Source organism: Schistocerca nitens, chromosome 2 (genome assembly GCF_023898315.1).
Source record: "Schistocerca nitens isolate TAMUIC-IGC-003100 chromosome 2, iqSchNite1.1, whole genome shotgun sequence".
NCBI lineage: Eukaryota > Metazoa > Arthropoda > Insecta > Orthoptera > Acrididae > Schistocerca > Schistocerca nitens.
The window spans coordinates 935,041,461-935,329,818 of record NC_064615.1 but is presented as its reverse complement, the minus strand read 5'-3'; the positions used below and the strand labels follow the sequence as shown (position 1 = coordinate 935,329,818).

Below are 288,358 nucleotides of genomic sequence, written 5' to 3'. Positions count from 1 at the left end.
TCTATGGTCCGTCGTGCAGTACAGATGCCTCGGCGTTATTTGCATAGTGCCATTTTGCCATCCACGGTACACTTAAACCACAGTGGCACACTAACAGCTTACAGAATTAACTGCTTCGTAAATGGTTCCACCCTTGGCTCAAAAGTCGATGACCATGCCCTTTTGGACGTCATCTAAATCTCACTTTTTGCGAATTACAACTGCACTGTTTTCCGCGTCCCCCCGAAACGCTTGATATACCCTCCAGTGCTACAGTTGGAGTCACAAACGATGGTGGTCGAATTTAGACTCGTTCTGCGCACCTACGTGACGCGTTCTCCGACAGCCAATGAGCTTTCAGTAATGTTCTGATGGCTCTGCTGGAAATGTATCCAAAGCAAGCATTAAACGTGATCGTAGTGAGTTATTTACCGAATTTTTAATTCCATCTGTTGCGAGTCGTTATGGCTGACGCCGATGATAAGCAACAAATTTTGCACAAGCGAATGACAGACAAAATTTGCAGGATAGACTCTTACATCAAATGCAAAGCACGTGTATGAGCGTGCCACAACTGCCTCTTGGAACCGGCAACAATTCGGTCCCCGTCCTTTTCTCGACCTGCTCAAACCGCCATCATTCGTGGATTGGACTATACTCGTAATGTTGCCACCTGCCGTCTTCGAGTGGTTATTGAATGCTGACGTCGAACATAGTCGGTGGTGACATTAATGTAACTGGACCATGTATGTGCCTCATGGCACAGCAATTTCTCTGAGCCCCTCAAACGCGCAGTCATTGTGTTATAGAGTGGTTCAACATAAAATTACTGCTAAAAGCAACACACACTTATGAGCCAAAACATTACGAGTACCTCGTAATAGCGTGTTGATCAGCCTTTGAGACTCAATATGCAAAGCGGGACATGTTGCATGGATTCGACAAGTCTTTGCAAGGTATGCGGTGGAGGTTCGTAGCGCCAGATGTCTATTACACGTCACGTACGTCTCCCAAATTTCGGGTCGGCGGTCTGTGGGCGCAGTGCTGGCACCTGATAGGACCCCAGATGTGTTTCATCTGATTCAGATCAGGACAATTTGAGGGACTAGAGATCAGCTTCAGCTCATTATCACTCTGCTCATACTACTGTACCACAATTCTGGCCTTGTGACGCTGACAGTTTTCCTAATGGAAGATGCTACTGTCGACTGGGAAGACATCAGGCATGAATGGACACAAGTGGTGAGAAAAACTATTCACGTAGTCTACAGCGGTCACAATGTCTTAGATTGCTGCCACACATTCCGTTCAAGCCAAGATGTATGTCACCTGCAGCGTAATACTGTCTTCACCAGCCCGTGTCCGTGACGTGGCGCGTGTTCCGAACAGCAGCTCGTGTCGGTGACGGCGTATCTGGACACGACAGTAGGCCTGCTGTAACAATAAAAGTGATTCATCGCAGCAGGCGACACCTTTACATTGATCCATAGTCGAGTCTCGATGATTTCATGCCCACTGCAATCGTAACTGATCATGTCATTGGGTCAACAAGCAAATACGTATGGCTCATATGCTGGTGAACCTCATGATCAACAATGTACCGCACAGTTGTGTGCTCTGAAATACTTTTACCTGCACCAGCAATGTGTCAGGCACTTATAACTGAAGTGCGGCTACTCAGAGGTCCAAAGTGGGCTGCGAAACTTGGTAGATATGGTAAATCGCTAATGCGGAATCGATTTACGCTGGAAAAAATTAGTTCCCACTTTTTCCACCAGGTGCAAATCTGGCGCTGTGAGTGCAAGGAAGACGTCTCCCTATTAATGGATTAGGAACGGGACGTGGGCAGCAAGTCAAACAAGTGAGAAACGCATAATGTTGACTTTTATTAACAACCGCCGCTTTCAAAATTTGTTCTCTATGAGCACCGAAGACGTCGACTAGAGTTCGAAGGCTTTCGATACCGTTCCTCACAAGCGTCTTCTAACCAAACTGCGTGCCTATGGAGTATCGCCTCAGCTGAGCGACTGGATTCGTGATTTCCTGTCAGAAAGGTCATAGTTCGTAGTAGTAGAAGGAAAAATCATTGAGTAAAACAGAAATAATATCCGACGTTTCCGAAGCAAGTGTTATAGGCCCCCTGTTGTTCCTGATCTTTATTAACGACATAGGAGACAATCTGAGTAGCCGTCTTAGATTGTTTGCAGATGATGCTGTCATTTCCCGTCTTGTAAAGTCACCAGATGACCAAAACGAATTGCAAAATGATTTAGATAAGATATCTGTATGGTGCGGACAGTGGCAATTGACTATGAATAAAGAAAAGTGTGAAATATTCACATGAGTACTAAACGAAATCGGCTAAATTTCGATTACGCGATAAGTCACACAAATCTGAAAGCTGTAAGCGCTGCAAAAGGCTCTAAGCACTATGGGACTCAACATCTGAGGTCACCAGTCCCCTAGACTTAGAACTACTTAAACCTAACTAACCTATGGACATCAGACACATACATGCCCGAGGCAGGATTTGAACCTGCGACCTAGCAGCAACGCGGTTCCGGACTGAAGCGCCTAGAACCGCTCGGCCACAGCGACCAACTCTGAAGGCTGTAAATTCAACTAAATACTTAGGGATTACAATTACAAATAACCTAAATTGGAACGATCATACAGAAAATGTTGTGGGTATTGCAAATCAAAGACTGCGATTCATTGGCAGAACACTTTGAAGGTGCAACAAATCTACTAAAGAGACTGCTTACACGAAGCTTGTCCACCCTATTCTGGAGTACTGCTGTGAGCCAGGCGGGACTGACGGATGACATCGAGAAAGTTCAAAGAAGGTCAGCTCGTTTTGTATTATCGCGAAATAGTGAAGATGGTGCAACAGACATGAAACGTGAATTGGAGTGGCAATCATTAAAACAAAGGCGTTTTTCGTTGCGACGGGATCTTCTCATGAAATTTCAGTCACCAGTCTTCTCTTCCGATTGCGAAAAAATTCTGTTGGCACCCACCTACATAGGGAGAAATTATTATGCATAGAAAAATTTAAGTGCTTGCTTTTCCCCCCGCGCCGTTCGAGAGTGGAACGGTAAAGAGGCGGCTTGAAGGTGGTTCATTGAACCCTCAGTCAGACACTTTATTGTGAATAGCAGAGTAATCACGTAGATGTAGATGATGCACAGCACCAGATTTGCACCTGGTGGGCAAAACTAAAACCTTTTTTTTTTTTTTTTTTTCACTGTAAATGGGTTCCGCATTAACGCTTTGCGATATATGCGGAATTTCGCTGCCAGCTCTCACAGGACCTTCGTGAGTCGCTGCACTTTATTTATAACAACCCAAGACTCTTTGTCATATCTACCACAGGTCGCCCCCTGCCCTACTCTATAGAGCAGGCAGGCCCCCAAACTCCATATTCTGCTGTGAAGCTTGGACGTCTAACACGTTTTTGGCCACTTGTGGTTTCATCTTCCTTCAGCTACTTCCCGCAGGTGCTCAAGACAGTAGACCAGCTTCGCCGTTTCCGAGATACTCGTTCTTAGGCGCCGGGTCATAACAATCTGTCCTTTGTCAGTGACGCTCACGTCAATAGATTTCCCCATTTTCCGATGTAATGTATCTAGAGCTACATTATCTAGTCTAACAGGACACTAAGTTTATTAGGACAATTAATTTGAACTGATGGCGGTAGCAGGAGACTGAAGAAGTTTGACATTAAAAAGATTTATTACGTCTACTAAAAGACCATTGGCGTTTGAGCTCAGCAGACAGTTAGTGGAGGCAGGGTCGGCACAAATACAGCAAAGACAACTGCACTGAGTAAACGTGCGTAGTAGATCTGTTACTGCCAAACCTTAAGCGGGGAAAGTGGGACAAGGCTTGCACTGCTAAACAACGGGAACATTTAATGTGATCTAGATGTCTCCTCGGTACCGCAGTCCATGTTTACATATCGAGAACACGGGGTTTTCTCTCAGTCGCCACCAGTTTTTAGACAAACAGGCAACCGCTCTCTCCTTTGTCCGCAATGAAGGCTTAGTCGGGACGTTACAGCGTGTTATGAAATTATTTTAGAGCCGCTAAAGCAATATTGTGCAGTTAGTATAATGTTACCAATGCACAGAGGGTACTATACGTGTTACGAAAAGTTTACTTAGAATTAAACATATACTTTCGGTGATATTGCCGTTTCGTCGAAATATTTATACCCAGCAGGGAAAGATGCTAGAGAACATTAACGTCTGTGTCTTACGCATTAAGCTTTCCCTGCCCATTCAGAGATATCTTTCAACTGCAGCAAGTTGTAATAAAATTCATGATTTTCATTAAATATTGCAAAAATCAGTTTAGATTAGCTATCCTTCGTTTCGAGCCCATAGTATACGTTTTTAATATGTCGTAGTGTAAGGAAATTCGTAGGGTATAATCCCACAGTATTACCACAGCTCCCCTACCTCAGAGATGTTGTATGACTTATTTACGGTCCGATTTTTTTGTAACAAATGCGTGTGTCTCAAGACCGTCTTCTACTCCGTCTCTCCTGTTGTAGAACTCTTAGCAACGGGGTGTAGTAAAAGGTTGTATCTTACAAAGTTAGTTTCGATTAGCTGAATTTGAATATCATTCAGTTACATGATATTCGTTATCCGATGCCGGTCTATAAGCGTCATTGTATTGCAGAGCTAATTCTGACGAACGAAACTGATTAGTCATCTTTCCATGATCACGCAGCATCGTCTTAAAGATAGGCCTACAACACAGGCTTCGCCAATTTTGTCAGTCATCTCATCATTATAGTCGCCCTTTCTCTCTTCTGATTATTATATTCCCTTCGAGCAACATCTGATAATTTACTAAACGGAAACAGCGATTGTAAGGGATATATGATTCTAGAGTAGAGCAAAGTTATTACTCCAGCCGAAACGAAATTTTTGTGTGTTCTTTCAGAGCCCAAAGTCGATCATGTCGCCTCCTGAAATAATCCCTGTGCCTTTGTTTTGTAGACTAGGGTGATACAATTTACAGGTCTTCAGTCATCAGTCAGTGAAAGATCCCCAAATGATAAAAAAAGGTATCGAGCCGCATTAGGGACCAAAATGAGAACGCCATGAGTGATTTATTTCGCCGGATGGACCACTTTTTCTGGGAGTGAAAGGAGCTACTATCGAGTTGACGGTGAATCTCTCGTCCTCCGTCCTCTCCGTCATATCTAACCTTCGCCCCTCGCCAGCCCGAAGAGTGGTTAGTGATGGTGAAAGGGTACTATATCAGTCCGCCTTCATGTAATATTTCCCAGGAATATTTAAATACGTGCAGTTAATCTAGCAGGTAAAAGTTTTGCTGTTTGCTTTACAAAGAACGAGAGCTGGGAGAAATATTGCCTAGCGAATCATTTTACGTTAATTTCATTTCACTCTGTTTCACATCAGCATCCTGTGCTATCCTCTCCGTGTTTCCTTTCAAGAATAAACTCTATAATGCAGGGATTGATGAGTAACTGGGTTTTTATTTTTCGCCGGCCGGAGGGGCCGAGCGGTTCTAGGCGCTTCAGTCTGGAACCGCGCGACCGCTACGGTCGCAAGTTCGAATCTTGACTCGGGCATGGATGTGTGTGATGTCCTTAGGTTAGTTAGGTTTAAGTAGTTCTAAGTTCTAGGGGACTGATGACCTCAGATGTTAAGTCCCATAGTGCTCAAAGCCATTTGAACCATTTTTTATTTGCATCTAGAGCATTAGGATTGCTAGTCTTATTTCTTCTTTGCAGAGCCTCTGTAATTTTTCAGTTCAATCTTATTTTTCCCACTTGCCTTGTGAGTTCAGCTGTCCATAGGCAACGAGCTTCCCACTCTTTTCCACAGGTACGCCCCGTGATTAGCCAAGTTAGGAAACGCATGGGAAGCTGTGGAAAGCTTCACTGAGTATTCAGTTCGAATTTTATCCAGTAGGCTCCTGTTGGAATAAGTTACAATATTTTTGGCGGTTTCCTGGCGACCACAAGCTCGTGTGAGCACCTGTCACCACCAGGGCGTATTTGTGATTGGCTGAATAACGCCCCCACCCTATAAAGATGCGGCGCTCAAATGGGGGCTAAGGTGGCTTTCTAAAAAGTTTTACGAGGACGAAAAAGTTATGACCATGATATGGGTAACACATCCTTCTTTGAGTTCTCCTACGGGGGCATGTTGAAAAGTAATGCCTCTGCGAATTTTTATGTGAAAATTGTCAAAGTTTTTTAAATAAAATTAACGTTATTACCATTCTTCGTCTTTATTCGTCAGGTCTACATATTCATTTCTGGCGAGGAAGACATTTCTCTGAATGAGAGACCAGTGTTTTGATACCGCCACTGTAGAACATTTGACTCTGTTGACGAAGCTACAACTTCACGTCTGCTTGCAATGCTTCATGAGTATCAAAGTGAAGTGCTTAATTGTGTTCTTTAAGTTTTGGATACAAATGAAAAGCGGATAAGCCCAAATCTGGGCTGGTGAAGGATGATCGATGACAGTGGATCCAAGATGTCGGATTGTTGCACATGTCGCAGCGCTCGTGTGTGCTCTGGCATTGTCATGCTGAAGGAGAGGGTTCTCGATACGTGTACAAACTCTTCGAATTCGTTCTTTCTGTTTTTGAGGGAACGCAGCATGCTGTTTCTCACGCACTGACATAATTACATTATGCACTGCTACGTTACACGCTACAAGCTACACCCTACTGCCTCCTAGCGGCAGACGGTTGCAACTTGCTTCAGCGAAACAGGAATTTTTTTTTTCCTCCTTTATTGATTTTCGAGTCCCCTCCCCCCTGGGGACGGTCGGGCTGACAGCAGCTTAATACGGTGCTCAACAGCCGAGAGAAAAGTTAAACAAACAATGGTGAGAGAGCAAACAATATATAAAAAGGCGATAAAACGGTGACTTCGTTAAAAACAGTAAAATGGCGGAAAGTAAATACAAAAACACGGCGTTGACGATACGGATGAAGACACACAAGGAGGAGACGTGCACAATTAAAAAACACGGCGACAGTCAGGTTTCTGTTCGTATGAGAAAAACACAATTAGCGACAGTATGGTGGCTGTCCGCAACACTGACAGGGGACGCACAACACTGAACACTCACTTAAACCAGCACTGTAGAGGCGACACGGCAGCAGATGGGGGATGGGGGGGGGGGGGGGGGGGCACCGAAGCAGGAAGATCGACAGAGTAATATAAATGACACGTATTACCTCAGCTGATGTTGAGAACAGTTTAAAAATTCGGAGACATTGTCTTTCAGCAAGCCCTTGTAAGTTGAATTAGGATAGGATCGGCTTAGTTATTTCGTAATCCAATGTATATGTTAATTGAGTTACTTTAATTCACCCTCAGAGCGTTAATATTCTTTGGTAGTCTATGAACGATAAAATCTTTCTAAGACTCGTTGCCTTCCCGCTTTCAAGGCATGAGTATATTCCCATGGATCAAGTTACCACTCAAACTGCTGAGCAGATCATTCGAAGCCGAGCAAGGTCGATATCTGAATTTGCGTGTGAGTATTTTTATGAATTTTCTCTGTTTTTCGTGAAATATCTTCAAAGATTCGACTCGACAGTAACATTATCATGTCACAGTTTTACACATGAAGTCTTGAAACGTTATGAATGCAGACAAGCCAGTGAAGGAATTAGTAGTTTGAGAATCAGCAGTGATCATTAGAATCTCCGCCACTATGTTGAACTTAGATTCTGGGCCTTGTTTTCGTCGCCTGTGATGCCATTACCCGTAAGTCGTGCTTCTTTCTCTTGTGGTTCTGCCTGGTTAATTGATGTAATGTGAGGATGTTTTGAAGACTTGGAGCTCATTGGTTTCCTAAATGCATCCACGCTACAGTTTTTTTTACCAATGCCGATATCTGTTGAAGATACAGCCCCTCGCACCCTCCCCCTCCTTCCCCATCTGCTAAGGAAGCATAATGATACTTTTATCTTGAATTCGATACTTGCTGACTGAGTTGTGAAAGAGAGCCAGAAAGATTATAAATGTTCAGTCTTATGAAAAGAAATTCAATGTTCATTCCTTCTCCAACATACTTTCCTCTTTCTTCCTATTCCCCTGTAAGATCACTCAAAATGGCAATGCTTGTTTAAATAGAGAAGTGTGGTGCAATCCACTGCCCCATCTCCTAACGACATCATTTTCAAATTGTGTTGCGCTTCCTAATATTGTTTAGTGGGCTATATTCGTTAACGATCACACACGACCTTGTATAGCAGTGGCAAACAGAAAAAGGAAGAAAAGAGTCATCCGAAAACCGAAGTGGCAACCTTTTGATGAGATGAATCGAATGAAAACAATCTATACCATCGGCTGTCGGAAAACAATCGACGTATTCAGTTGTCGTTTTACGTATCTCTTGAATTATTCATTCATTCTTATGAGTAATACCAGCCTATGGAAACTACCCAATGAATATAGTCTATACAGTCCGTTCTAGTTTAGCACTTTGACTGAATCATTAATTCTCTCATTTCAAGTGAAATCTCTTTGTAGTCTTTTTGTCTGTTCTAGCAACCAGTCTGAGTTTTAGATTGGTTCCCCACAGTCGTTTAGGTGAATGCTGTGCCGGTTAATGATGCGAAGAAAATCAACAAGTGACGATGAATATTTTTCACGAAAATCTAATTTCGAAAAGTTGAAATATATGCTTAAAAAGCAAGTGATTAAGTCAAAGAACAATTAAAAAGAATTGTACCCTATTTGCTTTCTTTTCACATCATTTCATTATTAACCAGTAGAGAATTATTGGTGATGGGTGCAAAAAGGAAGGCAGAGAGAAAGAGCTTCAATAAATTAAAATTAAAAAGTAGTTATTCATTTATTTAAACATAAATTTACAATTCAGCATCAGTTCTTAGACTTTTGAAACCAACCAAATATTGATCTTTAACGCGAAGAAGAAAAATACGTATATGAGTAAACAAAATATAAATTTTGAAAATACGTCATTCACAGAAATATAGGTTTTACTTCACTCTGCTTGATAAAAGATACGTTGTTTCTCTCGACAAACGCTAATCATGGTTCATGTATAATCGAAATGTCTGAACAAGAATGTAAGCGAAAACATTTCTATGTGGAGACCGGGTGGAATCATTCATACATATGACGTAACGAATAGTCGGTTGTCTCACATAGAGTGGAAACATTCACACCCGGAGAGTTGGTGGAAAACATTCGTATAGCTGACGTGGTTGCAGAGAATAGTTTCAGTTGCTTGTTTCAATCGGCTGAAGAAAAAATGTATAAAGAGACAGTCTCGGTTGCAAAGGCATCTTCATTACGAATAACGCGTGTCACCTGGTTAAAGATTTCTCAGATTTTCTAAAAGAAGGGACGGGTAAGGGTGTAATTATACAAAATTACAAGTTCTAAGATACGCTAAGCTTTTAAAAATTATTTTTAACCATTAAAGAAAAAAACAAATTAACACTTACAAAATATTATCAAAGCACTACATACCATCGACTGGTAGAGCGGTTAGTAAGAACGATGATAAAAATCCGTCTCAAGGAAGAACCACCGAACAAGATACACTGGAACGAAACCAAATGTATAAACCTGGAAGGACTAATCGCTTAAAATTGTCGGAGCCGTCAGGTTGAGAGCAGCGTAGAGCCACACAGACATCAAATGAACCTGAATATCAGGTGACTAAACGATCTGCTAGACGGCCACACTGAAATTATAGTGCAGAGGGAAATAACGTTGCCAGTGCTAGAAACGCGGTACAACGACAGAAGGCGCTAGTGCCGGTAAAACGTAAACTAATGTAGGCGTAACAGCATAAGACTGTAAGTTCCAATGTGGCTGCCTATTAGACCGTTTAGTCACCTGATATTCAGGTCATTCGATGTCCCTGTGGCCAGAATTATCGAAGATTCGCTTAAACAGCATTATTTAGAATTACGAGTGTCGCCTATCTCCCCAATAGCCCTCTTTGAATATATTGTTGAGCCACGGTATTCTTTGTTTGAAAAACAAGTAAGAATATTTACAAGGAATACTATAAAATCAGATAGAACACAATGCAGGTTTCATATGCGGCTCTTCAGGCCGTCTATGTTCACGTGGACCTGCAAAATCTGAGACACTGCAAGGCTACGCTCAGCTTCCTAGAGCTCAAGGTCGTGGACTATGGGAGAGTACATGGGTGCAAAGAGAGTCAGTAAAACATGCATGACCCTACCGCGAACTGGAAGCTGCTCATCAGGTCCTTAGTTCGACGCCGTCACAGGCCACGCTAGATGAAAATACTCTCACTTCATCATTTTGATTTGCAGTTCCTTGTGCTGGCCGTGTTTGCAGTTAAAATTTCTGGATGTGAGGTCCTCCAGTTATGCAAAACACCGTTTTTTCTTAGTAACCAAACATGTTTCGGCACCACTGTGCCATCATCAGGTGGTTTTCATTTTTATTTATTCTGTAATGTGAACATTTTTGTTAAATGATTATAAAATAATGTGCATCTTTAGTTCAAACAACAGATCGTTTCTTTTTGTAAATGCTTTTACATTTGGTGTGCATGAATTTTCTGGATCACTTGTGTGTTAATTACTACTGGAAGTAACTCCCAGCAAAAACTGTCTCATCAACATCGTTTGGTTGCAGATGACAAGCTAACTGTAGTAATTAACACACAAATGATTCAGAAAATTCATGCACACCAAATGCAAAGGTATTTACAAAAAGAAACGATCTATTGTTTGAACTAAAGATGTACATAATTTTATAATCATTTAACAAAATGTTCACATTACAGAATAAATAAAAACGAAAACCCACTGATTATAGCACAGTGGTGCCGAAACATGTTTGGGTATTGAGAAAAAACGGTGTTTTGCATAACTGGCGGACCTCACATCCAACAAATTTACTCTGACTTCGTGGCTCAATTAGCTCCATACGTCAATAGAAGCTTTGACAGCGAATCGCGTCCGGTTCATGTCAGACTGTCCTTCGAACTCGCTGTAAGGAGCGTGACTCAACGTTCTCTGTGGCATTCTTATATAACTCCAAGCGAACTGCTAATGATTTCTCATAGCAATTCTTCACAGTCTATCAAGGCTGCAAGAGGTACTCACTCCGCAGTAACGGGACTTTACGCAGGACCGTAAACTCTGCTTGTGGGAAGAGCCTGTCGCTAATCCTTACCGCAACTCAACCGAAATGAGTCTACCTATCACCAATTAGAATACAATAATTTTCAGAACAATTTTCGATACCAAGTGATAACATATAAGAATCAGATGTCAGCTTTCTGGTAACTCAGTGCGCAGCTTTTATGTTTTAGTAGAAAAACGTCGCTACACATCTTGTCTGGTATTTATTTACCTCAAACCACGACTATGGAGGATATTCAAGTAGAATCATATGATGACAAGCTCCAGGCTTTAAAGCCAGTACTGGATGAAATACTGAAGTCTTACTGAAAAGCCGCGATTGCTGCCGACATGAAACGCCCTACTAGGGCACAGACATAAATATCACGAGGAAACAAAATATTCAAATTATGATCTCGCCACTAACATGATAATTTTCGGTTATCTTTAAATGTCACCTCCCTCACACCCGTACCACATTCCAAAGGTTGACGGAGGTATCTTAACCCAAGGGTATACTTTTACAGATCATAATTCATATTTACGCAAAATTTGGTTTAACTTCATCCATGCGTTCCTGAGTTATGCTTACACGCAATAGCTTTCCCACCCATTACCCCATAAACAGTGAAGTTAGGGATGCGTTACCAACGAGATAATTGTTTCCTGGTACTAAGTTAATTTTGAACCGACTTTGGTTGAAATTTCTGTAGGCATTCCAGAAGTATCTTCGAGCATACGCACTTATACACACAAATAAGTAATCTTACGCATGTATTTTGTAAGGCTTGACAAGGTAAATTTTGTGGAGTGTACGATATTAATTTTCGATATAAAATTTGTCTTGACCAAACATTTATGCAATGATGTCTGGTTTTGGTTCATCAGGCAAACACCTTTGGATCATTAAAACATCGTTACAGAGAGTAGCTCATCAAACGTAAGTTCAACCAAATTTGGTTCACAACAAAATCAGTACCAACAGATAAATATTTTGGGGGTAAGACACCCCTAACATATCTGTTTATCCTATCGGGTAGATGATGGGAAAGAGATTGCATGTAAACATAACACAGGAACGCCTGGATTAAATCCAACCAAACTTCATACACATACACTACACGTCAAGGGAAGTGAAGCACCAAGGAGGGAACTAGGACACAGAAAGAAACTTCACAAGCTGAGAGCGTATGCAATGTTATTTTACTGATTATAAAAACGAGTCACATTTACAAAGAACTTTGCAGTATGAGCACGCTAATCAGTATGACGTTGCACCCCATGTGGCCTGGATTCATGCGCTGATTTCTTTGCAAAGGATGTCAGAAAGCCGTTGCATCCTCTCTTGAGACAAGCAGGCTTCATATCCTGATTATTGGCAATGGGACAGAGTTGACCACCGAGGACGTCTCGCTCATGTTATATCGGAGAAACACCTGGTGATCTTGTTACCCTTGCAGCACCTCAGCATCGTGCTGAAGTTCGTAGGGGTACGTGACGTGTAGAAGAGCTTTGTACTGTTGAATGTTGGCACCATGATATTGTCACACAATAAGTAACACGTGAGGCCATAGGATGTCCATAACATGCCGTTGTGCCGTCACAGTTCCCTGAGTCACTACCGACTGTGATCTGAAATCATACTCAATGGCTTCCCACACCATTACGTCAATAGTAACACCACTGCGCCTCTAGAAAACACTGGAAGAATGAGACTCTCCCATAATCGCCACCATACTCGTGTACATGGGATGGTAATTCCCTAGTCCGACTGCTGCTAGTCAGTTACCAGTGGTGCAGCATGACCCAGAATACGAGGCATGTTTTTTAAGTAAGTACCGTTTTGAAATTAAAAAAGACGGGCTAAGATATCTCAATTATTTTATTTTTACACGAAAGCCTGTACCTTAATCTACTTTTCTACATAATTTCCGTCAATATTCAGGAACATGTCATAACGTTGTACCAGTTTTTGAATACCCTCCTCATAGAAGTCTGCCGCCTGACTTGTTAACCACTGCATAACCACTGTTATGACTTCGTCATCGTCTTGAAGAAGCTGACCGCCAGGTATTTCTTCAAGTGCAGGAACAGATGGTAGTCACTGGGCGCAAGATCGGGGCTGTACGGAGCATGATCTAGAGTTTCCGATCGAAAAGATGTGACGAGATCTTTGGTCTGATTCGCCACATGCGGACGGGCATTGTCTTGCAGCAAAACGACGCCCTTGCTCAACTTCTATGGACTGTTGCTTTGATTATGGTGTGACGTAGGCCACCGATGTTTCACCGCCCGTAACAATTTGGCTTAAGAAATCATCACCGTCATTGTGGTACCGCTTAAGGAAAGTCAATGCACTGTCTAAACGTTTGGTTTTGTGTACATCCGTCAACATTTTTCGCGTACCCAACGTGCGCACAATTTTCGGTAATCTGAGTGCTCGGTCACAATACCATACAAAACACTACGAGAAACATATGGAAAGTCATCCCGCAAGGAGGAAATCGTAAAGAGTCTGTTTTCTCTCACCTTATTGTCCACTTCCTGCACCAAACTTTCATTAACGACCGAAGGACGCCCACTCCGTTGTTCATCACGCACATTTGTGCGGCCATCTTTAAATGCTCTCACCCACTTTCTTATCATTCCATCAGTCATAATGTTTTCTCCGTAAACAGCACAGATCTCACGATGAATATCGATCGCTTTTAGGCGTTTAGCACTAAGAAATCTTATAACAGCCCGTACTTCACAGTCGGCGGGACTCGTGATTATCGGAGGCATCTGAAACACTCAGTACACAACGTAAACATGGAATAATCAGACTTTAATGGCGTCAGTGCATAGATTAAGGTACAGGCTTTTGTGTAAAAATAAAATTATTGAGATATCTTAGCACGTCTTTTTTTAATTTCAAAACTTAAAAAACACGCCTCGTATTTCAGGGATCCATTACTTGTTTTCAGATGGCGGGTGCAGATGTAAAGGGGTTACAATGTGCTTGGTCGACAATATGGCTACGTTCCCTTGTGATGGTCATACATGGCTGACCGAAATCTTGACGATGAGTATGCCTGTTCTCACATTCACATGCAGTCCAGTATTGCCCACTGTCAGATCTGAATGTCTCACAAATGTGGACACTGCATGACACGGACAGCCAGCCAAATAAGGACCAAAAATGACACCCCTTCCAAACTCTTTCAGACGCTGGTAATGCTCTATAACCCAAGTAAGCAGCATCTCCATGTCTTTGACAGTGTAAGATGTCGGTTGAGCAATTAGCATAATCATGAGATGCTACAGAATATATCCCCGGTGGCCGACAGTGATGCAAGTGAATGCATGTGAATTAAAAGAAATCAAGAACAAGCAATGGATAAAGACTTGTCTCATTAAATTACCAGGGATAGCCCAATTAAGCATAACGATATGAGATCGCACCTCACATGGATGTATTGATAATGTGATCCATCCGCCTGTGCAAAGAAAATAAAGACCGCTGTAACAAGTAGATTTATTGCTAAAAGACATCAAATATATTTTACCCACTTAATCAAGAATATAATTAATTATCAGCGGAACAGGGCATTGAAAACAGATATGATAGCCTTGGTACAGGTGGAGCAGTACATGATACCAACAATATAAAACTATGTTGATGGATATGGCCAATGAGTGTGGGATAAATTAATAAGTCACAGAACAAGTCCCTACAATGTATGAACAAACATCACTTCTCTAATCTAACTGCGTAGTGGGTGCAGCTAGATGGCTATGAAAATTAGATCAGCAAAATATAAGACAAATGATTTTGCACTCACCCTATCTCAGTAATTGCAAATACAGCTGATGTTAATGGTGTATGAGAGAAGAATATGGCTGCAGTAACGGCTACAAATTCTAAGTTCAGCCTCAGCATCTGAGTTCTGCTCTAAGTTGGAGATATCTCACCTTGCAGGTCTATGACAAAGCATAGAATCTCTACGAAAACCCAAGAAGACGGATTCTCTTACTCTCCTCTAGAAATCTCCGCTGGTTCTGCCAACACCAGGATCTCATCAGTCAATTGCAACAGACATTGTGAGTTCTGACAAATCATAATTTAATAAACATGCTGAGCAAATTCTCTGCTCGTACAGATTCTGCTGTGGTTAATTGATGATGTAAGTTTCTACCTTAGAATGGATCAGAAAGTAGAAAATATCCCACACTATGTAATAGCCATATTTCTAATTGCGGCCAATGACATGATGTCCACAACACTTATGCGGGAATTCTTCCCCATTACCAAAATAATTGCTATGAGCCAATCAGAGATCTCCTTTCTAAATTTTGGACAAAAATTCCATCTGGCCTCCTTCGGGCCTAACAACTGGATACCAGGCTAGCAGTGTCATCTTTTCTCCTGTTATTCACATCTTACCTTGGCTAAAAGAGATTCCTTTTGCTGTGCACACCATGAAGCTTTATAATTGGCTGGGTCACACTTGGTCACATTCGGTCGGCAGAGCACTCTTCCCTGTGTTTACGTGGCTAAAATTTTAACTCTCAGCAGAAACACTTTTACGGCCCATGCGATTCCCTCATGACTCTCGCCTTTCATTAGCCAGCTAAAAGTTCCAGGCTGCAGCTCATTTCAAGACTCCTCCATTTCCTGAAAAGGAAAACAGATAGAGCTAGTCAGAGTTGCAATCATTGGTACTTGTTATTAATACTTGCATTTATCAGGCAGCATTAGTGATTTGGTTTGATTTGCTAGATAGATCTGCCTGTTGGAATAATAAACATGTTACAAGACAGTCTTGGAAAAAAGCTGCCACATAATAACAGTGATCTCTCAGCATCTGTCGCTGCTCATGCTCATGCTCCTTATATATCCTACCGGGCCTGGTAACAACACTAATGCGCCCAGTGGCCAGTCTATCTGTCACAGAAAATTACAACTCAATCATTTGTGTACTCACATATATATATATGTGTGTGTGTGTGTGTGTGTGTGTTTGTGTTGTTACACTGACATCAAACCATGTCCTGGGTGCTTCATCTCTTTGTCAAGGCATATTATCTGTAAAAACATACTTTTGGAGCAAATCACATATGCTTCACTATTTGGAAATAAATACTATGTGACTAGGTCAACCTGAAAACGTCGTAGGATGATGGTGGATGTATGGGAATGAAGAATGTGACATGTATTCATAACACAGGAACACATAGCGAAATTTCAGTCAAAAATATTGCACATATGGCACTAAACCAAGGAAAATATATTTTTGGTACAAGACACTCCCAACATCGCTAGGAGTGGGGGAGGGATAGGAAGAAAGTGAAATGTAAATACAACTGAAAACGACCAGTTTTAGTATCCAAACCATAGTTTCTTTCATTGCTCGAGCAGTACTAGCCCTAATGTCATTCACCCTCGGGAAGAGTAAATAAAAAAAATATTTAGCATGATCAAGTTCTGTGCTAAATTAACTTTGCAGAGAACTTGTGATTTCACTTTATAATGTCTGTACTCTATTTCTGCTTTCCAAAAAGTAAATAAACTATGTTTAGTTTTACACTGTAGAGAGATTCCATTCGTTTTCATATCTAAAATCAGAGTTCGATAAATAAATATGTGGATAATGCTAATTAATTATCTTTTTGGAATATCAGTGCCACAAACAACGTATATATGTCAGTAAGTAACAGACATCAACCAATATCACTTTCATGAACACAGTAGATCATTTACAGTTACTGATTTTTGTCATTTGTAGTATATGCACTGTTTTCCTATAGTGTACACTATACCTTTTAGTAACTATGTCATTTTCTAGCATATATCACTATTATAATTTTTATATACTCGAACCACAGGCATTTTAACAACTACAGCCAATATTTCTAAGACGATTTACCAGTATGTAGGCGAAACATGTAGAATATGTTTGATAGGCCACACATACGTAATTTAGGATAGAATTTAAATAGTTTATAGTAAGGCCTTTACCTACGTCTCACATAAATTCCAGGCTAAGCGGGCCAGTTAGTACTTAAGTTGGTTAAGCAAGACATCATTATGAGACTGGTATTATATAGTCTACAAATATAATATAAAAATGTGTTAGTACATGTAAAATGTTTTTTTTCCTTTCTTTCCAGTGTTTAATATAGTATTTAGGGACAAAAACCTCTACAATGGGATGGTATTACGAATATGGTACGATATGCATGTAAGATAAACAAAAAATCCGACAAAAGAAAGAAAAACCAGTCAGCTTAACCCCATTTCCTAAGTTGCAATAACAGATCAATGAGCGACCACACTTCTTTACTATACACCACCTTTGGCTTGCAACGAGTAAATAAGCACATTGTGTCTTTTATTCAGTTTGCACATGCATGTTGTGTACAATAATGCGGACTGGTTGTTGATCATCAGTTTTGAAACTGCAAAAAACTGGCTTCAGATTAACTACACTAGGGGGCAACTCCACGACAATCCGCTTTTTAGTATAAAAACTACTTTAACCTGATAAGCATTCATTCAACGTGCAAGGTAACTACAGGCAGAAGGGAAGCGTCATCAAGTCGAATCACCTTACATCATTCAGCACTCTACACTGCTCCCAATTAATGCCTCATTGCCATTCCATATAGATTCTGAGATTAGTGGAAGAAAGAGTAGGGTCTAAGACGAACTAGTGAGATATCCGAACGGACAGGTATTTCCAGGCAGCTCTTAGTGTAGCCTCAGCTGTTTATATAACTATGCGTTGTTCTGAAGCATAGATAGTTTCATGGTGATGGAACTGTGCTGATCATATCATTATATATTTCTATGAACCATTAGCCTCATAATGTCAGTAGCTAAAGAAAAGACGTAGTCCACCAAGGAGGTAGATCAGTGAATGCTTTGCTACCTCAAACTATACACTTACGTGACAAAAATCATTGAATACCTGCTAATCTCGTGTCCGAACTCCTTTTGCTCGATGTAGTGCAGCAATTGATGTGGCATGAATTGAACAAGTCGTTAGAAGTCCCTAGCAGAAATATTCGCCATGCGGCCTATACAGCTGTTCATAGTGACGAAAGTGTTGCCGCTGCAGTAGTTTGTTCACGAACTGACCTCTCGGTTGTGTCCCACAAATGTTCGATGGGATTAATGTTGGTTGATCGAGGTGGGCAAATCATTCGCGCAAATTGTCCAGAATGTTCTTCAAAACCAGTCGCAAACATTTGTGTCCTGGTGACTTGGCACATTGTCATCCACAAAAATTCCATCATTGTTTGGGAACAGGAGGTCCATGAAAGTGTGCAAATAACCGTTTGCAGTGAATGATCAGTTCAATTGTATCAGAGGACCCATTACATACCACATAAACACACCCCACACCACCAGCTTGCACAGTGCCTTGTTGAGAACTGGGGTTCATGTCTTCGTGGGGTCTGTACCACATTCTAAGCGTGCAATAAGCTCTTACCAACTGAAATCAAGACTCATCTGATCACGACACAGTTATCCAGTCGTCTAGGTTCCAGCCGATATGGTAACGAGCCCAGGAGGGGCGTCGCAGGCGATGTCTGCTGCCGAATACGTTCGTCGTACGTCCCAAATCGATTTCTAAAGTTATTTCAGGCAGTATTGCTTGTCTGTTAGCACTGACAACTCTACACAACCGCTGCTGCTCTCGGTCGTTAAGTGAAGGCCGTCGGCCACTGCGATGTCGATGGTGGGAGGTGGGGGGGGGGGGGGTTATGCCTAAAAAATTGGTTTTCTCGGCACGCTATTAACACTGTGGATCTCGGAATGTTGAATTCCCTAAAAACTTCCGAAAAGTAATTTTCCAAGCGTCCACCTCCAACTACGATTCCACGTGAAAGTCAGTTAATTCCCGTCTGGTGGCGTAATGACTTCGGAAACCTTTTCACATGAATCACCTGAGTACAAATTACAACTCCACCAGTACACTGCACTTTTATACCTTATGTACGTAATACTATCGCCATCCGTATGTGTTCATATCGCTATCCCAGGGCTTCTGCCACGTTAGTGTATGTAAGTACGACGATGGCTAAATGAGAGAGAATCGGTCACATAGAAAGGTGTGCGGGCAGTCGTCGTTTCCGTGCCTCGTTCACGGTTGCGAAAGAATGATGACTATTGATGGTATATTGGGTACACGCCACTTACGGAGCATACATATGGGTGTAAGCATAATCTGCAATTGATGTGGAACGACACGTTAGTATCTCCAAGATTGGAACAAATTTCGCACATTCTAAGTAGTATAATTTCCTTTAATAGTCGAGATAGTAGGTTAATTTCTGCGACACTCCTCACAATTAAAACAAAGGTCACGTATGTTTCACATAGCTAACTCTATACTTATCATTACATTCCACAAGTTACAGCATGGCGTGTGGCGATGTGTATAACAACCTCACTGGGGATTTCACCTGCGGATGGTATGTACGAAGAACTACTGTCGTTTACCTCCGTATAACTCCGGAATTGAGTATTTTTACCATCAATGTCATTGCTCAAGATGTATGTAAGAGGACAGAATTATTTTTATTACTTGTCTTGGTATATCCGCTCTAGGAATTTCGACTAAGTATTTCAGTCAGGCGCAACGTCTTTCTTCTTCGTCTCCAACAAGAGTCTTGTAACGCTTCACACATAAGTGTATTGCCTTTGAACAGTACCAATATGAGCTAAACAAACAATAGTTACGTGCAGACTATTTTAACCAACTTTTCTCACTATAATAACAAAAAGAGATAACAAGAATCACCTCCAACAATGCGACCGAGTGGGCTGGCACAGCGGTTAGGATACTGGACTCGTATTCCGGAGGAAGACGGATTGAATCCACTGTCCCGCCGTTGAGACTTAGATTTTCCGTGATTTTCCTAAATCACTCCAGGCAAACACCGTTATGGTTTCTTTGAAAGGGCACGGCCGATTTCCTTCCCCATCCTTCCTTAACAGGAGCTTGTGCTGTGTCTCTAATGACCTCGATGTGAAGGGGCGGCAAAGCCAATCTTTCTTCCTTTTTTAAAAAAATTACGCTACTAGAAGGACTTTGACTATCAGAAAATCACTAATCGAGATAGCTTCGGCTGATTATAAGGGGTAGCTGCCATTAAACACTCACCCGGAACAGAGGAAACACAGTTCTGGATCTTCCGTGTAGCTGCATCTTTTGCCCATAACACCGACCTTCCCGTATGCGCTTCGAAGGTCAATAAATCCTGCGCAACTGTGGTTGTGCAGATGGCGTTACATCCGTTCCCCTAATCATTATGGAAGTTAATCCCTCCGCATGTTGTAAATATACTGATGGACTCTCGCACTGATACTGTGTGTCAGAACACTGGCTGATTAGTCAGTCGCATAGCAACGACAGTGCTCTGCTCAACAGAAGCTTTTCCTCAAGATCTGTGACTATGTTTCTCCAGATCTGCGCGCCAACTACACAGAGTCAGGAACTTAAGATATTCACTTTATGTATAACTTGACACTTGTGAGATACCTGAAATCGGTACTTACCTAGACGAGTATGCACAAGGGACTCATATGACAAATATCAACGTACTCGCAGAACTTTAGTAACCATAAACAAAAGATTTCATCCTTTCTTCCAAGTGACCTATGCTGTATTTGCGTTGGACTGATTCAGTATTCTAATATTTTAGCAGATCTTAACAGAATTAAATTGCAAAATTGTTTTCTGTTCTGCGACGCTCGAGTCACATTCTGTTGGAACTGTACGTCACGCTCAGAAGAAATATGCAATACACAAATAAGTATACGCGAAAGTCAATTACACCAATGTCTTAGACGTTGGTCGTGCCGAAATTGTTTTTCAATATGTTCTTCTCAAAATATATAATCGACTCAGAATGTTGGAACATGACAGGCGTTTTTAATCATAAAAATAGTGAAACTTATAAAAGTTATTTATAGATTACTAATGATTTGGCAAAAGAAATGGTTTACTAAGAAGAATAATTATGAAAAATCCGCCTCGATTGCACAAACTACCTGGTGGTTACCTAGGTTCCAGAGTGGGTAACTACGCCTTCTTCAGAACAAATATAAAACAGCTTGCCTAAATAGGCATACTCAAAGGCTGAAATCAGCACCTACAGCGGCAAGATCGCGCAAAATATTTTTGCAAATATACGGTACATATGTACCAAGTATATGTACCAGCCTGTTGGCTGGGGCGAGGCAGCACACACAGGGTTGAGGTAATTAATATTATTGACTTGGTGCATATGTACCGTATACTTGTAAAAATATTTTATGAGGTCTTGCCGCTGTAGGTGTTGATTTTAGCCTTTGACTATGCCTATTTAGGCAAGCTGTTTTATACTTGTTCTGAAGAAGGCGTGTTTACCCACGCTGAAACCTAGGTAAACACCAGGTAGTTAGTGCAATCGAGGCGGATTTTTCATAATTATTTCGATACTTACGATTTCTGACGCGCTGCAATGCTGAAAGTTCTTACTAAGAAGACACTGTAAATAAATTTGATCATCCCTCTTGCAATTTTTATCAGTTTGACTACTGTTTTAAAGTACAATGAACTTATTAACCAGTGTTAACCGTGTTTGTACCTGTCTGAATATTAATTAGCTTATTATACTTCTTCCAGAACATTTAGTGAATAAACTAAATCAAAGTATACACTTCATAACTGAATTTATTACTCTGTTAATTACAATTTTCCACTAAGACACAGTGACAGCATTCAGCACTGGATTAGCACCAATACTACCTCATCCGGAGAGTTTTCCTATGGAAAACCAATAATTCTACTTGCTACATCTAAATATCTCATGATGTCACCATTTACAACAATTTAAAACAAACAAATTGAGTACCACACGGAGAACCACTGTTCAAAGCCATGGTAGCAGACATTACGAAGATCATCACGGACAGCTCAGCAACACTCGTACTTTATGCGGATGATCTGGTGATAGACTCAGAAGACAAAGAAGAGCTCTAAAAGGTGCTAAACAGACTCACGTCATGGCCTGTGGAAAATGACCTACAAATAAACCACAGCAAAATCAAACATATGATTTTCAGAAGACGTAGTAAACCCTCATCAAAAGACAAGCTATGCCTACAAAACAAATCGCTAGAGGTAGTACCAAAATACAAATATCTCGGGGTCACTCTGCAAACGACACTGACATCATTCAACACCCATGTAAAAGAAAAGAGCAGTAGCAGCAATAAAACCAATTTACAACATCCAGCAGTCTCAAAACTCTCAGTAAAACCGGCAGTGACACAATTTAAAATGGCCATAGCACCAACAGTAACTTACGGGATCCACATAATCTGGGACAAACCTTAAGTCAATGACCTAGTATAACACTGGAGGAAGTCAAATCACGCTGTATGAAAGCTTGAAACCTTCTTCATAGAAGACATCAGAATGCAAACGTTCCTGTACACCACCAAGGCCTAGCAAAGCACACGCCAACTACCACAGGAAGCACAGTTCGACCTGGAAAGATTTCTTCTCAACTAATGCCATTGGAAGTACGCTGTTTAGGTTTTTATGTTGGTAACGCCACGTAGCGCTCTTTATGAAAATCACTGACTGCGCTGTGTGCAGTCTGTGGCTGGTTGTACTCAATGTTGGAATATTCGCTTGTCTAGTGTTGGGCAGTTGGATGGGAACAGCGCGTACCGTTGCGCAGTTGGAGGTGAGCCGCCAGCAGTGGTGGATGTGGGGAGAGAAATGCCATATACATATATATATGACTTTTGAACACCATTAAGGTAAATACATTGTTTGTTCTCTATCAAAATCTTTCGTTTGCTAACTATGCCTATCAGTAGTTCATACCTTCAGTAGTTAGAATCTTTTATTTAGTTGGCAGTATTGGCGCTCGCTGTATTGCAGTAGTTCGAGTAACAAAGATTTTTGTGAGATAAGTGATTCATGAAAGTTATAAGTTGTTAGTCAGGGCCATTCTTTTGTAGGGATTATTGAAAGTCAGACTGCATTGCGCTAAAATATTGTGTGTCAGTTTAGTGATGATCAGAAAAAGTAAAGAGAAAACTGTCTGAGTACGTTGAGTTTTACTCAGTTGTTTCTGTATTAAATAAGGTAAGAGTTTTTCCAGCACTGTCATTCTTAATTTTCTAAGGGGAAGTTTCACCATAATCACAGGAAAATGGAAATTGGCAAACTACGAACTCCGACATGTGGTAACAGGTACACAACACATGGATTCCACCACAAGTTCTACCAAAACGAGACTGCGTTTGTGAACTGTGGAAGATATCTGTGAAAGATAACTGTGGAAGAGATGGTCCAGAGTAATACAACTCAGCTTTGTATTTGTATTGGTATTTTCATTTATATTTGTGTTTGCATATTGTGCACATTTTCATTAACAATATCAGTACGTATCTCGTTCAACAACTAATGCACACATTTTTTTGCTGAAAGCAAGATGATTTTATTTGGGATTCCAATAAGCCATACTATTCCAAAACTCTTTTGGCTACAAAGCCGTATTTTTCATCATAATCTCCGTTCAATGTGACGGCCTTACGCCACATTACTGGGAGGGCCCCATGTCCGCACGGTGCGACTCCACTGGTCCACGTCGGAACCAAAGTCTTGCAATCCCCCCCCCCCCCCTCCACGCTACCCCATCATACATATATTGCTTCCCGCGGAACATCCTGGTGTAGGGTTGATGAAGAAGAACAAAAATGGCTCTAAGCGCTATGGGACTTAACATGTAAGGTTATCAATTCCTAGAACTTAGAACTAGTTAAACGTAAGGACATCGCACACATCCATGCCCGAGGCAGGATTCGAACCTGCGATCGTAGCAGCAGCGCGGTTCCAGACTGAAGATGAGGAAGAACAGTCCACTGAAGTTTTATGATCTCCTCTTGGGAGTGCAGACTTCTATGAGGCCTGACGCTGTCATGGAGAAGAAGTTCGTTTGGATTTTTGCAGCGACAAACACACTGAGGCCGTTTCTTCAATTTCCTGAGAGTAGCACAATACGCTTCAGAATTGATCGTTGCACCACAGGGAGGAAATCAGGTAGATATACCCTTCCATAATCCTAGAAGACCTTCGCCACGACTTTACCGGCTGAGGACGCCGCTTTGATCTTTTTCTTCGGAGGAGAGGTTGTGTGGCGCCAGATTCGAAGTGATGAACCCATGTTTTATCCTGTGACGATGTTCAACAAAAAATTGTCACGATCAGCCTCGTAATGCGCAACAATTCCACACTATGGTCCTTCTGGTCTTCTGTCAGGTAGTGAAGAATGCAGCGAGCACACAACTGGTGGACTAGTGTGTCAGGGATCCAAATAGAGACGTCCAGTTCTGCAGCGACGTGTCTGATTGTGCGACGTCGGTCACGTCGAGTGAGAGTGTCCGCACGTTCCAACATTGCGGGAGTCACAGCTGTGTGCGGCCGGCCAGTACGTGGGAGATCGGACAGGTTTCCGCGATCTTGTTGCGACGATGACAGTTGTCTCGCCCCGGACTCACGGTACTTTTCTTCAATGCTAAGTCTCTTTAGACATTCCGCAGTCACCTATGAATTTCTACGATGTTCTGGTTTTCTGCCAAAAGAAACTCAGTGGTAGCTCTCTGCCTGGAGCGCACCTCCGTTGCAGACGCTATTTTGGAGGCCACGTATAGCGCCGCTACCGGTCGAAACTTCATGAAACCATTGGGGCTAAGAGGGACTATTATAGAACGTCCCGCTACAAAGTATGCCTACACAGGATGACAATTGTTCAACTACATGAAATAAAATCGTCATAACCTGTGACCGGTTTGCGGAATTTTAGTTTAATGAGAATTACAAACTTCAGTTTGCCTTTCCAAAGTTTGTTAACTAATGAATAAAATGTTCTCGGGTTTCCAACCGCGTCAATTGCTTAAAACTACACAAGCTTTTGGGCCCAGCACTCCTTGGCCATTGTCAAGTGATATGACTGCCAGTGGGCTGTTGGTGCGCCCTTATATACGCTAGCTGCAGGCTGTGACGTCACTGGTGCCCGCGACATTGTCAGATATGGGCATGTTTTGAGTCGGTGTTCGATGTGTCCTCTTCAACCGCGCGATCGCTGGATCCCACGCAGCGCTGAGCTGCAAGCCACCGTCTCTATTCAGAGTGTTTGCGGTAATTTTTACTTCAATAGCTTTCTTTATTAAACTGTCCCCGAAACCGTTAGTGCGAGCCACGACGGAGGTATCGTCAAATTTTATGTGGTGACCGTTTTCTAACTCAATCTCAGCTAACGCAGATTTCTCTGGATAGCGTAGGCGATAATACCTCTCGTGTGCTTTCCTGCGTTGTTCTACAGTGCGCACTGTTTGTCCGATGTACTTATGGCCACACTCACAAGGTATTTCGTAGACTCCAGACGTTCTGAGACCTACTGCGTCTTTAACTGGTCTCAGTAATTGACGGATTTTCATTGGAGGCCTGAAGATTTATTTGATCTTGTATATTTTCAACAGGTGGCTTATCTTGCCCGACACAGAGCCACAGAATGGCAGCATAGCAAGTTTCCTTTCCTGTTCGTCGTCGATGGTCTTATTCTGATATTTCCCAGAAATCACTTCTTTCACTTGATGGGCGCTGTGGCCGTTATTCCTGAAAACCTTTCGTAGGTCGCTCAGTTCATGGGGCAGGTTATCGTCGTCTGATATTACTCTTGCACGATGCACTAATGTTTGTAATACTGTGCGCTTCTGTGCTGGATGATGATGGCTGGTAGCGTGCAGGTACAGGTCTGCGTGGGTGGATTTTCTGTAGACGCTGTGGCCAAGACACACATTTCGTTTACTGTGGACAAGGACGTCGAGGAAGTGCAATGCATTATCTTTTTCCACCTCCACGGTAAACTGGATATTACTGTTGATGCCATTGAGTTGTTCCAAAGACTCGTCTAGTTTCTTGCGTCCGTGTGGCCAAATGACGAACGCAAACACCCCGAATAGAGACGGTGGCTTGCAGCTCAGCGCTGCGTGGGATCCAGCGATCGCGCGGTTGAAGAGGGCATACCGAATGCCAACTCAAAACATACCCATATGTGGCAATGTCACGGGCACCAATGACGTCACAGCCGGTAGCTAGCGTATATAAGGGTGCACCAACAGCCCACTGGCGGTCATACCACTTGACAATGGCCAAGGAGTACTTGGCCGAAAGCTCGTGTAGTTTTAAGCAATTGACGCGGTTGGAAACCCGAGAACATTTTATTCAATGTCATCGCCGCGAGACTTTGCATTCATACACTTTTTTAACTAATGTTTGAAAAAGACGCCATTTAAGATGTTAATTTCGTTCTGGTACAAAAAGCTATAATTATGTTTCCGGTATAATATGTTCATTATCTGTTCTAAACTGAATCAAAAATACTTCAGGACGTTTCGACTGGTATTAGCATGGAGGTTCAAACTGCACGGTTGGCCGCGGGGCATGATGGGAATTAGTGTGCGCACTATGGTTTGGTTTAACGACGAAGCCCGCTTTCATTTGCAAAAGTGGCGCATTTGGGTGGGAGGGGGGGGGGGGGGGGAAATCCGCATTTCGCGATCGAGAAGTCTCTTCACCCTCAGCGGGTGACTGTGTGGTGTACAGTGTCCAGTCACGGAATAATCGGTGCGATATTCATCGATGGCACGGTGACTACCGAACGGTACGTGAAGGTTTTGGAAGAAAATCCCCATTATCCAAAGTGACCCTGAATTCGACAATATGCGGTTCATGCAAAACGGAGCTCGATCCCATCGAAGCAGGAGAGTGTTTGATGTCCTGGAGGAGCACTTTGCGGACCGCATTCTGGCTCTGGGGAACTCGGAGGCCACTGGCACGGGCCTAGCTTGGCCGCCATATTCTCCGGTCTGAACACAGGCCACTCCTTTTTGTGGGGCTATACTAAAGACAAAGTGTACAGCAATAACCCCAAAACCATTGTCGAGCTGAAAACAACCATTCACCGGGCCATTGACAGCATCGATGTTCCGATACTTCAGCGGGTCACGCAGAATTTCGCTATTTGTCTGCGCCAAATCATCGGCAGTGATAGCAGGCATATCCAACATGTCATAGCCTAAATCCGAATACCTGTAGTGACGTTTACATGTTCAATAAAGTGTGTGCACGGAGTAGTTTGTGATTAATTTACATTTTTTAAAAATATAGTTCAATAATTGTCAACGAAATTGTCCGAGAAAAAAAAAGTTGCATTACTTATTGAACGCCCCAGTAATTTTAAGATAATAAAGGTAGCTACCCTGATTTTAAGATAGTAACGGTAGCTACTTGAAATAAGATGGTGACACTGGTTAGCATTAACTGTCAGTATATTGAAGCAAAAGCACTTTCCACACAGTTACATTGAGTCTGGCTTTCCTTTACATGAATAAAGTAATAACATATCTGTAACTCGCCTCGTCAGAAGCAGTGCAGCTGAGAATATGGAGCAAAATGTACTTCTGCAGATTTTTCAGTTCTCTTGCTAAATGGATAGCCCGAAGGTAGCATGAGGACTACCTCTGATTCTTTGTAGTGTTGTGGTGTTTCATGATTACCCTGACAAGTTGCGCACCAGCACCAAGGGCAACGAGCGGTTTCAGAGGTTCCACAAAAATAGCTCTGTAAAAATAACCTTCTATGAAACGATGGTAGTACCTGTCGCTCAGCACAAATTCCTCTCTAACTCGAAGATCATGGACCACTTAATATCAATCTTAATGGACAAATTGGCCTAAGCAGGCTTAACTTCAACACAAGCTGTGGGAAATGCTGATACACTTCCTGGCAGATTAAAACTGTGTGCCAGACCGAGACTCGAACTCGGGACCTGTGCTTGTCGCGGGCAAGTGCTCTACCAGCTGAGCTACCCAAGCACGACTCACGCCCCGTCCTCACAGTTTTACTTCTGCCAGTACCTCGTCTCCTACCTTCCAAACTTTACAGAAGCTCTCCTGCGAACCTTGCAGTACTAGCACTCGGTCCGGCACCCCGTTTTAATCTACCAGAAAGTTTCATATCAGCGCACACTCCGCTGCAGAGTGAAAATCTCATTCTGGAAACATCCCCCAGGCTGTGGCTAAGCCATGTCTCCGCAATATCCTTTCATTCAGGAGGGCTAGTACTGCAAGGTTCGCAGGAGAGCTTCTGTAAAGTTTGGAAGGTAGGAGACAAGGTACTGGCAGAAGTAAAGCTGTGAGGATGGGGCATGAGTCGTGCTTCGGTAGCTCAGTTGGTAGAGCACTTTCCCGCGAAAGGCAAAGGTCGCGAGTTCGAGTCTCGGTCCGGCACATAGTTTTAATCTGCCAGCAAGTTTCATATCAGCGCACACTCCGCTGCAGAGTGAAAATCTTCTTATTCTGATACCCTGTTTATCAACACGGCACTACCTTTGGCCCCTACACATTCAGCCGTCGTAGTTGTTGGAGAAGACGTGGACCTTCTCGTCATTCTAAGAGGTCTCAATCAACAAAACAATAAATTATTGATGAAACCAGGAAGAGAGAATAATCCAACAGCAGTTTTACTCTCTTCAGGGACCTGACCACCTTGCTCGAGACAGTGTCTTGTTTTTGCTCGTAGTCAGTGTCTGGGACACTACTTCCGCTATTTACAATCAAGGCAAACTGAAACGTATCACAATCTTGGACTGCAAAAGGACGTACAAATATTGAAAGAAACGAACGCGGCCAATAAATTCGAAAAATAAAAATTCCAAAAAATGAGGTTAGACGAGATGCAAAAATGGCCTGGGTCCAAACATTACGCTTGAGTCACCAGGGTCCAATGTTACTGACGTACATCGCATGCAAATGCAAAACTAGGTGTTCTGGTTACTCTTGCAGCTGCCGAAAAACAAGCCTCCACTGCTCGAAGCTCTGTACCAAATACGATACGGTTTGCAAGGATGTGATCCACCTCGAAAAGCAAGACTTAGAAGAGGCCATGTAGGACATAGAGGAGGAACAAAAGACTGAAACAAAGACAGATACAGAGGAAGGTAAGACATATTTCACATTATTGTTATTAGAATTTCCTGTTGTGAAATCTAATGACCTCTAGTTATTTACCTGTTATCTGGTACGAACTGAAATTAGTCATTACTTCACTTAGCTGAAACATACCCATATATCTTCCCAGTTTGCAGACGAAGCAAGTGCACACGAAGGCAGTGGAGCACGAAACGGAAAAGGATGAAGCTCCTTGGATATGTCTTCAGAATTATTATATTAATAATATAATATTACGTTATTATTAACAAATGCCAATAAATAAAGTATAATTTTTATATCATTTGCTAAGTTGTTTTAACACCTTTTAATTGAAGGACTGATGAAAACCGTTTGGACGAACATCACAGCATGTTAAGGGATGAGGAGTTGGGTTTTGGTGGTGGTACCTGAAATAAGGCTAGCTTCAACATGCGCTACAATCCACACGGTTGATCTGACAAAAACAAGTCACTGAGACTTATTTTGTGGGAAATTTTATCCTCTTTACTTTCCTAAATACTCAAGCTTCTGAACATTTCGTTGTTTCCGTGCTATAAGCAAAAAGACCTTTTAAAAAGTCCCAGTTTTCGTGGTTTTTTACATTTTTGACTGATTTCTGGGCCTAAATTTTGGTGGGACTTCGAAAATTCGAAAATATATAAGATGTTTGTCAAAAGAACTTCTACAAAGCTTTCTGCTACGAAACGTCTTTTGACTGGATTAATTGTCATCCATAAAAATATAAAAATGAAATCAGGGCCGAATACACCTCTGGGGAAGTAGTACAGTGTCATAATAACGTTGATCAATGAGTGTGCCGTGTTCAAAGAACTAGAAGTCAGATCACCCACGAAACATTATGCCTCTCCACACCGTAACCTCTGAGCCATGCAACTTGGTGCATTACGCGTTCTCACCTCTCGCTATAGGAGAGTGAGTCCAGAATCACTAAGCAGACTGAATATACTCTCATCCGAGAAGAGCACGAGAACTCACTCCTTGTTGGTCCAGCCCCTACCGAGCGAGGTGGCGCAGTGGCTAGCACACTGGACTCGCATTCGGGAGGACGACGGTTCAATCCCTCGTCCGGCCATCCTGATTTAGGTTTTCCGTGATTTCCCTAAATCGCTCCAGGCAAATGCCGGGATGGTTCCTTTGAAAGGGCACGGCCGGCTTCCTTCCCCGTCCTCCCGTAATCCGATGAGACCGATGACCTCGCGGTCTGGTCTCCGCCCCCAAACAATCCAATCCAGCCCCTACGATCATGGCACCATAGAAAACGCCGTTGTTCGGTTGTCAACGGAACACATCGTACTGTTCTGCGGGGAAAGAGACCGCCCTTACGCAGTCGCCGTGCCACTGTGCAGCGTGAGATGGCATACCTTGCAGTCCTGATAAGTGCCCGCATTTTGACGCCGGTCTCTTCTTGCTTGCTGCACGATGCAGCGGTCACCTTCTGCTGTAGTTGACTGTGTTCGAACATACACTCCTGGAAATGGAAAAAAGAACACATTGACACCGGTGTGTCAGACCCACCATACTTGCTCCGGACACTGCGAGAGGGCTGTACAAGCAATGATCACACGCACGGCACAGCGGACACACCAGGAACCGCGGTGTTGGCCGTCGAATGGCGCTAGCTGCGCAGCATTTGTGCACCGCCGCCGTCAGTGTCAGCCAGTTTGCCGTGGCATACGGAGCTCCATCGCAGTCTTTAACACTGGTAGCATGCCGCGACAGCGTGGACGTGAACCGTATGTGCAGTTGACGGACTTTGAGCGAGGGCGTATAGTGGGCATGCGGGAGGCCGGGTGGACGTACCGCCGAATTGCTCAACACGTGGGGCGTGAGGTCTCCACAGTACATCGATGTTGTCGCCAGTGGTCGGCGGAAGGTGCACGTGCCCGTCGACCTGGGACCGGACCGCAGCGACGCACGGATACACGCCAAGACCGTAGGATCCTACGCAGTGCCGTAGGGGACCGCACCGCCACTTCCCAGCAAATTAGGGACACTGTTGCTCCTGGGGTATCGGCGAGGACCATTCGCAACCGTCTCCATGAAGCTGGGCTACGGTCCCGCACACCGTTAGGCCGTCTTCCGCTCACGCCCCAACATCGTGCAGCCCGCCTCCAGTGGTGTCGCGACAGGCGTGAATGGAGGGACGAATGGAGACGTGTCGTCTTCAGCGATGAGAGTCGCTTCTGCCTTGGTGCCAATGATGGTCGTATGCGTGTTTGGCGCCGTGCAGGTGAGCGCCACAATCAGGACTGCATACGACCGAGGCACACAGGGCCAACACCCGGCATCATGGTGTGGGGAGCGATCTCCTACACTGGCCGTACACCACTGGTGATCGTCGAGGGGACACTGAATAGTGCACGGTACATCCAAACCGTCATCGAACCCATCGTTCTACCATTCCTAGACCGGCAAGGGAACTTGCTGTTCCAACAGGACAATGCACGTCCGCATGTATCCCGTGCCACCCAACGTGCTCTATAAGGTGTAAGTCAACTACCCTGGCCAGCAAGATCTCCGGATCTGTCCCCCATTGAGCATGTTTGGGACTGGATGAAGCGTCGTCTCACGCGGTCTGCACGTCCAGCACGAAAGCTGGTCCAACTGAGGCGCCAGGTGGAAATGGCATGGCAAGCCGTTCCACAGGACTACATCCAGCATCTCTACGATCGTCTCCATGGGAGAATAGCAGCCTGCATTGCTGCGAAAGGTGGATATACACTGTACTAGTGCCGACATTGTGCATGCTCTGTTGCCTGTGTCTATGTGCCTGTGGTTCTGTCAGTGTGATCATGTGATGTATCTGACCCCAGGAATGTGTCAATAAAGTTTCCCCTTCCTGGGACAATGAATTCACGGTGTTCTTATTTCAATTTCCAGGAGTGTATAATCCCCTTTGGTAGTAGTGCCTGGGGTTTGGAACGCTGCCACTGCATCTGAAATAATACTGCGTGCATACCAAACTTCTGGGCTACACTCGTCACATTTTGTCCTTCTTCCAGTTACCTCATGACTCCTCCCCCATATGAAGTCATCCAAATGTTGTCTCCAAGTCATGTTGTAACGAAGATCAGCACCACAGTGCACCGTAACTGCTCGCTGATTGACCCAGACTGACTTTTCCCATTCCTTCAACTGACTCGTATTGCGAGGCCAGCGCTGTAGTCATACTGACCTCATACCATGTGACGTCCATTCTTCTGTGCACGACTGGGAGACAACTGGCAACATGTTCTCGCATTTTCATTCAGCTTCACCGAGCAGTTAACATGTGGTGTTACTTTATCTATTTCGTCCATAAGTTTTGCAGGGCAGTGTACGTCACCATTCGGCAAGCATCCATTTCTCAACTGTTTCTTGTCAGTTGCGTACTGGTCGCAGTAGTCATGGCCACAGGGTCAATACAGTGAAGTCTAGAGTGCCACGAATTGTCAGCATGGTGACCTTTTTTGCATCTTCCCTTGACGCGGCAACAGAGAGAGGCGCACAACAACTTTGGACACAATTGCACAACAACTTTGGACACAATAGTGACACTATGTCGTCTTTTTAGGCGAGTCCCAGTTTTGCGCACAGCATCGCGATGGACGTACCTGTGTGTGGGGACACAGATGAGAACTGACGTTGCCAGACTGCACTTGTCGTCGTCATATGGGCGAATCTTCCTGGCGCACAGTGGGCCAGAATCCTGAAAACCTTACCTAAATTTCAAAATTGCTGCAACATGGCTAAAAATAGCTGTAATGGAGTTTCTGACAACGATTTTTATATCAGCATTAAAAAATTCAACCAAGGAGATCTAATATGGCGTAAAGAATCTGCAAAAATTAATGAAATGGACAAAAAATATTTTCGTTGAATCTTTACAATTTTCATGGTAAATTTTATTATAAAACTGCCCCTATTATTGTCTTATTACAGAAAATATATATCAGCAACAAAACCTTCTCTCTTGTGATTCTTGCTCTTCATCTTCATTTCCTTCTTCATCTTCTTCTTCACCGATATTTGTATCTTCTTCACTATCCGCAGCATCTGATTCGTCGTAATCCTCTGCTCCAGGCAGCAAGACGGCAACAGCTTCCGACGACACTTTCCGCGGAGATGGTTTATGCAAAAAATTAATTCAAGGGCTCGGTTGATGCTACAAGTCTCCAAAACACATCCTCCATATTTTTCACGAGAGAAGACTTTCGGGCAAAGCTTAGGGGATATTGCCTTGTTAACTAGTCTATTGATTTCTGCGCATCTACCGACAGCTGACCTGTTGGTAAATGTGTAGAAGCAATTATGTCCGATCCGAAGCTCAACAGTTTAAGGACTCCTGTTGGCATATTGTACCATGTATACTCATAATAACTGACTGTTGCAATGGCGTAGCTTCGAAACTTCTCGACGTCAATTTCTATTTTATCAGTATAAATAACGGCGTTTTGCAACTGCCGCTTAAAAAATGGCTCAGTGCCGGTGTTGCGGCTAGTAGCTAGATTTTTTAAGGTTTCATTAGCGACAGAGAGGTGAAGCAGCATTATGTGCTCGAACCTGTGATCCAAACTCAGTTCGACACTATGACGAACCATGTCAGAGCCATTGCTCCCGTTGCCTTTGCTGGTAGCTCTGTGAGTTAAATTATCTATCCTGTTTCCTCGCAATATCACCTATAAATTTAATCATGTCCTCTTCCTACTGTACCGTATGTACAAAATAAATAAAATTTACAGCATAGGAATTTGGCCAGTGATTTGCTTATCAGAAATATGTACCAGATCAAACAACTACTGACATCGTTGGAAAAAAATCTACGAACTTAAAAAAAAAAAAAAAATCTCGTGAGCAAGTCTCTGACCTAATTCGTTTGCTAAGAATAGTAGTAAAATACCACTATTTTTGGTTCAGTGGCAAATTATGCCACCAGCTTGACATGGTAATCAGTAATCCACTGGCAGACATCTTGCCAATATTTTCATTAATTCGCTGGAAGAAAAATTCTTCAATAATTTTTCAGTTGATGATCTGGGTATTTTGTCGAATTCTCGAAGCCTAGACGACATTTTCATTATACACATCAATTCTCTGGAAGGAATTGGACATTTTTATGAAAGTTGTAATAATCTTCATGAAAAAATCAGCTTCACTTGTGAATTAAGAAATAACGTTCGTCAACTTCATTACTTGGACCTTATAATTGGTACTGATAACGGGAGATATTTCTTCGGTATTTTTCGAAAAGCACCAATACAGATCACATTATGCTCGCTAGTTCAGTGCATCCTCATGCCCATAAAAAATAATATTTTCATTCAGCCATTCATCATCCAGTTTCTATTCCTTTGACACCTGACAAGCTTAATGAAGTGATGAACTTAATAAAAACTGTTGCGGTTAATAATGGCTATGATCCCTCGTCAGTTGAGAAGATCTTCAGAGTTAAAACTGACGCTAAAGTGACCACTTTAGGCATCAGTGCAGTTTCTGACAATAACGAGTATAAAAATACGTTTTTCCTATTCCATTTTCAGGACCTATTTCCTATAGAATTCGTCGTCTTCTAGTTAAAAAAATGTGGATGCAAAGTCACCTTCTCCACTAACAATAACTTGCAAGAAAATCTTATTCACAATCTAAAGTCCACAGTTGCTCCTCTACACAGTTCAGGAGTTTATAAAATCGCTTGTGATACGTGTCCAGTTTATTATATAGGACAAAGTCGAAGATCTTTCAGAGTCAGTTACAAGCAAAATTTATTGGGAAAAAGAGGCACTAACGTACATAATTCCACTTTTGATGATCATCTGTTAATTTCCGGTCACAAACGGAAGAGTTATAAAATAAATGAAATAAATTAAATATTAATTATTGTATATTTATGATAGTGATTGGTTGTAATTAATATTTGCTTATCTGGAACGTGGAAGTTTAATTATTTGCTATCAGACGCTTGACAATGGCTTTTTCGTAAATGGAATGTTATTCGTAGTTGACCGTGAAATGTGATTCAAATAATCGGACTTCGTATTTAAATCGTTTCCAAAGACTGCTGCGGTAGGTGCGGACTCAAAACCTAAATCTCAATATTAGCATAATTTGCCAGCCATGTCAATACGTCGTACAGAGGTGACTGTCTACTAAACATAAAAAAGTTTACACAGTTATTTAAATCAGATATATTCAACGAATAAGCCTACAGTTAAATAATTCTACTTACTTTCATAAATATAAATTCTTTACAGAATCGAGTGCCTAGTAAGATTGCAACTCGCAGTGTTCTTATATAACATCAAATATGGCGGTGTGCCAGTTAATAAAATATACGTGCTTCCCGCACCAGTTGTTCTGCAAGACCTGTCCCTTCTTCCTCAAACATAAGAGTGTCCTCATTGTATTTTGTTTTATCAGCGACATAGCGCTGCAGTTCTGTGCCATAGGCTTTATTTATTTGTCAGAGATTAATTATTTAATTAAGATTTCGCGTTTCCGAGGAAACTCACGCACGGCACGCAAATGTGCCTTTATATTGGCCCCTGAATTGCGAGGCGAAAGGACACAACTGCAGGCGAGCAATTCACCTAAAGGCACAAGAAAATCTAAGTTATCTACAACTATTTACATGATATACATTATACAGTATATTATATACAAAATTTGAATGACGCGCGTGCGCCGTAAAAGTTCTTATGTTGGCAAAATAGAGTGCGCGCATGCGCAGAAGCGTCTGTGTGACTCCGGCACTGCCGTTATATCGTAAATTTAGATCACGCGGCACAGTATTGCAGTTCATATTGTTCGTGTGCGCGCGCGTTTCTTAGTCGTTGCATAAAGGAAATATTCCACCAAGATTACATATGAAGAGTACATTCTATGACAGGTAACTTAGTTTTAAAATAACAATATTTGTTATAATACAATACAACTTTAGATTGTTGAATGTTGTTAGTTACATAGTATTGCATTGAAATGCTTCAAAGAAAAATGTCTTTTTGTTTCAGGTGCGTTGACCTATACACATCGTGTCGTTATTACAGTTCATATTCATCTGCTGCACAATAATTTTTCACAGGTTAGTGTCGTTGTGGTAAAGTTTTTTGATCACAGTAACATCGCTGTATAACAACGTAATTGATACATAAGCATGTCCATTTCCTATTTCCATTATGGTCGTTGTGATGCAGTTCGTTGTGACAAAAACATTGTTTATTACAGATCAGACGTGACCCGTCGAGTAATTGGTCCATATGCAGTTCGTTTTCGATATTCCGTGGAAGCTTGGTTGCAGAACCTCGGACGGCACATAGCTGGCGTCGATTCTTGGACAGTCCAGGTAAGTGTGTCCGTCACATTTCGAGAACATTCCATTCCCTGAAGTTCCAACCAAAATTCTTCCACTCGTCGTGTTTTTTCTGGACAGGCACGTTGTGACCATTTAATCCAGTTAACATCTTGAAGTTAGGTACTGTAGTAATGTCACTAGACGATGCACCAATTACGCACTTCACATTTTCAGTTTTTTGCTGAATATAGCTCACCTAAATATTCGTAGTTACTCATCAAAGAAATCGTTCATCGCGTTTACAAAGGTACGATGCATGATGAATGGCATTAACAGTTTCTTTCACATAGGTTTCTGCGTAGTTGCGGACTTAGTGGTATACGTTAATGTCCGTGACCAGTGGTTCACTACGCAATTTTTTTTTAAGTTTTTCACATTTTGGCACTCGTTATAGTTCAAATTTTCACATAGTAACAGTTACATTATACATCATTTTTTTAAAAAACATAAGTAATCATACATATACATGTCACATATTTTCTTAGCATAAACATAATACAGTTACACATAAACATGTTTACATCATCATTACATAGCTATAAATTATTACATTGTTTCGCATTTGATTACATGAATTGCAGATATTTACGTTCTCTTTAACGGTTTTGCTGGGATTTTATCGATGTTTTTTGTGATGTCATCTGAAATTAAGATAGGTTAGACACAACATTCATTACATCAGTAGGCAAGACCAGGCGTTTTCACTACTCAATAAATATTCAAAATAATAAGAGAAGGAAAACTGTTAAGATTCCTCGCGTTTTGTGAGTGTGTTTATAGTGTCTGTGTGGCCTTGGCTACTGGTAGATGCTTTTCTTGCTGAGAGATGTGCGTCTAATCTATTTCTCGAAGTAAAAGATCGCTTCACAGATGACGTCTGTCGGTTCGTCAGGTGTCATACCAAGTCAGTGATACCTACAGTCACATATGTTCCGTGAAAAATTAATATATCATTCACTGCTACGTAATCATAAATTTTACCTTAATATTCAGTCTTCTTGGTAGTGCCGCGGCGTTGAAAGAAAAGTTCTGTCTTCAACTGCGTCACTGGTACAGCTGAAATGAAAATTTCTATACTACTTATTATCTGTGTTGTAGCAAACAGAGTTTTGCGAGTTGCTTAGCAATGTTTTCATGGGTATGACTTTGACATTATTTAGCATGAAATGCTCTAAGATCTCGGTGTGCGTATAGCCCAATAATTTTGTTGGTTCTAGGATGTTGTAACAGATACGCACCAGGATGCGGTATGTTAACAATTATATAAGGTCCTTCATATAGCAGACGCCACTTAGCATTATGTCGTTTGAGTGCTACAGATTTATGATGAATACGAAGTAGTACAAGCATTCCTACCTTGAATTTTTGTTTTCTTTTTATTATGTTTGTGTGATGTTTGTTTCGTATCTGTGCGTGATGTGTCAGTGTAGTCAATACTTCTTTTATTTTCTGTTCAGGTGTGATTTCCTTGTCTGACAACTTAGGTAATGGTTCTATCCATTCATCGTTCTGTTTGCAATTGAACATGATCTCGTTAGGTGTGTAATTTGTGTTGTAAATATTTAAGTTATTGTGTACGTCTTCGAAAAGACTTAGGTAGGACACCCAATTAGTATGTTTTGATGAAATATAGGTCCTCATGAATCGGTTTAGTTCTCGGAAAAGTCTCTCAGTCGCGTTACATTGTGGACTAAACCTTGAAATAAATATACTTTTAATGTTATTGTCCTTCAAGAAATTTCTCCATTTTTACCCAGAGTAGTATGCTGCATTATCTGACAGAATTGCTTTAGGTTTTCCCACGTGCGTCAAATAATCACTTGAGAATCTTCGTATTATACCATTTGCAGTGGCGGATTTTAAAGCATAAAGCTTTACATGTTTAGAAAATATATTGTAAAAAGCTAAGATATATTTGACGCCTCCAGAGCTTGCTGGATGCGGTCCACTGATGTCAGTACACAGAATTTCCAGGGGTTTACTCGGTAAAATAGAATGTAAATCTGTTTTTGTGGATAAATTCTGAGGTTTTGATTTTTGACATATGACACATGTTTTCAGTTCCCTGTAAATTTTTCTTCTCATATTGCTACAATAACAGTATGTGCTGAGCTTTGCCAAACACTTTTTTGTCCCATAATGACCCCAGACTAAGTGTGTGTGCCAAATCAAATTACGTTCAGACTCTTTGGGAATGCATACACACCAGTTAGTAGCATTTGGATGTCGGCAATAAAATAACACATCATTGTGTAACTTGTAATACTTAGTCAAAGGATGATTGTGTTTTTCTACCAGTAATGTTATTATCTTATACCAGTGAGGATCAGATTTTTGTAATTTAGCCATGTTTCTGCACATATCAATATAATATTGGTGATACTGCTTGTCTTGCATTATGAGAATCCTGTAGTCATTTATATTTTCTAACTCACTGTTAGTTTCATTCATACCTTGTGGAAGTCTAGACAAAGTGTCGGCAATGGTGTTGTCCTTACCTTTTATGTACTTAATTTCAAAAGAGTAGTTCTGAAGAGTAACTGCCCATCGTGATAATCTAGGATGTACAAGTTTACAAGTTAACAAAAATGTCAGGGCCTGGTGATCGGTATAAATTACTGTATGTTTGCCAAATAAATAATAATTGAATTTCTTGAATGCCCAGACTATGGAAAGTGTTTCTAACTCAATAGTGGAGTATGTACGCTCACATTCAGTTAGAGTACGACTTGCAAACCCAATAATTCTTATCTGTTCCTTTTCTTTATTCTTTACAACTTGAAATAAGCAACAGCCCAAGCCAGTACATGAAGCGTCACAAGTCATACAAAAATCTAAATTGAAATCTGGATGGCTCAATATGTTTGCATTCACTAAAGCATGTTTAATTGTATTAAAGTCATTCTGGCACTGTTCCGACCAGATCCAAACTTGATTCTTTCTGAGTAGATTTAACAGATGTTTACTGTTCAAAAGTGGTTTTGGTAAAAAACGTCTGAAAAATGAACATAGCCCAAGGAATGATTTTAACTGCTTTTTTGTTCGAGGGCTACGAAAGTTTCTGATAGCATCTGATTTACTGGGATCAGAACGTATGCCCTGTGAGTTAATGATATGTCCTAAATATTTTATCTCACTGCAACCAAATTTTGATTTTCTAAGATTGGCTGTGGCTCCAGCTTGTGCAAATTTTTCTAAAATTCTTTGAAGTGTGTCAACGTGTTCATTCCAAGACTGTGTAGCTATCAGTATATCATCTACATAGTGTGTGACTGTCTCAACTAAATCATCGCCAAGCACGGTATCCAGGGCTGTAATGAATACCCCAGAACTGACATTCAATCCGAAGGGTAGAACACAAAACTGATAGGTTCGCCCCCCGAATATAAATGCAGTATATTTCCGAGAATCAGGAGTGATACCTACTTGCCAAAATGAATTAGCGAGATCTATTGTGAAAAAATATTTTGCATCTAGAAATTTCTGTAATTGCTCTTCTAAATTTTCGGGTTTTGTGTGAACCGGTAAAATTATTTCATTAATTGCTCGTGCGTCTAACACTAGCCTAATGCTACCATTTGGTTTTTTGACAACAAGTAGAGGACTACAGTAAGGTGAGGTGGATGGTTCAATGACCATCCAGTCTAACATTTGTTTTAGTTCTTGCCACACAGCAGGTCGTTGAGATAACGGTACGTTATATGTCTTGTGGTAGAAGATCTTGTGAGGCTTAACTTCAATCTTGTACACATATGTGTTGATAACACCTAATCGTTTGGTAAAACCTTGTAAATATTTGGATAGCACTTCTTGTAGTTTCATACGTTCATGTACACTGAGAGCTGTAGCTTCATTTATCTTATGATCAAGCAATGTTTTCAAGTCCATTAGCTCTGTGTCAGATGAGTGTGTTTGCATGTCTTGAATGTCATTGTCAAGTACTAACTGAACCTTGTACCCTGTACAGTGTTTGTCACGCTTTAGAGTTCTCCTGTCCAAATCAATAATAATTACACTGCCTTTATAATTTAAAATACATTTACCTTTGGAGAAGTCTATAATGCAGTCCTTCTCGCTCATAATATCTAATCCTAATATGCAATTTGTCACAAGGTTTTGTACAACCAGGAATGGCCATTGTACGGTTCCATTACCTATTTTAATGTTTACAAAAACTTGCTTCTTAACCCTACATTACTTATTACCTAGAGCAGTAGTTATTTTACAGTTTTGGGCGGGAAACTCAGGCACAGGCTTCAATTCACACATCTTTTTATAGAAATTAAAAGACAAAACGCTCACAGCTGCACCTGTATCTAACATAATAGTAGTTGGAATCCCAGTAGTAGAGGCTAAAACAATTTCATTTGTGTTTGAACGACATTGTGTACTGTCTTGCAAAAGTTCATCTGTTATATTCTCATTGTGGTTGTATCTTATAAATAAAACAGGTAGTTTTTGTTTAGAATTATTAGGCAAATCAATATTTTGTTGTTCAATGGTGCTGTCAAATAACTGATTAACACTGAAGTCGCCCCCCAATAATTCTTCAGCCACGACCCGGGGCATAGAAGTGACTGTTTCTAGTTTGTTGGGTTAGCATTTGTATTAGGTACTGACAGAGATTGAGGTTGTGTATCAGGTGTCACTTCTATTACATTCACATTCGGATATTGCCTGTTGTGATCTCCAAACTTTTGCAGTTGTTGTTGCTGTTGCGCATTATGACTTACCTGTCGGTCGTAAGGTATGCTCCAATTTTGTCCTGGTGGCTGCTGTGGTATAGCAGTGTTTGAATGAAAGTATTGATCGCTACGAGTCCAGCCTTGATGCTGTCTTGGCTCGTAGTTATTATTATTTCTATTTCTGTTTGTGTTTTTGTTGTTACATTTGTATCCGTTGTTACCGTTGTTGTTATTACCGCGGTGCCTTTTGTATGGATTGCCGCATGAAGTGTTATTACTGTTGTCACTGTTGTTTGTATTGGAATACGCGTGTTGATTTTGATTTCCGTATTGAGACGGCATGTGAGTTTGCTGTTTTTGCTGTACCGCGTATCCAACTGTGGGTGCGCCAGAATTGAGTTGGCAAGCCTGCATGTTTTGCATACCACTAGTATAAACATTGAGGCTGCTGTTTTGCCGCGCGAAGCGCTGATCTTCTAGTAACATGTCAACCGAATCTAAAGCCGTTAAAAAATAATCTGGATCGTCATCCGGAATATGTAAGAGTTTTTCTTTAATGTTGAAAGGCAATTTGGCCTTCAACGCACGGAGTATATCACGTGTTGCGACTGGTTCGTCCAAAAAATGTCCCATGTTCAAGTATTTTTCAAAATATCTGCGTAAGTTACCATTTTTACTGTCAAAAGTTTCAGGTTCTAAAATTTGTCTTCTGAGTCGCTCCTGGACGGATTGCGACCAGAATTTGTTCAGAAAGGCACGCTCAAACTCACTGTACGTGGTACATACGTCAGCTTGACTGTATGCCCAGACAGCTGCATCGCCTTGGATGTAACCGACAATATATGAAATCTTTTTCCGGTCACTCCAAGTGCGTGGAAATGCGTTACTAAAAGATTTAAGAAAAATCACCGGATGAATGGTTCGTTTTTCTGGGATAAAAGTCTGAAATTGCCTGTGTTTTATTAAGCTTTCTTCTTCCTTTGCATTATGATATGGATTTGTTCCACTGTAATTACTGTAATGTTCAGATGGCGAGTAATTACGATAATGTTGCTGTGGTTTATCATGATAATAGCTTGTGTTTGTGTTTGCACGTCGTGGTATGTGTTTTAGTCGTGGTGTGTTTTGTTCTTGTGTGTTTGTCGTGTGCGGTATGTGTGCGTCATACTCGAATGTATATTGGTTTCTGAACTGTACATTTTGACTGATATTTTCATTACATTCAGACTGTGGTTGAACGGTGAATTGTCTCATGGGAGCAGTGACGGATTGTACCGCGTCACTAATCAGCTGTTTGTTATTAGTGATGTATTCCGCTACGGAGTCGTGCACAATTGTTGGTAAATTTTCACGTATGCATCTATCAAAATGTTTTTCTTTGTTCTCTACCCAATCAATTAATATTTTGAAAATGAGCTGTGGCATCAGATTGTAATCTGTCAGTCAGTTGTTGTTCAACATCGCCAAATTTATTCTGCACGTCAGTAATTCGTTTTTCAAGGTTGTCATGTACTGAAGGGTATGTTTGAATTTGTTCAGTAAGAGCTTCACACGTGACATTAAGGTTTTTTACTTGTGTCTGTAAAAGTGCCACGTCATTTGTAATCTTTTCTTGTCTCGTATTAAGCTTGGAAAATTTCGTACTGAGTTCAGTCATCTGTTTGGTCAGTGTGGCGTCTATAAGTTCCACACGTTTACATAAAGTGTCATTACATGCCTTGATTGCTATGAGGTCAGATTTAATTTCGTCATTTTGTGCCTTTAACTGTTCATTTTGTGTCTTTAAGGTTGTCAGGTTTTCCGCGTTCTGCATCCTTAAGGTTGCCATATTTTCTGCGTTTTGTTTCATTAGCATTTGTAACATGTTGGCAATGTTTACTGTTTGCAAGGTCTCTGCCCCCGCCGCGTCATTAGACGTGACGTCATGTATTAACATGGGCTCTGACTGAGACTTTGAAATTTTTGTGGTGGACGACCTATTGTCAAAATTTCCGTTAACACTTGCGTCAATATTTGATGAATCGTCACTACCGGTTGCTGTCGTAAAGTCATTTTCTAACATTTGTCTCTCGTCCGAGTCGGATTGCGTCTGAAAAGTATGTCTTTGCTGTTCCATCTTTGCGTATTGTTTTCTAGTTATGACCATGCCACACGTATGGTATGCTTCAAGAAAATAAAGTTTGACACTGGTTTTAAAATAAAATGCAGTTGAACATGAATCGCTCGTAGCAACAATGGCTGTTTGTTAATTTAAAAATGTAAACTGAATATCGGATTATTCTTAATGGCTGCTGGCCATGTTACAACGTATCGTACAGAAGTCGGCCATATTGTACACTCGTGTATTGGTATTGTTGCAGAAGTTATTGTTTAAGGAAAAGCACTGAGAATGAAATTTATCACTGAAAACTGCTACGCGCGAAAGAAATACTACAGAATCTACTGAAGAGCTAATACACTGAATTATGCGTCTGGTCAAGCCTGCCAATGCAAAGATGCTGCGTCTTACCTTATTTTGCTGGAAGCTTCGTTGCGTCTTCCCGCAAAATTTTAGAATTGGAAAATATCTTCAGATTTTTGTGATTTCTCGTACATTCACGTCCAGGTCTAGAAAGTTGATTTTTCACATGAAACAAAGAGAACAATGTAACCAATGACAAATTAACAAGTCCGACACGCAGTCGCCAATATAAAATAAATTACATATTAATTATTGTATATTTGTGATAGTGATTGGTTGTAATTAATATTTGCTTATCCGGAACGTGGACGTTTAATTATTTGGTATCAGACGCTTGACACTGGCTTTTTCGTAAATGCAATGTTATTCGTAGTTGACCGTGAAATGTGATTCAAATAATCGGACTTCGTATTTAAATCGTTTCCAAAGACTACTGCGGTAGGTGCGGACTCAAAATCTAAATCTCAATATTAGCATAATTTGCCAGCCATGTCAATACGTCGTACAGAGGTGACTGTCTACTAAACATAAAAAAGTTTACACAGTTATTTAAATCAGATATATTCAACGAATAAGCCTACAGTTAAATAATTCTACTTACTTTCATAAATATAAATTCTTTACAGAATCGAGTGCCTAGTAAGATTGCAACTCGCAGTGTTCTTATATAACATCAAATATGGCGGTGTGCCAGTTAATAAAATATACGTGCTTCCCGCACCAGTTGTTCTGCAAGACCTGTCCCTTCTTCCTCAAACATAAGAGTGTCCTCATTGTATTTTGTTTTATCAGCGACATAGCGCTGCAGTTCTGTGCCATAGGCTTTATTTATTTGTCAGAGATTAATTATTTAATTAAGATTTCGCGTTTCCGAGGAAACTCACTCACGGCATGCAAATGTGCCTTTATAGAGTGTTGAAGAAATTTCCATTTTGCATAGGAAAAAGAAAGGTCATAGACTCGACGTACTCGAAGAGCTGGAGATTTTCAAGCGTATTTCTAAGAATGAAGGCATCATCCTCAATAAATAGTTATAATAATGTAACAAAAAATTTTTCAATGACTTTAATCCACTACTCGTGGAATTTTTATTCCTTTATTTTCACTGTTTTGCTGCCTCTAGTTCCGCAACATCTCTTTCTTTGAAACACAAACATGAGTAGTTACGTTCATGCAGATATTTTTTGGGTTGTGCAGCTGTTTGTATAAATATTCTATAATATCCTAAGGTTTACGTAATGGTTATTTCCTTATAGCCTGATAGGTGGCTCTGTTATACTTCATTTGCTCGAATTTTTTGTATTTTCAAAAGTACATTAAGCTCTCTTCCTTTGTAGTTTCCTTTTATAATTAACTGTTGTTTGATTCAATTGCTTCTGTTACAATGTCACAAACGGACACATGTCACTGTCCACGCCCGATAGGCGGCGAAACTTGTCTTGTTTTCGTGGTAGCAGCGTAAGCCACTGGGCCGAGCAGTCTAATGTTGTTCCTAGCAAGGCAATTGTGCCAAAGGCATCAACGTGATTAATTTTTGACTTGAGCAAGTCTGCTCAAAACTTTGACCATTGCTTTCCTGCAGTGTAACTGTGTGTGTGCAATCTTATAGGACTTAACTGCTAAGGTCATCAGTCCCTAAGCTTACACTCTACTTAACTTAAATTATCCTAAGGACAAACACACACACACCCATGCCCGAGGGAGGACTCGAACCTCCGCCGGGACCAGCCGCACAGTCCATGGCTGCAGAGCCTTAGACGGCTCGGCTAATCCCGTGCGGCGCGCAGTGTAACTTTACGTGTGCCATGGCAGTTGTTATCTTAATATTTTTGTCTAACTTAATTTTCTATGTATTATGGTATAGGTTTTCTTAAAATTTCATTCTAATGAAGACATCCTTAGAGGTGTCTAAATCTGGGTCAATGTACCAAACAGTTATTTGCAACCGGTTGGCTGTGCGATCCCTATGCTGAAACTTACTCATGCTCATAAATTGAGGAATGCTGATACACGGTGAAACAACGCTCTGGTGGGCGGTTTGCGGGTTTAAATCACATCGAGGTATGACCATGCGGTGCATTTGACCTGTAGTCGTCGTACAGTGGCCCTGGCAGCAGTCTACATACGCAGACATGTGTTGTTGCATGTCAGAGTACGGTGAAGCGAGTAAGTGTGCAGACGTTTTCAGACGTGCTAATGGTGACTGTGTGTTGAAAATGGCTCAAAGAACACATATTGGCGACGTTATGAGGGGTAGAATACTAGGGCGACTGGAAGCTGGTCAAACACAGCAGGTCGTAGCACGGGCCCTCCGTGTGCAACAAAGTGCTATCTCAAGATTATGGCAACGATTCCAGCAGACAGGAAACGTGTCCAGGCGCTACAGTACGGGGTGTCCACAGTGCACAACACAACAAGAAGACCGATATCTCACCATCGGTGCCCGCAGATGGCCACGGAGTAATGCAGGTAGCCTTGCTCGGGACCCTACCGCATCCACTGGAAAAGTTGTCTCCAGACACACGGTCTACAGACGCCTAAACAGACATGGTTTATTCGCCCGGAGACCTGCAAGGTGCATTCCACTGAGCCCTGGTCACAGGAGAGCCCGTAAAGCCTGGAGTCAAGAACACAGTACATGGTCATTGGAACAGTGGTCCCAGGTTACGTTCACGAACGAGTCCAGGTATAGTCTGAACAGTGATTCTCGCCGGGTTTTTATCTGGCGTGAACCAGGAACCAGATACCAAACCCTTAATCTACTTGAAAGGGACCTGTATGAAGATCGTGGTTTGATGGTGTAAGGATGGATTATGACTGGTGCACGTACATTCCTGCATGTCTTTGACAGAGGAACTGTAACAGGTCAGGTGTAACGGGACGTCATTTTGCACCAGCATGTCCGCCTTTTCAGGGGTGCAATGGGCCTCGCCTTCCTCCTGATGAATGATAACGCACGGGCCCACCGAGCTGCCATCGTGGAGGAGTACCTTTAAACGGAAGATATCAGGCGAATGGAGTGGCCTGCCTATTCTCCAGATCTAAACCCCATCGAGAACGTCTGGGATGCTCTCAGTCAACGTATCGCTGCACGTCTTCAAACCCCTAGGACACTTCAGGAGCGCCGACAGGCACTGCTGCAAGAATGGGAGGCTATACCCCAGCAGCTGCTCGACCACCTGATCCAGAGTATGCCAACCCGTTGTGCGGCCTGTGTACGCGTACATGGTGATCAAATCCCATATTGATGTCGCGGTAAATGAGCAGGAAACAATGGCGTTTTGTAGCACATGTGTTTCGGGACGGTTTTCTCAACTTTCACCAATACCATGGACTTACAGATCTGCGTCGTGCGTGTTCCCTATGTGCCTATTCCACACTACTGGCCATTAAAATTGCTATACCAAGAAGAAATGCAGATCATAAACGGGTATTCATTGGACAAATATATTATACTATAACTGACATGCGATTACATTTTCACGCAATATGGGTGCATAGATCCTGAGAAATCAGTACCCAGAACAACCACCTCTGGCCGTAATAACGGCCTTGATACGCTTGGGAATTGAGTCAAACAGAGCGTGGATGGCGTGTACAGGTACAGCTGCCCATGCAGCTTCAACACGATATCACAGTTCATCAAGAGTGGTGATTGGCGTATTGTGGAGAGCCAGTTGCTCGGCCACCATTGACCAGACGTTTTCAATTGGTGAGAGACCTGGAGAATTATCTGGCCATGGCAGCAGTCGAACATTTTCTGTATCCAGAAAGGCCCATACAGGACCTGCAACATGCGGTCGTGCATTATTCTGCTGAAATGTAGGGTTTCGCAGGGATCGAATGAAGGGTAGAGCCACGGGTCGTAACACATCTGAAATGTAACGTCCACTGTTCAAAGTGCCGTCAATGCGAACCAGAGGTGATCGAGGCGTGTAAGCAATGGCACCCCATACCATCACGCCGGGTGATACGCCAGTATGGCGATGACGAATACACGCTTCCAATGTGCGTTCACCTCGATGTCGGCAAACACGGATGCAACCGTCATGATGCTGTAAACAGAACCTGGATTCATTCGAAAAAAATGACGTTTTGCCATTCGTGTACCCAGGTTCGTCGTTGAGTATACCATCGCAGGCGCTCTTGTCTGTGATGCAACGTCAAGGGTAAACGCAGCCATGGTCTCCGAGCTGATAGTCCATGCTGCTGCAAACGTCGTCGAACTGTTCTTGCTGATGGTTGTTCTCTTGCAAACGTCCCCATCTGTTGACTCAGGGATCGAGACGTGGCTGCACGATCCTTACAGCCATGCGGATAAGATGCCTGTCATCTCGACTGCTAGTGATACGAGGGCGTTGAGACCCACCACGGCGTTCCGTATTACCCTCCTGAACCCACCGATTCCATATTCTGCTATCAGTCATTGGATGTCGACCAACGCGAGCAACAATGTCGCGATACGTTAAACCGCAATCGCAATAGGCTACAATCCGACCTTTATCAAAGTCGGAAACGTGATGGTACGCATTTCTCCTCCTTACACGAGGTATCACAACAACGTTTCACCAGGAAGCGCCGGTCAACTTGTGTTTGTGTATGAGAAATCGGTTGGAAACTTTCCTCATGTCAGCAGGTTGTAGGTGTCTCCACCGGCGCCAACCTAGTGTGAATGCTCTGAAAAGCTAATCATTTGCATATCACAGCATCCTCTTCCTGTCGGTTAAATTTCGCGTCTGTAGCAGGTCATCTTCGTGGTGTAGTAATTTTAACGGCCAGTAGTGTATTAGCGCCAGTTTTGTGTAGTGGCACGTTGTGTGGCACCACATTCTGCAATTATCCTTAATTTATGAATGGTTCAAATGGCTCTGAGCACTATGGGACTTAACATCTATGGTCATCAGTCCCCTAGAACTTAGAACTACTTAATTTATGAGCATAAGTGTATATACGTTGCTGAGAGACAGTCATGTTTAAAACTGAAATAAAATTTCGTTGCCTCTTATCCTTGCTAATACATTTTTAATGGCCAATAACGCACTTGTCTAGTCCCTGTTCGTCCGCGTGTAATTGAACTTCAAGCGGGGTACGAAAAATTATAGAAAGTCTGTTGCGCGGCGACGGCACGCCAGCGTCGCCCGTCTGTCACGACAAAGATGTTTCGCGCGGCTCTGCCGGCTGTCGGCGCGTGAACTGTTACGCACGCCCCGGTTGCGAGCCACTGGGCGAGAAGTAACTGCCGGCCTGCACGCGCCACAGGCTACAAAGCCAGGCGCGCCGGCTGCCCGTATCGGGTATGGCAGTACCAGCCGGCAGGCAGCGAACGTCCGCAGCGACCGTGAGTGCTTAGCGCAAAAGTAAAGAACTCGAGGAAATCTGTGTGTGATCAGGTGAAATAAATAAATCTTCACATCGCACTAAACCGAAAACAGGCAGAGCAAGTATTTGTACGTACATCCCACTGAGCGAGGTGATACTGTGGTTAAGACACGTGTAGCTGAGGTTCGGACTCGTCTCAGTGATGGATGCGCCGTTGCTTTACGTCCGAAGTACCTAAGAAATAAATTGTTGTAAGGTACGTACACCATGCGTTGTGAGGTGTGTTTAGTGACGGATGAATGACAACTTTTAGTAAATGAGAAATGAGGTCGTTTGTACCTTCTGAGGAGACCAGTTACCATTATTTAGAATCAGATTATAAAAATAACTTTCTTGCATACATTATATTTTATTGAAATTGATTGCCGGTTTCGACTTTGTAGCCATCGCCAGACCTAAGGATGAGAAAATACAAACAAAAAGTTATCAATAATTTTACCAAACGAAAAATGGACGTTAAATGTACGAATAAAATGAGCAAGTCATCTAAAAATTTGGCAGCGACACCTAGGCATGTAGTCAGTATATAAACAGCAAGAATAAGGGGAGCTTCTTTATAGATTAAATAAACTTTACAACGATAAGCGCTAGTAAGATACTGGTTACAGGCAATTATTATCATATGCATCAATTACAACGAAAAACCGAGTACTTGTTTAAAGAACAAAAAATACACATGTGCAACTATTTACACTATAAAAGCATTAAATGAACTCATAGGCGAAGTAATGGTGCTAAACTGTTCGCTTTGACCCTGTGCCCATAGTCATGTTGTACAAATGGAGAAGATGTCTCAATTATTGACGACGCCTTTGGCACAATTGTTTTATTAATCTCCATTACATGATGTAATTTCAGATTTTTTACTTCTGATGAAGGTATGTTTATATGTACCGAAACCTTGGTCAAGAAATTTTAATAAATTTTTATCCTGCAACTGTTTTTGGCTGTCATCCTTTATCGTGAAGACAGGAGAATCGTGCAGACTGCATACCATGCAAACACAGAAATAGAACATGCGATAAGGCAGGGGGGCCAGACTGTCCTACAATAAACAGCTCTACGAAAGACATAACACAAGCAGGCAAAGGTACAAATCGCCATCGACTAGGATGAGAGGCTGGCGGGGAGCCGTTGCCTGGCGGCAACACATGGGAATATTACGACCCCACGTGCAGATACTAAAACTAATATATATGTGAGGTAGGGGGCGAGTTGTGGCACCCTGTAAATATTCTAAGTTCAGAGTTGGCGCTCCGGCAGCAACCACGTTGTGCCGAACGTTAGCTGAACATAAGGGGTAGCCCCAGCGCGTGGTCCAGCTGCGTGGCTGGGAATTCCGTGGTGACATTGAGTCGATGAAGGAGACGCGCCGAGAGTGCCAAAGATGGAAGACTTTGTGACACATTAATGGCAGACATTTCACAGTTCGTATGGAAATTAATAGTACCCAGATGAATCATAATACCTCAAAAAGAAACATGTTCATTACCATTGTTTGCACGACGATTCTGATGGTGTAATCAGTTTTTCAATATCTTTATTAGCTTAAAGTATCTGACTGTAAATTATACAAGTTACACCCACCAACGAATTTCCAAAATCTAAACGGTTATCCGATTTCGTCGGTCTTTAGAAAGCTATTAGTATGAACCTAAATTGGTATAAGTTACAGGCTTGAAACGTGAATAGTACATGAGTTATTGGAGGTCAAAGTGACCGATTACTATCGATCGCATCAGGCCATAAGTACTCCACAGTTACACAAAAAACGGTAGCACCATGCTTATAAATATATTCTTTCATCTATGTCTTTGTCTATATCCGATACATTCTATTCGTGAAGAAATTGGTCAAATATTTACTGTGTTTTAGAAAGCCAGAGACATTAGGCTACTGGTGTACTTTTACTTGCTATTTCTTTGGTATATGTTTATTTGATTCGTTTATGTATTTATTAATGTATGTTAGAGCGTGTTTATGGTCCAGCTGTAGGAATATTTATTTAATTTCAAGTTATTTAAATGTAAATCTAGTATTTCGAGTGGGGTTCATTATGTTTGTGAATGTGCGTTGGCTTGAAGACATGGCGGGAGTGCTCTAGCCAATCACAGCGCTCGTGAATGGGGAGACTGGATGGAAGCGGGAGAAGAGTACGGGAGAGGACAGGAGAGTTGTGGACAGAGTCGCAGAGGACGGGGTGTCCGGGACGCGCGGTCGCGGAACAGACTCGGAGAGTGTGGAGCGGTTTCCGCGTGGTCGCGGCAGATAGGAATACTTCGGAGTGCCGACTTGTGCACTTGGGAGATATTCCGTAGCTTCTACAGTGAAGACGTGCAGTAGGAATCTATTGTTTCCCTGTTTCTCAATTTATATTTTATTTAATTGTTGGACCATAGACACCAATAAGTGTTTTTCAGAAATATACCGCTTTCTCAAAAGTACTTCTACTATCGTACTCATCATATAAATTCGTTAAAATAATACCTGCAGGTTTTATTTTATTGCAATCTTTCATTTATAAATGTATATGTCACATTCATAATTCGCAATTGCCGAGTGATAGGAACCTTCGACCATTCGCTTCACATGTGTATTCACATTGTATATTGTAGACTCGGCAGTATTTGGCTTGTAATGCGGCAACTGCGTATCACAGCCCCGAGACAACGAAACCAGCCAAAACTTTTAATATTTCAACACTGAGTCTGAGGGTGCATAGTTGAGGGCCACCACACCATCACATTTCTTTTTCAAAGCCCGATTGTAGTACTTCAGTTCTGGGAGGCTATACAGTTTAGGTACTTCAACATTACCGACTATATAGACGTTATGATGTAGACGATATATAGACTAGATAGACGATATAATATAAAGAATCATACCATTCATTAACACAAAGTCACTGGCGCAGAGTACACCATACAAGCTATAAGGGAAGACCACACCCTTCAGGTATGGAAGGCGAGGTTGAGTACAAGGACATGTTGCTCTGTTAATTACGTAGCATTGATTGGAGAAATGACTTACTATCGCACTACAGAGGTAGGGAAGCATAAGAAACAAAAGTGTTGCACACACGCGCACACACACACACACACACACACACACACACACACACACACACACACACACACAAGGGCTATGCTGATACAGTTGAAGCCGCAACACACCAGCGATGAATTTGGAATTACTGCAGACTATGAGATTACAACTGGAGTCTCATGTGGTAAAACAAAACAACATCGATTTTAAGACAAGGTGACAAAAACACATCTGTAACGTCTGTAAAGAGTGATAAAAGCAACATGAAAGCTCTTAATCGACCATGGACACATCTAAGTCTCCTGAAACCAAGTGGTTGAATGGGGAAAAGAGGTATCGTGAAATCAAACCATTAAACCGGTGATTATAGCAGAATAGTACGCTAAACACTCCTTCAGCATCTTAAAGAGTGAGAAAAGGACTATGCAAACTGTCACTCTACTTGAGGCATACCTAACTGACCTACAACCACGTGGTTCAGTACACAACGAAAGCATCATGATATCCGACAAATAAAACCACAATTTATAGCGAAGTAATAAGCAAAAACACTACTGAAATGCCTGAATGAAAGAAAATTCCCACTAAAGCATTTAGACAACACAGGAGACTACCGACTTGTCCGCAGCTCGTGGTCGTGCGGTAGCGTTCTCGCTTCCCACGCCTGGGTTCCCGGGTTCGATTCCCGGCGGGGTCAGGGATTTTTCTGTGCCTCGTGATGACTGGGTGTTGTGTGCTGTCCTTAGGTTAGTTAGGTTCAAGTAGTTCTAAGTTCTAGGGGACTGATGACCATAGATTTTAAGTTCCATAGTGCTCAGAGCCATTTGAACCATTTGAAGACTACCGACTTCTATCACATCAGACCAAGTATACCAGTGTCGACCACTTTAGCGCTATGTGTTGCGATATTAACGTGCGTACCCTCCCTAATCCTCTAACAAAAAATAAATAAAATAGTAATAATCAAAAATCCTGCTATTTCGATACAGTCATTACATGAACAAGTCAGCAGTATACTCCTTTCCTTGATAACAATTATATTTCGAGTTAGTTGAATTTTCAAGTGCGGTTTAACGCATTAATAATAATTGCTAGAGAAAAGTGACATTGTTGTAATTATTCCTGACGTATCCAGGAATGTATCTCCGGAAATGGATGTCGACTGTAGTCATTTTGAGAGTTGTTAATTTACACAAAATAGTGGCAAAGTTTTAGACGATACCTTCTTATGCCACATGAAGACGTAGATAGATCGTGAGGACCGCTTTTCTGACAGCTCAGGCAGAGCTAGAATGTCGGCAAAAGACGCGCTCAGTTTCCCACTTCACAGCAGAGAAGCTTTGGGTGTTGCGCCTCCACACACGTTGTCAATAGCCCTACATTTTGCGACCGGAAGAGCGCTACACTGAGGCGCATCTGGAGTCATACAAGGTCGGGCCGCCACCATCCCAACCCCATTCATATCAGCTTCGATGTGGACCAACAGATGCTTCGTCTGCGTAGCGGACGTGTTTTGTTTTAGACGCTTGTCCCTTTGTACTTAGTAACCGCCAGCCTGTGTGGCCGTGCGGTTCTAGGCGCTTCAATGTGGAATTGCGCGACATGCCTCGGGCATGGATGTGAGTGATGTCCTTAGGTTAGTTAGGTTTAAGTAGTTCTAAGTTCCAGGGGACTGATGACCTCAGATGTTAAGTCCCATAGTACTCAGAGCCATTTGAACTTAGTAGCCAAGCAACGTCGATCACGTACGACTGCCTCTTCGTTCGCATAGCGGGCGCGACCATCTCTCACTATGGCCACAGGGTGAAGACGCGACCCATTATGTAATATTCCCCTTGTATAACTCAATTTGATTGACATTCAGTTGTGTAAATTCTGTTCACTTTAAATAAATTTTCTATCTATGTACTCCTTTTTAGTAACGTTTAACGTAAATGAAGGCTGCCTTAGGCTGAATATTATGACTCTATAATGTCTGAAAACGTCCATTGTTTTCTGTGAGACCTACTGTTGGTTTAACTTTTGAATTGTGACCCGAGTGACCAATCATGTTTCGCCTTCATGCTACTCAAGGACCCCCTTCAAACAGGAACATTTCCGACCGATAAGACGGTGGGACATATTTAAAGACTCTAGCTCCCATGTATAAAACAGCTAAAAACGTCTGCTAACTTTACAAAAAAAGTTAGTGTGTTAAATATTTGACGTCAAACACGTAAAAATTTATGGCTGAAGACACAAAACCCTAATTTAATTTTGAGCAAATGCCAGTTTTTCAAGCATTTCAATGTTTATGCCGACATACCTCCTGAAAATTGTGCCTGTACAGTGGTATAATTTTGCACATACAGCCTGCTGTGTGGAGGCTGCACGCCCTACATATCGGCAACCCTTTTCACAGAAATGCTCTTCCAGCGGTCTAGCCACGAAAGGGTTATATCACCAGATGACAGAGCTCAATCGTGCACGCTGCCTAGACCACCGCGGCAGAGTGAGCACCGCCAGTGGTCTCTGGCTCCGTTGATGTGTTTGCCTCCGTGGATCACGTGATCGAAAATACTTCCTCTAGTTCTCTTCGCGGAGTTTAGATTGTTTGCAGATGCTGCGGTCATCTACCGTCTCCTAAAATCATCAGAACATCAAAATCAATTGCAAAGAGGTCTAGACAAAATGTCTGTAACGTGTGAAAAGTGAAAACTGATTCTAAGTAATAGAAAGTGAGAGATCATCCACGTGAGTACCGAAAGGAATCCGCTGAATTTCGATTACACAATGAATCACACTGTCAGTAGGCTGTTTAGGTTTTATGTTGGTAACGCCACGTAGTTCTCTGTATGAAAATCGCTGACTGCACTGTGTGCAGTCTGTGACTGGTTGGACTCATTGTGGAATATTCGCTTGTGTAGTGTTGGGCAGTTGGATGTGAACAGCGCGTAGCATTGGGCAGTTGGAGGTGAGCCGCCAGCAGTGGTGGATGTGGGGAGAGAGATGACAGTTTTGAGCGGACGATCTGGACGTGTGTCCGTCAGAAAAAGGAAATTTGTTTAATTGCATGTCACAAAATTATATATATATATATATATATATATATATATATATATATATATATATATATATATAATGACTTTTGAACACTATTAAGGTAAATACGTTGTTTTTTCTCTATCAAAATCTTTCATTTGCTAACTACGCCTATCAGTAGTTAGTGTCTTCAGTAGTTATCTTTTATTTAGTTGGCAGTATTGGGGCTCGCTGTATTGCAGTAATTCGAGTCACGAAGATTTTTGTGAGGTAAGTGATTCATGAAAGGTATAGGGCCATTCTTTTGTAGGGATTATTGAAAGTCAGATTGTGTTGCGCTAAAAATATTGTCTATCAGTTTAGAGATGATCAGAATAAGTAAGGAGAAAACTGTCTGAGTACGTTGAATTTTGCTCAGCCGTTTGAAAATCAAATAACCAGCACAGTCATTCTTAATTTTTCTAAGGGTACGTTTCAACACATATCTAAAGACTGTGAATTGAACAAAATACCAGGGGATTACAATTACTTAGAACTTAAATTTGAACGCTAACATAAATAACATTGCGGGGAAAGATAACCAAAGTAACAAAAGAGTGTATTTGATTGGTAGAAAACTTAGAAGACGAAACAGGTCTATTAAAGGGACTGCGTACGTTTGTCCGTCCTCTTTAGGAGTATTGTCACGCGGTGTGCAATCCACATTGGATATGAGTGACGGGGGTCATTGAAAAAGTTAAAAGAAGGGCAGCTTGTTTTGCACTGTCATCAAATAGCGGAGAGACTGTTACGGATATGGTACGCGAGTTGGGGTGACAATCACTAAAGCAAAGGAGCTTTTTGTTGCGGCAGGATCTATTCACGAAATTTCGATCTCGAACTTTCTCCTCCGAATGCGACAGTATTTTGTTGACGCCTGGCTATGAAAGGAGACTCGACTATCGTAGTAAAATGAGAGAAATCAGAGCTCGCATGGAAACAGCGAAGAGTTCGTTTTTCCAGTGCGCTGTTCGAGAGTGGAACAGTAGAGAAATAGTCTGAAGGCGGTTCGATGAACCCACTGCCAAGCGGTTAGTGTGGCGTTCGCTGTGTTATTCAGTGGTTTGGTATTTAACTAATTTGTAAATGAAAATGATAATCTTATTTTATTACATTGAGTAATTACTAAATAATTTTTCTCCCGGCTAAAGATTTAGTCAAGTTGCTAAAGAACTCCAAGTTAACGTCGTGTTAAAGTGTTGTCTGTAAGTTGTGTAAGAGTCACTAAATCACAGTTCATACAACAGATTCTATACAAGTATTGATTATGATGGAAACAGTTATCTTCAGCAAAATGATCATTAAAACCACCGAATATCAGCCGCGCACAACACTGACGTATGTTACCTGAAACAATATTCTTCGCAACTCGTGCGTAATTAATTTCGGCTCCATACATCAGCTAGAAAAGTTTCTTATAAGGATCGTGCTATGAGAACTGTTTTTAAAGAACCAATCTGATTCGAATCATTTTCATTAAAATGAGTTCGGGACCACCGGTGCACATTTTTTTTAGACATTTGTATTACATTCGGCATTTATGTCTGCAGAGTTGCGTAATTTGAATTTGCCGCTGAGATAATTATTAAGATGGCGGCAGACAATTGATAGAGACTTTCTATTGTTAGACCAAATAAGTAAGTATTTGAAATGCTTATTAAACTCTATATACTCTACTTTCGTATTGTGCACTATTTAGACTTCATCAAGCAAACATTTGATTTGTTTCTAAGGAAAACACAGACAAAAACGCGATACAAATCGCTATCATCAATGTCTGCGCTCGTTGCAGCGGAAAGAAATAATTAACACAGAGGAACTAAAGTTACAAATAACTATTCACTCATATTTATAATAATAATGAACTCTATTCTCAAGTAATAATTAATAAATAATTACAATTTCTTAACAGACCTCAGTTTGATATTCGTCCGCAACCTACAAAAGCCAACCAATAAAAGGTAAAAACAAAGGAAGACAAACGCAGATCATAAAAGGAATTTACAATTATCATTGTCTTTGTATGATGCACATCGATATATCCAATTCCATCATAGAATATTATATAAATAATTAATATTTATCATCGTTTTCACTATTTTTTATATGTCGAATAGATAATGTTTATAACTGTTACAGGCATAATTTCCTCTCGTCGCACTGTAGCTAAAATTTATCTCGTGAATGTTACATTAGGTGTGAATTGCAGACCAAAAAAATGGCTCTGAGCACTATGGGACTTAACTTCTGAGGTCATCACTCCCCTAGAACTTAGAACTACTTAAACCTAACTAACCTAAGGACATCACACACATCCATGCTCGGGGCAGGATTCGAACCTGCGACCGTAGCGGTTGCGCGGTTCCAGACAGTAGCGCCTAGAACCGCTCGGCCACTCCGGCCGGCAATTGCAGAGCTGTCATGTAGATGTAGATACAGATGTAGATCGAGGTCATTAGAGACGACGTGCGAGCTCGGATTGTTCCAAGGATTGGTTTTGATAGAAATTCGGCCGTGTGCTTTTCAAAGGAACAATCCTGGCATTTGCCTGGAGCGTTTTAGGGAAATCACGGAAAAACCAAGTATGGATGCCATGACACAGATTTGAACCGTTGTCCTCGCTGTAATTCTTGACTTATTGCGTTAAACCTTTAACTCAAGTGAATACCTCTTCTGAGTAGACTGGGACGGAATTTTACAATTTTAAAATCGATCAGTAATTATACGAAATAGTGAAAATCAAGTATTTGTCGCCGCTGTAGCTGAAACTGGGTGACAGTTAGAGCCGTTGAGCACTACAGGTTGTTAGAATCACGGCGGCCTGTTGATCTTTAGTGCCCCTGCGAACTGGAGAAGTAGCTCTCATATTAGCGGCCCAGGTTGGGAGCGCTGTTAATAGACAGCGAAGATGAACAACACACCCCGTACCCACCCCTCACGTTCCGGCCAGTCGCAAAACGCAAGTGTCTCCGTTGATGGGTTGCGGGGCCCCCTCTCCCCCTGTCGGTTCCCACCCAGAGAATTTCACCGCTACGCTTATTGCTAACTTCGGCTCAAGGACTATTCGCAAACTTCTCTGTTACGTGTGCAAACACAGTACCAAAGATACACTTCTCAGTTCTTTTGAAAATGCTGGCAGGACGACTGCATTCAGCTAAGAGAGAATCTCAACTACTATTGCCACGTTAATAAAGGGAGGAGAATGGAGAACATGCCTTGGAGTCTACAATATACCATTATTACTCTAACGAGCTCGCCTCTTTCGTGTTTATAGTACGTGAGAGCATAATGTGGATCGAATTATGAAACTTGTCGGTACGACAGTGGCTAACACGTTTCGAGGTCACTATACCACACTGGCTGTATCAGCATTTTTTATTCCTTCTTAAATGTGAATTACAGTTTCAGCATTTACTCATTTTTAAAAAATAAGGGTGCGTACTAGGAATCAAGAAGAAGTGCGAATAATTGTACGTTGCCTTATCTGCCCTCATATGCAAAGTGACATAGATCATATTCCTATAGAAAGAAAAATACATTGTAGTGTCTTCTGTACACATGACTATATTCACATTAGCTCATTAAGTCTCATCATCTGAACAAACGGTATAAAAGACACTAGAACGTCGCATCCCACTTGTTATGCACATTTAAAGTAACGGGAAAGACGCATTGAGGTGACAGAAGTCATGAAATACCTCCTAACATCGTGTCGGACATCCTTTTCCCGGCGTAGTGCAGCAACACGACGTGTCTTGGATTCAACAAGTCATTGGAAGACTCCCGCGGAAATATTGAGCCATGCTGCTTCTATAGCCGTCCATAATTGCGACAGTGTTGCCGGTGCAGGATTTTGTGAACGAACTGACTTCTAGATTATGACCCATAAATGTTGATGGGATACATGACGAGCATTCTAGGCGGCCAAATCATTCGACTGAACTGTATAGAATGTTCTTCAAACGAGTTGCGGACAATTCTGGCCCGGTGTGATGGCGCATTTTCAACCATAAAACCGGCTGCTATGGCCGGGCGGTTCTAGGCGCTTCAGTCCGGAACCGCGCTGCTGCTACGGTCGCAGGTTCGACTCCTGCCTCGGGCATGGATGTGTGTGATGTCCTTAGGTTAGTTAGGTTTAAGTAGTTCTAAGTTCTAGGGGACTGATGACCCCACATGTTAAGTCCCATAGTGCTTAGAGCCATTTGAACCAACCATAAAAATTCCATCGTTGTTTGGGAACATGAAGTCCGTGAATACCTGCACACGGTGTCTAAGTAGCCGCACTGAACCACTTCCAGCCATTGATCGGTTCAGTTAGACCAGAGGAGCCACTCCATTCCATGTAAACACAGCCCCAAAGAGACACTGCAGACGATGTGATGGGGCACTCGCGTCGGCCGTCTGCTGCCGTAGCCAATTAATGTTAAAATTTCACCGAACTGTCCTAACCGATATGTTAGTCGTATGCCCCACAGTGATTTCTGCGGTTATTTTACGCAGTGTTGCTTGTCCTTTGGCACTGACAACTCTACACAAACGCCACTGCTCTCGGTAGTTAAGTGGGGACCGTCGGCCATTGCGTTGTCCGTGGTGAGAGGTAATGCCTGAAATTTGGTGTTCTCGGAACACTTTTGACACTGTGGATCTCGAAATACCGAATTCCGTAGCGATTTCCGAAGTGGAATGTCCCATGCGTCAAACTTTAACTATCATTCCGCGTTCAGAGTCTTTTAATTCCCGTCGTGCGCCCATAATCTCATTGGAAGCCTTTTCGCATGAGTGAGTACATACGATAACTCCGTCGACGCATTTCCCTTCGTGTACGCGATACTAATGCCATCTGTGTGTGTGCATTACACTATCCCATGAATTTTGTCACCTCAGTGTAATGCACCACACGTGGTTCGCCATAGCAGATGGACTCGGTGGAGCTATTGTACTTCCCGTCAAGAGCAGGCAGGGTCTAAAAAAATGGTTCAAATGGCTCTGAGCACTGTGGGACTTAACATCTATGGTCATCAGTCCCCTAGAACTTATAACTACTGAAACCTAACTAACCTAAGGACAGCACACAACACCCAGCCATCACGAGGCAGAGAAAATCCCTGACCCCGCCGGGAATCGAACCCGGGAACCCGGGCGCAGGTAGGGTCTCTCTTTTGGTAAATTCCACTGAGTGCAGTGTCGTCCGAAGTTGACAAGATCACACAGTGATATCTGACTCCATGATTTGCCTGAAAATGCGGAATGGAATCTGACTAAAAGACTCCAATACGACGAATCAGAGAATGAATTTCATTCATGATTTAAAACAACATTTCTCAAGCAAGGACAGCTGTTCTCAGGAATCACAGGTAGTGGAAAGCAATGGTGGGTTGAAGTAGGCAAATAAACTAGCTAATCATACTCCATTAAAAGGACGTTTACGAGTACTACATCGTGGTATCCTCTCCTCGAAGTTTAGCAATCATTTAACAAGCAAGGTTGAGATCAAAACTTTGGTTCCTTGTGGGGTTTGTTTTCTTAGTAATTCTATGGACATTGTTCGGTCAGCGCAGAATCAGTTTTGAGCACACTAATATTCAAGCACTCACTACACAAGTGGAGGGAAAACATTAGAACGTAAGTTTACCAATAATTCCTAGGAACTGCGTGCGGATGTTGTAAATCCTGATTTGTGACCATTCATTCTGCTCAAGAAAATCTGTAGACCAAAGTGACATCCTAACGGGAGTGGCTATTAAAAATCAAGTCGCCCATCCAAAACTAAAGTAAAAATCAGTACGTATTTATACACGCGAAATTAAGTTTCGTAATTCCCTTAATAAATCATTTTAATAACTGCAATGAATGTCTACATTACGAAACGAAAATGACTAACCAGAACTCCAACCAAAACGTTTTCCGCGAAGTGTGCTCGGAAGCAGAACATGTGACTCGCCATAGCATCAGAGCCCGACTTACTGTTACTCCCCACTTTCTAACACACCCCACAAGTTGAGCTCTGCTTCAGTCTCCTACGTTGTGGCCGAGCGGTTCTAGGCGCTTCAGTCCGGAACCGCGCTGCTGCTACTGTCGCAGGTTCGAATCCTGCCTCGGGAATGGATGTGTGTGATGTCTTTAGGTTTAAGTAGTTCTAGGTCTAGGGGACTGATGACCTCACATGTTAAGTCTCATAGTGCTCAGAGCCATTTTTTTTTCAGTCTCCTAAGGTGGCTATGGGCACAACCAAATGATTGCAAGAGCGATCCCGACTTCCAAGCCCTTTGCCCACTCAGGTGGAAGCTAAGAATGCCAGTAAACATTACGCAGACTTCCACCAGTTTACCAAACAAAACTTCGAACGAGAGTCTGGTGGAAAATTCCACAGTCTAAGCCTTGGTCTGAGAGACCAATCACATGACGTACTTTTAAAAAAGAGTTGAACAATCTGTCTCCGCTCAGCACGAAAGCTTTGAAAGCTACAATATAACAAATGTTCCCGCAACAAGAACCAAAAAAGCTATACTGATTCTACGACGCCACACATTCACATGTCACAGAGCTAACAGTGGTTAGATTATGGGTAGCACCACCAGACTCTCAAACTGTATGTTCCCTCAAACACTTCCATTTTCCTGCATTTATTTATTTCTGTTTATCTTATTGATATTGCTTAAGTTCCTTATGTATACTGTATTTACATTGATAGCTGTCTCTTCTTTTAACTGATTGTGTATCACTCTCCGTGTTTCATACCTCCTGATGCAGCCTTGTCTAGTACTAATTTTATTTTACTTTATTAGTTTTGTTTATTAATAGAAACTGTTATGTAGGCATGCTATTCCTATTTTGTGCTAAAGGTTTTCCTGTCTACTCCATTGTTATTTATGTACTGTTCAGTTTTCACTTTTTCATTGCAAAGATGTTACTTACCGTATGTTTCTACTTCAGTCTAGATGTGTTACTTCTCTTCCAATGTTATTTGCTAACATTTAACTTGTTTGTTGATAATACTCAGTAAATGTCTGAAGATGGCCTTGTAAGCCGAAAACCGGTTAATAATAAAAGTAATATTGTAGAACAAAAGCAAACTGGTGCTTTTCATTTATTATAATGTTCTACCAAGGACCGACGGAAGATTCTGTTAATACGTAAAAAATAGGATTCTGGCACGAGAAAAAGGAAACTACTCAGTAAAGTTGGTTCCCCATAAAATCCTTCTCCCTCGCATAATTATACTCTGAACCACCAAAAACTCTTATAGGCATACGTATTAAAATACACAGATTTGTAAATAGGCAGAAGACGGCGCTGCGGTCTGGCGCAGTTGTTAGATCGGTTACTGGAATAAGATTTTCACTATGCAGCGGGGTGTGCGCTGACATGAAACTTGCTGGGAGATTAAAACTGTGTGCTGGACCGAGACTCGAACTCGGGCCCTTTGCCTTTCGCGGGCAAGTGCTCTACCAACTGACGTACTGGCAGAAGTAATGCTGTGAGGACGGGGCGTGAGTCGTGCTTGGCTAGCTCAGTTGGTAGAGCACTTGCCCGCGAAAGGCAAAGGTCCCGAGATCGAGTCTCGGTCCGGCACACAGTTTGAATCTGCCAGGAAGTTTAAGATCGGTTACTGCTACTACAATGGCAAGTTATCAAGCTTTAAGCGAGTTTGAACATGGTGTTATAGTCGGCGCATGAGCGATGGCACGAAAAGCTAGCGTGAAGTGGGGATTTTCCCGTACGACAATTTCACGAGTGTACAGTGAGTATCAGGTATCCAGTAAAACATCAAATCTCCGACATCACTGCTGCCGGAAAAAGGTCCTGTGAGAACGGGACCAACGACGACTGAAGAGAACCGTTCAACGTGACAGAAGTTCAGCCCTTCCGCAAATTGCTGCAGATTTCAATGCTCGCCCATCAACAAATGTCAGCGTGCGAACCATTCAATGAAACTTCAATGATATGGGCCTGTGGCGCCAAAGGCCCACTAGTGTACCCTAGATGACTGCAAGACACAAAGCTTTACGCTTCGCCTGGGCCCGTCAACACCGACATTAGACTGTTGATGACTGAAAAGATGTTCCCTGGTCGGACGAGTCTCGTTTCAAAGTATATCGTGCGGATGGACGTGTACCGGTACGGAGACAACCTCCTGAATCCACGGATCCTGCATGTCAGTAGCGGACTGTTTAAGTTGGTGGAATCTCGGTAATGGTGTGGGGTATATACAGCTGAAGTGACATGGGATCCGTGATACGACTCTGATAGGTGTCGACTCTGATCCTGTCTGATCGCCTGCATCCATTCATATCCATTGTGCATTCCGACGGACTTGGGCAGTTCCAGTAGTACAATGCGAAACTCCATACGCCCAGAATTGCTACAGAGTAACTCCAGGAACAGTTTTCCGAGTTTAAACACTACCGCTGGCCACCAAAATCCCCAGACAGGAACGTTATTGAGTATATCTGGGATGCATTGCAACATGCTGTTCAGAAGAGACCATCCCCTTGTACTCTCACGGGTTTATGGACAGCCCTGCAGGATTCATGGTGTCAGTTCCCTCCAGTACTACTTCAGACATTAGTAGAGTCCATGCCACGTCGTGTTGCAGCACTTCTGCGTGCTTGCGGGGGCACTGCACGATATTACGCAGGTGTACCAGCTTCTGTGGTTCTTCAGTGTAAGATAAGCGAATAGCATAACAGCAATCTGCTGGGCTAGTTGAACCGAAGTTAATCATAACAAATAACTCTTTCATGGAAGATGGTGGAGACAGGTGCCTTTCATTACTCCAAACCCGGGAAGAATAATCGCACTGAACCCGATGTTATTCTATCAGGGTCTAGCGATATTTTTTTCCTGATGTCATTCGCCCTGACTCAGTGATGAGGTCGCAAGGGAGGACCTTGAACCTAGCAGTCCATCACAGATTTTAATTATTATTTTAACAGCGCACACATTATGAAACACAAAAAATATTCAGAATCATATTGGGTACAAAATTTACACATGTAATATATTTCAAGGGAGATTCGTTCTAGACGTCGCTCAGGAAAAACACAATTTACAAACGGGATTTAACACTAAAAATTTCACAATTACACAAAACGTCGGTTCAGTCACCATGATCTCATAACCAGTTGACTTGATACGTCGCTTAGAAACAGAGATTTACGGTCCCTACCACCAAATTTACCTTGATGTCTAACATAAAAAGTAAACAACCCAAGTATGTGCAAAAGACAACATACTAGTTCTTGAACCAATGTGTTGTGTGTGTGTAGCATTTCTTACTGAAGTTACACTTCAACCTCATTACAATACAACAAAAATCAATAATTACAAAGGGTTTGACACTCTCATTATGATCAGTTATGACTGTGTGCAAAAGATTACATCAGGGTACTAAGCATAAGCGTGCATGCGCGCGCGCCTTTGTGTGTGTGTGTGTGTGTGTGTGTGTGTGTGTGTGTGTGTGTGTGTGTTTGCGTGTACGTGCGTACGTGTATGTATATATGATGAAATTCTCAGTTCCTCCTAGTTAATAGGCTTCAGAACACCTTCAAACCTTAAATCAATTATCAGAAGTAATCCATAGATGTTACAATTAGTTGCAAACTTATTGTACGCGTAATATCTTAAGCTCAGTTGGTTTGATCACAACTAGTTTCCAATTCTAATTTGAATTATTAACTGAATTATTTTATGTACTTGGTGCCCAAAAGATCAGTACACATTAGAATATTATTTGAAGTTCGTAACAGTTTGTAAATTAATATTTTCTCACAAATGGCGTTTGAATATTGATAGTCTGTTCAGAACAAGCCACTAAATAAAAAAAAATACTTTTGAAATCACTCGCTAATAAACTTGTGCCACATTTATCAGCTTCCAGAAAACTGAATGAATATTTTTTTCTTGCCTTTACGGAGGCAGTACTCTGATCAAAAGATGTGTTCGACACAAATTAACGAAGACACGCGTTTATTAATCATATGCTAACAGGTATTACAGAATCATTACATATGAAAGACCATTTCACGACTAAGTTTGATACGTACTTCGTAATCTTCTTTGAACATTCTGTTATTAATAGACAGCATAGTACTTCTTGACAATGTCCCCAGCTGTTGTCTCCGTCGCAAACCTTCAGCGCCCCTTGTTCAGTAACACGCACTGCCCGTTACTCCGTCGGTAGACCACCACTGGATACCATTGCCAGGAACTTGTTCGTTCGACGTGAAACAGGTAAAAAAAGACTTTTTAGCATACTCATGGCATACAGTACACGTAAAAGAACAGCTAACGCTTTTTACTTAAATGACGTCACCCAGGCGGAAAACAATGACAGTGCTGCTTCTTAAAATCAAGACCACTGCAATATGTTCTACCTATTTTATCCGGTCAGTTCACTAATACTGTCCATTGATCTACAAGGACTGACTGTTGTGCAAGTAAAGTCACTAAACATGAATTACGACTTCTCTTATTCGTTGCACTGTTTGACTTTCTTGTCACTCATATAACGAAATAGGGCAGAGCCTGTATAATTCCGAATACCTTTGTAAAGTTCCTTCGGACATAAATGCATGTACGAGGGAACAGGCACCGTGGCGTCTACAGCCGTTACGAAATAGATTAAATGTATTCGCAGTTGCGGATATAGACTACCATCGGAATTCAGAACAATACAGGCACTCCATTATTGTATTCATCCGCCGACACCGTACAAGCGACTTTCAAGTAAAAGGACTCGCTTGTACGGGAATATACACAATGGATGTACGAGTACAGCTTGTAGACACGGGGTTGACAACATATGGAAGTTTGGGTGTGGCCGGGAGTCGTGATCGGACAGTCAATTTGTAAAACGACAGCTCGCACTAACCGGGAAATACGGGTTCAAGTCCCGATCCGGCCCAAATTTTCATAGTCATCATACCATTATGACGCTGATAGCTGTCCATATTCGCAATTGCGAATACATTTCATTTAAAAATGTAATAAATGAATGCTATGATCGTTTGGACTTGGAAGAGCAGTTGAACGGAATGGACAGTGGTTCAAATGGTTCAAATGGCTCTGAGCACTATGGGACTCAACTGCTGAGGTCATTAGTCCCCTAGAACTTAGAACTAGTTAAACCTAAGGACATCACAAACATCCATGCCCGAGGCAGGATTCGACCCTGCGACCGTAGCGGTCTTGCGGTTCCAGACTGCAGCGCCTTTAACCGCACGGCCACTTCGGCCGGCCGGAATGGACAGTGTCTTGAAAGGAGGATATAGGATGAACATCAACAAAAGCAAAACTAGGATAATGGAATGTAGTCGAATTAAATCGGGTGATGCTGAGGGAATTAGATTACGAAATAAGACTCTTAAAGTAGTAAAGGAGTTTTGCTAGTTGGGGAGCAAAATAACTGATGGTGGTCGAAGTAGAGAGGATATAAAATGTAGACTGGCAATGGCAAGGAAAACGTTTCGGAAGAAGAGAAATCTGTTAACATCGAGTATAGATTTAAGTGTCAGGAAGTCGTTTATGAACGTATTTGTATGGAGTGTAGCCATGTATGGAAGTGAAACATGGACGATAAATAGTTTGGACAAGAAGAGGACAGATGCTTTCGAAATGTGGTGCTACAGAAGAATGCTGAAGATTAGATGGGTAGATCACATAAATAATGAGGAGGTATTGAATAGAATTGGGGAGGAGTTTGTGGCACAACTTGACTAGAAGAAGGGATCGGTTGGTAGGACATGTTCCGAGACATCAAAGGAGAATTTAGTACTGGAGGGCAGCGTGGAGGGTAAAAATCGTAGAGGGAGGCCAAGAGATGAATACACTAAGCATATTCAGAAGGATGAAGGTTGCAGTGGGTACTGGGAGATGAAGAAGCTTGCACAGGATAGAGTAGCATGGAGAGCTGCATCAAACCAGTCTCTGGACTGAAGACCACAACAACAACATGATCATTTGAGGCGATACCTGCTATAAACGACTGATATTAGTAATAATCTCAGTTGGGAAGTTAAGAGTAATAAAATATTCAGTGTTGAGATGTAAGTACTCGATAGAAAGTAGAGTCAATAAAATTTCCTGTCCTTACAGCAGTCACACCCGTAGTAGGGTGTGGTGTACGTTTCTGGTTTGTTCTCATTGCTGAGGAAATAAGCATTTGAGTCATTTTCTGTTTCATTTGGATGTTGTCTCGAGTGTACAGTTGGACAGGTACAATAAAAAATGGCTCTAAGCACTATGGGACTTAACATCTGAGGTCATCAGTCCCCTAGATTTAGAACTACTTAAACCTAACTAACCTAGGGACATCACACACATCCGAGGCAGGATTCGAACCTGCGACCGTAGCACCAGCGCGGTTCCGGACTGAGGCGCCTAGAACAGCTCGGCCGTAGTGGCCAGCACAGGTACAACATTTCGACGGCGTGAATACCTGACCGTTACCCACATTCCGCCTCAGACATACGTTAAGCAAACATTTAGAAAACGTACTCGCTCGTCACATTTGCACATAGATTTTACTCTAGATGCAGACAGATGGAGTAGACTGATTATGTCGTGGCGGTAAATAGGCGACTGATAACCTTAGATGATTAGTCCCATTCGACCCGTAAACGGCAGCAAGTATTCGTTCATACTGATGCATGTGACTTTCACCGAATTTCCATTTGAAACTTTCTGATGTTGTTTCGGGAATACGGCAACAAGACAATCAGTCAGAGTCTAGCCAGTTAAATACCCATACTACATTAGCGGCGGTGGAACGTGAGAAATGCCCTGTTTTGACGGTTTGTTGCCCGGCCGCTGGGCTTTAGCACAGCGCTTGGGCAATGACTAAGCGCGTACCTCTGTCACGGCTTGAGCAGCGCGCTGGGAAGCTCCAGCAGGGAAACACGCGGGTCACTGGGCAGGTCGGCTGGGCGCGGCACGCGACGCGCCGCGACTCCGGCCGACGCTCAGCTGTTTCTCGGAAATCGACTCTGCTGCGCGCCCTGACGCGGCTACGGCTTCCTGCCGCGGCCGGCGGATGTTTAGCAACTGGGCTGCTCGCGGGCCAGAGGAAGTTCCACGGCACCCCGCCACCGCACACGCAGCTGCGACAATCTGTGACGTATCACAGTTTCCTACCGTTCACCGCAGCATCAAAATAAATAAACGGGAATAGTCAGAAAGCGGAGAGGTCACTGATAAGAAATTTCTTAGGGGACTAAAACCATGTGCAGCACCGAGACTGGAACTCGGAACCTTTGTCTATCGCAAGCAAATGCTCTACCGACTTACCTACTCTTAACAATACCACCACTTGCAAAGCAGGTTAGAAATCAGATTAATAATGTTGCTCACGCATCATATGTTCGCTCTATCGGGCAACAACAAAGTTATTGACTGTGGATGGTATCGTCAGAATGGAAACAATGAAGTCACTGTAAAAAAGTCATTAATTTTGGCACTTGTCTTGAATGGATTCCCACGTAGATTTCGTCGAAGTTGTTATGGCTCATCTTGTTGATTCTAGGGTGATTCCACTTTGACTGCTAGAAGGTCCAGATCTGTGTTTTAGCAATATTTGAAGACCTAACAAATGCGTTTTTCAAGAAATTCTTAATGATAAAACAATCCCAGATCAGAACAATGGTATGGTAGAAATAATTTTTGACTTGGTGTTCACGATCCACATTTTTATTAAACTTCTTGTAAATTCACATATACTTCTTCTTAATTGTCACATCATCAAAAAAACAGTTTTGTATCAATCTTCATATATTTAATTTCCACTTTAACCAAACACAAGACTTAACTGTTCTTTTACAAAGCGAAATAACAACTTAACTTCTGCAAAGTGAAACAAAGACTGCTCTGTGCGCATTCGTGCCAAAACGGTTACAAGTAAGTCAAAGATTATGACAGTCTCACAGAAATGAATACACACAGGAACCATATCACTGTAATATATCGATACATCGCAGTACCTACACATTAATAAAACCAAATGTAAATATTGTCACAAAAATATGTCTGTTACTTCGCAGAAAAGTAGTACGATATTACTGGTATCGAGAACTGGGGTTCGAGTGCCGTAAGGGTCACGTAAATAAAGAACCATTACACTACCCAAGCATGACTCTCGATCGCGAAAGGCAAAGGTCCCGAGTTCGAATCTCGGTCCGGCAAACAGTTTCAACCCTACCAGGAAGTTTCATATCCGTGCACACTCCGCTGCGCAGTGAAGTTTCGTTCTGAAATTATCCCCCAGGCTGTGACTAACAAGAGGTCCATCAGACCTGTTAATCACGAATTTCGATTGGTCTTGGGTATGTTGTAGACGGAACTGTCCTGAATGGATGGCTGGACGCTTTTCATGCGATGGCCCCTAGTTTCCGAGAAAATTTTACGGACACCCCGTACACCCGTAATGTTGATGAAATTTCGACCGAGCTAACGTAGTAAAATGATTAATCTTCACGCCTACGACGCTGGCTGTACGGGTTCAAACCTTGTACGTGCAATTTTTCTTCAGCTTCATCCAACCATCATTAAACAGTGCTATTTTGTCGAAAACTGACATCCTGAACCCTTGGCTGTGCACAAAATATAGGGTGACTCTTATAGAGAAGATAACAGCAGGCAGCCACTTTTTACAGTGCTATTTATTTATTTAAATAGCGGCGTTGCCGCTTTCGAACCGACAGGTTCATCTTCAGACGGCTCGTTCACTTTAAGATACATTTTACTTTATGTTTCACTTTTTGTTTTCCCAAATGATGAAATTTCCTTCGGGTGGTGGAGCCCTACAACCAAAATATGATGTGAGGCGATGTTTTCTAACTGTAACTACCGTTGTGTGGCACAATTACAGTTAAAAAGATATCGCCTCACATCTTGTTTTGGTTGTAGGGCACCACCACCCCAAGGAAATTTCATAGTTGCGCTAGGTAGCCGCGCGATCTGGGGCGCCTTGCCACGTTTCGCGCGGCTTCCCCCGTCCTCACTCGGGCATGAGTGTGTGTGTGTTGCCCTTAGCGTAACTTAATTGAAGTTAGATTAAGTAATATGTAAGCCTAGGAACCGATGACCTCAGCAGTTTGGTCCCACAGGAACTTATCACCATACAAATTCCATTATTCGGCCCGCCCCCGGAAGCTGAGTGGTCAGCGCGACAGACTGTCAATCCTAAGGGCCCGGGTTCGATTCTCCGCTCAGGGACTGGGTGTTGTGTTGTCCTAATCATCATCATTTCATCCCCATCGACGCGCAAGTCGCCGAAGTGGCGTCAAGTCGAAAGACTTGCACCAGACGAGCGGTCTACCCGACGGTAGGCCCTCGTCACACGACATTTCAATTTTCCATCATTCGGGGAAGAAAAAGTTCGGGGAAAAATGTAAAATCTACCTTAAAGTGAATGAGCCGTCTGAAAATGAACCTCTCGGTTCGAAACTGGTAACAACGCTATTTAAATACATAGCATTATAAAAATTGGCTGGCTGCTGTTATCTTCTCTGTAAGAGTCAACCTATATCTTTAAATAGTATACGTTGACTGGAATACTCTCTTTCAAATTCTAAAGGTGGCAGGGGTAAAATACAGGGAGCGAAAGGATATTTACAATTTGTACAGAAACCAGATGGCAGTTACAAGAATCGAGGGACACGAAAGGGAAGTAGTGATTGGGAAGGTAGTTAGACAGGGTTGTAGCCTCTCCCCGATGTTATTCAATATGTGTATTGAGCAAGCGGTAAAGGAAACAAAAGAAAAATACGGAGTAGGTATTGAAATCCATGGAGAAGAAATAAACACTTTGAGGTTTGCCGATGACATTGTAATTCCGTCAGAGACAGCATAGGACTTGGAAGAGCAGTTGAACGGAATGGACATTGTCTTGAAAGGAGGATATAAGATGAACATCAACAAAAGCAAAACGAGGATAATGGAATGTAGTCGAATTAAGTCGGGTGATGCCAAGGGAATTAGATTAGGAAATGAGACACTTAAAGTAGTAAAGGAGTTTTGCTATTTGGGGAACAAAATAACTGATGATGGTCGAAGTAGAGAGGATATAAAATGTAGACTGGCAATGGCAAGGAAAGCGTTTCTGAAGAAGAGAAATTTGTTAACATCGAGTATAGATTTAAATGTCAGGAAGTCGTTTCTGAAAGTATTTGTATGGAAGTGAAACGTGGACGATAAATAGTTTAGACAATATGAGAATAGAAGCTTTCGAAATGTGGTGCTACAGAAGAATGCTAAAGATTAGATGGGTAGATCACATGACTAATGAGGAGGTATTGAATAGAACTGGGGAGAAGAGGAGTTTGTGGCACAACTTGACTAGAAGAGGGGATCGGTTGGTAGGACATGTTCTGAGGCATCATGGATCACAAATTTAGCATTGGAGGGCAGCGTGGAGGGTAAAAATCGTAGAGGGGAGACCAAGAGATGAGTACACTAAGCAGATTCAGAAGGATGTGGGTAAGTACTGGGAGATGAAGAAACTTGCACAGGATAGAGTAGCATGGAGAGCTGCATCAAACGAGTCTCAGGACAGAAGACCACAACAACAACAACAGTATATGCCATGCCAAACCAGTCAAAAGTAGTCATTTTCCCCGTAATATTTCATTAATAAATCAGTCATTGCAGTAACTGTGTTGAAGTGTGTATTCTGATTTTTACAGGATAGGTTGCAGAATCGTGTTACTCGCTATCACCTGCATCGCTTATTGTGTTAGAATTCTGGATGTTATTTGTTGTAGAAACAACCGAAAAACGTTCGTAGACCGCACGCACTATTCATGAAAGCTACTGCCTTGCAGGCACACGGCTTTTCAGAAGCGATACCGGAAAACACGATTCGTTTACATTCAAAAAGATTGTTCTCTCTTCTGGCTACTTCGATGCGACCTACGCGTATTTGACCACTCCTGTGAAAACAGGTGCCCTAAACTGATACAGATTTAAAGAACGTATTTTTATGGAAACTTGAGTCGAAGCTATTTCTGTATTAGTTTCAAGAAAGTAGGAAGCATTTTGAACGTGTTTCGTGATAACTTTAAACTGCCTGCGAAAGCAAACATCAAACGGAAGACTAATCCGTACCGACTGCGTGGCAGGCCCAAGCCATTGCGCTACGCATGTTTCGTCTAAGCGCGACTATCGCTACGGATGTAGGAAGAATCTATAAGACTCTTAGCGTTGATTATTTTTCGGACATTAGGGGTCGTCGCAAGATTGCAGCTAGCCATGAACTAAGGACAGGTATCTCTAAAACATGCCGGAGGCTCATTAAAACCCGTCATTAACAGGTCTAACGATCTCCTTGTAAGCCACGTCTCTGCAATATCCTTTCTTCCTGGAATGCCAGTCGTGCAAGTTTCGCAGGAGAATTTTTGCGAACTTTGGAAGGTAGAGGACGAGGTACCAGCGGAAATAAAGCTCTGGTGACGGGTCGTGAGTCGTACATGGGTAGTTCAGTCGACAGAGCGCTTGCTCGCGAAGCGCAAAGGTCCCGACTTCGATTCTCTGTGGGATACACAGTTTTAATCTGCCAGGAAACTTCAGAAGGAAATATGATGAAAGTCACATGCATCAGTGTGAACGAATACTTGCTACTGTTTACGGGTTTAATGAGACTAAACATCTAAGGTCATCAGTCACCTATTCACCTCCGGACATAATCAGTGTACTCCATCTGTTTGAGTTTAGAGTAAAATCTATGTGCAAGTGTGGGGTGCCAGTGTGTTTTCTAAATGTTTGCTTAGTGTAATCTGAGGCGGAACGTGGCCAATCGTCCAGTATTCGCTTAGTGGGTTATGGAAAACCGCCTACAAATCAAATCCAGGGTAGCCGGCACTTGGCGGATTCTAACCGGTTATGGTGCGCCTTCTCGACCCTCAAACGACTGCTTTGACGTGCACGGCTATGCGAATAGCCACGAATGAACGGTTGTGGACCAAGTTCTCAATGGAAATACCTGACAAAGGTGACATATAGCACTCCAGCTGTAGTATGATTCATAACGGCCGCAAACTCGAAGGACTATTTCAACACCACAACAGAGCAAAGAAGGAAGAAAGAAAGGAAGATTAAAAGTTAACCTCCAGTCGACTACGAGGTCACTGGAAACAGAGCACGAACTGAGGTTGCGGAAAGATAAGGAAGGATATCGGCCATGCCATTTCAAAGGAACCATCAGAATATTCACGTTTAGCATTTCAGGGAAATCACGCGAATCCCAAACCTGGATGGCCTAACAGGAATTTGAACCGTCGTCCTTCCGATTTCGAGTCCAAGGCTGTAGCGCAGTCAATCACAATGGAGCGAGATAGCTCACTGGTTAAGATAAAAGAAAAAGTAAAAAAAGTAAAACTGTGATCAACCGTAAGGGCAGTGTCAAAACCACAGTGGATGTTGTTATTCCGTGTGGTATACACTTGCTTTCCTTCGACCTTTGAACAAACTTCCGCAGGTTGTTATAAAGGGACCTGCTACAGTTTAATGCAGACCTCAAACCAGGGTGTACCTTGTCATTGCTCACGTTAACAAATTAGTGCCACATATGTATTCACATTTTTAGCCCAGATAGACGTGTAGATGCCCAATGTTAAAACAACCTCCAAAATAAATAAGAAGTGAATGTATATTTCATATGCACGTCACGGATGCATGTTCCATCGTGACTCCACAAGATTAAACGATAACTGTTTACAGTGTATCACGGTGGTCTAGGAGAAGGCGAGACGAACAATTTAATGTAAACACTTCTGGTATGTCTTGCACAACAACAAATTATCCTACAAAAGTCACCTGAGCTGTGGTGCACGCGCGAGGCGTGAGATTTTTAATATCCTCTCGCCCTCTTACGCCAACGGCTTAGTCGTGACTTACATATTGTACAGCTGATGTTTGTGTAAATGTTACCTCATAATTTCGTGAATTTTAATAGCGTATAATTAACAATTACATCCTTTTGTTTCTCTGGCCTTCATACTACGAGACGACTGTGCTCGCAAGGGTTAAGTTTACATCGAATTGCAAACGTAATAAGTTTTTGATAACGTATTCAAAAGTATTTTCTTTTCGTTACTCTCACAGGAAAGGTTAACTTACAAATGTTAACCAAAGCCCGTGGCATAAAAGGGCGAGAGGATATTAAACACCTTGCACTGTACGCATGCGCTGCATCTTAGGTGGCATTTGTAGGTCATTCTGAGGTTGTTTTCCGCCTTGACAGATCACAGCTGTCTCATATCAAAGTGTTCGTCTAGACAACGCCCACACTACTGTTGCCGACTGTAAACAGTACCTATGCGCATAAGCAGGGTATACTTCCCTTTCTCTTCTTGGTCATGGGTTTATTCCATTTTCTTTCATTGTTTTGTTCTCGTTGTTTGATGTTAAATATTTTGTTATACTGTAGATACCTTTATGATCATAATCTTAAAAATAATGAACTTTTTTATATAGTGTCTCTAACGTGTTCAACTACCAGTAATCAAATTGTAGAGGGCGGTTCTTGTTGAAATATCAAGTACGAGTAATACAGAAGGACCCCTAGAGTGTTCTTGGTACTTAACATGATTTCACTTGTTGCAACCGGTTGGCTGTATTATTCGAATCATGTTCTTGAACGGCTGCTATCTCACAGCCATGTTTAAAACTGTCATTTCACTTGCTAGATTGTATGCCCGGTTCTCTGCGGAACAATATCAACTGGAAGTGTGTCTCTGGTAAACACAGAGATTTTTACTTGTTCCTGAAAAATAGTCCTTCAGTCATCAGAAGTAAAAAATTGTGTGCATTTCTGGCAGTTCTTTTTTATCTCATGGTTGTTGCTACTACGAAAGGTTCCATTAACAGAAAAGAGTAACGAGAATTTTAGCTTAGTGTTATGGCAGAAGAGACAGACAGTTGTCGCTTTGTGACTGTCGTTAAAGATAGCACATTGTAGGATCAAAAAACTATGTTTGGTAACCAAAACTACGCTGAAGGCAGCCCGAATACGAAATAAAGGTGGTAACTTAGTATAGAAATACGCCATCCTCCCGATTATACGGGTCTAGTTTATCTGGAGTGTGGATTATCCGTGGATAGTTCACTGGCTGTTTAAAAGAAAAAAATTATGTATAAAGCATTGTATTACAATTAGAAATAATATTTCCGTTTACAACAAAAATTACACAGACTGACTCGCTTCACGTATTTATGACATGTCGTCACTGGCACTGTAGAATACGAGCCTGAGATCCGTAGGTGCATGTCCTGGGCGAAATATTCTACAGCAAAACTTGCTCGCATCTGGAAGACACTTCTATCACTTCCGAGACAAAGCTCACCCTCGTTTTAACTCTACTTTTCCCTATGGTGACCTGCGCAGCAGAAACTTGGACGATGAAGACGGCGAATCGTCGCAGGATTTATGCTCTGTAGATGTGATGCTATAGACGATTACTTCGAGTACCATGGATTGAACAGCGGACTAAGCAGCCTATCCTGAGGCAGACTGGCATCAGAGCAAGACTGCCAACTCTTATCAACTAAAATATACTGAAATATTTTGGTCACATATTGCCAAGGCAAGCGCCAATAGAAAGAACAATCATAAGGGAAGCCGAAGACTTAGAGGGCGCCCACCATTTCGGCGGATAGACCGTGATGGGCTTGCAGCAAGCAAGTCACCTTGTCCAAGACAGAGCTTCGTGGAGACAAGTCGTCAAGGGGCTTACCATGTGATGCCGCTACGCTCTTGCGTATGGCTAAACCAAAGGGAGGGACATGACGAACACATCCGTGTGTAGTTAAATAGCGATCCCCAACAACCGGAATTTGAGCAGCTAAGTGTCGCGGGTATAGTGGACAAAATGGGTTCAGAAAAGGAAGGGAGCAAAGACGAGCCCGTTATCAAGCTCATATAGGCACTGAAATGTGTGCAGGGAAAAATTTATTTAACTATATCGGTGCTTTGAATGTCGGAAAAAAGAGACTTGAAGTTAGGAAAAAAGTAAATGAAGAACAGAAATACAAAAAAAAAATTGAACATTCATGGCCGGAAAGTGAACCGAAAGCAAGCGATGTGAACTACGTATGTTGAGTGTAATTTTATGCAAAAAAAATTGTTACTGGCGAATAAGGCGTGATTAATGCAATGGAATTTCAAATGTAACATGTAGCGCGTTTTTTAAATACAGTACATAGAAGTTTACGGTAAAAACGTGTTTCTTTTCTGTTATCCATGTTTTCCGCCTGACCTCGTAGTCTCGGATCCTCATTAGGAACATGCGATGTTGATTTCGATTTCATCATCGACATTATACATCGACGGCTGATAGTAATCGATCCCAAAACATACATTTTTAACGTCGATGACAAATCATGAATTTATAGAGTGGCGTAAGAAGCAGCATATAAAAACATCTAATATCTATTACTCAATAAATGCACTAATGAGTGAACAACTTTTTCTCTACAGATTAAATTGCTCTTTTTTTACATGCTGGTAGTTCCAGTTAATATGTGCTTGTAAACTGATTCTCACCGCTCACTGAACATTTAACCAACGCAGAATTCTCCTTCATTTTTGTAATGTATTTCATAACAAAGTAAAAGTTAAAAAATGAAATATCAATAACTCTCTGAAATCGATTCCCTGCGAATACGACGTTTCATTATCATTTCCTACTCATTTTTATGGTTTCGTACCTCGGTCAATGAATCGTAGAATTTGCCAGGAGTCACGGTTTGACAGTACAACTAAAGTACAAAATCCGAAAATTGTTAGTTTGTATGTAATTGTAACAAACGAAAAAAATTACTTTTGATCATTTGTTATGTCCGTCCGTCTGTTAAGACCCTTTTTTCTCAGGAACAGGTACACAAATAAAGTTGAAATTTATGTCGCATACTAGCATCTACAGCCCAATGGCGTTGTAATAAATGTAAGATTCTAAGTCAATGCAAACAAAAGATGCGGCCATTTGTGTCACATGTTTTCTTACTCGCAAACTCAGTCAGTAAAACCTCTAGGGTCTTCCCATTGACCTAGAATCATGAAACTGGCGAGAAGTGCAAGTAAAGGATAAAATCCAAAAATATGTCATACGAAAACAATTTGTTTGTCACTTGTTACCAGACAGTCTGTCTGTTCTTGCGTTAAGACCCTTTTTTCTCATGAATGAGGAGAAGCTTGTCTTCCCTGTGTCGATATCGATAACGCAAAAATCGTCGAGATTCTTGATTTGCGGGCTGGATGAACTACCTACAGACATAATTACGACTGTACAGGACCCTCGCCACGCGAGTCATACTCGCATTTATCCGGATGTGTGTCTGTTAGACAGCACGAAAATGAAAGTGTTGGAAGTGTTTACTACTGCTAGTAACCTTCTTCCAACGTAACAAACGAAAACGGTAAAACTATTCGAGAGCCTACAGATCACAAATGTCTGAAGAATCTTAATTGTGGATATGTTGTTTTCCTTTGTGTAATTACTTACGTTCACGTGTATCATTTATCGTAATTTAAAAAAATCGAAAACTTTGGGGCACACTCTATTTGGCCCTACGAAATGATGAACTGAAAGAATGGTGAAACACGATAGTTCGCGCTTAGCTGCAACAATAGCCAAAGTACTTGCATTAGTACAAAAATATTGCTTTCCCCATGTCCCTCCCCCGCCACCGATTATGTTTGGTCAAAAATGAGTTGCACTGATGGGTATCGTTATGAAATAAGTAGAGAAAAAGGTTTGTCCTTTAAAAAATGGAAAAATTATTTATAGTTGTAACAAAAGCCTGGTCTTCTGGGCAATATCGAAGGTCGATATTTTATGTTTAATATCGATGTGTTACGATAATGTAAATGCTTTAGTAATGATATTAAAATATCGATGTTAAACTCCCAACATCAACGTTAGTATATATATGTAAACAAGAGTGTCCGTTTCTTTGTAATTCATACAAATTTACAGTTTTATCCCGATCTCGGTGAAAGTTTGCACACTTCACCTTCAAGACAAGAGGAAGATCACTTTTCCATTGACCTAGAGTACACAGTACAAGTAAAGGAAATTTGTAATTATATCATACGAAAACAACATGTATGAAGAGGAAAGGTTGTTACCCTAAATCTCTAAGTTCTTGGCCGATTTACATCAAATTTCTACCCTAATAAACGTTAGGCGAATATGTATGTATATTATCAAATATATCGAAAAGTACTTGATCGGTTTACTTAAAATTTTTTGGCCGATGTACTTCAAATTTCTACATTTTGATGAAACAATGAAGAATATCAATGAAAAATTAAATGCCTAACAAACGGAATACATAGTGGTAAACTCTTTGTAACTCCTATCGCGAGAATACGTTACAGCGGCAATACCAATCTTGGAGACAGTACCATCAGACGTCACTGGATAGAGGGACGAACGAAAGGTCGAGAATTTGACAGAAACATCCAGAATGAAATATTCACTCCGCAGCGGTGTGTGTGCTGGTATGAAACTTCTTGTCAGATTAAAGCAGCGTGCCAGAGATCGGGACCTTTGCCTTTCACGGGCAAGTGTTCTACCAACTGAGTCCCGGGGACCCGAGTTTCGGTCCGGCACACTGTATTAATCTGCCAGGACGTTTCATTGACAGAAACATGATTGCCAACTCTTATTTATTGATTAGTTGTTGTGACATATGATATATGGTTCAAATGGCTCTGAGCACTATGGGACTTAACTTATGAGGTCATCAGTCCCCTAGAACGTAGAACTACTTAAACCTAACTAACCTAAAGCCATCACACACATCCATGCCCGAGGCAGGATTCGAACCTGCGACCGTAGCGGTAGCGCGGTTCCAGGCTGTAACGCCTAGAACCGCTCAGCCACTCCGGCCGGCACATATGACATATACCGTAGGAGATATTTTAGTCCGTGTTTCAAAGCTATTTTTATTTTTAAAACTCACAGTGCCACACAAACGCTAAGGCAGTTCGTGGATATAGTAGGTCTACCAAAAAATGTCACTAGATCGCACGCCGATGAAAAGATCGAATAGAACCCGAGATTTCCCACACTGTGACGTAAACTGCTCGAACAGAGTCGTACTGAAATAGAGCCTTATTTGAAACAGCGAAAATTGAGCTGAAACAATACCCTTCCATTGCAAGCGATTGCAGTTTCCCATTGTAATGGTACTTGAATTACGTAATCATTACGGCACCTCACCTCAACCTCTCGATACCAGCAATATTCTACTGTGTTGCTGTAACATAGTTAACATATTTCTATGACAACATTCAGATTTGATTTCATTAATGTAGAGGTACTTCGATACATCGATATGTATATATTGCAACGATATTATTCTTATGTGTATTCTTTCTTTTGTCACTGTGATCTTTGACATGCCTGTAACTCTGATTTTTGGGCGCATAAGCTGTTATTAGAGAGTCCAGCTGTGGTCGTCATGTTAAAAAGACGCAAATTGTGGTCAGTTTATGAAATGTGAACTTTAACAGTGAGGAAGATATTTTCAAGTATGACTTACATTATGAAGTGATGTTTTGGAACGAGTTACGTGTTATTGCAACAAAAGTAATAAGACAGGAAGTGTAACTTAAATTCGGAGTGCTGATTACTTTTTTTACATCACCATTGTCCTAACTTGCAAAAGTTTAATCTTCAAAAATGGTTTATGAAACACATCTATAAAACTTTTTAATATCGCAGAATAACACCTAGGCCTCTTTGCATCCGAGCTAGGAATCATCACTACCTAGATTTTCGACGATTGAGCCATGAGTTCACAACGAGACCAGCGTGGGAAGCACGAAAAGATGAGTGCCTAGTTTACCCATTATTTCAAGAAATGACTTTATTAACTGTGCTCTAATGACACCTGCCACATAATATAACTTTGTTGTTGCCCGAAAATGCAATATTTAGCAGCTTGAGCAACACTACAATCATAATTAATTTTTGACCTTTGTTGTGGTAGGGATGTTAGACAATGCGCCTTGCCTTCGTTATGAGTATCAACATGGCAAAGGGCCAATAATTATGTGTGGCAGGTATTAAACGTCCCGTTCAACGCCGGGCACTAGACCTAGTTGTAAACATCGACCATCCTCGATCCCTAGCTTGCATTACTAATCGGGAGCTTACTGTACTTCTAGAAAAAGTGGACAGATTTCATAGAGGGCGACGGCCAGTTGCGGCCTTGAGACAACGACTCGTCTCGCTCACTACGAAGCTCACTCGAGCAAGACCGAATTCTCAAGGTGAGTCAACAGTCTTCAGAGTCCTTCATTGACGGCTCCACTCACTCCAGTTCCGAAGAGTACCCGCCCCGCGCCGCGCCTCGCGACCTCCTACACAGAAGTGCCCAGCTGATCGGCGAGCTGTGTGGCAGACTAGACCGAAGAGTTTCTTGTGGCGGCGGTGGCGGTCCTCCGAATGGGCGCAAAAAGATCCGCTGAAGGATTTCCCGAGCCGCGCACGACCTTCCCCACTCTGCACGCTGGTGCGCCCCCCCCCCCCCCTCTTTTCCTGCGCCCGACGCAGCCCCGAGCGGCGCGCCGCGGCGTCCACTAGCGGCGGCGGCGCCCGTCGTATAAAAGCGACGCCGGTGCGGCGCGCCGCCTCCAGTCGTCGGGCAGCCGTCGCCGCGTCAGCTGCACTTGTCTCCACACGCACCGCTGGGATTTGCCCTCGAGGGCTAGCCCGGCCGACACAAACGACCTACCCCACGAGGAGGCACTACTGCAGCGACGCTACAAGACGGCGAAGGACGACCCGGGACCACAATTCGCCTGGAACGGAATGCCGCCCCAGCAGAAGAACTCCCCGCCGTCCCGGCAGAAGCAGGCTGACGACAAGGAAGCCGCCGACGGCGGCGTCGCCTCACGACCGGCCGTACCCGAGCTGGTGGTCGTCTGCAGCTCCAAGACGCCCTCTCCTGAAGATGCGCCGCTGCCGCAGCCGCCGGCGGATCAGCCCGAGAAACTGCTCGATTTCGACGACGTGTTGCCGCACATGGGGGAGTTCGGCGTCTACCAGAAGGGCCTTTTCATCCTGCTGGCGCCGTTCGCCTTCTTCGTCGCCTTCGTGTACTTTACGCAGATCTTCGTCACGCTGACGCCAGAGAACCACTGGTGCAAGGTCCCGGAGCTGATGAACCTCTCCCTAGAGCAAAGGTCAGTTGCGAATAGTTGCCCAAGTTCTTGTTCCACGAAAAACACTGGCAATGAAGTTGTAAACAATGGAAGTATCGCACAACTGCTGTATTGATCACTCCATAAGAAGCCACCAGCTAATAACCTAATGATTTTTCTTGACACCTTTCGGGTAGAACCCATCATCAGACTATCAGAAACATTTTTGGTGATCAGATAAATAAAGACGACAGTATAAAACAAACAAAACTGTCATCCCAGCTGCCATGATGTTTATGACAATCTGATGACGGGTTCTGCCGGTCGGCGTGGCCGAGCGGTTCTAGGCGCTACAGTCTGGAACCGCGCGACCGCTACGGTCGCAGGTTCGAATCCTGCCTCGGGCATGGATGTGTGTGATGTCCTTAGGTTAGTTAGGTTTAAGTAGTTCTAAGTTCTATGGGACTGATGACCTCAGAAGTTAAGTCCCATAGTGCTCAGAGCCATTTGAACCATTTTTTTGATGACGGGTTCCACCCGAAACGCGTCAAATAAAGTCATTAGGTTATCGGCTAGTGGATTCTTATTCAGTGACATATATAGCAGTTGTGAAGCACTCCTACTGACTTCCAACACAGTCGCACTCTTACTTCATGTCTTTATGTCACGGTTGAATGGGAATATTTAGAAACATCAAATGTCCATTTTGTGACAAAATTGAGCTACCTCTGATTTTTTACATACATACATGCATACAGGCCCGATCGCGAAACAGAGAAACCCCCATTTTCTGTGTTGTTATGCAGCAATTTTATCACATAAATCGATGGGAAACCTCCACATCTACCAAAGGTAGGGACTTCCTCAAAATTTTATGTTCTCAGCACTGTTCTAAACAGAAAGAATAATCGATATGTGCCTGTAAATGACGAAAAAATGGATTTACCTAAGGCTTTTTCCACCGCTCCTAAAAAAAGAAGATATCATCCAAAACATCTACACTGACGTACGCAATTGGCCAACAGGCGTCAGAGACAGAACCATGAGTAGAGTATAATTCCACAGACAGTGGAAAAATAGGCATAATTTGTTCGATTTTTTTCGGATTAATGACGAAGTACGACTTAAGTAATGATTTATGCTCGTTTATTACAAAATATTAAGAAAGCTCACATGTTCACTACATAAATTTTAACTTAACATCAAGAAAACGTATCACGATTGTATACAGTCAGTTGGTATTGTTCCCTCTACATTCATTTCACGAAAAATAAGAGGAAAACCGGAATCTCGGCGAAATTTTAAGACCTGGAATGCCCTTGTACTTCCTGAAAAGCCTATTCTTTTTTTTAATTTGGGTTTTCTCAATATTCCTATTCAGTTACAAATCAAGTTTTAGCTTATAAGTAATGAAAATACGTAATATTCCCCCTCAGACTCGGCTCTTAACCAAATACAAGAATATCGTATACATGGTCTTTCAGAATTAATAGCGAAATCTAACATGGGTAAAAGTGTATGATAATAGGTGCAAAAGAACTCCGGTGATCATGGGTCCGCCATCCGTTTGAGAGATAATAACAAACGTGTGGTTAAAGTCATCGGTGACTTCACTATGAAATATTGCCCACGTTAGCATCAACGTATTTGAAGTGTTAACTCTGTGATGAAGTCCCCGTCTAGCAGGACTCAAATTTCACCCATGGCTCATGTTTGATGAAGGTGGTTGATGCGTGACAGGGTACCACACATTTTGCTGCTAATGGAAGACAGCCTCTATCGCGACAATGACGTTGAAGATAGTTAGGTTGGGCGGGGCCTGTATGTTTGCTGCAGGATCACCTGATCTCAGTCCTCTTGATTTTTCTGCCTGTGGTCAATTCCAAAGTTACCAAAGTGAAGTGTACAGCACCCCAGTTGATATGTTTGAAGCCAGCCGCTGTGGCCGAGCGGTTCTAGACACTTCAGTTCGGAACCGCGCGCCTGCTACGATCGCAGGTTCGAATCCTGCCTCGGACATGGATGTGTGTGATGTCGATAGGTTAGTTACGTTTAAGTAGTTTCTAAGTCTAGGGGACTGATGACCTCAAATATTAAGTCCCATAGTGCTCAGAGCCATTTGAACCATTTTTGATACGTTTGAAGAAGTGGGGCAGCGAGTTGCACATTCCTGACAAGATTTACGACATGATTCGGAGATGTTCGAAAGCACTCGTAAACCTTTTCTGAGACGAGTGCAGTATTGAATCCAAATGCTAAGGCGACGAACGCCGCCTTCAATAGATACAAGCGTTCAGTTGCAACATTTAAATTGCTGAACTAGTACTGTATTTCTTCCACAACGTTAATTGCACTCAGTAACGAAGTGTAAGCTGATATGAAACTTTCTGACACATTAAAACTGTGCCCCTGCAGGGACTCGAAACCGGGGTCTTTACCTTTCGCCGAAAGTGCTCTACGACTGTTACCCGAGCATGATCCATAAGACCTCCTCACAGATTTACTTCCGCCAGTGCCTCATCTCCTACCATCCGAACTTCACAGAAGTTCTTCTGCGTAACTGGCAGGATTACTACTCCTGGAAGATAGGATATAGCAGAGACATGATTTAGCCGCAGCCTGGGGGTTGTTTCCGTATTGGAAGTTTCACTCTGCAGCGAAGTGGGCGCTGATATGAAGCTTTCTGACAGATTAAAACTGTGTGCGGACTGACACTGGAACACAGGACCTTTGCCTTTCGTGGGAAATTGCTCTGCAAGCTGAACTAACTGAGCACTACTCACGACTGTTTCACCGTATTTCTTGTTAAGGTACGCCATGGGCGAGATTTGAACCCTATTAGATGTGAGCTTGATCGAAAAACTTACATTCATTTGTATTAATTAGGACAATTCTTTATGCAAACGACAAATACAGTTCAACGATGACTTATATTAAAATATTTTTTTAATATACGGCTCATAATAATTAACACAATTTCTTTTGTTTTTAACGTAGCTGGAACAGTAACAAATCGTTTACTAAACAACCTTTTCATTTTTTTACAAACCGATTTTCACTTGTTTCCAACTGAAACATTAATCAGCAAATAAAAGGGAATGGATCGATAGGCAGACGCGCATCTGTCACACTCCAGAGATAAGAGCATTTAAGTGCGTTTCTCTACAGGTCAGTGGCGAGATAGATAACTGTAAAAGGCTTGCGCGATTGTGTTGTGACTAAATCGTAATCGTGGCTCCGTAAAGGTTATCAATCAGCAAGAAGCACAAATTTTCTCCTGAGGAATACCTAGGCTCTTAGTTGCTTTTTTGCAGCGTTGTTTAGCATGCTCGTTGTGTTGTTAGACGGAAATGCAATGCGTGTGATGGAAAGACAATTGTTCTGATACATACTGATACTTTTTTCCTCCTTTTTTTGCGCATTCGAGTATCAATTTTTGCTGCTAATGTATGTTAATTTTTGATAAAATGAACAACACTTTACTGATTTTAATGAAAATAGTTATCTGTAGTGTCGAATTCAAAAAAATTTACATTCATTATTACCGTTCTGTACCTTACAACAAAAGATGATATTGGAATCTACTTGTGCAATTTTGCAGTGTTTCTGCTTCGCATTCTCAGTCCCAGTTTACAGCTGGCCTTCGAAAATACGTCGTAAAAGTTACTGTAGTTTTGCTATATCTACTCTTACTGTCCTGATGTCACTATGGTTAATAACGCCACCTTTCCCCATGTGTGATTGCCTTTTGAAATTACTTTTGAAACAGCCTTTCTGCCAAGTGACATTGACTTGGCTCATTTTGGTTGCTTACCGTTACGGCTGCACTGAAACGAAAATTATGATAACTTCTGCTCTGTGAAAAAGTAATTTCACTTTACGACAAAAGCGTACTGCAGCCTAAAGCAAAATCAATTCGAGTAAGAGACTCGACTTACGGAGAATAATCCCACTTCATCTAAATTGAAAGCCTCAGTATTTCTCTGTCAGTGTAGTGAAACGCTTCCCATAATGTCCATGTACACTTTCATAGTGGACATATTCTTAAATTGCACGAAACGCAACCATTTCTAATTGTCACTAAAGACATGAACACCACGCGCAAATGTCATTTTTCGTGTGCAAATTGTATTGACGAATACGGAGAGAAGGCGAAATCCTCTCTTAAAACTCTTCCCTGCGGTTCTTTCCGACAGTTGTGTTACGAAAATGTAGATAGCGGAGGACAGGAAGTCCGCTAGCTGCATGCCGAGTTTCCTGTTCTCAACTTGAGCCGACCTGATTAGTGTTTCAACCGCGGCGCCGCTTCCTATTAGTTTCGAAATTACTCCTTTACTCATCTTATGTATAGAGATTTTCAAAACCTCTACTGGTATTTTAGTGTCTAGATCGAAGGCTAGTGAAATAATTAGCATTGTCAAGTGTCTTTTAATTCATTTTCAAATACGTTTGAGGACACAAATGTGATTCTTGCCAAATATGAGTTGTTGCAGCGTTTCAGGAATTATGTGTGAAGCAGATACTGGAAAATATACCTTCACTGCCGTTTCGTGTCTGGCAGGTACTGCGAAATATGAAAATAATTTTACCTGGAGAATTTTGAATGTCTTGTTACGTAGAGACCAACATATGTTAATCAGTATCACAAACACTGACACGCAGTATTACGCCATCCGGAGTGGCCGAGCGGTTCTAGGCGCTACAGTCTGGAACCGCGCGACCGCTGCGGTCGCCGGTTCGAATCCTGCCTCGGGCATGGATGTGTGTGCTGTCCTTAGGTTAAATGGCTCTGAGTACTATGGGACTTAACATCTATGGTCATCAGTCCCCTAGAACTTAGAACTACTTAAACCTAACTAACCTAAGGACACCACACACATCCATGCCCGAGGCAGGATTCGAACCTGCGACCGTAGCAGTCGCGCGGTTCCGGACTGAGCGCCGAGAACCGCGAGACCACCGCGGCCGGCTGTCCTTAGGTTAGTTAGGTTTTAGTAGTTCGAAGTTCTAGGGGACTGATGACCTCAGCAGTTAAGTCCCATAGTGCTCAGAGCCATTTGAACCATTTGAACGCAGTATCACAATTCGTTAATGGAGCATAGATGTTACACACTCAGGGCAGGGTACCTTCTAGTAAGCTAAATGATATTGTCACGTTGTTACCACAGTCAAGTTCAAATCTGAAAGCAGCGTCGTGAATGAAGAACAATACTTAGCACAGAGGTCATTATGGACACATACGTACAGAAAACAGAACTGCCACCTGGATGGAGCATGCTGCTATTTATATGAATATCGAATGTCCAGTATCTGAAAAGCTTACAAATACAAGCAATTTCGAAACATCCTAGAAATGATAAACACAAAATAAGAAACACGCAATTTGATCCGGACACATATTAGCGGACATTACTATGTGATGCGCCCATCCTTCGTCTGGCATTTAAGATTTATGAACTCAGCTGGGAACGCTTTCAATGAGGTGTCTGAATGTCTGGAGGAATAGCAGCTCATTCTTCCTCAAGAGCCTGGACGCTGGGGCCTGGACAAAGTAGACGTTCTGACTCATCCCAAAGGTATTCCATTCGGTTCAGGTCGGGACTCAAGGCAGGCCAGTCCATTTCAAGAATATTATTGTCCACAGACCATTGCCTCGCAGATGCTGCTTCACTATACGGTGCGTTATCATGCTGGTACAAACAATCGTCGTTTCCTAACTGTTCCTTTATTGTAGGCAGTACATAATGAGCAAAATGTGTTCATATCCCTCCATATTTAGGGTTATATTAAGCGCACTGAGAGGATCACGTTCTGACCAAGAAAAACATCCCCATATCGCAGCATCATCTCCTCCATACCTCACTCTGAAGTTAACGTTCTCCCTTCCAGCTGATTGCCACAGCGTGTAGGACAATTTATCACTTCAGCTCATTCGTTTCCAGAAAGCCACTGTCCAGTGTCGTCGCTCTGTGCATTACATCAAGAGTCGTTTATCATTGGCGACACAAATGTGTGGCTTACGATGAGCTGCTCGGCCATTGTACCCACTCTCTTTAACTCCACCGGCTCAGTCACTGTGTTAGCTGGACAGCTGGTAGCATTTTGGAACTCACGAGTGATTCCTTCTGCTGATTTCACACTATTTTTTTACAATCACAGTGGTGCTCGACTGTCCCTGACCGTTAGTAAATAAGATAGTTCCTCCGCTTTTCCACTTTACAAGAATATCACCAGCAGTCACCTAGGGGAACTTGAAAAGGCTTTGTAAGACCTCGATCGAGTTGTTATTTATGTGATATGCAATGACTAGCCCACATTCGAAACCAAAGAGCTCTCCTGATCGATCGATGCTGCTATTACTGCTTTTCTACTGATAACACAATACTCCCCACCTCCTTGTACACCAGCGGATCCACCTCTCATGGCATGTAGTGGTCAACTACGCGTGACATCGGGGTATCCGGATATTTTTGATCAGATGGTGTATTTGCTGGTGACTGGATTTGAGCTGGCGACAGGCAGCATCTCCAACCAGCAATACTAGCAGCTTCTGCATTCTGCTCGCAGCTCAGCTAGCTGTAGTATTACTTCCATATATAAGTATTGCACGATTACTTTGTCAAAGACGAAAAAGATGTTTGCTTTAAGTAAAGGCCGGCCGTTGTGGCCGAAGGGGTTCTACGCGCTTCAGTCTAGAACCGCGCTGCTGCTACGGTCGCTGGTTCGAATCCTGCCTCGAGCATGGATGTGTGTGCTGCCTTAGGTTAGTTAGGTTTAAATAGTTCTAAGTCTAGGGGACTCATGACCTCAGATGTTAAGTCCCATAGTGCTTAGAGCCATTTTTTTAAGTAAGGCCATACCTGAAGCAACAATGAAATTCACCGAGTCGGTTTGAAATGTTTCATTTACTGTCTTCACCTCTTTTTCATTATGACACTCCATTTGAAGTTCTATTAAAGCATCCATTCTACGATCTTTATTTTCTGTGACATATTATTATGCGGCGAAAAGCATTATTAACCTATTTCTGTTAAAGAAAAAAATGTGGCGCATCTTTCTGTGGTCTGATGTCTCTGTGAGTCGAACGGAACATGCAAGTTTAATGCACGCGACAATTATTTGACAATAGTGTCCAGCTGTGGAGTCACTGAAATGATCAGTCTTCTGTGCACATATTTCTTTCCAAGGCAAGCCTTTTTATTTCTTTAACGAATACCAATATCAAAAAATAAAAACTTTGTGCTTACTCATGTCAGCGACTTTATTCTCATTAATTTGCTACACTTTTCATGCGGCTAGCAGGGAACAGAAAGCCACCAACATAGTTCACTCTCATTAAACTTTTGAAACCAACTGACATCTGCCTGTAAGCCTTTTAAATTTATTGTTTCACATATATGTTGGACAGTCGCTAGTTCTCCTTGTTTCTTAACCTTTCCTCGGACGCTTTCCCTCGCATACTCTTCACTTGCTGATAAACACTTAAAACCTGCTGACTCAATCCACTCGACTGTCGCACCGCCGAGCAGTAGTCTGTTGATCAGAATTATAACTACGTCCACCGTAATTTATCGTAAAGGTTCTTGTCTATTAAAATACAATACTGTTACGTGGCATGGTCCAGGATATCGTGTAAATGTTTACTGTGATAATGATTTTTGAGTTCACCTCTGTGACCTTCACACGAAGATCATTTCTCAGATTTATATGTCTGGGCTTTATTCAGACAGATTCTTCAGCAGCTAACATAGTTTCTTATAGGCTACGTACACGTCGAAATGGCTCGTGAGTGGTGCTCTGAATTGGGTGGATTCTGACGTATGATGGACCGTATAGTGTTAAAAAAAACAATTTGAGAGAACTGCCGTTCTCGAAAATCATCAGTTTATACTCATTCCCAATTATATACTCTCGACTAAATATATAAACTCAAAAAGCAACGACGTCTTCACCAGGCTGTTAGTTCAAAAGAGAACTTTGTTAAGCACTACTAGCTGATTGAGAGCCCTCTCTCGATTTCAACTGAACAAACGGATTTGTCCGTGGACTACAGTGTTATCTTCAAGTGCGTATGGTATGCGATTTTTGCTTTTCGTAGTGTCTCGTTTGTCTTGACTACCCCAAATAACTTTTTGTCGAGAAGCGAAAAAGAAATGCATGAAGCAAATGTTTAGCTACCAGAGCGGTCATTCTCTAGCATGACTGCCTTCATTGTAACTTGGTTCGTTACGAATATATGAACAGCAGTACGTCTTTTTAATAATTCACCCTTCCTTTTTTCGGTAATCCACTGCCTCTGCTCTAGGTCCGTTCATGCACGTAAAACGGTGTACCATTCTCGTAAATATGACGTTACTAAAAACGGCACACAAAACTGACTTCGACTCTCTCGTACCAGCACATAGGATGTAATCCTAGCAGTAACGAAATTTGTCAGTTTCTTGGAGTTGACAATGAAGAAACGGAAACGCAAAGACAATTCACGCTCGTCATTCAGTTCATCGTCTTCATTCGAGGATTTGTGTGAGCGCAACGTACACCCACGAAGAGAAGGTGGAAATAATACTCATCTGAGGAGAAGTAGTTGCTAGGTTAGCAGAGAAGTAATAGCAAAAATGGTTTCTTGTTCACAAAATGGGTACATGTAGTACAACACTTTCGTATTTCTAAACTATGTATTTGTGTACAGTAAAGGCACTTCTTGATTTAAAACTACATCATCATTACCTTTTTTTTTTTTGTTGTGGTTGAAAGTAGGCATAACGCTACTTGGGGAGAGTAATCCTACAGAGAAGGATACCCTGACAAGAACCCACCTACCCGACGGATCTTTCTTCATCTTAATGTGACTCTTCAGGAAGTGAGATGTTTCTATCCAGGGCAACGCAGTCGTAGAACTCGCACACACGAAGCCGCTGATATTACTATTCTCGACACTGTTGCAATAAATCCAAACTTGAGCACGCAACAGCTTGAACAGGGGGCTGGAATTTATAAAACGAGTGCACATTTCGTTTCAACACGTCACCAGTTCCATTCTTACGACATACACTTACACCAATAATTCCTGAATAGTGTGCCGTTCTGTCAGTGTGCACAGCAGCAAATCTTTTCCCACCTTAACTTCTTCTCCGAAGTTCCTTTGACCAATAGATGCTCATTCTCAAACAAAGGACAAATAAATACAAGGGACATGTAGTATTCAACCGGTTAAAACCCACTACGGTTTAGACACTAGGAACAACAGCGCCAATGGGGACTTAATGTCTGGTGTGGGTGACTGATATATTGGTCCTTATGACTATAGTGGTAACCCAAACGGCAGGGTATATGCCAACTTCCTGAAATGAATTCTTCTTCGTCTTATGGATGAAGTGCCGCTAAAGATCAGAATGCTTGCGTGGTATCAACACGATGGATGTCCAGCACATAATACCTTGAGTGCGTTGATGTTCGGAGCCATCTTGCCAGATGGACTGGTCGTGAAGCAACAGTGGATTGGCCTGCTCTATCTCATGACTCACCTCCTCCAGAAGTTTTTCTTTGTAGATGTGTTATATCCTAGCCAGTAATGCCACCCGAGCCCGCTGCCAAAAGGTTGGCAGCATCAAAGTCCGGACGCCGTCCGCATAAGCAGCGCCAGCGAGACAGGAAATCGCCGCAAGTCTGCGCGCGCCACCGCTGGCTTCTGGCTTCTTAAGCGCTGGAGTAGCGAGCGCTAGGACAGTTCTGTATTCGCCGCTCAGTTGTATACTCGCACCGAATTGTGTACTTGCTAGTCAGTTGTGTGTTCATCGCAGCAGATTTGTTGTTTGTCGTCAGCCGACGCTGACCCAGCCGCTCCGACTCGAACTAGACAGATTTCTGTAGACACGGAGTTCACTACTGTGTTTCTGTATCTTCGTTAATAAAGATAAGTACCGACTTTTATTTAATCAGAGTGTTTGGGTTTTCATCTTTCTGTTCACTGTTCCAGCGGACCGGTCGGCCCGCTATTAAAAGTGTGGCGGTGACTTCGTAAGCCGTTTCTACAGCGAATTGTTTGTCGCTACGAACGCCGCCACAAAAAGATGTTTGAGCGGCGTAGTCTACCGCAAAATTCCACCAGTTCTAGAAAGCAAACAGGAGCGTATCGTACTTGCTTGTAATTTACTTCAGCAGGTAACAATGGAACAGCAACGAACTCTTTCACCCAACGCATAGACCGATGTACTACAGTCCTTCGTCCTACTTTGAGCAACTTTGAATGTTCTACCCCTTTTTGAGACCACAACGGATTACAGTACAACAAAATGGTATTAAAGAGCGCCATTTCTGTTCGTTATTAAGTTGAAAGTTGAATTTACATGATAGTTTTCGAACAGGTCTTGATAAGATGAACTGAATTACCGAATAAAAAATATTGGTTACTATTTGAAGGAGACGAACCGTTGTTCATATCTTCGCATCGCACTAAGTTACAAGACAGGCAGTCTCCCTAGAAACTAAACAACATTCGATTGATGTCTTTCTACTTTTCTTCTGGTCAAGATAATGGGGCATGCTTTTTTGTCGAAAGCTGACATTTTGAGAATGTGGCTGTGTACAAAATACAGGTTGATTCCTGCAAAGAAGGCAACAGCAACCAGCCACTATTGATAAATGCTATTTCTTTGGACAAACAACGCCGTTTCCGGTTTCGAACGAATAAGTTCATCTTCAGACGCTGTTTCTACATCTATATCTACATTATACTCTGCGAATCAGACTTAAGTGCCGCCGCAACGAAAAATGCCTTTCATTTGATGATGTCCACCCCAAATCCTGTACTACGTCAGTGACTCTCTCTCTCCTACTTCGCGATAATACAAAACGTGCTGCACTTCTTTGAACTTTCTCGATGTACTACGTTAATGCTGTCTGTTCAGGTCTAGACATACATTTGCTGAAGTTAATATCAGAATAAACTTCAGAAATATATATTTAGACGTGAACAGTCGTCTGAAGATGAACTCGTCCGTTAGAAATCGTAGCGGTGTTATTTGTCTAAAGAAATAGCGTTGATCAGTAGTGGCTAGTTACCGTCGTCTTTTCTGCAGAAGTCAACCTCCATAAGTAGGACACCATGGATGCTTTCGAGGGTGACGTATTCACATTCATTTCTGCGTTTAAATTGGGCAGATCCTCGAAAGTTACCAGTACTGATTAATGAAGCATTCATTTGAAATAATAGCCACACAGTTTTGAGATTGTTCTTTGAGTTTATCGAGGATGTGGTGCAGCCCCCGAACACGTCAAAGAAATAAACTGTTCTCGTCCTACACTAAATTAAAAATGGCTCTGAGCACTATGCGACTCAACTGCTGAGGTCATCAGTCGCCTAGAACTTAGAACTAATTAAACCTAACTAACCTAAGGACATCACACACATCCATGCCCGAGGCAGGATTCGAACCTGCGACCGTAGCGGTCGCTCGGTTCCAGACTGTAGCGCCTTTAACCGCACGGCCACTCCGGCCGGCCCACTAAATTAAAAGAACAGCGTCCAAAAAACAAGGAATCTCCAAACCAAAGCCATGCAACACGGCGTTCATGGTGCAAACCTAACTTGTGAAGTTGCTTCTGAGAATGTCGTCATACTTCATTCCGGAACCGCGCGACCGCTACGGTCGCAGATTCGAATCCTGCCTCGGGCATGGATGTGTGTGATATCCTTAGGCTAGTTATGTTTGAAGTAGTTCTAAGTTCTAGGGACTGATGACCTCAGATGTTAAGTCCCATAGTGCTCAGAGCCAATGTCGTCGTATGTGCAGCACCCGTGCAATTTGAAAGCCACTTGGCATAGTAGCATCGTTTCGTTAACGAAAGCTTTCACCAGATTTGAACACATTCACACGTCGTCTGCCACCACTTTACAACCGTCTTCGGCTGCAACACTCACCTCCCCATTGTGGAGTGAGCATTCACAGTCCTGATACAGCATGTCGTCACTAACTTTATTGATGAGTAACGCCAACTTCAGTCCTATTATGTGTTCTCAAAGTGCACTCCAAGCGAAAGAGAATGCAAAACATGACGAAGAGTTCATTCGCCAAACTGACGTGCATGGACTGTAAACAAACATCTCCTTCTTTTCCAAACTGCGAGTGAGGCTGTTTGCAGCACCGAGGAAGCAGAGTTCAAGGCAGCAGCGCTTTTAAAGCCGGCCGTGCTGTTTGCATAACCAGTACCTGAGGGCCAGTGGCCGTGGTCAGGCATACCCGCAGCCGCCATCAGCCGTCAACCCGTTCTGCGTGTGTGTTTAACCTATTTCCGTGTACGAGATAAATCTCTTGACAATATGTTATCTGTTTGTAGTCCTTCAGCAAATATTTTATATAGCTATAATCAATTTTTGAGCTGATAAGGCGGGAACAGAGAGTTGTTTTCTTTGTTTTCCCCGGTCTGTACGCTTACACCATCACAGCAGTTATAACTGAACTTAAGCATGCTTGACAAATGCTGGGGACCGGTGAGACCTGCACAACTGCCGCCGTGTTATATTGATACATCTACGTGAAGTCACTAGTGAAAGGCCCAAGCAGTCTGTGTCAGAGGTGCACGCAAGAGTGCCATCTGCGTTCACTTACCGGGGAAAACCATGTTGAAGGCCGTCTGTAGGTCGTGACCCCATGAGATTCTCAGAGGCTTATGTCATTGATTATAATACACTATTACTACATTCACCGAAATGTCGTGCTGGTAAAAAGGTGCAAATGAGTAGGATAGGAGAACACAGTCACAGCAGTGTGCCCGTGTAGAAAATGTCAGCAGGCGTTCTGGAATTTGTGGAAGGAGCGGTGCAGGAAAAAAGATAGGCACCACATCTGTAGGAAAGAAACAAGTCTGCTAATGCAGTACAGATTTCTTCTGGCCTCGCTAGTGATTCGGCCGCCCACGTTTTCCCAGGACCGTTTCGCAACCGTTGCGCAGTCGGCCAGACATTTTACATTTTCAACTGTACTACTAGCGTCTCCAGTGGCGTGTTATTTATGACACGGACTTGAATGATAAAAAGGAGAGAGTTTAAGTCCCTGAGGCACTGGACTGGATTAGAGAAAAGGTTTCGTAAGAAGGAACGAAGATCTACACTGCCAGAGAAACTGATATAGGCATGCGTTTTCAAATACAGAGATATGTAAACAGGCAGAATGTGGCGCTGCGGTCGGCATTGCCTATATAAGACAAAAAGTGTTTGGCGCAGTTGTTAGATCGGTTACTGCTGCTACAACAGCAGGCTATCAAGATGTGAGTTTGAAGGTGGTGTTATAATCGGCGCACGAGCGATGGGACACAGCATCTCCAAGGTAGCGATGAATTGGGGATTTTCCCGTACGACCACTTCACGAGTGTATCGCGAAAATAAGGAATCCGGTAAAACATCACATCTCCGACATCGCTGAGGCCGGGAAAAGATGCTGCAAGAAAGGGACCAACAACGACTGAAGAGAGTCGTTCAACGTGACAGAACTGCAACCCTTCCGCAAATAGCTGCAGATTTAGATGTGGGCCATCAACAAGTGTCAGCGTGCAAACCATTCGACGAAACATCATCGACATGGGCTGCATAAGACCGACGTATTGGCTTATATTTGCAGGGAAGTCCCCATTCCATTCACAAATCTGGTCCGATATTCGGAAATCTCATATATTGTTGACTAAACAATTATGCAGAACTGTATCAAATGCCTTCATGAAGTCAAGGAACGTGGCATCCACCTTGGCGCCGAAATATTTGGCGCTCTGGAGTAACAGAGCGAGCTGGCCTTCGCAAAATCTGTTTGCAGAATCCATATTTAAAGTCTCGTCAACGGGAAGAGGAAATTAAATACGGAACAAAGCTTAGACTGAGGAAAGAAATCGTCGCGTTCTTTTCGATGGGACAGTCATGGATTCACTTTAAGCGTATCAGCGAAACCAAGGAGGACCTAAATCTGGATGTTAGGGTGGCGATTTCTACTGGCGTCACCGCAATTCCAAACCTATGTCTCAAAACCTGTTGCTCGCTCAATAAATTATATGATTTTATAATTTGTGGAGGAAAAATCGCCATGCCTTGAATCTATAGTGAAGTTCATGAACATAGCCAGACCAAAAAGTGAAATGAACTTTTACCATTGTTTAAGTGCAAAAATACGTCACCGCAGTTCCGAACATGTGTCTCAAAACCTGTTGCTCGCTCAATAAATTATTTTATTTTATAGTTTGTGAGGAAAAACCGCGATGCTTTGCGGATGTTATAGTTGAATCTATAGTGACGTTCACAAGCATTGCCAGACCAAGAACTGGAATGAACTTTTACCATAGTTTATGTGCAAAAATACACAAATGATTAGGATTACGTAACTGAATAGGATCGCTGACCGAGTATTCTGAATTCTGCGAAGTTCAGCGTGTTACAATGAACGAGCCAAAGATTCGTTGTATTTAATCAAAGATGTTCAGTCTCTCTCCACGCGCTTCGTATGAAAGTCTCCAAAGTATCAGCAGTGGTTACTGGAAACCCGTGACGCCCTTACAAGCATACATTCATCTCAGGAGAGAAGGTGCACCAATAGTATTTCCAAGAACACTTGTTTGTACGTTCCCTGCGACACATGACTGAATCACAAAAGGTGTTCAAAATATCCACGGGTGTACTGCCGGTCTACAGTGTCCAACGGGCACAATATTTCGGCGATCATACATGTCGCCATCATCAGGTGAACTGACGGACTGAGCTCCTGTGAACGTGCCGGCACGGAGATCCGTACACTATGGCTGCTCAGGTGGAACTGGGTTCGGTCGCGGCGGCGGCGGATTTAAATACCCTCCGCCCGCGGCGCGCTCACTCCGCCGTCCGCGCCCCGCGCCACGGTCGCGCGGTGGAACAGATTGCGACGGCGTCTGAGATGACGTCGGTGTGATGGCTCCGTCCGCCGTGGTCGTCACAACTATACATTTGCTCGATTTACTCTTGATTAACCCAATCGCTGGTTCCCAAGCCTTGCTAAGATTATAGCCACAGTCACGATTTATGAGGTCGTCATTGGTGCGAATTTCGATGGCCTCTCTAACAACGCTGTCCCAGTATCTCGACGTCTGTACCAGAATCCTCGTGCGTTCATACTCCATAGCGTGATTTTCCGACAAACAATGTTCAGCGACCGCCGACTTGCTCGGATACATCAGTCGAGTGTGCCTCTGGTGTTCACGGCATCGATCCTCGACGGTACGCATCGTCTGACCAATATACGACTTGCCACATTGACACGGAATCTGGTACACGCCGGCCTTCCTCAAACCGAGGTCATCTTTGGCGCTCCCCACCAGTGCACGAGTTTTATTCGGAGGACAAAACACCGTTCCGACTCGGTGTTTCTTCAAAATGCGGGCAATCTTTCCCGAGAGTGCGCCTGTATATGGGATAAACGCAGTGCCTACCTCCTCCCTCGTGATTTCATCCATATCCACAGGTTGTGCTGTAGTGGTTGGGCGGAGAGCACGTTGAATCTGCCACTCTGAGTACCCATTTTTTCGAAATACAGTTCTCAGATGTTCCAATTCCTGGGGTAGACTCTCTGCGTCAGAGATAGTGCGCGCCCTATGTACTAGAGTTTTAAGTACCCCATTCCTCTGTGAAGGGTGGTGGCAGCTGTCTGCGTGCAAATACAGATCAGTGTGCGTTGTCTTCCGATACACCCCATGACCTAGGGTGCCGTCAGGCCTTCTCTTGACCAAGACGTCAAGGAAAGGTAGTTTACCCTCCGTTTCAGTCTCCATAGTGAATTTGATGTTGGGGTGTATGGAGTTTAGATGTGTAAGGAAGTCAAGGAGTTTATCCATACCATGTGGCCAGATGACGAAAGTGTCGTCCACGTAACGGAAAAAGCAAGTAGGTTTCCATTCGGATGACGACAGGGCTTCCTCCTCGAAGTTCTCCATGTACAAATTCGCTACCACCGGTGAGAGTGGGCTACCCATGGCGACTCCCTCCGTCTGTTCGTAGTATTCTCCATTAATCGTGACTGTGGCTATAATCTTAGCAAGGCTTGGGAACCAGCGATTGGGTTAATCAAGAGTAAATCGAGCAAATGTATAGTTGTGACGACCACGGCGGACGGAGCCATCACACCGACGTCATCTCAGACGCCGTCGCAATCTGTTCCACCGCGCGACCGTGGCGCGGGGCGCGGACGGCGGAGTGAGCGCGCCGCGGGCGGAGGGTATTTAAATCCGCCGCCGCCGCGACCGAACCCAGTTCCACCTGAGCAGCCATAGTGTACGGATCTCCGTGCCGGCACGTTCACAGGAGCTCAGTCCGTCAGTTCACCTGATGATGGCGACATGTATGATCGCCGAAATATTGTGCCCGTTGGACACTGTAGACCGGCAGTACACCCGTGGATATTTTGATTATCAAATACGCCGGGAGAAACTCAAGAATCACACAAAAGGTGTTGTTGCATGAATGAGGGGCAGTGCTTCGGTTATTAAAACCTCACTGAATTTGCGACTGCTGTTCACAATGAACTCAATACGTAGGATTCGAGAGTTCATTTTTTTGTCGCATGGCGACGCAGCAATGAAACATCCCGCTTGCTGCTACGACGCTCAACAGTTCTGGCAGCCAGACTGCAGTCACTACGGTAGTTCTCATACGTATCTGACCACAATAATGGTTCAGCTTGAAGCGCTTCTTATCCGAGAACTCAATATTTTGCCAATCAAAGCGCCACGGAGTTCGTTTGCGAGCCCATTGCTACCTGACAATTTCCTGTTTCCTGTGTAATGCAATCTGCACGAGAGCAATGGAGATACCATCGAAGATAGTGCTGCCAAAGCAGAGTTACTAAACACAGCCTTCCGAAATGCCTTCACGAAAGAAGACGAAGTAAACATTCCACAATTCTAATCGAGAACAGCTGCCAACATGAGTAACGTAGAAGTAAATATCCTCGGAGTAGTGAAGCAACTTAAATCACTTAATAAAAGCAAGTCTTCTGGTCCAGACTGTATACCAATTAGGTTCCTTTCGGAGTATGCTGATGCATTAGCTCCATACTTAACAATCGTATACAACCGTTCGCTCGACGAAAGATCCGTACCCAAAGACTGGAAAGTTGCACAGATCACAACCAATATTCAAGAAAGGTAGTAGGAGTAATTCACTAAATTACAGGCCCATATCATTAACGTCGATACGCAGCAGGATTTTAGAACATATATTGTGTTCGGACATAATGAATTATCTCGAAGAAAACGGTCTATTGACACACAGTCAACATGGGTCTAGAAAACATCGTTCCTGTGAAACAGGAATTCATATGAAGTGCTGACTGCTATTGACAAGGGATTTCAGATCGATTCCGTATTTCTGGATTTCCAGAAGGCTCTTGACACTCTACCACACAAGCGGCTCGTAGTGAAATTCCGTGCTTGTGGAATATCGTCTCAGTTATGTGACTGGATCTGTGACTTCCTGTCAGAGAGGTCACAGTTCGTTGTAATTGACGGAAAGTCATCGAGTAAAACATAAGTGATTTCTGGCGTTCCCTAAGGTAGTGTTATAGGCCCTTTGCTGTTCCTTATCTATATGAATGATTTGGGAGACAATCTGAGCAGCCGTCTTCGGTTGTTTGCAGATGACGCTGTCGTTTATCGACTAATAAAGTCATCAGAAGATCAAAACAAACTGCAAAACGGTTTAGAAAAAAATATCGGAATGGTGCGAAAAGTGGCAGTTGACCTTAAATAACGAAAAGTGTGGTCATCCACATGAGTGCGAAAAGGAACGCGTTAAACTTCGGTTACACGATAAATCAGTCTAATCTAAAAGTCGTAATTTAACTAAATACCTAGGTATTACAATTACGAACAACTTAAATTGGAAGGAACACACAGAAAATGTTTTTGGGAAGGCTAACCAAAGACTGCGTTTTATTGGCAGGACACTTAGATAATGTAACAGACCTACTAAGGAGACTGTCTACACTACGCTTGTCCGTCCTGTTTTAGAATACTGCTGCGCGGTGTGGGATCCTTACCAGATAGGACTGACTGAGTACATCGAAAAAGCTCAAAGAAAAAAATGGGTCAAATGGCTCTGAGCACTATGGGACTCAACTGCTGAGGTCATCACTCCCCTAGAACTTAGAACTACTTCAACGTAACTAACCTAAGGACATCACACACAGCCATGCCCGAGGCAGGCTTCGAACCTACGACCGTAGCGGTCGCGCGGTTCCAGACTGTAGCGCCCAGAACCGCTCGGCCACTTCGGCCGGCTGTTCAAAGAAAGGCAGCACGTTTTGTATTATCGCGAAATATGGGAGAGAGTGTGACAGAAATGATACAGGATTTGGGATGGACATCATTAAAAGAAAGGCGTTTTTTTTGCGACGGAATCTTCTCACGTAATTCCAATCACCAACTTTCTCCTTCGAATGCGAAAATATATTGTTGACACCGACTTACATAGGGAGGAACGATCACCAAGATAAAATAAGGGAAATCAGGGATGGTACGGAAAGATATAGGTGTCCATTCTTTTCGCGAGCTATACGAGATTGGAATAATAGAGAATTGTGAAGGTGGTTCGATGAACCCTCTGCCAGGCAAATGTGATTTGCAGAGTATCCATGTAGATGTAGATGTAGAAGTACGTACCCACCGGACCACCCCGTCGCAGACTGTGTCGAAATATGCACATAGACTAGTGCTTACTAACAGCAGTGCTCCAGTTCCATGCCAATGTGGTGCTTCGTTTACCCATGCGGTCGTCTCACTGCGATCATATTACTTTCTCAAGTATCCACTCGTTGCCTCGTACAGCCCTCTTCCATCTACTGTTATCACAGACACGTCACTACAGTAACAGTTTTTACTGTAGAAGACAAAATGTCATGGTACGGCAAACCAGAGACATATTACTTTGCCCCATTCAAGTCCCTGATATCGTTAAATTGCGTCTTTGACGTCGACGAGATATTCTGGTATGCCTTTCACATTTACGCTTCGCTGTCTGTGCTAGGCGAATCACAGAGCACAAGAGCTGGTGCTGTTAGATTTCGTACTTCTACGTCCTCTCTTATTACTGGTATGCTGTTTTGCACTCTCAGAATTTGTATTTATTGGATGCTGCAATTTTCACAAAAGTCAGGAGGCTTATGGAGAAATTCGAAATAACTGCTTTTTCCCTTATGTAATCCGCACCATGTGTGAAACTTGTTCCACCAACTGAGTGAGATCTTCCGTGTTCGTATTACAGATATTTGTCACAACTATATCCTTGAAATACATTAGAGGAAATGCGGAGTTTTATTAGACAGAGAATAAAATAAATAGCATAGAAAGAAACAAACCAATATTTTTGGAACTGACGTGTTCATCTCTCTCTCTCTCTCTCTCTCTCTCTCTCTCTCCCTCTCTCTCTCTCTCACCCACACCCACCCACCCACACAAACACATACACACAGACACACACACACACACACACACACACACACACACACACACACACACACATCCACGCGCAGGTAAAGACGGAAAACGACAAGTAACAGTCGGCTCAATTGATGGCAGGTTTGTTTCCGCTTCGACTCGTTGAGACCCCGCCCTGCTTGTCGTTTAACAATGATTGAATCCAGGCTACTCTTTGGAACGGTCACTCAAAGCATTCAGTGTCGATTTAACGGCCGCTGCAGCACAAAAACCTTTCTCAGCGCAAAGAAACTACCCGTCTATTTCCAGCAGCTACGACCGTAACCCCCTTTCCATTGTTTACCTGTGCCTGTACGACAAAGGTGAGATGGCTCACGTGCTTTTCGTGGTTTGGCGTATTCGTAATCAGTTGCGTGATGTGTTAAGACAGTAGTTTCAAGGAGTCGTCCAAAGCGGCCTGGTTGTTTAACATGTGATAAAAAAAGGCACTGTATGCAGCTATACCTACGTTCTACGTTTGTCCAAAATGTTTTTTCGATACAGTTTATTTTCGTATTGTAGGACATTTTTACTGAGTGCCTATGTATTCTGGTGTTATACAGTTTATGACAGTTTTTTCCTAAAATTTTTTACGGTGTAAGTTCTTTGCAGCTTTAGGTGTTTTAGAAGCTGTTGTGCGTGCGGATTCCAGAACCTGTGGAATCCAGCATATCGAGATCAGCTTTGTATTGCCGAATTGCAACTGACACCCCCGTAAACTTTCAACTCTGCGCCCTGTCACACAACACATACGCCCGACACAACGGAATTAGTATCAACATCAGCAGGAACTAAAAAAAAAAAAAGAAAAAAAAACGCCAAAGTCATCACTTGGTCTTCAACCAAGAGTAAACAAAGTACACAGGACAAAACTGCTTCTTGCGCATCTCAACGACAATACATTACTGATTTACTTTTCGGAAGCACTGTTTACATATTACACTAATTTCAGGCCGGTTGGAGACCATTATTCCTCATAAGCACGTTACCCTCTCCCCCTTACTTCGTATGCATTCAGCGGGATCAGTTTTCGCTAATTGTGATACGCTCTGTATACAGATCTTGCATTAGGCGCCCAAGACCTCGATGCAGCCCCTACTAATGTTATGATACGTCGTGCATCTTGCGTCCCTCTCATCTTCCCCAACGCCCCAAGTGATGACTTGAGTCACTTGGGCCTAAAACCGACCCTGGATAATTATGCACATTAAAACGGCTGGTCCACGAAATGTTCCTAGATAAGGAACGCCAATGCCAGTGGAGCAGCATAATTCAACCACAGTATCTCACCAACATTGTCATAACGAGACATCTGGTGCATATATGCAGACATGAATTGTGATATGTTGACAGATGTACTAGCGCCTTTTCCAGTAGTACTTGATAATAGCTCGAAAGCCGAAAATAGTATAGTGGAAATAATAAAAACATATTGTCAAATGGGAGTTCCGTTATCACTTTAAAATATCTTTTCGGTGTTACTATGGATGCCCTTTTCTGTAGATAATACTTTTCTATTAATTTTTTGTCTTAATGTTTCTTCGTACACTTTAAGGCAGAGCAAAACAACGCACCCCGAAGGACGTAGCCAAACGGAACGGAAATCGGTAGATGTGCTCTAAATGTACAGACAAACAAATGATTAAAATTTCAGAAAAATTGAATGATTTATACAAGAGAAATGGATTTTCAGATTGAGCTAGTCAATAACGTGTTGGTCCACCTCTGACCTTATGCAAGGAGTGAACCGGCTTGGTACTGATTAACAGATTTGTCGGAAGTCCTCCTAAGGGCTGGCGTGTTAGATCGTCAAAATCCCAAGATGGTTGGAGGGCCCTTCAGTTGGAGAGAGTTTCGGTGATCACACTGGCCAAAGTGGGGTTCTACAAGCACGGAGACAAGCAGTAGAAACTCTCACCGTGTGCGGGCGGGCATTATCTTGCTGAAATGTAAGCCCACGATGGCTTGCCGTGAAGGGCAACGAAACGAGGCGAACAATATCGTCTACGTACCACTGTGCGGTAAGGATACCGCGGATGAAAACCAAAGGGATCCTGTTGTGAAAAGGATGGCACACCACACCATCACTCCTGGTCCTCGGACCGTATGATGAGTGACAGTCAAGTTGGTATCCCACCGTGTCCGGAACGTCTCCAGACACTTCATCGTGGCTCATTTCGAAGCGGGAGTCATCACTGAAGACAATTCTGCTCCAGTTAGTCACATTCCAGGCCAACGACGTGTCTGAGCAGGGCCTTCCAACCACCTCAGGATTTTGACGATCTAACACGCCAGTCGGATGGAATTTTACACGATATCCCTCAGGAGGACTCCAACAACTCTATCAATCAATGCCAAGCCGAATAACTGTTTGCATATGCGCCAGAGCGCGGGGTTAGCCGAGCGGTCTGGGGCGCTGCTGTCATGGACTGAGCGGCTGATCCCGGCGGAGGTTCGAGTCCTCCCTCGGGCATGGGTGTGTGTGTTTGTCCTTAGGATAGTTTAGGTTAAGTAGTGTGTAAGCTTAGGGACTGATGACCTTAGCAGTTAAGTCCCATAAGATTTCACACACATGTGAACATATGGGCCAGAGGTGGACCACCGCATTATAGACTAGCTCAATTCGTGAAGCTGTTTCATTAGTTTTTACAAAGGGATTGGGACAATACGGCCACCGCGACTCCTTTGGAGAAACATTTCAGAATGGCAAGAAAGATTGCTGGCGTCATGCACGGAGGAAGAGAAACTACTGTGCTGAATAGCGAGCAACACTGCAGCCAGCGAGATGTGCCAACAAAAAGGAGAGAGCGGTTTTTTGTGTGCATCTTCCTGCGGTTTGACTCGGGCACGACACGTATGTCGAAATATTTTCTCAACGCCCACTGAACACTGTACTCAGCTCTCTGTGTTTTCTTTTGTGCGTATTAACAAGCTTATGTATGAGCAGCGTGAATTGATTACTAATACAACGCCGAGAACACAGTGCAAATACCACATGCGCTTTGGAACTTATTGTCACTGCACTGGACCGAGATGTCTCTGAGTAGCAGAATTGTCTAACTCACTTTTTGTTTTCGTCTTCTTAAGCTGGCTATTAATTTACATCCGTAGGAAAGAAGACTTCAACACTTTCAGAATTTTTGTACTTTTTTCTATCCGCTGAAGGGGACGTAATTTCAGAAAACCGCAACTGTTCTTCCGTTAAGGTTACATTGGGCGCGACATTTATGTGGTGATTGATTTACCATGCGATACACGTGGTAGAAGTAATGTGTATTAATTACAACTGGTAATATTTAGTGTAAGAAACTGTAGTCAAACTTCAGCCCAGCGTCTGATGTCAATAAATTAATTAGCCACGCCAGATGCAGAAATGTAACTGAAGTACATTGTATTTGCCTTCATGGACGCAAAGCACACAAGCATTTGCCGCCGATTACCGCATGACTGCTTGCTGAGGTTGGCATTGTTGTAAACGAGGTAGTCGTGGCCTGACCCCTATCGGTATCTTATGCCCCCATAATGCAAAACCCGCCCCAACTAAAACTGCGCGCATTATACAGTATACACCTTCACTACAACACAACACGAGTACACAGGAGCATGAAAAGAAATGAGTAATGAACTCAAAGTGATCGCAATATTTGAAATGAGACAAACGAAATCAAAAACTTACTGGCTGCTCATTATGTTCTTACGCTTTGTCATCAGCCTTTGGTTTGATGCGGCCCGCAACGACTACCAGTCCTGTGCCAACCTCTTCATGTCAGTGTGGCACCTGTAACCAAATGCCTCGATGATGTGCTCGATGTACTCCAATCTACTTATTCCTTTCCTCGTCGATTATGCGAAGAAAAACCTCATTTCCTATCTTATCAGTCCACCTGATTTTCGTTATCCTTTAGTAAAATCACATCTCAGAAGTTTCGACCCACTTCTTTTCGGGTTTTATCTCAGTCCATGGTTAATTTCAATATAACGCTGCGCTCGAGACTTACATTCCCAAAAATCTCACCCTCAAATCAAGGTCTACGTTTGATATAAGCAGATCCTTTAGCGGTGAAAGCCCTCTTTGCCTATGCTAGTCTCCTTCTTATGCCCTCCCTCCTTCGTCTGCTATGCGTTATTGGGCTTCCAAGGTGGCAGAACTACTTAAGTTCGTCTACTAATTGGTCCTTAAATTTGACGTGAAATCTATTGCTAATCTGATTTCTGCTACTCCATATTACTTTCGTCTTTCTTCATTCTACTCTTGGTCCATATTCTGTGCACATTACATCCAACAGATCGTTTTTTAACTCTCCCTTATTTTCAGTGAGGATGGCAACTCATCGATGAATCTTATCATTGACATCCTTTCACCCTGAATTTTACTTCTACTTATAAAATTTTCTTTTATTTCATCATTGCTTCATTTGCAGGTTGGACAGCAATGGCAAAAGGCCACATCCTTGCCTTACGCCCGTTTTAGGTCGAGCACATCTCTATTGGTGTGCTACACTTTCATAACGAGCAGTTTGCTTCATCCTTCTGCGTTGATTGACACAAGAGTGTAGGACAGATGTACCAGGCAAGTGCTACTTGTGCAGAGTAGATTTGGTGGAAAGAAGAATAATGCTGATACAGACTGTTACGTCTTCACCGAATTCCACTTCCGCCACGATTTGTGCAAGTAAATAACCCTCACAAGTGTCACAGGACCATACATCCCCGTTTGGGAACCCCGCCGTCTGCTGGAACTCATTATTTCGCAGAATTCTCTTCCACTGCTTCACAGACTAAGCGATGTCCAGCATTCGCTATTGCGATCAGTGGCTTCGAATCAGCTCCTGTCTTCTCAATAAACTTTATGATTCAGCTGCTATGGAATCCTTTTCCAAAATCTGTTTGAAGAAAGGCTGATTACTGGCTGTCACAACACAGTTTTGTGTTTGGTTGACCCTGTCAGCTAATTTCTTAACCCGGTCAGGCTGATAATTGCTTTTTCTGATTCCCTGTTGTCCGCGTTCCTCTACAGTATCGCTGATAACAAGCTTGCGTGCTCGAAATTTCTGTGGAATCTCTATGACATAATGCTTTAATTAATAGATAACTATAGTCAGACTCTCTTTCTAAATCACATTCACATATCTTCGTTGAACCATTCTGTCTGGGAAAGCAAACCTTTGGCGATATTGCACTGTCCTCAAATTAGATACCATCGGATACACAATGTCACGTTCGTATAGTGAGACATTTGGAGACTTCCCATCACATTTTGATGGATGGTGAGGCAATAAGTAATTTGCAAACACCATAATACCGGGTATAGGTTTAAATTTCGCGTCTATACATACACTATGTGATCAAAAATATCCCGGCATCTGGCTGAAAATCACTTAAAAGTTCGTGGCGCCCTCCAACGGTAATGCTGGAATTCAGTATTGTGTTGACCCACCCTTAGCCTTGATGACAGCTTTCACTCTCGCAGGCATACGTTCAATCAGATGCTGGATGGTTTCTTGGGGAAAGGCAGCCTATTTTTCACGGAGTACTCCACTGAGGAGAGGTATCGATGTCGGTCGGTGAGGCCTGGCATAAAGTCGGCGTTCCGAAACATCGCAAAGGTGTTCTGTAGGATTCAGGTCAGGACTTTGTGCAGGCCAGTCCGTTACAGGGATGTTACTGTCGTGTAACCACTCCGCTACAGGTCGTGCATTATGAACAGGTGCTCGATCGTGCTGAAAGATGCAATCGCCATCCCCGAATTGCTCTTCAAAAGTGGGAAGCAAGAAGGTGCTTAAGTCACCAACGTAGGCCTGTGTTGTGATAGTGTCACGCAAAACAACAGTGGGTGCAAGCCGCCTCCATGAAGTTTAGTGTTGGCATTGCACACGCTGGCAGATGATGTTCACCGGGCATTCGCCATACCTACACCCTGCCATCGGATCGCCACATTGCGTACTGTGAGTCGTCACTCCACACAGCGTTTTTCCAGTTTCCAATGTTCAATCGTCCATTGTTTACGCTCCTTACACCAAGCGGGGCGTCGTTTGGCATTTACCGGCGTGATGTGTGGCTTATGAGCAGCCGCTCGACCATCAAATCCAAGATTTCTCACCTCCCGCCTGTCATAGTGCTTGCAGTGGATCCTGATGCAGTTTGGAATTCCTGTGTGATGGTCTGAATAGATGTCTGCCCATTACACATTACGACCCTCTTCAACTGTCGCCGGTCTCTGTCAGTCAACAGACGAGGTCGGCCTGTACGCTTTTGTGCTGTACGTGCCCCTTCACGTTTCCACTTCGCTATCACGCGGGTACAATGGACCTAGGAATGTTTAGGAGTGTGTAAATCTTGCGTACAGACATATGACACAAGTGACAGCCAGCCACCTGATCACGTTCGAAGTCCACGAGTTCCGCGGAGCGCCCCAATCTTCTCTCTCACGATGTCTAATGACTACTGAGGTTGCTGATATGGAGTACCGGGTAGTGGGTGGCAGCACAATGCACATATTATGAAAGACGTATGTTTTGGGGGTGTCCGGATACTTTTGATCACATAGGCTATCTAGAAGGTAACAGCACACGTCGCGCAAAAATTAGCCGATACACAGTACTTCGCGACCAATGGTTCATGATATGCAGTCAGACTGAGATGGCAGGTGTGCTGTGAGTGTGTAAGCGATTAGAACAATGCAATTTTCGTGGTCACATCCATAGTGAAATTCGTCCCGTACATGATTAGAGCTGTATTTGATGGGAATTTTTGTTTAATTTGAAAAAAAAAATAAATGTTCAAATGTGTGTGAAATCTTATGGGACTTACCTGCTAAGGTCATCAGTCCCTAAGCTTACACACTACTTAACCTAAATTATCCTAAGGACACACACACACACCCATGCCTGGGGGAGGACTCGAACCTCCGCCGGGAGCAGCCGCACAGTGCATGACTGCAGCGCCCAAGACCGCTCGGCTAATCCCGCGCGGCTGTTTAATTTGGAGCAGGAATCCAGCAAAGAGCAAGAAAATGTGACAATCAAGGAGCTTCCTGGCCGCCCTAGTTGTCCAGTGATGGCACATTGTTTCCACGTAGCTACCCACCACAGCAAATCAATTTAAGGAACCAAATAAACTTGTTATATCCCGAGAGGTCACTCGTTAGACGCGAACATTGCCAGAAGATTTCTGTGCTGCAGATGTTAACGCCTTGTTGAACAGTAAGGTAAGTGTTTAAGTTTACAAGGGGATCATGTTGAAAAGGAAAATAAATTTCAGGCTGGTACGTGCAGCTGTGACGTCGCTACCAGAATTTGCGACTTATTTATTGACTCCCTGCCGTACATTCGCAATGAAACATTTTGCATTCTCTTTGTTTAACATACTGCATACAGACCTACTCTATAATACAAAAAAGGGTAGGAATACAATGGTCAGAAACTGAAGTAAGTGCACACTGTTTCTCAACCGATTTCAATGAAAGGGTGCTCTGGGAGCAGGCCTCGTATGCTTCAAGCAGTGCAGCCGCTCTATGTTTCATACTTCTCATCAAGCAGCTGCCCCCACTGCAGACAGCGATCATTTGTTTCTAAGGAAGACTCGTGGATTGTATTAACAGACCAAAAACTGCTTGAGTACTCATACAAAAAAGGGACATTTATCAACGGTAACCGCGATGCAATTGCACGCAATAGTGTTTGATCGCAGAGGCTGGTCACGTCTAGACATTAATATTAGTATTGTGAAATCTTACGAATTCTGTTGATTCAGTTTTCCAGAGCTGAGATGCTAAAGAAAAATTAGCATTCTGTACACAGTCGATCTTTTAACGGTTGCTCATCAGCAGCACGTACGGAAAGTTTCTTTTCAACATCAAAATCCAGCTATGTATCGGAGTCTCACGGTGCCACCAATGTTTAGTGACCTGATAATCGCATCACTAGGAGGGGTATTCAATAAGTAGTGCAACACTTTTTTCTGAAAAAGCAGGTTGGTTTTATTGAGGATTCCAATACACCATATTATTCCTCGTTCGTTTGGTTACAAAACCCCATTTTTCAACATAATCTCCATTCAAAGCAACGGCTGCAACGGCCGTACACCACCTTAATGGGAGGGCCTTAGGCCAGCACGACACCACTCTACTGGACGACGTAGGAGCCAACGTCTCGCTACACCATTAACTTTCCCATTGTCCACGTATTGCTTCCCACAGAGTCCATTATTCATTGGGCCAAACAGATGGAAGTCCGAAGGTGTTAGACCTGGGCTGTAGGATGGATGAGGAGGAACATCCCAACGAAGCTTTATGAGCTCCTCTAGTGTGCGCAGACTTGTGTGAGGTGTTGCATTGTCATCAAGAACGAGAAGTTCGTTTGCATTTTTGTAGCGACGAACACACTGAGGTCGTTTCTTCAGTTTCTTGTGGGTAGCACTGAACGCTTCCACCATGAGAGAGGCCATCAAACAGAACAACCCCTTGAGTCCCAGAAGACCGTCGCCATGATTTTACCTGCTGAGGGTGCGGCTTTTGACCTTTTCTTTCGGGGGAGAGGCGGTTTGGCGCCACTCCATGGACTGTCGTTTTGTTTCCGATCCGAAGTTATGAACACACGTTTCGTCGCCTGTGATGATTTTCGACGAAAAATTGTCACGATCAGCCTCGTAACGCACAAGTAATTCCGCACAAATGGTCCTTCGTTGTTATCTCCACGGTCTTCTGTTAGGCGGCGAGGAAACCAGCGGGCACACACCTTTCAGTACGACAAGTGATGCACGAGTGTATCAGCACTATCAACAGAGATGTACGATAGTGCAGCGAGGTGTTTGATTGTGATCCGTCTATCACATCGAATGAGAGTGTCCGCACGTACCAACACTGCAGGAGTCACAGCTGAGTCTGGCCGGCCGGCACGCGTGAGATCGGACAGTTTTGCGTGACCTTGTTGCGATGATGGTAGACGACTCGCCCAATGACTCACCGTGTTTTTGCCCTCTGTCAGGTCTCCGTAGACATTCTGCAAGCGTCTCTGAATAACTGCGATGTTCTGGTTTTCCGCCAAAAGAAACTCAATGGCACTTCTCTGCTTGGAACACACTTCCGTTATAGACACCACTTTCAAATCTACATACAACGCCGCCAACTATCGCAATTTCATGAAGCTTAAGGGCTGAAGCGGAAATATTCGACGATGTCCCACAACAAATTTCACATCTTTTCAAATTAAACTTGACGAGAAAAAACTGTGTTGCCTTACTTATTGAACGCCACTTGTACAGTACTATCCACGCTGTAACACTGTCTGTGTCATCAGAGGCTGCTAGGGATCGGTACAAATGTCTTGCACCGTGTTACAAGGAAGAACTAGTTACGCTGTTACGTGAACGCGAGTACTGAAGTGAGAGATGACAGCGTACGTGTCGAGCAGTCTCGTTAACGGCTGCACAGGTGGCTACGGCACCATGGCAACCGGGTCACGGCCATCCGCGCCGCCAGCTGCAGAGGTGCGAGAGAGCGGCTCGTCGTTTGTTGACGTCTGCTCCGGCCGCTAGAGATCTGCGATGGGTTTGCTTTTAACAGTGAGAACAACTTTCTTCCTTGTCGGTATGGCATTTCAGCAGATGCATTACGTGAGATTCGTATACAGCGGAACGCTGCAACTAACAACTAGCCCCGCTCGTCCAAGAACTACACGTCCTACGTGAAAGTGGCAAAATATTGGTTCTGGGCAATACATCAGCGCCAACCATAGACTTAAACTATGTCATACTGGAGTTTTGAACTCATTCCCGTACTTGCAGAAAAAAAATAAGGAATTAAGGACTGACAAAATACTACAATGGTAAGGCCCAAAACTTACATACGCCACGAATTTGTTACCTTAAAAAACAATTGTTATCTTCTTGGGTTCCAGCTATAAAGCTACATCAACTTGGTTAATTTGACACTGAGCAAATGGACCCTGCTAAGTCTCCTTAAGACTGTTCGTAGATGATGTGGTTGTGCGTAAGACAGCAGCAACGTCAGAAGACCGTAGCGAACTGCAGAGTACTTGTGATTAGTGCAACAGCTGGCAGTCTACCCTGAACGTAAATAAACGTAACGCATTGCGCATACTTGGGAGAGAAGAAATCTACTACTGTACAACTACACAACAGGTGACAAACTGCTGCAAACAACAACTACAATAAAATACCTAGGTGTAAGCACCTGGGACGAACAGATAAAACAAACTTTGAGAACAGAGTAAGCCGGATTGAGAGTCAACGGAAGAATCTTAACACGTATCAGTAAATAAGCAACACATATTTTACCTGAAAGCAGGTTGGTCTTATTCAGGATTCCAACATATCATATTATTCCCCATTTTTTTAGTGCAAAAGCCTATTTTTCAGTATAATCTCCGACGGACTTACGCCACTGTACTGGGAGGACCTGTACGCGCGCATGGTATCGCTCGACTGGTCGACGTCGGATCCAACGTCTTGCTGCATCAGTAACCTTGCCATCATTAACGTACTGTTTCCCGCGGAGTGCATTCTTCATAGGGCCAAACAGTTGGAATATGTAAGGTCCGAGATCCAGGTTATAGGGGGCAGAGGGGGGGGTGGGGGGGGGAGGGCGAGAAACAACAGTCCAGTGAAATTTTGTGAGATCCTCACGGATTCGCAGAGTTATGTCAAGCCTTGCGTTGTCATGGAGAAGGAAAGGTTCGTTTGCATTTTTGTGGCGACGAACACGCCGGAGTCGTTTCTTCAATATCCTTAAGGTAGCACAATACACTTCAGAGTTGATCGTTGCGCCATGAGGGAAGATCCCTTCAGAGTACCGAAAGACCGTCGCCGTGACTTCACCCGCTGAGGGAGCGGCTTTGAACTTTTTCTCGGAGAACTGGTGGCGTGGCGCCATTCCATGGACTGTGGTTTTGTTTACAGTTCGAAGCGATGAACCCATGTACACTCCTGGCCATTAAAATGGCTACACCACGAGGATGACGTGCTACAGAAGCGAAATTTAACCGACAGGAAGAAGGTGCTGTGATATGCAAATGATTAGCTTTTCAGAGCATTCACACAAGGTTGGCGCCGGTGTCGACACCTACAACATGCTGACATGAGGAAAGTTTCCAACCGATTTCTCATACACATACAGCAGTTGACCGGCGTTGCCTGGTGAAACGTTGTTGTGATGCCTCGTGTAAGGAGAAGAAATGCGTACCATCACGTTTCCGACTTTGATAAAGGTCGGATTGTAGCCTATTGCGATTGCGCTTTGTCGGATCATGACATTGCTGCTCGCCTTGGTCGAGATCCAATGACTGTTAGCAGAATGTGGAATCGATGGATTCTGGAGGGTAATACGGATCGCCGTGCTGGGTCCCAACGGCCTCGTATCACTAGGAGTCGAGATAACAGGCATCTTATCCGCTTGGCTGTAACGGATCGTGCAACCACGTCTCGATCCCTGAGTCAACAGATGGGGACGTTTGCAAGACAACAACCATCTGCACGAACGGTTGGACGACGTTTGCAGCAGCATGGACTATCAGCTCAGAGACCATGGCTGCGGTTACCCTTGACACTGCATCACAGACAGGAGCGCCTGCGATGGTGTACTCAACGACGAACCTGTGTGCACGAATGGCAAAACGCCATTGTTTCGGATAAATCCAGGTTCTGTTTACAGCATCACTATGGTCGCATCCGTGTTTGGAGACATCGCGGTGAACACACATTGGAAGCGTGTATTCGTCATCGCCATACTGGCGTATCACCCGGCGTGATGGTATGGGGTGGCCTTGGTTACACGTCTCGGTCACCTCTTGTTCGCATTGACGGCACTTTGAACAGTGGACGTTACATTTCAGATATGTTACGACCCGTGGCTCTACCCTTCATTCAATCCCCGCGAAACCCTACATTTTGCAGGATAATGCACGACCGCAGGTCCTGTACGGGCCTTTCTGGATACAGAAAATGTTCTACTGCTACTCTGGCCAACACATTCTCCAGATCTCTCTCCAATTGAAAACGTCTGGTCAATGGTGGCCGAGCAACTGGCTCGTCACAATACGCCAGTCACTACTCTTGATTAACTGTGGTATCGTGTTGAAGCTCCATGGGCAGCTGTATCTGTACACGCCATCCAAGCTCTGTTTGACTCAATGCCCAGGCGTATCTAGGCCGTTATTACGGCCAGAGCAGCGTGCAAACACCTTTGAGCATCCTAGATGGTGGACTGGTGGACGAACGTGTCTGCGCTACCAACAGAGACGACCAGTTGAGCATCGCAGTGTTTGACTGTGACACGTGATCACGTAGAATGAGAGTGTCCGCACGCTCCAACATTGCAGGAATCACAGCTGTGTACTACTGGCTGACACGCGGGAGGTCGGAGAGGTTTGCGAGATCTCGTTGCGATGATGACAGACACCTCGACCAACGGCTCTCTGTGCTTTTGTTCACTGCCAGGTCTCAGTATAAATTCTGCAGAGCACATATGAATATCTGCGATTCTCCGCTTTTCCGCCAAAAAAACTCGATTACAGGTCTCTGCATGGAACGCACCTTCGTTAAAGATGTCACTTTAAAGGTTATGTATAGCGTCGCCACCTACTGGAACTTGATGAATCTATAGGGAATATTCCACGATGCCCCACAACATATTCTGCATTTTTTTCTCCCGAAACTGGCCTAAAAAAGAAGCGTAGCATTACTTGTTGAACGTCCCACGTAAATGTAACTCACCCAGGAAAGAAGTGGCTTATAAAACGTTTGTTCGACCAGTCTTGAGTACTGCTCATCAGTCTGGGAGCCTTACCAGGCTGGATGACTAGAAGAGATAGACAATACGCAACAAAAAATGGCACATTTCAGCCCAGGATCAACAAAATGGCAGACGCTACAGGAGAGGTATCGCGCGTCACGCAGAAGTTTACTATTAATATATCGGGAGAGTAAATTTAAGGAAGAGTCGGATAATATATTACTTCCTCCCACAAAGATCCCTTCAATGATCACAACTAGAAAATTCGAGAAATTAGAGCTACTAAGGAGATTCACCGACATTAATTTTTCCTAGGCCCCTTTTGCAAATGGAATAGGAAAGCGAAGATCAGTACCCTCCACCATACAAAGTAAGGTGGCTTGCGGATTGTAGATTCAGATGTAGATGTATGTTTTGGTAACCGCATGTTACAGGATTTTTTAGTGTTATGAAAGCATTGCAACACTACTTGGAGTATCAAAGGAAATAAATCATAATTGCATTACTACTCCGTGACAAGCTATACACCATTGGTCCGTTATACCAAAATACTCAGAAAATATCCGTGACCTGTCTTCGAAATTTTGCTATGGAGTTTCGGTCGAGTGTGTAAAGTAGTGTTCAAATAGTTGAAATAGCTCTGAGCACTATGGGACTTAACATCTGAGGTCATCAGTCCCCTATACTTAGAACTACTTAAACCTAACTAACCTAAGGACATTACACACATCCATGCCCGAGGGCGGTCGCGCGGTTCCGGACAGAAGCGCCTAGAACCGCTCGGCCGCCGCGGCCGGCGTAAAGTAGTGTGATGAAGATCACTATGTCTCAACAACGGCGGTGTTTGTTTCAAAATTGGAGAAACATCCAATCTGAAAAAATTCAGCAGTGTGAACTTGTCGTGTATTATGCTCCTGTCAAAACAACGTTCCTGTCACTCTTCAGTGCTGCAGTCGTAACGCCCTCTACTCACATCGTGTTGTTAAATTACGATAGCTCTACTGCTCTGAGTTAAGGCATTACACAAAGACAAAAAGACGGCAGATCGAAAGAACCTGTGGAGGTACAAGGACAATGTGAGTTACAAAAGTGGGCCCTGAGCTGTTTCATGTCTGCTTCCTTCCAAGCACTGAAGTGAGAAACCTTAAATGTCGAACGTGGAATGTTGTTTGGCATCCTGTAGCTCTTAGGAGCTCCTTCTAACTACAGCAGGAAGAGTGAAGGCCAGGAGCAGCCTCCACTTTCTGCAGTCACCGCTCACTCTCGCCTTAATCGCTGGCTACAATTTCTCCCACATGCTTTAAACAGTATCGACTACATGTGAATTCTGTTATTATTCGACAACATTCTGTAACAAAAAAAATGGTTCAAATGGCTCTGAGCACTATGGGACTTAATATCTGTGGTCATCAGTCCCCTAGAACTTAGAACTACTTAAACCTAACTAACCTAAGGACATCACACACATCCATGCCCGAGGCAGGATTCCAACCTGCGACCGTAGCGGTCACGCGGTTCCAGACTGAAGCGCCTAGAGCCGCACGGCCACACCGGCCGGCGTGTAACAAAGATAAGAAAGTTTACTTCATGGACCTTTGGTTCTCAGGGTCAAAAAAATTACGGCTAATATGTTCACCCACCTCGATCACCCCAATTTTTTCATTAACCATAGTCCAAAACGGCCGTTTTTACTCCCTTAATGAGCCAAACAATTTTTCGACCTTTTTATCGTGAAGGGGTCCTATTGCTGTGTTTCGTTTTAAAAATAGTGCATAATTACGCTGACCTCTGGTACTGCCTGGAGGATGGTGTTCCAGCACATTGACCATACGTTTATTCCGTGTCAGCAGTTGCTCCGATACACCTGTTGTGCCCTCTAGATCCTTATAGTACCGGAAGCATCTCACTCGATCCTACTTACAGGCGTAAATGAAGCAGTTAATTGGTACACAGATTATTCAAAATTAACCATGCGAATGACTGAACAGGAAGGAGGCCATAACTCCGGGAAGAGCCTAAATTTGACTCAGTACTTGAAACGTACTGGGCACTACAAACACTAACTAAAGCACCAAGAACAAACACTAACTAAAGCATCAAGAAGACATGGTCGGAGGGCAATGTAACATGGTACATGTGCACTTCATCAATAGGTATTTAACTGATCAGATTTGTAATTCTTTGTGGCATGTACAACGGAATCAGAGGGTACAAGTGTTGAAACATTTTTTGTAGGCGACAATCAACAGTATGGACACACACTGCGCAACGGAATTAAAAGATCACTTTTTCGGAACTCCGTAATTCCCACCCACTAACAAGGGGAGGCCGCCAATTGTGAAATTCAGATTCGATTCATACTGTGCATAATAAAAGCTCATGGCCAGAGGTGTAATGTGGCAAAGCACCAAGATGCACTTCTCAGCCGTTGTCGAGAAAATCGACAGTTAAAAGAAACCGTTACGGTGAAATACTCACTACGACTTATAGTTTCCTACAGCGTCGTGGCGCAGTGGTAAGCGCTCGGGTTCGTAATCCGAAGGTCACCGGATCGAATCTCGCTCCATGCAAAATTTTTTATTTCGTTTTTTGTAATTCAAATGTACACACACACACACACACACACACACATATATATATATATATATATATATATATATATATATATATATATATATATATATATATATCCATCGTCCACCATCAATTGTCTTCTCCGATCTCCGATTTTTGCCGATATGATACGATACGCGTGGTATGCATCAAACCTGACGAACGATAGAACAATTTTTCAGAATGTCAATCAGGTGTGTTTCCCAACAGATAATTTAAAAAACAATTGTTCTTGTAAAAACGCATCGTTTATCAGATGTGCTCGATGTCGTGCTGTTTTCTGCTTTCCATGTTTCTGTGATAACTATCACTCTGGTTCGTGCGATACTCCAGCTACTTCTGGTCACTAATTGTTAATTATGTGCGAGTGTATACCGAACTTATCAATAAAGTGTATCCACTTGAATATTATTTGTGGTATTGTGTTTTATTTCAAGTTTTATTTTTCCACGACAAACGACTTCCAACAACTTATTATATGCGTAATTGTTGCAACTGATTGCCGGGAATTATACATTTGAATTACAAAAAAACATATAATAAAAAAAGTTGCATGGCGCGAGATTCGATCCGGCGACCTTTAGATTACGAACCCGAGCGCTTACCGCTGCGCCACGACGCTATAAAAAAAATAAATAATCGTTGAGAGCATTTCACCGCAACGGTTTCTTTTAACTCGATTTTCTCGACAACGGCTGAGAAGTGCATCTTGGTGCTTTGCCACATTACACCTCTGGCCATGAGCTTCTATTATGCGCAGTATGAATCGAATCTGAATTTCACAATTGGCGGCCTCCCCTTGTAAGACGTATAAGTTTGAAATTTGGCTCAGAGGTGCCCACAATCTTCTTCTCCAATGGTGCAAAAGCGTGGCGCCCTGCGACATCACCCTAGGGATCGGTGCTTCAAACAGCAAGATGTCTACATATGCGGAAAAATGGCACCGCTCAGAACTCGAAGTGACGCGTAAGGTGGGCTGATGAGGCCAGTTGGGCACCAAACTTCGTCGTTTCAGCCTCTCTTATCCACACTTCGCCACTTCTTTTGTCGCTTCTGTGATGTAGGTTAGAACCGCCATTCCCAGCGTTGGAATCAGATGGTTTTCTTATGAGTGGCCGAGGAAAACATTCCAGACAAAGCGTTGCTCAGAATCAGCAAGAAAAGGTTCACGGGGTGTCATAAAGGGCGTTAGTGGAACCACCCCTTTCCCTGGGGCGTCGATTCTGACACATTTCGAGGTCAAAAACGACAATCGCGGTGCACTGAGCAACAGGAACACGTTCTTCACAAACTTTGACACTGCTGAAACCCTCGAACGTTTCAAAACTTATCTTTGTGGGGCAGAATCCCTAGTAAACGTGATCGGACCCCTTGACCCCTGAAAATCCAGCTGCCTACCTATAAGCTCATCCAACCACTTTATAGGTTGTTTCTGTACACGTTTCATTTTCAAAATTATCAATAAAGGAGGGCGAGTGTGTCCGTGGATTTTACCGAACTGCCGCTTTATTCACGCTTGTTCAGTGTTGCAACCTGCAACTGTACTGGGGCTCGTTCACTGCCTATTTTACACGTGGCTCATCTGCAAAGGGGTTTGGTAGTGAACGGTTGCATTTGCGCCCCTAATACTGAGTCATATATTGGCTAGCCTTTAAACAGCACTGAATTGAATACACAGTTGTCTACACTACAACCTTGCGCTACATGAGGTACACTATACAAGTTCAGATTGAAACTTATTTATTAAAAAGAAAAAATACTAATTTTGTGGCCATGCGTATTAAAGTTCACAAATAAATCAGATCTGGATAAATAATAATCGGTGCAATTCGCACACATGGTTTATTGTCTCGCACCTACACACTTTCACGTTGTTCTTTCACAGTTTATTCGCATACACTGGCGTCCATGCTTACACTCGCGGCAATTTGCCGCTCCGAACTTACCACCACAACGGACAACGACCAAAGACCTGATTTTCCCGCTCATATCCCACGTCCTGAGTCGGGTCATGTGACACTACATTTATCAAAATAATTCCTAAACATGGCCACAGTTCGTTTGCTATTTTTATGAGATTTAAATACTTAAACCTAAATACATTACATAATTTTACACACATTTATCACCACATAATATTATAATCCGTTGCAATTAAAAAAACAAAACACTATGCAACGGAACTACGAGCGCTTATCATAAAACAAAACAAGTATTTTCAAGTCCATTTTCAATTACACTATTTTCACTCTGTATTTAATACATAATTATTTTTTTAAGCACGAAAATTTAAATCAGAACTAATTTATGACATGCTATCAGATTTACATAATTAGGAATAACTTGATGTTTTGGCACAGTTTCACCCTCTCCCTTCAGTTAATGACGTCTTTGCACGAAATATGAGATATACAAGTACTTGTCTGGCACTACAAAGATCGAAACTGAATGGAGTCTTCATAATAAAATAATGACATACTTTGCAGTTGTCGTAAACTTCTTTATAACTTAATTCTAATTTGAAATGTTTTGATTGAAGTACACCAGCCCAACATATTATTTCTGCTGCTGTGCTTTAAATTTAAATTACGAACTACTTGGAAGAGCTCGTTTTCACATGACTTCTATTTCAATGATCCAAGGAGTCACTACAAGCACACCCTGCATTATTTACTTAAGTGCAAAGTCATGAACAGTAATTATATGCAATTATGTAACCAAGTAATTTAAACCATCTGAAACTGCTGAATGCTGCTCTCATCAGGGAAAGATGAGTCTATAAATATATTGACTTGTCTTTGTGCTTTTCATATCCCATCCATTTTTCCATAGCCGATATTTCCATTGCTTATCACCCATTACCTTACAACACCCCCGCCCCCCCCCCCTCCCTCACCCGTGATCACGCCCAGGAGGGAACAAAATAGGAGCGCTGAAAATCACAAACGAACTTTGCTGCTTTGCATCACTTTAAAATTTCGTCGAATGGTTTTGAACGATCGCTAGTAGTTGCAACCTGTGCTCGAGGGCAAAAATTGAGGTCGCGCTGCACTCCAAAAGGGGAGAAGACTTTTAATCGTAATCCAGTCCTACAACGTCCATAGAGAAGGTTTGAAAGGTCCGAGGGAGTCAGCAGTGTCAAAGGTTACGAGGAACGCCTTCCTGTTACTCCTCCAAATGCGAAATTTAGTTTTCTGTCTCGAAATTTCTGGAAATTAACGCCTCAGGGACAGAGGTGGTTTCATCGACGCCCTTTATGTCTCCAGGTGGGGCCTTTTTGTGCCGATTCTGAGCGTAAGTGTGTCTGGAATGTTTTCCTCAGCCACTCATGGGAAAACCACGTGATTCCAACGCTGGAGGGCACGGTTCTCATCGCAGAGCCACCAAAAGAAGGTTGGCTGGTTGATTAATTTGGGGAGGTGACCAAATAGCGAGGTCAATGGTTCAAATGGCTCTAAGCACTATGGGACTTAACATCTGAGGTCATCAGTCGCCTAGACTTAGAACTACTCAAACCTAACTGACCTAAGGACTTTGGAAGGGGTTTCTTTCAATAATTGATGATTAGAGACCCTAGGCGGGTCAGACAAATGTCGGGGGGTTTTAACAAGAATGCTTTTACTTGTTCACTTTCCCTACTGGATCGGGTCGTTGGCTCTGGCTGTAGGCCTGTTATGAGACCCAACCTGTTAATTAAAACTGCCCCTTTACTAATTTTGATTAATATTTAATAATTAAATAGTGTTCAGGGAACTGATCACTACTAAACAAACAAGGATAGCATTGAACACATTTATTTAAGAATAATCTTCCTAACATCAAAGTGAACAAAGACATACATTTATAAGTGATAAAATCAAGCTAGTAATGGCAATGGCCCTTAAATTCTAAAACTAACTCTTAAGGTCGGATAACGCATTTGTACTTGTTATTTTCTACTCTCTCACCTTGTCAGACGGCATAAAATACGTCAGACAAACCTACTTCAATTACCAAATTTTCAGTAAGAGCGTGGCTGGAAAACTGAGCTCTGGTAATCACAGGCGTGTGTAATATCGGATTAAATGCCGAGGCTGAGCATCACATTACCAAATGCACTTAAGTAAATAATGTAGGGTGTGCTTGTAGTGACTCCTTGGATCATTGAAATAGAAGTCATGTGAAAACGAGCTCTTCCAAGCAGTTCGTAATTTAAATTTAAAGCACAGCAGCAGAAATAATATGTTGGGCTGGTCAGCAAGCTGCCGATCGCGTCTGCGTCGTCGAGGAGCCTCAATTGCAACAAAATGAATTTATTTTCGCGAACAGGCTTCCTGTTCGTAAACTTCTATTCAAAAGCTAATTCTGCTTTCTTTCCAATCGTCTCACATTCGTTAAGACGGGACTCACCAGCCCAAAGGCGAAATCCAGTAACGTCTTTAATAAAGTGTGGCTCAATGAAATTGCTCTGCTCCTGTATGCTTCCTGTGAAACAGTATTCCCAACCGTAATTAGCGGAATCGGCCTGTCTCTAACAGTTAAACATGACAGTACCCATAACTGAATACTAGTTTCAGTTGCAGCTGGCAGACTTATTCAAAATGGTTCAAATGGCTCTGAGTACTATGGGACTTAACATCTGTGGTCATCAGTCCCCAAGAACTTAGAACTACTTAAACCTAACTAACCTAAGGACATCACACACATCCATGCCCGAGGCAGGATTCGAACCTGCGACCCTAGCAAGACTTATTGAAAGTTCTGCACAGCACACTGAAAACAATTTACTTTCCTACAGCAGAGCCGAAAGCACGACGTCCGCTCGCTACAGGAGCTAAGACGCTTCTTCTCGATAACAGCCCCTAAAGCTTCCCTCTGCAAAAATTAGCACCCCCACGCTATTTTTCGAGCTGTCCAATCCCGTGGCTCTAGACCAGCACAGTTCGCTCCCACTATTATTTCCTGGCTTCTTCCAGCCAATTAAAACATTCTGCGCCTTATTGCGCCTAGAATGTTCTGGAACAAACTGAAACTCCGTTCAAAATTGAACCCACCAATCGTGTCTCTCTGTTCGCCCTCGCGCGGGAAAAGGTCATTGCACTAACTTAACCGCGTTTCTTAGAAAGCCCCAGAAAGCGTTAAGATTCGTGGGAAGGCTCCCTTAGGCGCCAGATCATCTCGAAATAGTGGCGTCGGCGTAACGTCCAGCGCCGAAGCGCCGTCCATCGAAGGCCTGCCTCTGTTGTGGGCGCAATGGGTGCCTACCTACGCCGGCGGCGCGTCTCCCCCAGTGGGACGCTTTCGCATGCCGACTCGTAATGGTCGGTTGTAAACTTACGCACCCCTCTGCCCTGCCTTTGAGCAGTGCCGCTCGTCCGCTCCAGCCAAACTCTGTGAAACTATCACCTGAACCCCGACTTCATGCAACATTCGAATTTCTTAAAGTTAATAAGCGTCTTATGCCGTCTGATACTCCCTATATTAATTTCAATAGGCTGATTGCCTGATAAATAACATAATAACCGATATCTAACTCGTCTTTGCAACAATTATTATATTACAGTAAGATGCAAAATACTGCTACCTTACAACATCACACACATCCATGCCCGAGGCAGGATTCGAACCTGCGACCGTAGCAGCCGGCGGCTCCGGACTGAAGCAAATAGCGTGGTCATCAGTCCCATTGGATTAGGGACGGATGGGGAAGGAAGTCGGCCGTGCCATTTCCAATGAACCATCCCAGAATTTTCGTGAAGTAACTTAGGGAAGTCACCGAAACCCTAAATCAGGATGGCCGGACTCGGGTTTGAACCATCGTCCTCCCGAGTACGAGTCCCGTGAGCTAACCACTGCGCCACCTCGCTCGGTTCAAAAGAAGGGGTGAAATGTGTGTTAGAGGGGCTGCGACGACCTACCCAGTGTGAAACGTCCGCGGTGACACTGGACGGAAATGTGGTGAAGTTTGCTGTCAAACTGACATAATTCACCCACCTTACAGCTCACACGAACTTCTGAGCTGTGGCCTTTATTTCGCATGTGTCGACACTTTGTTTGTAGCGTCGTTGATCACGAGGGTGACGTCTCAGGGCACCACGTTTCTGTACTACTACAGAGGAAGTTTGTATGCACCTTTGAGCCAAATTTCAAACTTACACGTCGCAACGAGTGGAAATTGCTGGATTTCGAAAAAGTGATCTCTTAAATTCCGTTGCAGTGTGTATTTTAGGGAATGCATGACAACTTTGCTGTAATGAATTTCATGTATTTATTCCTGTCTGTTTCGGTTCTAAACCATCGTCCAGGCAAACAGAAAACAATACAACTTTTATATGACCTATAAAAGTTGTATTATTTTTCTATTTCCCTGAACCGAAGTCAATAGGAATAAATATATGAAATTCAACACAGCAAAGTTATCATGCATTTTACAAAATGCATTATTATTTTTAGTGTTTAGTGTTGCTAAAACGCCAGGTAGCGTCTGTAAAAAGCGTGAATATATAATAAGTGGGCACTATGAAGGACACGGAGAAGCCGCGTACTTTTGTGAGCGCTATCAGCACCTGACAGAGTTTGGAAGCGGGCTCAATGTGGGCCACTGTTTGGCCGGCTGGCCGCAACGTGACGTGTCTACATTTTTGGGGCATCCGGTTGTGAAAGTGGCCCGAGTTTGCACTGCTCGTGGTGCAAGTGCGAATTTGCTGTAAGCAAAATGACGGTTTGGGTTGTAAGTGAGAGACTGTTTGGAAGCTGATTGGTTTAGTCGAGGGAGGGACCAAACAGAGAGGTCATCGGTCTCATCCGATTAGGGAAGGATGGGGAAGGAAGTCTGCCGTGCCCTTTCAAAGGAACCATCCCGGCATTTAACTGAAGCGATTTGGAGAAATCACATAAAGCCTAATTCATGATGGCCGGACGGGGGTTTGAACAGTCGTCCTCCTGAATGCGAGTCCAGTGTGCTGTTAAAGAGTAAAATGGTATGTATGTATGGTAGTATAGAAAAAGAAGTAGAGTCCATGTACAAATGGGTGCGAGTTTCAGACGAAGAAGGGCGAGACGTGGATTGGGGAGGGGGTGTAAGGGGGTCGCAATTACTCGTCTAAACTCGGCAGCACTGTTATTGTTGTTTGTGATGGTGGGGGACGGGGGAGGGGGGGGGGTCGAGATGTAGGGTTGGTACCAAGTTATGAGCTCGAAAGAGTACGTCGCTCGTGGACTAAAGAGTGCAATAACTTATATCTGCACAAAAAGCATGACAAAGGGGTGATCACTCACGTCCGTAGTACACGACGAAACAATGGATTACTGACCTAGGCTGGGCGCCGCTCACTGGCCGAATTGCGACAGTAGTAAAAGAGCGGTTTTCGTGTGCGGCGAGCGGGATGCCGGTCAGCGTAACACAACACGGCCGACCCTTCGCCGACGCGAACGCCACCTGCCCGGTAACGTTCGCGGCGCAAGGTAATCCGGGCGACACGCATGCGCCGGCAAATTTTATGGTCCGCAATAATGTGAAGAAACCGCGACAACTCGGGCGCTGCCAGCCAAAGGGTGTCGTAACCGTTGCCGGACACAGCCCGGTGTAACCACAAAACACAAGTCACCACACGTAAATAATACCTCCCGTTTTTCCGCCTGATTTAATTTCTAGCGTTTCATACGCCAGATAGGCATTACAAATCCGGTTACCGCTTCGCAAAAGAAACTAAATTTCTCAACTGAAACTTTCATTTCCAAGAATTCTTCGGAAGTAGATAGCATGGTTAACATGGTAGACGAAAGAAAATAATTTCTGAAATAAACGCCGTAGCCGGGATTTACGATGTAATTACCGTAAAATAAGATGAGTAGAAAAATTTTTCAACTTTAAAAGAAAGATTTGAGAATTTTAAAAAGAAATATTAAAATAAAAATACTATGGGATTATAAGTCCTGTGCTTAACTTTAAACGCGTAATAAATTCGGGACATAACTCACGCTTTTACAGTGACACGACAGAAGTTATGGGATATCTCCTAATAACGTGTCGGATCTCCTTTTGCCCGGCATAGTGAGTCATCTCGACGTGGCATGGACTCAACAAGTCGTTGGAAACTCCATGCAGAAATTTTAAGACACGCTGCCTGTACAGACGTCCATAATTTCGGATGTGTTCCCGGTGCTGGATGTTGTGCACGAACTGATCTCTCGATTATGTCCCATAGATGTTCGCTGGGATTCATGTCGGGCGATCTGGGGTGACAAAATCATTCGCTCGAATTCTTCAGAATGTTCTCCAAACCAATCACGAACAATTATGGTCCGATTGGATGGCGCATTGTCATCTATAAGTATTCGTTGTTTCGGAACATGAAGTCCACCATGAATGATTGAGAATTGCTTTCAAGTAGCCTAACATAACCATGCACAATCAATGACCCTTTTAGTTTGACCTGAGGACCCAGTTTATTCTACGCCCATGTGGAACCGCCACCAGCTTGTACAGTACCCTGCTGATAACGTAAGTCTATGGCTTCATGGGGTCTGGGCCAGATTCGGACCCTACAATCAGCTCTTACCGAGTGAAATAGGGACTCACTCCGACCAGGCCATGGTTTTCCATTCCTCCAGGGTCCAACCGACATGGTCACGTGCTCAGGAAAGCTGCTGCAGCGACGTCGTGCTGTTAGCAAAGGCCCTCGCATAGGTCGCCTGGTGCCATAGATTATTAATGCCAAATTTCGCTGCACTGTCATATCGGAAAGTTTCGTCGTACGTCCCACACTGATTTGTGCGTTTATTTCACACAGTTTTGCTTGTGTGTTAGCTGCTCTCGGTCGTTAAGTGAAGTCCGTCGATCACTGCGTTGTCCGTGGTGAGAGGTAATGAATGAAATTTGGTATTCTCGGCACACTCTTGACACTGTGGATCTCTGAACATTGAATTCCCTAACGATTTCCGAAATGAGATGCCCCATGCGTCTAGCTCAAACTAGGCCTACGACTCTGCGATCAGAGTCTGTTAATTCCAATAGAGTGGCCATAATCACGTCGGAAACCTTTTCACGTCAATCAACTGAGTATAAAAGACAGCTCCACCAATGCACTGTCCTTTTATACGTTGTGTACGCTATACTACCGTCATCTTGTATATGTGTATATTGCTATGCCATGTCTTTTCATGACAAATATCTCATATGCAAAGTATCTGAAAATTTACAGTTGGAACCACCAGTTTCATCACGTAATTCGTGCCTGCAAACTTAGCACAAAGTTACTCTTGATGTACCGAAGAATTAATCCCATCTGTCTATTGTTGCAATTTGTTGCTCTTTCATCGTCAACTAAATCTTAAAATTCTTTCTTCATTGTGTTGTAATATCGTTCCATGGCAAATCTGCAGTGTCGTCGCCGGGCGGAGTGGCCGTGCGGTTCTAGGAGCTACAGTCTGGAGCCGAGCGACCGCTCCGGTCGCAGGTTCGAATCCTACCTCGGGCATGGATGTGTATGATGTCCTTAGGATAGTTAGGTTTAATTAGTTCTAAGTTCTAGGTGACTGATGACCTCAGAAGTTATGTCGCATAGTGCTCAGAGCCATTTGAACCATTTTTTGCAGTGTCGTCGATAATATTGAGAATTCTCATGTCTCTTTTCTGTCATTCCCGTTCAGTTTCAAATGCTTGTGCCTGCTTCTTTTTGTGCAAACAACCACACGACATGTGGATTTGTTTTATGCTACGACAAAATAGGGAAGGATTAAACAGCGTTGATACCACGATTCTGCCGAACTGAAGCTGTTCGTACTGGCCGAAATATGTTTCTCCCCAATGCTGTATGAAATGTTTGCGCTAAACTGAGTACTTCCGAGAAGTAACTAATAAAGCCGAAAAAGGCCGAGTGTCGGCCAACATGCGGTCCGTACTTCGTGTTCACGTGCAGTTTGGCCCACCGCGACTGAGCCTGATACACATTATTCTACAGCATAGACGCAAGGTCACAGTATACTTACACTACTGGCCATTAAAATTGCTACATCATGAAGATGACGTGCTACAGACGCAAAATTTAACCGACAGGAAGAAGATACTGTGATATGCAAATGACTAGCTTTTCACAGCATTCACACAAGCTTGGCGCCAGTGGCGACACCTACAACGTGCTGACATGAGGAAAGTTTCCAACCGATTTCTCATACACAAACAGCAGTTGACCGGCGTTGCCTGGTGAAACGTTGTTGTGATGCCTCGTGTAAGGAGGACAAATGCGTACCATCACGTTTCCGACTTTGATAAAGGTCAGATTGTAGCCTATCGCGATTGCGGTTTATCGTATCGCGACATTGCTGCTCGCGTTGCTCGAGATACAATGACTATTAGCAGAATATGGAATCGGTGGGTTCAGGAGGGTAATACGGAACGCCGTGCTGGATCCCAACGGCCTCGTATCACTAGCAGTCGAGATGACAGGCATCGTATCCGCATGGCTGTAACGGATCGTGCAGCCACGTCTCGATCCCTGCGTCAACAGAGGGGGACGTTTGCAAGACAACAACCATCTGCACGAACAGGTCGAAGACGTCGCAGCAGCATGGACTATCAGCTCGGAGACCATGGCTGCGGTTACCCTTGATACTGCCTCACAGACAGGAGCGCCTGCGATGGTGTACTCAACGACGAACCTGGGTGCATGAATGGCAATACGTCATTTTTTCGGATGAATCCAGGTTCTGTTTACAGCATGATGATGGTCGCATCCGTGTTTGGCGACATCGCGGTGAACCCAAATTGTAATCATGTATTCGTTACCGCCATACTGGCGTATCACCCGGCGTGATGGCGTGATGGTATGGGGTGCCATTGGTTACACGTCTCGGTCACCTCTTGTTCGCATTGACGGCACTTTGAACAGTGGACGTTACATGTCAGATGTGTTACGACCCGTGGCTCTACCCTTCATTCGATCCCTGCGAAACCCTACATTTCAGCAGGATAATGCACGACCGCATGTTGCCGGTCCTGTACGGGCCTTTCTGGACACAGAAAATGTTCGACTTTTGCCCCAGCCAGCACATTCGCCGACCGCGGTGGTCTCGCGGTTCTAGGCGCGCAGTCCGGAAGCGCGCGACTGCTACGGTCGCAGGTTCGAATCCTGCCTCGGGCATGGATGTGTGTGATGTCCTTAGGTTAGTTAGGGGACTGATGACCACAGCTGTTAAGTCCCATAGTGCTCAGAGCCATTTGAACCATTTTGAACCAGAACATTCTCCAGATCTCTCACCAATTGAAAACGTCTGGTCAATGGTGGCCGAGCAACTGGCTCGTCACAATACGCCAGTCACTACTCTTGATTAACTGTGGTATCGTGTTGAAGATGCATGGGCAGCTGTACCTGTACACGCCATCCAAGCTCTGTTTGACTCAATGCCCAGGCGTATCAAGGCCGTTATTACGGCCAGAGTTGGTTATTCTGGTTACTGATTTCTCAGCATCTTTGCACCGAAATTGCGTGAAAATGTAATCACATGCCAGTTCTAGTATAATATATTTGTCCAATGAATACCCGTTTATCATCAGCATTTCTTCTTAGTGTAGCAATTTTAATGGCCAGTAGTGTACAAACCATAGTATTTCCGTTGGTATACTCAAAAAGTGAGATGTTGGGCATCATGTTGTGATTCACTGCTGCATAGTGCTTCCGCTGCGATATATTTCATGAAAACATCATGATTAGAGCTCATATGGAGTCTTACTCACGGTTTTTCTCTCAGGGAAACCACTCGCGACTTGAAGACTTGGAAAGGAGAAATGGATAACGACAGGGGGTGGAGCAATACCAGTGGTTCAGGAAGTACCCTCTGCCACACATGATAATGGGTTGTGTGGAATAGGTGTGGATGTAGATTTCCAATATTGTATGATAAGTATGATTTTTAGGAAAAATATGCGAAATACTGGCTAACGTTTGTCAACGGGTCGAGTTATTTAAATATGCTAAATTGTGAAAGCAACAACGTCCCATCTGCTTGACATTGACACTGCCAGTGTAACAATATGTAAAAAAGGAACAGGCGCAAGATATTGACCATAACAGTCAACGTATTTCTGGGGCACATGATATTTGTATGCCTGCAGATAGATTGCGAAATTATGTGAAACTATACAGCTCTTTTTTTTATTTCTTTATCATCCCATATTCCTACAGGAAATATCATTAGTCAAAACTAGAAGATAAGTTCTATAACAACATGTCCGAAAATCAACAATACTTGTTGAGATACAGGTTGTTTTAATTGTGACAAGTAATCTTCGTATTCGGCGATGTAGATCACCACAAGAGACGGCATGGTAAACAATCACAATATGAATGTGTGGGCAACAGTCAGGGAAGTGAGACATCGGGATCGTGTCAGTATCAGTGTATTGGTTGGAATTGTCGCTGACAGACTCATAGGGCCATACATTTTAGCAAGCAGATTAACACGTGCTATGCAGCGGTGATTTCTGCGCGATTAATTACCAGCGCTAGTGGGGAACGTTACCCTAGCAGAGAGACAACGACTGTGTTTTAGGCAAGACAGGACTCCACCCCATTTTCTACGAGACGCGGGACGTTCCAGGGGCGATGGCTGGGAGGCCCGATGTTGCAGGGACGTCCTACGAGTGTAAGTGATGCAATCCGAATGGAGCCACGAGTATTAGAAAGAGTGCGCAATTCACTGTGAAAAAGGGCTGAAAGATACAGGGTGTTTCAAAAATGACCGGTATATTTGAAACGGCAATAAAAACTAAACGAGCAGCGGGGAATACACCGTTTGTTGCAATATGCTTGGGACAACAGTACATTTTCAGGCAGACAAACTTTCGAAATTACAGTAGTTACAATTTTCAACAACAGATGGCGCTGCGGTCTGGGAAACTCTATAGTACGATATTTTCCACATATCCACCATGCGTAGCAATAATATGGCGTAGTCTCTGAATGAAATTACCCGAAACCTTTGACAACGTGTCTGGCGGAATGTCTTCACATGCAGATGAGATGTACTGCTTCAGCTGTTCAATTGTTTCTGGATTCTGGCGGTACACCTGGTCTTTCAAGCGTCCCCACAGAAAGAAGTCACAGGGGTTCATGTCTGGCGAATAGGGAGGCCAATCCACGCCGCCTCCTGTATGTTTCGGATAGCCCAAAGCAATCACACGATCATCGAAATATTCATTCAGGAAATTAAAGACGTCGGCCGTGCGATGTGGCCGGGTACCGTCTTGCATAAACCACGAGGTGTTCGCAGTGTCGTATAAGGCAGTTTGTACCGCCACAAATTCACGAAGAATGTCCAGATAGCGTGATGCAGTAATCGTTTCGGATCTGAAAAATGGGCCAATGATTCCTTTGGAAGAAATGGCGGCCCAGACCAGTACTTTTTGAGGATGTAGGGACGATGGGACTGCAACATGGGGCTTTTCGGTTCCCCATATGCGCCAGTTCTGTTTATTGACGAAGTCGTCCAGGTAAAAATAAGCTTCGTCAGTAAACCAAATGCTGCCCACATGCATATCGCCGTCATCAATCCTGTGCACTATATCGTTAGCGAATGTCTCTCGTGCAGCAATGGTAGCGGCGCTGAGGGGTTGCCTCGTTTGAATTTTGTATGGATAGAGGTGTAAACTCTGGCGCATGAGACGATACGTGGACGTTGGCGTCATTTGGACCGCAGCTGCAACACGGCGAACGGAAACCCGAGGCCGCTGTTGGATCACCTGCTGCACTAGCTGCGCGTTGCCCTCTGTGGTTGCCGTACGCGGTCGCCCTACCTTTCCAGCACGTTCATCAGTCACGTTCCCAGTCCGTTGAAATTTGTCAAACAGATCCTTTACTGTATCGCTTTTCGGTCCTTTGGTTACATTAAACCTCCGTTGAAAACTTCGTCTTGTTGCAACAACACTGTGTTCTAGGCGGTGGAATTCCAACACCAGAAAAATCCTCTGTTCTAAGGAATGAACCATGTTGTCTACAGCACACTTGCACGTTGTGAACAGCACACGCTTACAGCAGAAAGACGATGTACAGCATGGCGCACCCACAGACTGCGTTGTCTTCTATATCTTTCACATCACTTGCAGCGCCATCTGTTGTTGAAAATTGTAACTACTGTAATTTCGAAAGTTTGTCCGCCTGAAAATGTACTGTTGTCCCAAGCATATTGCAACAAACGGTGTATTTCTATCGCTGTTCGTTTAGTTTTTATTGCCGTTTCAAATATACCGGTCATTTTTGAAACACCCTGTATCTCGGGATGCAGCATTGTCTATAGTGTTTGCGGAAGGGAGTGGGAAGACGGATCGGCCCACATCTCAACAGGCACTGATTTATGGACACGCCATTATAATAACTTTTCTTCTAGATTTGAGTGATACTAACCCCTACAGGAATATGTGACACCACATTTAAACACCCTGTCACGTATTCCTACAGGAAATATCATTGGTCAAAACTAGAAGATAAGTTCTATAATGGCATGTCCGAAAATCAACAATACTTTTTCAGTAACTATAGTCAACTTTTTTCTTGTGACATCAGATTTGTGGGCTAAAGCTGTCGGCACACGGGATGAGGCAGCTAACGCTGACGTGATCACAGACGGGATATCCAACATCGTGAGCTGCACCACCGTCGGCACAGGGGGCGAGCTGGTTAATGTGATTTTGCGTTCTCAGCCCTCTCCAGCGGCAGTTGTTGGCTTTATTTGGCTCGCAAACCATACAGTTTGCCACTAAAATGGACGCGTATGGAATTACTACATCAGCTCTGGTAAAACGCATATTTCCTCTCTGGACTCTATGCTACTACATTCATGTTCATAAACTAAGGATAATTGCAGAATGTGGTGCCACACAACGTGGCATTACATAAAACTGGCGCTAATGGCATAGGCACATAGGGAACACACACGACACAGATCTGTAAGTCCACGGTATTGGTGATAAGTTGAGAAAACCGTCCCGAAACACATGCGTTACAAAACGCCACTGTTTCCTGCTCATGTACCCCGACATCAATATGGGATATGATCACCATGCAAACGTACACAGGTCGCACAACGGGTTGGCATACTCTGGATCACGTGGTCGAGTAGCTGCTGGGGTATAGCCTCCCATTCTTGCACGAGTGCCTGTCGGAGCTCCTGAAGTGTCGTAGGGGTTTGAAGACGTGCAGCGATACGTCTACCGAGAGCATCCCAGACGTGCTCGATGGGGTTCAGGTCTGGAGAACAGGCAGGCCACTCCATTCGCCTGATATCTTCTGTTTCAAGGTACTCCTCCACGATGGCACTTAGGTGGGGCCGTGCGCTTTCATCCATCAGGAGGAAGGTGGGACACTGCACCCCTGAAAAGGTGGACATACCGGTACCGGTGCAAAATGACGTCCCGATATACCTGACCTGTTACAGTTCCTCTGTCAAAGACATGTAGGGGTGTATGTGCACCAATCATAATCCCACCCCACACCATCAAACCATGACCTCCATACAGGTCCCTTTCAAGGACATTAAGGGATCGGTATCTGGCTCCTGGTTCACGCCAGATGAAAACCCGGCGAGAATCACTGTTCAGACTATACGAGAATTCGTCCGTGTACATAACCTGGGACCACTGCTCCAATGACCATGTACTGTGTTCTTGACACCTGGCTTTACGGGCTCTCCTGTGACATGGGGACAGTGGAATGATCCTTGCAGGTCTCCGGGCGAATAAACCATGTCTGTTCAGTCGTCTGTAGACTGTGTCTGGAGACAACTGTTCCAGTGGCTGCGGTAAGGTCCCGAGCTAGGCTACCTACAGTACTCCGTGGCCGTCTGCGGGCACTGGTGGTGAGATATCGGTCTTCTTGTGGAGTTGTACACTGTGGACGTCCCGTACTGTAGCGCCTGGTCACGTTTCCTGTCTGCTGGAATCGTTGCCATAATCCTGAGAACACACTTTGTGGCACACGGAGGGCCCATGCTACGACCTGCTGTGTTGACCAGCCTCCAGTCGCCCTAGTATTTTACCCCTCATAACGTCATCAGTGTGTGTTCTTTGAGGCATTTTCAACACACCGTCACCATTAGCACGTCTGAAAACGTCTGCACACTTACTCTCCGCACCGTACTCTGACATGCACCAACACACCTCTGCGTATGTGGACTGCGGCCAGCGCCACCGTGCGACGACCGCAAGTCAAATGCAGCGCATGGTCATACCCCGAGGTGATTTAAGCCCGCAAACCGCCCACCAGAGCGTTGTTTCACCATGTATCACCATTATCCTTAATTTATGAGCATGAATGTAGTTATGTTGTTCTGTCTGTGGTGCGCATAAATGAAAACTTCAGTATCTGCGAACGTTAAAAATGAAAGATACATTCCACTCAGTAAGCCGCGAGCTTATAAAATTTCACCAAATAAAAAAAATTCACTGCTAAACAGATACTGTATTTTTATTTATATAACAACAAATATTACAGAAATTATTTCTATTAATTTCATAGGAAATTTCCATAACCTTTTAGAAAGTGTGAAGGTGAAAAAAAAAGAATTGTACACTACAGGATGCTAAGACTCTACTGATCTACCCTCCGTTCTATTACGTGGCGCCAGACCAACTACGTCATGCTGAAACACACCAAAATATTACTAACTGATGTCTAATTATAACAAATTCGAACAAGAACGACACATTTTCATGAATCTTCAATGATCCATTGCTTAAAACGGGTTACTATCACAACGCGCGAGGTATAACTCGAAAATAACTAAATACAAAGCTTCCTTAAGCACAAATACGACGTTTCCGGTCAGTTTATTACAACGACAGGTGCCAATAATGATGCATTCTCGAGACATTCAGAAGCAGCATATATTCACAGGGTGTTACGTACAAAATAAAACACACAGAACATGGGGTTTTGCTGAACACAAGTACTGTACGGCATCTTGCTTTCTGCTTTTGACTTAAGCCCTTTTTACTCGATGAACGAAGCTGTTGAAGAAAGATTATTGTCTACTTAAGCGCTCCAAGCGTACTAGGCACGAACTATAAACGTCACTGTGTACCGCAAATTTACAAAGATTTAAAATCTTCCGCGAAAATATTTACGAAAAGTGCACTATACTCACTTTCTGATAAAGTTCCTTGTGACAACTAAACGACCATAAACAGAAACAAAATTCAACATACGATAAGTGAACCAGAAAGCAATTTGGCAGACTCAGCACTGAGCAGAGACGTGACCACAGCAGACAGCTACTAGCTCTCGCATGCGCAGTGAGGCTACCAGTACCGAATTTAGAACTGGCCATATTCCTTTATCCCCAGAATTTTCGCTAGTCCCTACTAGCGCAATCATAATAGTGAGCCCGTTCCCACAACAGACGGCCGCCATTCACGCAACTGGTTGTCACTCGTTTACAAATTCGTTCACCGCGTAAAACAGGCATTTGGTAGCGTTCTTGCTTCCTATTGGCTCTACTATACATGGCACGTTGCCAAAACTTCACAGAACTTTCTTGTGTTTCACGTGACAAAATGATCCCTCAACGTGAAATAAGAGGAAGTGAGGTCACAAAATTTGTAAAGCACGACGTCAACATTACCTAACTAGACCCGTGTGCCAATCTGTGTTCGCTTAAGGAAACCCTCTCGTAGCGAGACAAAAGCGTACCGCTAATCCACTAGTAGAGGTAGTTCGTACGTTTTCCAGTAGGAACGCCGTTGCTGTCCTTTAGGCAGAACTGCCAACTTTTCTTCCTTCTGGACCAGAGTTTACGTTTAACTCAGAGTTACGGCGCATTTTAATCGCACACGCACGCTTGAGTCACGATGATAAGCTGTGAACTTGGATTTGTGAGGCAGCACGCCGCTCACGTCTCGCTGAGAACGGCGAGGCTGTGGCATTTGCGCACGTAAGTCGCATAACCGGCGGTGGGCGTGGCGGAGTGAGCTGCGGCAAAGCGAGCACTGAGTGGAGGGAGTGTGCGAGGTGCGGATCACCCCGGATGAGCGGTCACAGGCCGTGCGGGCTCTGTGAAGTCCCCAGCGCTGGTACCACGGCAAAGGGATACAAAGTGGATCAGGAAAAACAACGTTACTGCCAGCGATAGAAGGCGTCGCACGCACAAAAAAGCCAGTGCTTTCCCACACACTACGCTGAATGTGAGGCTTCCCAGTTCCCTTCTACTGCCGACGTACAAAATAACTCTCTGCTAACATAGTACAAAGAAAGAAAAGGCTTCTGCACACACTCCGTCACACGTTACTCCATACACTGCATGCGGTCGACAAATGCTACAGCTGTTAAGTATTTTCGATTGTTGGCCAATCTGGACTATTCTTACAGTTTCCTTTAGCGCACATCAACAGGGTTATAAGCACTCTGACCTTTTTACGATGAACTGTTCCGGCTGAATTTGTCAAAAGAACACAAAAATGGCTCTGAGCACTATGCGACTTAACTTCTGAGGTCATCAGTCGCCTAGAACTTAGAACTAATTAAACCTAACTAACCTAAGGATATCACACACATCCATGACCGAGGCAGGATTCGAACCTGCGACCGCAGCGGTCGCTTGGCTTCAGACTGTAGCGCCTAGAACCGCACCGCCACTCCGGCCGGCAAAAGAACACTAATCGCCGCAAAAATAAGACAGTTCTCCAGTTTTAAAATCCAGTAACAGGATGTAAGTATTAAAAGCAGTGTCTAGTTGGCCGCTATATAAAATATTATGTACTCACTCCCAAAATTCTGACGCTGAAACCTTCATATGTCTGATTCTGCTCATTGCTCACACAATTTTTACAGGAATCCTAGGTGAAAGCTATTGCTTAGATACCTGTGCGCGCTGCATTTAGTTTAATCTTCCCTTCGTGGTCGGTAGAAGAGTGATACGTAAGGGTGTGGAGCACATTCGGAGGTTGCTGACCTAATGGTGTGTCTTCATAAGTTGTCAGTCGGCTCCCTTGGGGTACCAGGACTCTTATCTTCAGCATCTCCAACATGCTCTCCCATGGGTCAACCGCACATGAAATCATTTGTGTTGCCCTTTCTGTGTACGTCCAATACCCCTATTTGGTATGGGTCCCACACACTGGAGCAATACTCTACAATCGGAGCGTTTTGTAACCACCCTTTGACTGCATTTTGCCAGTATCCTACCAATCTACCGATTACTGCCAGCTGCTTTACATACAACAAAGTCTGCGTGGTCGTTCCATTCCGGCCGTACGAGGTGGCCGAGCGGTTCTAGGCGCTTCAGTCGGGAACCGCGCGAATGCTACGGTCGCAGGTTCGAATCCTGCCTCGGGCATGGATGTATGTGATGTCCTTAGGTTAGTTAGGTTTAAGTAGTTCTAAGTAGGTTTAAGTAGTTCTAAGTTCTAGGGCCCCTCCATGAACCATGGACCTTGCCGTTGGTGGGGAGGCTTGCGTGCCTCAGCGATACAGATGGCCGTACCGTAGGTGCAACCACAACGGAGGGGTATCTGTTGAGAGGCCAGACAAACATGTGGTTCCTGAAGAGGGGCAGCAGCCTTTTCAGTAGTTGCAGGGGCAACAGTCTGGATGACTGACTGATCTGGCCATGTAACATTAACCAAAACGGCCTTGCTGTGCTGGTACTGCGAACGGCTGAAAGCAAGGGGAAACTACAGCCGTAATTTTTCCCGAGGACATGCAGCTTTACTGTATGATTAAATGATGATGGCGCCTTCTTGGGTAAAATATTCCGGAGGTAAAATAGTCCCCTATTCGGATCTCCGGGCGGGGACTACTCAGGAGGACGTCGTTATCAGGAGAAAGAAAACTGGCGTTCTACGGATCGGAGCGTGGAATGTCAGATCCCTTAATCGGGCGGGCAGGTTAGAAAATTAAAAAGGGAAATGAATAGGTTAAAGTTAGATATAGTGGGAATTAGTGAAGTTCGGTGGCAGGAGGAACAAGACTTTCGGTCAGGTGAATACAGGGTTATAAATACAAAATCAAATAGGGGTAATGCAGGAGTAGGTTTAATAATGAATAAAAAATAGGAGTGCGGGTTAGCTACTACAAACAGCATAGTGAACGCATTATTGTGGCCAAGATAGACACAAAGCCCATGCCTACTACAGTAGTACAAGTTTATATGCCAACTAGCTCTGCAGATGATGAAGAAATAGATGAAATGTATGACGAGGTAAAAGAAATTATTCAGGTAGTGAAGGGAGACGAAAATTTAATAGTCATGGGTGACTGGAATTAATCAGTAGGAAAAGGGAGAGAAGGAAACATAGTAGGTGAATATGGATTGGGGGGAAGAAATGAAAGAGGAAGCCGCCTTGTAGAATTTTGCACAGAGCATAACTTAATCATAGCTAACACTTGGTTCAAGAATCGTAAAAGAAGGTTGTATACCTGGAAGAATCCTGGAGATACTAAAAGGTATCAGATAGATTATATAATGGTAAGACAGAGATTTAGGAACCAGGTTTTAAATTGTAAGACATTTCCAGGGGCAGATGTGGACTCTGACCACAATCTATTGGTTATGAACTGCAGATTGAAACTGAAGAAACTGCAAAAAGGTGGGAATTTAAGGAGATGGGACCTGGATAAACTGAAAGAACCAGAGGTTGTACAGAGTTTCAGGGAGAGCATAAGGGAACAATTGACAGGAATGGGGGAAAGAAATACAGTAGAAGAAGAATGGGTAGCACTGAGGGATGAAGTAGAGAAGGCAGCAGACGATCAAGTAGGTAAAAAGACGAGGGCTAATAGAAATCCTTGGGTAACAGAAGAAATATTGAATTTAATTGATGAAAGGAGAAAATATAAAAATGCAGTAAATGAAGCAGGCAAAAAGGAATACAAACGTCTCAAAAATGATATTGACAGGAAGTGCAAAATGGCTAAGCAGGGATGGCTTGAGGACAAATGTAAGGATGTAGAGGCTTGTCTCACTAGGGATAAGATAGATACTGCCTACAGGAAAATTAAAGAGACCTTTGGAGAAAAGAGAACCACTTGTATCAATATCAAGAGCTCAGATGGCAACCCAGTTCTAAGCAAAGAAGGGAAGGCAGAAACGTGGAAGGAGCATATAGAGGGTTTATAAAAGGGCGATGTACTTGAGGACAATATTATGGAAATGGAAGAGGATGTAGATGAAGACAAATGGGAGATAAGATACTGCGTGAAGAGTTTGACAGAGCACTGAAAGACCTGAGTCGAAACAAGGCCCCGGGAGTAGACAACATTCCATTAGAACTACTGATGGCCTTGGGAGAGCCAGTCATGGCAAAACTCTACCATCTGGTGAGCAAAATGTATGAGACAGGCGAAATACCCTCAGACTTCAAGAAGAATATAATAATTCCAATCCCAAAGAAAGCAGGTGTTGACAGATGTGAAAATTACCGAACTATCAGTTTAATAAGTCACAGCTGCAAAATACTAACGCGAATTCTTTACAGACGAATGGAAAAACTGGTAGAAGCGGACCTCGGGGAAGATCAGTTTGGATTCCGTAGAAATGTTGGAACACGTGAGGCAATACTGACCCTACGACTTATCTTAGAAGAAAGATTAAGGAAAGGCAAACCTATGTTTCTAGCATTTGTAGACTTAGAGAAAGCTTTTGACAATGTTAACTGGAATACTCTCTTTCAAATTCTAAAGGTGGCAGGGGTAAAATACAGGGAGCGAAAGGCTATTTACAATTTGTACAGAAACCAGATGGCAGTTATAAGAGTCGAGGGACATGAAAGGGAAGCAGTGGTTGGGAAAGGAGTGAGACAAGGTTGTAGCCTCTCCCCGATGTTATTCAATCTGTATATTGAGCAAGCAGTAAAGGAAACAAAAGAAAAATTCGGAGTAGGTATTAAAATTCATGGAGAAGAAGTAAAAACTTTGAGGTTCGCCGATGACATTGTAATTCTGTCAGAGACAGCATAGGACTTGGAAGAGCAGTTGAACGGAATGGACATTGTCTTGAAAGGAGGATATAAGATGAACATCAACAAAAGCAAAACGAGGATAATGGAATGTAGTCAAATTAAATCGGGTGATGCTGAGGCAATTAAATTAGGAAATGTGACACTTAAAGTAGTAAAGAAGTTTTGCTATTTGGGGAGTAAAATAACTGATGATGGTCGAAGTAGAGAGGATATAAAATGTAGACTGGCAATGGCAAGGAAAGCGTTTCTGAAGAAGAGAAATTTGTTAACGTCGAGTATAGATTTAAGTCAGGAAGTCGTTTCTGAAAGTATTTGTATGGAGTGTAGCCATGTATGGAAGTGAAACATGGACGATAACCAGTTTGGACAAGAAGAGAATAGAAGCTTTCGAAATGTGGTGCTACAGAAGAATGCTGAAGATAAGGTGGGTAGATCACGTATCTAATGAGGAGGTATTGAACAGGATTGGGGAGAAGAGAAGTTTTTGGCACAACTTGACTAGTAGAAGGGATCGGTTGGTAGGACATGTTCTGAGGCATCAAGGGATCACAAATTTAGCATTGGAGGGCAGCGTGGAGGGTAAAAATCGGAGAGGGAGACCAAGAATTGTATACACTAAGCAGATTCAGAAGGATGTAGGTTGCAGTAGGTACTGGGAGATGAAGAAGCTTGCACAGGATAGAGTAGCATGGAGAGCTGCATCAAACCAGTCTCAGGACTGAAGACCACAACAACAACAACAAAGTTCTAGGGGACTGATGACCTCAGATGTTAAGTCCCATAGTGCTCAGAGCCATTTGAGCCATTTTGAACCGTTCCATTTCATATTCTTTCAAATTTTTACACGGAGTTATAACTACTTGGTGGAAAATTTGAATCATTGATGTTATAGTCATCTTTGAGTTTTGTAAAGTGCAGAGTTTTATATGTCTGAACACTTGAAACAAATTTTCATGATTTGCACGGCTCTGAAATGTTATCAAGTTCTGATCGAACGTTTATGCAGATTTTTTCAGGCACTGATTCATTCCAGATAACTGTTTCAGTTGCAAAACTTCCTGAGGCAACTACTAATACGATCTTCCAGGTAATTTATATATAAAATGTACAGCAAGGGTTCCAGCGTACTTCTCTGGAGCACCCCTGAAGTTGCTTCCACGTAAGTCGATGGGTGTCCATCCGAGACAACGTGCTGTCGTCCCTAACCAGAAATCCTCAAACCAGTCACAAATGCATTTGATACTCCATAACATCACACTTTCTTTAAAATCATTGAACGGAACTGAATCTGGTGCTTTTCGAATTGAAGGAAAACTACGTCCTCTACATCACCTTGTTCCTTGTCTTTGAAGATCTCATCTGATAAAAGCTGTAGCTGTGTTTAGATTCAGCCGAAATTCTTGTATTACTCGATATTTTATTGTGCATATTGTAATGGTAAAATAAATTAGTTACACTTTTTGAAAGCATGGAGAGCCTCCTTGTCGCCAAGTAGAAACACATTCGAAGACAGAAAAAGACGCACCACGAAGGAATTTTCCGCATGGGACGGGATTCGGCAGATTGACACTGTACCACACAAGCGGCTCGTAGTGAAATTGCGTGCTTATGGAATATCGTCTCAGTTATGTGACTGGATTTGTGATTTCCTGTCAGAGGGGTCACATTTCGTTGTAAATGACGGAAAGTTATCGAGTAAAACAGAAGTGATTTCTGGCGTTCCCCAAGGTAGTGTTATAGGCCCGTTGCTGTTCCTTATCTATATAAACTATTTGGGAGACAATCTGAGCAGCCGTCTTCGGTTGTTTGCAGACGATCCTGTCGTTTATCGACTAATAAAGTCAGCAGAAGATCAAAACAAACTGCAAAACGATTTAGAAAAAAATATCTGAATGGTGCGAAAGGTGGCAGTTGACCCTAAATGACGAAAAGTGTGAGGTCATCCACATGAGTGCTAAAAGGAAATCGTTAAACTTCGGTTACACGATAAATCAGTCAAATATAAAGACCGTAAATTCAACTAAATACCTAGGTATTACAATTACGAACAACTTAAATTGGAAGGAACACATAGAAAATGTTGTGGGGAAGGCTAACCAAACACTGCGTTTTATTGGCAGGACACTTAGAAAATGTAACAGACCTACTAAGGAGACTGCCTACACTACGTTTGTCCGTCCTCTTTTATAATACTGCTGCGCGTTGTGGGATCCTTACCAGTTAGGACTGACGGAGTACATCGAAAAAGTTCAAAGAAAGGCAGCACGTTTTGTATTATCGAGAAATATGGGAGAGAGTGTGACAGAAATGATCCAGGATTTGGGATGGACATCATTAAAAGAAAGGCGTTTTTCGTCGCGACGGAATCTTCTCACGAAATTCCAATCACCAACTTTCTCCTCCGAATGCGAAAATATTTTGTCGACACCGACCTACATAGGGAGGAACGATCACCACGATAAAATAAGGGAAATCAGAGCTCGTACGGAAAGATATAGGTGTTCGTTCTTCCCGCGCGCTATACGAGTTTGGAATAATAGAGAATTGTGAAGGTGGTTCGATGAACCCTCTGCCAGACACTTGTATGTGATAAGCAGAGTATCCATGTAGATGTAGATGTGATGTACATCTACAGACAAACAAGATTACAATTTCAGAGAAACTGTATGGTTTATTCAAGAGAAAGAACTTCACAAACTGAGCAGGTCAGTAATGCGTTGGTTCACCTCTGGCCCTCTTGCAAGCATTTATTCGGCTTGGCATTGATTAATAGAGTCGTTGGATGTCATCCTGAAGGATATCGTGCCAAATTCTGTCCATCTGGAGAGTTACATCATCAAAATTCCGAGGAGGTAGAGGGCCCTGCCCGTAGTGCTCCAAAAGTTCTCAGTTGGGGATAGATCTGGCGACCTTGCTGACCACGCTATGGTTTGGCAAGCTCGAGGACAAGCAGTGGAAACTCTCGCCATGTGCGGCAGGCACTATCTTGCTGAAATGTAAGTCCAACATAGCTTATCATGAAGGGTAACAACACAGGACGTAGAATATTGTCGGCGTACCGCTGTGCGTGAGGCGTCTCCATACGCGTTTTCTGCTGGAATCTCATTGAATAGAGTAGTAGTTTCTTTAGTGATGAGTCCCGCTTCGAATTGACACCCGATGATCAACTGAGACGTGTCTGGAGACTGCGCTTTCAATGTCATTTCCATATGATAGTTTCTGTCTGATAGCCTTACTTTACCTTTTACTAATTATTACCACTTCAGAGTTCTTCAGCGGTGAAGGGACTCTTCCTTGCAAGAGACACTCATTGTGCAGACCGCACAAGTACCTATCTATTTGGTCACATAAGGCTTGTATTACTTCGCCAGGGATCCCGTACGGTCCTGGAGGTTTTTTCTTTTTCAGTCTTAAAATTATTTGATAATTTCTTCTTGTGCGAAGGGGTGCACAAGTTTATTGTTCCTTTATTCTTCATATAACATGTCCCGTAACCAACGCTGATCATCTGTCTCGCCTTCTTCTCCATCGTCAGGAAGTAGTGTTTCCATTAACAGGGCAGTTGACTGTTCCCAACTTTCTGTTACCGTCCCATCATTCATTCTGAGTTCTCGCAGACTATTTTATATGGGACATCCAAGGGATCGGTTTCAAAGTTAACCTGCACCAATTGTTTCCATCGCTCCATTTTTGTTTTCCACAACTCTTCCTTAAAACGCTGTTTAAAATACCTATATCTACGTAACCTTCAGAGTCTTTCTTCTTGAGTGATGCTGCTCTGGTATAGCTTCCTGGCTCTTCTTGTTTCGCATCTTAATTTCTGCAGCGCCTCGGTCCAGACGCAAGGCACTACTGTATAATGACCTCTGCTGATAGATATCGATGCCTCCTTTGCTCTGTGTATAACCAGTGTCAGTTCTTGCGCTTTAACATCTTCATTATCACCCAGCGTTGGGGTTCCTGGACACTGAAACACTCTTCTTAGTTCTTCCCGGTTGGCGTCCTTCAATCTTATATATTTGGGCCTTATGCGCACGTTTTCTGTGTCGTCTTGGATTTACCTTCCTGTGATGGTGCAGTGAATGATATTGTGGTCACTCGATATCATTCCACTCGCAACCTTCCAGTCTTTCACACGGCGCGCCGTTGCCTATTTGCTGAAGTGGCGTCAATATTTAACGTTGCCCCGATCCCCCCTTCGTAGGTTGGCGGATTGTGAAGTGTATTCAATACCTGTAGACTGAGTTCCATAATGGCTTCGTCTAGTTGTCTTCCACGGTCATCAGTCAGGCGGCTATGCCATAATACTGACTTCGCATGTGCGTCACTGGAGTACACAAGAGGCTTAGCTCGTCCTAGCTGACTAACATCTGGAGGAGAATTAAAAGAACTAGCTGGACTGACAGGAAAACGAATGAGGTAGTTCTGCAGGAGGTAGAGGCGAATAAAGCACTACCGAAAATTATAGGCCAACGCAAAGCGAACATCCGATTTAAAAAATATGATCTGTGAGATGGGATGTTCTTCATACATGGAGATGAAGAGTACTGCTTAAGAGAGAAAGCTGTGGCTGCAGAGACAAGGCCTAGCCTTTTAAAAGAAGAAGCCTTCCTGACATTTTCGGCAGTATCAGGTTTACAGCTTTTCGTAATGGATATCCAAGGTGGACAGCCCAGTGTGCGGCTCCCACCAGGAACTCAGCATCACTAATGAACGAATAACCCCATTGGCACTTCACACCTAACAGCTGATGTACAAGCAAGCCGTCCTTCAAAGGCATGTTGGTAAGTATCTTTCCTGAAAGTCACGCGCAAGGCCAATAATGCAAGTTGTCGGAAGAGCGTGGTTAAGGTACAGTCTTATTTATTCAAAATGAACCCTGTTAGTAACAGTGACTAATCACTTTTACAATGAATTTACGAAACTATCTATTGTGTTCCATGGAATGTTACATCTTCTACCTCAGTCGCTCAGATTTACACGTTTATCTGTAGAGATGCGTCCATCAAACCTCTAGAGACCCTTCAATGTATAAAATTCAACGACACTTAGGAATTTCGTTCTGCAGCCTCATGACCTTCTTGCTACCGAAAGTAGCTATATTACTTGTCATGGTACTATCGGGTATGCGGTTTCTGTTTTCGTCGCTTCCTCTGTCGAAGATCGAGAGAACTTGATTGATTCTCCTTGGATTGATGTTTAGTACCAGAGAAAGAGAGCTACTGGATTAATACTCTCAGTTAATACGGAAATTGATACTGGGGTGAATATAGATTTCTCACCTGAATCAATAGGTGACAGTGCTGTTGGCGCCTAATAAAGTAATTGCTTCCCACAAAACTGACATTATGCGAATACAACACGCATAAGGGGGAAACCACATCTCTGCAACGACGTAATAACACCTAGCCATCTGTTGCTTTGAATGTTTATTACTGCCTGGTTTACGAGACGTAGGAGAAACAAAGGTCACTTACGAGTGCTACCTCTCACTTCGACACCACAGATTTTAGGAGGTAAGATGAACATTTAACAGTTTCAGACATTGCAGAACAGTGATTAAGGAGAACAGAATAACTGCGTTCGCTGAGGTACCGAATCAACTGTTGGAAAAAGCTTCGGCTGGCCACAAGAGTAAGGGAATTACGCTTACCCTAAAGCTTGCGCATACAGAATTACGAGAGAAATGGAACTGGAAGCCGGCTATGACATTTCTTCATTAGATGTGTGGCCAAAACCTGGCGTGCTCTCTCCGGAGCAGCGGCCAACGGAATAGGAGTGTCGCCAATCGGACACAAATACGATCTAATGCCTACTGTCGCTTCCAGATATTCCTACCATCTCGGAACTTCAAGAGCTGGTGTCCTATACTGCCCTAACATAAAATCGCGACCACAGGAAGTACGCGATCGGCAGGGAGACTCGTGAGAAATCTGAACGAAATATGAGCTAACCAAATAAGATTCGTCTTTTTCATGACTATCTCCTAAACAAATAGTCCTCTTCCCTCCTCAAGACAATTGCCACGTAGCAGGAGGTGGTACCCTTATTTCTTTCTATAGGGGCATCGCGGATGAGTCTGCATTCTGAAGTTGACAGACACAAACAGTATACCTAGCGCCCTGGGAGTCGTTTAAGGGCCTCACACTACTTCTATTTTCAGCGGAAAGCTGAAGGGAGATCAATCCGCGAAACTGTCATGTTGCCGTGCCCTGGCATGACAAACAGAGACAAGGGCTTTGAAGTGAAGTTAATTAAGAAATTAGTTAACCTCATAACTCTTAGAAAGTGTGACAATAATTGTACAGTAAACCTGAAGATGGTTCTGCAGTTCCTGAGGAGTATACTGATATGTCTAGTCGAATTTTAATCCTTTCAGTCGCCGCGAAATTAGCCTGCTAATTTAAAGGAAAGGCTAATTAAACAATTGATCAAAATTTTAAAACAAATTATCTCTTCCGCATCCATTCTTCAATCAATCCTTACAACTGTTAATTTCCATGCAGCTTTCACAGTACGTCCATCCTACCTCAGTCGCTCAGACTGTTACGTTGATGTGCAGAGACGCATGTCTGCAACCTCTGGACGCCCTTGGCCGCAATGAACAAAATTCCAGGGCACGTAAGAATTTACTTCTGCAGTGTCATTACTTTCTTGATACAGGACTCAGATACGTTAATTTTTGAGTTACGTCAAGTGACTGGGTATAATTGGGTCTTAGTAAATATAAGCCGGCCGGTGTGGCCGAGCGGTTCTAGACGCTTCAGTCTGGAACCGCGCGACCGCTACGGTCGCAGGTTCGAATCCTGCCTCGGGCGTGGATGTGTGTGATGTCCTTATGTTAGTTAGGTTTAAGTAGTTCAAAGTTCTAGGGGACTGATGACCTCGGATGTTAAGTCCCATAGTGCTCAGAGCCATTTGAACCATTTTTGAACTAAATATAAGGAAAATTGTTCTAGATGAGGTAAACTGACAAAACCGTGCACCTAGTAACTTAAAATAATAATTTCAAAAATACAATTCAATGTAGATACAACGAATAATAATTCCTCAGAATTATACTTCCTTATCTACCACAATATTTCAAAACAGTGTACAAGAGAACGTTTTGAGCCAGGTTTTACTGCCGTTAGGAAAAGTATTCTAACGCCTTGTATGTACGTCGTGTCTCGAGTATCGAAACTGACACTGAATGTGCTGTTAGCTCACTCCGCCGCAGAGTGGAGCGTTCACCAAGAAAGAGCCACTATCAGCCATATTGTCTTAATGTGTCGGTAATGAGAGTGGGTGGATGAGGGGGAGATTTAACACTTCATTACTTGGATGAGCACCATAAGTGACTAGGTAAAAAGGACCACACTTTCTCTTCAATAAACTGTAGCTTCCAAACCTAACACAAAAATGTTTTTGAATTGCGGAATCTTTTGTTTGGTGCTGATGAAAATTCCTTGCAAATGTAATGTGCACCGGGGAGCACAATGCAAAATTGTTCACAGAGTGCCTGCGTAAGAAGATAACTCCTCAAGACTAGAGCAATGCTGCGATTATTTTACTTCACAGAAAAGGAAAAAGCAAGTAAAAAAAACCTGTAGAACTATCAGCCTCCTCTCCTTAATGTTATGATATGCACTAGAAACGTTACTAACTTGCAGAAAAACAGTGGATTTTAGTGAAAATGTCTGACATTGTCAGAACAGGAGATCGCGATCAAAGTCGTAATGAGATTATGCTCACCGAAGTCGCACGTATTGCACGTACAGTTCGGGACGAAGAGCAGCTTTCAGAGGCATGGTCGTCGGCAGTAATATGTCCTATACACGAAAAAGGAGATATGTCGTACCAATAATAAGACATCCCTGGCTGAACTGGTTTTATTCATGTTAGGTACTGGGTGTGGGCACCATTGGAGAAAAGGCCATCAACCTCGGAATGAGACAGTGGGCCATACAGCCCAGAGATCCGTCGTCAGCAGGCACGACTGGACGGTATTCAAACAGTAGCCCCCAGCAGAATCAACGTCGAAGGCGTGTGCCCGCAGTGGGGGATAATCAGCGTTAATGGAAGCCTCCGGGAAACTGGTGCGCAGACAGACCAGACCGTTCTCAGCCCGGGTTCGAATAGGTGTCCCACTAGAGAGACGGCCGCTAGCAGGAGGAAGTCACCCAGACGGAGACACAGCGATGTAAGCGAGCTAAGTCGTCTGCATACGGTCCGCACTACAGGCGGTTTCCTGCTGCTGATGGAGACGTAATCCTTGGTAGGTGACATACACTACTGGCCATTAAAACTGCTTCACCACGAAGATGACGTGCTGCAGACGCGAAATTTAACTAACAGGAAGAAGATGCTGTGATATGCAAATGATTAGCTTTTCAGAGAATTCACACAAGCTTGGCGCTGGTGGCGACACCTACAACGTGCTGGCATGAGGAAAGTTTCCAACCGATTTCTCATACACAAACAGCAGTTGACCGTCCGCAGCTCGTGGTCGTGCGGTAGCGTTCTCTCTTCCCGCGCCCGGGTTCGATTCCCGACGGGGTCAGAGATTTTCTCTGCCTCGTGATGACTGGGTGTTGTGTGATGTCCTTAGGATAGTTAGGTTTAAGTAGTTCTAAGATCTAGGGGACTGATGACCATAGCTGTTAAGTCCCATAGTGCTCAGAGCCAGCCAGCAGTTGACCGGCGTTGCCTGGTGAAACGTTGTTGTGATGACTCGTGTAAGGAGAAGAAATGCGTACCATCACGTTTCCCACTTTGATAAAGGTCGGATTGTAGCCTATCGCGATTGCGGTTTATCGTATCGCGACATTGCTGCTCGCGTTGGTCGACATCCAATGACAGCAGAATAGGGAATCGGTGGGTTCACGAGGGTAATACGGAACGACCTACTGGATCCCAACGGCCTCGTATCACTAGCAGTCGAGATAACAGGCATCTTATCCGCATGGCCGTTACGTATCGTGCAGCCGCGTCTCGATCCCTGACTCAACAGATGGGGATATTTGCAAGACAACAACCATCTGCACGAACAGTTAGACCACGTTTGCAGGAGCATCGACAATCAACTCGGAGACCATGGCGGCGGTTACCCTTGACGCTGTATCACAGACAGGAGCGCCTCCGATGGTGTACTCAACGACGAACCTGGGTGCACGGTTGGCAAAACGACATTTTTTCGGATGAATCCAGGTTCTGTTTACAGCATCATGATGGTCGCATCCGTGTTTGGCGACATCGCGGTGAACGCACATTGGAAGCGTGTATTCGTCATCGCCATACTGGCGTATCACCTGACGTGATGGTATGGGGTGCCATTGGTTACACGTCTCGGTCACCTCTTGTTCGCATTGACGGCACTTTGAACAGTGGACGTTACATTTCAGGTCTGTTACGACCCGTGTCTCTACCCTTCATTCGATCCCTGCGAAACTCCACATTTCAGTAGGATAATGCACGGCCGCATGTTGCAGGTCCTGTACGGGCCTTTCTGGATACAGAAAGTGTTCAACTGCTGTCCTGGTCAGCGCATTCTCCAGATCTCTCACCAACTGAAGACGTCTGGTCAATGGTGGCCGAGCAACTGGCTCGTCGCAATATGCCAGTCACTACTCTTGATGAGCTGTGGTATCGTGTTGAAGCTGCATGGGCAGCTGTATCTGTACACACCATCCAAGCTCTGTTTGACTCAATGCCCAGGCGTGTCAAGGCCGTTATTACGGGCGGAGGTGGTTGTTCTGGGTACTGATTTCTCACGATCTATGCACCCAAATTGCGTCAGTTCTAGTATAATATATTTGTCCAGTTAATACCCGTTCATCATCAGCATTTCTTCTTGGTGTAGCAATTTTGTTGGCCAGTAGTGTACTTCATCTGGCACTGCGGCAGTCTCCAACTCAAAGTGAGCAGCGCACGTCGTTGTGGTGTACAGAGAATGTCAGCGAACATCTGAGAATGAGAGTCTGATTTGGGGATAGGGATCGGGTGTTTGTGACAGCCTGCCTACCAGTGCTTCTTCAACAGCACATCCCCACCCCAGGAAAGACAACAGGCCGTAGCAGCCAGGTGTCGCCACTGGGTGGCGATGACTTCAATTTGTTCACCTCTTTTTGTTTAATCAGATCCCAAGGTGTCTAGCTGGAGTTGTGGTATCACACAACTTCACCCTTCACAGACGCTGGCTAACATTTTCCCCTTTGCTAGTTTCTTGAATAAGAGATCTTTCACTCTGAATAGCCTTCTTACTCCGTAGTGCGTGGCCACCACAATGAAGGCAGCACAACTGTCCCTATGGCATTGTTTCGCTGCGTTGACGTCAGGCGGTTCAGTGTTCAAGAGTAGGGTGTGGCGTAACCGTACGATCTTTGTGTTACGAGGGCGTTTGAAAAGTTCGTGCAGAGTCCGAGAGATGGCACCACCGGCGCGTATCGAGGTCATGTTTTGTTAGTAGCATCTTTGGAAAGAACGCACACCAAGTGTCAGCCATATTGGTCTATTTCTTTGTGTTTGGCATTCGTGTGAATCAAGGAAGTCGAGTGATTGTCAAAAAATGGACGAAAAAGAACTTCGTGTGGTGATAAAACATTACTTTATGGATGGCAAAATGCCACAGGAGACTAAAGAGAAGCTTGATAAACATTACGGTAACTCTGCACCTCAGATTAGAACAGTTTTAAGACGTTTCAATGTTTTCGGAGTGGCCATATGGGCACAAGTGATGCTGAACGTTCTGGACGCCCTGTGGAGGTTACTACTCCAAAAATCATTGATAAAATCCATGATATGGTGATGGATGACAGAAGAGTTAAGGTGCGTGAGATTGCTAGTGCTGTGGGCATCTCGAGTGAACGGGTACATAATACTTTGCATAAACATTTGGACGTGAGAAAGCTATCCGCAAGATGAGTTTCGCGATTGCTCACGCTTGACCAAAAACGGAATCGTGTGAAGTGTTGCAATGATGGTTTTCAGCTGTTCAGGAAGAATCCGCAGGACTTCGAGCGTCGTTTCGTCACTGTGGATGAAACATGAATACATTACTATATTCCTGAGACCGAACAACTATCTAAACAATGGGTTACCAAGGAAGAATCTGCACCAAAAAAGGGGAAGACCATTCCTTCGGCCGGAAAGGTTATGGCGACTGTCTTTTGGGATAATCCTCATCGACTATCTGGAAAAGGGTAAAACCATTACAGGTGCATATTATTCATCGTTCTTGGACCGTTTGAAAACTGCAAGAAAAACGCCAGTGATTGGACCGCAAAAAAGTCCTTTCCCATCACAACAATGCACCAGCACGCACCTCGGAAGTAGTGGTCGCAAAATTAATGGAAATAGGATTCCAACTCGTTTCACATCCCCCCTATTCTCCAGACTTGGCTCGCTCGGACTACTATTTGTTCCCCAATTTGAAGAAATGGCTGGCGGGACAAAGATTTTATTCAAACGAGGAGGAGGTTGCAGCAACTAATAGCTATTTTGCAGACTTGGACAATTCCTATTATTCGGAAGGGATCAACAAATCAGAACAGCGTTGGACGAAGTGTATAAGTCTACAAGGAGACTATGTCGAAAAATAAAAAAGGTTTACCCCAAACACGTAAGTAGTTTTTATTTTTTCATGGATTTTTGAAACACCCCTCGTATTCAAGGCATTGGCGAATGGCAGCGCTCGTAAAAATACGGGAGTGTGTGCCGTTATTGGCTCGCCTCCCTATTTCTCGGGCGTCAAGACGATTGTGCTGCCACCTTGGACAGGTTGCCGCTGCATCCCATTAGGTTGTGTAAGGTTCATCTCACTGCTGTGCCGTTTAGCCTTTAATGGAAGAACCTTCAACATCGCAGCGCGTCAGCAATCGTTGGTTACTATATTAAAAAACTAAAAACCGGCCTCGACTGCGAAAAAAGCACCTAGTGTTAAGTGTTAACCCAGGTTTCGGCGTAGATAACTACACCTTCTTCAGAACAACAATAACACCCACAAGTGCCTAAGAAGACCTTCGTCAATGATTAAAAGAACACCGTAGCTATACATTTATAAACGACAAAGAAAAGGAAAACACAAAGAGTACATATGTACAAAGTCAAAACCACTACTTAACTTAATGGTGTACGCTCCACCTCACACCGGCCTATGTTCGATGGGCCATGACCCGCCATAAACTGCAGCTACAAACGGTCGCTCACTTACAAGCCTGACCCGCTATGTATGCACACGCACAAGACAGGGGAAGTTACTTGAATGCGCGTGCGCATACGAATACGAGAAAGTTTATACGTGGGTCGGGGCTAAATAACCCAAATATTCCCAACCGTGGATCAACGTATAACAAAAAATGAAATGAATAGAACAAGAGACGAGCTAAATAGGAGATGAAACCTAAAAATAACCGCACACGGTTGCTTATGCTAGTAAAGAAACTTATATATGAAGCTACCTATGACAACAGGAGGAACTCTTAAAAACGATGCCTAAAGCCAGTAGTTAGCCTGGGGGGGGGGGGTTAGGGGACGTAATCTAAAGACGTCGTGATAATAAAGAAAGACGACGAACAGCTTGACCAACCGCGCTCGCCAATCAGCGCGCGCATGTGACAATCCCCAGATATCAGATTTCCAAGTATGCAGAACAAAGTAAAGGCGCGAAACCTTCAAAAAAAATTCTATTTCTTAGTAGGAGTTGGTCATTGAGGATATCGTCTTTAACATGTTGCAGATGCTTAAAGATATGCATTTCTTCCAAAACATCCAGTTTTAAGCCCTTAACCTCGGCATGAAGTAACTCGATATTAAGTGGAGGGCTCGGCGCATGAGCCGTTTGCACAAGGTGTTCCGCGTAAGTAGAGCCCTTAATACCGTATTCGTATGCGCATGCGCATTCAAGTAACTTCCCTTGTCTTGTGCATGTGCATACATAGCGGGTCAGGCTTGTAAGTGAGCGACCGTTTGTAGCTGCTGTTTATGGCGGGTCATGGCCCATCGAACATAGGCCGGTGTGAGGTGGAGCGTTCACCATTAAGTAGTGGTTTTGACTTTGTACATATGTACTGTTTGTGATTTCCTTTTCTTTTTCGTTTATAAATGTATAGCTATGGTGTTCTTTTAATCACTGACAAAGGTCTTCTTAGGCACTTGTGGGTTTTTGTTGTTGTTCTGAAGAAGGTGTAGTTATCTACGCCGAAACCTGGGTTAACAACACTAGGTGCTTTTTCGCAATCGAGGCGGGTTTTTAGTTTTTTTAATACTGTAATGGAAGCCTTTGCTATACCGGTGTATCTCAGAAGTGACAGCGGTCTGGTCACTTTTACTGACAAGGGAACCTCCCCATCGCACCCCCCTCAGATTTAGTTATAAGTTGGCAAAGTGGATAGGCCTTGAGAAACTGAACACAGATCAGTCGAGAAAACAGGAAAAAGTTGTGTGGAACTATGAAAAAAATAAGCAAAATATACGAACTGAGTAGTCCATGTGAAAGATAGGCAACATCAAGGGCAATGTGCGCTCAGGAGCGCCGTGGTTCCGTGGTTAGCGTGACCAGCTGCGGAACGAGAGGTCCTTGGTTCAAGTCTTCCCTCGAGTGAGAAGTTTAACTTTTTTAATTTCAGTCAATTATTATCTGTCCGTCCGTCCATCCGATGCGAGGTAACTGCGCCGTAGTATGGGGACGGTACACCTAAACGGAAAAAATTAGAAAACGTTAAAAACATATGTTTTGACAGAACACAGGGAAAACTGTGCGACTGTGAAACTGTTGCATTCATTTGTTGCAGTTTATGTGACAAACTCTTACGTTTTATCACTTTTTTGGGAGTGATTATCACATCCACAAGAAAACCTAAATCGTGCAAGGTAGAAGAATCTTTTTACCCATTCGCCAAGTGTACAAGTTAGGTGGGTCGACAACATATTCCTGTCATGCGACGCACATGCCGTCACCAGTGTCGTATAGAATACATCAGACGTGTTTTCCTGTGGAGGAATCGGTTGACCTATGACCTTACGATCAAATGTTTTCGTTTCCCATTGGAGAGGCACGTCCTTTCGTCTACTAATCGCACGGTTTTGCGGTGCGGTCACAAAACACAGACACTAAACTTATTACAGTGAACAGAGACGTCAATGAACGAACGGACGGATCATAACTTTGCGAAAATAAAGAAAGTAAGCTTTTCACTCGAGGGAAGACTTGAAGCAAGGATCTCTCGTGCCGCAGCTGCTCACGCTAACCACGGAACCACGGCGCTCCTGAGCTCAAATTACCCTTGATGTTGCCTATCTTGCGCATGGACTACTCAGTTTGTATACATTGCTTATTTTTTTCGTAGTTCCACACAACTTTTTCCTGTTTTCTCGATTGATCCGTGTTCAGTTTTTCTAGGCCTATCCACTGTGCCAACTTATAACTAAACCTGAGGGAGGTGCGATGGGGAGGTTCCCTTGTGAGGAGCAGGACGCACACTGGACAGGGTGTCACTTCCGATGTTTCAGTACGGCAGCGGCCCGATGTTTGCAGTCAGACTGTTTGGACGGGGCTAACAGGAGACTGCGGACTACCGCTGCAGCCCGAAGCCCATCCCAGCCGTGGCTGCGCGCGGCCATTCAGAGGCGGCAGCGGATCGTGACCTCTCGCCATTAGCGAGTCCCGGCCGGCCATTGTGGCCGCTGGCGACTGCCCCGTTGTGAAAGAGATACCGCGAGCTGCCAAACAAAGGGCGGCGCCTGCGCGACTTCTGTGTGTTTTATGCGAAGCCGATGAAACAGGCTTTTGTGGAGTGAGGGCCGTCCGCCGGCTGGTGTGCGGCTGCCAGTCGATGCCCCAAAAATGAGGTGGAGCGCGGAAGCGGCGCTGAAGATCTGGTGCTAAGCCGGCGCCTCACCTGAGACTCGGGGACGCCCAGCACATCTCCACCGTCTGCTGCGCCTTGAAGAGCACACGCATTGCCCTTCCCCCTTCCTACCTGCCACCTCGACGCCACGACTTCCCACGCAGTCAGATGACCTGCCTAGATAAACGTGTTTCCTCTTTTGACAAAAACTTGTACAACATTATCTCCTCTTGATGCAACAGCTTGGAAAGGTGACGGTATTCTGCTGGGTCCCTGAGCACCTGGGAACAGAGGAAAATGAGTACGTTGACATACGAGGGGGGACCCAAAAGGAAGCGGACTCCGAGGGCGCTGCCACTCGTAGACGTAGTGCAGGGTTCTCACGCTAGATGGTGTTAGTAGAGAACTTCATGAAACAGCTGTGCAGACGGCGTCAGCAGTGTAAATCTGAACGTACAAGTGCTGTTCTCTGACTGTTGGCGGGTTACCTCTGCGAAGTCGTTATGGCAACTTTAAAAGAACAAGGAGTGTGTGTGAAATTTTGTTTCCTGCTTGAAAAAACTGCAACGGAGACACACCAAATGCTTCAGGAAGCTTTCCAGGAGGACGCTATGAGCCGCACGCAGGTTTTCGAGTGGTTTGGGCGCTTTAAACGTGGTGAAATGTGTGTTGAAACCAAGCTCGCTCTGGACGCCCTTCAGCATCGCGAAATGAGGGGAACATTGGAAAGGTCCGCCAAAAGATCAACGAGGATCGTCGCCAAACGATCGACCAAATTTCAGCAGAGACAGGAATCAGTTGGATCTCGTGCCAGCGAATTTTGAGTGAGGATGTGCACATGGACGTGTTGCTGCTAAATTTGTTCCGCGCCTTCTCACACAGGAGCAAAAAACCATCCGCATGAATGTGTGTCAGGACTTGAAAACACGAGATTGCACGTGATCCAAACTTCTTGAACAAAGTCATTACAGGGGATGAGAGTTGCTGTTACGGGTATGACCCAGAAACCAAGCAAGCGTCAAGCCAGTGGAGGACTCCCAACTCTCCCAGACCAAAAAAAAGCAAGGCAAGTGAGGTCAAATGTGAAGGCGATGATCATTGTCTTTTTTGATATTCGTGGAACTGTGCATCGGGAATTCGTACCCCTTGGCCAGACTGTTAACCATCACTTTTATTTGGATGTTTTAAGGCGTCTGCGAGAGGATGTGAGGACGAAACGCCCGGAACTTTGGCGATCAGGCGATTGGTTTCTGCATCACGACAACGCTCCAGCACACACGGCCTTACGAGTGACCCACTATTTGGCATCTCAGAGGTGGTCTGTCGTTCCCCATGCTCCGTTTTCGCCGGACCTAGCCCCGTGCGACTTTTTCCAATTTCCACGAATGAAAAAAACGCTAAAAGGGGAGCGTTATGACGGTGTGGACACGTTAAAAACAGCTTCGCAAAGGGCACTGGACAATATCAAACTTGAAGAGTTCCAAACATGCTTCCAACTGTGGGAAAAGAGACTTGACAAGTGCATCGCATGTAATGGAGAGTATTTTGAAGGTGACTGAAGTAATTTTGTAAAAAGGTTCATCAATAAATTTTTTGTGACAACAATCCGGTTTCTTTTGGGTCCCCCCTCGTAGAAACCAAGAAGGCCTCGTATGAGTGACCAATTTGACACTGTGCTGTTCGCCAGTAGGCTGGCAACTCGCTGTCGAGCCAGATTGTTATGCATCAATTGGAGGGAAAGTAGCTAGATGTGAGGTCAAGCTGCAGCTTGTGTGTATCAAATAGCTGACAACGTAGGCACATCACATCCAACTGTAACCACGAATATTACAATAATAGATTGTCTGCCAGAACACTGCGTATAAGATGTTGTCGTATCTGTTGAAACCCGCCAGGATAGCCGAGAGCGCTAACGCGCTGCTTCCTGGACTCGGGTAGGCGCGCCGGCCCCGGATCGAATCCGCCCGGCGGATTCACTACGGCGGCCGGTGTGCCGGCCAGCCTGGATGTGGTTTTTATGCGGTTTCCCACATCCTCCTAGGTGAATACTGGGCTGGTCACCACGTCCCGCCTCAGTTACACGACTCGCAGACATTTTGTAGTGGACTGTTAAGGCAGCCAGTCCACAGTGAAGTAGCCGAAAGGGCACGCGTCAACTCACGCCGTCTGGCGTTAAGTCTGGAACAGGATTCGTAATGAATGTGATAAAGAAAAGAACGTAGCTACTAGAACACTTAACTTTTATATTGTCCTTTGGTATACAGCATTCTGGATGATACAAGTGAGACTCTATCTTGAGGTACATGCAACGTTACAAATGGTTAATGGCGCCTTGCTAGGTCGTAGACATTAACTTAGCTGAAGGCTATTCTAACTGTCTCTCGGCAAATGAGAGAAAGGCTTCGTACGTGTAGTCGCTAGCAATGTCGTCCGTACAACTGGGGCGAGTGCTAGTACGTCTCTCGAGACCTGCCTTGTGGTGGCGCTCGGTCTGCGATCCTGACAGTGGCGACACGCGGGTCCGACATGTACTAATGGACCGCGGCCGATTTAAGCTACCACCTAGCAAGTGTGGTGTCTGGCGGTGACACCACACATTTGAAACACGTTCACACTATTTCACTGTTTACACTAGACGCAGACAGTTGGGATACACTAATTCCGTCCCAGGGAGTATGGGGTGGCGGAAGGAAGGGCATCCGCCCACCCCTTAAGTTAACCATGTGAAATCCGTACTTAACCATGCCGACCCTGCGCACAATGCGGGATAAAGGCAGTAGCGAAAGAAAGAAGAAGAAAGTGTGTCTTATTTGTTGAATATTGAGCAAAAGCACTCGAGATAACGAATTTATTAACAACGTCTCAATACCAGAATGAGATTTTCACTCTGCAGCGGAGTGTGTGCTGATATGAAACTTCCTGGCAGATTAAAACTGTGTGCCGCACCGAGGCTCGAACGCAGGACCTTTGCCTTTCGCGGGCAAGTGGTCTACCAACTGAGCTACCCAAGCACGACTCACGCCCCGTCCTCACGGCTTTACTTGTGCCAGTACCTCGTCTCCTACCTTCCAAACTTTACAGAAGCTCTCCTGCGAACCTTGCAGAACTAGCACTCCTGAAAGAAAGGATATTGCGGAGACATGGCTTAGCGTACACTCCGCTGCAGAGTGAAAATCTCATTCTGGAAACATCCCCCAGGCTGTGGCTAAGCCATGCCTCCGCAATATCCTTTCTTTCAGGAGTGTTAGTTCTGCAAGGTCGCAGGAGAGCTTCAGTAAAGTTTGGAAGGTAGGAGACGAGGTACTGGCAGAAGTTAAGCTGTGAGGACGGGGCGTGAGTCTTGCTTGGGTTGCTCAGTTGGTAGACCACTTGCCCGCGAAAGGCAAAGGTCCCGAGCTCGAGTCTCGGTCCGGCACACAGTTTTAATCTGCCAGGAAGTTTCAACGTCTGAATAGTATTGAAAAATTCAACTGATATTACGCTCCAATTTGTTGCTATGGAATAGCTGTATATTCATCTAAGCACATCGGAGTTGGAACAGAACTCGAAACAGTGGATGCACGCGTAAAGAAACAGAAGTCGGTTTCATGTAGTGGCTTGTGTTTTCTGAGAAACTAAAGCATTGGTTACCTTGTACAGAGTAGTGTAATAACAGGTGAATACTACCCTTGCGTTCTGGACTACATGGATGGAAGAATGCGTGAGGAAAGGCCTGGACTGTAAATAAAGATCAGTTTGTGTATACATATATTTTTTTCAGAACGAACCTGTCAGTCATGTGCTTTGACACCGGAAAATCTAACAGATTTCCAATCGCACAGGCTGGACGAGGTTCTACTGGCTCGACTCCGTGCGGGTCATAGTCCCCATAAGCGTGACTTTTTTCTCTGATGTCAAGATCTGCTCATTGGTGACACCAGTGGAATACACATTTTAGATATCCTAGAGCAGTTAATTTTATTTTCTGACGAGAGGGCAACAATGGATTTAAGTGGACATCTGCCGTCTATTTTAGCGGATGACGAGGCGACTGTTTTAAAATTTTGTCAATTGTCCAGGCTCAACCTTAACCTGTTAGGTACAGAGTAGCTTCCCCATCCTTTATTCGTCCAGTAATCAGCCTGCTCCAATTTCTGCTGTACTGTTTTGCATCATTAATTGTGTTTTCCCTAACTGAGTTTGAAAATAGACGGCTGAATTAGTTTTAATGTGTGTGTGTGTGTGTGTAAGTGCTGTGTGTTTTAAGAATGTAGTCCGGTTCATGTTGAAACTTTTATGGATTTCCTTTAACTCTCTCACTCGTCCCAAATATCTTCGTAAAGACGCTAAAGACCCTGATGTCGTGCGCCCAAGAACTCACGTCACCATCGTCATTCTCTTGACGTTGTGTAGACTCGGCAGTAAAGAGGGAAACAAAAGAACAACTGCGGGGAGAGCTTTCAAGCCAAGTCAAGCGTCATGCACCCAACAAGGTGACCACGATCGGGACAATGTTCTATTGCACAGGAAAAACAGGGAGAAATCAATGCCAACGTCGATGCGCTACAAGATCGGAAGTGCTGTGAAAATAGAGCAGGCGTTTTAGCGTAGATATCGTATATCGAGAAAAGAGGAATCTTGTGTTGAGGAAATGAGGAAGCTGAAAAAGAAAGGCAACAGATATTGCAGAACTGTGTCGAAGAACGCTGATTGCAGGATAGCCAATTACAGTTTCAAATCCCTTTCTAAAAGGAAAAAATGGTTCAAATGGCTCTGAGCACTATGGGACTTAACTGCTGAGGGCATCAGTCCCCTACAACTTAGAACTACTTAAACCTAACTAACCTAAGGACATCACACACATCCATGCCCGAGGCAGGATTCGAACCTGCAACCGCAGCGGTCGCGCGGTTCCAGACTGTAGCGCCTAGAACAGCTCGGCCATCCCGGCCGGCTTTGTAAAAGGACAAAATTGTTATAATCGGTTTCTGTATCTAAGTACATAATCTTTACGGTACTGTAGAATACACAGTTGCGAATACTTACAAGGAGAGTGCGCCAACTCGATTGACTATAACTGAATAAAAGTGTCTTACTTAATCGATGGTCGACAGCATGTACAAATTTTAAAAAATGCATAACACTCCGCTGTCTGCAATAATGTTATTTTATTTTCTATCCTTTTCGGTTCTGAATCATCATCAACGGCAGGAAAATTATCACAGGCGTATGACATGTCATACATTCTTTAAAATGAGTTATCGTAGGACACCATAATTGCCATGATAATCTAAAATCGAAAATTGTAGCAAGTCAGAAATATGATGGAATATTGACACAAGGACAACAAGTGATGTCAAAGAATAAAAATAATTTTAAAATATGGATATGTATCTGTTCTACCACACGTCAACGTCGTTTGTTTATAGAATTTTGCATTTCTGTATAAACTATGTGTGAAAGTTAACGAATGTAAAATTTAGAGAAGCACACGTCGCTGAAGAAACAATTCAGTGTATTAGACTGTCAGACCGAGTGAGGTGGCGCGGTGGTTAGCACACTGGACTCGCATTCGGCAGGACGACTGTTCAATCCGCGTCCGGCCATTCAGATTTAGGTTTCCCGTGATTTCCCTAAATTACTCAAGGCAAATGTCGGGATGGTCCCTTTAAAAGGGAAAGGCGGATTTCTTTCCCTGTCTTGCACCATCCGAGCTAGTACTCCGTCTCTAATGACCCCAATGTCGATGGGACGTTAAACCCAATACTCCTTCCTTCCTTTAACAGAGAGTCAGGACCAGCAGCTTCGCAAGAATCTAAAATGAGGTATTACTTGCCAGAAAGCTAAGCATTGCCTTGAAACAATACGAGTGAACACATGGAGTACTTGCAAAGCTATATATCCTGTCGTACGTTCTGTCCTTATTCCCCGTAGCTGAGTGGTCAGCGCGTCTGCCTGCCATGCTGCGTGCCAGGGCTCGATTTCTGGCCAGCTCGGAGATTTTCTTCGTTCGGGGGCTGGGTGTTCTGCTGGCCTCCGCATCATCATCATCATCGACACGCAATTCGCGCAATGTGGCGTCAGCTGGAAAAAACTTGCAGCTCGTTGGACGAACTTCCCCAGGTGGGGACTCCCCGCCATCAAAGCCATAAGATCATTTCATTTCATGTCTAAGTGTAAGTATAGACAGCGGTTATGGACAATATGCACACATCACAAGAGCAATATGTGGACCTGCTGTCATATTTCTGTTGTATCCGCACTCCAGTAGTTCAATATCAAAAGCCACACTACCTAACACAAAAAGCGAAGCACCCAGAAGGGAGCGAAACTTCACGGCTGAGAGGGTATGTGACGTTATTTCATTGATTACAATATCGCATCAGATTTACGACTAACTTGGCAGAATCACACTTTTCAGTATTGCGTTGCATCCTCTCTGTCCTGGTGCATGCACTGATCCGATTAACAAGCTGTTGTATCCGCTCCTAAGGTAAGCTGCCCACGACTGTTGTAACTGGTACTTGAGATCCTGGAATATTGGCAATGGTATAGAGCTGAAATCCCACACATGTTCTATAAGGAACAGATCAGAGGATCTTCCCGGCCACGCGAGTGCTTCAATATCATGCAGATAGTTCATAGAGACATGTGCAATGTGTGAACAAACATTGTACAATTGAAAAATGGCACCACGATACTGTGACGTGAGAGAAGACATATGAGGACGCAGGGCGTGTGTGATGTACCGTTGTGCCAACAAAGCTAGCTCCCCCCCCCCCCCCCCCAAACCACTACCAGCAGTGATCTGAATTCATGAGAATGAGATTTTCACTCTGCAGCGGAGTGTGCGCTGATATGAAACTTCTTGGCAGATTAAAACTGTGTGCCGGACCGAGACTCAAACTCAGGACCTTTGCCTTTCGCGGGCAAGTGCTCTACCAACTGAGCTACCCAAGCACGACCCACGCCCCGTCCTCACAGCTTTATTTCTGCCGGTACCTCGCCTCCTACCTTCCAAACTTAACAGAAGCTCTCCTGCGAACCTTGCAGAACTAGCACTCCTCAAAGAAAGGATATTGCGGAGACATGGCTTAGCCACAGCCTGCTCTAGTTCTGCAAGGTTCGCAGGAGAGCTTCTGTAAAGTTTAGAAGGTAGGAGACGAGGTACTAGCGTAAGTAAATCTGTGAGGACGGGCCATGGGTCGTGCTTGGGTAGCTCATTTGGTAGAGCACTTGCCCGCGAAAGGCAAACGTCCCGAGTTCGAGTCTCGAACAATGCGAATTCATACTTGATGGCTCCCCACAGCATGTCGCTAGCAGTAATATCATTGTGCGTCTCAAAAACAGTGAAAGAATGGAACCTCTTATCCGATCGCTGTCATACTCGGTGAAGATACTCATCTGGGGTGTTGCTAAACTGCGACTCATCGCTGGAGGCAATGTGACGCCATTCATGAGCAGCTCATGCTTCGTGATCGTGGCACCACTGCAAACACAGCCGTTTGTGTCGAGGTGTTAACTGCAGTCTACGCATGGATAGTTATTCCCTGCTGTGGAAGCTGCTACCTCTGACGAATGGTGCGATATGACACAGAACCTCGTTGGGAGTCTATTACTTGTTCTCAGATGGCTGGTGCAGATGTGAAGGGCTCACGATGGCGCACAATACGGCGATCCTCCCTTGTGGTGGTCTCACTTGATCAACTGGAAACTTGACTAATAGCATGCCTGCCGTCACGTTCCCAGGCTGTCCAACATCAGACCACTGTCGCATCCAAATGTTCCACAAATCTGGGTGTTACTCGATCAAATCGAAAACCTAATGAGGCTCCTTCCAAACTCGTGCCAGATGCTGACAACGCTGTCTCACACGCGTATATGGTCCCTCGCACTGAGGACTCGAGTCTGACGCTGCTCACGTCCCTTATACATCCTACCAGGCGTGGCAGGAAATCTAAACGCGGTTAACGCCAATTCACTATGGTGACCGTTCTAGTTTTCACGGAGAATTGTAGCTCTAATAATTTACATAACCATCGATGGGATTCCAATTCGGTTTTACAGAGGGTACTCTACAGCACTGGCTCCTTACTTAGCTTGCATTTATCGCGAATCTCTTGCCCAACGTAAAGTCCCAAGTGACTGGAAAAAAGCGCAGGTAACGCCTGTATATAAGAAGGGTAGAAGGACGGATCCTCAAAATTAAAGACCAATATCCTTAACATCGGTTTGTTGCAGAATTCTCGAACATATTCTCAGTTCGAATATAATGAATTTTCTTGAGACAGAGAAGTTTCTGTCCATGTATCAGCACGGCTTTAGAAAGCATCGCTCCTGCGAAACGCAACTCGCCCTTTTTTCTCATGATATCTTGCGAACCATATTCCTTGACTTCCGGAAAGCGTTTGACTCGGTGCCCCACTGCACACTCCTAACTAAGGTACGAGCATATGGGATTGGTTCTCAAGTATGTGAGTGGCTCGAGGACTTCTTAAGTAATAGAACCCAGTACGTTGTCCTCGATGGTGAGTGTTCATCGGAGGTGAGGGTATCATGTGGAGTGCCCCAGGGAAGTGTGGTAGGTCCGCTGTTGTTTTCTATCTACGTAAATGATCTTTTGGATAGGGTGGATAAAATGTGCGGCTGTTTGCTGATCATGCTGTGGTGTACGGGAAGGTGTCGTCGTTGAGTGACTGTATGAGGATACAAGATGACTTGGACAGGATTTGTGATTGGTGTAAAGAATGGCAGTTAACTCTAAATATAGATAAATGTAAATTAATGCAGATGAATAGGAAAAAAAATCCTGTAATGTATGAACATTAATAGTGTTTCGCTTGACATAGTCAGCTCTATTAAATATTTGTGCGTAACATTGCAGAGTGATATGAAGTGAGACAAGCATGTAATGGCAGTTGTGGGGAAGGCGGATAGTCGTCTTCGGTTCATCGGAGGAATTTTGGGAAGATGTGGTTCATCTGTAAAGGAGACCGCTTATAAAATACTAATACGACCTATTCTTGAGTACTGCTCGAGCGTTTGGGATCCCTATCAGGTCGGATTGAGGGAGGACATAGAAGCAATTCAGAGGCGGGCTGCTAGATTTGTTACTGGTAGGCTTAATCATCACGCGAGTGTTACGGAAATGCTTCAGGAACTCGGGTGGGAGTCTCTAGAGGAAAGGAGGCGTTCTTTTTGTGAATCGTTACTGAGGAAATTTAGAGAACCAGCATCTGAGGCTGACTGCAGTACAATTTTACTGCCGCCCACTTACATTTCGCGGAAAGACCACAAAGATAAGATAAGAGAGATTAGGGCTCGTACAGAGGCATATAGGCAGTCATTTTTCCCTCGTTCTGTTTGGAAGTGGAACAGGGAGAGAAGACGCTAGTTGTGGTACGAGGTACCCTCCGCCACGCACCGTATGGTGGATTACGGAGTACGTATGTAGATGTAGTAGATGTAGATGTAGATAGTGTGTACGTGTACGAAGTGGCGCTGACTGCCGACCCTGTCTTCCGGGTCTTCAGATTTTCTGTCAGCCAGTGCGTCCACAATAGAGCACTAGTGTTGGACGGCCTGTCGCTACCTGTTGCAGGAAGGCGCTGGCGATCCCGCCGGCCGAGTCTGGCGGCTTCTCCAAGTGCCGCGAGTACGCGCTGGACTGGGCGGCGCTCAACCTGTCCACCGTGCAGGCGGCAGACCCCGCCTGGCCCACGCGGCCCTGCTCCAGGGGCTGGGAGTTCGACAGTGACGAGGTGCCCTACTCCACCATCGCCATGGAGGTACGGCTCCTGCAGCTCGCCGCGGTTACTAGCCAGTGCTGCGCGATCCAAAAACCGACGAGTTCGGTGCTGTCGCAAACTGGCGGAAAGTACGTAAATACCACAGGCGACAATAAGAGCTCCTTCCGTTTCACGTTGTTGATCTGCTCGTGCTGCCACCACTCGATATCTCAACGAGAACAGCTGTTGGCTGTTCTGCCGGCTGGGGTGGCCGAGCGGTTCTAGGCGCTACAGTCTGGAACCGCGCGACCGCTACGCTCGCGGGTTCGAGTCCTGCCTCGGTCATGGATGTGTGTGATGTCCTTAGCTTAGTTAGGTTTAAGTAGTTCTAAGTTCTAGAGGACTGATGACCTCAGAAGTTAAATCCCATAGTGCTCAGAGCCATTTTTTTTTTTTTTTGTTGGCTGTTCTCGTAAATGTTCTTAGTTCTCAAATATGTATTTGGTTTCATCATTGTTATCTATCTTCCGCCTTTGCTCTAAATTCGTGGAGGTATGTCCCGTCTATGCACCTAAATGAAGGCAGTTTGTTTCTTGCCATACACGTTTTGCTTCTTCTATTTGGGAAGCATCATCAGTGGCCTGAAAAAAAATACATTTTCACACACCAATATATATATATATATATATATATATATATATATATATATATATATATATATATATATATATTAGTTTGTGTGTATTTTGCTGTGTGAAAATGTATTTTTTTTTCTGGCTACTGATGATGCTTCCCAAATAAAAGAAGCGAAACGTGTATGGCAAGAAAGAAACTGCCTATATATATATATATATATATATATATATATATATATATATATATATATATATATATATCCAGCGAAATATACACACACAAACCCATAAACATTTGCACAGCAAATTACACACATACAAAAAAAAAATTAGCACACACCAAAATACAAACACCCACACACACAAACTCAAAAAAAGGTACAAATTCACAAGCGCGTGCACAAACAGACACACACACACACACACACACACACACACACACACAACAAATGAAGAACATCAAACACAACAGAAACAAAAGACAGAGAATCACACAACAACAGTTGGCAACACAACACACCGAAAACACACATATGTTGATTATCAAATTCAAACGGCTCCGAGCACTATGAGACTTAACATCTGAGGTCATCAGTCCCCTAGACTTAAAACTACTTAAACCTAACTAACCTAAAGACACCACACACATCCATGCCCGAGGAACGATTCGAACCTGCGACCGTAGCAGCAGCGCGGTTCCGGACTGAAGCGCCTAGAACCGCTTGGCCACAACGGCCGGCTGTCGATTATCAAATAGATGTGAAAGTGGAATACACGATGTGACAAATTTGGGCCACCTGGAGCGTGAAGACTAACAAATTCATTTCCAAGACCACACACATGTGTTAACAGCGCTGGAAATCGTAACACCGAATGATACATTCACAATAAAGAACTTGTGCTACAAAAGTTGCTTCTAACCTAACAAGCAAGAAAAAAAAACACTACAAAATGTAACATAGCAACATATTATATCTATCACATAATAAGTTTATTGCACTCCTATGTATAAAAAGAAACATGTATTTGAGGCCACTGATGATGCTTCCCAAATAAAAGAATAAGAACGCGTATGGCAAAAAACAAATTGCCTTCATTTAGTTGCATAGACGGCACATAACTCCACGAAAGTATTTCGTTTCGTTTATTTCCATCTGCCGCACGGGATTAGCCGAGCGGCTAATCCCGGCGGAGGTTCAAGTCCTCCCTCGGGCATGGGTGTGTGTGTCTGTCCTTGGGATAATTTAGGTTAAGTAGTGTGTAAGCTTAGGGACTGATGACCTTAGCAGTTTAGTCCCATAAGATTTCAGACACACACATATTTCCATCTGTCTCTTTCTCTGAAAATTCAGGCTGTAGCTGTGACTTGTTCACTTCTAAAACAAAAAAGAACTTAGCGTTTCCTTAAAAGTCGTATAGAAAAGACTAAAAATAAAATAATAAAAAAGACAAAATTACAGAGATTTCGGTAGCTTTTGCGCCCTCGTCATCAGGAGTTAAGACTTCTGACTGCAGAGACCTCCTTCAGTTTTCACAATAGGCGACGTATTCGCCGTGCAAGAATCCGCCAATTGCGTCGATGTTTAAAATTGTTTTTATATATCGTTTATTTTTCCGTCTCAGTTGCACATTTCTTGTATAGTACGACTAGCTTCGACCACACTCTATCATCCTCGAATTTATGTACTGCCTGCGCAGCAACTATGCACAGAATTGTGATGTGTAGTTCTTGCGTAGATACGACGAATTGCTTTCGCAGCTACACAGATCTGGAAATTATCTAGTGTGGTCGAAACTAGTCAAACCGAAACAAATTTGCATTGAGCCGGGAAAATAAACCACACGTAAAATTTTAAAATTATTTCAATTCCCCACGAAGGCGAGGCGTAGCAGCGGATACAACCGTTTTCCAGGCAGTGGTTCTACACATTTCATAAGCTTTGGTTAGGTAGTAGCTGTGATGGAGTGGTAAGGTGCCGGGCTAACATCAATTCAGACATCCTCTAAAACAAATTTTACTAAAAAAAAATTCTTACTCAACAGTTATTAAAAACATATTCTCCTACCACTTTTATTTTTTCTTCTTTTAAGCACGGCTTACTCTTAACTGATGAAACTTACACTGATCCAACATCAAGGGTGAAATACCGGGGGTACAGTAGTTTCAAATTTGACCCCAAAGCAATTATAACACCAATTAAAAGTTTCAACTCAAGTTCCGTAACTAAAAAAATTTAAATGATGAAACCAACTAAATTAGGTTTAAGTAGTTTTAAGTCTAGGGGACTGATGACCTCAGATGTTAAGTCTCATAGTGCTCGGAGCCGTTTGAATTTGATAATCAACATATGTGTGTTTTCGGTGTGTTGTGTTGCCAACTGTTGTTGTGTGATTCTCTGTCTTTTGTTTCTGTTGTGTTTGATGTTCTTCATTTGTTGTGTGTGTGTGTGTGTGTGTGTGTGTGTTTGTGCACGCGCTCGTGAATTTGTACCTGTAACTAAAAAAGGTATCTTAAACAAAGGTATCTTAAACAAATTTATAATAAGAAACAGACAGCAACAACATTCTGATAAATCCAGTTTAGCAAAGCCCTTGAAATACACAACAACAAATTACAGTGGGACCCATTATCAAAAGTTTTATACACACCAGTTTTTCTCGTGCTACAATTTAAAATTTTCTCATTTATTGTACAGAAGTCCCGAACAATTTCAAAACAAGTTTAGATGCAAGACTTTTTCAGATGAACGCCAAATTAATAGACGTGAACTATTTAGTTACAAAAGATAATTACTCAACTCAAGAACAAATCTGCAGCATTGGAATTCATCCACCGCTACCTCAGTGGGTTTACAAAGGCGTAATCTTGTAATCATATTTTATTTCACACGTCACCCTTGCCCATCTTCCTGGTAGTACATTAGATGAGACAAATCAGGTACCACCGGTCCCACACATGCGTGCAAAATAAATGGCCCCCAACAGGGTAAACTCAGTGACAACCTTGTAACATGAAAAGTTAAAACGAACAAATGACCAGTCACGAAATAATGGAACTACAGGCGCCCCACAAGTGCAGCTTCAATTACAATATTTAGCAATACGAACAACTAAAACACACAGATGTGCAAGTACCCATTAATGAAGTTATTTAGCTCCACGTGGAGTTATCCAGTACTCGTGTGTAAATGCAATCAGAGCGCCGCGACAGTATAGTGAAGACTAGTCCGCGCTATCACTGCAGGTGCGGCGAAGTCGTTTTCTAGCACGCACACGGGCTGCTCCCAGCACAGGGCCCCGCTCACCAGCTTCCTCGTGCCGCTGCTAACTGAAGACTCCAGTGGCTGCCCGTCACAGGCTGCATCGTGGACCACATTCGCATCACAAGAATCTCTGACGAAGGGATTCTACACAACAACCGATTCCATCAGAGGGGCACAAAGACAAAAAATATCAAAACTTTGAGGAAGGTTTCGACCCACGGCAAAGAAGTTTAAAATATAAAAAGCAGATCAAATTAAAAGGTGCTTTCCTAAAAATACGTTTGGTGGACAATTTTTATCATGTCCACAAATTTTAAGGTGATTTTATATTACAGTTGAAACATACTTACTGGCGAAGATGTCCACGTCATACAACGTTACTCGTAAGGACTTCCAGCGTTTCAGAAGACGACTATAGGACATACAGAAAATAAACATCGGTGGACCAGCGGAAGTGGACCAGCGGAAAAATGCTCCTATCGGAGCACAGAGAAGGCGAATATGCACCTGGTTTAAAGATTCAGACTGAAAAGTGGGGTACTAGCTGTCTCAATCTCCCTTCCTCAGCGCCTTTACATATTTGCCCAAAAACTTTGGTCTGCGAACGTATTCGCGCTTTTTTATGCTGAGAGAGAAGGAACGAAAGGCAGTTGGAAAGAGACGAAAAAGTAATAAATTCTGGACGATAACAGACAGAGGTTGTGGTTTAGAAAGAGCGAAGGAGACAATGGCAATGTGAGAGAAACAGAGGGACACAGTGGCAGTGAATCATACTTGACAGCGACAGAACAATGCTAGGAAAACAGTGAAGGAGACATTGCCAGTGGGAGAGGAAGAAAGAGAAGGACAAAGTGGAAGCGGGTGAGAGCTACAGATAGTTACAGACTCTATGACAACGACAACGAGGAAGAAAAAGGTAGTGGCAATGAGAATCGAGTGAGAATGAAGAATGAGAGAGTGGCAGTAAGCGAGAGCAAGAGGGAGGCAGTAACAGAAAGAGGAGACGGTAGTAGTACGACAGAGTGAAGGAGACTATACTGTGACACAGGACACTGTGAAAAAGAGACACAAAGAGAAAATGACAATAAGTTGAGCTGAATGAGTGACTGAGACTGGACAAATGGGAGTCGAAACAAGGTTCAAAATGGCTCAAATGGCTCTGAGCACTATGGGAATTAACATCTGTGGTCATCAGTCCCCTATAACTTAGAACTACTTAAACCTAATTAACCTAAGGACAACACACAACACCCAGTCATCACGAGGCAGAGAAAATCCCTGATCCCGCCGGGAATCGAACCCGGGAAACCGAGCGTGGGAAGCGAGAACGCTACCGCACGAACACGAGCTGCGGACACGAAACAAGGCCCCGGGAGTAGACAACATTCCATTAGCACTACTGATGGCCTTGGGAGAGCCTGTCCTTACAAAACTCTACCATCTGGTGAGCAAGATGTATGAGACAGGCGAAATACCCTTAGACTTCAAGAAGAATATAATAATTCCAATCCCAAAGAAGGCAGGTGTTGCCAGATGTGAAAATTACCGAACTAGCAGTTTGATTAGTCACAGCTGCAAAATACTAACACGAGTTCTTAACAGACGAATGGAAAAACTGGTAGAAGCCGACCTCGGGGAAGATCAGTTGGGATTCCGTAGAAATACTGGAACACGTGAGGCACTACTGACCTTACGACTTATCTTAGAAGAAAGATTAAGGAAAGGCAAACCTACGTTTCTAGAATTTGTATACTTAAAGAAAGCTTTTGACAAAGTTGACTGGAACACTGTCTTTCAAATTCTAAAGGTGGCAGGGGTAAAATACAGGGAGCGAAAGGATATTTACAATTTGTACAGAAACCAGATGGCAGTTATAAGAGTCGAGGGGCATGAAAGGAAGCAGTGGTTGGGAAGGGAGTGAGACAGGGTTGTAGCCTCTCCCCGATGTTATTCAATCTGTATATTGTGCAAGCAGTAAAGGAAACAAAAGAAAAATTCGGAGTAGGTATTAAAATCTATGGAAAAGAAATAAAGGTTCGCCGATGACGTTGTAATTCTGTCAGAGACAGCAAAGGACTTGGAAGAGCAGTAGAACGGAATGGACAATGTCTTGAAAGGAGGACATAAGATGAACATCAACAAAAGCGAAACAAGGATAATGGAATGTAGTCGAATTAAGTCGGGTGATGCTGAGGGAATTAGATTAGGAAATGAGATACTTAAAGTAGTGAAGGAGTTTTGCTGTTTGGGGAGCAAAATAACTGATGGTCGAAGTAGAGAAGATATAAAATGTAGACTGGCAATGGCGAGGAAAGCGTTTCTGAAGAAGAGAAGTTTGTTAACATCGAGTATAGATTTAAATGTCAGGAAGTCGTTACTCAAAGTATTTGTATGGAGTGTAGCCATGTATGGAAGTGAAACATGGACGATAAATAGATTGGACAAGAAGAAAATAGAAGCTTTCGAAATGTGGTGCTACTGAAGAATTCTGAAGATTAGATGGGTAGATCACATAACTAATGAGGAGGTATTGAATAGAATTGGGGAGAAGAGGAGTTTGTGGCACAACTTGACAAGAAGAAGGGACCGGATGGTAGGACATGTTCTGAGGCATCAAGGGATCACCAATTTAGTATTGGAGGGCAGCGTGAAGTTTAAAAATCGTAGAGGGAGACCAAGAGATGAATATACTAAGCAGATTCAAAAGGATGTAGGATGCAGTAAGTACTGGGAGATGAAGAAGCTTGCACAGGATAGGGTAGCATGGAGAGCTGCATCAAACCAGTCTCAGGGCTGAAGACCACAACAACAACTACGGGTACGAGCGACTTACGGCGATTGACTAGTGGGTATGAGGGAGTTACAGTTAGGAGAGATTGTGGGGAGAGAGGTGAGTTGCATGTTAAAATGAGTGCGAATATGTTTGCATGCCAAACTTACTGGGAAAATATTTGAAGATGCTATGGAAGGTAGAATGCGGCACCTTTGAGTCAGAGCTGATTCGCCTTTCCTGTGCTCCAATAGGAGCATTTTTCTGTTAGTTTCCTTCTTTTCCCTGCTATAGCAGAGCATCTCACTCATCTGAACAGAACTTCACGGGTCAGCAAAATTATGATAGTTCGCTTATGTAATATTGAAATAATGCAAAATTAATATTACACCTCATACCAGATTTTATGTGCACAAAAAGTTTGCAAGCGCTTCGGTACGACGACATGGATCTTCCAGAACAATTCTGATGATAACGGAGACACTCTGCAGCATATTTCTCCGTGCTATATCACTTTATAAACTACATCTACGCCCCACACCGAATTTTACGAGTACGAGTGTATCTCGGAAAAGGATAAAGACATCAAGAAAATTTTCAGTTCTATTCGAGATCGCGATCTTAGGAATACATTGTGAAAATTATGCCCATTTGCTGTGCATAGCCCTCTTGGAATCAGCGGCTCGGTTTTTGCACCCAAAAACCATATTTTTCGAGTATTTCTCAATAACAGATAAGGATTTTTAAAAATGGGAGGATGGTACTGCTAGATAAATCTTCTTATATCCATATTTAAATTGGATGATGGTGGGACAACAGCTGGTATAATTTTTATTAAGAATGAAACTCCTTCAGCTCTACTTAAGATTTCATATTTATTTGGCTACTAGTTTCGACGTTGCGTCAACACCATCTTCAGGCTCTACATAACACACCATACATAAAACAAACCATGTGAGACATCAGTAGTCTGTGAGCTATTGTACAAAATAAATATATTATAAACATATTATATAAAGGATGATTTCATTAAAGCCGGCCGCTGTGGCCGAGCGGTTCTAGGCGCTTCAGTCCGGAACCGCGTTGCTGCTACGGTCGAATCCTGCCTCGGACATGGATGTGTTTGATGTCTTTAGGTTAGTCAGGTTTAAGTAGTTCTAACTCTAGGAGCCTGATGACCTCAGATGTCAGGTCCCAAAGTGCTTAGAGCCATCTGAACCATTTGAACTTCATTAAAAGTAGTTACATTTCGATCATTTTCATTATGATGCAATTTACCTTGACATTAGCAATTTATATGGTACAAACAAGTGCAAATGAGAGTATATGTACACGGTTACTTCCATTACAAATCAATACCAGACATTTGAATAAATGCCTTGAGATAGAGACTATAACATTAAAATTTGTGCAACTTGCTGTGGTTGTTTATTATTTAGATGTCGCCACACACTGAAATATACAAACCTATTTTATGTGTTCATGTAAGCTAACTTTGATACTCTGTATCTCAAGGCTGTTCGAGATCCGGATCTCATAAAAATATCGTGAAAATTTCAGCCATTTACTGCACATATCCGCCTTGGAACCCGCGGCTCGGTTTGGTATGGAAAAATGCTAAAAAAAGCGCTTTCCTGGGGGGTTTCTAAGGAACCATCCATGAACTGATTGTGCCTTTATAAGTCTCTTAAGGCCCGCCGTAGATCACATCAAGTGTGGGAACAATCTATATGCTCCAGTTGTCTAAGCAGGAGGACGTGTGTAACGTCAATACCTTGACCCTACACTGTAGGATAGTGGCACGAAGACGATCCTTCCATGGGGTATACAAATGGTCCCTAGTCCAATGGCTATCTGAAACACTTGACCCTACCTTTCTGTCACCATCAGAATCCGAGGTATATATGAGCCCCGGAAGAATCCCGTTTATATGCGCGGCGTTTTGGAACATATTAGGTAGCGCATGCTATCGCATTCGTAGGTCTATCGATAACGCAAGTCTCACAATTTTTGACTCAAATTAGAGGTGCTTAATATGGGCATAGTTTGTGGCGCGAAAAACATCAGGGCATCATTGAAGTCACTGACGCTAATTGTTCGGAAGGCGCGACAGGAACCTGATCTGGAAATCTGATCATTCGTTTTCCTCTCTGCAGGCGCGAATTAATTCAGTGCGACAACACAGAGTGGCTGATTTGTTTACACGTACTAACTTAACACTCCTGCCCCTTAAAGCAACTAAACGAAGGCGTATATTGCGAATCGAAACTAGGAGTAATGTGTGTCTATTTTTTTGGATGTATTGTAGTTTCGTGCAGTAGTCTTGTGAAACCATTGAGGTACTTACGAATAACCCTGTATACCCGATGTAGCAGCATCCAGGATGTTCCACATGTGGGCCTGCCCGCTCAAGGTGACATGATGTCAGCAGGTATGAAGAGTCGGCGCCATATTTCAAACTAATGCTCCTATAGATCTGTAACAGTCAAACATTTTCCTGTTTTAGTTCCGTGTCCGGAACCCAACGCCACGCCCTGCTACGTGTATAGTCCTCTTTTCAAGCTGCTTAGCGAACAGTGTCATAGAACCACCAAAAGCTGTTGTAATCTTTGTTCATTCACAGGCAATCAGTTTCAGTCAGCGATCGCCCGCCAAATCACGGATTTAGATCACAGTTAAAGGAACTAAATTCTTACATATTTTTATGTATAAAATATTAGAACTTCCTATAGATCATTTTCTACAGCTATTAAATAATTTGGAACAAGCATATTGGGGCCATCAGTTGCACAATTTAATGTTTATTTTCTACCAGTTTTGATTGTCAGTATCATCTTCAGGTATAAAACTGTAAAGAAAAAAAAACATACTATAGAATATACATAGGCGTCATAGCAAATGAAGGAATTACAAGAAATGTCATTTTTAAACCATAATACTTCCACGCTGTACATAACATGCAAACTAATAACCATGACAGCTAGATAGATACGTCAAGGGGTATGACCACTTGTCTACATGTGCTAAACTGAGATCGTTCTGTAGAGCTTTTAGTGTTGACTAATGGTCCCCACAAGGCCAAATAGCACTTTAGCAAGATTTAGTTGTCACTAGACAGATTGAATCATTGATTTCTACGCCTGGCTTAAACGCATCTCAAATTTTTATTACCTTTCTTCGATCTACATATGTAATAACTTGATCTGCAACCATCACATAGAGTGTCAGTTTTTAATGTTGTACTACGTTACAGTCCTTTGAACTGACTTCATTCGCAATGTTTAGTGCAGATAAATACCTTCTTTTTAGTTTCTGTAACCCTAAGGTTGATAGACCAAAATAATTGTAACATGGTATGTATTTATGCTGTTCTTCAGAAAGAGGACGTCGTGTTATTTTTGTGTTTCTGTTGCTGTAATCTTTGGCTACACCAAAGAACACTTCTAACATTTTAGGCACTCATACTGTGTATGTGTCTGTTGATGCTATCATTGTCTAGACCAAAGAACACTTGAAACATTTTAGGCTCTCATACTATGTATGTGTCATTTTTCTTTCTTCGATTCACTCTCAATCCATGTTCCGTACTCATTAGATCCCCCCATGAACCATGGACCTTGCCGTTGGTGGGGAGGCTTGCGTGCCTCAGCGATACATATGGCCGTACCGTAGGTACAACGGAGGGGTATCTGTTGAGAGGCCAGACAAACATGTGGTTCCTGAAGAGGGGCAGTAGCCTTTTCAGTAGTTGCAGGGGCAACAGTCTGGATGATTGACTGATCTGGCCTTGTAACATTAACCAAAACGGCCTTGCTGTGCTGGTACTGCGAACGGCTGAAAGCAAGGGGAAACTACAGCCGTAATTTTTCCCGAGGACATGCAGCTTTACTGTATGATTAAATGATGATGGCGTCCTCTTGGGTAAAATATTCCGGAGGTAAAATAGTCCCCCATTCGGATCTCCGGGCGGGGACTACTCAAGAGGACGTCGTTATCAGGAGAAAGAAAACTGGCGTTCTACGGATAGGAGCGTGGAATGTCAGATCCCTTAATCGGGCAGGTAGGTTAGAAAATTTAAAAAGGGAAATGGATAGGTTAAAGTTGGATATAGTGGGAATTAGTGAAGTTCGGTGGCAGGAGGAACAAGACTTTTGGTCAGGTGATTACAGGGTTATAAATACAAAATCAAATAGGTGTAATGCAGGAGTAGGTTTAATAATGAATAAAAAAAATAGGAGTGCGGGTTAGCTACTACAAACAGCATAGTGAACGCATTATTGTGGCCAAGATAGACACAAAGCCCATGCCTACTACAGTAGTACAAGTTTATATGCCAACTAGCTCTGCAGATGATGAAGAAATTGATGAAATGTATGACGAGATAAAAGAAATTATTCAGGTAGTGAAGGGAGACGAAAATTTAATAGTCATGGGTGACTGGAATTCGTCAGTAGGAAAAGGGAGAGAAGGAAACATAGTAGGTGAATATGGATTGGGGGGAAGAAATGAAAGAGGAAGCCGCCTTGTAGAATTTTGCACAGAGAATAACTTAATCATAGCTAACACTTGGTTCAAGAATCATAAAAGAAGGTTGTATACCTGGAAGAATCCTGGAGATACTAAAAGGTATCAGATAGATTATATAATGGTAAGACAGGGATTTAGGAACCAGGTTTTAAATTGTAAGACATTTCCAGAGGCAGATGTGGATTCTGACCACAATCTATTGGTTATGAACTGCAGATTGAAACTGAAGAAACTGCAAAAAGGTGGGAATTTAAGGAGATGGGACCTGGATAAACTGAAAGATCCAGAGGTTGTAGAGAGTTTCAGGGAGAGCATAAGGGAACAATTGACAGGAATGGGGGAAAGAAATACAGTAGAAGAAGAATGGGTAGCTCTGAGGGATGAAGTAGTGAAGGCAGCAGACGATCAAGTAGGTAAAAAGACGAGGGCTAATAGAAATCCTTGGGTAACAGAAGAAATATTGAATTTAATTGATGAAAGGAGAAAATATAAAAATGCAGTAAATGAAGCAGGCAAAAAGGAATACAAACGTCTCAAAAATGAGATCGACAGGAAGTGCAAAATGGCTAAGCAGGGATGGCTAGAGGACAAATGTAAGGGTGTAGAGGCTTGTCTCACTAGGGGTAAGATAGATACTGCCTACAGGAAAATTAAAGAGACCTTTGGAGAGAAGAGAACCACATGTATGAATATCAAGAGTTCAGATGGCAACCCAGTTCTAAGCAAAGAAGGGAAGGCAGAAAGGTGGAAGGAGTATATAGAGGGTTTATACAAGGGCGATGTACTTGAGGACAATATTATGGAAATGAAAGAGGATGTAGATGAAGAAGAAATGGGAGATAAGATACTGCGTGAAGAGTTTGACAGAGCACTGAAAGACCTGAGTCGAAACAAGGCCCCGGGAGTAGACAACCTTCCATTAGAACTACTGATGGCCTTGGGAGAGCCAGTCATGACAAAACTCTACCATCTGGTGAGCAAGATGTATGAGACAGGCGAAATACCCACAGACTTCAAGAAGAATACAATAATTCCAATCCCAAAGAAAGCAGGTGTTGACAGATGTGAAAATTACCGAACTATCAGTTTAATAAGTCACAGCTGCAAAATACTAACGCGAATTCTTTACAGACGAATGGAAAAACTGGTAGAAGCGGACCTCGGGGAAGATCAGTTTGGATTCCGTAGAAATGTTGGAACACGTGAGGCAATACTAACCTTACGACTTATCTTAGAAGAACGATTAAGAAAAGGCAAACCTACGTTTCTAGCATTTGTAGACTTAGAGAAAGCTTTTGACAACGTTAACTGGAATACTCTCTTTCAAATTCTGAAGGTGGCAGGGGTAAAATACAGGGAGCGAAAGGCTATTTACAATTTGTACAGAAACCAGATGGCAGTTACAAGAGTCGAGGGGCATGAAAGGGAAGCAGTGGTTGGGAAAGGAGTGAGACAGGGTTGTAGCCTCTCCCCGATGTTATTCAATCTGTATATTGAGCAAGCAGTAAAGGAAACAAAAGAAAAATACGGAGTAGGTATTAAAATTCATGGAGAAGAAGTAAAAACTTTGAGGTTCGCCGATGACATTGTAATTCTGTCAGAGACAGCAAAGGACTTGGAAGAGCAGTTGAACGGAATGGACAGTGTCTTGAAAGGAGGATATAAGATGAACATCAACAAAAGCAAAACGAGGATAATGGAATGTAGAAAAATTAAATCGGGTGATGCTGAGGGGATTAGATTAGGAAATGAGACACTTAAAGTAGTAAAGGAGTTTTGCTATTTAGGGAGTAAAATAACTGATGATGGTCAAAGTAGAGAGGATATAAAATGTAGACTGGCAATGGCAAGGAAATCGTTTCTGAAGAAGAGAAATTTGTTAACATCGAGTATAGATTTAAGTGTCAGGAAGTCGTTTCTGAAAGTATTTGTATGGAGTGTAGCCATGTATGGAAGTGAAACATGGACGATAACCAGTTTGGACAAGAAGAGAATAGAAGCTTTTGAAATGTGGTGCTACAGAAGAATGCTGAAGATAAGGTGGGTAGATCACGTAACTAATGAGGAGGTATTGAATAGGATTGGGGAGAAGAGAAGTTTGTGGCACAACTTGACTAGAAGAAGGGATCGGTTGGTAGGATATGTTTTGAGGCATCAAGGGATCACAAATTTAGCATTGGAGGGCAGCGTGGAGGGTAAAAATCGTAGAGGGAGACCAAGAGATCAATACACTAAGCAGATTCAGAAGGATGTAGGTTGCAGTAGGTACTGGGAGATGAAGCAGCTTGCACGGGATAGAGTGGCGTGGAGAGCTTAATCAAACCAGTCTCAGGACTGAAGACCACAACAACAACAACACTCATTAGATTCTTCACTCCATTCAACACCTGCTGTAATGCTTCTTCACTTTCACTCAGGACAGCAATGTCATCAAGGAATCTTAATATTGATATCCTCTTATCTTGAATTTTAATCCCAGTTTTGAACCTTTCTTTTACTGGTACTTTCGTCACTGCTTCTTCGAAGTGTAGATTGAACAGCAGGGGCAAAAACTACATTCCTATCCCACAACCTTTTCAATCCGAGCACTTCGTTCTTGGTCTTCTACTCTTATTGTTCCCTCTAGATTCTTGTAAATACACTCCTGGCTCAAAATGGCTCTGAGCACTATGGGACTCAACTGCTGTGGTCATAAGGCCCCTAGAACTTAGAACTACTTAAACCTAACTAACCTAAGGACAGCACACAACACCCAGCCATCACGAGGCAGAGAAAATCCCTGACCCCGCCGGGAATCGAACCCGGGAACCCGGGCGTGGGAAGCTATAACGCTACCGCACGAACACGAGATGCGGGCAATACACTCCTGGAAATTGAAATAAGAACACCATGAATTCATTGTCCCAGGAAGGGGAAACTTTATTGACATATTCCTGGGGTCAGATACACCACATGATCACACTGACAGAACCACAGGCACATAGACACAGGCAACAGAGCATGCACAATGTCGGCACTAGTACAGTGTATATCCACCTTTCGCAGCAATGCAGGCTGCTATTCTCCCATGGAGACGATCGTAGAGATGCTGGATGTAGTCCTGTGGAACGGCTTGCCATGCCATTTCCACCTGGCGCCTCAGTTGGACCAGCGTTCGTGCTGGACGTGCAGACCGCGTGAGACGACGCTTCATCCAGTCCCAAACATGCTCAATGGGGGACAGATCCGGAGATCTTGCTGGCCAGGGTAGTTGACTTACACCTTCTAGAGCACGTTGGGTGGCACGGGATACATGCGGACGTGCATTGTCCTGTTGGAACAGCAAGTTCCCTTGCCGGTCTAGGAATGGTAGAACGATGGGTTCGATGACGGTTTGGATGTACCGTGCACTATTCAGTGTCCCCTCGACGATCACCAGTGGTCTACGGCCAGTGTAGGCGATCGCTCCCCACACCATGATGCCGGGTGTTGGCCCTGTGTGCCTTGGTCGTATGCAGTCCTGATTGTGGCACTCACCTGCACGGCGCCAAACACGCATACGACCATCATTGGCACCAAGGCAGAAGCGACTCTCATCGCTGAAGACGACACGTCTCCATTCGTCCCTCCATTCACGCCTGTCGCGACACCACTGGAGGCGGGCTGCACGATGTTGGGGCGTGAGCAGAAGACGGCCTAACGGTGTGCGGGACCGTAGCCGAGCTTCATGGAGATGGTTGCGAATGGTCCTCGCCGATACCCCAGGAGCAACAGTGTCCCTAATTTTCTGGGAAGTGGCGGTGCGGTCCCCTAAGGCACTGCGTAGGATCCTACGGTCTTGGCGTGCATCCGTGCGTCGCTGCGGTCCGGTCCCAGGTCGACGGGCACGTGCACCTTCCGCCGACCACTGGCGACAACATCGATGTACTGTGGAGACCTCACGCCCCACGTGTTGAGCAATTCGGCGGTACGTCCACCCGGCCTCCCGCATGCCCACTATACGCCCTCGCTCAAAGTCCGTCAACTGCACATACGGTTCACGTCCACGCTGTCGCGGCATGCTACCAGTGTTAAAGACTGCGATGGAGCTCCGTATGCCACGGCAAACTGGCTGACACTGACGGCGGCGGAGCACAAATGCTGCGCAGCTAGCGCCATTCGACGGCCAACACCGCGGTTCCTGGTGTGTCCGCTGTGCCGTGCGTGTGATCATTGCTTGTACAGCCCTCTCGCAGTGTCCGGAGCAAGTATGGTGGGTCTGACACACCGGTGTCAATGTGTTCTTTTTTCCATTTCCAGGAGTGTATTGTGTATTACCTGTCTTTTCCTCAGGATTTCGAACATCTTGCACCATTTTGTACTGTCGAAAGCTTTTTCCAGGTGACAAATCCTACGAACGTGTTTTGATTTTTCTTCAGTCTTGCTTCCATTATAAACCGCAACGCGAGAAATGCCTCTGTGGTGCCTTTATCTTTCCTCAAGTCAAACTGATCGTCATGTAACAGATCCTCAAATGGAAACACGAAGGAACTACCTCAGCTACAGCTAGACCAAGCAGGCATCGTGCACTGACGTACGGGCACCGTCGAGCATTGCGAAGGCTGGTTGCAAAAAATCTCATGATATCAGCGGAGAGAATCACTAATGAGTACCAAAGTGCTACCACCAGTCCAACTAGCACAATGACTGTGCATAAGGATTTAAAAAGAACAGGGTAAAATGGTCGAACGGCTTCTCATAAACCACGCATTTTTGTAGTCAGTGGTAAGTGACTCTTTGAGGTCGTGTGAAAATATGGAGTGATGATTCGTGCTTTATCCTGTGGCAGTCCTATGGAAGGAGTTAGGTCACATAATGCTTTATTAAACTTGACTACCGGTTTCGCCTTTGTTGTATCCCATAGCGTTGCGTGGGCTTTCTAGGCAGAAAACAAAGAATGAGGACATATCAACAGTGCTGATAAAAGGCTTTTACTTAAGCAGATGCGCTGTACATAAGCACTCAGTTCCGATAGAATGCCCCAGAGTGTTCCAAGTTGGTTGTTTTACAGTCACTGGCAGAGAGGCGGTGTACTCGCAGGCTGACATCACAAGACTGAAGGGGTGGTAGTAGCCTCTCATTCACTTCGATCGCGGCGCCCCCTGGACCGCCTGAGGACGGCGTGGGCCTAGGTCGGCCGTCAATTGGCGGTCGCGTTTGATGTGTGTGGTTGCTTCTGACGGCAGCGCTTGTAACGTCTGATGTCAGCCTATGAATGGCGAAGTTACGCGTCGGCATGGTGTCTGTTGCGAACGACGGCGGGCGTCAACAAATCTAAAACTTTCGCAGCGTAACATAGGCGCGTGTGTGACGCTGCTAACTCTTTAGATCTGATGACACTTGCAAAGACGAAACCGATAATTAAGTTTGATAAAATATTATGTCACCACGATACTGACTCTTATAATCTAATACGATACCCTTCAGTCCATTCATTTTGAGAATCAAGGGGCGATCTGTGATATTACAGTAGTGAAGATGAATTTCTCTGCCAAGTTCTCTAATAAATGCTTTCCAGGTATGAAGATGGTAACTTGATTACCGAAACCGGTTATCGAACATAAAGGTTATAATTAACGATCTTGGCAAAGAAGTTTATCTTCACTAATCTAATACGATACAAAATTCGCAGGTCTCCTCAGGAGGTACAAACGGCCTCAATTTGCGAGGGTTTGGGTCTAGGGAATCCCCGGAGAAGGCTACCTGTCGTCGTCTGTAGTGCCACAGTGGCAACAGAGAACTGTGGAGGAGATGATGCAACAATATCGGGGTGTTTTCCTCGTTTAGGGTGTGGTCCCCCTATTAAGCATTTTTTTTCTTTACTTTTTTTTTTTTTAATGTGGGCCGCCTCGAATTCCTCTCCTGTACCAACCTGTTCATATTAGAGTAGCACTTGCAGCCTACGTCATCAGTTACTTGCTGGACGTATCCCAATCTCTGTCTTCCTTTACAGTTTTTGCCCTCTTCAGTTCCCTCTAGTTCCATGGAGTTCATTCCCTTATATCTTAACTGGTGTCTTCTCGTCCTGTCCCCTCTCCTTATCAGTGTTTTCCACATATTCCTTTCCTCTCCGAGTCTGCGCAGAATCTCCTCATACCTTACCCTATCAGTCCACCCAATTTTCAACATTCGTCTGTAGCACCACAGATCCTTCGATTCTCTTCTGTTCCGGTTTTCCCACAATCCGTGTTTCACCTCCATACAATGCCGTGCTCCAAACGTACAGCCAGCCGGAGTGGCCGTGCGGTTCTAGGCGCTACAGTCTGGAACCGAGCGAACGCTACGGTCGCAGGTTCGAATCCTGCCTCGGGCATGGATGTGTGTGATGTCCTTAGGTTAGTTAGGTTTAATTAGTTCTAAGTTCTAGGCGACTGATGACCTCAGAAGTTAAGTCGCATAGTGCTCAGAGCCATTTGAACCATTTTTTTCCAAACGTACATTCTCAGAAGTTTCCTCCTCTCTCTTTGATAGTATCAGACTTCTCTCGGCAAGGAATGCCCTTTTTGCCAGTGCTAATCTGCTTTTGATGTCCTCCTTGCTTCGTCCGTTACTGGTTACCTTGCTGCCTAGGTAGCAGAATTCCATAAGTCCATCTACTATGTGACCATCAGTGTTAAGTTTCTCGCTGTTCTCATTTCTGCTACTTCTCATTACTTTCGTCTTTCTTCGATTAACTCTCAATCCGTATTCGGTACTCATTAGACTGTTCATTCCATTCAGCAAATCATGTAATTCTTCTTCATTTTCACTCAAGATAGGAATGTTATCAGCGAATACTATCATCGATATCCTTTCACATTGAATTTTAATTCCACTCTTGAACCTACCTTTTATTTCCATCATTGCTTCTTCGATGTACCGATTGAGCAGCAGGCGTGAAACATTACACTCCTGTCTTACACCCTTTTCAATCAGAGCACTTCGTTCTTGCTCGTCCTTTCTTATTATTTCCTCTTGGCTTTTGTATATGCTGTCTATTACCCGCCTCTCCCTACAGCTTGCAACTATTTTTCTCAGAATTTTGAACATCTTGCACCATTTTACATCGTCGAACGGTTTTTCCAAGTCGACGAATCCTGTGAATGTGTCTTGATTTTTCTTTATTCTTGCTTCCATTATCAACCGCAACGTCAGAATTGCCTCTTTGGTGCCTTTACTTCTCCTAAAGCCAAACTGATCGTCATCTAACACATCGTCAATTTTCTTTTCCATTCTTCTGCATATTAGACTTGTCAGCAACTTGGCTTCACGATCTTTTAAGCTGATTGTGCGATAATTCTCGCAGTTGTCCACATTAGCAGTCTTCGGAATTGTGTGGATGATATTTGTCACAAAATCAGATGGTAAGTCTCCAGACTCATACATTCTACATACCAACGTGAATAGTCGTTTGGTTGCCACTTCCCCTAATTATTTTATAAATTCTAATGGAATACTGTCTATCCAGTCACATTTGATCTTAAGTCCTCCAAAGCTCTCTTAAATTTTGATTCTACTACTGAATCCCCCATCTCTTCTAAATCGACTCATCTTGCTTCTTCTGTCACATCAGAGAAACCTCCGCCGTTATAGAGGCTTTCAATGTATTCTTTCCACCTTTCCGCTCTCTCCTCTGCATTTAACAACGGAATTCCCGTTGCACTCTTAATGTTACCACCCTTTTAATTCAACCGAACGTTATTTTGACATTCCTATATGCCGAGTCAATTCTTCCACCAACCATTTCTTTTTCGATTTCTTTACATTTTTCATGCAGCCATTTCCTCTTAGCTTCCCGCTTAAGAAAACGCTAAATGAAGAAGGATGTGAACATATAGGATGGTCAATCGTCAACGCAGCTGCTTCAGCGGCGTGCGCCGGATGCAGTGCGAGTCGCAGGAGGTCCGCAGTAAACGTAGTATATGTCGCTTCAGTTGTTTCTAACATATTTATCATAAACCCTTAAAGAGGAAGTAAATTACGCGTGTTAAAAAAGGAGATGCTGAAACTGCCTTCCCTTGTTGTTCGAGCAATTTTGATACCTGCTTAGGGAATTGCTCATTACACCCTACAGTTCCCTCTGAGAAATGGCAGCATTTCTTGACGGATGTTAGTTTTAAGGTCATCGAAAGTAGTTTTGATTTGCTAACTTTCTCTTTTAATGCACTCGAGAGATAAAATCGCAGAGGGTTAAATGTGTTGGAGCGGGAGGGGGGGGGGGAGGGGAAGAGGAGGTCTTATTTTGTTAGTAATAATTCTATCTTAAAACACGTCGTGAATTTTCTGTAGTGAGGAGTTGGTAGTATGTGCCGTCAGAGTCCTGATGAAAGGTCGAGAAAGCTCGTTCTCTCACAGGTAACTGGCGAGAAAGGGCGCAAACGCTTTCCACATATCTCTCATTGTTGTTTTCTGAAAAACAAAAAACAGTATCTTTTGTTCTCTCGACGCTACCAGCGCGCCACACTTCTATTCTCTGTTCATACAGGGGTGCCTCGTTTATTACGTCAGGCTTTCCAGAGCTCCAGTAACGGTGACTTCGTGAATTAACGTATCTACTTAGATGGAACCATGGTTCGCCAGAATAGAAAATTAGGTGAAGGTCAATTTCTTTTTCATGCACCCTATTCAAATCATTCACAAAACTGCAAACTTTTTTGAAGTCTCACCCAGCTTGAGTTCTTGCGCTGTAGCTATTTTGTACGGTTGTAACTTCAGTGACTTTATAGCCGTTTGAACAGAGCCATAGGCAATTCTCATTTTCTGAGGAAGATGCCGAATCGATTTGCTAGGAGACCTTACTAGAGCATGCCCAATGCTATCCAGAGCTTCTTCTGCGAGTACTGTACGTGGCTGTCTCTATTTCCTGTCAAAAACACTTCTCATTTCACGAAATTTATTCATCAATCAATGAATCGTACTCCAATTAGGAAGCTGAACACCAGGAAATTGCTCTTGAAATAATCTTTACACTTGAAACACTTTCACTCAATATCTTGCGTTGTATCGCTTAACAAACATGTGCTATCTGCGGAAAAATTTCTAAAAAAACGAAAGACCTCACAGCAGATGGGAAAAGATCTCAATGCCAGCAGAGGAAAAAATCCCCGCCAAGCAGCTGCGTTAAGGATTGATCACCCTGAATATAACACTGTTGTGTACTGCACACAATAGAGGAACAGTTTGGAGACGATGGCTGCATCTTCTATGTACGACTTCGTACACAATGGTGTAACTAACCTGTTCCTACGGGTTATTACGTTAAGATTAGCGTCGCCGCCGACTGTAACCATACAACTAATCAAAGGTTTGGCCGAGTCGGAAAACAAATTAATTTTATCACAGAAAAAAGACTCATAAAAATGTATACATTGTGATGTCGCTCATAGGGGATGCGATGTAATTAATAGTATTGCCCGTTCACTGTTCACGAGAATCAAACATTTAAAATAAAATAGAAAATGCATGAGCACTGTGCATATGATCAGCTCCCAGCAACGCACCTGAAAATAAGACTTAATCTAAAGCATTTGTTTTAAAATAAAAGAGGAAATTAATCAGTGGACCTGTGCTAACGGGAAAGTTATGAGGTGTGTGGCTTAGGTGCAAAAACGTAACCTCGGAATACAAGAGAAAATTGTGGATAAAATCATTCCTAAGACATGGATGTGAGGCATGTACACAATTCCTGATAACATTAATTCCTAAAACATTAAAGAAAAGCATCGATACATACACCGTTATAATCTACACCTAAAATCATTGGTGTGAATAATTCATGCAGTTGCTGCTGCCTGATAACTGATCGCAATAACTCGTGAAACGGTACACGTTTCGCAGTACAGCCGCGTGCCCATGTGGTTTGTGGAGACGCAATTTCTAGGTATCGTGGCCAAGTCGCAACAATATCACATCACACAATCATGAACAGTTAGCATTCTTTAAAACAAACATGAGGTCGGACAGTTAGTGATGACGGTAGCCCAACAAACTATAATGTTCAGTCACGTGGTTAGCTCCCCACGGACGAAAGATACATAAAGCAAGGAAAATTTAAGAGATGGCAAAGCTGTTAATATTTAGAAAAATAAAAGCTTATACAGGCACTGCTGAAGGCAAACAGACATTCATACAGAAGCGAGTGCTCGATTCTTATCGACACCTTTGTGTGGCGCTCTTCCGGCGGATCCAAGTCTGCTACAGAAATTTACTAAAGGAAAAATCTACCAAAGTTTTGCATTCCTTGCTGCGACAAGGCAAAGCAATCTTTCAGAGTTGAAAAGCGAGACCAAAAGCTAACAGCTCTCCTCTCGCCAAGTAGCAACGCGCCACGCGGTCAGTCTAACTCACCCTTCCTCGACCGGAGCACAGCTGTGGACGCTTCCCGTACCGGCGGCAGACTGCCTCCCTTTTTCTTCTCCAGCCACTTACACGCTCTGCGTGGCCTGGAAAACCCAAAGATGCCATTTCTGCCAACAACCTAACGCAGGTGGATTTCTCACAAGTAGCGCGAACCTCTTTGCCTACTTGACCACTTCGAGAGTTGGCTATTCTGTACAACTGCTGCTGACTCTGTATGACTATCGCAGACTTTCTGCAGCAGACTACGCCACCGTCTAGCAACGTGACACACAACCACATATATTCAATCACACCACTGTGAGAATTATGAGATAAGAGAAACTAGGAAAAGAAAGAGAAATGCTATTGAAAATGGGCTACTGGACTGATGAAAGGTGGCTACGGGACCCTTTCAATGGTAGGGAGAAGTGGGCTACGGTGTGATGGGTCAACTATCATCCCAGGGAAAATGGACAGGAATAGAAATGATTAGCGAACAAGTTAACACAATAAACTGAAAATTTACTTAAGCTGTATTTCTTTAAGTGTACGATGGCTCATTACAAATAACGCAGCAAGAAATAATGTACAGCTCTCAATGTCAGCAAGGATGAGACTCTCTGAACTAAAGCTTCAGCTGTGATATTGGAACTGTGACCAGGTGGCCTCTGCTTAGCGTCACGTAGCAGAGTGGCTCCAAGTGCAACTGGGCCACGTGGCTGCCATTGGCCATCCTATGTCACGGCAGCAGAGGGCACTCGTGGTACGGAGACAGTGGAGGCGTGGCTCTGCGGGCGTGCACCATAGGGTCCGCCAGATCGTGCGCGACCGCTGTCGGTGCCTGACGGAAACTTGCAACCCCATTTCCAACTCTGAGACGTCCCTGGGGTTGTATCGATGATTTGGTAGAAGAGACCAAACAACAAGGTCATTAGTCTCATCAGATTAGGGAAGGATGAGGAAGAAAGCTGGTTCTGCCCTTTCATCTATATCTACATCTACATACAAACTCCGCAATCCACCATACGGTGCGTGGCGGAGGGTACCTCGTACCACAACCAGCATCTTCTCTCCCTGCTCCACTCCCAAACAGAACGAGGGAAAAATGACTGCCTATATGCCTCTGTACGAGCACTAATCTCTCTTATCTTATCTTTGTGGTCTTTCCGCGAAATGTAAATTGGCGGCAGTAAAATTGTACTGCAGTCAGCCTCAAATGCTGGTTCTCTAAAGTTCCTCAGTGGCGATTCACGAAAAGAACGCCTCCTTTGCTCTAGAGACTCCCACCCGAGTTCCTGAAGCATTTCCGTAACACTCGCGTGATGATCAAACCTACCAGTAACAAATCTAGCAGCCCGCCCCTTTCAAAGGAACCATCCTGGCATTTGCCTGAAGCCATTTAGGAAAATCACGGAAAGCGTAAATCAGGATGGCCGGACACGGGATTGAACCGTCATCCTCCCGAATGCGAGTCCAGTGTGGTAATCACTGCGCCACCTCGCTCGGTATCGGGGCTGTATCGATACGTAACACCACAGTATCAGCATGACAATGTACCTTGTCATAAAGCAGCATCTGTAAGGCGATGGTCTGCGGACAGTAACGTTACTGAAATGGAATGGCCTGCATAGAGTTCCGAACTTTACCCAAGGGAACAACTTTGGGATGAGTTAGAACGTCAACTTCACTCGAGACGCCTGTGTAATGACACTATATTCTCTGGTTTCGGTTCGTAAGAAAGAATAGGGTGCCATTCGTCCACAGACATTCAGACACCTCATTCAAAGTGTCGCTAGTAGAGTTTAAGCTGCCTTAAAGGAGAAGGGTGGACACAGCTTCATTACCCGTAGAACACTATAGGGGAGGAAAATGTTACAGTGTTACTAAACTATTGTAAATTTTACTATCCCATATCGTACACAATCTAAGTCATAATTTACAGCTTCCTGGCTAGTTAATTACAATTATAGAGTCTCCAATTTTATGTCACACACAAAATGAGCACTAAATGTCCTCGAGAATGAAATTTTCTCCCTGCAGCTGAGTGTGCGCTTATACGAAATGTTCTGCCAAATTGAAACAGTATGCCAGTCCGGGATTCGAAATTGGGACCACTGCCATTCATGGGGACGCGCTCTACCGACTGAGCTACTCATGCACGACTCACGCGCCGTCCTCATGGCTAAGCCATGTCTCCACAAAATCTTTTCTTCCAAAAGTACTATTCCTGCTTGTTTTGCAGGAGAGATTCTGTGAAGTTTGGAAGGTGGGAGATGAGGTACTGGCGGAAGTGAAGCTGTGTGGAGGAATCGTGAGTCGTGCTTGGGTAGGTCAGTGGGTAGAGCACTTGTCCGTGAAAGGCAAAGATCCTGCGTTCATATTTCGGTCCATCATACAATTTTAATCTGTCGGAAAGTTTCATGAAGTCCTGTTTTACACACTGTACTCACAATACCAAATTGCTGGCAACGGCGAATTGGTACCAACTATAATGTAAATCTTACGACAGTTTAGTAATCTAGGGCTAAAGTCCTACTAATATCTGCCCAGGTACTTTTGATTGGATTGTGTAATTATTTGCCTGAGTTAAGATCCTCATCTCCTCTAACAGTATTTTGTGGTCGTTCTCTGGCTATTGTGGGTAGTTCTCTTTGTTTTATACGGTCACAAAGCTCGATGACTGTGTGGGCGTTTGTTTCAACGTAAGTACTACTGCTTTCGAAGGGAAGGCTTTACACACGTGACATTCCATCACCAATGATATTTATAACAAGGCACAACTTTTCCCAAACTTCGGAGCGGGCCGTTACACCAGTTTCAACCATCACTCTGAAGAACGAGTTCTATCTTGCCAGTTGTCGCATCGCAGTAAGGAGAAAATGCTGCTGGCTTCGCTAAGAATGGTTCCATTAATTTTCCAAAATGATTATGATAATATATAGAAGCAGAACAGATTACGAAAACAAGTTTTCTTGAAAATACTGAAGATACTTAAATTCAAAATATCGTAATAATTATGACCAATAAAGAAAAGATCTGTAGCGCATTATGAATCGGTGGTGTGAGACCATAATATTAGAAATAATCTTTTTATCCAACAATTTTCTTAAAATCACACAGCTATAAAAATCGGTAAGACAAACACTTTCTTTCCTTTTAAGCAAAAAGTAAAATGTTATCCACAAAGAAACAAATATACCTTTGCTTCATTTACATGGAACTATTTTCTTTGTAGTCGCAGCACATGACATGAAATATTCAATTTCTACGCATACTATGTCCTTTCAAACGGGGACTGTCGTTATCCTCTCCCATCCTCCCCTAATCCGAGCATGACTTCTCTACCTCATGATCTCGCCGTGGATAGGACGTTAAACCCTAATCTTTCCTTTTTAATTTTTTTTTACAAACGTAGCCTGTATTTCTAGAAATGGCTAGCACATTTGTTGTTCTCTACGAATCTTCTGCGTATTATTCTCTGGCTTTAGAAAATTACGTCCATTCATGCTACCCGAGAAGGTGCCTCGTCTTACGACATATCATTTATGGAACATAAATACTTTTCCACAAAGTAATAATCCATCAGATATTGCTTAAAGAGAACTATATCTGAAAATATCAGTGTCAAAAAACAGAAACATAAAGTATCGTCTCCTTAAAAATCATCGATGAAAAAAATTCTAACACACTATTTTGCACGGCAACTATGTCGTCATTCACGCCAGAAATAAATGTTCTGCTGCATTTTTACTGATAAACACATTAACATTTTTAATTGTCCTAAAGGCATTCTGAAACATATGTATACAGTATTGCCTTCCGAGCTACAGGGATGACAAAGAAAAGGAAATGTTTTGGAGTATCTCCGATAGAGAAACGTGTGAGGTACATTGTCTGGCATATTTCAGGGGCAATTTTAACTCCAGAAAGTGGCAGGATCCGCATTGCTGTAGGGATTCTGGTGCGCAGGTTAAGGCTATTTACAACTTCGCAAGAAGCCGTATGCGTGGGAAATGCTTTTAAGCGGCAGTCGTGCGTTTGTGTACACTGCGACGCCGTGCCTTCTTTTTTTCCCGTTCGTGATTGTCTGGAGGTGGGAGGGGGAGGACTCTGACGTAAGCGAGGCTAAGCGATAGAATACTTGTGACTGGCTTCTCTGATGAGTTTACGTCAAAATACGCCCTGAGGATGGCGTCTTGGAACAGTCGCCGAAACGTCGCAATTTTATAGTTGACAACGCGGTCACAAACCCAAAAGAATTTTATTGACTGTGACAATGGCTGCGGAAGTCTACGTTTACATTTAATGTCAAAAATGTTTTTCTAGTTAACTTTATCATCTTCTTCTATAGCGACCAACACATGGCTGCATCTGTTTGAACATAAGCCTCCACATATTATCCTGTTCTCCCAACACCTTCCACTCTCCACTCTATCCCAGTCTTCTCTCGCTTCGTCTCACATTCCTTCATACAGACGATCCATCCGTCTCTCGAACTCCCTCTAAGTCTTTTGCCTCTTATTGTCATTTCATGTGTCTGATTTGGTATCCTGTCAACTCCCATTCTTTTACCGTGAGCACACCGTCTTAATCTCTCTTTTCTAAGGGCTATATCCAGCTCGCCTGCTCTTTCTTCATTACCCACGTTTCCAAAACATACGGAATATTGGAACATAATGTGCTCGGCATAACGTATGTTCGCTTTTTTGTTGTACATTCTTGCTCCATATTAAGTTTCTTACTCTATGCAGTTATCTATGTGCTTGCCATTTCCCCTTTCACTAATTCCTTTGTCGTATCTAACGCTGTCTTCTATTACGCTTCCCATTTACTTGAAAATTCTCACTTTCTTTAGTACTTGCCCTCTAATACTTATATTCGTTGCCACTCTCGTCAGTAAAGTTACTAATGAATGAAAATACACAACTGAATAAAAATTACTTTTTCCGAGCTGAAATAGTGTTGTCAATTGTGTAACATGACATTTCTGAATAATCAGCTTCGACCAGAAAAGGTGTTGTACGACGACCCTCCAAGTACATAAATCAAAATCCACTGTGTTACCTTCCTGTGCCAGTTTTAGCGTGTATACTTCAAATACAGCCTCCTTTCTTTTTTTATCACTATTTATCGGTACTCTCCTCAACACAGGGGATTCTCTCCAACATGACAACATAGTCAGAACTAATTACGATAATTATTACTCAAGTACTCAACACTATCTCTTCAAGAACTTTCTCTAGGTACTTCCATCTTGTGGTGTATCCTCTTCTTCTGCGCCGAATCTTCAAATTGTCATCTGTACATTTTCGAGCCAGAGAGTAATCGGCCATTCTCTTCTTCTTTCCTCAGTTTTCCACACCATTGCCAATTTTCGTATTTTTATTTCTTCCATTCTTCTTAAATGAGTGTAATGCTATAATTCTCTTCGATCCATCATATCACATAATCCTTCTTCCACTTAGATGATCTTATCACTTCGATGTTCCTTAAGAGGTCTTTCCATGATATTCTTGCTAGTCTTCTCTAGAAATCTATCTCTCATACTTCCAGCTTGTCTCTGATTAGTTGTTCAGGTCACTGCTCCATCCAAAACTATACTCTTTCATATCGACTGTTATATTTGTCTTATATTCATCACATTCCTGCTCCATAACATTGGATCAACTATCACAATGAACTTGCTTTCATTAATAAATTATTTTACTAACTTCTAAAATTAAATTTCACTCTTTTTTTCTAAAATGGACCCCGTGTAGCAAAAATTGTAGACTTTCTTGCTTTTCTTTTTCATCTAGATCGTTATTAACACATTCTATTTTTTGATAATAACTCTACAAACACTAGTTTTTATATTCCATTGCTAGATAATTATACACATAATTTCCAATCCTCTCCTGTCTGTCTTCCTGAAATCCTTTTGTTGTGTTTGATTATTACACAACAGTAAGGAGATGATGATGTTTGGTTTGTGGGGCACTCAACTGCGCGGTCATCAGCGCCCATAGAAAGCCCCAATTTTTACGCTGTGCGTTTTTTTCACAATCCAGTCTAGTCACTGTCACAAATGATGAATAAGATGATGATGAAATGATGAGGACAATACAAATACTCCATCCCCGGGCAGCGAAAAGTCCCCACCCCGGCCATGAATCGAACCCAGGACCCCGTGATTCAGAGGCAGCAACGCTGGCCACTAGACCACGAGCTGCGGGCAACAGTAGGGAGAGGTCGGCTGCAGAGTGTTGTGGCAACTGTCGTCCCAGGGAAGCTGGACAGGAGCAAAAATTATAAGCGAACAAGTTAACACAGTAAACAGAAGATTTAAGTAACTTTTGTTTCTCCCAGTGTACGAAACCTCATTATAAATATTGGAGCAAGGAACAGAGTCCAGCTCTCAATGTCAACAAGGAAGACGCCCTCTGAATTAAGTACAAACGATGGTGTCGTAGCGAAGAGGCTCCAAGCGCAAGTGGGTTGAGCTGTTGCCGCCAGCCGTCCCATACTGCGGCAGCAGAGTGCGCTCGTAGACCAGAGCTGCTGGAGGCGTGGCTCAGCGGACGTCCTCCATTGGGTCCGCCAGATCCAGCACGCCTGCTGTCGGCGTCTGACGGAAATTTGCAGTTCTATTGCCAATATGAAGATGACTGTGGTGTGATATTGATATGTGATGCAACATCTTTGTCTTTGACAACACCCTAACTGTCCCTCAAAGTTTTTGTGTGCCCGCACTGTCGCAGTCCCTGTCCACGCGCGAGACAAACTATGGTGGACCTGGATTATTCCTAGGAAGTTCTATATTATTAAATACGTCTAAATAAGTTGTACAGGATGGCAGTCAGTCAAGGAATATTTTAGGGAAGTTTAAGAAATTTATTTCAAAGGCCCAATGGAATCTTTACAAGTTTTCTCCCAGAGTAATTCACGCCGTGTCTACGCGACACAAGTCGCTTGTCTTTCAAAACCGAGGTAGTTCTGTCCAGTTAAAGCTGCTGACAGGAGACGCCCTGAGCCCTCTGCTGAAACTGCTAGCGAATTCACGCCATTGATTTTAGCCAATAGCGTGCGCGGGATACCGATCACGTGTGTGGAAGCCGGAGCGTCCTGCGGGGCAGAACACAGTTGCTTCTCTCTCTTGTAATCCAGACCTCGAGCAGAACAGGCGTCTTCTTGGAAGACAGAGCCTCTGGATCTGCTTTTCACGCCCGGCCACCAACGTAAGTTAACGTGAACCGCTTCCCCTTCCGTTGCCCATTTCAATTAATTGTTCGACCTCCTAGGCTGGCCTAAACCTGGTAACTTCCGATCCTAGACGCTCCCCTCGAACACCGTACATTGAAATATATCCTCTTTATTGTACTTAATTCCCTGTTTTGTCATTTAACAGCAGCCCTGGATGTCCACTATCAAATCCTGACCGCTCGACCTCCTGCACACTGCCGCCACGAGGCATATTTAACAGCCGCCTCCCCCCTTTCCCAAACCCTGTATACGTTTACAGTACATCGTGTCCCTATACTTTGCAAAGTGTTACCAGACTCGTTTTGGCCGGAAAGCCATGGCTCCTACACCGCTAATAAAAGCCCTTTAGTAATTTAACTAAGTTAGATTCAGAAAGATTCATATATCCAGCCATTGTACTGGACAACCCACACTGTTAGCAATTCATACACCGTCATAGTCTGGCAGCTTTATTAACGATATACACAAAAATAAGGCAGGATGACAGTTCAAAGTGCAAAGATCACACAAAAACACCACACTCAAATTTCCACTGAAACAAATGGAATTTATTGACTTCAGTTAAACCTCACCAAGTTCACTTCGGTCATCAAACACGACGTCTAGCATCTCTGGGGCCCGATCCAATATAAGGCTCTGCCTAGTGATCTCGTGTATGCTCACAAAACCGCATCAGTCACTGATTCTCTGGAAAATCATTGTTCAACGAAAGTGCACGTTTCTAGTTTCCCCCTTCCGGTACAAACAATGGCATTCTGAAGACCTTGATCCGCCCAGCCCATAACATCTCAGATACGGACAACCTACAAATGGAACTGGAACACTTACGAACTCCTGAACAATTTATATTCGTCTCAGCTAGTGTAGGGAACACCACAGACGTGCGAATGCCAGACAAAAGAAGAGGATGAAGCATTCAAAACGGTAGCTTATGTATCATGTATTCGAAATATTTCCGAAAAAACAGGCAGAATGTTACGAAAACGTAACGTTAAAGTGATCTGTCGCTCTGTATAAAAAATCTCGGCGCTTCTGGTATCTCTTAGAACTCAGATCTGCACAAGGCAGGTGTTAGTAGGCTTCTGGCAAATCTTATATATGGCAAACGTCGTAGCCCCACACTGTTTAGGAACGCAAAAATAAACTACATACTCGCGTCCTCCAAGCCAGCACATCGGCTGTAGAAGAACACTGTTATTACTGGTCATTCGATGAAATATAATGAAACCAAAAATTGTTCCTCGTCTCAGTCTTCTGCAACTCCTTCATCAGTGAATCGATGTAAATACGACGAAGTCCCTTATCAATCGTGTCACAGAAAAAGCTCATGCTCTGCTTAACCTTCGTCGTTCTGCGATTTTCCCGCGCGAAGACTATCGATTGGATGGATTGGATTGGATTGTTTGGGGGAAGAGACCAAACAGCGAGGTCATCGGTCTCATCGGATTAGGGAAGGACGGAGAAGGAAGTCGGCCTCGCCTTTTCAAAGGAACCATCCTGGCATTTGCCTGGAGCGACTTAGGGAAATCACGGAAAACCTAAATCAGGATGGCCGGACGCGGGATTGAACCGTCGTCCTCCCGGATGCAAGTCCAGTGTGCTAACCACTGCGCCACCTCGCTCGGTGAAGATGATCGACCTGATATCTCTGAGGCGAGCATCCACCGCGTTGGGCGCGTGGTGCAACACACAGACATGCAGCAGGAACTGCAGGCCACTTTCTGCAGCTGTTACATGCACAAACTTATGCTGTGCATTTCAAAAGTCTGATGAGTTATTTAATACCGAGACGAAAAGTGCTATGAGAAACTGGATCTGTGCATTGCACATGAAGCACCTTATTTCACTAAATTTTTGTAAACAAAAGTTTTTCACTATAAAAAAAATGGTTCCAATGGCCCTGAGCACTATGGGACTTAACTTCTGAGGTCATCAGTCCCCTATAACTTAGAACTACTTAAACCTAACTAACCTAAGGACAGCACACACATCCATGCCCGAGGCAGGATTCGAACCTGCGACCGTAGCGGTCGCGCGGTTCCAGACTGTAGCGCCTAGAAGCGCTCGGCCACTCCGGCCGGCTCACTATAAAAGAAGATAGCCTAATGGTTGAGGCGACAGTTCGTGATAAATAGGAGATGCAAGTTCGAGTTCTGGCACGATATAAATTTTCGTTTGTGACGACATATTGACGATAAAATACAGTACTGTGCAAAACGTCACTGCCAACCAACATAGCTCCAGCATACTTGAACAGTGCATAGAAAGAACTGTTACATTATTGTATTGTATGTTAACTGGGGGCCTAGAAACGACGAAGAGGCTCCGACCCCGTCGCAGCCGCAGTGGTCCACAAGCCCACGACGACTACCGCAGTCCACTTCACCCCTCCGCCGCTCCACACTGAACCACTCTTCAGGGTTATTGTGCGGTTCAGCCCCCGGTGGACCCCCCCCCCCCCCCCCCCCCAGGGAAGGTCTGACACCAGACGAGTGTAACCCCTATGTTTGCGTGGTAAAGTTATGGTGGTGTCTGCGTACGTGGAGAACTTGTCTGCGCAGCAATCGCCGACATAGTGTAGCTGAGAAAGAATAAGGGAAACCAGCCCGCATTCGCCGAGGCAGATGGAAAACCGCCTAAAAACTGTCCAAAGACTGGCCAGCTCACCGGATCTCGACACAAGTCTGCCGGGCGGATTCGTGCCGGGAACCAGGCGCTCCTTCCCAGTCCGGAAAGCCGTACGTTAGGCCGCACGACTAACCGGGAGAGCCACTGTTAAAGTATAGTACACAAAGTAACTGAAAGAAATATTCAACGAGACGAACAGAAATGACACTTTTATTCAAAGACAGTCGTTACCCTGACGTCACTGCAATTTATGACGGTCCTGTGGACATTACAAAATGTGACATGGTTTTTAATAGGATTTATGATCAACACGGAGGTCAATGCATGCTCTGCGCTGTGCTCCCATAACAACCACAATGTTAATAAGGAGTTACATTCCTCTACCAGCCCAAGTCAGGGCCGAATGCATTCCTGAAAAGACGCACCCGGGGAAGGAGTAAACATCACAGTAATTTTGACGGCTGAATGTATCGTGTTCAGAGATGTGGAGGTCATTACTCCCACGCAACATTATGCTTCCCCACACCATAAGACCTGGATCACCAAAACGATCATGTTCTACGTTTCTGGATGCATTACCTATTCCCACCTCCCACCATGCGAACATCATCGTTTTCGTGGTCCAGGTCTTATGATGCTGGGAGGCATAATGTTGCCTGGGAGTACTGACCTCTGAATCTTTGAACGTGGTACACTCACCTGTCAAACTTCATGTGACGCTGTCCTCCTTCCGCATGCACGTCATTACAAGGGTGCATTTGATCCTGACTTAATTTTTACGGATGACAGTCCACGAGCGCATCGAACAGCTCTGGTGAAGGAACTCTTGGAATAAGAGGATATTCGGCGAATGGTCTAGCCTGCCCATTCCTCCCACTTAAATCCCATCGACCACTTGTGGGGCGCACTGAGGGGACGTATTGCAGCACGTTCACGTGCACCGACCATCGTCCAGCAGTTGCCAACCGCGCTGGTGGAGGAATGAAACGCCCTACCACAAGAACTCCTTACCAACCTCGTGGCCAACATGAGAGCACATTGCGTAGCATCCACTGGCGTCGGTTATAGCCAGACACCCTATTAACAACCACGTTCCGTCTTTTATATTGTCCACAGGTCCATCGTAAATCACAGTGACTTCAGTATAATTATCATCTTTGAATAAAAATGTCATTCCCTTTCATCTCATTGCGTACCTCTTTTCAGTTACCTCTGTACTATACTGTAGCAGATCTTTCTACACACATCAAAAGAAGTTTTGCATCACCTCGGTTCCGAGACTTCCGGAACCTGTACAAAAACTGGAATAGACATCAACATAAACACCATTTCCGCTCTTTTTATTGTTCATGAAAACCACCTATTGTATATTGTAACACCATACAGCGAGACCTTCAGAGGTGGTGGACCAGATTGCTGTACACACCGGTAACTCTAATACCCAGTAGCGCGTCCTCTTGCATTGATGCATGCCTGTATTCGTCGTTGCATACTATCCACAAGTTCATCAAGGCACTGTTGATCCAGATTGTCCCTCTCCTCAACGGTGATTCGGCGTTGATCCCTCAAAGTGGTTGGTGGGTCACGTTGTCCATAAACAGCCCTTTTCAACCTATACCAGACATGTTCGATAGGGTTCACGTCTGGGGAACGTGCTGGCCACTCTTGTCGAGCGATGTTGTTATCCTGAAGAAAGACATTCACAAGATGTGCACCATGGGGGCGCGAATTGTCCTCCACGAAGACGAATGCCTCACCAATATGCTACCGATATGGTTGCGTTACCGGTCGGAGGATGGCATTCACGTATCGCACAGCCGTTAGGGCGCCTCCCATGACCACCAGCGGCGTACGTCGGCCACACATAATGCCACCCCAAAAATAGCAGGGAACCTCCACCTTGCTGCACTCGCTGGACAGTGTGTCTAAGGCGTTCAGCCTCATCGGATTGCCTCCAAACAGGTCTCCGAAGATTGTCTGGTTGAAGGCATATGCGACACTCATCGGTGAAGAGAACTTGATGCCAATCCTGTGCGGTCCATTCGGCATGTTGATGGGCCCATCTGTACCGCGCTGCATGGTGTCGTGGTTGCAAAGATAGACCTCGCCGTGGACGTCGGGAGTGAAGTTGCGCATCATGCAGCCTATTGCGCACAGTTTGAGTCGTTTCACGACGTCCTGTGGCTGCACGGAAAGCATTTTTCAATATGGTGGCGTTACTGTCAGGATTCCTCCGAGCCGTATTCCGTAGGTAGAGGTCATCCACTGCAGTAGTAGCCCTTGGGCGGCCTGAGTGAGGCGCTGGCTTGTTGGAAAAGAGTGGGCGCGAATGTGTGCGGCTATAACGTCATCCTAGACAAATTATCTCCTCCATGTCCGAATAACATCGCTTTGGTACACTCCGAGACTCCTGGACACTTCCCGCGTTCCGTCTAGGCAAGGTAGAACTACAGACAACACGAGCCGTGTACCTCCGTCCTAGTGGAATGACTGGAACTGATCGGCTGTCGGACCCCCTCCAGCTAATAGGCGCTGCTCATGCGTGATTGTTTACATCTTTGGGCAGGTTTAGTGACATCTCTGAACAGTCAAAGGGACTGTGTCTGTGATAAAATATCCATAGTCAACATCTGTGTTCAGGAGTTCTGGGAACTGGGGTGATGCAAAACTTTTTTTGATGTATGTAAGTATTGGCCTACGTTCCATTGAGCTATGTTACTTGGCAATGAGACATCATGCTGAAGTTAATTTATTCCTTAAGTTTTGTGAAGCAGTGTATTTACATATCCCAGGGTTTTTCTGCACACGGTGAGTTTCCCTGTGTACTGCAACGTGGTTCGCTGCGTCGACACTGGACTCAGTGGCGCGTGGACTCGGCGTCGGCAGATGAGTCTTATCCTTCGTGGAAACGATAGTGCGACGCTGCCCGTCTAGAAGTGACCTCTTGCTCAATCGCAAACCATTCAGCCCTTCCCAGACGGTTGGTTTGAGAGAATCTCCTACAACGGCTCTGCCCATGTTGACAACCCAGTCGATCTTCTATGCATGCTCCTCGTTCAGAAACGACAGAAGAATTTGTCTCTGTCACAATCCTTGGTAAAATGGATTTTGCACGAGGCCTTTGACCGACATGTCTTCCTTGCTAGGCTTACCGGCCTGGCTCTCACTTCTTGTCCCAAGAAGTGGCCATTGTACAAAACCGCCTCCGCATACGAACAAGAGCCATATGTCGCCCAGCGTGCTCCATACTCTCTCTCTCTCTCTCTCTCTCTCTTTCTCTTTCTCTGTGTCTCACGTCACTTTTGAAAACGTGAAATCGCACTCCCAGTTGTGTGCCTTAGAAACGAGACCCCACTACCCTACTCATTGCCCTGACTGACTAAACCATCGAATTTATCTCTTGCTATAGGAAGGATTCGACTTTGTGATCATCTCAGTGGAGTAGACCAGGCGTGGTGACAGATTAAGAACGGAAGGGGGTAACCAACCTTACCTAAATAACAGTCGGCTACAAACTCAATAAATTATGTATATTTTGATAAAAGCCGACAAATGCATTAATAATGAAGCTTAGATCATTGAAGAACGTAAACAGGCACTGAAATAGGAGAAACATTGCCCAGTTACGAGATTGTTACTACTCTACCGGCAGGCAACGCAGTGTCAATGAAGAAAAATCGTACATATCACAGCAGAGGGCACGTAAAAAATAAAGAAATGAAACACATTAATGAGAACTAGCGGCAAGTAACATTGTCTAATGATGGCACATGGCAGTAGGACACGGCAGCTTACCTCAGCAGCGACATGGACACAACGTAGGTCCCGCTTCATTGCTTCATGGGAGTCGCGTCAGATAATATAGTAAAAGCTGCACGATATTTCAGTGAGACATTTGCTCTTCATCTTCAGGTGCTTACTGACGCGTTGCTGCAGTGCCTCGCCAATATATGCGCTGGCTTGTTGGAAAAGCGTGGGCGCCAAGGTGTGGGGCTATAACGTCATCCTAGACAAATCATGGAGCACGGCGACGTGCAGAGCCCCTGCCAGAGAAACGGGCCACGGTCTCCGCATGCGTACAGGGGAGACATTTTACATGAAAGTCGCTTGCTCGGTATCGGCGGATAAATACGACATTGTAGAGCCTGTGTTATTCCGAATTACGATGCAATGTTCATTCCGACATCCAGGTATGCTTTTTCGGAACACGATTACAGTTTGTACTCATATGGTTGACGACATATGGAAGTTTGGGTCTGGCCGTGAAGCGTGCACGGATAGCCAAATGGTAAGGCGACCACTCGCGATCAGCGGGAAATCTGAGTTGGAGTTCCGGTCCGGTACTTATTTTCATTGCCGCTATTTCATTATACAGCTGATGGTAGTCCATATTCGTAATTGCGAATACATTTCATGTATTTCATGATGGTTGTAGTCGCCGCCGTGCCTGTTCCTTCGCCGGCCGTTGTGACCGAGCGGTTCTAGGCGCTTCAGTCCGGAACCGCGCTGCTGCTATGGTCGCAGGTTCGAATCCTGCCTCGGGCATGGATGTGTGTGATGTCCTTAGGTTAGTTAGGTTTAAGTAATTCTAAGTCTAAGGGACTGATGACCTCTGATATTAAGTCCCATAGTGCTCAGAGCCATTTGAACCGTTTGAACCTGTTCCTCCGGACATGCATGCACGCATGCAACCGCTGGTGAATGGGGCATCACACGCTGATTTTTTCGAGACTACAGTGTCTGACAAAAAACTGAAGAACCCATAAAGGAAGGAGAAAACTAATGTTCAAATGTTGGGAGGGTATATGATTGAACATTAGGGATGCTATTACAGTGATTATGAAATTGCAGATCTTCTGGCCTGGACGCACGCACTGATTTTTGACATCCATATGGATGTCAAAAAGCCGTTGTATCCTCTGCTTAGGCATGCCAGCCCATATCTGTTTTAATTGGTCGTTCATATCATCGTCTCTGACACCGGGAGGACGAAGACATCCGAGCTGGTCCCACGCATGTTCTGCAGGGAACAGATCTGCGGAACTCGCCGGCCACGGGAGTAGTTCAACATCACACAGGCAATTCGTACAGATACATGCAATGCGTGGACGAGCATTGTCCTGTTGGAAGACAACACGATACTGTCTCCTGAGCAGCCAACCGTTGTGGCCGAGCAGTTCTAGGCGCTTCAGTCCGGAACCACACTGCTACTACGGTCGCAGGTTCGAATCCTGCCTCGGGCATGGATGTGTGTGATGTCCTTAGGTTAGTTAGGTTTAAGTAGTTGTAAATCTAGGGGACTGGTGACCTCAGATGTTAAGTCCCATAATACTTAGAGCCATTTTTCGAGACATTCAGAAGCAGCATACATTCACAGAGTGTTACGTACAAAATAAAACCCACAGAACATGGGCTTCTGCTGAACACAAGTACTGTACGGCATCTTGCTTTCTGCTTGTGACTTATGCCCTTTTTATACGATGAACGAAGCTGTTTTTTGTCTCCTGAGAGGTAATACATGAGGATGCAGGGATGTCCGTGACGAGCCGTTGTGCCGTCAGAGTTCGCTCAGTCACTATCAGCCGTGGTCTGTAGTCATATCCGGCGGCTTCCCACACCACGATCGCCAGGACTAACTTCGCTGTGCCCCGCGAAGGCATTGCAAGAATGGGACCTCTGCGCAGGTCACCGCCCTGCTCGCCGCCGAATCGCGGTTCATCGTTCATCACAGTAGGACGCAGTTCATCAGCAGTCCATGCTTCCCGCTCGCGGCACCATTCCAGATGCAGCCGTTTGTGTTGTGGTGATAAATGTAGTCTACGTATGAGACGGTAATTCCCTAATGTGCCTGCTGCTAGTCACTGACCAATAGCGCAGGCTAACACAGGATGTTGCAGAGAGTCCATTACTTGTTCTCCTATATCGCTTCAGGCAACTGCCGAGATAGTTCCTTTGAAATGGCACGGCCGACTTCCTTCCCCATCCTTTCCTAACCCGATGGGACCGATGAATACGCTGTTTCGCCCACTCCCCCAAATCTACCAAGCAACCAACCATCTTGTTCTCGGAGGACGGGCGTAAAAATGGTTCAAATGGCTCTGAGCACTATGGGACTTAACATCTGTGGCCACCAGTCCCCTAGAACTTAGAACTACTTAAACCTAACTAACCTAAGGACATCACACACATCCATGCCCGAGGCAGGATTCGAACCTGCGACCGTAGCGCCTAGAACCGCTCGGCCACACCGGGAGGCAAACAGGCGTAGGTTTGTGGGATTACGATGTGCTCAGTGTACAATACGGTGATCTTTCCTTGTGGTGGTTAGCTATGGTCAGCCGAAACTTTGACGATGACTGTGTCTGGCAGCAAGTTCCCATGCAGTCCAACTTCGCGCCATTGTCATATCTGAATGCCTGATAAATTTAGACAATGCACGATTAGACCAATCGGCCAAATGGAGACCCACAATGAGGGCCCTTTCACCGTCAGGTGCTGATAACACCGTCTCGCTCGAGTGCACGGTAGCTCCGTGTCCTAAACAATTATCACTCATCATCTGATTATGCTCACGGCCCTTACGAACCCCACCAGCGACAACAAAACTAAACAGAAACAATGCTAAAGCAGTCTGGTGAGCGCTCTACCTATCACAGAGAACTGCAACTCTAATCATTTATACAGGGTAGTCCATTGATCGTTACCGGGCCAAATATCTCACTAAATAAGCTTCAAACGAAAAAACTACAAAGAACGAAACTCGTCTAGCTTGAAGGCGGAAACCAGACGGCGCTTTGGTTGGCCAGCTAGATGGCGCTACCATAGGTCAAACGGATATCAACTGCGTTTTTTTTTTAATGGGAACCCCCATTTTTATTAAACATTCGTGTAGTACGTAAAGAAATATGAATGTTTTAGTTGGACCACTTTTTTCGCTTTGTGGTAGATGGCGCTATAATAGTCACAAACATATGGCTCACTATTTTAGACGAACAGTTGGTAACAGGTAGGTTTTTTAAATTAAAATACAGAACGTAGGTACATTTGAACATTTTATTTCGGTTGTTCTAATGTGATACGTGTACCTTTGTGAACTTATCATTTCTGAGAACGCATGCTGTTACAGCGTGATTACCTATAAATACCCCATTAATGCAAAAAATGCTCAAAATGATGGCCGTCAACCTCAATGCATTTGGCAATACGTGTAACGACTTTCCTCTCAACAGCGAGTAGTTCGCCTTCCGTAATGTTCGCACATGCATTGACAATGCGCTGACGTATGTTGTCAGGCGTTGTCGGTGGATCACGATAGCAAATATCCTTCAGCTTTCCCCACAGAAAGAAATCCGAGGACTTTAGATACGGTGAACGTGCGGGCCATGGTATGCTGCTTCGACGACCAATCCACCTGTCATGAAGTATGCTGTTTAATACCGCTTCAACCGCACGTGCCGGACATCCATCATGTTGGAAGTACATCGGCATTCTGTCATGCAGTGAAACATCTTGTAGTAACATCGGTAGAACATTACGTAGGAAATCAGCATACATTGCACCATTTAGATTGCTATCGATAAAATGAGGGCCAAATATCCTTCCTCCCATAATGCCGCACCATACATTAACCCGCCAAGGTCACTCACTGATGCTCCACTTGTTGCAACCATCGTGGATTTTCCGTTGCCCAATAGTGCATATTATGCCGGTTTACGTTACCGCTGTTGGTGAATGACGCTTCGTCGCTAAATAGAACGCGTGCAAAAACTTGTCATCGTCCCGTAATTTCTCTTGTGCCCAGTGGCAGAACTGCACACGACGTTCAAAGTCGTCACCATGCAATTCCTGGTGCATAGAAATATGGTACGGGTGCAGTCGATGTTGATGTAGCATTCTCAACACCGACGTTTTTGAGATTCCCGATTCTCGCGCAATTTGTCTGCTACTGATGAGCGGATTAGCCGCGACAGCAGCTAAAACACCTACTTGGGCATCATCATTTGTTGCAGGTCGCGGTTGACGTTTCATACGTGGCTTAACGCTTCCTGTTTCCTTAAATAACGTAACTATCTGGCGAACGGACCGGACACTTGGATGATGTCGTCCGGGATACCGAGCAGCATACATAGCACACTCCCATTGGACATTTTGATCACAATAGCCATACATCAGCACGATATCGACCTTTTCCGTAATTGGTAAACGGTCCATTTTAACACGGGTAATGTATCACGAAGCAAATACCGTCCGCAATGACGGAATGTTACGTGATACCACGTACTTATACGTTTGTGACTATTACACCGCCAACTATCACAAATCGAAAAAAGTTGTCCAACTAAAACATTCATATTTCATTACGTACTACACGAATATGTAATAAAAAATGTGGGTTCCTATTTTAAAAAACGCAGTTGCTATCCGCTTGACCTATGGTAGCGCCATCTAGCGGGCCAACCATAGCGCCATCTGGCTTCCACCTTCAAGCTAGACGAGTTTCGTTCTTTGTAGTTTTTTCGTTTGATGCTTATTTCGTGAGATATTTGGCCCGTCACTATCAATGGACCACCATGTATACCCGCCGATGGTGTTCACATATATGAAGTTACATGTACATACAGCCATGTCATGTTGGTGATTCACTGTTTACCGCGGGACTGCTACGGTCGCAGGTTCGAATCCTGCATCGGGCATGGGTGTGTGTGATGTCCTTGGGTTAGTTAGGTTTAAGTAGTTCTAAGTTCTAGGGGACTTATGACCTAAGATGTTGAGTCCCATAGTGCTCAAAGCCATTTGAACCATTTTTTTGATTCACTGTTTTGTCAGTCATTGTATATCTACAAATACGAGATATAAACATTGCCTCATTAACGAATGGAAATTCTCGTGTGACTACAAAGTGTCCCTGTGCCCGGCAGCTGGAGTGGGTGTGCGACAAGTCTGCGCTGGGCTCGGTGGCGCAGTCGGTGTTCTTCGCGGGCGCCATCCTCGGCGGCGTGGTGTTCGGCTGGGTGGCCGACCACTGGGGCCGCATCCCGGCCCTGGTGGGCACCAACGCCGTGGGCGCCGCCGCCGGCATCGCCACCGCCTTCGCCTCCAGCTTCTGGGCCTTCTGCCTCTGCCGCTTCCTCGTCGGGCTCGCCTTCGACAACTGCTTCACCATGATGTACATCCTGGGTACGTACAGGCCGAAATTTCTCGCACTGTGATTTTGTTGGACAAAATGCACTTAATTGTCCACGTCGTCCCATTTCATATTGTTACCTTTTATCCAGTGTTTCCCAATGAGTACCTCCCAGCACTGCACTCCGATTTTGGGGAGTCCGTAAAATACCAATGTACAGCTAGCGTCAACTCCTCACTGGATGAAAACGATTTCCGCCTGCAAATTTCTTTATAGGTGTGAAAATGTGGAAGTGAAAGGGTGTCATCCATGGTGCAGAGAATATATAGGGTGTTCAAAAAGTCTTCCTGCAGTGCCGTATGATTGTTAGCCGCGCACGCCGTGTGCCGCAGTGAATATACCGAAATGAAACTCAGTGAAATACAAGTTATTAATTTATTCATATTCATTTTTACTTACAAATTTTCACATTAAATGTTGAAAGTATCCCTCATGTTGTTGAATACACAATTCAATTCGCCTAATCATGTTTCCAAACATAAGCTGTAACATTTCTTCTGTAACAGAAGCAGTCAAAGTAGATATTCCAATTTTCAATTCATCGATGGATTTTCGACGCTTCTTACAGACAGTTGCTTTCGCTGCACCCCAGAAGAAAAAGTCAGGTGGTGTTAGGTCAGGCGATCGTGGAGGCCAAAGTCCCTGTGAAATTATGCGATCAACAAAAACATCGGCAAGCAGTGACACTGAAACGGGAACTGTAAGCGCGGTTGCACCATCTTGTTGAAAATAAATGTTCAGTATTTCACTTAACACAAGTTCTCCTATGAATGGGTACAGAATATCACTGAAGTATCGTTGTGCGTTTATTATTTCGTTGAAAAATATGGGACCAACAATCCGGCGTCTAAAAATTGAAGCCGGCCGCGGTGGTCTAGCGGTTCTGGCGCTGCAGTCCGGAACCGCGGGGCTGCTACGGTCGCAGGTTCGAATCCTGCCTCGGGCATGGGTGTGTGTGATGTTCTTAGGTTAGTTAGGTTTAAGTAGTTCTAAGTTCTAGGGGACTTATGACCTAAGATGTTGAGTCCCATAGTGCTCAGAGCCATTTGAACCATTTTCTAAAAATTGAAATCCAAACTCCTATTTTCACAGAATGAAGTGGTTCCCCATGAATACACTATGGATTTGCAATACTCCACATACGAGAATTTTGCGAGTTCATGTACCCGGATAAATGAAACCACGCCTCATTAGTTAAAAACATTTCATTAAGAATATCCCTTCCATTTTGTTGAACGAAATTTTTGAACCATTGACAATAATGCAGTCTCTTGCCATAATCTGTATTTTTCAGTTGTTGCACGACTGTCACTTTGTATGGGAAAAGTTCTAATTTTTCCTTATAGCTGTGTGGGCCGTTCCGACACTAACATCGATTTCCTGGGCGAGTTTTCTTACTGAATTGCTCGGACTCATGGACATTTAATGGGAAATATCGTGTAGTTTATCTCAGAGAAAACGCTACGACGACCACTTCTCGGCGCATCTGTCACTGAACCCGTACTTCGAAATTTGTTAATCAAATCACGCTCAGTATCGCGATGTGAGAGTGTTGTCTCCGGAAAAACTGAATTAAATATTTGACGAACTGAAGCTGTGTGCTTTGAACACTTGTTCGACTAGAAACACACATTCTTCAATGGTTAGCATTTTAACAGTGACAAAAACGAAACAAACGAACAAAGGAACTAAACTTAAACGTTCACGTCAACGCGTAACGACACACACCAACGATACTACTGACGCTGGCTGAGATAAAGGAAACAGTGGAATGTTGGGGGAGTCCACTTGAAAGGAAGTAACACAGGCAGGCGAACAATCATTCGGCAGGCGCAGCTAACAATCATACGGCACTGCGGAGAGACTATCTGAACACCCGTATATTCCAACGATTTATACTTCAAAAAACCCTTGGGTTTGACGTGAAACGTGTGGTCGCTCGTCGGCCGAAATTGCTTGTCTAACAAAATACCGTCAGATCTGAATCAGTAATAACCAAGAGACTAATAATGCGTAAACAATGTTAGAAGAGCCCGCAACGGATAGATCATGTCTGGACGTGTTCATCGGGCAGTACTTTTTCTGACTGTGACGTCACCGTAGAAGTTAGGCGCATGCGAGTGATTGCTAAGAATTAGCTTTGCGTAAAGTTATCGTGGAAACACGTTTAGCTGGGACACTGATTCTGGGGTCATTTTGAGAAGCTTTCAGAGCACTACTAGGACCCAAGCTGAGATAATAAAAATATGCCCTGGTATATAATATGCCCTGTATTAAATTGAAAATTACAAAATAATTAAAGGTGTCGTTTCAGATGACTCCGAAATATACGAAACGCAAGTCGGAGGAAAGCTTGCGTCGAAATGAGTGCAAAAAGCCAAAAAAGTCCAGAGCCGACTGAGCTACCGTAGCGTCGAAAAGAAAATGGGACTTACTATTTATCTTATCTGTAACCATTACAATATTTTGTGCCATTGCTGTGTTAAAATTAAACTACATTTTAATACGAAACCCTTGTTACAGTCTTATCCCGACGTTTTTACCAAAAATCTGCAGCGCTTCCACGAACTCCTCGCACAGCTTTTTTTTTTTTATTTCAGTAGCCAAAACATCATTAAAGTCAAATTCACGGCCTGGATAAACAATTATTTTCCTAGGAAATTAAGATCGCTCTTTAACTATCTTTTCATCGAGTTGGTCCAGGTGACACTCAAGTTATTTTACTATCGGTTACAAGGCAAACAGTAGCTGGAGCTCCTTTTGCGATACGCAAAATCATATCCCCGTCAACTTTTCCAGCAGACAAATTGCGCCATATAAGACTTCAACGATGTCTCTGACATGAACAGCGATTCATCGTCTTTATTAATACAATGACGGAAATGAAGTGTTACACCGCAAACACCCTGACCTAACGCTACCAAACGAATACTCCAGTCTTTCCACCACAGTCGGATATGTTGATTAAAATTTCATCCTTAAGGGAGATTACTGTCAGTATATTTCAATACAAAAAAGCCATTCCTACAGATTAAGTATGACGTCAAACCACAATGGCTACGAGTGTGCGTATCGTAACTGAAATTTTCTAGTGGAGATTTCAACAAAGTATATCCGTAAGATGCGCACGTGCAGGTTACCGCAATGTTTAGTACATTGAGAAAATCGGATCATTGGCGTGAGGGACGCGGGGGCTTCATAATCACGTATTGCACACGGCTGACTGTAGTACAATGCAGAGACAGTTTTAAAGGGATAGAAAATGTGGTAAGAAAAGGAGGCAACAGACACACCCCACGTTGATGTCCATTAATAGGCGTCCGGAAGCGTTTGTTCAGATTACTTATTACCCACTGTGAGATGAATATCTCCACAAAGTGTGGTAAATATCGGACTAGCGCTTCATCACTTTCCACTAACTTCAGTGTACATGGTGTTAGTCTACGAAAAGGGCATTTAGCAACTGTAGGACATTTATAGCAACTGTCAACGTCTACTAAAACGTACTGCTAACTTAACAGCATTAATGACGCATCCATTTTGTTTGGTTTTTTATCTGTTGCTCTTACGTCGTAAATAATTATTTTGGACTGTTGTTGTGCGTACACTCGTTATCCTATCCAGTGAGTACGACTTGACGGACTTGTGTATTAAGCGCCGTCTGAGTAGGCAACCGAAACGACGCTCCAGCATCGCTGGTAGCTGATGTGTTTCCTCTGATCTGGAAAATGAATGGTCTGTGTCGAGTGTCTAGTCTACCACGCAGCTTAAACATATCATGGGTATATAAGCAAGTTGTATCCAGTAAAAACGACAAACCTTCGCACTCTCAGATTTTCGTAACAAATGGGGAAAGTGGAAGAGAGAAACTATGTAAATTATCTAAACTGTCTTACCATGAGGTGGGCCACCAGAACAAATTTTGTATAACGACTGTTATAAATTAATATAGATATATTTACAATTCAATATATAGATCTATATTTACATTTTAATTTTTTTCAAGGGAGATACACACTTTGATGTTCTATAACGTCTTTATAGAACGTCTTCCTTCCATCAAGAGGGTGGGATTGTTAGTCACAAGTGAGAGTTGTTAGGTACTTGGTTTCATAAGTTTCGGATCTTAAGGTAGCAATGTACTTGCAATGTACCGCTTTTGAGTCTTATGGGAGCAACCATAATTTCAGAGGACAGCCACAGTTTGCGGTGGAATTTTTCTGAGTTAATAAGGACAGCATTAGCATCCGCTGGATTTTGGAAGACGCGGCCTTACTGCGTGTAGCTGGTATGCTCTCTTTTCCTTCAGTCCTGCACTAATGAAACTGATTTACCATGATGTCACATAATATTTTCTAATTGCTGTGACGATCAATAGTGGTACCAAACGTATGGCCAAGAGCAGTATCTCTTAGTGTGTTGTTACTGGGAGAAAAGGTGGAATACGAGCCACCGAGGAAAAAACGTAGGCGGTGCTGAATAGCAGAAAGGTATAAATGTCAAACATCTTTCCCCGGAGTCGGGGAGATCGCGCTGAGCAGAGCGGGGGGCCGCAGAGTGAAGTTCTGAATTTTTCTTGACCGCACTGTTTGGCGCAGAGCAGTGAGGAGAATGAAACAGGTTTTGGTGAGTAATAGAGACGTGCGGATTCATAGTCAAATTGTTCGGATGGAATGTGTAGCGAGGTTAAGGATTTTTGTGGCAATCAGGGGAGACTGCATTACGCTGTAAAATATGAGTTCTTCCAGGTAAGCCAAAGATTTTCATACGATTTGAATGTTTGATTGTCCTATTTGTTAACATATACCGAGAGACATCTATGTGGGACACTAGTAGACAGTCGAGTGCAGGCGACACGTTTTATTTTGTCTTCCAGTCTAGTGGTCGGAGTTGTGGAAATTTTTGTGTAGCTGTAAGAGCGCTACAGGACTCAAAACAGTGGAGCAGGAAGCGTAACAACTGAATCTAGCTTCACAGGTCTGGGCAATGCAGAGGAGCCTTGTCTAATAACTGTTACAGAGCGTCATGCGTGTGAGAAGTTCATCTGGCTGCGCCGACTAACATTTCAGCTGCAGCGGCGTAATTAAGTCGTAAAGCGAACTCTCTCGCGAGATTTCGTGAGTGGAGTATGTGGTCTGCGACAGGAGAGGAACATTTCACGCTGAGTCCCAAACGTAGAGTGCAAATCATACAGGTCATCATTCTGGAGCATTTGTTGAGGGTTAGTAAATATTTTTCCTTTACGTGAGATTCTTATTTACCTCCCGTGTTCACAAGATGAGCGCGAGCTGTGATGACAGACACATTCGAGACGGTGTAAGTCGCAGATTCTAATTAGAAGGCAGTGAGACACGTACATCGAGTTGATGGACAACGGTGAGATTGCTGTGTACAAGAAAGCTGTAAGGTAGCAACGAAATGACAAGAATGTAGGTGTCTGGCTCCGCATTTCTTTTATACCTATTTATTCTAAATAATCACAGTGTAATACTGGATTACTAAAATAAGCCATACAACCTACACATTTATGTAATAGAAATTTTTTTGCACATTGTGGGTGGAACGGAGTTTTGCGGTGGTGGTGCGAGCGTGGGTTTACATTAAATAGTTTTTTTTTTAATTAAAGAACAGATTACAACATGCGAGCGCATACGAAAATTAAATTTAAGCACAAATAATGAATTCAGGAAACTGCTGATACTAGAAATAAAACAGTATTTCGCCCAGAAAGAAATATAATAATTCTTAACTCAAATGGGCAACAATTTCAACAGAACTTACACTCAAATTTGAAAAATGTCTCATTACCGCCTTGAGCTGCTGGTAAAATACTTTATTTGCACAACCAGTTTCAATCGTCTGACCATAATCAGGTTCATAAAAGTGATTATAGATCGAGGACGTAATTTACATTACAGTGTATTATTCATGATTTTATCATCTGATGATAAAGATTTTATGTTTCACCTAACAGGATGTTGTGAATAGGTCCACGAACCTAATGATGGTCAGGTGACTGAAGATGGTTGTATAAATATTTTATCAGCAGTTCATGGCGGTAATATGACATTTTTCAAATGTAGAAGAGCGCTGGGAAACCACCTCCTGAAAACTTATTCTAAAACACATCAACATATTAGTTATATAAAATAAGCTTGCCCCGTGATTACCTTTACAATCAGGCACACTTAATAAGTAAGAGAAGCGACCAAGTCACTATGACATCTACAATCTGCTACTATCGACCCGCCCCATAGGCAACACAACTACACAAAGTAACTACGACACGGACCATAATGAGAGCAGTACAATACACAATGATTTATCACAAGTATACAACGAAGGAACGATGCTCTCGCAGTGTAAATAATTTCACACTGGAAATATTACTCTCTCTTACAACACACCTCTGTTATGCAATAATGCAGTTCGCGAGACAATATTCTTCACGGTCTCGCCCGTCTTCTGTACAACAGATGCATGTCGATCTCACCTGTCTAGATACACACCGCCGCGCTTTGAACTAGTCGACCAAACAGGTCTACACTCAATGGCCTACCGCTAACAGATACGGGCCAGAAGAGCATGCGCCATTTGTGCTCTCAACTGTATCTCCGTAACCAACTTCTCCACCGGTCCGCTTCGATAGCTGCGAGGTCGGCGCGGTGGATTGTTAACCGAAGGGCCCCGTATTTGATTCCCGGCAGGGTCGGATTCTCCACTCGAGGACTCGGTTGCTGTGTTCTCCTCACGTTCGTATCTTCGTAATTGATATTCCATTATTGAGATGGCTGCAAGGATACTCCCGAAAACCAATAAATTAAAAAAAAAGACTTCTCCACCGTTCCTCCTCACGGGCTGTGAACTGCCGTTTTCCGCTACCCAGCTCGACCATGTCCGACTACACTTGGCCACGCCCCACGTTGACAGTTGCTCACTGCTGCTCGGTTCGATGGCGCTCTACTTTCCAGTCTGCTGTGCTTGGCCGCCGTCAAAGAACTTACTGCTCCTCGCTCCCGCACGTCTCCAGATATCGGTCGGACGGATACCCGCACCGGTGATCACACGTAACAAATGTCCTCTCGCAGAGAACACCGTCACAACCTAACAGAAAACTCGGCGTCGGCGGCGAGAAGTTTAAATTGGCAGCAATACTAGACACAAAATATGTAAAATAATTATTACTGCCACTGCAAGACTACTTGGCGCCCATAACACTGAACAACAAATTTGAAGTGAAAGTGTGTAAATTGCATCATTTTGAGTTTGTTATGTTTATTTCAGTATAAAATGATACAAAATCATCATCTTCATAAATATTTAGCTCTAGTTTTTTTTTAAATTAATCTACATTTTTGTATAAATAACTCACTAACTAAATATGCATTCATGTTTCAAGATACAGCATAAAAAATTTTACGTGAATACTTACTTGATTTATGTTATGTGTTATGTACTGATAAATTTCAGTGCCATTCTGGAAGTGCAAAAGTAAAATATTAAGAAAAAATGAACAATATATTACATGAATTAAAATACTTTGTAAGTCTACTTTGTACCAAAATTATGTGAAGCACAAAAGAAAATATATAAATTAACTGCTCACAAAAATGTATATAAAGGATTACAAATAAGTCGGCCGGATTGGCCGAGTGGTTCTAGGCGCTACAGTCTGGAACCGCGTGACCGCTACGGTCGCAGGTTCGAATCGTGCCTCAGGCATGGATGTGTGTGACGTCGTTAGGTTTAAGTAGTTCTAAGTTCTAGGGGACTGATGACCTCAGTAGTTAAGTCCCATAGTGCTCAGAGCCATTTGAAACATTTTTTGATTACAAATGTTAAATGTCCATACGTACAGTATGTACAATTACGTATTTTGTTCAGAGATAAATTCAGAAGACGACCGTTTTCGCTTGGCTTGACGTTTATACACATACTCGGGAACATCCCTTACGACAGTCCAGCAGTAATCTGCTAAAATAGTAGGGCTCCACTTTGCGGCATACCTGTTCTCAAATGTGGCAATATCTTGGTGAAATCGCTCCCCATGTTCATCACTTACTGCACCACAATCTTTGGGGAAGAATTCAAGATGACTATGTAAGAAATGCATTTTCAATGACATGTTGCAACCAAGCTTTTCATAAGGTGACAACATGTTATCTACGATCTCCTTGTAATTTATTGCTCGCTTGTACCCTAAGAGCTGTAAACAGACTGTCTTGCTTCTCATCACCTTGTATGATTCCATAAGAAGTATGGTCTCCAAAAAGCTCTAGAATCTGTGGGCCTACAAAGATGCCCTCCTTTACTTTGGCATCACTTAAGTAAGGGAATTTTTGCCCTAAGTACTTAAACGCGTCACCACCTTTGTTCATTCCTTAAACAAAGTTTTTCATGAGACCCAACTTTATGTGCAAGGACGGGAGCAGAATCTTTTTAGGGTCTACTACAGGTTCACTCTTAACGTTCCTTATACCTGGTTGAAGAGATTTCCTGCTGGGCCATTCATGTTTACTGTAATGAGATGCGCGAGCTCGGCTATCCCATTCAGAGAAAGCATCAATATTTAGTATATCCTAACTGCATACCTAATAGCAGTACAACCACTTTCAAGTCACCACAAATCTGCCATTGAGTGGCATTCTGTTTCATGGCTTCTAATAAAATTTTCATGTTTTGGCATGACTCTTCCATACGCACACTATGCCCAATTGGAATAGAAAGAAGTTCATTACCATTATGTAAAAGCACTGCCTTTAAGCTCAACTTTGACGAATCAATAAAGAGTCTCCACTCATCACTGTTGTAATTAATTCTCAGAGCGTTCATTAGACCATTTATGTCCACACATGCCACAAGGCTATCTTGCATGTTAAAAAAAGGAGTGAATTGTTGAATCTATTCTGCGGCAGAATGAAACATTTACATTGATTTCCATAAAATTGCGCTGCTGCAATCTTCATGCTAAAATCTCAGCCTTAGCTTTAGAGAGCTCCAAATATCTAATGAGATCACTTAAATCATTTTGGGACAATTTTTGTGCATCATCAGTTGATGATATATTTGGAAGAAACTATGGATCTTGTGATGTACATGGTTCAGGACATTTAGAATCCCGATCAGAAGTAATCTCGTACTCTGTCGGTGATTCAGGTATTGGCAGTGCTTCCCCATGTAGATCTGGACATATGTCAGATGGAATGTTAGGATAGATCACTGTCCGCTTCTTCTTCTTGGATATTCCCTTCTTGATAGGAGGGACCATACAAACGTAGCAGTCGCTGACGTGGTTAGTTGGCTCACGTCAGTTCATGGACACTGCAAATGGCATTGAACATTTCCCATGCATCCAATTCCTGAGGTTGCTAGAACAAGTGTTTCAGGTCACACGTGGAACCCAGGGTTTATCCTGATCACCTATTTTGCACCCAAAATAACAACTGTAATTTTTTTTTTAATCAATGGAGTTATTTGTTGTTTTTGTGAAGCAAATGTCACTTCTCCACACACATAGTAAAATGTGTGAGCACTGTTAACACAAACTTGTGGCATTTTTGGTCACTTCAATAGCAGTCAACTTGAACAACTGGTAGTTAATCTGGAAACAAATGTGCAAAAATTATTAGATGCATTAATAAAGTCACTGAAGTTGAAGAGGAGGGAGACAAAAAGATCACTAAAATTGGTATCAAAATGTTTATTTCCAAAATATTGCACACAAGTAAGAACAGGGATAATAGTACAGTCCATTGTTACTAGTTATTATGACTTTGACAGCCATTATAATACGTAGTTGATTTTAAATATAACATACAAATCCGTATACAATTGTCTCACCGTAATAAAACAGTCTAAAATGAAAATTAAAGCTAATTTTGAATTATCTTTGTGATATTCGCGATCAGCACATTAGAATTGATAGGAATTGGTTATTTTCATGCGATTTACATTTGCATTGTTGCACAGTGAAGGTTCCAGTTTCAGAATGCTGTGGAAAGAGAATCACTGTTCATGTTGATACAAGGGGAAACGTCATGAAACAAAAAAATTCTAAAATTTTACCTCTAGCTGATGCTATAACCGTCTTAAAGTAAACGAGGTCGGCTACATATGACAGACGAAGTGCAATATGACGGCTATGGTTCGAGTTGCACATTGCATCAACCGTGCTGCTCAACGTGCTTGACGCAAAACCTCGACAGTCAACAGTTGTGGCGCTTTTCGTTGGTTAAGTCTATCCACCACGGCGAGGTCGTGCCATATCTGATAGGAAAAGTCGCATTTTGATTGTCCTTCGGCCAAAAATCGCATAAAAAGCAAAATGACATGGCTTTTTAATAATCCTGTTGTCAAAAACACCATAAAAAGCAAAATGACATCGACTTTTTAATTGTCCTTGGGCCAAAACCGCATAAAAACCAAAATGACATCGGTTTTTATTCGTCCACGACCAAAAACCGCATAAAAAGCAAAACGACTTCAGTTAATAACTGTCGTGAGACTGGCGCAAGACAGAAGCCGTATCCTGTCCACCGTTTTCTGCCATAAGTTGAAATCGAGAAATGGCATGTTTCACAAGAAATCGGAGTGTATCGGGTGATATGTACAGAATGCGTTGAGCAGACTGACCATTCAGTTCACCCCCGTTCGTAATTGGAGCACTGAACACATCAGATAACACCACAAGCAGAAGTCACTCCGACTGGGAACACGTGATCTGGACGGCCCAGGTTGAAGGGAAATGAAGGCTAATAATTCTAGCATTTTCGAAATGACTCGGCAGCAGCCGCTTCACTGGCTGTGCGATGTGTGGAGGAGCGTCGTCTTGCATAAACATGATCACATCCACACGTCTATGCTGTTGAAGGGTTGGAAGATCGTTGACCCGTAAAAGACTCTCATAGCATTTACCAGGTAACAGGATCCGCTGGACTCATATCCTGGAAAAAATAACGGCCGTCCGATAGACGATGCCATCAACCCACACCACACACTCACCCTTGCAGAAAGGAAGTGACAGCGATTTATGTTCGTGCGCATTTGCACTTGCACATATTCTGCACATTGACATGTGCTTGGAGATAGAAATACGCTTCGCCTGACTACAGAATGTTAAATGGCTATTCATTGACCACTTCCATGGGAGGAAGATATTCCAGAGTGAATGTTTGTCTTGCTGGTAGGTCAGCAGGGAGCAACTACTCAACATGGGTGATTTTGTATGGATAACAATGCAGGATGTTTCGGAGGATTTGATGCACCGTGCTCGCAGACATGTCCGACAGTCGGACAATTCCCCGTGCACTGCATGTTTACACACTACCGCACGTCCCCTCCTGCAATTCTGGGGCTACACCTTCGACAAACGTCGGTCCACTGCTTTCTTCCCTTTGTCACGTTGCACTTCAGACGAGCCTATTTTTCGAATTTTGTAATCATTTTCTCCAGACCCTTAGCATACACCGGACCAATCATTGCCTTTTCTCATACTCTCGAGTATCCAGAACTTCTGCAGGGTTGTTGCTGCACAGTCACGGTTCTTGTAAAAAAGCTTTACAAACAGCGCGCGATCCTTTATGGAGTCTGTCATGTTGGGCGTCTCGGACGCTGACTAAGGAACAACCAAGTGCCGCGCTTCTGTTGGTATGCATATTCTGACGCTTATAGTGCCATCTACTGGTCAAATTTTCCTTAAATTACTGTTTGTTCCTTGAAGTTTCCCCCTACGTCAGTAATATGCTGTTCAAGTTTTACGTCATTCTGACTAATGGTTTTCTTTCTACAGCTTTTAGAAACAGGCACATTAACGATGGACACCCTGCGCTATCGATCCTTAACCTGGTATCCAATTATTTGTACTACTGTCTCGATGACTGTTATTGCTACATTTCTCCCACCTGTCCCTTTATTAAGGTCATTGTTTCCTCGCCGAACTAATGAACTAGAGCTGTTCTCAAACCACCCTTGTACTCCTAGATCCATCCTGAAAGTAGTCTGGTCAGCATATTACTCCGTAACATGTTTCTTTCCTGTTTCAGTCAGTGAATATTTAAAGACCTATTTTATATCATGTTGTACATTTTACAGCTTTTATGGTGTAATAACATAAACTGTTCCGCATTACAAGACAATATTGTTTTCAGCAAAGAAAAATCGAAGTAATAATGATGAACATTTTGGAAGGTTACTACAGTCGTTAATTAATGTATAAAATACATATTTGCATCATCAGATGTATTTATTTTACAACCAAACATCTACCAGTTTCGATCTTAGACCATCTTGACGGATGAAGGGTTAAAATGGTTTAAGCCACTATATTGCTTTACTCATTTGTTAAAATGCATAGTGCATGCCACAACTGTAAATATGCGACACAGGACTTTAAAAGCAAACAGACGAATACTATATGTATGCAGGGCAGTACTGGTCTGTGTAAGTTTAGCTGTCGTATGTTTGCTTTTAAAGTCCTGTGTCATATATTTACTTTCGTGGCATGCGCTACACATTTTAAGTAATGGCTAATGCAATGCCGGCTGTAGTGGCCGAGAGGTTCTAGGCACTACAGTCTGGAGCTGCGCGACCGCTACTGTCGCAGGTTCGAATCCTGCCTCGGGCATGGATGTGTGTGATGTCCTTAGGTTAGTTAGGTTTAAGTAGTTCTAAGTTCTAGGGGACTGATGACCTCAGAAGTTAAGTCCCATAGTGCTCAGAGCCATTTTGAACTAATGCAATATCGTGGCTTAGACCATTCTAACTCTTCACCCGTGAATATGGTCCAAGACCGAAACCGGCAGATGTTTTGGTGTAAAATAAAAACTGATGATGGTTCAAATATGTATTTTATACACAATAATGATGAGTTTCTAAGAAAAGTAAATTATAAGCTGCATATTAGTTGAAGTAAACGCAGAGTGCGAAGTCAAAATGTTAGTATTTCAGAAGAAGACAACAGAAGGACTGGAAACGATGGATAAAATGGTTACTCACTACTGTGAATGATCGGAAGGGAAGGCCTTGGAACTGCATATATTCCCTGTTGTTTTGTTGTTGTTGTGGTCTTCAGTCCAGAGACTGGTGCAAGCTTCTTCAGCTCCGAGTAACTACTGCAACCTACATCCTTCTGAGTCTGCTTAGCATATTCATCTCTTGGTCTCCCTCTACGATTTTTACCCTCCACCCTTCCCACCAATACTAAACTGGTGATCCCTTGATGCCTCAGAACATGTCCTACCAAGCGATCTCTTCTTCGAGTCAAGTTGTGCCACAAACTCCTCTTCTCCCCAATTCTATTCAGTACCTCCTCATTAGTTACTTGATCCACCCATCGAATCTTCAGCATTCTTCTGTAACACCACATTTCGAAAACGTCTATTCTCTTCCTGTCAAAATTATGTGCTCATTGCCTTTCTATTTGACATTAAACATCTTATATGTAGTATATTAGTTTCCCTAATGAGTTACAATTTTTAAGTGACCTTTAGGCATCAAAGGCCAATGACTTTCTAAAAGTTATAAACAAAGAATGGTGTAAGCTCTTGTTTATTTACAATTCTGAAGTGATATTTAGGCAACACGATTTACCGCTGTTTACAAATTAGTACGAAATATTTTTTAAAAACGAAGTTGTTTGCATTTCTTTACGGGTTTGTCAGAAAGGCAGATCTCAGAATGGGGTAATGGAGTTTACGACAGCATTTTCTATTTTTCACAACTTACTATGTAACTATGTTTGTGTGTACTTGAAAGCACGAGAACGAATAACCGGACTGTGCGTGTTGTGTGCGCAGTGCTGGAGTACGTGGGTCCGCAGTGGCGCACGTTCGTGGCGAACATGTCGATCGCGCTGTACTTCACGCTGGCGTCGTGCCTGCTGCCGTGGATCGCCTACTTCGTGGCCGACTGGAAGCTGCTCTGCATCGCCACGTCTGTCCCGCTGCTGCTGGCACTCGTCACGCCCTGGGTGGTTCCGGAGAGCGCCAGGTAGGACAAGGACGCACCACCAACTGCTGTAGCAGGAGGAGCACACCACAGAACTGCTGAAGCGTCTTGACGAATTTCTATTTGCAATGCGAATAGTGTCAGACATAGGGGACATAAAAATGAAAAAGCTGGCATACTATGCTTAATTTCATTCAATAATGTCATATGGGATTATTTTTTGGAGTAATTCATCAAGCCAAGCTAAAGTTTTCCAGGCACAAAAACGAGCAGTAAGAGTTATATGTGGTGTGAACTCAAGAAAATCCTGCAGAAGCCTGTTTAGGGAATTAGGGATACTAACTACTGCTTCCCAATATATTTATTCCTTAATGAAATTTGTCGTTAAAATATATCACTTTTTCAAACCAACAGCTCAATTCATGGAATCAATACTAGAAATAAGAATAATCTTCACAAGGATTTAAAGTCACTTAGTCTTGTACAAAAAGGTGTGCATTATTCAGGAACACACATTTTCAATAACTTGCCAGCAGCCATAAAAAGCTTAACAACCAATGAAATTCAGTTTAAGAGAAGCCTAAAGGATTTATTGGTGGCCAACTCCTTATATATATATATATATATATATATATATATATATATATATATATGTGTGTGTGTGTGTGTGTGTGTGTGTGTGTGTGTGTATGTGTGTGTAAGTGTAAGTACAATCTAACTTCTGTACTATTTCAGTGTAGTAAAGTGTTCATTGTAAATAAGTATTATAATAGTTGCATTACATGTTTATTACCTTATAAATAAATAAATAAACTTTTTTATTTTTAATTCAGTGCATTAGTGTTTGTAAAATGACTCTTTCATATAGTGTTCATTAAAAAATGACGATCATTCCACTTGGGACCTGTCGAATGGTACATTAGCTTATGTGTTTTAGTTTTAAATATTTGTCATGTATTATTGTTTTTTTGACATGTTCCACATCTTGGATGACCTCCTCACTACGGATCAAATGGAATGAAAGTAAATCTAATTTAATCTAATCAGTAGACGCTATAAGCAGGGACACTTCACCGCTACTGAAAAAGGCGCTCTGGTTATTATTAACTATGTGAGGCATAAAACATTTGATAATGCACCACCCTTTAACATTCCACAATTGCAATACGATAAATATTCGTTAAATAACATTGCTAAGTGACGTTCGTCATTATGTAAGCAGTTTTTGCGAAGAACCTAACGGTGTTCCGAAAAGATACGCTAAACACGGTTGACGTGGCGTATTTGTTGCTGTCAGAAGTAGTTTATCTTGTCGCGAAATTGAAGTTAGCATGGGCAGAGGTCATCGTTGGCAACCGGAATAAAATAATATTTGGATCCTTTTACCGAACTCCCAGTTCAGATGATGCAGTTGCTGAAAAGTTCAAAGAATACTTGAGTTTGATTTCAAACACGTACCCGACTCATACGATAATAGTTGGTAGTGACTTTAATTTACTCTCGATATGTTGGCGAAAATGAATGTTTAATTCCGGAGGTACGCATAAAATATCTTCCGAAATTGTGCTAAACGCATTCTCTGAAAATTATTTCCAGCAATTACTTCATGAGCCGACGCGAATAGTAAACGGTTGTGAAAACACACTTGACCTCTTAGCAACAAATAATCCTGAGTTAATAACGAGCATCAAAACCCATATAGGGACTAGTGAACCCAGGGTTGTCGTAGCGAGACTGAATATTGTAATCGCCAAATCCTCGAAAAATAAGCGAAAAATATACCTATTCAAAAAAAAAGCAGATAAAAATTCACTTGACGCCTTCCTGAGAGACAATCTCCACTCATTCCAAATTAATAATATAAGTGTATACCAGATGTGGCTTAAATTCAAAGAGATAGTATCGGCAGCAATTGAGATGTTTATACCAAATAAACTAACAAACGACGGAGCTGATCCTCCTTGGTACACAAAACGGGTTAGAACACTGTTACAGAAACAACGAAACAAACAAGCCAAATTTAAACAGACACAAAATCCCCAAGATTGGCGATCCTTTACAGAAGATCGAAACTTAGCGCGGAATTCAATGCGAGACGCCTATAACAGTTTCCACAACGAAACTTTGTCTCGAAATCTGGCAGAAAATCCAAAGAGATTTCGGTCGTATGTGAAGTATCTTAGCGGTAAGAAACAATCAGTGCCTTCTCTCCGCGATAACAATGGCGATACTGTCGAAGACAGTGCTGCCAAAGCAGATTTACACTTAGAAAATGTAACAGACCTTCTAAGGATACTGCCTACATTACGCTTGTCCGTCCTCTTTTAGAACACTGCTGCGCGGTGTGGGATTCTTAGCAGGTAGGACTGACGGAGTACATCGAAAAGTTCAAAGAAAGGCAGCACGTTTTGTATTATCGCGAAATATGGGAAAGAGTGTCACAGAAATGATACAGGATTTGGGCTGGAAGTCATTAAAAGAAAGGCGTTTTTCGTTACGACGGAATCTTCTCACGAAATTCCAATCACCAACTTTCTCCTCTGAATGCGAAAATATTTTGTTGACACCGACCTACGTAGGACGGAACGATCACCACGACGAAATAAGGGAAATCAGAGCTCGTACGGAAAGATATAGGTGTTCATTCTTTCCGCGCGCTATACGAGATTGGAATAATAGAGAATTGTGAAGGTGGTTCGATGAACGCTCTTCCAGGCACTTAAATGTGATTTGCAGGGTATCCATGTAGATATAGATTTAGATGACTTATTTTCTAGGTTAAGGGCGGGTAAAATTACATGACAACTTAGAAACTGTGCTTAACTTTTCGAGGTGGTTTCAGCGACCCGTATTACGAGGTAATCTTCAAATCCAACGTCCAGGGTTCTTTTAAATGAACTGGCTGAGAGATAAATAGCTTTGTAGTAAAATAACAGTTCATTAATCCTTCCACATGACATTTCACAGTTTTTTCCAAAACATCACTGATCAAAATCAAACATAACACTTCCAAACTCATCGAAAATTCGTAACAAATTTTCTCGACTGAAACGATCTGAAAATGATCCACTACAAAAACCTGAACTGAAGTGCCTTTCAAAACAGTCTTACGCGCTTGAAGCCAAAAATAGTATAACATAGAATGTACAGTTGTTGCAGTATCTTCGAGAACATACCGTCAAAATATGATTTAGAAGACTTTCTTTTTTTAGATTATCAAACAAATTTAAATTCAATAATATTTTCCGAAAGTTTATATTTATGTAAAGGTTTTTAGTAGTAATGTAAAGTAACAAAGGTTGCAAAATCTATAAATATAAAATTAGAAACTTCCTGTTACTGAACAATGTCGACTTCATATCGACAGTAAAGTAAATAAAAATATAAATCGAAACAGATAGTTTGTAATTACATAAAACTGAATGGCAAAAATACTGTAAATGTAGATTTATTTTCAGACGATTTGTTGTTAATAATGCATTCATTAACTTTCATGGGATATGATAGATACATTATAACATATTGCTATATAAATAATAAAAAATATTGACGGAAAAATTGTGTGTGACAATCATAAAACTCTATGAACGTCCACAGATAAGACATACATGATTTACGTAAGAAAATTAACGCAAGTCCAGCTGAAATTGTAGTAGTATCGTGCAGTTCATTAATTGAGAAGAACTTGCGATGGATCTACATATTACAACGCCCAGGACAAGGTTTACAGCCGTTTCAGGTCATGACTAGTAGTCGAAGAAAGACCCTTGTGCATTATAGGACCCTGAAGCTATGCGTATTTAACGTATGGAGCAGCAGGAACTACTGCATGGGAAGACGAGCGAATGTGCAGGCATCATTGCCTAACTGGAGCAATTTATCGTCATGTAAAGAAATTTACAAGAGACTGGGTCTGTCAAGCCACAGAGAGCCACAAAGAAGTACTCAAGAAATAATTGTTCGCACACTAGGAATTGATATATGGTTTTGCATCTTGAGGCTTCATCAACAAGACGTCAACTAGTCTGTGAACTTCTCGCTTCGAAGAATTCTGTAGATGGCAGATTTTTTCCAGGGCGATTGACGCTCACGTTGGTAAGGCCGGGGTCACCATAACATACAGCCTTCTAAGAAAGACACTTTAACCAAGCCACACAAGTAAATTCGTATCACAGATTCTGATAGATGATGAAACTACGAATCGAATGGACGCAAACATATGCATATTATGCAATATATAGGGTGTTTCACAGTCCGTGTTACACACTTCTAAAGGTAGTATAGGGGGCTTAGTAGGTCAAGTTTTTCATAGCAACTCACGCCGGGAAGATCATCCAACGGCGCTACAGAGCGCCAAAATTATAAGCGCCAAACACAGTAAATGTATGTATAAACAGGGTGATTCTGTGATGTTGTTACAAACGTTGAGGGATGATGGAGAAGGAAAAACGTATCAATTTGAGGTAGGGGTCCCTGTATCGGAAACGAACGAATCGAAAGTTATAATGGCTCTGAGCACTATGGGACTTAACTTCTCAGGTCATCAGTCCCCTAGAACTTAGAACTACTTAAACCTAACTAACCTAAGGACATCACACACATCTATGCCCGAGGCAGGATTCGAACCTGCGACCGTAGCAGTCGCGCGGTTCCGGACTACAGTGCCTAGAACCGAAAGTTATAAGCGAAAACCGTTGTGGTACCTCTGACAGTGAAGTACATGTACCGGTACTTTTGTTAGTAAGATTGCAGGGTTGGCAACTTCCAGAGGTGATAGTATGGCCCAAAAGAAGAAAAAATGTCTATTGCACATGGGCTCTAATATGCTTACCTTAAGAGCTATGAGCACTTGTTCAATAGAAGAGACGTGTTCCACAGGAGCGAAGATGAACAAGTGCTCATAGGTCCTCGGGTATGCATTTCAGAGCCCATGTTTGCTAGACTTTTTTTCTCATCTTAATCCACCCTACCACCTCTGAAAGTTACATACTCCAGATTCTTAGTAACAACAGTACAGGTAGTTGTGTTCCACTGTCAGAGGCAACAGAATGATTTTCGCTTGTAACTTTCGACTCGTTCGTTTACAAACCAGGGACCCTTATCTCAAATTGATACATCAATCCTTCTCCATCATCCTTGAAAGCTTGTAACAACATCACGGAATCACCTGCATATATCAGGTGTAGAAGTATGAAACCGGAATTTGATTGCAAAAATTACACGTCTGTTGTTTGAAACTGTTAAACAATATTTTATTCAAAATAATCTCCATTGCTATTTACACATTTCTCCCACCTCTCCGGCAGGCTATGAATATCACGCCAAGAAACAGTTCTTCTTTTGAAGCGAACCAGTCAGCGAGCCATTTTGTACATTTACATACGAACTGAAGCGTTGTTCAGGGACAGTGAGTCACAGTGATTCAGATAAATGATAATCGGACGGAGCCAAGTCTGGAGAATAAGCCGTGTGCCCTAGTATTAGGCAACTGAACGCCTCGATCGTTTCCCTGGTCCGTTTTCTGTGTGTGATGGGGCGTTATCATGGAGCAATATGACTTTGTCTTGCCTTTTTCCGTAGTCCAGTCGTTTTTCACTTAATGCTCGATTTACATCGATCATTTGCTGTTGGTAGCGATCAGTGTTAACGGTTTCACCAGGTTTTACTAGCTCATAATAGGTGACACCCTTCTGGTCCCACCAACCACAGAGCATTTTCTTCTTTCCAAAGCGATTTGGTCTTACAATGGATGTTGTGGTTTGCCTGGATTCACCCATGATTTACGACGCTTAGGATTATCAAAATATATCCATTTTTCATCAGCTGTCACTATTCGATGGAGAAACGACTTTCTTCTGTATCTGGCGCGCAGAATTTCACAAGTGGTCTTTCGATTTCCTTGCTATATTTCATTCAGTTCATACTGAACCCATTTTCCCGCTTTCTGCACCTTTCCCATAGCTATCAACCGAAGAGAAACGGCTTTCTGCGTCACATTCACTTGTTCCGCGAATTCCTGTTGAGTATGCGTATCATCTTCATCAAATGATTCAAATGGCTCTGAGCACTGTGGGACTTAACTTATGAGGTCATCAGTCCCCTAGAACCTAGAACTACTTAAACCTAACCAACCTAAGGACATCACACACATCCATGCCGGAGGCAGGATTCGAACCTGCGACCGTATCGGTCGTGCGGTTCCAGACTGTAGCGCCTAGAACCCCTCGGTCACCCTGGCCGGCTCATCTTCATCCAGTAAGGTCTGAAATTCATTATCTTCGAACTTTTTAGATGGTTTCCCACGCTCGTCGTTTCTCACGTCAACACCACCACTTTTGAAGTGTTTGAACCACTTGATACACTGTGTTTTCCGAAGAGCATGTTCGCCGAAAGCTTCGACAAGCATTCGAAGCGATTCTGCAGCAGTTTTCTTCAAATGATAACAGAAAGAAAATGTTGCCCGCAAGTCGTAGTACGTAGGCACAAAACTCGATGTTTACGGGTTTGAAACAGATACCGATGTATGGAACTTGGGTTACTGTGTGTTGACATTCGCCGTCAGCGTTACAGGAAGCAGATGGCGCTGCAGACGCAGTCCTACGGACCCTACATTGACGGCTAGCAATATCTAATGGACATTTCGGTTTCATACTTCTACACCTGGCATATACATTTACAGGTGCCGGCGCCTGTAGCTTTGACGCTCTGTAGCACCGTTGGATGACGTTCGGCAGATGTTTTCCCATGCAAAACTTGATCTGCTAAATACCCTCTGCAACGTATAAAATAAACTTAATATGCAAATTTCTCCCAAGAGATCAATTATGCGTGCAGTTCTGAAACTACCAATGTATTGTGGGACTGTTGGACAGTGATGTTAGAACCATTGTATGACCACTATAAATCTCTTTTATTAAGAATCCTGCAATGGAATTGGCCATTAACAAAATCCGTTTTAGTTCAGATTTTGCGTCTGGTCCACGCGGTCACAGAGGGAGACGTTGACTCTGTGTCTCTGCGTTGGGGCCACGTGGGGAGGGCAACTCTAGAGCTAAGAAAGACCTCCCACCAAAGGACGAGTGCAGCCAAACTGTAAGGTTGGCTACACGGACTTCGTTCTTAGCTGTGGAGGCGCACTTCCCAGGTGATGAAACTGCTCCGCCTCATTCACTCAGCTCACTCGCGCAGTGCACCCACTCATTTCGTCTCGTTCAGCGGATTCGCTTCTCGTCAGTGTGTTGATCGGTGTAAAAGTCCCGTCACCATCGTAGGTAACACCAATCTCGTTACTTCCTTTGCTGTGGAGTCAGATCTGAAGAATCGAGGCTTACAAATTCCGCAGCAACGCGAGAATATGGCGTCGACGAAGTCGGGGTGCAGATAACTCACGCCTCAAGTCAGCACTACGCCTTACTGCCCGCTTACGTATTTTAGCGCATACCGGTTTGGAATACCCAATAAGCAACCTTGGTGTGTGCAGTACAGTACTTAGGGTGCTACCATTATTTCCTCCCTCTTCTGCTACATTCTCTAATTGTGTGCTGGGAGACTGGTTGTCGGTAATCTTCCGAAAGAGCTCGAATTTCTCTGATTTTCTCATCACGGCCATTTAGAATGCTGTACGACAGAGCACGTAACATGTTGCCTGACTCTTCTAGGAACGTACAGCAAGACCTTAGCCGCCGCGTCGCTTCGCTTCGAACCGTTGCACTGGGATAAATTTCCAGCGTCGATATTTGGCAAGCAAGGTAAGAAGAGGAGCCCCTGATAGCCGTGCCTCGTCTCTGTGTCCCGCGATAGATCCTGATCTTTACTAAGGCCGTTCATGAACTGAAGGCACCTGACCCTGATTACACTGATGCGTGTATTGGATGAGGATGTTCATCTCGCCAAACGTTTTGTTGCAACCCAGTCGTTCGTTTCATCGGCAACAGCACCAACACATTATCAAACTACACAGTCACGATCCGCTGTCATCCAGAGCATGAATACACAGTTTCACATCGTAACAGGATGGACGTAAACAGCGGCAAAACACCTCCACTAGAACCAGTCCCTGGATGACACTGTTCCTAACGCTCACTTTCTGAGTATCCGGCTGGACCAACTGGACCTTTTTTTTCATAATCGTTCAGAAATACTGGAGTTTTTCAGTTATCCAGAACAGTTTCGCTCGAACACAGTTATATTTAGCTTCCGACACAGGGAGGTGAGCTAGACACTGTTCGAATCCCGTCACCGGCGAGCATGCAGTTCATAACATTACTTCCACCTCTGCATCAGAAACACAACACATAAAACAGTAAAAGAGAAGAAAGTCCCACAACACTTAACAGGCTTACTGATTTGCGATGAGAAGACTTACCATTTGCGCATCCTACAATAGAAAGTTCGATCCTGTGAAGAAGAATGTGTGGTGCATTAAGGATACGTGTAATGAACAGAACATCGTCTTGTTACGTCATACTGTAGAACATGATTAGCACCAATCATAAGGGCTAGCATTAGCCCGTACAGGGCCAACAAATAAGTTTCGCCCTATCAAGGAGCAATACGAACGAATGTGTTTAAAAATATATTGACCTACTGCGAGTAGAACAGTAAGAAATTGGGAGATATATTTAATTATCTGTGAAAACTGAGATATTCGTAGGAGTCTTGCAGTTTGTGGAGTGCCTTCTCAAGAAATCGAAATATGTTACAATTAAATATACAAAGTACCGTAAAAAGTTAAAAGTAAAAGGATTGAACTAGCATTACAAAAAGAGGCTCAATTTAACTCTACTGAATGAATAATATTTCTGCAGCGAGATTCAGCTCCTGCTCTGGGCGCTTACCACCAAACACTGAAAGATGACACCGAACGAACAGGATGCCTTTTTTGTTTGAAAGTAGCCTTATGCAGGTAAATGACCTCTTTCAAGAAAATTTATTCCACTAACACGATTCCTACACATTACCTTCACCACAGGTATTTTCGTGTCAATGACATTCGATTATATAGGTCGATCGTGTCTGTGTACTGAATGGAATTTTAATGGCACCGCTTCTTAAACTCCATGGGGTATGCGCATTTTGAATTCACCGGAGAAAAATTATTTACTTGAAAATGAAAACAAAATCGCATTTCGAAGTCCATTCCTGCTTTTATCTGTTAGTCTGTAGAATGCTTTTGTAGTCACATTCACACTGCCACGCATCGTATCTTTGAAATCTAATTGTGCCGGCCGGAGTGGCCGAACGGTTCTAGGCGCTTCAGTCTGGAACCGCGCGACCGCTACGGTCGCAGTTTCGAATCCTGCCTCGGGTATGGATGTGTGTGATGTCCTTAGGTTAGTTAGGTTTAAGTAGTTCTAAGTTCTACGGGACTGATGACCTCAGCTGTTAAGTCCCATAGTGCTCAGAGGGATTTGAAACATTTTTTGAAATCTAATTATAAACACCAGCACAGCAAATATTTATCGAGACGCTTAACAGTATTCTGCAACCATTACAAGCAGTTATATAATTACTAGTAAATTCTTGAACACTAGGTTTCATACATTATGGTAGTACCTGCGATCTGTTTCTCTAAATGTTGCAGGTGGCTAGTGTCTCAAGGAAAAATCGACAAAGCCTTACGAATTATGAAGAAATTTGAGAAAATAAACGGCAAGAAAATCGATCCCCAAATTTACAAGGATTTTGAAGTAAGTACGAGATTGAAATGTCGATAAAAGGTTGTTGCCTGGTTGGAAACTAAACCTAACACTGTAACGTTTCTTCCGGTCTGCAGGACAGCTGTCACAAGATCTGCAAAGAGGAAGAGCAGGACAAGAGCTACTCAGTGCTGGACCTCTTCAGAACTCCGAGACTCAGGAGGATAACCATTCTGCTGATCATCATCTGGTAAGAAGGAGATGAGGCGGAAATCAGGCTCACCGCATACAACGTCGACTGAGATGTCTCTCTCTCTCTCTTTCTCTCTCTTGCTTTACAAACTCACACACGCTCCCTATCTTGTTCTTTGTACATTTTTGTTACGTTTACTTGTATAGTTCTGTAGGTTCGCTATGATCGACTCTCCTGTTTACCCAATTCAGTTGCTAGTTTATACAGATAAACTTGTGATATGTTGTGGTGCTCCGTGTATTTTGAAGTGCTTCTTGACACATAGCGTTGTAGACTATTTGAAAATTTTGTTGTGGCCATCTGCTTAGGTCGGCTCAACTACTCGTACTTCTTGTAGACAACACTATCACTGTATTGTAAGCATCTTCATAAGTTGGCGTAGCGAGCAGACATAGCATTACTATAATGGAGCCTCGCTTATGGAATTAGCCAACTGCACTGCGTCCCGTGATACTGTCTTCGAATCATTTCTGTGGTGAACATTTCAGATAACTGAGGACATACGTTGCAATGAGAGGTGAAAAGTTTGGCACAGGAGAGGAATTCGTGGCGGGCCACAACAAACCAGTAAGAATATTGATGACTCAATGTATATACTTTCCGACTCTTCCCGAGACGTACTGTCTCGAATTTTCAAGAGTAACCCTCTCCGTGATGTAAAACGCCTCCTCTCTTGAAGCGCTTGGCACTAGAATTTGTTGAGCACCTGTGTAAGGCTCAAGCTCCAATGATCCCGTGACGAAACATGCTGCTCTTCTTTGAATCTTCTCTGTCTCTTCTATGAATCGTATCTGGACCGGTCCCACATGGATGAACAATATTCAAGAACCGATCGAAAAAGTGTTTCATAAGTCACTTTTTTCGCGGGCGAGCTATATAGGTGTTAATGTTTTTGTTTACATATTTTCCTTGTTCAAAAATTTTGTCACATTCTAGATCCTGGGAATGGGACACCTATTTTATTGTTCCGTTCCTGATGACTATGGGGTATTTGCCTAAAAACGCCATTTTTTGTTTTTGTTGCTGATTTCTTCAGATTTATACAATTTAATCCATGAATCACTGTTCATAATTCGTCTTGTCCTGTATGATTAGCTAGACGTTGGCAAAAATCATAGTACGTGGAAATTTATTTTCACTAATTCTTATACCATGAGGTATTCCCTGAGCACGTCCTCAATGTAGCTGCCGAAGAATATTGGTGAAGTTCAACAGTTTCGTCTTACTCCCTGGTTTATCTCTGTTTCTGGCGTCAGCTCTTTGCTTGTATCTATTCTTATTTGGCGTTTTTATAAAAACATCGGTATACTTATCAGGTGCATGGGGAAACCTCATTTCTGCATTAGTGACCAGAGATTTTTCCTGTGGATGCGACCAAACACTTTTTCATAGTCGATGAAAGCCAGGCTTGTTTCCAAACTCTCATATTTTTACTATAATTTTTGAGATGATGATAAAAGCTGTACAACTACCCCTCACATTTATTCAGTGCGTGACAAATGGGACTCACTGTGGATATCAGTGCTCTTTCCTTGTATTACTGTACACCTGCCATTACTTTAAAGCACCTGGCTGTGAACGGATACAGGGTTCGGTGTCACTGAAAGCGGTGCACTCTGCCGGCAGGATGGCGATCTCGCTGTGCTTCGACGGGCACGTGCGCAACGTGGGCTCGCTGGGGCTGGACGTGTTCGTGACGTTCACGATCGCGTCGGCCACGGAGCTGCCGGCGGACACGTTCCTGACGATGGTGCTGGACCGCTGGGGCCGGAGGTGGCTCGCCTGCGGCTCCATGGTGCTCAGCGGCGTCTTCAGCCTGCTCGCCAGCGCCGTGCCCACCGGTGAGCGCCCACCCACTCATTTACTTGTTTGCTGTTTTCTCTTCGTCTGTTATCTACATTCAAAAACATACCAAATGTTGCACGTCAAGTTGTATAAACGAATACAACACACTGACGGTGAAATCTTCTATGATGTCAGGCAGCGTCATCACTTGTTCTATACGGTCGACGTTTCGACCCCTCTGCTGGGATCGTGTTCAGGAGTTCTTGGTGTTCGCGGTTAGCAGTGGGTTCGAGAAGCCGATCTTGTAGAGGTAGTAGGAAGATTTTACCTTCAACAGCAACAGTCACGAAATCCTACACACTTACACACAATGCAGTGCCCGATAAGAAAAGTGAAGCACCCGCAAGAAACTGCTGAGTATCCATTTACTTAGTACAGGTACACACCATCGGCGGGTATGTACAGTCGTGGACAAAACGAGCGAGACCCCTCGCCTTTTCGTTATGCTGATCCACACAGCTTTAAAGTCTGATACACAGCATTACAGGTAAGGCGACGAAGTGCTACCAACATACTATGCACAGGCGTGAAATTGAAAAACTATCCAAACTTTGTCAGACTGTTTTCAGTCATGTGTAATGCTGATTAGTGTGTTAAACACAACACGTAAATATAAGATATAAATGAAAGAAGCTCACTTTTTTACACCACCAAGGGACCGTATACCGCAGGAAGTGCGACACATTTCCGTTTATTATATCTACCCGTAGTCGAGGTAAACAGGGTTTAAGGTTTCGGTAGACAGATAGACGGTCAAGAAAGTGAGGCTAGTAGGGTTCCCTTTTTACCGATTTAGGTGACGAAATCATAACAACAATAATAGCTACGACCGTTACTGAAGATGAGAACCACATAAATAATTCCCCCTACTCGTTATTCGAAATGTTCTATTTGCAGTCTATACATCAGCATATTAATCGTACCTAAGCTTTCGATCCAAAGCACGTTTACATGAATGCAAATAAAATCCATTTGCCTATACACGTGGTAATTCAGATCCCAGTATTAATGCCACCGCGTTTTAGAAGTGCGAGCATTCCCATTGCTAGCTAGCTTAAGAAACACTTCGGCTAATGAACGTTTTCTGGCTGTGACGAGTCTAATGCAGAATTCGAAACATTGTAGAATACGTTTGGCAGCTATGTAGCCGTTTATTTCCTGGGGTGGTGCAGAATTATCCTACTAAATTTACTCGCTAATAACAGTATTTCGTTAAACATCCCGAATGATTGTCACATGAGCGGTGACAATAAGGTAGAAAATTCATGTTTTTGAGTCCACAAAGCTCTACGCAACAGAAACTACATATCATTTTGCCATTTCATATGCGAAATTGGCGGCTTATCCATGTCTGGGTAATAATAGAGGGCTGTTTGCCTGAGTTGTCTGCTAGCATAGTGAAAGGTGTTTGCTACTGCAAGGGAGGTCTGGTTTGTTTTCGGTTCTAATCTCGATGGAGGTAGGTAGACTATCAGTAAAGCAATTTTAAGAAATTCTCGCGCCCCAATACGTTTTATTGCTACCTTTATTCTGTACCGGTGGCCTGTGGATGTCTATATGAAACCCTTGTAGAATTTTATACTTGTTACTGCCTGCTTTTTCCGCTTCTGTCAATAATTGAATTGACTTACGTGTGGCACTGAATGATTTTAACTGAATTTCGTTATGAGTCTTCACGCATTGCTAAATTTGCACACTTTCACGGTAGTTCAGCAACGGTAATTCAGTATGACTGGTCTGAACGTGGATACAGACCGCTTCGCGGCCGAATGCACACAATATTTTGCTAATTCGTAACGATATGGGGTACTTCGTCTTACTAAAACAGTTATGTTATCTCGATAAGCTGAATTTCATTTTTATTAGTACAGTTCATAGTAATTAGCGTTTCTTCTTTCATTTATATCTTATATTTACGTGTTGTGTTTAACACACTAATGAGCATTAATATAGTCTTACACATGATTGAAAACAGTCTGACAAAGTTCGGAAAGTTTTTCAATTTCACGCCTGTGCGTAGTATGTTGGTAGCACTTCGTCTCCTTGCCTGTTATGCTGTGTAGCAGACTCTAAAGCTGTGCGGATCAGCATAACGAAAAGGCGAGGGGTCTCGCTCGTTTTGTCCACGACTGTACACGATCAGAGTTGCAAATCTCTATGACAGAGTGACCACCAGAGCGCAGTAGTGTTTATTGTTGTTATTGGTTCTGATTATATAAGGAGCGTGAACAGCGTTATATGTTGAGTGATCACTTTGAAGGATACGTATGGAAAGCCATCGGATATGACTACAAGTCGCAACTGGTAACGACGGAAGGAACACTGATGGCACAACGGTACGCCGCGGACACTCTGCGTCCTCACGTGTCACCTCTCTTACCACAACATCGTTGTGCCCCTCTTTAAAAGGACAATACTCGTCCGCACATGGGACGTATCTCTATGAACTGTCTACTTGATTCTGAGGTACTCCCATGGCCAGAAAGATCGTCACATATGCCCCAAATAGGTGTAGCACGAGCTCGGTCGACAGTTCAAATTTGATTCGATTTTGTTTTCACTGAAATAACATGGCGTACCCTCTCAGCCCGTGAAACTTCATTTCGTTTGATCCTCCAATCCTGTGTACTTCACTTTTTTTTACCAGACAGTGTAATTCATGGCGTTCAAGCATACAGTTTTCTAGCTTTACGTAAATTAGCATTTTAACGTTATTTTCTGGCACGACAACATGTCAAGCTAAGCGGCAACAATTCTCAAAAAATATCGAAGAATTTTATGAACTATACTATGTACATAACGGCATTTAACTGTGTTGTCAACCACGAATACCACCATTCAGTCGATAAATTTTCTTTATACACGCGACACTCTTTCCATATTACATACATTGGCTCTGTGGTGATAATATTATCATTGCAATATAATCGTTAAGATTACGTTGCAGTTCTCATGAATCCACCGCCCTCAATTTTCAAAGATTGATCGTAAGTTCTCGACTGATACCTGGTCCATTGCTTCCGATTATAAAACTTGGGTTCTCAACCTCAGATCTTCACACATAAAAATCTGGTTCTGATGTTACGTAACTTTCGAAATGTGGAAGTAGCTCGCCGTTAGGAGAGCCAAGACAAAATGCAGCCCTCTGATAAAGTGAACTATTTTGCCGCAAACCGTTTTCGGCGTAGAGGAAAGACTGCTGATTCGGAGGGAATTCCAGATGATTTCTTTACTTTGTGTGCCACGTTTTTCACAATAACACTTTCTATCTTATAAAAAGAGGACAGAGAGAATCATCTGTCTTATATAGTGTCAGATTATTAATATAAGGTATGACCAATTGCGAGACCCTCGCTGCAGCGGCATTATATGTAATCACAGTGGGTGAATGCGTTTGCCTAGATGTAGCGGCGTGGTATTCTCAGTTTCGCAAGTCGAGCTATTTCCTCATTGCTGAAGAGCTGTTTCCACGCTTCATTGCATTATGGGTTCCTCCCGGACAGCACAAAGAACGTTACTCACATTCTTCGAGCAGAAGGGGGCGTGCTTCACAGATTTGCCGCAGGATTAAAGAGGTGTACGGAGAGCAGCGACTCACATGGTGCCCAATACTCCGCTGTTGCCACTTTGTGAGGTGGGACGTGTGAACATCAAGGGCATGCCACTGCCTGGGCAGGCGCTCGTTGCCACCACGATTTCGGCTGTGGAGGAGCTCACGTGAACGAATCGTCCGATCATCACACTTTACACTGCTGTCGAACAGTCGATAGGAATTGTGCATTACATAATCCACGTGAAGCTATATTATGGCAACCACAAAATCAGAAGACGGCTAGAATGGGTTTCATTGACCCATTTGTTGAGATACACGGAAGAAGAAACAGATTCCATTGCTCAGATTGTGGCATGTGGTGAAAAGTTGTGTAGCCACCTCAACCCTGCGTCCAAACGGATCAGAATGATGTGGCGGCATTCCTTCGTCAAAGAGGAAGAAGAAGAAGAAGAAGAAGAAGAAGAAGAAGAAAGACAGTCTGTCCAGAAGGCCGGAAAAGTAACATACTTATCGTCTGGCTACCATAGGGTGCAACAGTTAACGCTGAACAACACTACAACACGTTGCTGAGGCTCAAACAGACCATCAAGAACAAGCGCAGGGGCAAGCTCAGGAATGAAATAATACTTGTCCAGGACAACGCTAGGTCACTTGTGGCTAACAAGACCCCGAGATCCTTCAAAAATTTAGATGAAAGGATCTGGAACATTCTCCTTACAGCCACGATATATTCCCACGTGAGACGCATATCACATGCTCCTTAAAACAATCTCTGAAGGGTTAGAGGTGCAATTGTGACAAGGAAGTGCTGGACACTGTGAAAAACAGGATCGTTCAGCATCCCAGGAGTTTCTACCCTGCAGCCATTCATTCCCATCCTACGCTCTGGGATCGGTGTATCAATGTTGGTCGCTGTTATGTATGGTTCTACTCTTCCACATGAATGTGATTATAATATTTCTATTAAAATTTCTTTATATATGACTGTAGTCTCTTTTTCATTTGCGCAGACCTTATACTTATCAAGAAAGCCAATGGAACCCAGTGGCACCGCGTACTTCACATGACCACAGTCAGCTCAGATCCCTTCCCCGTTTGTTGACGCTGAAGGACAACCTACCTACTTTCCAGATGTGAATTGAACCATTGCTGCAATTTTCCCTAATCAAATAATGTTCCAGGTTATGAATATAATCCAGGTATAATATGAGTAATGAAACTCTTTTGTTAAATCAAAGAAAGAGAAACCCTCTGCTGTTACCTGACTTTGTCAGGAGAGCGAGCTGTATATCGATGTAAGCTTCCAAAATTGAGTTTTTATTGCCTAGATAACACGTGATATATAACCTGATTACTAGTTCCATCAAAGTTCTGTTTCCATCTTCACATCATCGGATATGTGAATTATAACGGCCCTTCGTGTGGCACATTGCCATCTGACCATTGAAAACATGGAGGTAGTACACTAAAATGAAAGCCGTGACTGTATCAGCAAGGCGCAGTGGTATCAGGTACATCAAAAAATGGTTCAAATGGCTCTGAGCACTATGGGATTTAACACCTCAGGTAATGAGACTCCTAGAACTTAGAACTACTTAAACCTAACTAACCTAAGGACATCACACACATCCATGCCCGACGCAGGATTCGAACCTGCGACCGTATCGGTCGCGCGGTTCCAGACTGAAGCGTCTAGAACCGCTAGGGCACAGCGGCCGGCTCAGATACATTAGACAGAGCATATCCAGTACTGTCACATGTGTGTATGCTGAGCACGGAGCCGGTTAGCAACATACACACATGTCACAGCAGTGGATGTGCTCTATCTGATGTATCTGACGCCTCTGCGCGTTGCTGATACAGTCATGGCTTTCTTAGTGCACTACAAGTTTTCAGTGGCCAGATGTCAATGTGCCACACGTAGGGGCTTTATATTTCACGTAGCCGATGATGTGAAGATGGCAATAGAACTTTGCTGAAACTAGTAATTTTAGCAATTGGATACGTACTACATGCCATCTCGGCAATGAAACTTCTGCTTTGGAAGCTTTTTTGCACAGAAAACTCTCAATTCTCAACCTACTGTCAAGTCCTGCGAGTGCGTCACACAGAGAAAATAAATTGCATTTTCTGAGGATACTCCATTCCTGAAGCCAAAATAAAAGTCTGACAGCAAATTGCGTGTACTGACATATACACTGATTTCTAAGAAGCTTTCGTAACCGCTTATAGCAATGATCTCGGAGTCGGCGACAAGTTAAACTGCAACATTTCTTCCTTGAAATTACTATAAGACGAGCAATGGCTTGAAGCCGGTCACTAAGTAGGCTACACTCGTGTTGCAGGCATCGCGTCCGCGTCGCTGGCCATCATGGGCCGGTTCAGCGTGAACATCTCGTACAACATCGGGCTGCAGTACGCCGCCGAGCTGCTGCCCACCGTGGTGAGGGCGCAGGGCGTGGCGCTCATCCACATCATGGGCTACGTCGCCACGCTCATCTCGCCCTTCGTCGTCTACCTGGTGAGTCTGCGCGGACATGTTGGCCTGCACTGCGACACTGTACACCCTCATGCCCTCGCCACCAACATGGACTGCTACATTAACCCCAGAGCACTAAAGGCATGGGCAGGGTGGAGGGGGGGGGGGGGGGGGCGGAGCAGTATTACATTGCTACTAAACTATCTTCAACTTTACTATTCTAAATTTTATGCAAATAACGCCATACTTTATAGGTAATGCACTAGTTAATTACAGTTATTAGATCTATAATGGTACGCTATGTTCGGAATAAGTACAAGATGTCCTGTTTTATAACCTATAACGACAATTTTACAACTCATAACGTTACTAGTAAAGAAGTCATAATTCATGTTACGCATGCAATAATAACAAATTACACCTACATCTACATATATACTCCACTCCACTAGCCACCAAGCGGTGTGTGGCAGAGGGCACAATTCGCGCCAAAGTCATGTTCCCCCCCCTCCCCCTCTGTTCCACTCGCGGATCGCGCGAGGGAAAAACAACTGTCTGAACGCCTCAGTACGAGCTCTTATTTCCCTTATCTTTGAATGATGATCATTACGTGATTTGAAAGCTGGTGGTAATAAATAATACACTCCTGGAAATTGAAATAAGAACACCGTGAATTCATTGTCCCAGGAAGGGGAAACTTTATTGACACATTCCTGGGGTCAGATACATCACATGATCACACTGACAGAACCACAGGCACATAGACACAGGCAACAGAGCATGCACAATGTCGGCACTAGTACAGTGTATATCCACCTTTCGCAGCAATGCAGGCTGCTATTCTCCCATGGAGACGATCGTAAAGATGCTGGATGTAGTCCTGTGGAACGGCTTGCCATGCCATTTCCACCTGGCGCCTCAGTTGGACCAGCGTTCGTGCTGGACGTGCAGACCGCGTGAGACGACGCTTCATCCAGTCCCAAACATGCTCAATGGGGGACAGATCCGGAGATATTGCTGGCCAGGGTAGTTGACTTACACCTTCTAGAGCACGTTGGGTGGCACGGGATACATGCGGACGTGCATTGTCCTGTTGGAACAGCAAGTTCCCTTGCCGGTCTAGGAATGGTAGAACGATGGGTTCGATGACGGTTTGGATGTACCGTGCACTATTCAGTGTCCCCTCGACGATCACCAGTGGTGTACGGCCAGTGTAGGAGATCGCTCCCCACACCATGATGCCGGGTGTTGGCCCTGTGTGCCTCGGTCGTATGCAGTCCTGATTGTGGCGCTCACCTGCACGGCGCCAAACACGCATACGACCATCATTGGCACCAAGGCAGAAGCGACTCTCATCGCTGAAGACGACACGTCTCCATTCGTCCCTCCATTCACGCCTGTCGCGACACCACTGGAGGCGGGCTGCACGATGTTGGGGCGTGAGCGGAAGACGGCCTAACGGTGTGCGGGACCGTAGCCCAGCTTCATGGAGACGGTTGCGAATGGTCCTCGCCGATACCCCAGGAGCAACAGTGTCCCTAATTTGCTGGGAAGTGGCGGTGCGGTCCCCTACGGCACTGCGTAGGATCCTACGGTCTTGGCGTGCATCCGTGCGTCGCTGCGGTCCGGTCCCAGGTCGACGGGCACGTGCACCTTCCGCCGACCACTGGCGACAACATCGATGTACTGTGGAGACCTCACGCCCCACGTGTTGAGCAATTCGGCGGTACGTCCACCCGGCCTCCCGCATGCCCACTATACGCCCTCGCTCAAAGTCCGTCAACTGCACATACGGTTCACGTCCACGCTGTCGCGGCATGCTACCAGTGTTAAAGACTGCGATGGAGCTCCGTATGCCACGACAAACTGGCTGACACTGACGGCGGCGGTGCACAAATGCTGTGCAGCTAGCGCCATTCGACGGCCAACACCGCAGTTCCTGGTGTGTCCGCTGTGCCGTGCGTGTGATCATTGCTTGTACAGCCCTCTCGCAGTGTCCGGAGCAAGTATGGTGGGTCTGACACACCGGTGTCAATGTGTTCTTTTTTCCATTTCCAGGAGTGTATATGCTCTACATCCTCGGCAAAGACTGGATTTCGGAATTTAGTGAGCAGCCCCTTCCGTTTAGCGCGTCCCTGTGTGTCCCACTTCACACTTTCTATGAGATCTGTAACGCTATCGCGATGGCTAAACATACCAGCCACGAATCTTGCCGCTCTTCTTTGGACCTTCTCAACCGCTTGAATCAGACCCTACTAGTAAGGGTCCCATACAGACGAACAGTACTCTTAAGACTGGACGAACTAACGTATTGTAAGCTATTTACTTTGTTGAAGGACTGCATCACTTCAGGATTCTACCAATAAACAGCAATCTAGAGTTCGCCTTACCCGTTACTTGTGTAATCTGATCATTCCATTTGAGATCATTTCGAATAGACACACCCAGATACTTCACTGATGTTACCGCTTCCAAAGACTGATCATTTATTTTGCACTCATACATTAATGTGGATTTTCGCCTTGTTATACGCAGTAGGTTACACTTACTAATATTGAGAGATAACTGCCAGTCATTACACCACGCATTTATTTTCTGCAAATCCTCATTGAATTGTTCACGACTTTCGTGTGATACTACTTTCCCGTCGACAACAGCATCATCGGCAAACAGTCTAAGGCTACTGTCAATACCATCAACCAGATCGTTTATGTAAATCGTAAAAAGCAGAGGACCTATTAAGCTGCCCTGTCCCGTTCAGGACGACATACTGCTCCCTGTTTGTTAGAAAACTTTCTATCAAACCGCATATGTCACCGGATACACCGTAAGCGCGCACTTTTTGTAGAAAGCGACAGTGCGGAACTTAGTCGAACGCCTTTCGAAAGTCGAGAAATATGGCATCAACCTGGGAGCCGGTATCTAGAGCCTGTTGTATATCATGCACAAAGAGGGCCAGCTGTGTCTCGCATGACCGCTGTTTCCTAAAACCGTGCTGGTTTCTGCAGATGAGCTCCTCAGAGTCTAGAAAGGTCATTATGTCTGAACACGAAATATGTTCCATGATTCTACAACAAACCGATGTCAGTGAAATTGGCCGGTAATTATGTGCATCCGATTTTCTACCCTTTTTATAGATTGCTATGACCTGGGCCTTCTTCCAGTCCCGTGGAACTTTCCGCCGTTCCAATGATCTCTGATAGATGACGGATAAGAATGGTGCTATATTTGTAGCATAGTCAACATAAAATCTTACGGAGATACCGTATGGGCCAGATGCCTTCCTGGCGTCTAAGGATCTTAACTGTTTTACAATCCCAGATACACTAAACACTATGTCAGCCATCCTTTCGTTTGTGCGGTAATTGAAAGAGGGAATGGTGCTGCAGTCCTCTATCGTAAACGAGTTTTTGAAAGCTAGGTTTAGAATTTCGGCCTTCTGTTTATCATCATCGGTTTCATTACCCGTACTGTCAGCAAGAAAAGGTATTGAATTATTTGTAGCGTTCATAGATTTTACGTACGACCAAAATTTTTGGGGGTTATTTTTGGAATCTACAGATAAAATATTGCTTTCAAATTCGTTAAAAGAGTCTCTCATTGTCCTTCTGACAGCTGCTTTCATTTCGCATAATTTCTGTTTGTCAGCGGGGCAGTGATTACGTTTAAAACGACTGTGCAAAATTCTCTGCTTTCTCAGCAACTTCCTAATATGTTTGTTGTACCAAGGTGGATCCTTTCCCTCCCCTATACTTTTGCTAGGCACATACTTCTCTAGCACATGGTGGACAATACCTTTAAATTCCGACCAAAGATGTTCAATATCTTTACGGGTATTACAACGCCAGGTTTATCTTCCAAACAAAATGAGTAAAAAGTCTCCCGCCTTAAACACTGTTATTACAGTCCAAGCAAACCTAGCTCGGTGTTCTGCACAAATTGCTCTCGAGCAGTGATTACGAGATGTTGTGTAATTCTTCATTTGCTCGAAGGCAGAACTGAGCATAGATTTCTCACTTGTGGTTCTTGTGGTTTCTGCTGCTGCTCAGGTGAAGTTCTTCAAACAAATCACCCAGTATGTTAGTATCAGAATCAAAATCAGAACCATCCATGTCGTGCTAACTACAGCAGCAAAAGATAAGATTGACACTGAACAAGGCCAACGTGGTATAAACCAAGACTCTTCTAACTGCAACTGCTTGGTATTTCACCTAAGATAAATTCTAAACGATAAAATAAATACGCTAACTATTTGAAAACAGGCACGCCTTTACCAAACATTTGCAATATTTACAAGAGCACTAGTTTCAGCAAACAGATCAAGTCTGGCAGTAAACATTAGGTGATTGTTAACAACAATGTATGCCATCAAGTTTCTCAAGAGTGTGTGTCGCTCATGTGTCATTATTGGCGGGAACCGCGAAGAGATACCAAATTCAATCGTGAATTTAAGGTTTTAGTATTCTAAGGTTTATCCGTGACCTTTCTTGCTTATGAAGTCTTTCTTTTGTCATAAGTCTCCCGACTGGTCTGACACGGTTCGCCACGAATTTCTTTCTCGTGCCACCCTCTTCATCTCAGAGTAGCATTTGTACCCTATGTCCTCAATTATTTGTTGGGTGGTTTCCAGTCTCTGCTTCCCCTAAAGTTTCTGCCCTCTGTCGCGTCCTCAGGTACCATAGAACTTATTCCCTGATGTCTTAACACACGTCCTATCATCCTTTCTCTTCTTGTCAGTGCTTCCTCTGTGTTGAAGAAAATCGTATTCCTGCGTAGGCTGTTTTATTTTGAAGCAACCTCTTCATTTCATTATTTAGCGATTGGCCAATTTCACCTGTTCTGTCTTACCAAGCTACTATCTCAAACGTGAAACCCATATATAAAAAGTAATAACTCTGACCCTTACGCGGATCTGTCACTTTGTCGTCATACAACACATTAAAATACATTATTCTAACTATTTAAAAAGTATATTTTCATTTTAAGTACGAGAGGCGTCCAATAAGTAATGTAACACTTTTTTCTGAAAGCAGGTTAGTTTTATTCAAGATTCCAGTACACTGTACTATTCCTCACTCTTTTGGCTAAAATTTCCTATTTTTTCAACATAATCTCCGTTCAATGCGATGATCTTACGCCATCTTACTAGGAGAGCCTGTATGGCCGCAAGGTACCACTATACTGGTCAACATCGGGACCAACATCTTGCAACATCAATAACCTCCCCATCATCCGCGTACGGCTTCCTACATAATGCATCCTTCACTGGGCCAAACAGATAGAAGTCGGAAGGTGCGTGATCCGGGCTGTAGGGTGGATAAGGAAGAACAATTTAATGAAATTTGATGAGCTCCTCTCGAGTGCGCAAACTTCTGTGAGGCCTTGCGTTGTCATGGACAAGGAGAAATTTGCATTTTGGTGGCGGCGAACACGACTATGAGGTCGTTTCTTCAGGGCCAGCATGCGGAAGGTCAGATAGGTTTACGCGACCTTGCTGTGATTATGGCAGACGCATCACCCAAGGATTCATCGTGCTTTTGTTCACGGCCAGGTCCCCGTAGACATTCTGCAATCGTCTCTCAATACGAGGGTTGGATCTTAAATAGTGGCAACTATTTATTCACAACCGATACAAAAGAGTTACATGTTTACACCTGTTACTGTCCTTCAAAGTAGTCACCAGCGTTGTGTAGAACCGTTGCCAGCGACGTGGAAGGCGTAGTATACCGTTAGCAGAGCCTGTTCTGTTGATGGTGCGAATGGAGCGGTCTAAAGTTATGGTGATTCTCATGTACAAATGTGATGGTGTTATCCTAACGCATTACGTTCCTCCACGGCAGGCCGTCAGTGCACAGTATTACTGTTTGTTTTTGGAGCATCACCTGCGACCAGCTTTGCGAAAGAAGCTGCGACACTTTCTACGCAACCCACCCTTCATTTTGCACGACAATGCGCGGGCGCATACAGCGCAAGCTGTGGCTTCTCTGTTCGGTCGTTGGGACTGGCAAGTACTGTACCATCCACACTACTCTCCGGAATTAAGTCCTTGTGGCTTTGATTTGATTCCGAAGATGAAGGAAGCACTTCGTGGCATTCGCTTCAGATCTGTTGCAGAGATTCGACAGGCAGTAGACCGCGCCATTCGCGCCATCAACAGAACGCCTTCCATATCGCTGGCAACGAGTTCTACACAACGCTGGTGACTACTTTGAAGGACAGTAACAGGGGTAAACATGTAACTCTTTTCTATCGGTTGTGAGTAAATAGTTGCCACTATTTAAGTTCCAACCCTCGTATCTGTGATGCTCTGATTTTCTTCCAAAAGAAACTCAGTAACAGCTCTCCGCTTGGAGCGTAGCTGCGTTACAGACGCCGTAACCTATCGGAACTTCATGTATCTATAGGGGCTTCAGCGGGAATATTCATCGATGTCTCACAATAAATTCTGCATATTTAACCGAAACTGACAGACAAAAAAGATGGTTGCCTTACTCTCTGAATGCCCCTCGTAGTTACAACAAGGCGCATGAGGTTCGCATTTATCAAAATACAATTTTTACGAAGTTAAAAAAACGTATTTTAATGGTTTGTATGAGGGCACCGAGACAAAATCGTCACAATGGTTGCATTTGTTCCTTTTGTATCAATGAATCTGTTATCTGATATATTAGCCCAAGGGGATGAAATCAGCTATTCACTAAATGATGAAATAAGGTAGTTATTTCAAAATAAAACAGCCCACGCAGGAAAATGACTTTCCTCAACAAGTTCTCAGTGGCTAAGGACACATATATACAAAAGACTATTATTCCACATGTTCCTCTGTCTGCCGATTCAGTAAAGAACTTCCTCATTTCTCATCTTACCAGTTCACCTAATTTTCAACATCCTTATATAGGATCGCAGCTCTAACGCTTCGATTCTATTCCTTCCAAGGGAGCGAAAGAGCGCTGTAGTTGGCACTCTGGATTCGCATTCGAGAGGACGTCGATTCAGATCCCTGTCCAGCCATACAGAATTAGGTTTTCCGTGGTTTTCCTGTATCGCGCCAGTCAAATGCCGGGGTGGTGCCTTTGACAAGGGCACTGTCGATTTCCTTCCTCATCCTTCCGTAATCCGATATCGTATTCCGTCTCTACCACGTTGTCGACAGGACGTTAAACCACAATCTTCCTTCCTTCTTCTTTTCCGGTTGTCCCACAGTCGCTGTTTCACTGCCGTAGAATTCTGTGCTCCAAACATACATTCTCAGAAATTTCTTCCTCCAGTTAAGGTCAATATTTGATATTAGCAGACTTCTTTTGGCCTGTAATGCTCCCTCTGACTGTGCTAGTCTCCTTCTTACATCAACTGCGTTGTTCGTCATGAGCTATTTTGCTTCCACGGCAAAAACATTCCTCAACCTCGTCTACTTCGTGGCCCCGCTAATCTCGTTTCTGCTACTTCTCATCACTTTAATCTTTCTTCTGGTGTTCCTAGTTAGGATCACACTATCTTCTCAAATTCGTCGGTTATTCGCTAAATATTTGACTAACACAATTGCATGAGGGCTTAATTATAATAAAATGCAAATACTTTTGGTAGCTGTCTGTCCGATTATGAAGTCTCGTAAACGGTTGGCCCTGACTAGTATTATTACGCAATCTGACTGCATAGAACAACAACAAAGAATGAAATGGAAATTTTCATTAACACAATTAATTAATTAAGTCCCCAGCAACTATAAAACCTACGAAACCAAAACACAAGTGTCACTGTTCTGTGTGTGGAAGTATGACTCAACGTACGCATCTGGCACGGTTCTTCTTCAACAACACAAGAAATTTTAAATATCACTTATACTGAATTAATTAAAGGAAATAAAAATACCATAATTACTCAAGAAAACCAGAATTACACTCTAATCCCAGAACACAAGCCAGATGCTTTGTTGACTGAACCTGTAATGAAGCATTATTTACGACATTAAATAATGAAAAATAAATCAAGTTTCGTTACCTTCATATATTGACCAAAATCACTCTAATCATTACAATATATCTCCACACCGACTCGCTATTACCACATCTCAACAAGAACTTTTCAGTATCACATCTCAGCAAGCACTCCCTACTAGCACATCTCAACAAACACTCTCTGCTACGAGTTCTTAACAAGCACTGCCCACTACGACATCTCAATAATCGCTGCCAGTGGAGGCGGCGGAACAATACTCTCTAGCGCGATCTCTGGAGCTGTGGCTCAGTGTAGCCACCTTTCACAATCTAGAACGTTATCCGGGACGGTTAATGTTCAGCAGAAGCGAAAGTAAAATTAACTGCCTTCCAAGCAAGCGTAACAGGTCCTTTAATGCTCTCGTAAACGTAAACTCCGTCCGCAGGCGAAAGGGTACCGACCAAGCGCCATTTCATCCTCTGCCAATGGCGTCACCGGATGCGCTGTGAAGGGGCGTGGCGTCAGCACATCGCTCTCTCGGCCGTTGGTTTTCGTAACCTGGAGCCGCTGCTGCTCCGTCACGTGACTACTGAACTCTCCTCGTGAGACTGAGTGCACCCAGTTCCAGTCCTCCCACCAAGAAAAACATTCCTAGCAGGGCCGGGAACTGAAGCCAGGTCCTCAGCATCGCAGTCAACCTCCTGAACATTCAGCTGTAAGGTCGGCGCGCCAGCCATATTCCTGAATCCAATGCGCGGATTCGCTTCGGGTCTGGCTCACTCTACAGTCTCCCAAGCTAGCGCACTGTGCGTTCCGCTACACGAGCAGGATCTCTAATTTTCTCAGAGTAGATAAATGAGTTGTCAGACAGGATCGACTACATCAGCACATTGTTTGCTGACGATGCTGTTGTGCACAGGAAGGTGTCATCAGTGGACGATCGTATTAAATACGAGGGGCGTCCAATAAGTAATACAACACTTTTTTATTATTCAGGAGTCAAATACACCACATTATTCCCCACTCTTTTGCCTACAAAATCCAATTTTGCAACATAATCTCGGTTCAATGCGACGGCCTTACGCCACATTACAGGAAGGGCCTCTATGCCCTTATGGTACCAATCCACTTCTCGACGTCGGAGCCAAGGCCTCTTGTAGTACGAAGGTGGGTCAAATGAAAATCTTAAATACTTTTTTAAATACTATTTCTTGTGCAGAAGTGGTACAAAGCTATATCACATTTCAACATAATCTCTCCCACGCTCAATGCAAGTCCTCCAGCGCTTACAAAGTGCATAAATTCCTCTAGAAAAAAATACTTTCGGTAGTCCGCGCAACCACTCATGCACCGCGTGGCGTACCTCTTCATCAGAACGAAACTTCTTTCCTCCCATTGCATCTTTGAGTGGTCCAAACATATGGAAATCACTTGGGGCAAGGTCTGGCGAGTATGCTGGATGAGGAAGACATTCAAAATGCAGGTCTGTGATTGTTGCAACAGTTGTACGGGCAGTGTGGGGCCATGCATTGTCATGTTGCAGCCGGCCGGTGTGGCCGAGCGGTTCTAGGCGCTTCAGTCTGGAACCGCGCGACCGCTACCGTCGCAGGTTCGAATCCTGCCTCGGGCATGGATGTGTGTGACGCCCATAGGTTAGTTAGGTTTAAGTAATCGTAAGTTCTAGGGGACTAATGACCTGAGATGTTTAGTGCTCAGAGCCATTTGAACCATTCTTTTTTTTTTTTTTTTGTCATGTTGCATAAGGACACCTGCTGACAGCAATCCACGTCGCTTTGATTTGATTGCAGGCCGCAGATGATTTTTTAGGAAATCTGTGTATGGTGCACTGGTGACAGTGGTCCCTCTAGGCATGTAATGCTCCAAAATGACGCCTTTTTCGTCCCAAAAGAGAGTCAGCATAACCTTCCCTGCTGATGGTTCTGTTCGAAACTGCTTTGGTTTTGGTGATGAGGAATGGCGCCATTCCTTGCTCGCTTTCTTCCTTTCCGGTTGTTGCAACATTAGGAAAAGTTCATCTACATTGAGATTTCAGATTTTGCAACATGTTCCAAAGGGATTACCAAAATAGTTTACTATCTTCAGGCATTAAATCTTTTCTCGTTTAAACGGTGCGAAGGTATATATATACCATTAGGCTTCAAAAATGTCACACAAAACAATTTACTCAAAGAGGTTCCAAAGACGATAATGAATAAATTATGAGGAACCAGCCTTGTGTGAGCTAATGGTGCAACCCCGCAGACGCACATTACACTCCGAGGTAGATCTCGGGCACCCGATCCGCGGAGACAATGCGTGAAGTTAACACTGGCTCAACTACAACATACGTAAAACTTCTCTTAAAAAAGACCGGAATAAAACAACAGTTCACTGGCCCATGTCAAAAGTCACTGTATTCAGGGCTAGAACAGAAGCGGGCACGAGAAATTTATTGCTTCAAAACATAAACATTAATCTTAAAAAATTTCATGTTAATCTTAATCAAGCGTGCCGAACAATGCAAAGTATCTTTTCAGTGTGACACGCACCGGCTACCGGTTACCTCAATTGTGAATAAATGCTCGACTCGAAAACTGAAATTAACTACGCCTACAAATAACAAGCACTTCAGCATGTCCGAAGGATTATCGAGCCAACTATTAACTAAAACTTGTCAACAACTGCAAGTTACTAATGCTCCCGCACAACAGTTGTTATTACTATCGAGGGGAGCTCCCTTCTTGACAAATAAAAGTTGAACAGTTAAAGTATAAAATAACACATATAGACTGCAAGAGCCTTTAAAAGAAATTAATCACCAATAACACTGAAAAGACACGACGTAAGAAGATCCCCTGCTATATTTTCCCTTTTAGTTTAACAGGAATTAGCCTTAATAGATCCAGTGGTTTGTTTAAGAGTGAGAGGGTTACGTACGTATGACGAGAGTTCAAAAATAGACGTTACCAAAACACGACCGCAAAACGGACGAGAGCAGCGTGGTCTAGGGCGCCTTGCAATGGTTCGCGCGGCTCCCTACGTCGGAGGTTCGAGTCCTCCCTCGGGCATTGGTGTGTGTGTTGTCCTTACCGTAAGTTAGTTTAAGTTAGATTAGGTTGTGTGTAAGCTTAGGGACCGATGACCTCAGCAGTTTGGCCCCATAGAACTCACCACAAATTTCCGATTTCCAAAACGGACGGCGGGGAGCTGAGCACGAAGCGGTCAAGAATCAGTAAACCAGTGCAGTGTGAGAAAAAGAGCCATCGGCCGGAACGAGTGTCACAGAAATGTCAAAGAACGCTCACCATTAAAACTGGTAGCGTCAGAATCCAATCTCCACTTCGACCACGGATGGCAAGCACTTCGTTTTGACATTGACCATATGCACAGCACGCTAAGCTCACTCAATAGAAATTGCTACTTTATGATTCCACGGAGGGGGTAAGTATGTCTTTGTGCCTTTTTTTTCCTTTTAGTAATTGCCTGCTCAGGCTGGAAAACTGTGAGGTGCACCGAAAGTCCCAGTTTGGGCGCTGTTAATGTTGGCTGTTCAATGGCGTGTCATTTTTTGGTGTCTTTTCCCTGCTTTTTCAATAGCTGTTTCACAAAGGAAGACTGCACTGTAGTTCCTTCTCTAGATTGTCGCACAGATGACAAAATGGTAGATATCGAAATAGGTGACAGATGGATATATGAACAATTAAAATCGCTCAATAGAGGAAAGGCCGCTGGACCTGATGAGACACCAGTTCGATTTTACACAGAGTACGCGAAGGAACTTGCCCCCCTTCTTGCAGCGGTGTTCCGTAGGTCCCTAGAAGAGCGTAACGTTCCAAAAGATTGGAAAAGGGCACAGGTCATCCCCGTTTTCAAGAAGGGACGTCGAACAGATGTGCAGAACTATAGACCTATATCTCTAACGTCGATCAGTTGTAGAATTTTGGAACACGTATTATGTTCAAGTATAATGACTTTTCTGGAGATTAGAAAACTACTCTGCGGGAATCAGCATGGGTTTCCAAAAGACGATCGTGTGAAATCCAGCTCGCGCTATTCGTCCACGAGACTCAGAGGGCTATAGACACGGGTTCCAAAATAGATGCTGTGTTTCTTGGCTTCCGCAAGGCGTTTGATACAGTTCCCCACAGTCGTTTAATGAACAAAGTAAGAGAATATGGACTATCAGACCAATTGCATGATTGGATTGAAGAGTTCCTAGATAATAGAACGCAGCTTGTCATTCTCAATGGAGAGAAGTCTTCCGAAGTAAGAGTGATTTCAGGTGTGCCGCAGGGCAGTGTCGTAGGACCGTTGCTATTCACAATATATATAAATGACCTTGTGGATAACATCGGAAGTTCACTGAGCCTTCTGCGTATGATGCTGTAGTACATCGAGAGGTTGTAACAATGGAAAATGGTACTGAAATGCAGGAGGATCTGCAGCGAATTGACGCATGGTGCAGGGAATGGTAATTGAATCTCAATGTAGACAAGTGTAATGTGCTGCGAATACATAGAAAGAAAGATTCTTTATCATTTAGCTACAATATAGCAGGTTAGCAACTGGAAGCAGTTAATTCCATAAATTATCTGGGGGTAGGCATTAGGAGTGATTTAAAGTGGAATGACCATATAAAATTAATCGTCGGTAAAGTAGATGCCAGACTGAGATTCATTGGAAGAATCCTAAGGAAATGCAATCCGAAAACAAAGGAAGTAGGTTACAGTACACTTGTTCGCCCACTGCTTGAATACTGCTCACCGGTGTGGGATCCGTACCAGATAGGGTCGATAGAAGAGATAGAGAAGATCCTACGGAGAGCAGCGCGCTTCGTTACAGGATCATTTAGTAATCGCGAAAGCGTTACAGAGATGATAGGTAAACTCCAGTGGAAGACTCTGCAAGAGAGACGTTCAGTAGCTCGGTACGGGCTTTTGTTGAAGTCTCGAGAACATAACTTCACCGAGGAGTCAAGCAGTATATTGCTCCCTCCTACGTATATCTCGCAAAGAGACCATGAGGATAAGATCAGAGAGATTAGAGACCACAAAGAGGCATCCCGACAATCTTTCTTTCCACGAACAATACGAGACTGGAATAGAAGCGAGAACCGATAGAGGCACTCAAAGTACCCTCCGCCACACACCGTCAGGTGGCTTGCGGAGTATGGATGTAGATGTAGATGTACTCGGTCTGCTGAAGGTGGTTACACGCGACGGTGTGTATGTATTTGTGTCGGTTTGTGCAGGCCGTGGTGAGCCCGGTGCTGCCGCTGATCGTGTTGGGCGCCATCGGCGTGGTGGGCGGCGCGCTGTCGCTCTACCTGCCCGAGACGCTGGACAAGGAGCTGCCGCAGACGCTGCGCGACGGGGAGCAGTTCGGCCTGGGGCAGCGCCTGCTCGACTTCCCCTGCTGCGGAAAGTGAGTACAGCCTCGTGCCGGCACGGCTTTCCAGTATCCACCACCTAGTCCGGATGGAGAAAGGGGCAGCGGCTGATCAGTGTATCAAAGTTAAAGGTAAAACTTTCCGCCGCGTGTTTGAATCGCTTCATTTACGAGGGTCACTCCAAAAGAAATGCACACTTTTTTTTGAAAATTCATCTTGTATTCTACATTTTTGAAAGTCTTACAGTGTATAGATACATCCTTTAGGAACAATATTTTCATTGTAACTTCCTGGCAGATTAAAACTGTGTGCCCGACCGAGACCCGAACTCGGGACCTTTGCCTTTCGCGGGCAAGTGCTCTACCACCTGAGCTACCGAAGCACAACTCGCGCCCGCTACTCTGTAAAGCTTCTGTAAACTTTGGAAGGTAGGAGACGAGATACTGGCAGAAGTACAGCTGTGAGGACCGGATTTGAGTCGTGCTTCGGTAGCGCAGGTGGTAGAGCACTTGCCCACGAAAGGCAAAGGTCCCGAGTTCGAGTCTCGGTCGGGCACACAATTTTAATCTGCCAGGAAGTTTCATATCAGCGCACACACCACTGCAGAGTGAAAATCACATTCTGGAAACATCCCCCAGGCTGTGGCTAAGCCATGTCTCCGCAATATCCTTTCTTTCAGGAGTGCTAGTTCTGCATGGTTCGCAGGAGAGCTTCTGTAAAGTTTGGAAGGTAGGAGACGAGATACTGGCAGAAGTAGAGCTGTGAGCACCGGGCGTGAGTCGTGCTTCGGTAGCTCAGGTGGTAGAGCACTTGCCCGCGAAAGGCAAAGGTCCCGAGTTCGAGTCTCGGTCGGGCACACAGTTTTAATCTGCCAGGAAGTTTCATATCAGCGCACACTCCGCTGCAGAGTGAAAATCTCATTCTGGAAACATCCCCCATGCTGTAGGTAAGCCATGTCTCCGCAATATCCTTTCTTTCAGGAGTGCTAGTTCTGCATGGTTCGCAGGAGAGCTTCTGTAAAGTTTGGAATAGGAGACGAGATACTGGCAGTAGTAAAGCTGTGAGGACCGGGCGTAAGTCGTGCTTCGGTAGCTCAGGTGGTAGAGCACTTGCCCGCGAAAGGCAAAGGTCCCGAGTTCGAGTCTCGGTCGGGCACACAGTTTTAATCTGCCAGGAAGTTTCATATCAGCGCAAACTCCGCTGCAGTGAAAATCTCATTCTAGAATATTTTCATTTCTCCACATAATTTCCATCCCTCTCAACTGCCTTACGCCATCTTGGAACCAGCGCCTGTATACCCGCACGGTAAAATTCTGGACAAACCTGTAGGATCCACCATTTGGCAGCGTGCACAAGGGAGTCATCATGTTCAAACCTTGTTCCACGAAGAGAGCCTTTCAGTTTCCCAAAGAGATGATAGTCACATGGAGCAAGGTCAGGACTGTAAGGCGGTTGTTTCAGTGTTGTCCATCCGAGTTTTGTGATCGCTCCCATGATTTTTTGACTGACATGTGGCCGTGCATTGTCGTGCAACAACAAAACATCCTGCTTTTGCCGATGTGGTCGAACACGACTCAGTCGAGCTTGAAGTTTCTTCACTGTCGTCACACATGCATCACAATTTATGGTGGTTCCACTTGGCATGATGTCCACAAGAAAGAGTCCTTCGGAATCGAAAAACACCGTAGCCATAACTCTTCCAGCAGAAGGTGTGGCTTTGAATTTTTTGTTTTTCTTGGGTGAATTCGCATGAAGCCACTCCACTGATTGCCTCTTCGTCTGGTGAAAAATGATGGAGCCGTGTTTCATCACCTCTCACAATTTTTCCAAGAAATTCATCTCCGCCATTCTCGTACTGTTCCAAAATTTTGCTGCATACCGTTTTTCTTGTTTCTTTGTGAGCCACTGTCAACACCCTGGGAACCCACTTGGCACAAACCTTCTTTAACGCCAACACTTTCAGTATTCTGCAAACACTTCCTTCCCCTACTCCAACTTAGCGCGACAATTCGTTCACTGTGATGTGTCCATCAGCAGTCACCAGTTCTGCACATTGTCTGGAGTGTGTGCAGTACGAGGCCTGCCGCTGCGAGGACACTCCTTAATATTGCTGTGCCCGTTTTCATCACGTAACCTGCTTGCACGACTAACTGTACTGCGATCAACAGCAGCATCCCCATACACATTTTTCAACCTCTTGTGGATGTTTCCCACTGTCTCGTTTTCAGAGCACAGGAATTCTATGACAGCACGTTGCTTCTGACGAACGGCAAGTGTAGCAGCCATCTTGAAGACGTGCTGTGACGGCGCCACTCACGGGAAAAGGTTGAACTAAGTTTGAAAACAAGCGGGAAGGATGTATCTACACACTGTAAAACTTTCACATATGCAGAATGAAAACTGTATTTTTACAAAAATAGTGTGCATTGCTTTTGGAGTGACCCTCGTAGAAGCGACAGATTACGGTGCCATACTGTACCGTCAATAGAGGGGCCTGATATCGGTGAAGTGTGTCACCGAAATCTGTGGAATGTAAATAAAGAGATTCAAGCACGGGCTGAAAGTGTTACCATTAATTCTCAAATCTTGCTTTGCAGACACTATATCCAGTTAGAAAGGTGTCCCTACGTGTGTCTGTTTCTTTCTCCAGTTTAGCTTGTCAAATGTGTCTGTGTGTTTGTGTGTCTGTGCGTTTGTGTGTGTGTGTGTGTGTGTGTGTGTGTGTGTGTGTGATAGCGGTAATAGCAGCATATAACCTGTCTTCGGTTATAACTGATTTTTTCATCTCCAGATTAACCTTTCCATTAAAACTACTCCAAATACCCGATTCCTGAAATAACCATTTTTTATTGCTTATTTTCAGCGATAAACGTATAGTTTGAACAAAGGTCGAATAATTCTAATGAAGGTGAAAGAGTAGATCTCGATCGATATGAGATTGAGGGTGAGACCTGGTGGTCAAGGAAGGCGGGATTCGGTTACGCCGGCCACTGTGGCCGAGCCGTTCTAGGCGCTTCAGTCCGGAACCGCGCTGCTGCTACAGTTGCAGGTTCGAATCCTGCCTCGGGCATGGATGTGTGTCATGTCTTTAGGTTAGTTAGGTTTAAGTAGTTCTAAGTTCTAGGGGACTGATGACCACAGATGTTAAGTCCCATAGTGCTCAGAGCCATTTGATTTTTTTTCTGGGGGACGGATGACCTCAGATGTTAAGTCCCATAGTGCTCAGAGCCATTTGATTTTTTTTCTGGGGGACGGATGACCTCAGATGTTAAGTCCCATAGTGCTCAGAGCCATTTGAACCATTTTTTGATTCGGTTACGATTGTGGTCGGGGCCATAATCAGTTACTATTGGTTGGCCTTTCTTTTAATCACACACAATTTATTTAAAATCAACAACAAATTAAAATAATGGCAATAATTTAAGAATTGTTTAACGGCTGAAGGGCTTGATGGCAATAAATTAAGAACTGATTAAACTTGCAGCAACTTACAATTACAGTTATTAAAATATTAACGACAACTGACTAATGTCTTAAAGCTCTCTGCCAAAATACAATTGCGAAATTAAAATTATAAGAGAAGTAACGACACTCACGGCTGAAGACCTTCATGGCAATAAATTAAGAATTGTTTAACTTGTTGCAATTTACAAACTACAGTTATTAAAATATTGAAAATAAATGACCAAGGTCTTAAAGGTTAACTGCTGAAATACAATTGCCACATTAGTATTTTAAAAAAAGTAGCGACAGTCACGGCTGAAGGCCTTTAACGCCAAGAATGGCAATTATTAAAAAATTTAATAAACATAATGTCAAACAGCAAGACAATAGCAAAAGTTAATGTAAAAGACGGGCAACTGATCAGCAAACAAGTGAGACAAAAGATAGTCAACTTGGTAGCACAACTGTTTAAACGTGCTGTAACGCCACGAATGGCAATTATATTTAAAAAATTTAGAAACATACAATAAAGCAGCGTCCGAAAGGAGAAAGGAGCCACTTCTACTAGAGTAGAAGAAGCACCAACCGACCTACAAATCAAGGAAACCGTCAAAACTACACACATTACCGGACAGCAGCGGCAAGGCGAGGAAACGTGCACTGCCGTTACATACACTAACCACCAAGACAGGTAACTGGAGCGTTAGCAGGCAGGGAAACTTAAACAAAGAGTAACACATAGACTGCAGCAATTAGTAACAAGAAGTCGCTGCTCTTCATCTCAGCGACACTGCGAACAGCAACACGAACCAAAGTCAAAGCGCGAGATCTCACAGTGGTGGAGGTTTCACTACTAGGATTACAATCCACTCAACCTAAAGCTTGTTGGATCCGGTTGACGACCAGGTCGTGTACCCACGCGACCACAGCCCACAGACCACGTCCCGGGGTGTTCTCGCACTGCACTCTTGGCTCCTCCGCAGTCCCCAACCGAACTGCTCACTGACACAAACCAGAAGAACAAAGACGTCAGTCACCCCAGAGATGGGGCCACAGTTACTACATACCGATAACGCCGCTGCTGCCACTAGCGGACAGGCAACACTTGCGAAACCAAGTGGCGCCAGTCAACACAAGAAGAAGACCAGCAACCGCAACCACGTCAACTAAACGATACAGTCTGCCGTCCAACAGAGGATGGAAACCTGCAACAGCACCAACGCAAGCCGCGGCACAGGTCAGAGGCTGTGGCAGTAATTGGTCACTGTATCTCCAGCAAGGAAGAATAGCACGGCGATGGAGAGAGCGGATGGTCGCAAGTACATGACTTCCTTGCATCGATACTTTTGGATATCAATTTCTCACGTTGAAGCGACCACAAAATTAAAGGTTCAGTTATTATACCAAGTCATGGGTATATCAATCAAATATATCTTCTCTTTCAAGGGACGTTGTCGATGTTTCCTCCTTATATGACGTCGCAAGTTTTTAGTCCCTACTCCCGGTTTTTGCCCTTTGAAGCAGGTGGAGCTTCACTGTTATCAAACGTCGTAAAATACTTCCAGACTAGGGATGGTGGCATTCTGCAGTACAACGGATGTCGGCGGACGATGATCAAAAACTATTGAGTGGACCAAGTGGTGCACACTGCACGAGCACGTATACAGTCTGATACGCCACACCACACGGCAACATGTACATTACTGTCTCAGCAATCCTGTATCGATTCTTTTGTCACTATCAGTTTCAGACTGTCGGCGTTCTTATTACAGTAGCACTTATCGTGATTCCGTTTTCTGTAATAACACAATATTTCGAAGCAATGGAAATTTAAGAATAAACATTGTTGTTGTTGTTGTTGTGGTCTTCAGTCCTGAGACTGGTTTGATGCACCTCTCCATGCTACTCTATCCTGTGCAAGCTTCTTCATCTCCCAGTACCTACTGCAGCCTACATCCTTCTGAATCTGCTTAGTGTATTCATCTCTTGATCTCCTTCTTCGATTTTTACCCTCCACGCTGCCCTCCAATACTAAATTGGTGATTCCTCGATGTCTCAGAACATGTCCTACCAACCGATCACTTCTTCTAGTCAAGTTGTGCCAGAAACTCCTCTTCTCGCCAATTCTACATGGCTACACTCCATACAAATACTTTCAGAAACGACTTCCTGACATTTAAATCTATACTCGATGTTAACAAATTTTTCTTTCTTCTTCAGAAACGGTTTCCTTGCCACTGCCAGTCTACATTTTATATCCTCTCTACTTCGACCATCATCAGTTATTTTACTCCCCAAATATCAAAACTCCTTTACTACTTTAAGTGTCTCATTTCCTAATCTAATTCCCTCAGCATCACCCGACTTAATTCGACTACATTCCATTATCCTCGTTTTGCTTTTGTTGATGTTCATCTTATACCCTCCTTTGAAGACACTGTCCATTCCGTTCAACTGCGCTTCCAAGTCCTTTGCTGTCTCTGACAGAATTACAATGTCATCGGCGAACCTCAAAGTTTTTATTTCTTCTCCATGAATTTTAATACCTACTCCGAACTTTTCTTTTGTTTCCCTTACTGCTTGCTCAATATACAGATTGAATAACATCGGGGAGAGGCTACAACCCTGTCTCACTCCCTTCCCAACCACTGCTTCCCTTACATGCCCCTCGACTCTTATAACTGCCATCTGGTTTCTGTACAAATTGTAAATAGCCTTTCGCTCCCTGTATTTTACCCCTGCCATCTACAGAATTTGAAAGAGAGTATTCCAATCAACATTGTCAAAAGCTTTCTCTAAGTCTACAAATGCTAGAAACGTAGGTTTGCCTTTCCTTAACCTTTCTTCTAAGATAAGTCGTAGGGTCAGTATTGCCTCCCGTGTTCCAACATTTCTACGGAATCCAAACTGATCTTCCCCGAGGTCGGCTTCTATCAGTTTTTCCATTCATCTGTTAAGAATTCGTTTTAGTATTTTGCAGCTGTGACTTATTAAACTGATAGTTCGGTAATTTTCACATCTGTCAACACCTGCTTTCTTTGGGATTAGAATTATTATATTTTTCTTGAAGTCTGTGGGTATTTCGCCTGCCTCGTACATCTTGCTCACCAGTTTGCTCGTTTGCAAAAGAAAAAAAGTCTGATTTGAAAACAAAAAATTTAGCACTGCTGCTGTGGTAAATTGAAATGCTGTTTTTTTATCCGTCACTAGTAAAGATGAAAAAAGCTGTTATAACTGAGACCAAACAAATACCGAAAAGTAGCAGTTATTCAGGACAAAAGTTCCAGTATCGGTTTTCCCAATCCTTAATAAGTGTGTATGTGTGTGTGTGTGTGTGTGTGTGTGTGTGTGTGTGTGTGTGCCGGCCGAAGTGGCCGTGCGGTTAAAGGCGCTATGGTCTGGAACCGCAAGACCGCTACGGTCGCAGGTTCGAATCCTGCCTCGGGCATGGATGTTTGTGATGTCCTTAGGTTAGTTAGGTTTAACTAGTTCTAAGTTCTAGGGGACTAATGACCTCAGCAGTTGAGTCCCATAGTGCTCAGAGCCATTTGAACCATTTGTGTGTGTGTGTGTGTGTGTGTGTGTGTGTGTGTGTGTGTGTGTGTGTGTTTTGGTGGGTATGGGTGGGCCAATAGCTAGTTGGGCAGATGGGGAGATTTATGGGTGAGTGGGCATGTGGGACTTTTCGTGTGTTGGAGAGTGGAAGTGGTGAGTGTGGTTGTTAAGAAGTGTGGTAGTGTTGGTGTATGGAGGTGTCCGTGTGTGGGAATATTGAAGTGTGGGAGTTTTAGAGTATGGGAATATGGGAGTGTGGATGTGCGGGAGTGTGAAAGTTCTTTGGTTGTGTGAACGTTGTGTGGTAGTTTGGGAATAACTGTTCACGTAAACTTGGAATTTGAATACAGATATTCTGTAATTTTAGATTGTTGCAAACGCAATATAACAGAGACTGACTGACGCCTGTGCTGTGTGTCCACAGAAAACCAGAAGCGAAGGACGCAGCAGCGGCGGTGGAGACGGGCAAAGAGGCGTCACCGCCGGCCAGCCCGTTCCAGCGAGGCCTGGGCAACCGCGCCTCGCTGCGAGCCTCCATCCGCGGGGAGACGTACCGCTCCAGTATGATCCTGCGCTCCTCCGTGCGCTCGCGCCGCGCCGCCTCGCCGCCAGATGCCAGCACCGCCGCAGGCGCAAGCGTAGGCGCCGCCACGCAGCCCGACGCCGTCTGATGAGGCGGAGCAGACCAGACACCCCTCTAGCGTCGCTGCGACGCAGCATTCCGAGCAGTTAACGCTTGCCGTCCTCTGCTCTCCCTTGTCCTCTCCATGGCTGTCTCGGGCTATATCGGTGGAAGAATAACCAGCGTATGGATCTCTCGTACACCAGTCTCTGATTCGAGCCACAGCTGACGCTAGCGTTTTCAGTTACTAACATCCACGCCCTCCCTTCTCCTTTCACGTTTAGGAATGTGGGTGGAATAAAGGTTTATATAGATTCACTATTTTTGCCGTAAGGTCCCATCGGCCTTCGCAGCGGACTGATCATTCTCTGCAAAAAGCATCATTGCATGTCAGCATGCACACCGCTCTCCCGATCCTTAATTTCTTATTTAGGACCAAAGCCACAACTGCTCCTTCAAGCAGCTCCTCAGTTATTGCCAAGGAGCTAAGCGGAAGGGCCTCCCACCAATGGAAACTTCTCATCAGTACCGGAAATGAAATCCGGTTAAAGAGGTGCGGTCAAGTGTCCTAGTTGCTCGACTGTGGCGGTGGACAACATTCTGATATGCTTCCCAAAAATTTATCATTTACAACGTCAGGTGTGTGCCTACCCCGCCGCTAGAATTATTTTTCAGAGCAAGACAGAAATCGATGTTTTAAGCACATACGCAGATGCAATTTTCTTCTTTTATGAGCTTACGATTGCGTTCCTTTCATATATTTTCTGAGTCGGAGTCTGCACCATTTAATATTCACAGTCAGTGTTACAGAGCGTATTACTATATCTTTAAACTGAATATTGTATCAAACATGAAACCATACAGTCTATGCGTTGACCATAAAAGATGCGTGTGGACTCAGGAAAAGTGATACATTTCTTTCGTTTCGCGTCGGTCCTACACACGATCTATTTAATCTGAAGACTGCAAAATTTATATCAGTCAATGCTCACGGATGCTCACCGCCAATAACATGGCAAATATAAACAACTTAGTTCGAAAGACTAGAAGCCACCGGTGATAGAGTATCGTGCTTTCAACATCTTTGATAGAATTGTGGGATTTAATGTCTCTGTGGCTGCATAAGTTTTCTCGCTGACAGAATATAATATTTTGATCGGATTGGACAATGTTGTTAGGCAAAGTTTCACTACCTTTACCAATGTTCTCAGAGCTGTTTAACATGTTACTGGAACAAAGTGTATACGAAAAGAAAGGACTGGCCCTCCTGTAGGTATTATTTCGTAGAGTAGGCCAACTAAAATTCGTATAAGAATACGTACACGCAGATAACTTTTCTCCTCAGAAAACTGCCTATTGCTCTGTATATCTGGATGTATTTCGTAGTCACCAGAGGCACCGCCGAAGAGCGAAGTTGATATTTAATTGTAAAAGCGAAATTAAAAACTTTTTGCTTCATCTAAACAAAATGTGATTAGCATTTCTGGAAAATATCATCGTCTATACTGTAGCGATAGTATTTGGCACAGTCAGATGACAAATGCAAAGCACGCATGCGAAATATTAGCACAAGAAGTTAACCTGCGTATTACTTTGCGCCCAAAATCCCACTCATCACTCAGTATGCTTGGAAAGCCTGGAAGTTCACTGTGTGAGTGAGAAGCATCTGAAGCTAAACTGTAAAATCTCGCGTGGAAGCCAAATCACAATGTTTCGACTGGATTGTCCTACGACACACATCAGCATTACTTAGGTTACTAGACTACTCTGATCTTCTCACTAAACATAATTTCTCAAAAGTAAGATTGCTCCGTAAAACAAGTGCTTTTCTTCTCCCCTGACGTCGTACAGTTCTGCCACAGATTCTTTAGTTTTCGTGCACAACATTCATACGCTTAACATCTCAGCTATCAACGATTTCTTCGTATCTTTTCTTCATTTTTGTAACACACGCGTGTTTTTCTCAGGGTGCTATGAAGGCAACTGAGCACGAAGTTACATTTGAACATTTATCTCCCACGGTGTTCCATTTACGGAATGAACGCAGACTGCTATGCCATCAGTGGTAGCTATCTAGCTTAATCAGGAAACTACTGAACATTCTAGTTCTCTGGCTTTCGAGCAGCAAGCCCTTTCGAGAGATCGAGGGTCGTCCCAGTGTAGCATGACAATTCCTCAGAGTTTCCCATAGTTGATGCTCAGTTCTGGCACAACTGAAACGACCTCGCAGTGTGTGTTATGAGAGTTTGACTACTTCCTTTACGTGTCTATATTTTTCTTCTCTTGCCTCTATGCAGTCTATGGAAAAGAAGTCACATGCTCACTCTAACATACTATTGTTGCACATATCCTCAGGTTATCATTTGTGGTGGCATGTATTTGCTGTTACTTAAAAATTGTTGTGAGGATACCATCTCGAATTAACGACTGGTGACAAAGAATGCGTGATCGAGGAACATGTGTTGATGCGCCGAGACCCTACGTTTGCCCTATGCTACACCATTGCCCATCAGACGTTCCGGCAACTCGTTCTGTGAAATTCGATCGACCTCCATCGCACAATGGGTAGTCAGAGCGATGAGCTAGAGACAGATCTAAGTACAGTATTGTTCCTGTAACTGGACGTAAGACGTCCAAGAGATACGCCGCAATTCTTGTGGTTAGAGACACTAGTCATTTTATGTATTTAAAAAATTCTAATATTTAAATGTAAAAACTGAAACTGTGTTTGTTATTCAAAGGATAAATTTGGAGATTACTACAAAGATTTTCTGTATATATGTGTACTTATATTATTTAAAAATTATAAATGCTTCAAATGATGAAGACATATAAGATAAATAAAAGAAATATAATCTATTTTCCTGAAATATCATTTATACAGTTATTTCTAGAAAGTAACAGATTATCTGATGATAATGTAATGATAAATTGTTCAGTAACGATGTATGTCACCTCACGATAACTCAGTTGCTTAGAATACTACAGATGATAGGAAAATTGTATGTATACATCAAAAACTTGTCATTAATATTCATCGTAGAATATGCTCCAGTAAGGGGATAGGAACGTGTGATCTCACTATGAATAACACTTAGAAAAACGTTTGGGGACGAGTTTCTCACGCTAAAACGAGGGGGAAAAGGCCACGTAGGCGTATGTATGGAGATACTTCGTTCTTCAGAATGACTGTACTTGGTTCATTATGCGTTTACAATCGTCAGCTTGTAGGAATTACTTAAAATTTAGATTAAAACAACTGAGAGGAAGCGCTTGAAATGGTTTCATCCTTTTTGTAAACTAGTTGGTTATGAACTTGTCAGATCATGCTCTCTCCCACCATCCCAAAAGCCATTCAAACGGTGTCGATTAATTTTGTAGGCTTCTGTGACATTTCAAAAAAGAGTCTCATCGTTAGGATGTGCACTGAAAAATAACTAATCCTTCACCGTTAATGTAGTCACTAATAATATTTCCCATCTTAGGGAACCGTGACCTCTGTCATATTAAAAGTTACATTCTGTTCTAAACAAGTTAACTGACATATTGCAATTGCGTGAGTGCTGAGTTCTTATTGTAAGGGGAAATAATTAACTCTTCACGTTATATCATGCACCTGAAGGGTTGATTTATAGGCCTAATTTTTGTAGCTCGTAAATAATGAAGATTCGTGTAGTGTACAGTGTGTTAAGTGATTTAATTCCATATTTAAGAGTGTGATCTGTGTTGCAATGTGCGATGAGTGTGGATGTTGCCGTAGAACAGTCAGACAGGAGTGGTATGTCAGGGCTTTGGGCTGGAGATTCACTTGTATGACTGCAGCGGGGAACTGAATGGGGAACTCAGCGAGGCTCTGCCATGGAACTGTAGGCTCTGCAAAATAGACAAGATAATCGCTGAACAGGAGGCAATGATTTGTGTCCTTCAGGCTGAATAACAAAACACACGAATCTGAACAAGGTAGGTTGAAGTGGGAAAAAGATCGTGGGAACTGGTTAAAGACAACAATAAGTGGGCGAAAGGGGAACAGCTCTTCAACTTCTTCATCTATCTTGAGCGTACAGTATCGAATAAATCTGTCTTTTTGCCGAAAGTAGGAGGGTAAGAGCCTCATCCAGCCGTATGTCACAATAGATTTCTAGCAAAGAAACGAAGTGTGGCTCGTCACCAAAAGAAAGCAGAAGAAAAGAGTCTTTCTGTTAGGTAGTAGGTTCCAGGTCACAACTACTGTGAAGCCAAGTGCTAGGCTTAGCTAGATGACGTAAGACATAGGGAATTTGTGGAAAAGTTTTGACAAAGAGAACCAGCTTATTATTGCAGGTGGAGCGCGGAATAACCTGGCTAAGGCCAGTAATTACAGCATTGAGAGTGACGTGGATGAAACAGGAGTAGCAACTACACTCACAAATGTGTTGTGAAGATCCTACAGCACCATGACCAGCCCTGAGTGATCACTGTCGTCAGTTGAATGACCACTAAGTTGAGCAGGCTGCTGCTGACTGAAATAAAATATCATACGACTGCAGAACATGTTGCCACAGTTCGGAGATGGGGTATACCAAACATGGCCATCACCCGAATAGGAATGGGAAAGATAGTTTGGCTGAGCTTCTTTCAGAACATGTACGGGAGGCCACCATCAGCAATGCAAGATCTCTGTGGTTACTGGTGTCAGACATGTACCTTTCTTAGGGTAGATTCAGGAATCAGGCTTCCTGTTTTGAAAGAACTCAGAATAACAGAACAGCCTCATAAAATACGTAAGAATGTACAGAAAAGTAAGGTTAGCTTATTTCATCAAAATGTTAGAGGATTGAGTAATGAGGAAGAAGAGCTTCATGCCTGTTCAGAAAATTTAGAGAGCAGAAAAGATAGACATCTTGAGCCCATCTTAGCACCACATAACGACAGGGTTAGATAAGTTACACTACTGGCCATTAAAATTGCTACACAACGAAGATGACGTGCTACAGACGCGAAATTTAACCGACAGGAAGAAGATGCTGTGATATGCAAATGATTAGCTTTACAGAGCATTCACACAAGGTTGGCGCCGGTGGCGACACCTACAACGTGCTGACATGAGGAAAGTTTCCAACCGATTTCTCATACACAAACAGCAGTTGACCGGCGTTGCCAGGTGAAACGTTGTTGTGATGCCTCGTGTAAGGATGATAAATGCGTACCATCACGTTTCCGACTTTGATAAAGGTCGGATTGTAGCCTATCGCGATTGCGGTTTATCGTATCGCGACATTGCTGCTCGCGTTGGTCGAGATCCAAAGACTGTTAGCAGAATATGTAATCTGTGGCTTCAGGAGGGTAATATGGAACGCCGTACTGGATCCCAACGGCCTCGTATCACTAGCAGTCGAGATGACAGGCATCGTATCCGCTTGGCTGTAACGGATCGTGCAGCCACGTCTCGATCCCTGAGTCAACAGATGGGGACGTTTGCAAGACAACAACCATCTGCACGAACAGTTCGATGACGTTTGCAGCAGCATGGATTATCAGCTCGGAGACCATGGCTGCAGTTACCCTTGACGCTGCATCACAGACATGAGCGCCTGCGATGGTGTACTCAACGACGAACCTGGGTGGACGAATGACAAAACGTCATTTTTTCGGATGAATCCAGGTTCTGTTTACAGCATCATTATGGCCGCATCCGTGTTTGACGACATCGCGGTAAACGCACATTGGAAGCGTGTATTCGTCATCGCCATACTGGCGTATCAGCCAGCGTGATGGTATGGGGTGCCATTGGTTACACGTCTCGCTCACCTCTTGTTCGCACTGACGGCACTTTGAACAGTGGACGTTACATTTCAGATGTGTTACGACCCGTGGCTCTACCCTGCATTCGATCCCTGCGAAGCCCTACATTTCAGCAGGATAATGCACCATCGCATGTTTCAGGTCCTGTACGGGCCTTTCTGGATACAGAAAAAGTTCGACTGCTGCCCTGGCCAGCACATTCTCCAGATCTCTCACCAATTGAATACGTTGTTACGGCCGGAGGTGGTTGTTCTGGGTACTGATTTCTCAGGATCTATGCACCGAAATTGCGTGAAAATTTAATCACATGTCAGTTCTAGTAAAATATATTTGTCCAGTGAATACCCACTTATCATCTGCATTTCTTCTTGGTATAGCAATTTTAATGGCCATTAGTGTAGATATTAAAGCTTACACGTTTACACTATGGCATTGTACACGGATTGCGTATGAGAAAAGCAGGAGTTCTTACATGTGTTAAGACAGAACACAAGTACAAAAAGATTGAGACTAGTAGATTTTATAGTGATCAGCACACAGAAGTGTGTGCTTGTGGATAAATATTGAAAAATTGTTCACTTTTAATTGTAATTGGAATAGGTCCCCAGCGGGAAATTTTGAAATGTTTATGGGGAATTTGGATTCCTTATTATGCTATGTGTCAGACGGCAGCAAGCAGTTAATACAACGGTCGAGATCGCAATAACATTTGTTCATTATGACCGGTTTCGGCTTGTATTAAAGCCATCCTCAGAGTTTTTGGGACCCCTATGGCTGGTTCTGGCTGCTCATCGGTTTTTCACGGTTGGACAATGTAGGATCGTTGTCTCACGTGAAAAATCGAGGAGCACCCAGCACCAGCCACACAGGCCACAGGAGGCCCAAAAAATCTGAGGAGGACCTTAACATAAGCCGAAACCGTCCAAGATGCTACTCCAGGCGGATGTAAAATGAATTACAAAGTTTACATTTCCTAAGTAAAATTAGTAATCAATTGCCCAACTCTGCCCCTTATTATGACTGCGCGGTCTAATATCAATGACGTGCAATGACTGACATCATGTACGTACCAAACACCAGAAGACACTACTTTCAAAGGTGATCTACGGTGGTGTGGCCCCTCAGTGGAAATAAACTAACGTGATCACAGCTATTTAGCTTTTATAGCCCTAATAAGCCGAAGCAATTTGTGATATCATCGTATGTGCGGCGTCCGGTGGGTCAAAGTGATGGTTCTCCTACTCGTCTGCGACGATGGAAGAATTCCAGCCACAAATAAACTCTTTCAGAAACTGGGACGGCAGAAGGCGGTCCTCTGACTAATATACTCTAATACTGTCTTCTCCTCTCTGTGTTCTACAGACGAGAAACGCGAACTCCCAGCCACAAGGACGGAGTTCAGATAATGTCTCAATGTAAGTATAGGCAGAGGAAATGCTCTCAGTTACTGAACGCTACGTACTCAACGACGACTTCTAATCCGGAGATGAAGTCCAGAACCGTATAGGTTCACAACAGTACAGTGCCTAGCTGCTCTAACTATAAATTCTCCTGAGAGCAAAGACAGCAAGTCCGTCTGTACCAACAAAGCTGATATCGAGCGACTTTCACACACGGGCGCTCACAACGGAAGACCTCGTCTCTCCAGCGCTGGCTTCCCAGCAAGACTTGGCTCCCCACCATCGTAATTCCTAAAACGAATCATATTCCCGAAGCCACGGGATATTCTCCCTCTCTATAGATTCTTCCGAAGGCCGACGAACCATATTTTAGTCTATTGTCGTCCAGCGCGGAAAGTTTGGGAGGAAAAACCTATACTCGTACAATGGTACGCTTCTGAGTAAAAATCCTTGGAAATAACCCAGCATGCGTGGTTTCAGAGGTGCCGCTTCTTCGTTCCTCTCACCTGCGTCCAAGATTTTCAGCATTCGGAAGTATTATCCGGTTATCCTTCCGGCCCCTGCTACAATAGCGGCCGGCCGTCACCCTATTGTGCTCCAGAGCTCATGTGTCTAGCTACTTCTTGTGTTTAAGCAGGACCAACACCTGTGCGGGCCTTCCACTCAGAGCTGGAGATCTGCCTGCCGTTTCATCTCTACTGGCGTTCCAGCCTCTATTAGTATGGGTAATCATTCATTACGCCGTTCTTATAATAAAGACACTCCGTCACCTTTCATGCAATAAGCATTAACAATTATTTTCAAGACGTACGTCACAATGTCAGTCTCCTTTATATATTCATATATACGATGTACAAACTATCACATGATACCTAATTGTGTTTGTAGATCACGGCAAAGTATGTGGATGAGTTCTTGTAAGGTGCGAAATTATAGCCACCTTCCAACCGGTCATAGCAAACAAATGCTATTGCGATCCTGTCTGTTGTTTGAACCAAAGTATAGCACCAGGTCGTTGCGCTCCACGGATAATGTTATCTACATTTATGAAGCAGTTGACAGTCTGTGGTGACTTCACTACAGATTTTCTAAGGGTTACAGACAGGAAGAATGATCTGTAAACCTTATTTGAATCCTGCAACTGATCTCACTAATTAACTTGCCAACACAGATGAATAAAGAAAGTAGGATCCTAATAGACTTTGTTTTCTTTGGTGAAGCTCAAAGTAGGAAAATAGCTGCTCATCCAGTAACAAGTGCTCTCTCACATCATGATGCACAGTTACTTAGCCAAAAGAAGACAGTGCCTTATGGTATTGATACATCTGAGCAGAAATCAGTTATTACAATTAATGACTCCAGAGAAAATGTTTTTAGTTTACAAGATATGACCTGGGATGAAATTTATAATTGCCCAAATGCTAACACAAAAATTTAATCTATTTCATGAAATTATATACATAAACTAATCAGAAAGGACATTACACAGCCATGTAAAACCATGGCTCACTGGAGGGGTTAAAGTATCTTGTGAAAGGAAAAGGGAACTGTATTTATTGGCAAGACCAAGTACAGATCCTACAGCACTTATACACTAAAAAACTACTCAATTTACTAAGGTTATTAAAAAATCAAGAAACATGCACATAATGTCAGAAGTCAGTAATTTTGACAACAGACTTAAGGCTATATGGAATGTAGTCAAATGAGAGACATGACAACTATCAACGAAACAGGTTAACATCTCCACTGAACCGAGTGGAAGGGCTATAAATAATGAGTCACAGGTAGCAAATGTATTTAATGATCATTTCTTAAATGAAGTAGAAAATAGAGGGACAAACAGACCACGAGAAAAATCACAGTAGCAAGTTGGAAAAGTAACTCTCACAATATTCAATCATATGAAAGTATCACCAGCTTCCCCTTCTAAAATTACATACTCTCTCAAAAGTAAAAGCTCATCTGGATTTATGGTGTTTGGAATACAGTACTAAAGATTTGTTCTCATACTATACGCCATGTCTCATGTGAAACTTGGATTGCACCATTGACTAAAGACATTTTCCCAAAGAAGTCATTGTTAAACCCCTCTTTAAGAAATATGATAAGATAGATGTCAATAACTACTGACCTGTTTCAATCCTGACGTCATTTTCCCAAATTCTTGTGAAGGTGACGCATTCCAGAGTGGTATCTCATTTGAGCAACAATAATATCTTCAACAAATCACAGTTTGGATTTCAGAAGAGCTGCTGTATTGAAATGCCATCTATGTATTCATTCAACAACTTTTTACAAGTGTTAAATTATAAATAATGATATTTTCTCCGACTTATGTAGGGAATTTGACTGTGTGAATCACAGTATTCTCTTAGATAAACTAAAGTTGTACGAGACTGATGCTATAGCCAACCAGTGGATAATGTCGTATCTTACCAAAATAATGCAGGAAGCTGAAGCTAGTACTTCAACACTCATAGTTCGAGGACATTACTCCGACTGGGGATAAATGAAATGTGGGGTTCCCCAAGGCCATTGTTCCTCATATAACATGTAAACGATCTTCTATTCGATAGAGAACAAGTAAAATCAGTTCCTTTTGCACATGGCACCAGTAACTTAATAATCCAAGTGTACATACATCAAAATAAAAAAATGGTAAACAGGGCTCTTAATAGAATCACTGACTGGTTTTCTGGGAATGGTTTCACCCCCAATTTTAAAAAGACATAATAGCCCTATATTCACTCCTGCACATCTAAGGGTACTACGACAGTGACAAGTGTGACACACGGTAAGGAAATAATAAATTGGATGTAAACTTCAAAATTCTTCGGTGTACATACTGATGAGAGTTTAAACTGGGGAAAGCACATTTTGGAACTCCCAAAACTGCTTTGTTCAGTCACATTTGCACTTAGAATCATTGCAAATTTTGGGGAAAGGCAACTCAGTAAGTTGACATATTCCGCATATTTTCATTCGATAATGTCATATGGAATAATCGACTTTTAAGAAACGTAATCTTCATTGCTCTAAAACATACTATAAGGTGCTCACCCACAATCATCTTGTAGTCACCTGTTCTCAGTACGTACTGCTTCACAGTATACACTCCTGGAAATTGAAATAAGAACACCGTGAATTCATTGTCCCAGGAAGGGGAAACTTTATTGACACATTCCTGGGGTCAGATACATCACATGATCACACTGACAGAACCACAGGCACATAGACACAGGCAACACAGCATGCACAATGTCGGCACTAGTACAGTGTATATCCACCTTTCGCAGCAATGCAGGCTGCTATTCTCCCATGGAGACGATCGTAGAGATGCTGGATGTAGTCCTGTGGAACGGCTTGCCATGCCATTTCCACCTGGCGCCTCAGTTGGACCAGCGTTCGTGCTGGACGTGCAGACCGCGTGAGACGACGCTTCATCCAGTCCCAAACATGCTCAATGGGGGACAGATCCGGAGATCTTGCTGGCCAGGGTAGTTGACTTACACCTTCTAGAGCACGTTGGGTGGCACGGGATACATGCGGACGTGCATTGTCCTGTTGGAACAGCAAGTTCCCTTGCCGGTCTAGGAATGGTAGAACGATGGGTTCGATGACGGTTTGGATGTACCGTGCACTATTCAGTGTCCCCTCGACGATCACCAGTGGTGTACGGCCAGTGTAGGAGATCGCTCCCCACACCATGATGCCGGGTGTTGGCCCTGTGTGCCTCGGTCGTATGCAGTCCCGATTGTGGCGCTCACCTGCACGGCGCCAAACACGCATACGACCATCATTGGCACCAAGGCAGAAGCGACTCTCATCGCTGAAGACGACACGTCTCCATTCGTCCCTCCATTCACGCCTGTCGCGACACCACTGGAGGCGGGCTGCACGATGTTGGGGCGTGAGCGGAAGACGGCCTAAAGGTGTGCGGGACCGTAGCCCAGCTTCATGGAGACGGTTGCGAATGGTCCTCGCCGATACCCCAGGAGCAACAGTGTCCCTAATTTGCTGGGAAGTGGCGGTGCGGTCCCCTACGGCACTGCGTAGGATCCTACGGTCTTGGCGTGCATCCGTGCGTCGCTGCGGTCCGGTCCCAGGTCGACGGGCACGTGCACCTTCCGCCGACCACTGGCGACAACATCGATGTACTGTGGAGACCTCACGCCCCACGTGTTGAGCAATTCGGCGGTACGTCCACCCGGCCTCCCGCATGCCCACTATACGCCCTCGCTCAAAGTCCGTCAACTGCACATACGGTTCACGTCCACGCTGTCGCGGCATGCTACCAGTGTTAAAGACTGCGATGGAGCTCCGTATGCCACGGCAAACTGGCTGACAGTGACGGCGGCGGTGCACAAATGCTGCGCAGCTAGCGCCATTCGACGGCCAACACCGCGGTTCCTGGTGTGTCCGCTGTGCCGTGCGTGTGATCATTGCTTGTACAGCCCTCTCGCAGTGTCCGGAGCAAGTATGGTGGGTCCGACACACCGGTGTCAATGTGTTCTTTTTTCCATTTCCAGGAGTGTATTTATTCACTTGTGAAGTTTGTTGCAAAAGATACATTGCAGTTCAAAAGAAACAATAAGTACAATGCCAGAAGGAAAACACATTCATTACTCCACACTTTGATTGTCTTTAATACAGAAAGAGGAGCACAATGCTCCAACGAAAATTTCTGATAACTTATCCAGCGATTTAAAAATTGAAAACAAACTTTTAGTTTCTCCTTGGCAGCTCCTTCTATTCCACAGAATAATTTATATCTTTGTAATGTGCAAAAAGTGATGGGTAGCCATATTTAAAAATTCATTTGCGATATGAATGTAAAACTTCATTACGATTTATCATGCAAATGATCCACGGAACGTGAAACTTACTAACTAACCATATGGATAACTTTCTGGTTTTTACTCAGGTAACCGGTTTTCAGCTTGAAAAAAAGAAGGTTTTTTTCATTTCATTAATAATAAGAATCAAATGAACTGGAGCTGTTGCAAATACTCATGTTTCGACAGAGGCTGTCCCACCGATATCGTAGATAATTTCCAATGCATATCGTCTAATGTGACTAATACCTGCAAGAGCTAGATCGTGTAGCCAGTAGCCAGAGGCTATTTCAATCGAATGTCTACAAGTGTGGCCAAAAGTCTACATCTACGTCTACATCTACATTTATAGTCCGCAAGCCACCCAACGGTGTGTGGCGGAGGGCACTTTACGTGCCACTGTCATAGCCTCCCTTTCCTGTTCCAGTCGCGTATGGTTCGCGGGAAGAACGACTGCCGGAAACCCTCCGTGCGCGCTCGAATCTCTCTAATTCTACATTCGTGATCTCCTCGGGAGGTATAAGTAGGGGGAAGCAATATATTCGATACCTCATCCAGAAATGCACCCTCTCGAAACCTGGACAGCAAGCTACACCGCGATGCAGAGCGCCGTTCTTTCAGAGTCTGCCACTTGAGTTTGCTAAACATCTCCGTAACGCTATCACGCTTACAAAATAACCCTGTGACGAAACGCGCCGCTCTTCTTTGGATCTTCTCTATCTCCTCTGTCAACCCGCCCTGGTACGGATCCCACACTGATGAGCAATACTCAAGTATAGGTCGAACGAGTGTCTTGTAAACCACCTTCTTTGTTGATGGACTACATTTTCTAAGGACTCTCCCAATGAATCCCAACCTGGCACCCTGCAAGAGTTGGCTTTGTAGCATAGTGAGAGAAGACATGCACCTTCCAAATAGCAATATATAATTTTTGCCCAAGCACCGATCTTCAGTAGTATCTAGCCTCTTCTGTCGAAACATATTTGCGTCAACCTACAAATATTTTTGAAAATTTAACTTGTTGATAATATTACAAAAACGGTGCTTCCAAAGAAGCGTTCTAGCCCATGCTTCTGCAATACTTTTTCTCCTTGGTTTAGTATGAAGGGCTTGCCTACAAAGGTTGTCCAAGTATTTTGGAGCGTGTTGCATAGATAGAAGTCTCAGAAAAAGAAAAGTTGTATAAACGTAATAAAACCTATACATAAAAAACGCAGGAAGGAGAGTGCTTGTCGCGTCAAATGCTCACTGTCAGTATACCGTATCTGTTCAAAAGTATTTGGACATGCCTGTGTAACGCAGAATTGACCACTAGATGTCACGAGAGGTGGAACCACCAGTAGAAAAGGTTAGGGGGAGTATGATGCTGTCAGCAGAGATGCAGTAACAGTGGAATGAGTCGGTGAGCAGAGCTTAACGATTTCGAAAGTGATTTCGTCACTGTATGTCAGCTGAGTAACTCCGCCGCAGACATTTCAACACTTCTAAAGCTGTTCAAGTCGACTGTTGGTGATGTGATTGTGAAGTGGAAACGCAAAGGGACGACCAGAACTAAATCAAGACCACAGAGGCCTCATGAACCGACGGACAGGGAGCGTCGAGGATTGCGGACAGCGTGTGTACAAAACTGCGTGAAATCAGCAGGAGGAATCACTCGTGGGCTCCAAAGTGGTACAGGAGAGTCTCGATAGTTCGAGGTGAACGGGACCGGAACCACCTCGAACTATCGAAAACTCGGACTATCGAAATTTAAATGGGAAAAAGAAATATTATGATATTGTAAGTAATACAGGTCAAAATATGAACTTTATTAAAATAAAAGTATTTACTCATGCATTTGCATTGGCAGAATAATAATAATTATTTATTTAGGCCGGTATTACACTATCAAATTTCTTTGTCAAAGATTTGATCAAAGATGTGATCAAATATTCCGTCAAATATATTTGACAAAGATCTTTGACGTAGCGCAGAAAGGGTATTACACTGTCATCATATTTTTCCTCAAAGTTCAAGATGGCTGACAATAACAACTTGTTTTATTAACCGCAGCAGTTGCATGTACCAAATGGTTCAAATGGCTCTGAGCACTATGGGACTTAACTTCTGAGGTCATCAGTCCCCTAGAACTTAGAACTACTTAAACCTAACTAACCTAAGGACATCACACACACCCATGCCCGAGGCAGGATTCGAAAAAGCGGTTGCGCGGTTCCAGACTGTAGCGCCTAGAACCGCTCGGCCACTCCGGCCGGCTGCATATACCACAATTGCACTGTGTGCACATGCGGAAGAGAAGCGGGGGGAAAAAAGTAAACATACCTGGGTGAAGTCGTGGGTTTTACGACGACACGATAAAAGCACTCAACAAAACTTGTTACGTGAGCTTATAGTGGAGGACGTCAGGTCGTACATCAATTACTTAAGGATGGATGAGCATACATTTCTGTATGTGCTCAATGAAGTGTATCCTCTTATCACAAAGCACAATATTCATTTAAGAACTGCTACATCTGCAGAAGACAGGCTCACTGTAACACTCCGATTTCTTACTACAGGAGAGGGTTGGGTTAGGTTAGGTCAGGTCTCCAACCTTCTTAACCTGTTTTGGTATTCAGCGTGCCTCACGTTGTAAAGCGCCTCATCAGCTTCATACGTCTCTATTAATTTTGTAGTTGTCGGCACACACCAATTGTATTTACCGGCAATGTTTATAAAAACACTACAGACGACAGAACGCTGCAGCGATGCTAGCGCTCCATGTGGTAACATGTCACATTGCAGTGAACAGAATACAAGCGGCTTCTTTGATCAAATCTACAGCGAGGCCCTATATTTGATCAAATATTGGACGACATTTGACAAAGTTCCCTATTACACCATCAAATATCTTTGACAAAGAAATTTGATAGTGTAATACCGGCCTTAGACAAGTAATAGTGAAGTGTATTTTGTTTGGCGAAACTGCAACGTTACCTCGCGGCAGCCACGCCACCGTCTCAGGAGCAGTAGGTCAGTTGGTGTCGCCTCAGACTGTTGTTCCACGTAGCATATGGCGGCCTCGAGAGCACCATAGGCATCGGTGTGACTCTTCATCGGTGCAGCCTCTGCCTCGTCATCCTCGTCACTCTCACACTGCGATGGAATGTTAACCGTGTCAATTATAGAAGAGTCTGCCACTTCCAATTGTTCGTCCGAATTACACCACTCGCCTACGTCCACCTCTTCTGCCTCTTCACACCCTGGCAATCTTCTGATTAAATTACTCAATGGTTGATCGTCCTCATCTGCTAAATCTTCAGTTTCTGTGTCTGGCATACTTTCCTGTAGAATTTTCCTCCGTGACTTAGAAATTGTGTCTGACTTTATTTCGCTCCAAGATTCGCTAATCCAGTACACGACGTCCTTCAAAGTCACTTTCTTCAAAGCTCCTACAATGCTTTCGTTGTCTTCGGAATGCAGGATTGACTGTAGCAATCGCTGTCGATACTTTTTTGTTAGACATTCCAGAACGCCCTGATCCACGGGCTGAATGAGACAGGTAAAGTTTGATGGGAAAAACAAGGCGCGGATACCGTCGCACTGCAGTTCTCCTGCATTTGGATGTGAGGACGCATTATCCATGAGCAAAATTGCTTTGCATGGCAGCCCCCTTTCTCTCAGTCAGGTACAAATGAGTTAAAAAACTTCTTGAAGATTTCCTGATTCATCCAGGCATTATTCTGATGTGTATAGACAACCGGAAGAGCTGAGATGGATACATGCTTGAATGCTCTTGGCTTGGCAGACTTCCCAATCACGACTGGTTTTAGTTTGTGGTTTCCAGTTGCATTTGTAGCTGCCATAACTGTGAGCCGCTCTTTGCTTTTTTGTGCCCTGGAGCTCTTTCTTCTTCACAAGAAGCAAGTGTTCTCGCTGGTAACATTTTAAAATTTAGCCCAGTTTCGTCACAGTTATATATTCGTTCATTAGACAAATTTTCGTCAGTTATGATTTTTTTTAAACTCGACGATAAATTTTGAAACTGCCTGAGCGTCACCAGAGACTTTTTCTCCACGCACTCCATACCTCTTCTTCCACTTGTCGAGCCAGCCCACACTAGCGGCCAAATTGTCATCTCCTTCCTGCAGCTGGTTTCTGAAAAACAAAGCTTTTTCTTGCAAGATTGGGCCAGAGATCGGAGCACCCTTCTGTCTCTGTTGGGTAAACCACATGAACAATGCCTCACTCGTTTTCTCGAAGTCTGACTTCTTTATACTTCTCCGACTGAGAGATTCGTGTGAGCATTTCTGTGAAGAAAACTGTACCAATTTAGGTCGGTTTCTTCACCAGTCGCCAAAAGTAACTTCTCCGACACCATCGGATGCGTGCAGGTACACTCGGACACTTATTGTTTCTCAAAACAGAACACTTTCATTTGACTACTAGATGACAACCCAGACTAAAGATTACTTCTGTAGTAAGCTGACTTTCTTTTACACCATATCATATGGATCGTCTGTAGGCACTAACGCAATGTTACCGATGAAATATTCCATTCAGTGCAAACTGCATTTCCCTATGAGGGCCGACTTGATTCAATGATCTCAAAAGTCTAGGGATAGGACACTTTAATTCCGTTTTTTATTATAGGTTGCTAAAAAACTGCGTTCAACGTCGGTTACATGATAAGACACTCAAATTTAAAAGTTGTCGGTTCAATTAAATGTCTGTGAACTGCAGTTAAAAACAACTTAAATTGGAAATAGCACATAGGAAATGTTATGCAGAAGGTGAACCAAAGACTGCGTTGCATTGGCTGAACATTTAAAAGATGCAACAAGTCTACTAAAGAGACTGCCTATACTATTGTTGTCTCTCTTCTTCTGGATTAATGCTGCATGCTATAAGATCCTTCTCAAATAGGATTAACGGAGGACGTGGAAAGAGTACAGAGTAGGGCAGCTCGTTTTGAGCTATCTCTAAATACGGGAGAGAGTGTCACAGACATTATACTCGGCTTGACGTGGAAGTCATTAAAACAAAGGTGTGTTTCGTTGCGGCGAGATGTTGTCACGAAATGTCAATAGTCCGCTTACTCCTCCGAATGTCAAAATATTTTTTTGACTCTCAACTACATTCAGGCAAATTATTATCATAGTAAAATAAGAGAAACCAGAGCTTACTAGAGAAGATTTAGATGTTCCTTATTCCCACGTGCTGTTCGAAAGTGGAACGGTCGAGAAATTGTCGTACAGATCTAAATGTAGCTCAAAAGTTACATACTTATTGAGAACGTGTTAAATTGTTAGTAGCGATGGTGTATTGTTCCCCTCGCATCTCCGTTGTGCTTCAAGTAGAACATACTCAGTTCTCCAGTATAAAATAAGTATTACCTTGCACTTTTCGAACAACACGGTCGTTTACTGATTTGTCAGTCGAATGGCAATTCCAGTATACTGTGTTCAAGTGACGTCTGTTAATAGAACATCAAAAATCGATTTGCAAATTTAAGTCCAATATTGAAAGATCGTCTTATGAAAACGGGTACTCATTTGTAGACATTGTGAGTATAATGCGAGGGCAAGCTGAGAATTTGTCAACCTGGAGGTGAAAGTTTGTGCTTTCTTGGGACAATGCTGCACTTTGTTTAGCACTACTCTTTGTCCAAAGGTTACCCAACGAGTAGACTCAAGCCCTGAGGCGCTATAGGCGAAGATCTACAAAATATTAGTTCCCATAATCTCATCCCAGCACTCAAAACGTTTTTCAGCCACCAGTTTCTATAGATTGTTAATAGCAATTAAACTTGCCAACAGCAGTGCAATTGAAATGTTAATTTATTTTATTTTAACTATCAGTTTCGGCATTTCACTATGCCATCTTCAGACCCTATATGTATCTCTCAAAATAAACGATATTGTCACACGGTGCTGTACATTCCGGATGTCGCGAATTCAAACTGTTTCACAAGTGTTTCATTCGAAGACTTGATAGCAGATACCTGTGTCGAAAAACAGGGATTTGTAGCCAAAAGAGTGGGGAATAATATGGTGCATTGGAATCCTTAATAAAGCTAACCTGTTTCCAGGAAAAAAAATGCTTTTGCATTACTTATTGAACGCCCCTCGTATCTTTATTTCTTCTCTAACGAACCCAGTAATGCTTTGCAATTGCTACATACATATGGGAATTGGATATATGTCATAATCTCCTTCTCCCTCCTCTCTTTATCCATCTTCCCCTTCCCTTCTCTTTGCTCATCTCCTCCTCACCCCTCCCTGTACCCATCACGTCCTGCCCCCTCTCTCCGTCCATCACCTCCTCTATCTCTCTCTCTATCTCTCTCTCTCTCTCTCCATTTCCTTCTCCCCACTCTGTCTGTCTACCTCCTCTTTGTCCCGCTCTATATCCATTTCCGAGCCCCGCCCCTATCTGTCCATCACCTTGTGAGGCAACGGGCGGGTTGTGATGCCCTGAAAATATTCTATGTTCGGAGTTGGCGTGGCCGCACGGGATGCTCGGCAAGCCGGGGCTCGTCAGCAACCGCGTGGTGCCGAACATTAGCCAGAGCCAGAGGGGTCGCACCACGCGTGGTCCAGAACTGCCGTGTGGCTGGGAATTCCATGTTGACGCTGTGTCGAGGACTGTGTTTTATGCCAATGAAGGAGATTTGTATGCCGGGAGTGCCAAAGATGGCAGACTTTTTGAAACCATAATGGCAGACATTTCACAGTTCATGTAGACATTAATAAAGCCAGAAGAATCACGATACCTTAAAAAGAAACATGGACATTATCATGATTTACACGACGATTCTGATGGTGTAATCAGATTTTCAATATCTTTATTAGTTTAAAGTTTAGTATCTGACTGTAAATTATGCAAGTAACACCCAGCAACGAATTTCCAAAATCTAAACGGTTCATCCGATTTTGTCGATCGACGTGTTTTTAGAAAGCTTTTAGTGTAAACCTAAATTGGTACGAATTACAGGCATGTAACTTGAGTAGTACATGAGTTATTGGAGGTCAAAGTGGCCGATTACTATCGATCGCGTCAGGCCATAAGCACTCCACAGTTACACGAAAAAACGGTAGCAGCATGCTTGTAAATATATTTATTCGTTTACGTCTTTGTTTTTATCCGATATATACTATTCATGAAGAAACTGTCTTTTAGAAAGCACAGAGACATTAGGCTACTGGCCTACTTTTGTTTCTATTCCTTTGATATATGTTTATTTAATTTGTTTATGTATTTAATAATGTGTGTTAGAGCGTGTTTATGCTCCAGCTGCAGAAATATTTATTTAATTTCAAGTTATTTAAATGTAAATCCAGTATTTCGTATGTGTTTCAATATGTTTGTGAGTGTGCGTTGGCTTGGTGACATGGCGGGAGCGCTCTAACCAATCACAGTGCTCGTTACTATGGTAGGCGACTACCGAAGTCAATGGAGAGACTGTATGGAAGTGGGGGAGGATCATGGTGTCGCACAGTATGGGGGAGGGCTGGATGGGGAGGCGCGACGGACAGTAGTGGGAAATACTTGAATAGTATTGAGCAGTTTGCGTGTGGTCGTGGGAGATAGAAATATTTCGTAGTGCCGACTTGTGCACTTGTGAGGTTTCTGTGGCTTCTGCAGTGAAGACGTAGTATGCATCTAGAAGTGAATATCTCGCGAGCTATGTTGTTGCTCTTACTATGTGAAGTAGGAATCTATTGTTTCCCTGTCATTTAACTTTTATTTAATTGCCAGACCATCGACACCAATAAGTGTTTTACAGTAATAAATGGCATTCTTAAAGGTACTTCTGCTATCGTATTCATCAGTTAAAGTCGTTAAAATAGTACCTGCAGATTTTAGTTAATTGCAATCTTTCATTTATAAATTTCTATGTTACATTCAAAATTCGAAATTGTCGAGTGATAGGAACCTTCGACCATTTGATTCATGTGTATATTCATATTGTATACTGTAGACTCAGCAGTATTTGACTCGTAATGTGGCAACTATGTATCCCAGCTCCTAGACAACGAAACCAGCCAAAACTTATAATATTTCAAGTCTGAGTCTGAGGGTACATAGTTGAGGGTCGCATTTTTGTTTGAAAGTCTGCACTCTCTTCCACCCTCTCTCTGACACTGAACCTTCTTTATTGTTACTGCCAACGAAACCTTAACTATAAATAAAAGTCACTTAAAATGAGTGGATAAATAGGTTGGGATCATTCGGTATACGGCATATGAGCGACCTCTCCTGCTAGCTGATCTGTAAAGATAGCACCTTCAACAGCAGTATTTCGCGTAGTTTTAATCCGTGAACGGGTAGGGTTACAAAGTTTTGGATGAGTCAGACTTCTTAGTAATATTCTAATCATAAGCCCATAAGCCATACATACAACTGTCATGTTTTCTGTTCAAAACAACTTTGAGGAGGAAAACAAAACAGTAAGCAATAGTGTATAAAATATGTGTTTAAAATTATTGTTAAGGAGAAAGAATAAAATATGGGAGAAACAATTTGTTAGATGGTTTAAATGCCCTGCTATCGTAGTCAAAACAGTCTGTGAGAAAGGTAAAGGAACCGCACATTTTCACAACAGCATTTTGTTTCTCCAATCACTTGTAACGGAAAACTATTTCATTGCTGTTTAAAAACATATATAGCCTATGTCTTTCTGAATATTTATTAAAGTATGATGTAAAAACGTGAAGTAAACAGCTCAAGAAATTTTCGAGATTTTTGGTAACAACGACTTGTCTCTATACAGAGTGTTCACTTTAACTGAAGACATTGAAATATCTCGAAAACTACACATCGGATCATAAAAAGATATAATTCCAATTTGTCTGTCTCGGAGGGGTACATCCAGTGATACCATACTCGACCCACCACCCACCCTGTGCGTGGGTGGCGGGGGCCTTACTTTGAAATCTTCAACTGGAAACCTCCCTTTTAATTGGAGATTACGATTCTACGGCAAAATTTACATACATTTTGTCTGAAGCGTTTTCTTTGTTTCGCCAGAGACGGCGCTGTAATCGGTGAAATAGAAATGTCTATACAGTCATAATTTACGACATGCTACTCAATGGGCCTTGAATATCCAATGGCACATGGGAGCCCACCTCCATGCTGCGAGGGTAGGAAAGGCCAGTATTTCTAATTTTAAAACCCATTCGCAGCGTTGTATCCCACCCGACATATCGAGGCGCCACTGTGGCCGTGGCTCGAGGCGAACGTTACTCTACTTTTCCGATTAGAATAAGTGTTCAAACATAGTACCGCCATCTTCAGTACACTTAGTGATCCGCTTTTCACATAACTGCACACAAAACAGGAGCATATCTGCCCGAATGTCAGCACACGTGTCTCTGATCGTCATGCTGAAATTACACACGCTGTCGAACGTCCAAGGCAGCATCCTGCAGTAGTTCCGGTAGTTTACGTTGCAAAAATGTTCGATATTTGCGTCCATTGAAGGTGCCGTCGACAAAATACAGTCCCCATGATGCCGCACCATACGGTAACCGACCAAGGACGCTGATGGTCAACTTGCTGTAACCAGTGGGGATTTTCTTCACTCCAGTAATGCATATTATGCCTGTTAACACTACCATGGTTCGTGACTGTAGATTCATCGGAAAGTAGTACATCGGCAAAGAACGTGGGGGTCATTTGCATTTGTTGACGTGCATTCACAAAACGCTACCTGGTTATGGAAATCGGCGCCATGAAGAATTTGATGAAAGTGAAATGTGGTATTGATGATACTTATGGCGATTCGGTGACAATACCACCTACGGACATACCGGAATGACGGTGTAATTACCGGGCGCTTACCCGTGGGTTGTGGTGTGCTGCCGCTAGTACAGCTATTTCATTAGTTTCTCCTATAACACGTTTGCTTCGCTTCCTTTTGCCGTCGGTACGCTGCCATCAGACATAAAGACGTTCACAAGCTTGTAGAAGGACGAACGAAACATTCATCGTCCATTTGCACGTCTCTTCTCCAAATGATAGGTAGGTGTGCAGGCAATAAACACTGCGCATATATTGTATATATTGTAATGTTTAGAGCCGCTATGTGGCCTATGTCTGCACGATATGTGAGCTTAGGTCGCAATGTACTGCCTGTTATCATACGTCGTAGTTCGCTACACGGCCATGGTGGCACGTCGGGTGGTCCCCTGTTCGATATGTTGGAGGAACACAACGTTTCGAATGAGATTTCCAATTAGAAGTTATGAAATGCTGGTCTGTCCTTGCCTCGCAGCATGGAGGTAGGGTCACACGTGCCGTTAGATATTCAAGGGCCACTGAGCAGGATGTCGTAAATTACAATTGTATTTCCATTTCTATTCCGTCCATTACAGCGCCGTCTTTGGCGAAACGAGGAAAATGCTTCAGACAAAACTTACGAGGTGCATTCAAGTTCTAAGGCCTCCGATTTTTTTTCTAATTAACTACTCACCCGAAATCGATGAAACTGGTGTTACTTCTCGAAAAATCGCCCTGCAGACGTACACATTTTTCACAACGCTGACGCCATGATTCCATGGCAGCGGCGAAGGCATCTTTGGGAGTCTGTTTTGACCACTGGAAAATCGCTGAGGCAATAGCAGCATGGCTGGTGAATGTGCGGCCACGGAGAGTGTCTTTCATTGTTGGAAAAAGCCAAAAGTCACTAGGAGCCAGGTCAGGTGAGTAGGGAGCATGAGGAATCACTTCAAAGTTGTTATCACGAAGAAACTGTTGCGTAACGTTAGCTCGATGTGCGGGTGCGTTGTCTCGGTGAAACAGCACACGTGCAGCCCTTCCCGGACGTTTTTGTTGCAGTGCAGGAAGGAATTTGTTCTTCAAAACACTTTCGTAGGATGCACCTGTTACCGTAGTGCCCTTTGGAACGCAATGGGTAAGGATTACGCCCTCGCTGTCCCAGAAGATGGACACCACCATTTTTTCAGCACTGGCGGTTACCCGAAATTTTTTTGGTGGCGGTGAATCTGTGTGCTTCCATTGAGCTGACTGGCGCTTTGTTTCTGGATTGAAAAATGGCATCCACGTCTCATCCATTGTCACAACCGACGAAAAGAAAGTCCCATTCATGCTGTCGTTGCGCGTCAACATTGCTTGGCAACATGCCACACGGGCAGCCATGTGGTCGTCTGTCAGCATTCGTGGCACCCACCTGGATGACACTTTTCGCATTTTCAGGTCTCATGCAGGATTGTGTGCACAGAACCCACAGAAATGCCAACTCTGGAGGCGATCTGTTCAACAGTCATTCGGCGATCCCCCAAAGCAATTCTCTCAACTTTCTCGATCATGTCGTCAGACCGGCTTGTGCGAGCCCGAGGTTGTTTCGGTTTGTTGTCACATGATGTTCTGCCTTCATTAAACTGTCGCACCCACGAACGCACTTTCGACACATCCATAACTCCATCACCACATGTCTCCTTCAACTGTCGATGAATTTCAATTGGTTTCACACCACGCAAATTCAGAAAACGAATGATTGCACGCTATTCAAGTAAGGAAAACGTCACGATTTTAAGTATTTAAAACAGTTCTCATTCTCGCCGCTGGCAGTAAAATTCCATCTGCCGTACGGTGCTGCCATCTCTGGGACGTATTGACAATGAACACGGCCTCATTTTAAAACAATGCGCATGTTGCTACCTCTTTCCAGTCCGGAGAAAAAAAATCGGAGGCTTTAGAACTTGAATGCACCTCGTATGTCTTGGGTTAAAGAGAGAAGTCGTTGTTACCGATTTACTTCACGTGTTTACACCACACTTTAATAAATATTCAGAAAGGCATAGGCTATGTATGATTTCAAACAAGAATGAACTAGTTTTCTGTTAAAAGTGACTGCGAGAAACAAAATGCTGTTGTGAAAATGTGCGGTCCCTTTACCTTTCACGCAGACAGTTTTGACTACGAGAGCAGGGCATTTAAACCAACTGAACACATCGTTTCTCCCACATATATTATTTCTCCTTAACAATAATTTTCAATAAATATTTTATATACTGCTGCTTATTGTTTCCTGTTCCCATTGAAGATATCAAAGTTGCCCCACCTCCCATGCACTCCGTGACAAAGAAATTAGAATTTTAACTTTTTTTATCCGATGTGTAGTTTTCGAGATATTTCGATGTCTCCCGTTAAAAGGAACACCCTGTATAGTATATATTGTAAAGTTCTTCGTTTCTGTACGGGCTTTCAAGCTGACGTAGGTACATTTTAAGTGTTATGTAGGCGCATGGTAGAGCTGCCAACATTGCCAGGAGCAACCTTCACTATTTTGAAAGACGTAGCCAAGGTGATCAACTCTAGCAGTTCCTTTGTCATCTGTTTCACAATGCCGCAGAGACGTAGGCAGTGTCCAGTAAGACACTAGATTTAATGACTGACTGGTATTTCAAGCTTGTGACTTCTGTATCTATATAAAACTTCCGCCTTGTGTAATTAATCCTTTTGGAACCACATTAAAATTTAAGATTTTGCCCCCCCCCCCCCAAAAAAAACCAGCCGTTCCTGGCGGTGGCACGATTACCCTCTGCCCCCTAGAGTAGGGTGGCAGTTGTCGCTCAAACAACCGGTTTTCGGTTATATCGCTTTTTTTCAACGCCAGCTAACCCGAGTATTAGAAACGCTCAAAATAACCGATTTCTGAAAAAAAACTATTTTCAGTTTTTTACTCATGTTTTTTTTTCGGCAATAAACGTAAAGACCGACTCCCTCGGTTTCAAGATACATGGAATCAAAATATTAAATTAAATAGGTTAATAAAAGAAAACTTAGTCCATCCACCGTTTGCTGATTTCCTCGAAAGGTGATAAGTGGCTGAATATTACAAAAATTCACCTGTACTCTCCCATTGATTCTAATTATTTTTTTAAACTCTACTCAAAAATCATGTTGTAATCGAAGATCATACCAATATTTGGGTATTAGGAATAGTCAGTGCTAAAGGGTAAAAACTGAGGTTGAAGAACTCGATTTTTCGTGTCAAATTGTCCGTTTCCAAGGGCTGCCAGCAGATAAAGGCATATTACGTAGACACACACAAAAGATCAGCTACTTTCAGTTTGTATCGTAAACAATGAATTATTAAGTTATTAGCTTTCTCCTTACACGATGTCGCAAGTCTTTTGTGGCTTTTTCCTTTCTAAATCTTTTAAAGGATTTGTACCTCACAGACACCGCACTTCGTAAAATATTTCCAGACTAATGATAGGAGCCATTCTGTAATACAACGACAGCGTGAAGATACCACATAGACCAGTTGTGGCTAGTCTCGCACACTGGAGATAACTTGCGTACGATCCGACAGGCCACGTGACATGGTAAAAGATGCACTGCTGTCTCAGCAATTCTGCACCAGTTCTTATGGCATGTATTCGTTGTTCGTTTCTGTCGGTATTGTCGTTAAAATAGCACTGATCGCTTTTTCTATTTTCAATAACCACGCAATATTTCAAGCAATGGAATTTTTCACGAATAAAAATTACTCGTCTTTTAAAAAATGTTTATTTAAACACCGTACCAGAAATGTTAGCACCACTACTATGGGTAATCGATATTTCACTGTTTTACCTGATTATTAGTAAAAAATAATAAAACACCTGTTATAACCGAGACTAAACAAATACCGAAAAATACCGGTTATTCAGAACGTAAAGATCAGTATCGGTTGCAAAAGAATTTGAGTTGAATTAGGATTTCTCCTGTTGTCCAGGAGCCATTGCTGGACATATTCGAATTGTATGCCCGAAAAATTCTCCCTCTGTTTTTCATAACTACAAAAGGTTTTTGTCAATAGTGCTTCTGGCTGTTGTCGACACAAATTGTAAATTCATTTATACCTACGTGGGATCCTATGGAAAAGAATGAAATTCAGGAATTTTCGTATAGTCTGCTCTGGGAAGACTGTTCTATAATGTAGCGCTGCTTCCACCTGGTGATGAGATGATACTTTTCGCCCGTATCAAAACACGTCGAAATCATACTCACGAGGAACTGACGTCAGAGACAACTCGTAAGCTGTGTTTAATTACAGACTGTGCCATGTTCGCCTAACTTGTGAAAACACATTTGACTTATTAGCACAAGTTTCTCGCATTTTCTATACCCAATAAATTTACTCCCTGAAACTGTCGACTGTGCTGTAGTAGTTTCCTGCTGATTACACAACGTACTGAGGGATGCCTGCACGGCAAAAACTGAATCTTCATATCACGAAAATCTTTGCAAAATTCACCAAGGGACAATTTCATTAGTTTGGCACGACCTCGTGAATATGTTAATGTTGAAGGATTTGAACTTAGTGGTTCATTTACTGTCTATTTCAGCACCGATGGGAAGCTGGGTTGGCTAGATAAACATGTTAATAGAACGGACCAAAATTAATTACGGTTCTGTTGCTTTCTTCCATGTTTTGCTGCTGTCTGAAAAACCTACCTCCATTGATCTCAGTTACGAAGAAAAGTCACGAACGTATTTAAACTGACTTATTATTATTATTATTATTAGTAGTAGTAGTAGTAGTAGTAGTAGTATGATTATCAATCTTTTTTTGCCAATTCTGCACAAATTACACATTAAATAACGTAGTTATTGAGTACATTAAAACTTTGTTAATTATGTGGTGCCTTTTCGTCAATAAATTTTACATTGAAAATTTTACAAGTAATTATTAAAAGTAAATACAGGTATGTAAATAAAAAATAACAGCTAACTTGGTTTTTCAACTTTATTGGCAATCCCAGCACGTATGTTGGCCTTAACTCTGTGATCTTTACATTAGGTATTAGGTTGCAAAGGAAGTTCGTATTTTTTTTTTTTCATGTTGGTATTCCGGTGGCTATGGGTTGTTTGTCGACAGTCATTTTTATTTGTAGTTCGCTGTTGCTATTTGAGTTTACATATTGTCATTTCATCATTTGGAGGTAGGGAGTGGAGCTGTGGACGGTAGAAAATGGAGTGCCAAGTGGAGAAATCGAAACATTTCCGACTTCATCTTCTGTTTGAGCTCAATAAAAGAGTCACAGTAGTGGAGGCAGCCAGAAACATTTGCGTCACGTATGGGGATAATGCCATTGGACAGGACACGCAAGAAAGTGGTTTTCTCGTTTTGAGGAGGATCGTTTTGAAATTAGTGACTCTTCACGCTCAGGAAGACCTTCGGGATTTGATGAAGATCGCTTAAATGCATTAACCCACAATGATTCACGAATATGATGACCCTTGATGATGTACCATCGTACGAAATGTGCATGCAATGGGGAAAATTCAAGAATCGGGTGTACAGGTACTACGCGCTCTAAGCCAAAATCACAGAAATCAGCGTATGGCCAAACGTGCATCTCTGCTTGTTTGTCTTATATTGGCTGTTTTCTGGGCAGTCTTGGTATTTATTAAATGATTACCTTCCATATATAATCTTTTATGACTACTGCCTTCGTCATAAAGATCTGTGCTACGATAAAGTAAAATGTACCGGTACTATAAGAATACGTTGAGATTGCCCGAACTCGGGTATAACACAGCTGACTTAAAAGCAACAGAAATTAGATCACACTCGGGCTCATTTTTACTTGGACGAACCCACAGACCCAGAGGCGTTAACGTACGCGATACGGGTCCACCTGCAAAATTAAAAATCCTGACCCCCTAACATAAAATGTATAACATTTTCCAATGTAACGTTCATTACAGTGTATTGTGAAATCCCACGCAATATAAATAAATAGAACATTTGTTTACTATATTCATTGTAGTAAACAAAAGTTATTAATAAGGATTAATGATACTAAAGATTAAACACATTATAGCGATTGACAGTCAATAACAATAAGCATAGGCCTATTATAGTTCTATCTGTTGTTTGATTTGTACTCTTAAAACCCAATTGTACTCACCTTGTCCTCTAGTGAAACTGGACCATGTGGCATTCTTCCTGTGATGGGAGATACTGATTATTTCACTGGCATCAATAGGTCACTATGGATATTGCGGAGTAGACTTGGCCACTGTTTCTATGTTTCGATACAGTGTATCGATACGTGGAACTGTTTCTGTGTTTCGAAACGGCTATGTTTCAGTGTTTCGAAACAGTGTTGTCTCGCCAGACACAGAAACTGGTATCGCTGTTTCAAAATAACGCTGTTTCAGTCCACTTGAGCTTGGAACGGACTAATTGTATCGAAACAGTGGCTTTTCATTCCGCTCTGTCTCGGACGAGATTCGGGCACGGTACAGATATTGAAACACATTTAACATTCACTTCATGAAACACTTTCAAGTGTGTCGAAATCTTTTTGACGTACAACAGCACGAAGCTTAAGGCTTCCGAAAATAAAGCTTCGTTTCTAATTGACTGTCCTATTCCGAAGTGGCTTAATATCTGCTTCATAAACACCAACAAACAAATAACGCACACTATTCGCATTCGAAATAATAAAAGTGCGAAAAACATTCAGTCAAATTACACATCTCTTATAACATACAAGTGCTGCAACAATAGTGGAGCTTGATAAATATATGAGGATGCCACTGATACACAGATCACAAGATCCATTGCTCTGGTGCAAATAAAATCAGTGTTGTTTCCTGCGCTGTTTGAAATAATGAAATGACGTCTTTGAGTTATGTCCACCTCTGTTCCATGTGAGCGCATATTTTCAAAGCAAGGGCAAACAATAACAGACAGACGATCCCATCTTTCAAGCTAAAAAGTATCAAAAATGACAAATCTAAACTACGACTTAGAATAGGTACAGAAGATCTATTGAGAAATGAAACAGTAAAATTTCAGATGATTTTGTTCTTCTCTGGACAATGTGCACTGAATTTGTATTTGACTGTATTTTGTTTAGTCCACTAAATCTTACATGTAGCTACCGTACAAGAACATTTTGCTCAGATTTGTTGCACGCAGAAGACACTTACGTTTTGCTCACCATTCAGTGCGTTTAATTTTTTTGAGTATGTTTATTTATGTGTTCGAGAATAATTATCTGATTTATGTAGGTATATGTTTGTATGTTGTAAATGTGCTATGTTTATTTATTACACAATATAGGCATCTTAATACTTGTGTATCATAGATAATTCTCAGGCAAATCAATAACGGTACTTTGATACTTTTGTTTTTGGCTTTCAGACACTACGATAAAAATTGCATTTCAACAACAACTTAACTTTATCTCTGATTTCCTAGGGGAAGTTCGTAATAAAAAGATAATATATCTGCTTGCTGTGAGTACTTGAGGGAACTCCATGTACCTGTACATCGAACAAACTTCCTTAACAAGAATTGTAAGTGGTGTAGAAGAACCAGATCTGCCATGATATAGGTATCGCAAAGGCATTACACTGTATGAATTGCTTTAAAGTTTAGTCTGGATTTTATACTTCAAGGAAACATACCGAAATCATTGGAAAATTTAACCGTGAGTAAGAAAAGTGTCAGTGGCACACTCATAAATGTTAATTCAGAGCCTTGCTTCACAGAATGCTATCTCAATAAATTATATCCCATGATATGCCTTTCAAGAGCACATACAGATCATTACTCATAAAACCAATCAAAATTAGGCACTAGAATACAGGGAAACGAGTTTGGCAAAATCTGTTATGTCAACCATACACAAACTCTAATTGTTCAAATGGCTCTGAGCACTATGCGACTTAACACCTGAGGTCATCAGTCCCCTAGAACTTAGAACTACTTAAACCTAACTAACCTAAGGACATCAGATACATCCATGCTCGAGGCAGGATTCGAACCTGCGACCGTAGCGGTCGCACGGTTCCAGACTGAATCGCCGAGAACCGCTCGGCCACATCGGCCGTCCCATACTAACTCTGACCTCAGCCAATTGGAAAATATGAAAGTCACATGACATGAAAGCAGCGCATTTGCTGCAGGAAATACGAAACTGCCAAGAAAAAATGGCTCTGAGCACTATGCGACTTAACTTCTGAGGTCATCAGTCGCCTAGAACTTAGAACTAATTAAACCTAACTAACGTAAGGACATCACACACATCCATGCCCGAGGCAGGATTCGAATCTGCGACCGTAGCGGTCGCTCGGTTCCAGACTGTAGTGGCTAGAACCGCACGGCCACTCAGGCCGGCGAAACTGCCAAGACACCAAAGTGAAATTTTCATACTTTCTGCGATATGATTGGCGCTCTCGCAACATATTTATACAGTAGACACTCAATATGATATAATGTGTAGGCCTGTACAATTACGAAACACAAACTGTTTCACTGTTTCGAAACAGCGTTCCGAAACATTATATTGTACTGTCTCGTGTGTTTTGAAACAGTTATGTGTTTCTGTTTGCCCATGTCTACCTACTGTGGAGGCTGAGTTCACCAACTCTGTTTTGGGTCGTAGAATTCCACAGATAGTTCTATATAAGTACAGTGTGAGTTTCAAAAATAAGCGTTCAGCCGAAGAAACAACAGGAATAACTAAAAACAAGTAAAATTTTGTGAATTAATCTGGAATGCTATAGCTACTATTGAATTCTCTGTTACTAACAGTTTTGTTAATCAGCTGGCGAAGTTAAAGGGGCTGTTTCTTTTTTCGGGGCGTTTTTTGTCTGGGAATTTACTGGACAGATCCTCCTTATCTTTATTTTAAAGGATTACTACTGCATTGTGAATCTCTTCGCCGGAAGCAGAATTTATAAATTTTGGGAAAATGATTTTGAAGAAATGGTTAACATTACGCATAGGCTACCCTCAAATTTTCTCTTTTACTTGGCTACAATGATGTCCTTTAGCCATTAAAATGTCCCACTTCTTTGCCAAAGTTGTAGCCGAAGACACTGCTCCTTAAAAACTATGTCGATAGCAAGATAAATTTTCAGCTGCATCTAAACAAGGTAATTCGCTCCATCAAGCTCTACATTTTCCGACTGCATAATTTGTGATGCAAAATTGCACAACTTTGATTGCAGCGCGGTCGAAAAATGAATTCACATTTCTCTAATTGGTTTTTCAAAACAACAGCCTGTTCTCTTTCTTCCCTTTACTTAGATGTCAGTATTATTTTTTATGAAACCTAAGATAACCTAATAGACATAAGCATAACAAAGGGCTTTTACAATTGGTATCTCAAAGACGAACGTGTTGGGCCAAGCTTTTTTAAGGTACTAGAACATACCAAAAATTCACATCTTTTAATTTTGTGACTGACGAAAAGACACAACGTTTCTACTGCGTCGTAAAAGGACCTGACTTCTCGAATTCTACAAGTAGCTTCGTTTGGTGATAGACTTAAAAGCGTGCACTGCACACCGCACGTATTTTGCAGTCTTTTGTCTTTGTTGAATTTTCGTTTCTGATAGCTGTGAGTATGCCTGACATTTTAGCACAACCGTCATAACCCTGACCACGGCATTTAATAAAAAAGAAACTCACTCTTCATCTATTGCACTTAGTATTTCTTTTTCTGTTCCTAATGCACTTTGATCTTTTATTTCACGGAAAATTAAAAAGCATTCTTTTATCTTCACGCCACAAGGCTTTTCACTATAATATATCTAAATATCTGGGTTAACTAATCACTTTTTGTAATGTCCTACGTTGGATGTGTAATAACAGAAAATAATGAGGCAACATCAACGTCATTAGTAATTTCTTTTTCAACTGCACGGGATAAGGCATTTTGAATCGAAGGGCTACGGTATTTTTGTCGTAAAGGGCTATTTTGATTTATTTATTAGAGGCGCACAATAACGGATTGTACTTCGCGAGAAATTCGATGCTTGCAAAAATGTTGCCGCTGTTTGATTTTCCTATTTCTACCTATGTCCCCAAAGAGCTGTATTATTGGATTCCAGTATCCTCATATTCACAGTAATCTCAATCACCTATTTTCACATGTTCTCACTTTTCCTTAGTTACGAATACACAATGGCATCAACTGCGCTTTTCTTGCACCACGAACTGAATAAAGCGCATGTCTTGAGACGTGTATATAGTTTCGTGTTACACTATACTTTTGGTTAACCACCTCCAGTCTCGAACCACTTCCGTTCAAGCTGAAGGACTTCGTCAAAGGACTTCTTAGTTTCATCATTTACATCCAACTGATAATCTGCACGATCATTTGAATAGTCTGCGATATTAACAGACCTAATTACATTTAAGGCGATTTTGTTACCATCTTCTTCTTCGCCTTGATAATTGCTGTTGTAACTTTTCACTTCAGAATAGCACTCCCTTGTGACACTACAAACTTCCGCAACCGTTCTGCTAAGCTGGGTAGTCTGCCCATTATTGCACCATTACTTCTTATCGGATAACTGACAGTGTTGGCGAATAAAGATAAGACAAAAGTTAAATGTTCAGAAAAAGTGCATTCTACAGTCTCGAGTACACATCAAGAATTGATCATTTTTTACCTAAATGTAACATTTTGCTATACATTCGTATTGTTGTTGTTTTGTAATAACTAATCTGCACCGCACTTTTGTGAGTTCCC

At 43.3% G+C, this 288,358-nt stretch overlaps 1 protein-coding gene across 1 annotated transcript; it reads left to right on the top strand.

Moving 5' to 3' along the window:
- The first annotated feature begins 80,804 nt into the window (after nucleotides 1-80,804).
- LOC126237261 (organic cation transporter protein-like) lies at nucleotides 80,805-258,697 on the top strand. The gene is made up of 10 exons (XM_049947185.1): nucleotides 80,805-81,342; nucleotides 162,471-162,657; nucleotides 202,916-203,174; nucleotides 216,975-217,167; nucleotides 226,709-226,814; nucleotides 226,901-227,013; nucleotides 228,643-228,857; nucleotides 234,760-234,935; nucleotides 248,080-248,252; nucleotides 255,641-258,697. The coding sequence occupies exons 1-10, from the start codon at nucleotides 80,969-80,971 to the stop codon at nucleotides 255,885-255,887; spliced, it is 2,043 nt and encodes a 680-aa protein (XP_049803142.1). The 5' UTR covers nucleotides 80,805-80,968; the 3' UTR covers nucleotides 255,888-258,697.
- The last annotated feature ends 29,661 nt before the right edge of the window (nucleotides 258,698-288,358 follow it).

Coding starts and splice junctions, on each gene's coding strand:
- LOC126237261 (XM_049947185.1), top strand. CDS start 80,969: ATGCCGCCCCAGCAGAAGAACTCCCCGCCGTCCCGGCAGAAGCAGGCT. Junction 203,175..216,974: donor CACCATGATGTACATCCTGG/GTACGTACAGGC, acceptor TTGTGTGCGCAG/TGCTGGAGTACGTGGGTCCG. Junction 248,253..255,640: donor GACTTCCCCTGCTGCGGAAA/GTGAGTACAGCC, acceptor GTGTGTCCACAG/AAAACCAGAAGCGAAGGACG.